The 282,875-nt window shown below is 40.4% G+C and overlaps 3 protein-coding genes and 1 long non-coding RNA gene across 17 annotated transcripts; 2 read left to right on the top strand and 2 right to left on the bottom strand.

Annotated features, from left to right (window-relative positions):
• Positions 1-49,251: 49,251 nt before the first annotated feature.
• BICD1 (BICD cargo adaptor 1) lies at positions 49,252-207,308 on the bottom strand. 6 transcript variants are annotated; one of them, XM_053978427.1, is made up of 11 exons: positions 207,058-207,308; positions 127,208-127,420; positions 92,454-92,606; positions 88,875-89,312; positions 81,980-83,074; positions 76,672-76,823; positions 70,351-70,668; positions 69,192-69,382; positions 66,997-67,005; positions 55,342-55,417; positions 49,444-49,531 (listed from the first exon to the last, which is right to left on the bottom strand). In XM_053978427.1, the coding sequence occupies exons 1-11, from the start codon at positions 207,268-207,270 to the stop codon at positions 49,444-49,446; spliced, it is 2,946 nt and encodes a 981-aa protein (XP_053834402.1). In that variant the 5' UTR covers positions 207,271-207,308. The 6 variants fall into 6 exon arrangements, with proteins under 6 accessions (XP_053834400.1, XP_053834402.1, XP_053834401.1 ...); XM_053978426.1 differs by lacking the exon at positions 66,997-67,005; XM_053978428.1 differs by lacking the exon at positions 66,997-67,005 and having other exon boundaries at positions 69,192-69,354; positions 70,461-70,668.
• Positions 207,309-231,657: 24,349 nt separating this feature from the next.
• On the bottom strand, positions 231,658-260,642 carry RESF1 (retroelement silencing factor 1). Of its 9 annotated transcripts, XM_053978412.1 has the most exons (7): positions 259,475-259,633; positions 257,948-258,018; positions 251,290-251,467; positions 244,122-244,206; positions 234,798-240,102; positions 233,982-234,056; positions 231,658-232,839 (listed from the first exon to the last, which is right to left on the bottom strand). In XM_053978412.1, exons 5-7 carry the CDS (start codon positions 240,061-240,063, stop codon positions 232,697-232,699), a joined length of 5,484 nt encoding a protein of 1,827 aa, XP_053834387.1. In that variant the 5' UTR covers positions 240,064-240,102; positions 244,122-244,206; positions 251,290-251,467; positions 257,948-258,018; positions 259,475-259,633; the 3' UTR covers positions 231,658-232,696. The 9 variants fall into 9 exon arrangements, with proteins under 9 accessions (XP_053834387.1, XP_053834386.1, XP_053834388.1 ...); XM_053978411.1 differs by lacking the exons at positions 251,290-251,467; positions 257,948-258,018 and adding an exon at positions 259,958-260,062 and having other exon boundaries at positions 259,475-259,563; XM_053978413.1 differs by lacking the exon at positions 251,290-251,467.
• Positions 241,068-243,959, top strand: LOC128807822 (uncharacterized). Its single transcript, XM_053978438.1, has 2 exons — positions 241,068-242,443; positions 242,529-243,959. Exons 1-2 carry the CDS (start codon positions 242,066-242,068, stop codon positions 242,772-242,774), a joined length of 624 nt encoding a protein of 207 aa, XP_053834413.1. The 5' UTR covers positions 241,068-242,065; the 3' UTR covers positions 242,775-243,959.
• Positions 260,643-266,923: 6,281 nt separating the features above from the next.
• Positions 266,924-280,790, top strand: LOC128807823 (uncharacterized). Its single transcript, XR_008437290.1, has 3 exons — positions 266,924-268,026; positions 272,798-273,038; positions 277,829-280,790. It is a non-coding gene; the product is annotated as an uncharacterized LOC128807823 (long non-coding RNA).
• The last annotated feature ends 2,085 nt before the right edge of the window (positions 280,791-282,875 follow it).

Here is a 282,875-nt window from a genome sequence, read left to right as displayed (position 1 = left end):
CACTCTCAAAACTACTCAGTGCTTATGACTAATGGTGACAAAAACACTGGGTAATTTTACTTGAAGCTGCACCAAATTTGGACCTCAGGTTCCTGCATGTTAACTTAGGTCTAGCAAACAATTCTTTTGAGGAAGGGAAAATGGTTTTCCTTTCTCCTTTAACCTTCTAGCTGGTCCTGCAGAAGAGCTTTCGTTCCTCTAAAAGACTGAAAAACCCTGAGCTGGACCCCACCATCACAAAAACACATCTTCTTCTGCAAGTGGTTTCAGACACACAGCTCTATGATTTTCTCTCTCCTCCCACCCAAATTTTCAGTTTTCCTCATCCTCACTGCACAAGGATGTTTATTTTGTTTCACAGCAAGCCCAGTGAAATTTACATTGGTAAGAGACACCACTATTAAACTTCTGGTGCATTACCATTGGAAACCTTTCACATCCCTGCTGACAGCACAAGAGTATCTGTAATCAACACAAAAGTCCCCACCACAGAAAGCTGACGAGGACCCAGATTTCAGAAGGAACTCACAGAACTCACAAGGTTATTGTGGATACTGGTGAAAGGCGTGGGACAAAACCCAGGTCTGCCAACTTGCTCTCCAGGACTAGTAGACCATTCTGACTCATGCTGCTGATTTCAATCCATTTTCTTCCTCTAAATAAGCAATTTTTACATCATCAAAAAATTCTTAAGCTTATATGAACACCAAATTCAATTATCCATCAGCAACAGCAGTAAAATAAAGTAAGGAAAAAAAAAACCAGTATCCTATTTAACTTGCCAATTGTTAATAATAAAAACTTTTCAGCATTAAAGAATCATGAAAGGCAGCAACACCATTTTGTTTTTGCCTCTTAAAAATAAAGACAGTGGCTCAGAAATTAGGTTTGATGTACTTAGATATTTTCATGCATTTATGCATTTCTGGGGTTAAAAAATGGAGCAATTACAATTCTTAGCAAAATTATTTCAGTCTTTTTTCCATCATGAAAGGGACACCTCCTACAAAACAGTTTTCTAGATTTATGTTAATTCCAACTTTGTATTTAAAAATTAAGTTGTTTACTGAAATATTACAAGCCATATTGGCATTGGAAAACCTGTTCCATACACCATAAAAACCCTTAGACCATCTGTTCTTGAGCAAGAACTAGCTGTGCTCATTATAGAAGGATTGCTAGCAGAATGAAGGGCAACAACAGTCAGAATCCATTTCAATTTCTTACTCGGAATTTCTTTAATTATTAGGTTAAGACACAATAGGAAAACAATCAACTACATGGAGCAGCCATCACACAAAGGAAGGGACAATGGGACACATTACAATCTTTGACAGAAGCAATAGGTAACATATATGGACCAACGCTGAAGAAAGTATCCTTTGTTCATATGACAAAAGTTTTATTCAAGGTCTTTGAAAGGGACAGAGGAAAACAGCACATCCAAAATGACTCTGAGGAGGGGTGGGCAAAGAAAAGAAAATTTAGTCATGTCTCCTTATTGTTTGGCTCAGAGGCAGAAGTTTAGGAATAAACTGGTTTTAGCTGGAAGACATGAATGGAAAAGAAAGAACATATTGACATCCGGTGTCCTGAATTGATTCCATTGAAAGGATTGTCTTTCACAACAATGACACCATGTGCTTCAGCTTTTCCAGTCCCAGCTGCTATCTGACAGACCAAGATTTTGCCATGTTATTCAGGTTGATGAAGTCTAAAACTAAGCTTTAGAAATGTATTTTTTATGAATTGGATAAGGGCGCGGGGGTCTCTTTTTGGTAATGACCACTTAAAAATCTATTCACCCAAAACAAGTTATGTGAGTTTAGAATGAGGCATACAGACAGCAGTTAGTCACCATTGTCTGCATAAGATTTGAAAGCTTTAACTAAAACCAACCACAGCATCTAAGTAAGTGACATGTCAGGCCTCACACACAGATGGTTTCAAGTTGTTGCCCATTTGTTATACCATTTTTTAGAGTTCTACTGAAAGAGGCTTGTAATTCCTGACAGTTGCAACATTTACTGCCAGACAAAGTAAAACAATAGAACATGGATCAGTTCTGTTATAGTATCACCTTTGTTTCTACAGAGAAATCAGCTTCAATATAAATATAGACTCATAGACCTGTTTAGGTTGGAAAAGACCTCCAAGATTATGGAGCTCAGCTGTTAACCCAGCATCACTGTATTCTCCACTAAGCCATGTCCCCCAGTGTCACATCCACACATTTTTGAACACTTCCAGGGATGGTGATTCCGGCACTTCCCTGAGCAGCCTGTTTCAATGCTTGATAACCCTGTCAGTGAAGAATTTTTTCCTAAGATCCAATCTAAACCTGGTGCAAACTGAAGGACAGTCACTTGTTACCTGGGAGAAGAGCCTGACCCCCACCTTGCTATGACCTCCTTTCAGGGAGTTGTAGAGAGCAATAAGGTCTCCCCAGAACCTCCTTTTCTCCAGCCTAAACACCCCCAGCTCCCTCAGCTGCTCCTCACAGGATTTGTGCTCCAGACCCTTCACCAGCTCCACTGTCCTTCTCTGGACACGCTCCAGCACCTCCGTGTCTTTCTCATAGTGAGAGGCCCAGAACTGAACACAGAATTAGAGGTGCAGCCCTACCAGTGCCAAGCACAGGGGCACAAAATGGTTATGTGTTCCTTTCAGCTCCAAATCATCCAGTACTGAAGAAGTGCAACTCAGGGGAAACAGGATGTCTACATTTTTAAGGGTATAAAAAAATACATCTATTCTCGCAAGCAAGCGCAAAGGCTCTGAAGATGCAAAAGGAGACCTCAGGCCTGGTGTGCTGCACTCCTGTTACTTCCCCAGCGATTTCAGGCTGCACATGCTCCTCAGTGCCACAGGAAACAAGACTATGGAATTTATTTTTCTTTCACAGGGTGCCCTGAGAGGAGATGTGTGCTGGGCGTGGAAAAAAGGGCAGCTGTTTTGCTTTTGTTCTGACAGGCAGCGTTTGATTCACACAATGCCAGTGTTCCGGGTGGGAAAGCTTTCCCTTCCAAACTGCTGCTGTTTACAGAAGGGGCATTTGCAGCAGAGAGATGAGCTATCTCCTTCTCTCCACCTCAATGACACTGTCTCCATCCCCTGCAGCTATCCTTCCTCCAATGTTACAACAGCTGTTCCTGTGGATGTCTATTTTTGGCAACTATCACTAAATGACAACAAAGAAATATGGGCAGAAGTTGTACTAGGCCATCTTATTTATCTGTTTGGTCCACAAGCCTGGAAGTTATCCTTCCTTCTTAGGCAGTTCTCCAGAATAACATTCAAGTTACAGAAATATAAGAAACAAGACTTTTACTGTTATGTCTCCAAAGATAGTTATTTTCAGATCAGGCACAGCACCAGCCCAGTATACTGAAACACATTCTGTAAACTAGAATTGCTTTCATTTCCAAGCAGTTTATGGCACCTCTCCCACTGAGCTGTAGCCGTACTGCCTTCAAGTTAGTAATGCCTGTAGTAAGGATATTGTTTCCTCCTAAAGTCAATACTAAAGCATATCTAGAGTTATTCAGGCACATTGATAAATATAATTTTAAAGTATTATGGAAATTTAATGATGTAAAATCAAATTTCAAGAAATCCAGCCATTGAAAGGCTCTAGATTTCAGCCCCTTCCTCTAGTAAAGAAAATCCTCTTGCTAACGGTTGATAATAGACACAGTTAATTAACAGAATTTTACGTTGTAAACACTGAATTATTTTTATGTCAACAGCAAAATGTAGCGCACAGAAGAATTGCTACGGAGAATGTATAATTGCACAGGCTCCCTCAAGAGCACACTGCAGCTCAGGCCTTGCACCTCTGAGGCATGAAACAGCTCATATTGGCACTACCTACCCAGGAGCACGAGGGCTGGATCTGGTTTTGCAAGTTGTGCATGAATGGAGAGAAATGGAAAGCCAACATCAAGAGGCTTGCCTCACAACAGCAGAATAAGCTGTCACACTAATGCAATCAATTAAAAAAAAAAAAAAAAAAAAAAAAGCAAGAGGTATGACAAAAGTAGAGCAGATTTCAGCTAAAAACTCAGTTTGTCTAGGTAGGACAATTCATTTCACTGTCTGGAAGCACCCAACAATAGGCCACAGCAACCAGCAGACGTGCCTGATTATTTCTGCAATCTCACAGAGTGTTTCCATGGAAAAGCAGCAGCCTCCTAGGTTTGACATTCAGCGTCTGACAGCTGAGCCAGCCAAAGCTCAGACTCACAAGGCTCAAAGAGAGATCACAGACAGCTCTTTGGATGTTGTTCGGAGCAATGCAAGACTAAATCCAGCTCTGAGGAAGAGCCCAGCCCCAGGGGTTCTGCTCTGTGCTTTTTATTTACCAGTTAAGTTCCCAGTGAAAGCAGAGCAGACATCAGAGCAGTACATGTGTGGGAACTGTGGCCACAGGGCTTTCCTTTCTCCTTAGGCTTCACTAAAGAGTTTCTGAAAAGTCTATACAGGAACTGAAGGACTGCTCTTGGACAGAACTGGCAAAACAAAGATAGAACTGGTAAAACAAAGATAGAACTGCTGGAAGAGGAATAGCCTGTACATTCCCTCCTCTTACAGGAAGGACCAAAACCAGTAGGAGAATAAGGAAATTTAGAGAAACCAATGCAACCACAATGAAGTAACTCACGACATTATGGGTATTCAGTGAGCTTGTCTCCTCCACGTAGATACAGGAAGCTCTCATACTTCATCAATCAAACTTGGAAAGAAAAAAGGTTGTTATAACTCCAGAACTTGAACTTAGTCTTTGCAGAAGTAATCTGAGGTACAGCAGGAGCAGTGGTATTTGAGCAGTACTAAATATTACATCATGCTTAGTCCACTGCATGTGGATAACTTATTAGTGGCAAAAAATGCAGAAAATATTCTTGAAATGCATTTAGCAGATCCACTCATATGATACACATTGATTTGATTTAAATTCCTGTCCAAACTCATCAGGCACCACTTTGACAGAGATTTCTAAGGTCTAGAGACACCAGTGCCAGATCCAACCCAAACAAGCACTTTTCTGGGCAGTCTGTAACAGTTCTGAGAACAACACCACATTCATTTTACAATACACCTTGCCTTTCTCTACCCAAAAGCTCCTTCCACAGGTTGGCTGAGCACAAAGCCATCTAAAGAAACCTCATTTTGGAAGGTATTTGATAAGGCAAACCTGGAGCATGCTCCTTCCATGCCCACAGCTGACAGCTCCAGTGACAAGAGGAAGGAAAAGCAGCATCACAAGATTTACTGATAGCTGACGAGACAACACCAACAAAACCTAAAACTTCCACCCACCTCTCATGCTAGCTCACACAAGAGAGTTAGCTTTTTTACAGGGCCACTTAGGCCAACAGTAGCTATGTGTTCCACTGGAGCCACCCAAAATACTCCTGGGTTTTATTTTTGTTTATATTTCAATGGCTCGGAGATTTCTTTGCAGTCTACCTCCTCCCATAAGTTCCACAGCGGGGCGGGGGGGGGGGGGGGGGGGGGGAAAGAAAGGAAAAAGAGGCTTTGGCGGAAACTGTCTTGGTCACAGTTAGGGCTTCCAGGTGGACTCCTGACAAATATATGGTACTAGAGGCATACAGCAGGTTGTCTCTATTTCAGATCATTTTCTTTAAAAGTAATCAGCCCAGTACAGCCTGTTGCCGTACAGTATTGCTGGCATCTTGGGAAGATTGGTATTATTATTGCTACTAACATATAATGCAACAAAGAGGGATCTTGCAAGGATTTTATTTTGCTACAAGGAAACACAAAAGAATATTAACACATGTGTCGCTGCAGTATCTTAAAAGGTCTAAAATTTTGATAGTTTGCCTCTAATTGCACTTACTATACATAAGGATAAAGAAAAAAAAACAGGATAAACCAAGACACACCTACAAAGAAAGACTCCACATTCTGAGAAATGGGCAAGACTGACATGTGCACAAAACAGAGCTACTAAAATGATCTTGTTCACTAAAATAAAATTTGGAGACACTTTTGAAGTTTTGATTGCCTTTGAACTGGTCTGAAAAATAGTCCAAAGAATGCAGTACCAGCAGGGATGAATAATTAACTGCATTTCAATGTTCCTTAATTAATACAATATAGTGCAAATGTGTATATATAGTGTATATATGCACTACAATGAAGTATGTTCTATCCAGTCTGCCTGTACTTACATTTTAAACAGCTAGGACATATTTGATATTTTGATATCTAGAAATATATCTATAAATACATACTGATATATTTAAATAGCACTCTAGTAAATGTATTACCTACACTTTGCTTTCAGGTAAATAAAACCTTTGGCAATGCACAGCAAAGTAATGATGGGACCATAGTGACACTCACCCCTTGTCTCCTGTCCATAATTTCAAAGTTCATCACTATTCTCAGACTGCATGCAAGAAAAAAATAGGAAGGAAAGGTCAAGAAAATGTCAGAAACCAAGTTCAAATTGGAAAACAAGTCCATGGTGTGCAATGAGGAAGGTCACAAGCCTCTATTTCTCTTTGCAGGAGTAACTGCCTTGGATCAACACATTCTTGTTCTCCTTCTGCTCTCCCAAGCCATGAGAATTCAGTTTAGTGCAACTGCCTTTGGACGTTGGCAGATGGCTTGGTCCTCAACAACAGCAAGAAACAAGCTTTCTTTTTGATATCAGCAGAAAAACTAGATCTAGACCACAGATTTTCTCCTGCACACAAAGTTTGGCCACAGGCTACTAGAGAAGTTACTGGCCTCCTGCTGAGTTCTAATTCTTCAAGAGAGATCTAATACATGTATCAGCTACAGGCCAAGATGAAAAAAACTGTGTATATTTTGATTTTCAAATATTTGTGAGACTCTCCTAGAGTTCATCCAGTTACTTCAAAACCAGTAAACTATTAAAGAAAAAAAACCCACAAAAACAAAATACAGCTACTTACAGCTACCCATGCCTTATAAAGGAATGTCAGTACCACAAGCAGAAATCCTTAAATTCCAGTGATTCTGTGCAAGTAAATCTACTTATCTGGGAGGCAATCTTTAAAGTGGACACAGAATGAGCATTATCAAGTCATTCTATGAAAAAGGAAGTTCTGAATTTCATAACTTAGTGACATAGCTCAGGAAGTAAGCAACAAGAAGTATTTCAACACATACTAACTGCAGATTGTGTGAGTGGGCACCTATATCAAAGGAAATGTGTCTTTAAAATTTCTCTTTAAAAAGAAAAAAATCCTTACACATCAGGAATTGTTTGTCTCAGTGCCGTCAAGAATAGTTTTCTTTTCTACATTATGGAAGCTATATTCTAATCTCACCTTTAAGGCCTTTTGGGAACTCTCACTTAAGAAAATAATGAGCAACTCTGGCAGTGCAGACTATCTGTTACTCTGCAGAAGAGCAGTCCTGTATTTTAGTTTGTTAAGAACTAGAAACACATAAATAAATTCAGAGAAAGGATTTAGATGAGTTACTTTCACTTGTAACCTCACTATTCTTTTACAGTAATAAACTGTCAAGTAGTAAGTTATTATTTTCCTGTAGCAGGAAATTTCTAAAAAAGACAGGTCTAGTAATTGCTCCTCTGTTTTTGCTTCTCATCCTTGTGGTCTTTATACCCAACTTCAGCAGGAGGCCTCCAACCCTTCTACTGCTACACATTTGCACCATGCAAAATTCAGCAGAAACCAAGCACACACTGACTGCAAAAAGCTCCTGACTCCTTTCTGCATTGACTGTTATATTATTGAAATAGTCTGAGAGAATTTTCAGGCAAAATAAAAATACTTGACAGTTTCCACCATGCCTCAATTAAAAACAAATAAAACCAACCAACCAAAAAACAACAACAAAAAAACTTAAGATAAGATCCCATTGCATCAGGCATGGATGATGCCAGCAGTTTTCTAGACAGCTGGACACTCACCTGCCACAGCACCCACTCCATGCAGCTTCTTTTGAAGTCCATTCCTCAATTTGATTTTTTTTTTAAGCAGGAGGAGCTAAGAGTTCTAACAAAAAGGGTTAGAACTACTGTACTATTGCTTCATGAAGCGTGAGAACTTACACATGAGAAAATTATATTTAATGATCAATAAGAGTTCTATAAATACACAAACTGAAGACATAGCAGGAGACTACATGGTACAATACCCAGCCCTGAAGCATAATTGGCATGTCTAACCCATCCTGGGAAGATAAATACGAGAAAACTACATCACCAGAAGTATGAACTATACCTCTCTCAGCTTAATAGAAGAGAAAGAAGAATACAGTAATTTTTAATGGTTCTTCAATTGAAAGCTGTCTGATGCTACCAGTGTAAATCAACCACTCTCATTTTCTCCTAACTACCAGCAGGGCAAAGATCCTCAGCATTCTCATGAAAAAATGGAGCTCAAGCATCACCATCTCTCAATACTGTCCCCTCTTTCACCCAGAAACCCTTCTGATTTTTTCATTCAAGCTCTCAATCTATAATTTGAATGCTCAGTATGAATTATAATGATCTTTTTGGTCATATTACTTCTAGCAACCTCCTGGAACTGTAACAGCAGAAACATTACATTCCATTACATCACACTCTTTTGTCTCAAAATTACAGGTTATAGAAGGAAGAGATAGCTGAATAGAAATTAATGAAAGAAAAATTGTGGTTTTCAGAGCTTGTGGTTTGCAGAGTTACCTTTGACTTCAGCACTATAACCATTAGGAGTGAATGCTGTCATCAACAGGAAAACAGCTGCATCCGACAATCTGCAAAGAGCACTTACTCATCTGTACTCCAGTCACTTAGAATTCAGTAGCATTATATTATATAGTACATTGTCATTTATTTAAACTTATGTTATTTTATTTAAGCTTTTATTAAGCTTTTTATAACAAATAATTAAGGCTATATTGTAAGACTAGGACTTTTTTTTTGGGGGGGGGGAGTGACTTTTTGCTCTTGAAATAGTCTATTTCTATTGCTTAGGTAAATTGTAATCTAATATTTAATTTTAAGGCAATCCCACAGTATCATGGGACACAATACAGCAAAACCTGTAGTCTAACAGGTTTCAGATTCAGCTGTTAATCAGTCCCTCTAGTCCATAACAAGTAGAAAGTTTAATAAGTTGTGATATTCATACAGCTACAAAATGAAGACAAAGCACCCCAGAAATGATTTTCAGTTCAGCCCTACATGATCCAAAACAACCAATATCCAAAATGCATCCACTCCCCAACTCATAAGAAGTCACATGCAAATTTAGGACATGTATTTGTCACAGCAAAGACATCTACATATGTGATTTATCAGAAGTGATGCGAAAAATGGATATAAATACTCCAGCTGACCCAACACAGCACAGCAGCAGTGGATGATTGCCAAGCTGACCTCAAGTGCGTTCGTCTGAACACAACATACATCCTGTACCTCTGCCACCTCCCTCTAAAGCAGCAGCTGGCTGCTAGACACACCTATGCTTCCTATTCAGTGGAGAGGCTGTTCAATATTTGATTCGAAAAGGGAAAATCCATCAATTTTGTTTTCACAAAGAGACTGAAAAACACAAATGACATAGCTGAAAGAGATTCTAGTCACAAATATTTAGACTATGAGGACACTGTGAGCCACAGGAGGCCTTACTGTCTTCCCCAGTGATCTCTCTGGAGTGCTGAGGGATTATGATGCTTAGATTTGGAAGCAAAAAGGTTTGAGAAGTTCTTTTGGGATATACAGGAAGCCTATGCATTAAGTGCAGTACACAATGGTAAACATTTGCTTTTTACTCTCTCCTCTTTGACAGCAAGGATCTCTACTGGATGCTGATTTAGGAAGGCAACCAACCTCTAACCCAAAATAAGCAAAATTGTTATGTGTGTTCAGAGGAATGTTTCCCTGTTCACACTATGGTCTCTCCCATTTCCAGGAATATAACAGAACAATAGCTATGTTAGATTATATTTTTAAAAAATGATTTTTAAATAAACAACTAAAATTAATGAGTACTTTGGGGTTAGACTTTGTTGCTCATACACTATCTCACAGCAAAGCTTCAGACATTCTGGAAACAGTAGCTTAGCAGAATTTTACCCTCATCTACTCAAGATCCAGTTTCAGTAGAGCAGCCAACAGGAAAAAAAAAAAGTGCTAACTCCTTGAAACAGGAAAATTTGATTACAAAACTGAAATTCCTCCAGTACAATCCATAATTTGGCTCAGATTTGCAAGCAAGAAAGTAGAAAGAGGAGCTTCTAGAGAACACTGACATCCACATAAGCACAGAAGTTTTTTAGTATCAGAGAAGGTGAGAATATTGGGGGATGGAGTGCTGGTGGTAAGGCTGTTTGGCTGGTTGGTTTGAAGTCTATAAACAAGCCAGGCCCTGCAGAGTTATTATTAATCATGATCAAATCACATCAGGTTGTCAACATCTGATTGCCCTTACACTTGTACATTCTGTACATGTCCCTGTGAATTAAAATGGTAAAATATTAATCAGCAGTGGCAGCACACAAGATATTTTCATGCAGCAAGAGGCAAATAAAGTGGAAATTAGTCACAGAGCTAAACAAGAACAAAAGCTCTAAGTTTGCTTTGTGCCAAAATCTTCATGCTATCCATATTATTATTTAGCCAGTGCACACTGGAATTTTTTTTCTCAATTTTCTTTTAAATAAAGAAGTGTTTAGATAAGCAATGCCATAAAAGAAGAAAAAAAAAAAATAAAGCACACCTACACTCACAAAAAAAAGATACACACTTTAATTTGGGTCCCTCTCCCTTCACTGCATGTTGCCCAGCATTTTGCCAAGTCCATGGCCACATGCACTCATGACTCTGACTCACCATTTTACACTGCAAACACTGCTACTTATTCTTTAGTTGCTTCCTAATCTTTATGGTTTGGGGCATGCTCATTATGACTCTGAAATGAGTTGGACACAGAAAGACATGCTCTGTGGTATACACTTACACCTTTAAAAACTAAAAGTAACAGAAGTGCTTACAAACCACAAAAAAAAAAACACCAACAAACAAACAAACAACCAAAAACCCAACCAAACAACAGTTCAGTTTTGCCTTCTCCAAGGATTTATTTGATCTCTTCTGTACAGGGCTTGAACATCTTCATTGCCTTGCACCATGTCCAAGACATTCATCAGAGTATTTTTTGTTAAGCGTTTCTACCAGCTACCATGACTGACATGAGACTGTGGGGAGGCAGTGAAGGTGGGGGTGGAAATTATGGCTTTTTACCTCTTCCAGAACTGAAACTATTTATATGAATGATGACATTCTCATAAGACTTTCAAAGCAGATGCATGAAGCTGGGAAATCAATTAAAAATCAAGGAAATAAATACCCAGCTACAACAGGCATGTATTTGCTGTCCTACCTTGAAGAATACATTTTTGCAAGATATGGATGCTGGAGCTCATTATCATGTTATCTGTTGTTTATTTTACGTACCAAACTTTTAGAAGGAAAAATGAAAAATGAGTACTCAAGAATAAATTCTATCTTAAGTCTATAGTTCCTTCAGGACAGAAGCTCACAGTAACTTAAAAAATGAGGATGATGTCTCAAGATACAATACCACATATTATATGATATATTCAATGAGAATATAACTTAAGTTCTTGCAGGTATGTAGCTGCAAGAGGAAGCAGGAATCATGACCAAAATATGATTTATTTTGCTATCCAAGACAAAGCAGATTGTGCATATTTTTCTCCTTTAGGAGGCAAAACAACTACTTTATTTGCCTTACAAAGAACAGCAACCAACAATAAAAGTTATTTCAGCAGGCCATGCTTTGGGCCATTTATATTTCCAGTTAAACAGCCAGGCATCTAAACTCTTAGAGGAACATTTGAAGATCACAACAGGCAAGAAAGTGTTGTCAGACCCCCTCTGGATCAAGCTGCACTACCTGCTGCCTCAACTCATGCAGTAGTTTAGTTTTGAAGGAATCATAGAAAGGTTTGAGTTGGAAGAAACCTTAAAAACCACCTAGTTCCAGCCCCCTGCCATGGGCAGGGACACCTTCCACCACATCAGATTGATCAGAGTCCCATCCAAGCTGGCCTTGAATGCTTCCAGGGATGGGGCATCCACAGCTTCTCTGTGCAACCTTTTCCAGTGTCTCTCCACATTCACAGTAAAGAATCTCCTCTTAATATCCACCAAAACTGGAGGCAATACTCCAGATTGTAGTCTGACCGCTAACAAGCTCACTTTCCATGACCCAACAAAGTTGGTGCACAAAGGCACATTATTGTCTCATAAACTCCCCATATCTGCATTGCTCTACAAGCACCAGCTTCTGCTATTGCACAGAGATTTTTCCATCAGGGACTGTAGAACTTTTTTTTTGCCCATAATTAACTTCATGGATTGTGTTTCTCTCAATCAATTTTTCCAGTCTGAAAAAGTCCTTCTGAAAAGCATCCCTACCCAGTTGCTCCCTCTCTATGTAATATCATCCCCAAACTTGCTGAAGATGCTCTGCTTTCCTTTGTCCAGGTAGTTCACAGCAATATGGAACAGTATCAATGTCAGGGTTAACCCAGGAAAAAGGAATTCCTATTCTTGAGTACTGTGTTCAGTTCTGGGCCCCTCAATTTAGGATGAATATTGAGACACTTGAGCGTGTCCAGAGGGCAACGAGGCTGGTGAGGGGCTTGGAACACAAGCCTATGATGAACGTTTGAAGGAGCTGGGGTTGTTTAGCCTGGAGAAGAGGAGGCTTAGAGGTGACCTTATTGCTCTACAACTTCCCGAAGGGAGGCTGTAGACAGGTGGGGGTCGGTCTCTTCCACCGGGCAGCAACTGACAGAATAAGGGGACACAGTCTCAAGCTACATCAGGGAAGGTATAGGTTAGATATTAGGAAAAAATTTTTCACTGAAAGAATAATAAAGTACTGTAATTGTCTTCCCAGGGAGGTGGTAGAATCATCATCTCTGAATGTGTTTAAAAAAAGACTGGACATGGCACTTGGTGCTATAGTCTAGTTGAGGTGTTAAGGCATAGGTTGGACTTGATTATCTTAGAGGTCTCTTCCAACCTCATTATTCTGTGATTCTGTGATTCTTTCCCTGTCTGCCATTTGACTGGCCAATCAATTGACCAGTGTCTTCTAAAGGATTACTAAAAGTGCTTTGGGACCCAAAGCCACCTCCAGAATCACTGTCTGACCATGCTGTCCATACCCAAAGAGCAACATTCCCTAAATCTAAGTACACAGCATAAGGTGTGGTTCTTCCTCTAAGCTCAAATACCAGTTTACCTCTGGGCAAATTGTTTTACTTAGAGCAGAATTTAAAGTACAAGAATCTCATCAGTAACTGTTAGTCACTATCTGTCTCCATCTGCTACGTTTCAAGTGTTTTAAGTTCTTCCTTGCCCTGAACTGTTTGTGTACATGACAGAAAGAAAGCATAAACAAAGAAAGAGACAAGAAGAACTTTGCAAAGCTGTTCTGGTGGGTTTCTTTCCCAAGGGTCCTTTGAAGAGCTTTTGAGTTCAGTAACTTCACAGAATGGAAAGAATGTTTACATTTTTGGTGTATGAAGGCATGGCACAGCTATTTGTATAAAAATAAATTGATATAATAAATGTCAGAGTAACATGTTAGGTTTGGGCTCTTTGGCTTTTATTCAGAGAGGGGCAGGGATTAGGAAAATATAATAGAAATATCAATTTATCATTATTCACAGAGAAAAAGTTGGCAGATAATTTCCATAGATGAAGTGCAGCACCACCTTGAACGTTAGCTAAAGTCATATGCAAACTGGTGACACATATGGTGCCCTAGGGAATTTAGAAACTAACAATAAGCACAGCTGCTAAAATATCCCTTCAAACAATGCAGTTCATACCATGGAAAAAAACTAATTTGAACTCTTTTTCACTCATCTAGGATTTTTACTTTTGGCTGACCATTAAATCTTGCACAGTTTATTTAGGACGGAGAGGAATAGCTTAAAGGATTACTCTTGGGCAAGAGAGATTAAGTTTAGATGAGAGGTTAAGTCTAGACAAGAGCTCATAGATTATCAAGAAGACACCACAGAAAACATGTAAAGTTAGTTTAAAAAACCTTTCCATTCATAAAGGTGGCTTCACCTCCTATGAGATAAATGAGCTCCATTAGAAACTGATATGTTACTCCTTTTCAAAGAAGAAAATTCACTCTCACCACTGTGTCCTTCTCACTTTCAAGTGCAACACCTATTTAGAGCTATCTGCATTTGCCACAGAGATGCTTTGAAAGAAAAGGAAAAAAGAAACAAAACCAAACAAAGAGAAAACTATTACTGAAGAAATGTGGGAAATGTGGCAATCCAAACAATGATGGAATTATGATGATATCCTGCATGGAGAACTTAAAACATAAAAAATTCCTATGGTAAACTACTTGAAGCTTCAAGAAATCTAAGTTCAAAATCTTTATCTCTACAATGAATTTTTTCCTCACCATATTGCTCAATTCTCTGTGCAGACTTCTGTGTGCATAACCCCAGCATTAATAATCCCACTGACCATGAACATAGGAGGAAGAAACAATCATTAATTACTTGAGGCTGTGCAGGTATTTATAAGGCAAAAAAAATGAACATGCAGTTCTTGATGGCACCCCATGGTGGTTTTAGGCAGTTGCATGTGAGAGGAAAAAAAATAAAGGGCCTTAGGAATCAAAATAAAAATCAGACTTTGTTCTAATATGGGATAGAGGAAACTGTTTTCTCATTAGAGGACAAATAAATATCACCAACTGCCTGACACAAAAGGGAAGAGGAAAACAACAGGAAAACTTGCCAGCTGGGCAAAGTGGTAATCAGTTGCCAAGGATCATTTTAGGGCTGCAGCTGCTGGTCTTTGCCAAGTTTAAAGAGTTAGCTGTTCTAAAAGTATATTTGAAAAACGCCACTAGGGAGTTTAGATACTGACCTTGTATGGAAAAATTCCACTGAGAAGACAGCAAATTTCCAGGATCCCAGGAATTTTGTAAAAAGTCATCTCATGATTTCCCAGGTTCAGCATCAAAAGAGCTATTCCAAAAATGCAACCAATGTTGCTTTTTTCCCCACTCACATCCCTACCCACAGGGCTGCCAGTCTCCCATGTGCCTGTCTGGATTTAGTTCTCCACATCCCACTCCAAAGGGAACAAGTTCTAGACTGAGACTGTTGCTACTACTATATCACTAATCTATTTTTACTGGCTGATGCACGGGGCTTCTGGGAAGACAGCAGATATAACATTTCTCTCGGTATTTTAAGATTATTCATGTACAGGGCTCTCAGCAGTACTATTTGTTGATATTTTAGAGAAGCACTGTTAATAAGCTCACAAGTATTTTAGGACTTAAAAGGGCTAAATCTAGTAAAAAAAACCCCAACCGAACAAATAAAAAAAAAAAAAAACAATAAAAAAGCAGCAAGTTTTTCCTCATGTAACAATGTGCTTGAAACTAAACTACTTTTTTCAGATTAAGTATTTTTAAGAGAAAAATCTGTCTGTATGGCACAGCATTGATATCAAGAGACATGAAGGATTACCATTGTGATATTTCTGCGAGTTTAACAGAAACCCCCTCAAACAGGTGATGGAGGAAGAAGTGATGTAAAGGTGCACAAACCAACAAAAAGTGATTCATTGTATAACATCTGCGCTTAGGTTTCAAACATATCACACAGAGTATCAGCTGGAAAAAGTATAGAAAAGACACATGCAGGAAGAAACCCAGCTCCATAAGCACAGTATCACGTCCCTTAACACCCCCACAATCAGTTGACATTTATTTTAACCACTCAAGACAACCAGGAAACATTTATTCCAGATTACAAACTTTTTGCCAGAAATTCTGCTACCCTTTCCCTTGAATCAGAAGCAACCAAATGACCTAAAATTCACCACTTTTGAGGGAAGAAGCAGATGCAATTTTTTTTCCTCTGTAATAACAAGGGTGAGTAGTACCCAATGTGTGTGGGGAGCTACTCTGCACTGAAAGTGATAATTAGCCAAAAGATTAGATGGTTATCATCAGGTACTGGTATACAAGCTTAAACACCTATGTAGCAAGCATGACAAAAAGTAGAAGCCACTGGAAACCACAAACATTATACTAAAAAAAGGGCAGATTTCTACTGGAACCTGACAGTTCATTATTTTGTAGTGCTCCCCTCCACCATTATCCCAACAGTAGCAATTCAATCATAGTTATTGTATTTCACTGCTGTTTCAGAGCAATCAGCACGGATGTTACCTTCAGTGACAGATAAATCTCTAAGGCAGTATAAACTTCCTGATGAAAAAGTAGCCAGCCAACCATTTACTGTCCTATTTACAGAACAAACTGGTCCATGAAACAGGAACCTCAATATCCTACTTCAGTCTCAAAAGTCTTATCAAGGGACACAGAAGGAGAGAGAAAAACTAAAGACAGGACAGGACACCAAAGAAACTTTCCATAAGTACAGAGTGGCTTGACTACATTCAAGAGAAATTTAAATTAAAAAAAAAAATGTAAATTAATATTTACAGTGCAAAAGTCAGTTAAAAAGTGCCTTCTTAACAAAATATGTGTTTCTTAGCCCATCCTTTCCGCTGTACTAATACATATACAACACTGATATTTAAAAGTTCAAGTGTCAAGATGTGTAAAAGTGCAAAGAAAGTTTATCAGATTAATAATTATCTGTCAGATACTCACTGTGTCTTCCGGAGGTGCGAAGATAAAAATACATATCTGGAATACATTCAAGAGAAAGACAGAAGTTTTAAAAATAAACCTAACTGCAGACACTGCCACTGGCTCACCAGTTTCATTTTGACTATTTTAGAGACATAAAATACTAATGAGGAACATTCATGTTTTCTTTTATATTTTAAATTTTTGTTTAAAAATGGACACAAGTTTCACAAAATACCCAGGCTATTCTCTGAGATATCTGGGTGATCATAAGGAAACTTCACTACATAAGGACTGTATTACATTAGATTCTCACTGCAGTTACAGTGCTGTGTGTCACAGCCTTTATGTTCCACAGATCTTATAGTAATAGTGCAGTCTGATTAAAAAAAAATAAAATAGAATTACCGTGAGCTATTTCTAGGCAATGTCAGGATCCTAAAGACAAAAAAATTCACAGGAAGATCACATATCAAGGCAGTAAAGAGCACAGGCCTAGGACTCCTTGAACTGTGGCAGATATCTCAAATAAAAGGATGTCCAAGGGGCCAGGAGAGAATAGAAATTTTTGAACCAGAAAGTGCCCTAAGCCATGTCTGGCCAGCTCAGATCATTGAGAAAATCTGATGGAAAGAAGAAATAACAGTAAAAATAAGCACATGACAGAACCAACTTAGCAAACAACTTTCCAGAACAGGTGTCTCTGGGAGAACCTGAGAGACATCAGCTGCACAGGAGCAGCTGGCTGCCCTCACACCTTCTATATCAGCCTCCCCTGCTGAGGAAGGGCTCAGCCACACCTGGGCTGAGCACGGAAACTGAGATAGTGAGTCTAAAACCCAGACAAACTTGTCATATATCCTCACCATGTGTAAATCACAGTTCTCTGATTGTAGTTGGCTTGGTTTGTCTTGGGTTACTTTAGACATACAAGAAGCAGCTTAGGAAGAGGGGAAGGTTGATTTTTTTCAAATGTGTGACAGACAACACTTCAGCTAGAAACAGTAAGTGCAGTAAGCAGTCATCTGTGCTTTTGTTTTTTTGGACTTACAAAACCAAAACTGGACTCTCCTACTCCAGCCTGGCTTCTGTAAAATTTACAGAACTGAAATGAGCAACTTTAATATACTTTCTTCTTAGCAAACATTTTCCATTGGAAATGATATTTCATACACAGAACATCAGTTCTTTACACTGTGATGCCAGAACTCCTACAATGACACAAATGCCTTGTTTAAAGAATCATTTTCTTTCCTCCTTGCTTCAAATCACACACAGCTCCATCAAAAGAGAAGGACTTCATGGTTATAGCAAGACAGCAGAGAGGAAATATCTAAATAAGGCTTTTCATCTGTCAAAAAGTACAGGTAGGCCAATGTAGCTCACTCTTTAATCATATAAGATTTGTGCTTTGAGGTTATGCTTTCCCAAACAAGACTAAACTACACTTCAAGTACAGTGAGCAGATTTACCAAAAAGAGAGCAAGTGGAAAAATAAGTCTGAAAAGCAGCATTCAATTTTGGTGGTGTTCAGTATACTCAAAAGTTTGACTTCCTACCCTTTTTACTCTCCCCAGATGTACTAGTGTAAAAGACACAGCCTTTCCTATGGCTCTGGCCTGGTTGAAATTGTAACCCTCTTTCTTTGAGCACAGAAGTGGTGTTTGAAGTGGGCTCCACATTCAGGTCCTACCACACTGAGTTTAGTGCAAAAAATGTAAAAGACTGTGAACACCAGTACATAAATCATCTACAAAGAAAACCATTGCTAAATAGATGTCAACAAGTGGTTTCAATATACCACCAGATAAAACCCATTCAGGTTTATGTGGTCATCTTGCAAACACCATGGCAAAGAAGTTTTAAATGTCCATTGGATTGCGGATGGCAGTCTAAAACCCACCAGCAGCACCAGTGGTCTGCCACTGACCATCCTGCAACTGCTAAGTTAGAGCAGTCCTGACAGAAGTCACTTCCAAAAGGACTTTTCCTTTACAACAGTAGTAGGATATTACATGTTCATTGTTCCCAATAGTAACTGAGAAATAAAATATTTTCAATAACTGAAGCATTTTAAAAGAAGAAAATAAGTCAATCCATATAGGCCAACACAGGCTTCCAAGTGATAGATTTGGGAATTGTGAACCTTGTGAGCCCAGGAGTCAGCAGAAGGAAGGAATGTTTTACTTTATACAAAGCAGCTCTGAGTACTGTGAGATATCAGGACCTTACCCAGCATGTTTATAGAGTGCTGTAAGAGCTTCTGAGAACAGCCTTGATCACTATCAAATCATGTTAATAACCATAAAAAAGCATGATAAATTGAAGCAGAATTTGGGGGGTTCTACATGTCTTTCCCATGCATGGCAACATATCTACACTGAACAAAATTGGTTAAAACAATGTACTAACACTTCACAGGAGAATTCCCAAAAGTTCTCCCTTTCATTTACCTTACTCTAAAAGGAAGTAAGTGGTAGCTTTCCCTTTTCATGGGAAAATGAGCAGCTCTCCATCTTTGGTACTTTCTTCCATAATTGTGGAACTAAATAGCATAGCAGAGACCTCAGTGACACGTTCATCTTAAGCCAGATTTAGAATAGCCTTGAAAGAAATGCCATGCAAAGACTCATTTTCTAATAGTGCCCTCTTTCTCCATCTTTGATCCTCTCAAACTCGCTCTGACAGCTACAATATAGAAGAGGTCACCACCACAAGCTGGCTATTCTGATCACCTCCGAGAAGCTGGCACCCCAGGAAAGATGCAGGAAAACAGTTCATGGGAACAGCACAAATAACAGAGTGAACAAAATGGAAATTCAAGGGCAGTGACACGCTTGGCTACTGCATAACCATGTCATACAGTTAATGGAATTACGTGGCAACAGTCTTTCCCAGAGAAGTAAATCACTGAAACATTTCTGAGGCTTGTCTGCCAAACACTTCATATTTCATTTATTATTCTTTCACAGCAGCAAGTTGTTCACAGACTAAATTTCCCTCATTTGAGCTATGCATAAACCCTTTAGAGTAGTCTATTTAACAAACATGAAAGTCACATTTAAAAAATAGGGAAATTGTTCTTAAAAGCCCTTATTGAAGCTTGTAAATCCCACCAAAACCCCTTGTAACTGCACACACACATTATGTACCCATACACCTTGCAGTCCCAAGCACCTTTCATTTTTTCTGAACTATTTCCAGCACTTTTTGGAAAAGCGGTTATTTATTCTTAAAGAAAGCATGTCCATTGTTCCATGGATGAGCAGAGTGGCTGCTGCAGCGGGTCAATAAGGCACTGCAGGAAGGGCAGCGCCGCTCTGCTCCCCTTTCAAAGACAGATCACAAGCACTACCTTCATTAACAAGTATTGACTACTTTCTCTAATTACTGCATTCTAGACCTCGAATTTTCACTGCAGGACAAACCTCAGCTGTCCACAGAAGCCATTTGCTCAGCTTACATTTAGCTTTTCTGACAATTTCACATGCTGAAAAGGGGCAGAAACCATTGTTTTATATATAGGCACTTCTGGGTTTCCAAAAACAGTTAAAATACCTAGAAATAGACTTACTGATATTAATCCACCAAATTAGATACCTGAATCTCTTGGTTTACCTGTCTAAAGTTAGAAATAAAAATCCAATATTAAGACTTGTAAATTAATGAAGCAGTTTTCAGAAGAGCTCAATCTCAATATCTCAGAAAAACAGGATATTTGGCTGTTTTGTATGCATGTAAAATCCTGGCTGCAGAATGGAAAACTCCAAACTTGCTCTCCCAACTCTCTGATTAACCCCACTGAGTAATACCTTTGTTTTTCCTATGCATAATTTAGAAACAGACAATCAATCCCAATTAACTGCAGGCAGGAATTTAATTCTGAATCACATTGTTGGCAGAATAGAATACTGTTTTTCTATCCCACTCCCCCCCTTTCTTTTTGTCCTTCAGTGTTTCTCACTAAACAAATCCCTGATTACTTTTTCACTTAAACATTTGCCGCATTAAATATTTGCCTTAAGGAAAGTTCTATGGAAAATTACGACATACACACCCTACCCTATTTTTCTGAAGGATTCTTGTCTACATACAGGAATTTATTTACTTACCAGTGAAGACATCTACGAGCATTTGGTAGGAAATTAGGGATTCGCATTTTCTCCTTAGGTCAAACGAGATTCTTTCTACACCAGGCTGACTTTGTGCTATATCCTCAGAGCCACCACCCAAGGTGGCTGCACAACCTATACACTGAAGGGCTCGCTGTCTCTTTCACTTCCTTTTGTGGTTTTCAAGGCCAAAACGAGGGGGAGAGCCTTTTTTTTCCACCAGAATATTTCACTCTTCAGTTCTTTTATGAATATGTGAAAATGTTTTTAAAGTGAGAGCTTTATTCTTACTTTTTGCTCTTATTTGTGGATGCAGAGAAAGATGGCAAGACACCACACAGCTCAGAACACCTCCCCTTCATGCTTACTGTTCTCTCTGCATGCATAACCTCCTCCAGAAAGCAGAAACTTCAGTGAACAGCAGAACTCTGCCTGGACAAATGGAAAGCACAGGACTGTGGCTACCAGAGGAATATATTGTTAGACTGCACTTATCATTCCCTGCAGAGCAGTATCATTGCCTGCTGAGCATTCCCCATCCTTCCCACAGGAACGAGCAAGCTGACATCAATAGAAAGTGGGATATTTGTCACCCATACCCAATCCTTGCCAGTTTATCTGTAAAGCAAGGCATCCACATAAAAAATACTTACGAGATGGTCATAAACACACTTCACACTTCCAGCTGTTTGGTAGAAGGCAGAAGTAATTTTTTTTTTTTTTTCTTGAGATCTGGGACACAAAGAATGCTCAGTTTATAGCAATTGCTTCTCAGTTTTGCAAGTACAGTAATAAGCTCATATAAAACAGTTTTGGAATAGTCCTGCAGCTGAAACATTCTGTATTCATTTCACACTGGGTCAGTGTTTTGAAGGATGTCTCTTCACAGCACTGTTCTCAAAGCAATCTCAGTATCAGCAGAGCAGGCCAAAAGCAATAATCTGATAAGTAGTTCCTGTTTCTCTAATTTAATAGTCTGGCGTAAAGACATCCTAAAATATAGAAATATCACCTGCAATCTTCTCCTCCGTAGTCCTTTCCAGTGGTTTATACAGCAATACGAAGCTTTAATAATTATTTGTCCAATAAGATAGAGATATCAATCAAATAAAACGTAGTAGCTGCCTCCTCTTTTTGAAGGGAAATGGAGTTCTGATCCTTTAAAGTTTCTTTTGCAGAGAAGACAATTCTGAAGGTAAAACTACACTTATCACACAGACTAAGATAAATAGGTCAAAAATATTTTATCAAAGGAAATACTTTCAAAACCTTTGAAGGCTGATGATTTGCTCCTGAGATGAAAAATACATATACAAATGAGAACATAACAAATGAAAGCATTATGGATTTGAAAAAATAGGTTGCAAAGAGCCTCAATCCATTCAAAACTGTATTATTTGCTACACAGGGCTGCTTGAAAATAAAATAAAAATGTACAAAAATGTACTAAATTTTGGACACAGTATAGTACAGGATCCAGCATTTTGGCTTACAATTTGACAGAACAGTCCTAGAAATCATTTGTTTTTATTTAGATGGAAACACATTTGACAAATATATCTGCTTCACATGTCTGAAAAATTACAGCAAATAACTTGTATATAATTTCTTATCATGCTGCTCAGTCACAAAGAGGAGGGACAGGAAAAAAAATGTTGAGACAAATTTTGCCAACCATCAGCAGAGTCACTAAGGGATTCAGAAAGGCATTCAACAAGCCCTTAGAGCAGTTTCTGAAGATGAAGTGTTAAGCTGCACAGACACAGGGAAAACAAGAAGTACATTTGCTCTTTCTTCGGGTTTTTTTTTTCTTGGTTTTTTTTCTTTTTTTTTTTTTTAAGAGCATCTATTGCCATGGAAGCAGAAAGCAAAATTGAGTTTTAGAAAGGTTTCACTACCCAGCATAAGTAACCACACTGCAGATATGAAAAGCATAGTGGAGGAATTACAACAAAACCACTAAAAAGTTAAGGATGTTTTACTTTTTATCCTTTTCTATTGGCAATTTACCCTCAATTCCAAATTTTCATCATTGATCTCCAGCTCACAAGTAGCCATTCTCAAAGAAAGAAATATGAAGATAAATTGCTCTGTTTTCATACTAGACTTTGAAATAAGGATAGAAAACTATCATACAATTAGCTTTTGCTAATTGTAACCATTTTGCAATTAATCACAGATTAATCTGTGACAGAGAAACATTTTTGAATGATGTCTGTAGGAAACAAACCTGTGTTCTACGTGATCATATTTCTTTCACCTGATCATAAAAAAGACCAGGTCTGATTTTATGTAAATATGCAGCAGACAGGTCAGAAATCCCCTCACCTTTCATATGACATGGCCAATTTACTCAACACAACCATTTCTACTGAATTACAGCAATATCAGGGACAGCATACTTGCAAAAAATTCACAGTTAAACTAAACCTTAAAAAAACCAAACCTGATTTACTGGCTGTAGGTCAGTACTCAAGATTTTCAAAGAGTTCAAAAAAGTTCAGTGTATGAACATCCATAAAATCATAGGATGTTTTGGGTCCTTAAAGATCATCTAATCCCAACTCCTCACCATAGGCAGGTACAACGTCCACCAGATCAGGTTGCTCAGAGCCCCATCCAACCTGGCCTTGAGCACAACTTCTCCAGGAAACCTGTGCCAGTGCCTCACCACCTCAAGAGTAAAAAATGTGTTCCTAACATCTAACCAAAATCTCTCCCTTTTTTAGTTCAAAGCTGCTCCCTTTGTCCTATCACTATCAGTTTGCGTATTAAATTCTCTTCCATAAGCTGTAAGTCAGGTTGAAGTTTTGTTAAAAACTATGCTGGAGTGGGGAGGTCCATCTGAAGATACATACAAAAGAAGATAGAGGAAACCATATATTACTAATGCTGTTATCACTTTGCTTCTTTTTCCTTCCCTGAACATGAAAAGCTCAGAACCTCTAAGGAGTTTAATATTATACCCCTAAACTCTGCTAAGTCAACCACTGTCTGTAGCCTGAGCCAGTCCAAGAAGGAAAACCAGACCAGCTTTGCTGAGCCACAGCCAGCTGGAAATCCAGCAGTAGCCCCTGCTGCTAGAGCACAGCATTGCTACAGCCCCAGCTCCAGCCCAAGGGATGGCAGCAGGATGGAGAACTCTGGTTTAGAGTCCAGCCTCTAAATCCTGCCATCCCCACTGCTGCATGTTCACAGCTGCTGTGGTGCAGCCTTCCCTCCCTGGTTCCAGCACAGAAGCAATTTATTATGCTTTTCTTAGTAAAGGCATCCGTGAGATGCCTTGTGGGAAATAAGATTTTTAATTCAATTACAAAATATATATATAAAAAAATTACTGCATTTACTTTGCCTGCCTGTTTTGAGCCTAATAAGCTCAGGATCCCTATTTAAGTCTGTGTACAAACATGGAGTTAAATATTCATGTGTCAAGACTTGCCTACATGTTGTTTTATTGATATTTGTCAATAAAGAGCAATATGCAGCTGCTCATGTCTTAAGTTTACATAGCTTTCATGTACTAAGACTGAATTTTCACATTTTCAACACAGGGCACAATTCTGTGGGTAAACCAACACGGGTAATGTTTTCAAAGATACTGAAGTAGAATAAAGTTATTAAATATAAATTACCTTACTAACTTTACATTAGAATAACCTTAACAGAAGTAGAATAAAATTCTGCTTTAGATTTAAAAACTCAGATTCTTGTCATAGATATAATGTTGTTACAGTTACCTTCCTTTTAATCTCTGAGGAGCTGAAAAATACAGGTGTGCTTTTATCTTATTTTTTTAAATTCAAACACCTGAATTAGAATTAATAGAAAGAATTCACACCTGCTTCATTTTTAATATCAAATAAATGAATCAGAGAAGATATGCAGTCATTCCCCACAATGCACTAATCAGGAAACAAACATTATGCATTTTTTTCAGAAAGTTATTTTGCCTGTATATTCCTAAATGTATCTGCTAAGTCCTAATTAGGGAACAGAATAGTATTTAAAAATAAAAAACAAAGAAAAACCCACCTCACAAACCCAAAATCCCACACTGCCAAGTTAATAAGTAGTACACTCACCAAATAATTAATTACACAATCATAATTTAAACTGCACATTGTTCAAAATTATAACATTGACACATAGAAAAAAAAAAAAAGGATAGGGGGAGAAACATACATTCCACACAAAGTTTGGTTCTGTATTTGCACTTATGTCATTCAAAAGGTTATGGTAAAAATGGAGGTTCTTCTTCATGATCAGAGTTTCATTATCTAGTTTTATGTGGCTTGCTAGCAGACACTGTAATGCAGTTCAGAAGTTTTCATTTCGAATTTAACATGCTTACTAATTATCAGAATTCTCCTTCCTTCTTTCAGTGCATGCCCATGCACCAAGAAAAAAGAAGAAAAAAGAAAATCCTTAGGAATAGGGTCCTTTCAGCATCATGCAGTCCTCTCCATAGTTACTGAATAGCTCCTGCTTTTTCTAATCCCTTGTATATATTATACCTGAAAAAAACTCCTTATCAGAAAGCTGATCCTGCTTCTATACCCTGTGCCACAGCAAATATTGTGCTCTTCTACACATAGCAAAACAACAACAAAAAAAGAAATCCAACTGCAGGATTTATGATCCCCCAGCTCTGTGTACTTCAGTTTCCAGCTCTGCTAGCCTTACCTACATTTAGTGTTGCCTGTCAGCTCACTGACAATAATAAGCATGTAGTCCTTGTCAGTCTCAGGAAGGATAATATATTCTCACTTCTCATATTTAAAAAGCATTTTTCCTTCCTGAAACTGAAGCTAACATTTGACCTTGTTTAGCTTCCTGAAGGATGAAAAGTACTTGGAGAAATTCCTCCATATCCATCCCAAACTAGAGATTCAGGGGCACAAAGAACCACCTGAAAATGAATGTATGGGGAGCAGAGAGGGGCAGGAGTGGTTCTTTTCTTCCGTAAGTACTTTTGTATGAGCAAATGGAGCTCAGTGGAGCACTGTGGAAAATGATGATTGCTAAATATATGCACTCTCATGGTGTCCACAAAGAACAATTCATCTACTTCTGCTCAGGTTTCTAATCTCCTTCCCTGCAGTGAGAGGAAGGAAAGAATGAAAGATTTTTTTTTTTTTTTCTGTTAAGCCAGCAACAGTGTGAGCAGTAGCACTGTACACCACAGGGCAGCAGATGGAGTGGAATTCCTTTTCCTGCAGAAAACTCTCTCCAAAGAACACTCTGACACGCAATTCTGTAATTTTTTTTCCTGATCTATTAACTACCTCCACCTCTAGGCAAAAAGAAACAATGGGAAAGGCTGGTGCTGTAAAGGAGCACTTGTGACACTTTCGGGGTGTCAGCACAGTAACTGCAGTTTTTGCTTGCATTGCTCTAGAGTCACCTCTCTGCAAGTGAGGGTTTGGATTCTGTAACTTCACCATATTTGAGTATTCCTAATATCACACCTAAACAAATGAACTAGAAAATAGTTATACACTGGAGCTGCTCCCCATTGCAGGTATTTCAGCAGCATTACCAACCCACAATTATTGACACCAGTCATTTTCTCTGTGTCCAATTTAAAATCTCTTTGTTATTTGAAAGGATATTAATATTTTCCCAGAAAACCATAGTGAAAATAATGAGTTTTTAGAGAAGAAGAGTCTGAAATATCTGGACAAAAAGTAGTTTTAGAAGACTGTGAAGGCTTTCTGATGTCTCCTATATCAGAATCCTGGTCCATTGTCATATACTGCGTGCTATTTCAGAGAAATGCTGGTCACAGATGCCTTGACCCCAGCAGAACACAAGCAATCAATAAAGGGCTTGGCAGATGCCTTTAATCAACAGCTGTTTAGCCCTGTGGGGGAAAAAAATAATGTGACAGTTTGAGATGCACACAACACCCCTAAAACACTCCTGTTTTCTAAATGACGTAAGCCTTTAAATCATAAGACATGCACAGTGAAACTCCTTGATCCCTTTTTCATTTAGACCCTACCACTGTCCTATCTCAACATTTTCTGTAAGGTACAAGAGGTACAAAATTCAATTAAGATTCATTTTAATCAGGATCCAGTCCCATCCAAGACCTAAATGGCACTTGGGACCTAGCAAAGAGGGTACAATATTCACAGTGATAAGGTACATGATATATACCACGTTAAAACACCCTGATATTACTCAGGTTTTAAAAAGGTAAGCCTACTTTTCTCCAGCATCTCAACTGCATTTGGTGGCAACAGCCCCAAAAAATCCCATAAAAAACTAGTGATCTTTACAGTTGGCATTGGCCACCTGGGAAAAGCAACCATAATAGTGTCAAAAGGTAGCAGTTGTTAAAACCAGGAAGTAATAATTCTCCACAGTTATGATGAACAGACACTTGTTTGTTTAAACTCCATGAAAATCCTTTGAAGAGGTAACTCACTTGGGTTTTGAAGTTCCTTTAAATTCCTTATTAACACACACAACGTTAATATTGTTCTCATTTCTATGAACAAAAAGCTTTTCATATATCCCATGTACAAGCAGCCCTTATACAAAAAATAAATAAAATTAACAGTTAAAGGGGCAATTCTGCACGCTGAAGTTGAAGACCAAGGGCAGCCCACACCAGCATGAGCCAGGTCTCCTGCTGGCTATCCACAGCAGTTGGATATTTCTCTCACCCTTGACTGCATGTCAGGAATGTTGTTCTAAGGACACCCTCTATGCTTGATCCAGCACAGGGAAAGGAGGTAGGGGAGTTTAGAAGCATGTGCACAACCCACCTCTTGGGCTGTTGTGTTTTGACCCCTCCACAAACACAAAAGCCACGGCAATAACCCCCTGCTGCTTCACCTACCTTGGCAGGCTTAAAGAGCACCTTAACAGCCAGCTCAGGCACCTGCCTGCCCTTGACTTGCAGGTCTGGTGAGCCTCTTTGCCCTCTGGATCAGTTATAGATTACTAAATTATGAGGAACATTGTTTCCTGCATTATCATGCATAACTCAAGAGCATACAGAGGTAATTACAGAGCAACAGTCTGCTCAGATTACCAGAGCGTGGTCAGCTTAAGATGCTGCACTACAACCACTCTGCTTCCTAAAATGAACAATGATTTTTAGTAGTAGATTGATGCAACTTACTCTCAAGTTTAAAGTACATATTAATAAAATTCATATTGCTCTATATTTAGAATTGAAATAAGCCAAAACACAAGTGCTGAATAATTTTATGCACTGATAGCAATTCTGATTTTATTCTACATACCACAAAAAAGCAGGTGTTTTGCAAAGCCTTCCCTAGAACCACATTTTCACACAAAAAATTCCAAGCTTTTGTTGTAAAGACATAAAAGCCCTCTTTTAAAGTTTCAAGAATTAAGAATTTTCAGGTTTTTGAAAGCCATCCCCAGGTGCCTCATCTCACATTACTTTCTTGAATGCTTTAGTACCACTAATCCATAGGAGAATAATTGAAGTACAAAAGGATTCTACCCTCACAGATTAAATGCAACCACTTAATAAGGAGAGTTAGTATCAGACTGAATAAATAGGCATGCACAGTATATTTGTATTAAGACAGGGACATTTTAGCAAGAGCCAGTTGAAGAAAAGGCTGATAGCAGTATAATTGCATAAAACTGAGAAAAAAAATCAATTCTATCAAAAACAATTGACTTTTTCTGTATCAGTGACTTTGCTTTGATTCTTAACTCACCAATTCTGAAAAGAAACCTAATCAGCCAGTAAGTTTAATTTCCTGACTCAGTTACTGATGTTAATATAAATAATGCATATGTACTAGTATTTAATTAAGGAAGTGAAGTATCCCAGACAAGATAGTGAATGATGGTAAGTGATAGCAAAGAGGAAAAACATTCTAATAATTCACTGCAACAAGTTGTCATCAAGCCTTTGCGATACAAGACAAAATATTTAAAAAGCAATCTGTCTTCAAATATTATTTGCTTTAAAACTTTTGCAGTTCAGGGAATTTGCAGAGTTTAGAGTTTTTTAAGTCTGCTGTAGACATTAACTTTGATTTTTGATTTAGAATACCTGTTTCATGGTAGAAGAGAAACTAGGAGCCTGCTCTCCTGTGAGCTGGCAATACTACAGCATTCAAGAAAGTCATGTGGTGTATGACAGACTCCTGAGCTTAAGCAACCAAATGTCTCAGCCTAGTAGGAAGATGAAGCCTTAAGTAAATAAATAAAAAGTCATCCTATCCCACCTTTCTAGCTGGAGCTTAAAGGCTGGACAGTCCCCAAAAGGAACAGCAACTGATCAGGTCAGGATGCTCAGCCAGAAGCAGAGGCAGTGCAGGGAGCTCTGCACTCTCCCCTAGCTCTTCCACCTTGAGAAGCCACCAGGAATGGACAGGGGGATCTGCCCTCAAGTTTTCCAGGTTGAGGCCTCTCATGTTTCACAGAAACAGAAGACACACCGAAAATGCAGTTAAAAACTTCTCTGTTGACTTCTGCTTCTCAAGTGCCACGAAGTCCCCAACAGCAACCAGCAGAGCCAAAAGCCTGGCACAGAAACATCACATGCTCAGCTAATAAAGAGCCAAACCCTTAAAAAGGTCAGAAGAAATTCAGCCACTGAACCAGTGACTTTTAATCATTGTTCACCGTTGTCTCTCTCCCAGCCTCGTCTAATTCTGGTCACACCAGTATGTATGCGGGAAGGAAAGTGCCTGCAGTTACCCATGAGGGGAAGGCTGCACCTCCAAGATACATTATCACCTGTGCTGCAAGACATTTGTTCAGAAGTCATTAACAGATCACAGAATTTCCCATGTCACACTACAGTTCCACCACATTTTTCCTTCTTTCCAGGCTATTTAACTTGTTTCACATTAACATCTGACATACTTAGCATTAATACTTTTAATGAATGCTATTTCATTGCTCTGTCCTACCTTCCACTCAGTGTCTTTTGCCTCTAATTTTAACACATTTTATGATCCATTTTACTGAGTTTCAGTGCAATCAGAGGTGCCAAATTGCTCTGAAACTCATTAGAAACACATTTCTTTACATGCCTAATTTTGCAGAATACTATAGCAGTTATTTTCCTTCTCTCCTGTTTTTACTCATTCTCCATATGCTCTGATATCACCTTACTGCTGTGTATCTGCACCCTGGGACCACATCGTATTTCTACGTGGTTTGCCAACATTTCAACAGAGCCCCATCCTCCCTTCCATACATTTACTTCAAAAGTCTTTTCTTCTGCTAAAGGCTTATCTCTGTTAAAATGCTATTTCCAAGGCAGCTAGGTGAAGAAACCATTAAAAATTCCTCTTTCAGTTTCCTCCTTTATGCTCAGGTTATTTACACAACCTGGTGCTCTGGGGATACACTCCCTAAGCAGCATTCTCTCTCCCTTTGTCAGGAGTACACGAGTTTGTTGACAATGGCATGAATATATTGAGCTGTCCTCTGCTATGCATTTGATTAAAATGTTTTGACCATCAATAGCTGGAGGCAAACTTTATTCACAGATTTAACACAGATGAAAAGGATCATTCTGATCATCTGAGTCTAAATATTCATCCCAGATCGCCTTATATTTAGGACAGCTAATATACACAGCATCCCATTCTGGAACAGAAAGCCATTTTTTCCTCTCATAGAAATAGACTTTCAGCTACAAAATTCACAACCAGTAATTTGATTAAAATATTGAATTGACAGAAATGTTTTGAAGAAAATCTACCCAATATTAAGAGAACTAGAGGAAAAAGCCCACAAGTGCCTCATTTTAAAATTTTCTTGCTTCATATTTTTCCTTTCCCTCTGACACATCCTTCATCCTGGGAAGACAATCTATCAAATGCATAACACTACTTTAAGACACAACAGTGCAAAACACAGCAGTTGGAGGGTTTTATCACAGATCTCACTGTACCCAAGACATACTGACAAACACTGCCAAATACTGCCCAGTTATAAACAGGATTTTTACTGGAATGCTGGGAGATGAGATAGTCTCTCACTGGGACTTAAGAAGTGGGGGAAAAGTCTGATAACTGCAGTTTCCAGCAACACGGGTGTTGACAGAAAAAGGAACAAAATAATAGCCAAGGGTAAATCACTGTTTGTTTTTTTTTTTTTTTAATTAACAGCTTCCTTTGTCAATATTTGATTTTACTTGTTACCTAAAGGTAACACATTCCCTGAACAAGTTCTCTTCTTCCAATCTAGAAATCTCCCAACCACATTTATTAATTTATCTACAAAGGAAATCAGCTTTATGATCCTGTACAACAAACAAATTTGTACTGGGTGTGCAAATTATTACTTTCCAAGTTTCAGCAATGTCTAGAAGCATTTCAGCAATTGTACTTATCAGAACCTCAGTGATTTTGGCCTCTCAGGCTATATTGAAAAGAAGCTTCTAGAGAAAGGAACAGGCAAGTTTCAGCAAACCCATGTCAATTGTGACTCTCCTTTGAAATCTTTTGTGTGTTGTCACTTGAAAGTCAATCAGTGAATACAAATTTTAATTTATTTCAGGAAATCAACATCCAGATCACCAGGAAGTCAATATTACAGGGCAGACAAGAATTATTGGGAAAAGCAGACGTTGTCAGACAAGAGTTAAATAGAAACATCAAACCAACCCAAAATACATATAGATATGACTGGATAGTGTATGTAAACAGTACACTCTTACTGGCTTTAAGGGGATAATTTTGATCATAAATGTTTGGAGGAGAAGTAGGGAAAGAAATGGTAAAAGCAAAGTTCCATTTCTTGGCCCTTCCCCACCTTTGCTTCAATAAGAGGCAGAGGTGATTAATTTGGCCCACAGAAACAGGAAGCTCTTTAATGAGAGGAAAATTATTTTCATGCAAGTTCTGCATAAAGCAATTTGTTATGCTTTACTTTCCCTCATTTTTTGAAGAGAGAGGAATGTTTGGAAGCAGTTTCCTCCTATTCACCTTCCTCTCTCAACATTTTGAAGTATCAACTCCTTGATAAAGCTCCATTTTAGAAAACTGACAAAAAGCCTCAAATCTCCGGGAACGCTTGTAAAGCAGCTATTTTTCTTTGTCAGTGGTCTCTAATGTACTTAGAGATATAAATCACTGCTAAGATTAGCCCTAATGATTGTATAGGTTTCCCCTGAACACACTATATAGCAAATTTTCAATCACTGTAGACCAGTCAAAAAAATGCAGTGCGTTATACAAAGCCAGGAACAAGAAGAATCAAAATCCGATGTTCATTACTGTATTTTCAAAGGTAAAACAACAACAATGAGAAACTGTCAGGCAGGGCACAGTTATCCTTCTAGCATTTAAAAAATAAACAACAAAGACATTTTTCAAAGACTAGAGCAGCATGCTATTAGAGTCTCATTTAGTTATCTCCTACTGCAAGGTGGAAACCCAAAAGATTACTGAAGCTTCTATAACATAATCCCATCATTTCATACACATTTACAGGCAGAGCTACAACAGCAGCATCAGGGAACTATTTTTTTTTCTGTCAGTGTTAGAAGACACCTTGCTGCAGTGAATGCTGTCCTGAATGCAAATTACCTCAGCTCCCCACGAGGCACTCAGCAATGTCTCAGACTGCCAACAGACAGCACAGAGCCAGCAGATGTGCATTTAGTCAATGGTCAGAGGAAAACTTTCCAGAAAGGGTGAAAATTTGCACTGCAGTGCGCAAAGCCAGGGAAGTGGTGCAAGATTTGAATGCCACAAAAGTTAATCTAGTTTATGTGCAGCAAGGCCAGAGGTGACTGTGCTGATGACAGGAGTAAGCTATTTCTTGCTATGAAAGTGAGTTACTGCATCACTGTATTCTGAGTGATGACTTCACACCTCGATTAAGTCGGCTAGGTGGAGATAGAACCTCCTAGGACAGCTTGATACTCTGCAGAATCCAAGTGGTGCCACACTCACACCTTGCAGAGCTCTTGGCTTGTGAAAGTGCTGAACAAGCAAGCTGTGGAACACCTGTTTCTTGGTGGGAGGCTAATTTTGAGTTAGCATGCACACACACATTTGAAGTAAAAATTCACTCAAGTCACACAGACTCTGAATTCTAATTCAGCAGGGAAAAAAAAAAAAAGACACCAAATCCACAACAGTTATTCCCTTCAAAAAGAGATTGTTAATCATGTTACTCCACACAACGCCTTTCTCTAAACTGTCTCCAGATACCTGGTTTGGCATTTGCCATCAATTTCAAAGTATCTCTGAAGATTCAAGTACTCTTTTATCTAAACTTTTAAATTAATGTCAATTTCTAATGAGAGATAAATTTTGCTTTGTCCTGTAGGCAGTTAAACACACCAAGCTTTTTCAAACTCACAAGTTAAAAGAATAATTGCCACTTTGCACATGACAATGAACATTAATTCCTCTTTCCCAATGTAAACAAACACATAAAGCCTTGGGGAAAAAAAATCCCACCGCCAAAGGATCCTGTGAACAGCGTTGTGGTAGTCTGTTCTTCTCTGTGCATATTCATTGTTATATTAAGCAGGCCTCTCGCCCAGGAAGTCATGGAATGACTGTCCCCAAGCAAAATACCCCATCCTAGTATTTGACATGCCATAATTCCCAACATCATAACAATCATATGGCAGAGATTGCAAGCTTTATTTCACCCAGGTTGCCCCTACACACCCATAAAACACCCAAGGTGCCGTGACACCACAAGCATGAGGACAGCACATCGCACTTGCTGCCACATCGCAGAGTTCAAACCTAGAAATGTGTGTGTGTGTTACCTTGCTGATAGAGGACAACTTTCCAAAGTTCAGATTTTACCACAGTACTTCTTCAGGGTGGCCAAGGCACCCCAGGTAACCAGCCTGATTGTCCCTTTCAATATTATGCAGCTGCTTTCCGAAGTGTAACGTGTCAAACAAGTCTAGCCCAGGTTGTTGCTGAAGGGGGAAAAGAGGGAGGCACTGGGGAGGGGCAGGTGCAAGACATGGTCTGTGAGAGGGAGAACATTGCTTCCCTGCCGTCCTAAGAACTGCTAGTACAAAACTCTTAGATAAAAAATATATGTTATAATATTCTAATACGTAACAATGTAACAAACGTGGATATGAATAAAAAGTACAACTTGAGTACATTTCGTGCTGAAAGTATGAGGTCCGAAGGCGCGGGGGGCTTTCTCCTAATGAGCCCCCGAATTCACCCCTGCGAGCAGCGGCCCCGCAGCCGCCCCGTTCACAAGCCCCGCACGGCAGAAGTTGATAGGCGAAGCTCCCCGGCTTTGGCAGGTGAACAGCACCTTCTGTTCCTGCCCGACAGGCACAGGAAGCCCACGGGAGACCCCGGAACCACCCCGCGGACAGAGCGACGCCCCCCGGCGGCGCTGCCCCGTTACCTGCGGGCGTGCTCCGGGCGGGGGCTCCCGCGGGGCCGGTGGGCGCTGCTCCGCCGGCACCGGGAGCGGCGCTGGATTTCCTGCGGATCGCCACCCTCCTGAAGTGCGCGCCCTCGGCTCCGCTCGTCCTCGGGGCAGCGGAGAAACGGAGAAATGCGGATTGGGGGAGAGGCCGGGGGGTCCGCAGGGCCCCCCGCACTGCCCCGAGGGCAGCGCCTCCATCGCCGCCCGCCTGCATCGTTTGGCCCTCACCTGCCGCCGCTCCCCTCCCCTCCCCTCCCCGCCCTTCCCTGGCCAGCACCTGGCCGGGCACCGCCTCCCGCAGCCCTGCCCTCGCTACCTGCCCAGCGGCCGCCGGCCCCGGGCGAGGTTCCCCGCCTGCATGGCGAGTCACGGCGAGTCACGGCCCTCCGCACCCGTCCCGGGGCTGCGCGGTGACTTTATCCGAGCCGGGTGCCCACGGCGCAAGTTCCCCCCGCGGGCACCGCACCATATGTGCTTCCTCCCGGAGCCTCGCCGGGAGACCCCGTTCCCGTTCCCGTTCCCGTTCCCGTTCCCGTTCCCGTGGGCGGCTGCGGGAGAGGGGCCTGGGCCGGGCGCGCTCTGCCCCCGCTCACCTCCGCAATGCCTGCCCTGCGAGGGGAGGCCCCGCTCCTGTCAGACACTGCACCTGACATCACTGTACATCAAACGAGCTGCCCCTAGCCCAATCCCCCGTGTCCAACGAGAACATTCTCAAAGGCATCTCGGAGTCCCAGCACTTAAAAGTGAGTTTTGATGCCAGGGATGGAGCGGCAATTCTTTCATCAATAATAATCCCATCCAGGCCAAAGTTCTTGCCTCTTTGCCAAAGTCTCTAAATTTTCATCAATGTGAAAGGCAATCAGCAGGCTATGCTGTTTTGAGATTACAATCACGTCTACAGCAACAGTGTCTGTTTGGTTAACCAAAACACAATGTTCAGAGGAAGAACATCTCCACCTGTGCCATTGGGAGAGCAAGCCTATTAAGAGCTTTGAAGTCTGTCAGGGAGCTTAATGTGGTGCAGTTTGGCACAAACCAGTTGAAAAACAGTGCTCCCACTACGCAGGGATTTCCTCACCTTTGGAAAGCCAAGGTTTTAGGGCTTCCCTAAAGCTGGCCTCCTGTTTTGGAGCATGCTGCCTCATTTGCCATCAGCTGTAGCTGGAGGATTTCCTCACAAAAGAGGAGTGCAGTCAGCTACACTCCAGGGATGGTATCCGTTTGGCAGCTGTCCAACACAACCTTTAGTTGCCAGGAAACCATGAATTGCTGGGCCTTGAGAGAATATTTTGGGGAAGTGCCCCTCTGTACTTACCCTGCTCTTACATCTCTTTTTGACCACTATCAGAGATGGGAAGTGGGCAGGCAAGACCTTTCATTTGACAACATACAGCCACTCTTAGGCTTTTATATATTCCAAAATGAGATTTTATGGACTTTTCAGGCAAGCTGCTGACTTCACAACTTCCTTGAGTCCCAAGGGACAAGGATACCTTTTGTCAGCACCCACAGAGCCATGCGTACAGTGCAGCCACATGTGCAAGGGGGAACCATGAGATGGGGCATAAGCTTCCTCCAAAGTCCTGTGCTACATGGTGAGGATCCTGCTGAGTCTTTTCCAGGAAGCTTTCTTGTCATGCAGGACAGTAACACACCACCTTCTGGTGTCAGGGGACCACCTGTCTGAATCACCAGCAGTGTGTGACCCCTGGGAGGCACGGCAGGAGAGAGAGGACGTGGTGGTTTTCCCATACCACACATGCATTAGTGAAGGATCATGAGGCGGAAGCCAAATGAGTAGATCTTCTGCTTGCAGTGTCAGCTGTGAGCAGGGGGGAAGAATTGGTGCAGCTGAGACATCTGCCACCATGTGCCAATGATCTCACTCTTTTGATCTCTACAATCATTCTCTGCCAGAAGAGGCTTAATATCTTACAGCCATCCCCTTCAGTTCCCGATAAAAAAGCACCAGCCAGATCACCTCCTGGATCCTTTTTGTCTGCTTGCAATTGCGAACATTAGGTTTGACTTTTGTAAACATACAAAAAAAAGCAGTGACTCAGAGATAAAAGACTGATTTATGTCCTGACTTCAGTCACCTGACTAGGGCTGGGCATATGGACATGTATGTATCACTTATTACTGAACTTTGTACCTACCTCTTTAAACACAGAGCTTTGCTCCTGGAAGGAAAGCAGCTAAGGAAGCAAGGCCAAACACACCCTACAAATCTTAACCAAATCTTAACCAGGATATATGCTAATTTTTTTCTCTGCGATGTTATCAGTGAGTGGTAGCTTATTACTGTGTCACTCTGGAAAATAAAGGTCACCTCAGAAAAGAGGCTCATGCCAGCTCCATGGAATTGGAAAATTGGTCACAAAAGCTCCTTTTCTTGAGAAAATCCCCCTGAAGCACACTGACATATTTAAAGCAGTGAGGTGACAGCCTGTGATAGAAGAAATCCAGGCAGACAGTAAATTCACAGTAACTGCAAAGCATTTGTACAGTGCAGTGTGGCGCAGGGTTCCCAGAGCAGCTTACTGTCTCTCTTCTTTTCAGCTAATTACACACAGACCTGGAGCAGCTGGTTCAAGCTGGCTCTGAGCTGCTGTACACCAGCAACTGCTCTGTTCCGCCTGCTTTGACCGGGTAAAAAACTTCCGCCTCTTTTGGCACAACCTTCCTCCTTTTCTGTACACTCTCAATCCCTCTTGTTCTCCATCTCCGGGCATAGACAGAGAGCCCTTTGGCAACGTCAGCAAAAGGAAAAACATTTTAAGCGTAAAAGGTAATCAGAGATAAGTATCATCTTCGAAAACATCACTCTAAATGATTGAAAGATTAGTGTGATAACTGGAGAAGGGATCTGAGAACAGAAAAAATAAGCTTACATGTAGACAGTACTGCCAATGCTACTTAAAATATATCAAGGTCAGAAAATGGCACTGCTTGGCTAAGAGCCTTGCAGCACACCTCCCACCCCAGGAAAAGTGCAGGAGGAGTTGCACACCCCTCTGGTGCCTGGTCACCAGCAAGCTACAGCCAACACAGTGCGGGCAATAGCTGGGCCATCCAGCTCCAAGGCTTTTGTGGGAGTGGTAAGAAATGCAGTGGTGCAGACTTGATTTAACTGTACCTTATTTGCATGTGGGAGCAACAACAGGAGCCCTGCAGGAGCACACAGAAGTGGAGAAGGAGAGCAAGGACAGCTGGCAAGACAGCCTCAAGAAAAAGTTGAAAGAGCACTTCTGGTGTGTGAAGGTCTTGGAAGCATTCATCTCGTGTTTCTGGAGACCCAAAGCATTCAGGGAAACAGGACTTTACAGGCAATCTTCGTTCCGCTCGTCAGAAAACAAAGCATCACTTTGTATGTAAACCTCTTTGGATTAATCTTTTACTAACAGAAGCAACCTTCACAGGACTTGATTTTTACTAACTCCTTGAGGGAGACCATTTCTGTTGTTGCCATTGGTCAAGATTCTTTATTTCCGCTGGAATTTAACTTTACTTTCTCCACAGTTGCACTATAAATCTGTTCCATGATTCAGTTCAAGGCATCTAGCTTTGATTTCTCTGAAATTTCTCGGGTTTCTCTTGTGCTGTACCCCACAGAAAATCTGTGTAGTGACATATTTTTCGAGTGTTAATCCACAGGACCCTGAGAGAGAAGATGCATGAACTCAGCATCTAACACAAGAACATTTCTAAATCTTTCTAAACATTAAAAACACCAATTTGTTTATAGTTTATTTCCAACTGATTTAGACAGTACCTTCTCAGAGATCTGAGGGAAAGCTGCCTTTCTGTTAGGTATGAAACTCCAAATAAAAACTGATTTGGAATATAGACTATAATATAGAAAATGCATATTAAAATACATAGGCAACCAAGCCAAGTCCTGCCCAAGTTATTGTTTAATTCATCAGACAGTTTGAATCTTCTGTGAACTGCATTTAAGCCACAAACCAGTTCTGCCAGCAGAGAAGTATAATGAAGAACAAGAACCGGTAGAGCAGAAGACTGAGTAGGATACTAATTAGAGAAGAATTTCACTCATCTCAGACCCTCATGCACATTCCAGAGGAAAAGTCTCTTCCAATAGCAGCAGCAGCTACAATGCACAAAGCCACTGCAGTGTGTGACACTGATACACAGGCTAAGCAAGTGAATTTGAGGCAGATACTTGACCTCCCCCAAGTCGTGATGCAGGCAAACACAGGATCCAGCACTCAGAGGCACAATGTGACTTTCAGCATGAGGCTGCAGGCTCTGCTTCTTAGCCTGGGGAGTGGCTTACAGAGAGGAGAGGGACTGAGACCTGTGCTTGTTCCCTGCACAGCACCCAGTGTGTGTGTCAGAACAGGGTGGGGAGCCTCAATGTGTGTCATTATGCTGGTTTCCACCAAAAAATGTACTTGGGCTATTTTGTGACTTACTGCCATATCTTGGAAGGAGCTGCAGAGTCAGCAGCAGGAATTGGGGTCAAACATCAGAAGTAACCCATGACAAGCAATCTAAGAAGGGGTCACTCAAATCCCAAGTATTAACTGCTGGAACAAAACTGGAAGGGTAGATAGCCTCAGAAGAAAATCCATGGCATGCTTCTTTCATCCAAACCATGCTTCTAATATAATACATACAAATTTCTGTTCTGCCTTGCTTAACTGTGTAAGATGGAACAATATTGTTTTTAATCTTTCTCCGTGTTGGCATTTTGGGCCCCATTGAAGATAATGATGGGGACTATGCAGAAGCAGGTTTTGTCCACTTCCAGCTACTGTAATAAAGAATCCTATTTATATCCCGCTAGAGCCAAGGTTTCTCCCTCTATCACACAGATGGGTGCTAACATATAGCTTTGCAAGAACAGTAGTATGATAATTAAAGGAGGGAACATCCCTGCTACACGCTGCTCTGTTGGTAATTTTGTGTCACCCCTTTTTTCACAGCACAGAAGCATTTGGTATATTGCAAGCAAATTCTTGGAATTTACTGAAAATAGGTTGAGATAAAGGTATTAAACACATTCCTTAGTTTTACTGAAGGATTGCTGCTTAGAGGGAGTAATTGCTCCCTCTAATCAGTTTTGTTAGGTAAGTCTTGCAGAACAGCACTCATTTAACAGAGACTGATTGCTTTTAGAAGTCAGAATATTCTTCATTATCATCGCCACCGATTAATGAAATGTGTCTTGCTATCCAATTGATGTCAGTCATTTAGATACCATTAGCAACAGTGCTTTAGCTTTGATTTGCATTAACTACAGGTGAAAACAAACTTCCATAAGGTCATGTTAGCAGAAAGGAGAGAGAAAGCAAGCTATGCTCCAGAAAATGTTCTACTTTTTTATTTCATCTTTTATTCTGTAGTGACAATCAACATCAAGGTAAAAAAAAAAATAAATAAAAAGACCTGGTCATTTGAGACACTTCACTTTAAGTGGGGTTTAGTGGGAAGATGCTCTAAGATTTCCTTGGAGCCTTCTTTCCTCCAGGCTGAACAACCCCAACTCCCTCTGTCTGTCTCCATAGGAGAGGTGCTTTGTTTGAAGAGTCATGTACTGCTAAGGTGCTGGATACATTAAATATTAACCACTGTCCCTCTGTGAATGCTTACCTAAACAGTAAAGCAAAATGTTTGGTTCTCTGCTTAACAAATCAACACAGGTAGAGCAGCATATGGCTGATAAAACATGTTGTGAAAATAAAGGTCTAATTACAACTTCCAGCTCTGGAAGAAAATATGCCACTCTCAATATTGCAATACTGCCCTTTGTTTTTTTTTTTTTTTCTTGTTGTAAAAACCAAGCTGTCACGTACTTCATGTTATTTCTAAAAAGGCATATGGTACATGCACAGGAATTTCAGCATACTTCTTAATAATTTATGGTGACTTAAAACAGAAAGACTTCAAAGCTGTTGCTGCATTTGCAGACTCCTCTTAGGTTTTCCTCCCTTGTTTTCCTCCATTCTGTTCTGCATTCCACAGAATCCCCTGGATGTTTCTGGGATAAAATGTTATTATTATATGACTGTGAAAAGGATGTAAATGCTGCTCATATTCCACTTCAACTTGCTGTTTTATCCTGAATCTAAAAAAATAACATTCTATTCATACTTATAATTTTTGAAACTTATTTTTACCCCCAGAGATTTAACGTTGTCTAATTTTGGAACTTAGTACTTCAACCAATCTTTACAGTGTATATCTATGCAAGCCTTTATGTACTGCAAATGGCTGTACCTTTCCATACTGAAATGTGCCATGTGTTTATATTCCAGCAGAGATAAACTAAGCATAATTGCACACATGAGGGGTCTGAAACTTCAGAAACTCCAGAATCTCCATTTGGGCTTTGTTACAGATTTATATTCATGGTTTTGAACACCCTTTTAATGGGTTGTAGTCACTTAAAAGGAAATTCATGTTCTTTAACAGAATAAGAGCATCTATATTTTACTGAGCTATCATTGTTGGGGAAAGAAAAGTTTTCCCATGTTCAGGCATTATTTTTGTCTTGGGTCTGGTGAGTCAAATTGTCATTTTGGTTTACAAGCCTGGCAGACAGTCAGAAGGAGGGCATAGGTCTACAGAAATTAAAACCAGCAAGAGGATGTTAAACTCCAGCTATTTATAGTAAGTCTCTATCAATACTAAGCACTGCAGAAACAGGAAAAAAGGTCTGAACCAACTCCAGCACTTGAGCAATGCAGGTTCTGGGGCAGTGTATGTACCACATGGAGTAAGTAACTCACCTTCCTGCCCACATCTAGGACCATTTTGGTATTTAGTGTGTGCAGGGTGAGGTATGTAGAGAGGTGAAGCATTATATGTAATAACTTCATTGAGAGTTGATGTTTTCCCACCACACAATTTGCCTATCTGTAGGTGAGAGATAACAGCACCCAATTTGCAGAGATGTTTTGGGAGAGAATTAATATGCATAGAGTGCTCTGAAGATAAAAAGACTTACCCTGCATTTGTCTAAGATAACGAAAACCTTTGAAAGCCATGGTGGCTTCACAGAGGCATCTTCTTTTTCAGTAGTGTAGGAATTTGAGATTGTTGGTATTAAAATGGTTACCAAATATTGGGCTCACATCCACCACATTCAGAATTTGCTCTTCAAGGAAGCTCTGCAGTCAATGTCGCTTCCCATAACATGATTCCAATCTGAGTAAATAGCTTCAGTTTTAATACTTCAAGCAATATGACAGCATTGAACAGCAAAAATCAATTTTCTTGAGAGACATAATCAATGCTTAAAAATATTAAAGCCCTCCACAGGTAGGAAATCCTATGAATTAATGTAAATGGATACAATGGTCTAATTATTTATTTCCAAAGTTCCTTGATAACTCAGTTAAGGGATATGAAAGTCCTTCTTTCCCCACCCCCCATATAGTGCTTTCTCACAAATAATATCTTCTCATTCATAAATTGTTATTACAATATATTAAACTTTTTTTTTCCTCTAAAACCTGCCAAGAAATCATATTCCTGAAGTTGGATACTTCCACTGTGATACAAGAGAATATATAAATAATAATGAAGGAAATATGTGTTTTCTAATATACCACTCTAGTCAAGAAGGAAAGAAAATCTGTCTTGCAAAGGTCAATATTTTTTACTGGTTTATTAAGCTTCTGCTGAGTTGACAACTATAGCACTGAGCCTTATTTTTGTGCAAAGTTAAGACTTTCTTCTTCCATCCAGGCAATCACTCAACCCTTCTACTGAAAAGAAAGCAGTTGTGCCTCTGCCTTTACCATGAACAAATAGATGAGAACTGGCTTTATTCCAAATAATTTTTCCCAGGATGCACATAATTATGATTATCTATTTTAGTTCCATTTTCCCCCTCTATCTTGTTCTATATATAAAATCTTCCTTGTTTGTCATTCCTAGGTTGCTAGAAGATGTGGCTAGAAGATGTCAGGCCCTCTCCATAATTAGTATCTCTGTTCTTATTATTGGTCAAATAAAACCTAGGTTTCAACATTGTTCAAAATTATGCTGTAATTTTTTTCCTGCATACCTCACTTGCCAGTGCCCTGTCAGTGTTTTATAGTGTTAGGAGAGTCAAACCACAGCTCCTGCTGCCTTTAGATACAACTGGAAGTGTTCTGCATTTCTTTATGCCTAACTGCTGGATTTATTAAGAGAAGTATCCTAAACCAAGACTTGCTGTGACAGTCACTGTAAACTTTAACTTCAGGATCTTTCCCATTAAAATCTGAGGTGTATATAGCAGAAAACCAACAGTTCAATGGTCAGAAGTTACCTCCTGCTCCAGAATATGGAGTAATGTTTATTCCCAAGGCAGAAATTACATAGACATTTTCTTTGGAAACAAAAGTTATATTTTTGAGGGTTTTTTCAGTTTGTTGGGTTTTTTTTCCCCCAGTTTATTTCAGTGACCTTACTCAATACCACTGCCTCTCAGAGCCCTGCACAGGACCAGCTGAAGGGATGACATAGAAGACAGGGAGGGAGCAATATGGTTTAGAAGTTTCTCAAACCATCTTTGAAATCAGAACATTCCCACAAGGGGTAGTCCTCTGTGAAACTGCTTTCAAAACACACTGAAGAAGAGAAGTCTGCTTTCCCCTTCTTTTTTCAACTCACAAAAACTCTTAATTCAAAATTGAAAAAGAGGAGTACCCAGTGTAAAAAATTCTAGCAGTCACACGTCTGCTAAATGATCCTGGAACACTGCATTTCCAAGGCATTTCTGCAATGAACAAAGATAAGTTGGGAGAACCCCTGCTAGGTGAGAAAAGGAAAAAAAGAGACAAGTGGGAAGAACCTAGACAAATAACAGCCCTCAGACTCCATCTGTGTCACCATGCACAATTTTGTTACTATCCAAAGCACCTCTCCAGCCAGACCAACCTCCCCAAAAACTAATCCAGCTGTCCAACAGTTCCTGTTGAGTCAAACACCACAGCAAGCTTGGAGATGCAATCCTTCCTCCACAATCTTCCTGACCCACTTCTAAAAGCTGGACATTTTCTACCCCTCAGGGACCCTGTGAACAGCAAGGTTCACTGGAGGAGCTGCAGCAGCCACCTTCCTGCCAGGGCCGAGCTCCTGCATCAGTGTGGGGTGATTTTCACCTCTTTGCTTTCAGAGTATGGCTCTTCTGCAAGGGAAAAGGATGTTTCTTACTGTAAAGAAGCAGGTATGGTACAGTGTTCCCAAGCCAAATTTTTGTTGACTTTAGCTTTTTTGCTTCCACATCCCCTGAGGATGGAGATCTGCATCTTACAGAGCGTTCTTGTGCTGAAAGTTTATGCAGATGTTGCAGCATTTCAGGGATCACTCAAATCCGCTGGAAACACTATGTGGGGAAACCGTATTTTATATCTGCCTCAAACTCAGAAAACAGAGGAAGCATATTGGCTTTAATTCTGATTCCCTTTTCCTTTAATGCTGATTTCCCTTCTTAATTTCCTCTTTGATATCTTTTAAACTTACAGTCATTGATCTCTAAGAATGAAATTATTGTGAAATTCTAAGTCTAAGCACTGCAAACTGTTGTAAATACAAGTAGACCAGACAGAATGGTGTTAAATGAACAAAAATGGCCAGTTTATTCACTGGAACAGTTATGCATTACACTGTAATTTTAATTGGAACATAAAGATGTAAGAATCAGTATATCAGCTTCTTTTAATTATTTTCTTCAGCACTAGAGTGTTTTTCCCAACCATTTGACTGCATGATCATATTACACATGTACAAGCACAGACTTTATGAATCCCTCACAAGGTATTAATCTAGGATTGTCTACAAGGACAAGGAAAAGTTAACATGAGAATTACTTCAATTTTTAAAATAAATGATGCATTTTTGGAAACAAGAATTATTTAACTTTTTTTGCTTTTAGCATAAAGTAGCAACAAGAAGAGTTTCCAATATTCAGTCTTTAGCAAATGAACATATATACTTTTATATTCTTCACCACCTAGAAACACTTCATCATTTAACCCCAAGAAGGCAGGACAACATAATGTCAATTCAACATAGGAGTAGCTGAGTTATTACAGCAGTAAACATACAGTATACAAAGTTGTGTCTGTCACAAACTCCACCAATGCTAAAACTCTTTTGAAAGGAACACAGCAATCTGTATGGTTCATTAAATACAGAACATCATGCAAATGGAAACATTCAATAGATTACAAAACTCACAAAACATCAGTTTTCTTTTTTTTAATTGTTTACAAAGGATCAAGTTAATTAACCTTTTAACAGTCAAACCACAGGGCTGAAAATCAATAGGGCAATAAGTAATAAAATTGACTTAATTTAACCACTGGCATAGCACACATAGCCATATCTGTGAACAGGAGAAAGAATAGTAAAATAAGCTAGATTACTCTTATTTCTTGTTCATAGCTGACAAAATACCAACTAGCTACCAAGCCAGTCTACTTGAAATTTTTATCAAAGGCTTCTCTTTATTGATTTTTCCAAAATATTTTTGAAATCAAGCAACCATGTATTCAATAAAAAGTCAGATTACTAACACTGAGAAAAAACCATACACTCTTATCCACTCTTTTACAGTAAATTATGATAATCAAAACAAATAGCTTTGTAGAAAAACATTTTTGAAATACAAGGCTCTATCACCCAGAGTCTGCCCACACATTAACTCCAGGAATGAAATACTGGATTTTTCCTTTACCTTTTGTCACATTGTCACTTGGTTGCCATTACATTTCACAAAGGGGATTTTCAAGAACTCCATGGGAAACAGATTAAAAACCAATAAGGATTTAAGCTGTGCACCTCCAAATGAAAGATACAGACTCTCTGTGATAGTTCTCTTACACTCCTAGCAAAAGGAATATGCATATCACACAAGAAATAAGAATTTCCTAGCTTAGTTATGGATATGAAGAAACTACATGATGTTAACAATATCATGCACACATTTTCCATTGCATATTTTGATGTATTTGTGCCTGAAGGTGAAAGGCAATTGCTTTTTTATTTCTTTTCCACAAGATGCTTAATTACACTAAAAAAAAACCCTTAATGGTTAAAAAATGTCTGAATAGCATGTATCCCTTTCAGACTCACAGCGCACACACAGCAAAGGAAAACTGAAGAAGTCATGACTGGAATTTTTAAAGAGGTAACTATAGCAATTATCATACTTCAAAGGTAAAACATCAGTCCCTGCCATTCTCAAACGAAGATTTCCGAGGAACAAAAGAAAGAAATTTACTGTAACCTCAGTGGATATGCATCTTCTGCCAAAGAAAGGAACAGACCTCAGAAAGGCTGATGTGATCTATACCTTGTGATGATGATGATCAGTCCAGCCATAAGTGGAGCTGGCAGCACAGCTACTGACTTTGGCATTGCAGGATGAACGATAAGGTTGGTACCAAAATTAGGGCCCGGACTCTGAGTGTCGTTCCCAGTGAGATAGGGATGGGTCAGATTTTACTAACAGCTTACTTAAGTAATTCCAACATAATTATGGTGAGCAGCCATCATAGGTGAGGTCATATTTCATAAGTGAGGTTATATTTCGTAACATAATCTCCCTTATGTACACACATTAATATGGTAAATGGCTTCAACAACTTCATCATTGTTTTTAAAATAAAAAACAAACTGAAATCCACTTGGCATTAAAACTTGCAGCGTTAATTATAGTTTCATTCTACAAACTCTGCTGTATAGCTATGAGTACATTAATTTACTGTGAAAAATGTGGCTAGAGAAAGCACAGAGATGCAAACCTGTCAGTCAGATCAATCAGAAAGAATATCACCACTGCCTCCATTTAGAAGGCAGAAAATTCTATACAATTAGCATGAAAAACAGTTATGTCCTCTTTCTTTAAAACCTCCATATATGTTCTGACTAATAGAAAATATATTTTTCCACACTATTACATTTTTCAATTTGTTTTTCATCTTTTTCTCCCTTTATATTTGGGGGTATTTTTCCTATTTCTTTTTTTTTTTTTCTTCTTTTCCTCACACATTTTCTATAAACTGGATTTCCACAAGTAGATTATTTCACTGAACAAGGAATAATTTTTCACTACATCAGAAAATAAAACCCAAACCAAAATGCTCCTGTTTTGACCTAAATGACCCTATTTTGAGTAGGCTATTTCAAATCCAAAGAAATTTCAAGGCCATCATAGAGAACAAAAGCTGTGTTTCAGACACAAAAGTCAGAGCAGGATTTGAATTGCTTCCGTACTGGGTAGAAAACATAGTTGTGTTTCTAAGTATACTCAACCATTACAAATATAGGTATCATTTTTTTCTTAATTCTTAAAAATCAGAATAGATATCAACACAATATAAACTAATTTGAATGGGCAAAATGTAATATTTTGCAACCCTTAAAAAACCCCAGGCTTTTGTTTCTGGTTTTGTCTGCATGGAAATATTTCCTACAAAATCTCTCACAAAGTTTTATATAATCAATCAATATATAACAAAGAAGAGGTTTTCATCTTAAGTTCAAGATATGTATTTTATTTTATTTTATACTGGTTAACTGACAAAGTTGTCCCAGGGACCTACAGAGTTTTGTAACTTACAATGCAGTAACTACAACCATTTGTACATTGAAGTTGATTTGTTTCTAGTTCTCTCACATTTCCAACAATTACATTTTATTACATATAAAAAATGTAAATTGAAAACTTAGGAATTAAAAATTTAAAACTTAAGAGAATAAAAACATTTGTTTCTATAAAACAGGGCTACAACTTTTATACCACTGGATGTTCTTTCATAACTCTCAATCCACATGGACATGCATATGTTTCTAAACTGTCTTGATACCTTTTTTCCCCCAATAAATTTGTATCTATATAGAAAGGAAATGTATTTCACTGAACTACTGCTTAACTAAAGTTTAGGAAAATGCTTTTGATTTGGATATGAAAATAGGAAAAACTATTCCAAGTGCAGTCAGTGGTAACTGCCTTCAAAGTGCTATGCAAGCTCCTTCTCTTATTAACAATATACAGTAGCTGTCTTTGTTGGACACAGATATTCTTACACCAGTCAGACAAGGTCAAGAATCTGGAGATGCTTTTTGAAAGCTGAATTTGCCTCAGACAAAATACTGTGGGGATTTTTTAAATAATCAAAGTAGTAGGTAAACTCAGTATCAGACATCATGATGGAGCTGAACAAGATTTCACATGACCTTTCTATGACAAGACAACAGGCAGTTTAATTATGATACTGAATTGTGATACAAAGGCATATGAGAAGAATCACATGAACCCCATGGAAACTAAAGTCAAAACACTGCTGAGTGTTATCTGTTTGATCTGATCAGGACTGGGTATCAGTTTGTTCCTATTTCTCTATCTCTGAGTGTTTCGTTACTATAGCTCAGCTGCTTTGCCAAGGTTACACGACAGACATTGTTGATAACACAAAATATTTCTATTTACAGCACCTTTGTTCTTGGTACTATGGTAATAATGATTTGTTAGGCACACTGAGTGGTCACCGATTCTTTCCTCTGCTGATGTTTTCTGTATTGTAACATTTGGTAAGCACTGTTATTAAAAAAACTGACTTCATTCTCTCAGATTCAGGCAAAATTTGAAAGAATTGTTCCAACCACACCTGCAACAATTTTTTTTTCCCCAGCTGCCCTGTACCTTAGGCTGTACTGTGTTTCCCACTTGTTGGTCAAACATGTGCTGCAGAGAAGAAATAAAGACATGCAGAAATATCCAAGCCTCTTTTCTGTACATAAATTAAGGCCACCTAACAAAACAAGGAGCCTGCTAGTTACCAACAAGTAGGCAGCACTGCAGACTTGTTTCTTCAGCTGATGACCGGACGGGAAACCCACACATGCTGAACCACAACCCTTTGTTAGCCACTTCCCTTGCTGCCAGGTACTGTGCAAAATAAATTCCTCTATCCTTGATTTTGTTCTGAAACACACTGCTTTTAAGAAAAAAACAGGCTTACTCAGCTTTTACAGGAAAGAATCTTTAACTAGGAACACTGTGCACTGTTGCGATAGAGTCTGCGTAGTGTTGATCACCTGAGTATTTGTCATAAACTGACATGAGCTAAGGTTCTGTGTCTGTTGATTTTTGGCAAGGAAAAAATGCACTACAGTAAAGTCCTGCTGACTTTGATCCACACCATCAACCCTACCTGCATGAGTTCTTTCTCCACAGAATACTTCACACAAAATGCACACCACTTCCCCACTCAAACTAGCCTTTCCTGGTAAGGCCTCGAGCTAGGATCCTGAAGATGGGAGTGGGAGGAAAGAATGTTTTCAATTAGCACACAGCATTTTACTTATTTTAGATTTTCTTTCTCAGATAGCAAATAGAAAGTAATCCCAAAAAACAGCACCAATTCATGATGCAAGAAGTATAATTACAATGCAAGCAAACAACTGAAAACAAATCAGTACATTATCCTTTCATCTCCTTCTTAGGCTTAATAATTATCTTTCAGTGAAGAGCTAGAACAAAACCAGAAGCTAGTGTAATAGGGATTAAAAAAACAAGTGCATAAACAATATCAGTGCAGCAGCAAAATATACAGTCATTGTTAACATTCCAATTCAATCCATTTCCAACATTTTTGTGCAATAAAAATTGGCCATATGCTGGCCAAAGCAACAAGCCTTTTTTTTTAATATTAACACAGTCATTCTTCACTGAAACTATTTCTGCTTGGATTTTAAAAATAAAATTAGTTAAATACAACTCTCACAAAAAAAAAAAAAGACTATTTTATAAACACAAAATTCTGGTGCAAATAAAGTAAGAAATAAATATCACACCGTTGAAGACAAAAAGAAATTTGAACTGGTTCCTATGGCTGAACTTAGAGGATGTGAGGGTAGGATTTTTGTAACATACTTTTTTAACATTGGCTTAAGTCTCTCTTTACCATTTCAGACGTAAAGCCAAGCAGCTGGGAGGAACATTTTTGTCGAGATGTTAAATTTCACTACACTTCAATTGTGATAGCACAGTTTGAGTACAATCAGAGGAACCATAAAAAGTCTTCTTGATAGGTTGGGCTCTGTGCTTTGTGTTCTTCTTCTCAACCTTCCCTCAGTTGCCAGAGCAGGGGATATGAATCCAGACTTGCCAATGCAGTAACAAGGCAGGATTGTCTACCCGCTTGCTGGGAACAACCCCAACCTTTGTTGCATGAGCTCCACTCTGTTTGCATTTTCTCTTACGTTGCATATGAAGATTAGGGGTAAGGAGGAGGCTTAGAGAGACAGTTGAGAGGGGCACACTGAGAGCTGGAATGTGGCTGCTCTTCTGGGAGAGCATTAGGACTGAAAATTAAAAAGAAAAGAGAAAAAGTGCTTAAAATACAAGGCAAACATTTTACAAGCATGTAGATAGTACAGGGCTGGGAATGAACTTTAAAAGGGGGTGAAGCCTCATCTCTAAATCCATATCCTCAGACACACAGTATACATACAGAAAGCTCTCAGTGCACAGCAAGTCAATGACATGTGGATGCATTTGTGAGGTGGCTCAGACACCCCACTTCACAGTTCCTGTACACAATTGCTGTTTCCATGCTGGGATGACAAAGATTGTGTGGAGAAAAAATGTATCTGTGAAATGGGAGAGCAAATTTGAAGGACAAGATGCAGGTGCCCTCTTTACATGATCATTAAAGATTTTCTAGATGCAGCTGATTCAGAGTTTGAAATGAAGGACAGTGCCAGGCTAGAAATCAGGTTTCATAGCTCTGTAAAAATGTGATATCTTACAGAATTTGACCTATTTACTAGTTAATTTATACAAATACAGTGTAGCCTTCCTCATCAGGCCCCTTAACAATTAAATATTTTGTAATTTACACTGCTGAAGTGTGGGGACTTATTATATTTTGTTTTCTTTGGGCTTTTGTGCTGTTTTGAATCCTTTTAATTCTGTCATATATTTCTGTCATTTGACTGTTTTTCATGAACAATTTGTCTGATAACAGCATTCATCTGTTAATTCACCTGTCTAGAGTGCATTTATAGCATTCACTGGCACATAGTGCAGAGAGGTCTGAACCAGCTTACAGGGGCTGGAGTAGCAGCAAAGAAAAGGGACAGCTAACACAAACACACCCCACTTCTTGGTGCAGAGCTGTAGTAAAACAAGATACCAAAACAAAATGCAAGAAAATTTCATTTATAAAGAGAAGGAAAAGAAAAAAAAAAAGAGAGAAAAATACCAAAACCCCCAGTTCTTTAATGTGTCTGGGAAGAGCTTTTTTCCCTAATGCTTCAAACGTTCTACAGTGTTGAAGTTATTCCAAGCTCAACAGTGTGATGTATGATAAAGCACCATCATTTATGTCTCTGTCTTCAAGAGAATTTGCGTTTTCTGTTTTCCTTCTTCAGAAACCGTGCTTTTACATATTATCTCTGCAGCACAGACTATTGGAGTTATGGCTGAAGGAATGCAATTAGCCTATTGCTGGAAATGAATCAATTTGAAATGCCAGAGGTGTTTGGAAAAATGCTACTGGAAATGCCAATGGTACTGAAAATGTCTTTAGTTTCCACACACAGCATTTACTTAAGGAAACAGAGAGATGATATTGTGTTTGACTGAAGAAAGAAAGAAGTGTCTACCACCACCATTAAGTAACTTGATGGCAACGTTCACATTTTCAAATCAGAGAAATCTAGGAGGCTTTGACCAAAAATACACAGATATTACAATTCTACAGGAGCTACAGTCCTTGCACCTCTGGGCTTATTTGAAGATCATAGAATTGCACATCTTAAGTTAGATTCTGATTCTCATTAAAGCTCCTGAAGATGAGTTTCCTGATTGCAAACTGGGTGGTGAGAGGGGGTCATAAAAGCTCAGGATTCCAAAAGCTTTGCTTATGCCCAGCTGTCTAATAGTTCAGTCCCAAAATGTGTAGTGTTTTGGACTATGACCCCTCAGAAGAAGTAATTCTTTCCATGGCTATTATCCATCCTTTCCTTCTGTCATATTCTACCACATGCAGATGCAGATACAGCATCCACAGAGAGATGATGTTAATGAGATCTTTACCTGCTCCACACCAATGACTGTGTCAGGAGTGACTGCAAAAGCTCTGTATTTACTCTCAAACTTATCCACTCATCAAGAGCCAGCTCCTGCCTTCCTAAGTTTTCAAGACAGGCTTAGGAGAAGCACTAGCCTTAATTCCTTCAGAGACAGAAAACTGAATTAGAATCTTAACATCCCATTTGGGGAAGACAAACAAGGAGGTGATTACAGAACCCTACAAGACTGGCTTATTCTTTTCCCTTGCTGCCTTGTTTCTTTTTAAAGAGGACTCCTATAATTGCCAGAGAGGAACAGAAACTCAGCACACACATTCCTTGCTCATTAGCAGAGATGTGTTTGTCTTTTGGGACTTCCTTCCTAACTTTAAAAATAAGCAACAAAAGATGCTCATGCTCTGAGGGAGAGGATGGGTGAGGAAATGGCTGTAGTTGCAACTAGCTATGTACAGCATCAGTGGCCTAAAGAACCTCCTCGAGACACATAAGATTCTCCTTTACAGAAATATAAACAACCATAACAACTTTATGGCATGACCTTCAGTTCAAAGCCAACCATGAGTGTAAAAACTGTACTGCAGACTATCCCAGACTATGCTCAGATTAGCAATTCTAAGCACCATGCTTAGAGTTATATTAATTTTCTTTTCCTGGTAATTCTGCATTGCTTCTTACTTTGAAATACAAGCACACTTTGTGCACAGAAGAAATAGAAAAATTTGTCTCGCTATTTCCTTTTCAACCGATAATAAATATTAAGGGCACTAGAAAGAAAAAAAAATGTCAAGGCTATCAGGCACCTTTATAGCAGCATATAACCACATCACCTGTAGCTCCAATAGATTGAAATCTTTTCCTAAAGCTCTGCTGTTATACTTTCTTCTCTTCAGAAACACAATTCATCCAGTTCATTAATGCAAATTGCTGTAGCAGTACATAAACTAAAAATACACCAGAATCACAAGTGACACATGGCATTCAATGTGCTTTTTATGGCAGTAGAGGTGCTGGTGGCAGCAGGTCCTGGAGCTGAGCTATCCGACACATTGGCAGTCACAGACAGCAGAGGGTGGCAGGGCAGATTAATAACACAAAGCAAGACAGAGACATGGAAGAAGTCAAGTTTTTGACTATAAACAGAGAATAAGGAAGAACACTGTGACATTCACCCAATGGGATAGGTGTAGTTTTTAAAACATTTGGTTTTTATGGATTTCTTGTGAACATCTCTTTAAATGCTGGTATCATTTGGGGATGTATTCATTCAGTTGATGAATAAAGTCTGTGCAATTTTTTTGTGTTAGTATTGTTGTCTGGCTTTATGCAGCTCTTTTATTTTTTTCCCTGGCACTCAAAATACTAGTCACATATTTCTAAAATTAACTGGAAAATGGTGTGCAAAGCCTGTTTCTAAGTATTCTGTTCTGGCTTACAGATGTCATTCACATGCAACATTGTCTGGCATTGATTGTAACTGTAACAAGTCAGAAAAGGAAAATATAAACAGACTCAAAGATATTTCCAGAATGCAGAAAATTTGCATGTGTTAAGTTGCATATTTTACCCTTTAAAAAATTTATTTCCAACTTTATAGAAATAAAGTTATTATTTCATTATTAAGTCATATTTTCATTATTAAGTCATATAAGTCATTATTTCATATTAAAAAGCAATATTAATTTAAACAGAGGTACTGGGGAGTTGTGATTTGTTTTTTTATTAATAGATACTTTGGGCCTAGAGTTTTGGCCTCTGATAATGAAAATGAGGTTTTCTCTGCATTCAGCAGAAACCAGAATACAATCCAAAGATGGACATGCTCTTTTTAATATTGGATAATGGCAATATTTTAGTCTTGTCCAATATAGTCCACCAGACAGGTAGCTACAGGTGCTGGGAAGGGGGAACAGCATCCAGTAATTGTCAGGGCAGGCCTGGATTTGGTTGCTTGCCCTACATCCCTAGACCTAGAAACTGAGGTGATGTGTGGAAGGCAGAGCGAGACTTTTGTGCACTGGTGCCTCAGTTTAATTTTAAAAAAATCTCTTAAGGAAAGTTCTCACAGATCCTCCAATCAAGTTTCAGTTGAAACATGCAGATTCAGGCAAAAAGACCAATGTAAAGCTAAAATGAATTGACTAGATCTGCCCTGGATTCTCATCTGAAACTACAAATGAGTTTCAACTACTACTAGTTGAAACTACATTGCTTATCTAGTGAGATTTACCAAAGCCTATGCACTGGAATCACAGTTATTGAAAATGCCAGAGTTATACAAGTCCCACTTAAAAACCATAGTATAGATAATGAATGAGGGAAAGCTCTCTGTGAATCTACCTGTGCTATGGTCAGGTGTATTAACTGGTTTGAACATGATTAGACATCACAGGATGTGGAAAACATCTGTGTGAAGCACAAGCCTTAACCAGCTCTTGTTTAGTCCTGGATGAAATGCCACTGAGAGATCACATTACTGCAAGAATTGTGTTGGAGACTTTAACAAACAAGCACAGCTCTCTCTTAAAATGGATGACTTCAGGGATAGTCAGAGGACAAGGAATGGTGGGACAAGCTCCTGGCTTCCTTCTCTGCTGCATTTAGAAAATCCAAACCTCAGCAAGTCTAATTGGTCCTTAAATGCCCTCAAATTTTACTCTAGATTCCAATTACTTTATTTAAACAACTCAACAATTTATGTCATTATGCTGACTTGCATCAAATCTATTGTTATGCTTCACTCCTTTACAGAGCTGGGCAGGTAATGTGGCTGAGGCAAGCAAGGCAGCAGTGGGAATATATCAAAATCAGTGTTGTTCTGACATCACCAGATGAGTACAAATCTAGTGGTAAAAAACAATAGCCACCTGAAAGTCAATTTTTCAGCTAAGTGTGCGTGTGTTGTTTGTAGGATGACTGATCTGAAGTTTTTTAAATGTTAACCATATTTTAAATTATCAGAACAAGGTAATGTTTGCAGATTTCTGAGAAGATATTTTAAAATTACAGAAGCAATTGTTGGCTAGCATTTAGAGAGGGATGGTATTTGAGCATATTCTCCACTAGAAGAGTAGCTCTGGAAGGAACAGAATAGCCTTTAATTAAATTAAATAGGCTTAAAATAAGACTTGTTGACATTAACCTTCCATGTTTCCAAAGTATCTATTGCTAATCTCAAATTGATCTAACATCTAAAATAGAGCAGCATCACTTTACTGGCATATTAAGGATTTTAAATGTCACTTTCAATTATTTTCAGTGAGCTGTAGAACTCCAAACTGTAAATCAGTAAATGATACTTTCTGATTATAATGAGTTTACACTAACTTCTCAGTAAAACTTTCATATTGCTCTTACACAGTAAAGAAGATAATAGTACTTCCACTTTGTAGGCAATAAAAGAGAGGCACTAACTTGGTCACTACAGTTCAGGCAAAGGCCTAAAAAAAAAGTGAATTATTTCAAATGAGAGCATGGACATGAGTGAATATTTGCACTGATTGTAATGTCCTTTTGCTTTGCTTAGGTTTGGCATTGTGCCTTGATTAACTCAGCCATCCCAGAAGCACGATGTGGCCTCTGCACCACCTATGAGAAGGACACCAGGAGTTTACTTTTAAAAACAAGATTAATAACTGATTGCCTTGGGTCTGAGTTTCCCAGACAGGGAGAACTTAGAAGTGTCTGCTAAAATCTCACAAATGCCTCTAAAATGCCACCTTACAAAAGGGAAGCCTACACCTACCCCTGAAGTTAAAAGTCCCCCATTTAAGTAAATCTTTCTAGCAACAAAATAAATTCATTGCTACTTTGGCATCATTGAGAAACTGCATCAAAATATCAAATGAGGGCTGCAAGATCCAGCTTGGCATTTTTTCCATATTTTTACAGGGAAGCAAGCACATGAATGTTGTGACTCATGTTGGTACTGTCACTGCAGAAATTTCCACTGTTCCTCAAGCTGTTAAAGGTTTGCTGTGAGAGAAAAAGTGAAGAGCTTTTGTCTGAGGAGGAGGAGGAGGGGGGTGGCAGGTGTGCATGCAGCTATGTGCAAAGAGAGGAGAGTTAGTGGAGTTTACCTGACAGTCTGGCAATCTGGCCCCCTGGCTAGTTGTGAGCCGTGTGGCGGTATGGAGGCAGCAGGCTGCTGACAATCTACAAGAAACTGATAAATTAGACATATATACAGAGAGATTACAGAGCAAGGGGTTAGTAACAGCACTACACAGGCTAGGCATCTCAGGGAGAGATTTAGTGAGGAATATGCTCTTGGTGCCTTATCTGACAGAAACACCTTTTTTTCTGATAGCAATGACATTGGCTGTTGCCTTTTTCTCCTTTTCAGAAGAAGCATTGGAAACATTTTTGTTTGTTTTCCCTTAGCACTGACAAATTTTTGTTTAAATGACAGCAGTAACAGGCTGTATTCAGGATCTAGGTTTACACCTTGTACTTCTCATTCTTCTGCTCATCATCTTGTTTTGCTCACATCTAATATCAAAAGTGTCAATAAAGCACTCAAAATTTACCCAAAAAACTTATATCCATACAAAAACAATGATGTCATCTTATTACAACATACAAGAAAGAGCTGTGAGAAAGTCTTTTCAATTTCTGAACAATGCTTGTGGGATTGGGGTTTTTTGTAGGAAAAAGGGAGAACTTGATACAGTCTGTTTCACTGTTTTGTCTCAATTATTTTATCAATTCCCTGTCAAAGAAGTTTCCACATTAATCACTTGCAAAGCTGTATTATGGTTCTTAATTTATTAAATAACAGTAAAGCCAAATAATCCTTCTTGCTATGTTTTCCTGTGATATTCAAAATATGAAGACAGCTTTAGACTGGATAATACTTGTGGGGCTTCATGGAAGTAGTTGAACAAGGCAACCCTGCTTTCTAAGTCAGTAGTGTTTACTGAGATTTCCAGATCTCAAGATTTGCTCTTTTTCCCTACAGCATTCTGGCCTTTCATTCCACTGTCTGTGTGATTCAGATTGTCACACAACAGAGTCATCAGGATCTTTTCAAACATTAGAATCTACGGGTGAAATTCTGACCCTACAAAAAACTGTTGGAGATTACTTTTTGCCTCCAGTAGGACTCGCAGACCTATTATCCTTCCTGACTGCTTCAACCTGATTTTCAACCTGTTTGATGGAATAGGGTTATTTTCCCGTAAACCTTATAAATGAGACAAGGGAACTCCACCTACTTGGAAAGAATTTGATTTTTTTTTTAATTGGTTGCTACTTAAAGCTCAATGCCAGTAATCATTAATTTACAATGTAGATGTGTTTCAAAACCCCCTTCTATTCTTTGTCTCAATCAATGGAAGAACATGCAAGTAATTTGCTGTCAAGAGTGTTGAGATGAACATCAGGTACTGCAGAGCAACACATCCTCATAGCACACTGAGCATCATATCCACTGTTATAACATTTCCCTTCTACACCAGCCCAAAGGGCCTCTCCCTAGCTCCTGTGAAGATCTGTGCTGACCTCCAGTGGGTAAGAAGCAAGTGTACCCAAATCACTGGTTTCTTCCTGCTTCAGCAAGAGAAGAAGGGTTTGGACCTATTTTCTAGAAAAATACATGCAGAGTCTGTGCCAGCACTAGCGTGTCCAGAAGCAGAAATAAGAATAAGAAAGAATACTCTGCCACTCTCATCTACCAGGATTGTCACTATAGTCCTCACTGCATCTTTCAGCAGAGGAGTGCAAGAGTTGGCAATGTATTTGAGTAATGAATAAAAGTCATTTCAGCACAAAGCTCAACTAAAATAAGAGGTGTCTGAGGAACAGACAGATCAGGCTAGCTGCAGACAGAAAATGATGGCAAAAAAAATTAATTAATGCTTTATTCTAAACAAAATCATTAGCAGAAGTCCAAAGTAAAGTCATGCCTGACAGGGTATACAAGGTCATCAGTGAGGAAAGAAATACAGGACAGAATGCCGTGTGATGAAAAGGGGCAGAAAGGTTTCACTAATACAGAAGAAATTGTTCTGACAGGCTTTTCCAGAACAACACAAATGCCTGATTTATGATCCTATTCTACGATCTCAAACATAGTGTGAATATTTCATGATGCATCTTGATCTGCTACCTTTGGCAGAATGCTTGAATAGCGAGCCAGGTTCTGGGAGGATTATGCAAGCTAGGTAATAACTGTTTCAGTGAGCATACTCCCTTGACTTTGTGTGAAACACTATTCTAGCTGGCGTCAGCAAAGCTCTTGCAATCTGGCTCACGTCCCCATCAGGACCAGATCTAATGATCCACATGTCTTAAGATGACTGAGTCGTTCTCCCACATCCCTCAGGAGTGAAGTTTCTGGGGATTATGCTAGGAAAGAGCTAAGCAGAATGCATATGGCTTACACAGACACATTTCAAATTCAAAGGAGCTTCTTATCTACTTATGTCCAAGTAGCTGTGCGAGAGCTAACTTTATTCCTTCTATATTTAATTCTTTTAAGTATTTTGGAGGATTTATAACACCCTTCTCTAATGTCATGACAATCATAAAATTACTTTTCTACTAAGGAACTCCTGCATGTATTAAGTAAAAGTTTGTTTCTTTCTAAAATACTCTGCTGAAGGTTAAAAGCCTCAAAAAAGTTTTTACTAATTCTAATGTCACATGTCATAAAGACAAGGTAAGAAAGATATGTTCTCTTTTACTAAAAATCTAAAAATAAATTTTAAAATCACATTGAAAGAATTGATACCTGTACTTTTCAAAGTAGAGGTATCAAGAGGAGGGCAACGGGGCTGGTGAGGGGCTTGGAACACAAGCCTATGATGAACGTTTGAAGGAGCTGGGGTTGTTTAGCCTGGAGAAGAGGAGGCTTAGAGGTGACCTTATTGCTCTACAACTTCCTGAAGGGAGGCTGTAGACAGGTGGGGGTCGGTCTCTTCCACCGGGCAGCAACTGACAGAATAAGGGGACACAGTCTCAAGCTACGTGAGGGAAGGTACAGGTTAGATATTAAGAAAAAAATTTTCACTGAAAGAATAATAAAGCACTGTAATTGTCTTCTCAGGGAGGTGGTGGAGTCACCCTCTCTGAATGTGTTTAAAAAAAGACTAGACATGGCACTTGGTGCTATAGTCTAGTTGAGGTGTTAAGGCATAGGTTGGACTTGATGATCTTAGAGGTCTCTTCCAACCTCATTATTCTGTAATTCTGTGAAATATCAGGGCCTGTCAGTCAAGCTACAGAGTGAAAGGACAGTCTGTCATTTATGCAGAAGGTACTTGGGGTACAGACACAGATTACACTTTTTGCTGTGTCTTCTGACACTACCACCAAGAAAATCATCAATAAAGTTCTTAAATACAGACTATCTTATTTCTCCTATCTTTCTTCTTCTTCATTTGCTGTTAGGAAATAAACCACTTTGGGGCAGGGGATGAGTTGGCTGATCTCAAGTATTTTTACAATTCCATGAACCTATAAGAAAGAAATTAATTTTAGTGCTCATTTCAACCACAGATAGCAAAGAAGAGCTATTGTACACAGAAATTCACATGCCAGTTTTCACTGAATTCAGCAGGACTTGTGCCTGCAGAGTCTTGTGATATTATCCAACAACACCTACCACTGGCTCTATTGAAAATGTGAGGTTTGACTTGTGCTATATGTTAGTCCTGCTTCAATTTTTCAGTTCCTGACATTTTAGCCACTTGCACAATAAAGGGCTCAGAGATTTCCTCTCTCGCAGATTAGCCACTGCTGGTTTTCCTTTGGAACCTAATGCCTAGTCCTAATTGGACTAATCAGCTCCTGATGTAAGAGCATTTAAGAAAAAACAGGCTCAGAGAAACTGCATCTGCTCACATGAGTACTGAATGTGCTGCTATAAATTATCTGCTGAGAGCAAATCTCACCAAAAAGACAGTATTTTCCTGTGCTTCCCTTTGGCTCAGCCACAAAAACAACACCTTTCCCTGGTGTCACAAGGTGGGCTTTGCCCTCCAGTCTGTGAGCTGGGTGACTCTAACCAACACAGGTCTGCTTTACTGCAGTATTTGTGTCTGAGATGGGTTTGCCTTCTGTTGACATCAGCAAAGTCCTCAGTGAAAAATCTACATGCAAGCATTTCCAGTCCCACCTGCTCAGGACCCAGCACACTGCAATGAATGTTTCAGCACATTTTGACTCTCAGTAAATTCCTAATTTCTACACAGTGCTCTCAAGCAGCAAGACTACTCAGAATCCCAAGACAAGCATGATAGACTTTTAACTGCATTTAGTTCAGTTAATCAATGAATTGTTTTTTCCTCTTTTATCTGAAAGAGTAAAATTGAGAGCCAAACAGCAAACCAATCATATTTTGCATTTCTGATATGAAAACATTGGGAAAATTTGTTCTTGATAAATGAAAATCTGTCAATAAATGTTTATGACCAAATGTGAGATTGAGGCTTTTTCAGTCTGTTAAAACAAACCTTTCCTAGCATGCCATTGATCCCTTCAGGCCAACAGAAACTCCTTCTTTCCTAGGTAAAAGCTTTCAGGCTATCTGACTTTGTGTTACTCTACCCAATGTCAATTGAACCTGCTCCACCAAGTCTGAGGAATTTGATAACATGTCTGTGAAGCTGTTATTGAAAATCTACTTGAAAAGAGAAGCTGTCTCCATTAATATTGTCACAAATTGTTTTCATCCCTGAAATGTCAATTTAATGGGAAAGAATGAAAGAGTAATAGCATGATTTGAAAGTACTGGGCAAAGAACAGATCAGTAGCCTTCTAGCTGTGCAGATGTAAAAATGTGTCACATCACAGAGCAAGACCTACAAAGACAATAAATCAATCCTCTCTGCTCAAAGGTGAGAAACAAGGAAAATTTCCAAACCAAAAGACAAATGTGAGATGTCAAGAAGAATGGGGCAGAGGGTACTAAGATGCTTGCCCTCCTTGCTGAGATTTGTAGAAATGCTTTCAAGCTGCAATCTGACAGGATGAGAAAAGTCTTCAAACTCTTTATATACAGGGGTGACAAGGACATAAGTTTATACAATTATTTGACAGCTGTTTTCACTTAAAATTTATCTTCATTTTTTCTAATGAATGCCAAGAAAACTTTGACCTTCCTCAAGGCCAAGAGGAACTTAAAGAGGCAGTAGTTATCACAAAGAACAGCTGGTTAGAGGACTGCTGTGACTTACCTTCAGAAAAAGCCACAAACAATGGCACAGGTCAAAGATTAGAAGAGTCTCTCCCTTCTCCTGCTTCCAGGGTCAGTTTGAGTCTGTAAATAACACAGTTACCTCTGCCCTACACACAGCCCCAGCAGATCAGGCTGTCAGCTGAAAACTGGATTCAGCTCTATGTTTCTGCAGGCTGCCCTGGAAGGAGAGGGCTGTGGTGGAGCAGCCACTGGGGTCCCATCTGGAGCCTGCCTGGCCTAACTAACCCCAGCTTGCTCAGAGCAGGATTGACTCAGCTTGTCCTGGCCTGTGAGCAAAAGGAGCAGTGCAGGAGGACTGGCCCTTGTGCAGAGCCATTCTACCACTCCTTGAGGGCCAGCCCTCTCCTGGCACAGCTGCACACCGTCAGCCAAATAAAGTTCACCAGGTGCTGCTGAGCTCCTACACATTTTCCAGCACCCACATTATCTGTGAATTCTCACTGTCTGAATTTTACCTCACTTCCATTAAACTGAATAAGGGGTCACTGATTGGAGATAAAGAAATGTGTCAACCAAGTATAATTTTCAGCTTTCTTCATGGTAAAGATAATCTACTATGAAGTTCCCGTGTTGAGAGTGCAAGAAGTACACAGGTAACTCACATCTTAAGCTTGCTAGTCAGGAAACTTAATAGCTTAGATTACTTTTAATTGGAGAAGTTACAACGACAATTAATTCTTCCACTACTTATTTCTTACTCTTCTTAAAAAACATTTGAAGAACAAGAGATGAAAGCATGTTGCTGAACTCCCATTAACTACCAATATCTATACATTGCCCTAAGAGGCAGCAGGCCAGCAGTAGGATGCATCTAAAATCCTCATCTCCTGTCATCTCCCCATGCCAATCTTCTTTTTCTTGCAAAGCAGGTGCAGGAATGTCCCACTGTTTCTACAATCACAAGCTCCTGACACAGGCCCTCCTTCTCTCCTCCTCTTCTGTGCGCTTTAGGACAAAGTCAGGCAGAGTTAACCTAACGGAGGGCTTGCTGTCAAATGCTTCTCAAGAGTAAGAGCAGGTAGGGAGTTTAACTGCTATTTTCTTCTGGCATTTAGGGAAATGCTGTATGTCTTGGTGATTTTCACAGACAGACTCATGGACCATCACTAACCACTTCATGCACTGCCTGGCATGCAGCACAGACAGCCGTGGTTTAGTAGGTCACTGATTCAGGGGCTTTCTTGGCTATGTCCTAGTGAGTTCTTTCATCTATACAGCAGCTATGCTATATGGAGTGCCTTTACTCTTAATTTCCTTATTCTGTGTGACTTCACCTGTATTTTCTTTTCAGACCTTAATTATCCCAAACCTAGAGAGCTGTTCCTCCATCAGTCCACTTGTTTCAGTGGTAATGTGCCTGCTAGCTCAAAGTATAGTGATAAAGCCATATCCCAGCCTTGCCTTTTCCTGTAGCTCACATTAAGAATAGTTTTTAAAAAAGAAATTATACTTTGTTGTATAAATCACTGAAATACATTTTTCTCCAGTTACAGGCTCAGATCATTAAGAGATTTCTTGTCAGCTCTGTAGCCTTTTTCACACTTTCTATATCACAACATGCTTATGTTATTTCTCAAATGGTTTCTGCGAATGCTTTAAATAATTCCTCATTAAATCTACTGAGAAGCTAAATAATGGGTTAGTAAAACAGCAGAAATGGAAATGGCACAAGCTGAAAAATATATCTTCAGTTCCTTTCTTTCATATACAGTTAATAAAAAGCACATTTAGGAAGGTCTGATGATTCATGAAACACTAAAAGACACACACATTTTAAACATTTCAAAAGAGGAAAAAAAAGGTCTTAAATTACATAAATCATCACATTTCAATCTTGTTGTTTACTATGGAAACATAAGGATACATTTCAGGTCACAAAATCATCCAGAGCAAAAATACTTGCACTATTATATGGATAAAGAAGGGCCTGATCCAAAGTTTGAAGTCAGCAGGAACAGTAACTTTAGTAGGCTTTGGAAGAAACAACATAATTTACAATTATAAAGTTCTTATGCCCCTAAAAAATGTAGACAGGGAGATACTTACAATCAAGGACACTAGTCTTGTTTAAAGAATTGCTGTGAGCTTCCTCCAAACACAACGTCCCAAGGAACTGCTCTATTAGAGAGCTAAAATGTCAGCATGTCTAATTTAAACAGACTTACTTCCCTTTTGCCTAATTTATGAGGCAAAAAGCACAATATTGAATATTCCTGTGTATTTGATGGCAAAAATCAGCAAGTCATGAAACCACTTTAAACCTTGTCATAAAAGAATATAGAGAGAGATGACTTTTGTCACCAACATTGTAAGGATATTTCACTCTCTGTTTTAGTTAATTGATAGGACTGGATTCCAAAGCCCAAAATCTTCAGAGAAAGCAACAAATATCTGGTAAAATGCCTTAAAGATTTGACGTGTATACCTGTATGCCTGTTTAGCTAGGAAAAAACCTCAGAAGTCTAAATAAGACTTCACTGAAGAACTTCAACAAATGATGCTAATGTAAACCATTCTATCCAGCAATTATGTCATAGCTTAGATAGAGAGAGAAAAATGTCAATAACCTTCTAAGGGAAATATACAGCAGTAAGGCATGGACTCACTGCAGTCTTTTTTTTTAATTATTTTTAATGTTTTATCAAACAAATTAGGGCTTCTATGAAAAACAGATTTTATTTCAGGATTGCTTTCTTTATATAGTTAAAAAGAATAAATAAAAAATAAACTAAACTTGTAGAACTGCAGTGAATTCATGCCATAATAGCTAAATCATATTGAAGTAGCTAAATTATATTGATCAGCATGAAATGTATGGCTTTGGTCTCATCAGTGGCAACTGGAAAGCTAAATGCAAGAGAGGAAAAGCACAGAGTGAAAAGGTCCTGTTCACAGTGGCACCAAGAGGTAAAAGTACATTTAGCCAGCTGAATTCTTCATCAGTTACAGCCAACCAATGCCCTTGGCAAGGACACTGTTCCTCCAATTCAAAACAGCCTCCACAGGGACAAGACACCGTGCTCGAAGTGGCATAAATATGCAATGCTCATTAAGCTGAGCTAAATGAGCATATCAGATGCAGGACATGGCCCTGAGAGCAGGAAGATATATACATGGATCTGTATATATGCACTGACACCACTCATCAAACAATGAATACACACAGACACAAAAATGGCATGTTTACAGAACCCACAGAAAATAGGACAATGCAGAACAAAAAAAAGAGAACACAGATAATAAGTAAATAATGACTGAATTATCCCTTTTGTGAAGAGCATGATATTCAGGTTTAAAAAAAACCCCTAACACATGACTTTTTTAAAAACCTACTAAAAACATATAAAATCCATTTTTCATGAAGAGCAAAGACAGATTAAACCAATATTGCATGAAGTCTCACAACAGCCAGTGGCCTGTCTGATTGCCCAAGCCCAGAGACATCTTGCAAGTACAGGATCATCATCAACACAAGTACATTCCCAGTAAGTAAAAATACAATGTACTTTCTTAGAAGAATTGTCCATGGATCTCTAATGAAGAAAAGGGCAATTTGTACTCAGAATAAATTTGTGTTACCAGAAAAAAGTTGTGGTGTTTTTTTAAAAAAATAATGGTTCTGAAGAACTTCTGTGCTTTGGATTGCTTGGATGAAGCAAATCAAACTTTCCTGAGAGAACAATTCAGAACAGACCAGACTGACTAATTAAATATTATATGGCTGCATATCTTATATAATACTGGTGGCTTGGTTAACCACTTGTCCTGCTTTTTAAGAATAAACTCTTTCACTAAAAGTACAAATAAATCCGCATTGTTAAGAGTTCAGTATAAAATTATCTGACTTAAAATCAGTGCAGAAAGGAGTATATAGATCCTAATCGCATTGATTTTCCTCTTCATCAATCTATAAAATTCATTCACAAAGGAGAAGTAAGAAATATTTAAAATCCTTCACTGTGAGACCTGACCAACCACAAAGATCTACAAAGCAACCCCTGGCAAAATTCATTTCTGAGCTGACAGTGTTCCTCAAAGACCTTGAACATAAACGCTTTCATCACACAAGGAAAGTAGACACAAACCTGATATCAAAAATATATTTCCCTGACCTTTACACTGGCACACCTCTCCAGACAGCCACCTCTGTGCAGAGAGGTGTCAGCCTGAAAATCTCTGCTCGTTTTCCCAATCCCTGCATCCAAAAGGGGAGGGAAAGGCAGCTTGTACTCACAACACACCTTTTGAAGAGGATTTCCCATAGCTTCACACTACTTAAGCAAGATGAAGCAAGAAGGAGGAGCAAAACCAACAATCTTGCCCCAAATGCCAAGTTCCAATTTAAATTTATTTAAAGAAAAATACAGAAGGAACATTAGCTTCTGATTACACAAAGAATAATCTTTTATAGAATATTGTGGAAAGTCACTGCACTTTAAAAAAGCTCAAAATCTAGAAAGAACAAATAATTTAAAATAGCATGAATGTGTATTCCTCACCCCTTGAGCCAGGAGGAGTTACTCAAAACCTCACATGGCCTATCAAAAGCCCTTAATTCCCTTAACTATAACACTAAGAACCACCTTACTCAGAAGACCCTCTGCTCCTTGTTGTGTTAAACTGTGATTGTGCTACATCTAACAGATTAATGCATTCCCAGGTTCCTTACCTATTCTTCACATTTTAAACCACTCTCAGTATAAAGGCAAGTACCAAAGACAACCCTTTAGCAATTTCCCTTGAGCTCCAGCTTAAAGATTTAATTATAAGACTGCCTAGGACCTCAGCATTTGGGTCATTGAGATTTTTTATTAAAGCTAACATTTTCCTTGTTAAGCTAACATTTCCCTAGCTTTAAAAAATACTTTCTACCTACAGATGCTGTAAGTTAGTTCTTGGTGACACTGTAGGAATTGCCTTTGGGATAGAGTTTTTACAAATGAAGTTAAATTTTATGGTAAGAATGCAAACCAACAAACAAGAGCTAGTTATTAGTATCATATTGTGATTCATATTTGATTTGTTGTAAGTATAGAGCTACATCAGAATTAATCTTGGATTATTTTTTCAGTAACTATTATATACTCTTATTTTGTATGGTAGGTGGTGCCTGAGCAGTTGCTATACTATTATGTGGCATTCTTTGTGCTGTCTTTCTCTTCCACTTTAGTCTCTTCTTGTGGGAATTAAATGCAAGGCTGTAAATCACTCTTGAAAGACAGCTGATAGAGCAAGCATGCTTTCAGGTTTAACATGCTTTCAGAAATGAGCAACCCTACAAATCCACCTAATTTTGCAGACTTGTTGGTTTGTTTGGTTTTTTACAGTTTTTTAGAAGAACCATTTTATGAAATGGTTTGTAACAATGAAGAACAATTAATCTAAACACTACAAAAATACAAACTTTAGCAAACTAGCATAGTTCTGTTGAAATCCATCGGTCTATCCTAGCTTGGGTCAACCAAATATCTGACCTCAGGTGGGCCTGGAATTTGAGGGAAATGTGTCATTTTATTTAAGGCTTACATTTAAGGCTGCTAACTTCCTTTTTCTATTGTAATAAAATAAAATAGATACAACCATACAGACTTCTCTAAAAGGATTGCTCATTATGATCTCATGATCTGTATTCATTAAAATATTAAATACTTTGTTTTTTACAGTGTTTTCCTGTGTGGATTTTAAATACTAAGCATAAACAATAGGGGAAAGAAGCATCCACCACATTTTGTTTGGAGAGCGCTCCAACAAAGGAGCTTCTCAGGTGGTTTTTTGTTGACCCTGAGTGAGAACTGCAGCCATTGGTAACTGTCCTCCTCATAACCTGTTGGGAAACCTTTTACTTCAGGTACATCTTCTACATAAGGATCTTGATTTAATTTTAAACTAAAACAGCAGAACTTTATATTCAACTTTTGGAGTTGCCATGCTAAAGTATCTGACAGAGAAAAGAGTGCTGTCGAGGCAGATACTACAGGAGACCTTTTTAGTCTTGTTCTTTCCTTGAAGAGGTTGAGAGAACCATATTTTGTATTTGGGACTGTGGTATATTAAGAGGCACCTAGTGACTTCATATTCAAGGAGTCTGAGCACAACTGCAAAGGAAAGATCATATTTCAGTGTTACACACTGCCAAACCCAGCAGCACTAGGCCTTCTATATCCCCTGACTTTTTCACGTAGTTAGGAAAACAAACACAATCACATCCAAAGGTGGGCTGGAATTGTGCTGGGCACATACTGGCTGTTACCAGAAGAATAAAGACTTGAAAGAGTAAAAATACAAGTCAGCAGAACAGAAGCAAAGAAGAGACAAACAACAAAGCTACATGCATGCCATTACCTAGGCGAAATGGAACATGATACTTTGAAAAAGCACCAAGTGGTATTTTTAGCCCCTGCGGGCAGTTAAGAGCCATTAGTTCAATTAGAAAGCCCAGATCAAGTCCGTGCTGTCACAGCTTTGTGTCAGAGGTACCCGCATGCTGATCTAAAGCTGAAGGCATTCAAGTGAAAATGCAGCAGGACACGACCATCTCTTGCTTAAGAGGTCTTCAATTCAGCTGGTCTTCCTCTGAAGAAGGCTGCCAAAAGCAGTCCATCTTTGCCTCTCCAGGTACCCAGCAGCAGTCAAACCAAAGACAGCCTCTTCTGCCAAGCACCAAGTCCAGAAGAAGAAGCAAGAAAAACACAGACACAGTTTGCTTCTGCACGGGGCTCATGGGGCAGAGGAACCTGTCCTTTTTGTCCCACCACCAACTTCAGCTATTTTGGCTCTTGGTCTCCATCTCCAACCAAACACATTCACAGTTACAGTCTCCCGGTCCCCACATCCCCGGGAGCTCATGAAAGGACAGAGAAACTCTCACATCACACAGGTGAAAAATTCTTGTGAAGGAAATAGTTCACAAATTTAAAATAACAAAACCAAAATGTGTTTCTCTTTAATGTAGGTTTGATTCATTCTTACTCTGCTCTTGAGGACTCAGCCTCAAACCAAGCTACACTTTGCTCCACAGTGTTAGAGTTTGGATGCTACTTTTTTGCACCCTCTCTGATGAACAAGGTGTGGGTTGCTACACTTTTTGCTGCCTTGCTTGAGTGCAAAAATCACCTGAGAACAGAAACTCTTTGTGAGACAAGGCTTTTAAATATTGTCAATAAAAGCAGCAGAATAACATTCTTCACTGTTCCTTACTTTCAGGAAACAGATAATTAGACAGATGGTGAAAAAATCCTACTTGGTGCATCATTCATTTCATCTGTTAACAACAGTAAGAAGTCTTCCAGAAACTGGTAAAAACAATGATGAATAATTCCCTGCTTAATCCTGAACTTGATACTAACCTGGTCCTGCCAACACCGGAATCTGAATGCTCAGAAAGATCTTGGGTTTGGACCTGTCAGTCTCACAGGCTGAGACTAAAGCCATGTGATGGTATAAAATTCTGACAAATGCATTCAGAAAGCTGAGATTGTTGCAAATTCATAAGGACAACTGTAACATAAATCAGTGACCCTGTCTCAAGACCCTTATACTTTAAATATGTAGAGATGTACCTAAAGTGACAGGTAAGACTCCAGACAAACATAATTTTCTGGACAATTCTACCATTCAGGCTGCTTCATCCTTTGGTCTCTGTTACTGGACAAAAAGACTGTGTCAGCATTTCTCAATCTGTGGTCCACGCATCCATGATGTTCCATGAGATACCAGATGCTTCTTTCCCCCCACTCCCACGTTTTTCTCCTCAAGAGACAGCTCTTTGATTTATTTACTGCAACACACCCTAGGAGAATGTCTTGTTTAGACTCTGCAGTTTTACACTTGTCCTCTGTGTGGGTGTTACTTGTATGGCACTACTCAAAGGCAGCTGTGACACTGATGGCACTAAGTGAGAAATATAGCCTACTACAGGGGGTACTGCTCAGCTTCCCAGAATAAACATTTTCTTAAGCAGAAACTACTTTTATGGGTTTTAGCTTTCATATTTTCTACTTATGCTTTTTGTGTATAACATATTTCAAAACAAAGAATTAACAAAATTACCACCAGACAAGACTGTGCCCAGTTAAAGGCTAAAGGTCCTGCTCAGGTACATAAGATAAGAAATTATTAGCTGTTCTCTCAGCAGAAGAAAGCTATCACACCTTTGAAATGTCATCCCAGTTTGCATTTCCTTTCTACGCCTCATTTGAAGCAGACACTACATTTTGGCAGGAAATTGAGAACAACCTTCCTGCACAGATTAACTTCATGACTCAATTTGTATAAACCAAGCCTTCTGTGAGTTGAACACCGCCCTTTGGAAAAACCTGACTGAATGCTCCAGGGTGAGAAGAGGAGTGCTGCAGAGGCTCCTGCACACTGCCAGCCGCTCCCTTGCTGCTCCTCACACATCTGACTCCTCTGTCCTGTGGGATTGTGTCTTCCAGGGGGACTACCAATGCCACCACCAGGCTAAGCTCCACCCAGGCACAGGGGTGCAGCCTCTGTGGATGTCAGTGGGACTGCACCCACATATACCACAGCAGGGCTTTCCACACTGCATCTGAAACCAGTTTGGGCCGCTGCCAGCAGAATGTCATCTCCTGCCACCCATAACACAGGAGGAGACATTTTGCTTTTCAAGAAGTTGCCCAAATTAAATTGCATCTGCAGTGCTGGGAGGGTCCCCTGCTAAGCTAACCACTCAGCACCACATGCACCCAAGGAAAAAATGTTTACCTGGTATGGCCACGGTTAACCTTTTTTCCTTGCTGAGACGGTGCCCATGGATGAATTCACTCATGGAAGGGGGGCCCCTCAGAAGATATGATTCTGTGGAGGCGGGATGAGGGGGGGCTCTTAATAATTTCTGGAGGTAGGTCCCTGAAGTCCTGGGATGGCTCTGATCACAAAGGGAAGGTGAGAATAGTCTTGCAGGAGATCCAAGAAAAATACATATGGAAACAAAAGAGTTTTACTTTAATTACCTTTCAAAGCCTCACGAATGACAATATCATCTTAACTTGCTTAACAGGTAAAAATCAACTATCATTGACACCCCATGTCATTTCCAGAGCAGGACACCTTGTCTGCATTGGAAATCCTCCTTCACCTTAGGGAAGGAGGAGATGAGGTTGGTTTATATCTCAGCATCCTCAAGTCAGCTTGTACAAGGTTCCCTGATTGTTCTCTTGGTTTTGCATTGTGATTAGAGCATAACAAGAAAAGGGGATGATTATCTAGGACTTCTCTAACAGAGTCCTCTTCATCTTCAAAACCATGGATTTGCCCACACCTAGAGAGTTTTGGCAGGGGCAGGCACAAGACATGAGCTCACAGCTTGAACAGCAAAACATTTGAATTAGATTATGAATGGCAGCCATCCCCTTCAGAAGGTTTCTTGCTCCCGTGTAGAAAAATTGATCTGAACACATCCATATTCTTTTCACACTGATAAAGAACAAGTGAGCACCAGAGCTTAACAAAGAAATGCAGCTTCTTTCATGTTAAGCACTAAAATGCTCATAGAGCACAATCCTTCTTTTATTTCAGATGATCATTATGGAAAACCATAGGGAAAACTTAAAGAAAACTTGTTAAAGAAAATACATTCACACTTAATATTAAAGACATACAAGATGCACTGAGACACTGACAGAATATAGTTCAAAACACTGCATTCAGAAGGAGGAAATAACACTGAGTAGGTGGATCAGAACCGCATGTTGCCAGGCTTTGAATTTCATACTCATATCCTCCCCCCCTCCTTCTCCCCAGTCAAAGGACAGAAAGAAAAAAATAAGAGTAAAAAAAGGAATCATCATGTTTATAATTCAGTGAACGACTTTAATGCAAGTCTGGCTACTGCACTGTACTGTAAAGATCACTGCATGCATACCTTTTCCTCTGAGTGCCACTGCTGACCAGTAAGTTTGGTTGCTGTGGGCCCTGACTATGCAGGAGGAAAGTGTCTATGCTTGGCACGGTGGCTGATGCCTCCTCACTTACTTTAGGGCTGCCGATCTTGCTCTTTCCCAGCTTGCCTTTGCTGCGTCGGGATTGCTCGTGGTCGAACTCTAAATCCTCCAGTCGCTGGGTCAGGGCAAGTTTTTGCTGGATAGCCATGCGCAGCAGAGAGTTCAGGGTCTTCTTCTCATCCTCTGCAGCCGCCAGCTGCCTCTGCATCTCATCCAGCTGTGTGACGTACTCATCACACCTGCAGAAAAACAGGGCAGAAATCTGGGGAAATGGCCCAAGAACCCACTCTACCAATGAGCACATCCCCGGGCTTCAGTTACAGAGCTTGACTCAGATGTCAGCTTTTGCTGACCCTAATCCTGGTAGCAGGCAGCCTAAGTTCTTCTGTTCCTACTCGGAATAAATTTGGACTTGGATGTAAATGTCAACACTTCCCATTCAGCAAGACAACCTGTGCCTATATTAACATAGTCTATGACAATGTAACATGTTTCTGATACAGACAAAAAGCAATTAGAGGGGAGGTATGGGATTATTTCCAGTTCAGACCACAAATGATAATTTTGGGTGCTGTTTCTTCCAGTAAGTAACCATGGATAATAATGTCTACCAATTAGAAAATACTATTTCCCACAGGCAGTAATATCCACTTCAAGAAAGTATTACAAAAGAAGACTGCGAGTAGTTTGAACACTTATATATCAGATTTTGTGAAATGAGAAACCTTCCATTATTTACCCTTGTTAACCACTTATTATCACGATTACCATTAGTTCCCATCAATTAAAAGGATACTATTCAGGAAACTCCATACCTGGAAGATATTTCACATTTACTGTTGAATCTCTTGGAGGTGTGCTCATCACTATGGTCACCTACTCCTTTTTAATCCTCAGCCTTTTTTACCCACATGAAAAATTATCTTTTCATTTGCTTTAGATCTCTGAGAACTAAAACCACCTTTCTTATTATTTTATTCTATTTAAAACCAAATTCAATTTATTTCTGCTTTTATCAATACTTCCCAAAGTTAACAGGAAAAGCAAGGCACTTCAAAATTGTCTTAAAACACTTTTTGAAGTGAAATAGCTGCAGTTTGATAGCAATAGACCATCTAATCAATAAGAACCAAGAGCAATAAAAATAAATGTATCCCAGCAGTGAGATGCATCACAGACAGCAGTACTGCCTGGCCATCAGACATTTGTGGAAACACCCAAGGATTTTTCATGTTGAATGATGTAGCTTCACCAGATCTCCTTCCCACAAGATCTGGGTGAATCTAAGCAGCTTTCCTGTGTAATTGCAATTGTATAATGGATGAGGATGTAATTTTATCAGTATCACTTACAGAAAGCAAGCATAGAAAACTATTTTAGTCTTCCCTATCAAAATGTGTGATGCAATACACCTTTGGATTATTGTGAACTGAGGGATGAAAGTAATTTCTCTGAAATTTTAATCTTCCCCTTGGGAAACAGAAACACAGTATCCTTGAAAATGTATAGTTAGTTATTCTTCACACAGTAATACTAATATATATATTGCACACCCCTTTTGAACAATTCAGGCTCTGCAAGCAAAATTACTAAGTCAGATACAGCTTCATCTACAGTTTCAGTATTATCTTTCTTCTACAGGACCTTAATAAGCATGATTGTTGCTACTCAAGTCTTGAGGAAAAGAGATACTTATGAAATGCCAGTTGGCTTAAAGCCAACTTGCACACCTATTTCTGCTCCAAGCTGTGAGATGTCTGTTGATGCTTAAGTCAGTTTCCTAGACAGAGACATGAAATCAGCATTCTGACTATTATAGTAATTCCTATTTCAAATTAATTTACTTTAATGTCTGTGTTATCAGAGTTTTAAAACATCATTCTTGTAACCAGATGGGTCTTGTGTCCATGTCCTTTATTCTCTCCTGCTTTCCTCTTCTTCACTGAAATATTCCCAGCTATGTGCAAGTGTGGGATAAAAGGAGAAATGTTTCCAGTTAATAAAGAAAAAAGCATTTCACACATCTATATTGCCTTTCGCCCACACATTTCATAAACATTCATCAAGTCTCACAGAAGGAAGAAAAATGTTAAGGATCTCCTAAGAGAAAAAGGTAAAGAGCTCCTAGGAAAGATGACTTCTGGCATGGCAGAGACCATTGCAGGGCTCCAGGATACTCCAGGGCTCTGTGTGGGTCTTTCAGGAGGGTTCAAATAGCGATAGCAAAAGTTAGGTTATGCTCTCCTGAGTCAGAACTCTTCCCCATTTTCCCTCTTGCCCCAGGACAGGTTGTAAGCTGCAAGTGACAATTAAATAAACACCACTGTCTTCTTGCTGTCTGCTGGTGTACTTAGAGCAAAAGTCAAGGTTTCACCTATTTTTCATTTCTCTCATCTCAGAAAGGAAGCAGACAGACACATAAGCCCACTTATTTTTTATGAACTGATCCAAGCAGCTTATAAAGGATTTTAAGGGATTTCTGGTTCCATCCATCCCTCTCGTCTAGGAACATAAACCAAATACCAAATCAGGCTTATGTGTAATTTAGGTAACATAAATCATAGCAGAGCTTGAGATAAAACCCAGTGACTCTGACAGTGACAGGTCCCTGCTCTAACCAGATAATCATAATTCTCTTCTGTTCAAAAATGTTTTCCCAGCTCCAGGATCTGTTCAATCTTCTTACTCAGTCTCTTCAGCACACATTTTTCTTTTAAAATTATCATAAGAAAATATTTTGATGGATGAAGAATAAAATCCATGCATGCAGTGTCAGGACTATGGCAATACAAGCAATTCTGCTCTCTCCTGTTCTATATCTCTATTTAGGCTGGGAAAGCAAGCAGTGTAAGGACTCAGTGAAGTTTGCTTCCTGAATAGCTTAAGGATCCTGTTTAAAAGTAGTTCCTTTTCTCCTTCAGTACAAGACTTCCTCTCATAGGGCAACAGCTACTCTAGACTGGAAAACTAATGTTCTAAATAATTATTTCTTGTTCCTCTGAATGAGTGCTGCTCGCTGCTTCACAAACATACTCTTACCCTGGGTCAGCAACTCAGAGTGAGGGGAAACAACAGGAGGGGCAGGAAAGGCTTCTCTGGGAATTCTTCTTTTTCTCTGGGAATACCAGGAGCAGCCCATGACAAAATAAGCAGGTTAAAGGCTGCTCATGGCACTGGCATCTAACAGAAACGTCAGCTCTGCTTTGCCAACCCCTTGAATCCCACAAAAGAGGTTTTATATGCTGTAGCTTTCTTTTTCTAAGAGAGGTGAAATATTCTTTACAGGTCCGAAGCTCATAAATCCTAGAAAGGGATCACAAGGCTAATGAAAGAGAAGGAGGAAGCTGTAGAGATCAGAATCTCAGAGATTTTTAGTTCAAATAAGCTGCTCGAGAAGGAAAAAGGGCAAAAGTAGAGGGACAAGCAGGACAGAAAGACTTTGAGACAAGGAACTGAAAAAAGAACTTAAGGAGTGAAGGATGAACAGTGTCAGGAAAAACATAGAAAAAGGAAGGCTCCTGCTTTCTGCACAGGGGAGCTTTGGAGGAAAGTGTCAACTTTGCTGTTCAGACCAGAAACAGATGCTGGGCTCTCCTTATGATGTGTGCTATGACCTTTATCCAGTGTATTTGAGGAAGGAAACATGCATTTCAGCACCAGATGAACATCCTCTTGGGGACCAAAATGATGCTTTATGGAAAGAGAAAGGATATTCTTCTATCAAACAGTATAAGCAACCATTTGCAAATCCATAATACGATTCCGCTATCAGAAGGTTGATCTCCCTATGGTACAAATTAAGGACTAAGTACCATGTAATGCACTATAACCATGGAAACCACTGTTTTATTCAACTAAAGACCAAACAATTGCTTTTTTATGCTGAAGGTTGCTACTGCATCTAATGTTACTGCACAAAAATCTTACAGCCTTGTATTTTCAATCAGATTTCTCCTCTTCAAAAGACTTGTAGAGTATATCAACTCTCTGTCATTTAAACAAATGCTCTTCTAAATGGACTATTTGGAATGAGTCAATGATTTGACCATTTAGGAAGATTGATTTAATTATAAAGGCCATTAAACTCCATGCTAGGGAAGAAAAATGAATATTTTACAACAGAAAAATCTATAGGAGTATAATGATGTGGAAGACCTTGTAGTGAATAATTTTTTATAACTGTGCTCAGAGAATACTGGGCAAAACTTAGGATGTCAAGGGCAGGGATATGTCCCATAGGCCATACATTGAGTGTTTAATCACTGCTACATGGAGTTTACCAACAGTAGTAAATTCTTTGGGTGGGATTTATTGCTACTAACATTAGAAATTTTTAAATTAAAAATGTGTAACTCAGCAGGTCACACAGACTCCTTTTATAGCTCATGGAAGAGGAAACAAAGTTTCTTTACATCCTACACACAAGGCATCTAGAAAAGATACCTGGATGAGTGGCATCAGTGAAGCCTAATTCTCATGGAGGGGATGCTGCTGCCTCCCAGGATGTGCCTTGAACCCAACAGAAGTCTGCACTCAGGATGCCCAAATTGGGTAAGGAGTATTGAGTACACCAACAATCTAACATTCCCTTTAATTAACATCTAAAGCTACTTTTACCTCATATGTTGATGATTTATGGCCCATACAAGACCCTTGTTTGCTTTATGCTCACGATGTCACTCCTCTGCTCCAGAGTTACCTGCCTTCCATGTGTTCTTACAGAGTTAGAACATCCCTGTGTCTCCTCAAGTAAGGAGCTTGCATGGAAAGGTCAACACATGCATTTCCAACACACACACACAACTCTCCTTTCTGGAAGAAAACTTTTAGATGCCAATGAAATCAATCAGGCTACCTTGGTTCACACCACCTGCTGAGCTAGGTCTTTGTTTCCATTATGTCGCTACACGTGCTCTTCTGACGATGGACCTATGATGAATTTGTACACAGCACCAATGTTACGACGTATAAATGCCCCTTTTCTCCTTCCCACTTCTCCCAGCTGCTGCTGCCACTGTCCCTAAGCATAAAAGCACCTTAGAAGGCTGAAAGTGGAGAGATGGCACTGCCAGCAGCACTGAAGAGATGTTGGCAGAAGGCACAAAGATGTCTTATCCTTTATGGACTAAAGCACAAACAAGAAATCTGTACTGTGTTTGACCGTAAGAGGCGGGGGGGGGAATCTTTCGTGTGTATTTCCAAAATAAGAATTTATTGATGAAAATGCTGGAGCTTTAAAAAAAAAAAAAAAAACTTTTAGGTAACTTTTTAAGAAGCAGCTAAGATGAGAAGACACAATCATAAGCTGTGCCAGGGGAGGTCTAGGCAGTCATTAGGAAGAATTTCTTCACAGAAAGGGATATTAGACATTGGAGTGAACTGCCCAGGGAGGTGGTGGAGTCACATCCCTGGGGGTGTTTAAGGAAAGCCTGGACTTGACTCAGTGCCATGGTCTGGATCACAAGGTGGTGTTGGGTCATAGGTTGGACTTAATCTCAGAAGTATTTTCCAACCTAGTTGATTCTGTGATTCCATGTAAAGCCAAAAGCTCTTCTGAAGAAAACATGGAAGAAGGAAAGCTAAAAGTTGATTAATTACTGTCCTGCCAGCAGGAAGTACGTTACAGAAGATAAGTGAAGCTTTTATCCTGTAAAAAAGAGAAGATAATAAATTGAACATCACAGTGGAAGAAAATAAGAATTTATTCTGGAGTGGGAAATTACAGTGGCCTTACCATTATTAGCACTGGATTACAGCATAGGCTGGTTGATTAAATAGATTTTACTACTGGTAAGTAATAAATCTCACTGTAATGAAAATGTGGAGTTCTGAAGGTCATCATTAACCATACGATAGCTTTACATGACAGAATCACTGTGTACTTCTGAATGGGAAAATCAGCCACAAAAATCCACTATTTGATTTCCACTTTAAAAAACCCTATAAATGCAAATATTCTGTAGGCATATACTGCCATTTGTAACACTTTGCTCAAGGTTGTATTGACATTGCTATTCTTCAGCTTTATTTTCCAAGGCGCACGTCTTAGCAGCACTTGAAAGCTTGCAAGTTTTGCACAGTGTGCATGCTAGGACTCATTCACCTTCATCCAGCAAAACCCTGACCATGCAGAAAATAATTTCTCTATCCTCCTAAGCACCCCACATACACAGCTAAGTGTGTTCTCACTTAGCACACACATGTTTACAGTGCTAAGCCAGACGTAACACCGTTTCCCTTACCTGGTTGCAAACATTGCTCTCAAGGATGAGAAGGTTGCTGCATCTTCCTTCAGAGCCTTTAGTTCATTCCGTAGCTTGGTCATGGTCTCAGTCACCATTGCTTTTTCATTTTCGTATTTGTTCTTCAAATTGGCCAGTGCCACTTCAGCTGTCTGAAAACATAAACAAGGATATGTGCTTATGAGACACAGATCTGAGAACAGTGAAAATCCCATGCTTGATTTTGGTTTTGATGTCCTTCATTCACACAGTAAAAGAAATTAAACCTGATCTTCACTGGACTGCACACTTTAACTTCTTTTAAGTTGTACTCCATGAAACCAGGAGGAGAAAGCAGCTGAAAGGACAAAGCCCATTTCAAAAGCAACTGACAACAACTCAGCACCTCAAGTATCTCTGCAAAACTGTGCAGCCATATGTGGAGGGCTCAGGCAAGTGAGTAAAGTTACTACAGGAACTGCTACCACATTGTTTGAGCTGCAATAAACAACCAAGTGTGTCCCCTGGCCACTTTGCAAACAGGACACAGAGCACATGAGGCTCAGCCTCAGCAGCCAGGCTCTGAATCACCGTGTTTTGCCTCAAGCATCCTGCTGGCTGAGGCTTTCCTTGGGCACAGGGATGGCCAGGACCTGCCAGTTTGATTTATGCCTGAGAACCGGCAATGATCGCTGCTGTGCAAACCAGCATTATTTTACCAGTCCTAACCACTAAAAAAAAGAGAGAGAATAAAAAAGTGTAAATTACAGTTTTAATTTAACAGGAAAGCAAAGCTTTGTATTAGTCCCATTCCTAAATTTCCTTCTTTCTGTTTTCAATTTCATCCATTAAATTTCTGTAATTTACTACTACGCTGTTTATAATAGTTACATTTGTCTTATCTCTGCAAGACTTGAACATTCTGCTTTACCTATGAATTTAGTATCATTTTGAAGTTATTCAAAATACATAGTTTTATACAGGATTTATACCTACTGCTGCTTGAGAAATTTAAAAATATTGCCTTTGAATGAAATGAAGAAAAATTTGCTTCTTTTACATTTATTCAGAGGGTTTTATGGTTGTTTTTTGCACTTCATTTAGTGCACAATAAGTTGCAATCAATTTCCTCTGTTGATCTTATGGGCTCTTGAGCCACCACCAGGGGAGAGAAGTTTAGAAGAACATTAGGTTGAAGTAACCAGCAAGGGAACAGGATGGTAATGACCAAACAGTTGGAAACCTATTGCAAACTCAGTTTTCCAAAACCCAATACATTTCCCAATGGCACTTAACAAAAGGGCACATTGGAATCTCCTACTAAATTACAACTTTATTCATTTGTGTCTTGTTAAATAACAACATTTAAAAAATTATTTTTTTTAAATTGTATACTCACCAATAATATTTTCTTACTTTCACACCAATTTACATTAAGAGAACAGATTTTTAAAGGGCAGTAGTTACCACCTATCATTTTAAATAGATGCATTTTTCCAATCCAGATTTGAAATCATCAGCAATACATGTTAAAATTATCAATCACTTAGTGATCTATTTAAATCAATTCTGCTTCTTTCAGCCTTGCTGATATATGCTTTGGTGCAGTGTAGGATGGTGAACACCAGCCTATGTCTTGGCAGGATAAAGCAGAAATAATCAGCTTTTTGTCTGTTTTCAGCCATGACCAAAAATGTGCACTCAAAAATTACAGTAATTTACACATCACTGAAATTCTGCACAATGATCAGACACATCATGATCCCCATGTTTTAGTTTGGATGTCAGGATAAGTTAATGGACATGCAACACTAGAGGATGCAAATATCATTTACTTGGTGAATAAAAGTAACAGAGGAAGAACTGTGTCAAATCTTCAAACATTTTTTTCTTCCTATTAAAGTTTCCTATAAAACAGCATAGAGAAAACAAAGCATAAGTTTCAAATCCTATGGGAAATACTTCATGTCTCTCCATGCACCAGCCAAGCTGCTGAGGATCTCCCTCCTGAAAGTGAAGAACAAATGGGCACAAGTGCTCTGCTAGAGAAGCAAATAAAGCTAACAAAAAAGGTGGGTTTAGTAGCAAAAGAAAGATGGGGAGCACAAGCTGAGGAAGCTTCTCTTGGAAATTTGGGGAGCCTGAAGAGACAGGAAACTTGCCTGAATCCTGAGAACACCCTGAAGCCTGAATGTGTAATGGAGAGTGAGACAGGGGATAGAAGAGGAACTCAGCCTCCATCTATCAGAGACACTTGGAGTGTCTGGTCACCTCAGCTGGACTATCACACTGTGCCAAACTAACAGGGACAAAATGAACTGAAGACACAGCTTCATGTTACTCCCCCTCCAGTGCCAGCTCTTGTTGAAATTATTTCTATTTGTTCCCCATCTCAGCCAATCTCCAAAATTGTACCCATTGAGCCATATATGCCTAGTTATGCCTGGTGCCAGTTCCATAGGCTAATCTAGATTTAGGTAATCTAGAATAGTGTATGCAGAGCGTTTTCTGAAAGGAAGGATGGGATAAATAAAAGCCTTAATCTCCAAGTAGTGGGTGGTACAAGGAAGCAGATGCCAGGACCTGGCATTTTTTAAAAGCTGTGGTTAAAGAAAAAAAAAAAATCAGCCAGAAAAATTAGAGAACTTTTTTCCACATAAAAATGCAATTTCACAACACACAAGTAGATAGGGAGCACAAGAAAAAAGATGAAAACACAGAAAAAAAAAAGCATGAATACTCTTCAGTAAAGTAAATCATCCAATAAGACAGCGGAGGTGCTCATGACACTCTTTTGTCAGACCAGTCATGCCAAGGACTTGGGCAAATGAAGTACCCAGGCTCTCAGCCAGCTGCCTGCAGACATGGGACTGATGGCTCACTGTGCATTTACCTTGTAGAAGAAGTCACCTGGAACTGACAGCAACACCAGGAGGGAGCAGAGAGCTCCAAGGCCTGGACTCCAGCAGGGTGTGAAATACCAGAGAGGAAAAGAGAGCTGAGGAGCACACAGAGCTCAGCTCCCTCCCCATCCCCAATGCCCAGCCCTGGAGGTGAACAGGCTGAGGTGAGCACACAGCCAGGACCTCAAGCACTGCCAGAACTAACAGGGTCCTTTCCACCCTCCTCTGTATGAGGAGAAGAGATGTTTGCCCAAACTCAGCCCAAAGGTTGCCAAACAACTGATCTGCTTTCCATCAGAACTTCAGGGTATTAAATTCCCCTCATAGGCAGCTTTGCTTTCTGATTCCTATTAGAAATCAAAATCAAACCCATTATTGAACCAGTCCTAAAAGTTACTGCATCATTAATTTGATTTTACTCTCTCATTTATGCTACTTGTTAATGCTTATTCCACCAGTCAGGTGCCGACACAGTAATTTGGGCTACGAACAAATGGATACATAAATCAGGACAAGGTAAGCAAGCAAGCCAAGCAAGATCTATGTGCCTTGCTTTCTTGGGCAATTGATTTAATAATCCATTTTCATGGACTTAGGTTTGCATCTTCTTGCACCAAATGTTGCTCTCTTTTCCATGCTAGAGCTTTGTGAAAATAAAATAATATTTATAAATAATATTTATTTATAAAATAAAAATGCTTATTTGCAAATACTACTGACCATCATTACATACCAACTGTGCTTCCCTAGTTAAGGGTGGTTTTTCACTGAAGTACAAAATACCAAACCCAAAATACCAGACCCAAGGAAGGGCCCACAAGGGAAAAACATCCCAAGCCTTTTGCTGCTTAGAAACTTATTCTTTTGAAGGGGAAGACCTCAAGGGAGTAAATCTTAACTCCTGTTTTTCGAACGTGAGTCAAAACATGAATTTGCATTCTGGGATACACCCACCACTTGAGGCTGGCACATAATAAATGATTCTTCCCCTCTCCAACCTTAAATTTCTCCTTCCCTTTACATTACTATGTCTTTTAGCTTGAAAGTTTGAGGAAGCTGGTATCAGGTTTGCATGAACAAGTATTGCAAGTTTCTGTACCCAGTTGTACAGTTACCAATGTCTATGCTGCTATCTAATAAATAAAAGATTAGTCAATAGCAGCTCCTTAGTCAGCAAATCTATCTTTTCCATTTCAGTGAGCATGCCTTAGGATATTGCATTATTTCTGACAATAAAAGAGTGAGACTGAGATAGATCTTCCGGTAGCAGCAAAAAATAAATGATAGCTCTATGCTAATGGGAAAAATCTTTAATTTGGAATCACAGAATGTATACCCACATACATCAATTCCATCTAAATTACATTTTTATTACATGGAAAATCTACATATAATTGCTCAGAGCTATTATTGCTTAATTAGAGATGGTATTTAATTACTTGAGTTAATATTTAACATGCATTGTATCGGGGAGGGGGAATGCTATAAAAGACTCAATATATGTTGAAATATTGCTGCAATTTAAAACTCCCCAGTACCCTATGCAGTTACAGATACACCAATCAATTAAACTTGAAATTGTAACTTCAGAATAGTTGACTATTGGGAATTTTAACACTGAAATCCCATTGCTGTCAACAGCTAAGAGTGCTAAGCTGCTAATCAGGATTCAAGCCACCATGTGGTGATCACTGCACTGTTTTCAGATGAGGAAAGTGCCAGGCAACCTAGAATGAAACCACTGCCACTGCAGCCTTTTACATTCAGATTTAATTCTGGGCAAAAGGAGATGCATCAAAGTAAATAAAACTACATGTTTAAATTTAGATATTTTTTTACAGTGTTTTCAAACCTGGAATCTAATGGATGCCAAGGGCTTGGTAGATATACTATGCAAAGAAAATTGACAGTACTCTTGAAAAATATAGCATTAAGATGGATTTCTTTTGGCATTTGATATCAAGTACTACAATTTTTGGCTTCTTTTCATTGGTGAAACATCAAAAATAAAGTGGTTGAATGAATTTCTCTTAAGATTTGAAAAAAACTCGAAATAATTCCTTGAAGATTTTTATTTTCCTAAATACAAAAGCATACCACTGAGAGGCTCTCCAGGGATCTTCTATTTTGTTTTCCACCCCTGGTAATCTTAAACAGTTTGTGATATAATACCAGCAACATGCCTGGGCAGTAGCTGGCCCCTGCCTACACCTCTGCTGAGTGAATGAAGGGTGCTGAGCAAAGCAGAACTGAGGTGCTTAAAGAGGAGGCTGGGAGGGGAGGGAACGAAGGTGTGTCCTTGCTGTGAGTGAGTGAGAGGCTAAATAACCTGTGAGTAAAACCTCTCCTCCAAAATACCACTGGGAAAGCTTGTAACTGACCTCTATAAATACCAGACTTCCCTGAGTGCTTTAGGAGCGCCTCACCTGCTTGTTGGCTTTCAGCACTGCCCTCAAGGTCGCAATCTGCTCTCGCTTTGTACTCAGGAGCGACTTCAGCTTCAGGATCTCCTCCATTAAGGCCTCCTTGTCCTTGTCAATCATGGGCGCCAGCTCGCGGGCCGCGGCTCGCTGGCGCGACAGCTGCAGCGACCGATCCACAGCCTTCTGCAAGTGCTTGATTTGGTCTCTTATTATGGCATTGAGGTTGTAGATGTTCATAGGCTCTTTGCGGATGTCACTGGTATCAGAGACAGGGGAGGAAGGAGGGGCTGTGATGACAGGAGAAATGGAAGGTGTTTTTGTTGGGCTCTGCTCCTTGCCGGGCTCTGCGGCCTCTTTCGTCACCTGCTCCGTCAGGGTCCTGGCTTCTACAGGCGATGCCACCCCACGCCTGGCAAGTCGTGGGGAAAGGAGACCTCGAGGGTCATCTGGCCCCTTCAGGCTCCCGCTGCGGGTGACTCTGCTCTGCCTGTAATAGTCCAACATGACCCTGTTGGGCGTCTCGTTGTTGCACAGGCAGACGTGGTGGTAGAGCTGAGCCAGCTCCTCACTAAACGTCACCAGCTCATCCTGGGCAGTGTTAAGGGTATTGTGGTTTTCATTTGCTATGCTTGTCATCCTTTGTAACTCCTTCTCCATGTGGACCATTTTTTCCTGGCTTTCCTTGGTCGACTTCTCCAGGCTTGTCACCTGCTCATCATATGTCTGGATTCTGCTCTCATACTTGGCCTTCTCTTCAGTGTAGTTTTCCACATACTTATTATATTTCTCCTTTAAGGCTTTGATTTCTGCTTTAAGGTCTATCACCTCAGTAACAGCTACTTTGTATTTACATTCCAGGATCTCCAAGCCATTGATGTCCACTTCGTAGTCGTGTGCCTCCTCACTGGAATCTCGGCCCTTCTCACAGTCAAGCTCAACTTTCAGCTCCTTGTTGCTCTGCAGCCCCCTCATGGCATTGACGTGCTCCGTGAGCCTGTGCACGCGCTCGTGCTGCTCTGTCAGGGCTCCCTTGGTGTGCTCCAGCTGCGTCTGGGACTCCTGGAGGTTGGCCAGAAGAATGGCCTTCTCCCGCTCCACCTGCAACAGAGTCAGAGTGAGAAACCCAGCATCTCATCCTACCCATGCTGAGCACCAAACTCTGCAGCCACAGTCATCTCTTCTACCCCAACACTGCCTGCAGCTTGAGGGCTTCCAAGAGATTTTAGCCATGTACACTTAAACCATAAAATTAATTTATAGAGCACTGTGTAACTCTCAGAGGTTTAGAAAGTCCCAGACTCTGGTACAACTTCCAATATCACTAGATCACAATTTTATATGTTGCCCACTGAAGAATTACCAAGTGCCCAAGCACTGTCTCATCAGCTAGAGTGATGATACAGGATTTATTAGGATGTATGTTCCCTGAACACAGAAACTGCATCACTGTCAGCTGTAAGCCATTTCTCAATAGAGTTTGAATTTACATTTCCCTGTAACAGCTCTACCAATCTTTCACAATATTCATTTATATCTTTGAACTGCTGCACACTTTCATTAAGGCAAATGCAGTAAAAAACTAGCTGTGTACATTTCCACAGATTGAATAACCTACCGTGTGGAAATGTAGCACAGATCAGGACACTGAGCACATGCAACTCCCAGGACTGCCCATCCCCAGCACTTATCTGTAAGCAAAATCCATCTGTTTAAATTCAAGCCAGAAAAAGTAGGACTTGTAGTGTTAACTAACAACCCACAGGTAGTGACCTAGTAAGTTTCTTTCCAAATATCCACATAGAAAAGTGGATGTTGAGCAACAGAAGACATCAGGATGGACACCTCTAGAAGTTTTAATGCACAGCAATTTTAAAGCAGGTGAACAAGACAAGTTTGATCTGCTCAGGTATTTGCTACTCATCATAACAACCCTGAAAGACTTCCAGGTTTTAAGTGTAATGCTCCAACTTTTTCCTGTGCCTTTGTCCTGTTCTGAGGTGTGAATTGGGAAGAAGAGGAATGCTTACAGAGATAAGATCCTTCTTCCTTTCATGACTTTTACACTAAGACCCTGAGCCTACCAGGTTACTGATCTTCTCTCCCCCTGTTGCAGTATCTCAGCACATGCAGTGAAAATGGCATTTCCCTTGGTAAGTGCTGGAATTATTAATTCTGAGAATTTAAAGTTTTCAGTTATGAAGAAACCTTAAAAAAAAAAAAAATAAAAAAAGAAGCAAACCCAAGCTTTCCTTCCCTATCAGTAGTATGTGGCAGAGAATCAAATTATCCACCACAAATCTTAGTAAAGGAAAAGAAAAGCCTTTGAGAAACTGAGAAGGTATTAATACCATCTCACAAAATGTTCCAAGCAGTGCTTCAAACTCTTGTTTCCTCTTAACCAGGCTTTTGAGCCATGGCTGCTGCTCAGAAGTACTAAGACATTGGAGCACACAGTGATCCCTTGGTTTCACAGACAGGCTCTCAAAACATGGCCTCCACTAGGATCTGCAATCAACTGCAGGCAGAAATGTACAAATAAAAATAGACACCATAATAAACATCTAAAAAAATCAGCCTACTTTTCTTGTATACAGAGGACTGATGCCTTAAGAATTAAAAATACAGGGCCAAACCTCATCATTATTTTATGATCCAGGAAGAGTCTCTCTCTTTAGATATGAAGTGTTCCACTTTTGGCACTACATCGTCAGTGCAGAAAAGGACAGCCAAGAACCACGAGTATTTTGGTATCCTTCTCCATTTTTCGTTCCTCCGTTGCTATCCCAGTATGTCTGCCACTCTAATTGTTGCTCAGCCCCCATGTCAGCCCACTCTTATTGAGAAAATCCAAAATAGGGTCAACTTCCCTTTTGCCAAGTGCATCTTCTTAAAAGTGAACACTTTCTACAGATCTCCTGGTCAGGCCCATCCTGGGGACCCTCAGAGATCAACCCAGCAGGAGTCTCTTCACCAGCTTTCCTCTTTTTTTTTTCATCAAGCTGCCTGCCCCAGGTCTGCTTTCCCTAGAAACCTCCAGCTGAACTCCAGTTGTTACCACTTGGTATAGCAGGCTTCAGTGTTAGCTACACTGCCCTCAGCAGATGAAGGCATTTATTCCTTCAGGCTGGTAAGGTGAGCTATGCATATGCACAAAAAATCTGGGTTTTGGCTAATTAAAGGATCTTCTCACCTTACAGTGGGAAATTGTAGAGATAATAAAGAACCACATATTACACACCAAGGGCAGCTGGCTTATTAAAGTGTATGGGTCCACTGTGGGCATGTTCACACCAAAGAAGCCAATTCACTGTAGATTGCACCCATGTAAATATAAATATTTATTTTTAATAATATTTATTATAATAAAGCCTTTCCTTTGAGGAAACACCTGTGTGTTAAAGCAGCACAGTGCTTCAGTGCCTACTTAAATTAATCAGACAGAATTGATCCTGCAGGACTACTGATCTGAGCCATTATACCTGATTGTGAAGAAAATCTGTAGCAGAGCTAATTTGGATCTTGATGATAATTTCTCTTCTGAACATAAATGTGTTCTGGAAACACTAATTTCAAACAGAAAGGATTCTTTCCAGAGAAAACATTTTAAACTTTTAAAACCCCTGTATCAACTTGCACAGCAAGCAAAAGGAAACACACAGACCTACTCCATTTTATTAATTCTGGACCAGCAATAATGGATTAAGCTAATCCCCTTCTGTTTAAAACCATAAATACATGCTCCTACTGCCAAGGGAAAAACCCCAAAGCTACAGCTCAGTTCTGAGCACACCTTTTGCATATTAATGATGCTGCTGTTCCCAAATATGGTAATAATATTTCCTGTTCTAGACAATACTATACTCTTATTTCCACCACAGCAAACTTATGGCAATTCCAGGTATTTTTCAGCCCAGTTGGTGCATTTTTTGGACACTGAAATTCGTAGCTGCAGTAAGGATTTTTATCATCTTAAAATTAAAATAAAAGTAGCTGTACCTATTTTTTGATTCATCCTTCCCTTCAGAGATTTCAAATTGAGAAGATTTCCTTCCCAAATTGCATCTATAGTTTGCAGTTATGGAAAGCAATTTAACCATAGCCATTTATGTCCTCACCTTTTTCTTTTCCTTTTTTTTTTCAACATCAGAATTTCAGTCAACAATTCCTGGGGGAGACTGGAACAAATTAACAGGAGAACTCATCTCAAGAACCCCGAATTTCAGATATAGCATATTTGCCACAAGAGTACAAGGCAGCTGAAAAAGACTGTCAGAAACTGAGCTGCAGGGATTTTTTATTTTCCTGCCTTTTATAAAGAACTTTATCTTAGTTTTCCAAATGTGATATTGGCCTCAGAAAAAGGGAAAGCATGACTATGGGAAGAAAAGGAGTCCTAGACTTCAAGGATGAGATGAAGAATTCTTTCCACTGGACAACAAACGGGAATGAAGAACACAAAGCCCTGAGCTTTCCTAAGAAAATCTCAGAATAAGAAAATTTTCAGCAGAACATTTGTTACACAGCAGATATATATATGGAAAGGGAATAGGTGCAATTAAATCTCTCCTAGAGACCAGCACAGCCCATGAAGCAGCAGCATCCAAAAGCTGTAGAAGGAATTCTATTTGTCATACTGTTTCAGTGAAGTCTTCTCTATGAAATTGAGGAGCAAAAACAATTTAAATTTGCCAGACACCCTTACAAAATGGAAAATCTGAAGTTTACTTTTATCCTAAAAAGGAATCTTATGTCCTATAATCATAAAAATAGTTCCCCATAAATGATCAGTTCCTTCAGAAACTCTGTCCTAGTGCAGCCTCTTCACAGAAAATAGGAGGAACTCATACCAAATATTGAGTTACAGCTGAATGAACTGTATGGCAAAGACACTGTAGAAGAAAAAAAAATGCAATTTTGCTGATGATTTACCTTTTGTCAGCTTTTAAACCTGATTAAGTCTCACATCTACTACACAGAAAACTTTTGGTGGAATTTTTCACATTTAATTTGTATGATCCAAATTTAATTTGTGTGACGTGAACTGATGTAACTCAACAGAGAGGAGATCACTTTGTAAAACATCAGCATTTTGCAGTGACTCTTTACATTATCTAAAGGAATCAGGCTTTCACTGAGGTCTAGTCTGTCTTTTTAAACCATGAACCTTTTAACAGGATGTAAATGCCAAACAATGGTGGCCACCATTGGCACAGATGTGCTGGGGCCCAGCACCAAAAAATGCTATGACCAAAAATAGTTAAAATTTCTTTTTTAGGGTTCTAAGTGTGTTCCTAGTGACTGTGAGAAGGCTGCTTCTTTGTTTAAGGGAATATAAGTTTTTAACTCAGAGAAGATAAAGACAATTACAGTATCCTTCAAGCAAAAGTTTGCTAACTCATTGTGGTCAGTATTTAATTTAATTAATTCAAGCAAAAGCATACTCAAAGCAACCCTTTCTTTTAATTTCTAAGCAACTTTCACTCAAAATTTATTATGCATATATTTCATTGTAAATTATGGTTTAAAACACAGTGTATTTTGAAATGTGGACATTTCAAGGCATTTCTTTTGAAACTGTGTTTTTAAAATTTTAACATTGTATTTCTGAATCAAATTAGAAGCTGCATATAATGTATATGTTCACATATTATATATATACATGTATATGTTCTCCCAGGTGCATATATAAACAATATACATTCTGTGTACACCTTAAAACTGGAAAAGTTTAACAGAATTTTTCATGTAAATAAAATCCTGTATTTCCAGCTTTCACACTTAAATGATGTATGCTTTGTGTCAAAGTTATTGGTGCAAAGCACTAGATGTCATCCATGTTCACCATGTCACAGCTCAGATCAAAACATCCCACAGTGAATTTGGCAATGAGATAAATAAAACAATTAACTCTTCAGCAAACAAGACAGACTACAGAGGGGTTTGTTGTTCTCTAGGAAGCACTGAAAACTGGTTTTGCTCTACTTCACTCCCAAACAACCTTTTACATTTCAAGCAGTAAAGGGCTCATATTTCCTCTCTTTAGAAGAGGTGCATTTCAGAAGCCCGAAGCTAGAAGATGCTGGGTGTTTCCTTGATGGTGCCAAAACCTTTCATGCTGCTGTGGCAGACAAGATGCTCAACAGCTTGGGCAGCAGGACCCTTTCTCTGCATGGCACCGCACCCCTTCTGAGATGATGGCAACACTGGGGCTGGCAGCTTGAGTCTTCCTCTGGCTGGCATCCCAGGCTCCTGTTCTGGCTGGACACGGTTGAGCAGGGAACAAGCGCTGGCAGTCCCGGCCCGAGGCACCCCCTGCAGCCCACGCATCCGCCGGGACTGCCAGCGGGATAAGGGCGCTCTGTGACAGCCCACACGCCAAATGCTGCCAGTGCACGGCTGCTGAGAGGAGCGCTGCCCTCCTTTTGTTCTCTCCTGACCGCCTGCCAAATCTTGCTCGAGCTGAATTTAACGCCAAAAACTCCCTCTGACTTGCAAGGGACCATAATCAAATCTGTAGATGCAGTATTTTAATGAGAATTTTTTTCTGGATAGCTTTAGTCATACTGAAGAATACCTTATTTCATTTGCAATTTCAGGGACATTTACCACTATGAAAGCAGGAAAAAAGGAATCTAACTATCTGTAACCCTAGCATCTATGTCCCTTTCTCCCCTTTGCCCTAAATATCTGCTCAGGTCACACTGACTTTTGTGCAGGCATGTACTCGGCTTACTAGGGATATTTCTGGCAAAACCTAGATATGAAAAAACACCAAAGCAGAAGTCTGGAAAATAGAAGTCTGTGGTCAAGAACATTACAAGGAATGATCACTGCAAAACTGGCACGAGGGTTCATAGGATGTGTTGAAACACTCCAGGACATTAAATTCAGCCCTTACCTGCATGAGCTGCTGCTTCAGTTTCTGTATCTCTGATATGTTGAGCTCACTGAAGAGGTCAGAGACAGGGTGCAGAGATTCTCCTTTCCTGCTCGTGGGAGTTCTGTAGTCACCATTGAGTTTCACAAGAGGCCCGTGGATGTGTCCATTCATTTTGTCATCATTGTTGGGCTCACCCCCGTCCTCTGAAAACTTCAACCCATCTACTGATATATTAATATGGTTATTATACATACTATCATTGAGGTTGATATACTGGGACAGTTCCTTTCTCAGATTGTTCTTTTGCTCTCTTTCATTTTTTAAAGTTTCCAGAGCTTCCTCCAGCTGATGCTCGGCAATCTCCTTCAGCCGGATGGCATCTTCTAGCTGGCTATTAAGCAACACTGTCTCCTCCTCAAATCGTTTAATCTCATGCTTTAAGCCTTCGTATTCAACCTGAATTAGACAAGACAAAGAACATTCATAATACTAAAACTTGAGTTGTGGAAACCTGCCATTTATCAGCCCTGTTGAGATAGGTGTTAGAGAAACTATGGTTTGGAACACCAGACATTGCCTGCTGCTGCAAAGAACTGACTGAGCAAAAAGTGCAAGTGGAGCTCTCTCTATCAAATACTCCGGTGCTCACTTTTTCAGCATGTGAGACTCAAGAAATAGAAAACCCCTTTCTGAATAACTTATGATAAGCAATGAAATTTCATGGGAAGAAGGCTTGTTTATTAGCAGATGTCCTGGTAATAGCAGATTTACTATGAATTGCCATAAGCAAAGTTGCTATATCATGGTATTCATAGATCTTAGGTTAACATAGCCTGATATATGATAGCCTGAAATATTCTGAAGATTACCTCATATCTCAATTCCTACTGGATGTAAAGTCACGTGGGTACAGATACTCTCAAGTATATCTTGGCAATTTTCAAAAATATGGATGAGGGTACAAAACTAGTAGAAGAGCCTCAACTCTCTTCTCTATACTTTACAAGGCTCTCCATTACCCCAGAGGCATTTAATTTTAAAAATTAAACAGGAATCTATTTGTACAGTCAGTTTAAACTCTAAGATGCCCCAAAATTGCTAGAGATTCTTAAACTACCAGAAGAATGCAGAAAAGAGCTCATTCAGCCCCCCACAGCCCCTGGACTGTGTGTAGGGCTGTCCCTCTGGAGCATACAGGAACCTGTTGCTCCAACCACAGTGCCTGGAATGTGTCCCAGTGACACCCCTTGGCAGCACTGGAGGGGCTCACTGGTCTGTCCTTCTCCAAGGGCAGCTCCCTGCCCCACACCAAAGTGTGGTATTTTATCAAGGTATTTATGGGCATTGTGAGCTGAGCTAAACAGCAGCTTTTTCTCTGTCCTTTAGAGGCAGCTCTCTTGTTCAGTCCTCGCCATTTCACCTCACAAGAAACAAAGCCTGGAAAAACCCAGCCTAGCTCAAAACCAGTTGGTCAACAATACCTAGACAGTGCAGGAGATCCCCACTGCAGAATGCCTCCCCTTTGCTGTCCTTCTTCATCTTCCTTTTCACTGTTGGAAAACCCCACAGCAATGAAAAGGAAGAGCTTTGTTTGTCAAGGTCCATGTCCACACTTGACTAGCACTCCTGGTAAAAATCAAGACACTTTGATTTTTTTTTAAATTTAATTCTAATCATGTTAGTCATCTGCATTTTAATGTCAAAATGAAAAAAAAAGTCTCATTATCAGGTGAAATAACTTAATAGTTTGGTGAAAGAGGGAAAAAATACTGAATTTTCATGTTTCTTAAAAAGCCACCATTTTTTGCAGTTGATGCTTTTATAATTCAAACACATTAATATCTGCAATCTTAATGCATGGTATAGATTTTTTTTCTATTTGACATATATGGATTTTTAATCAAACTAAAATAAGGTTCTGGCACAAATAAAAATATCCACCATTCCTATTGAAGTAGAATATTTATCAACTTGTGAAAAGTCTTCGACTCATAAACCTCTGGAAAGGCAAACTTAAAAACCAAAGCACTAATCTTCAAACCCAGAAACTGGAAAGATATTGAACAACAAAAAAGGCCCGAAGTGATATTGGGCATTCTTCAATAGAAAAGGAAAATCCACAAGTTTCAAATCTACATTTGGCAATTTAATATTTTTCCTTACTGAAGGAAGAGGTCCATCTGGAAAAATTGTGAAATGCAATCAAGTAGCTATGTTTATAACTTAAGGACATGAAAAAAAGCCAAACCCAACAAAACAATCAACACTTTTTCAATTTTAAATACATATAAAAGCTAGAGGTCTGTATTTCTATGGTTACCTTCTCATAGACTCTTACTTTAAAAAGCTACAAAAAAAAAAAAAAACCAACATGTAGATGATGACATTTTACAACCAAGATTTATAACACACGTTTTTGTAAATTCAACCGTTAAAGTATAAAATGCTCTTAAAATTTTATCTTGTAGATTAAAGTAATTTTAGGACTCACAAGTGCATGGACCTGTGATGCAAAATGACTGATTTTTAAAGTCCTTCAAAAATGTGGCAATGCTTTTTCTCTCCATAGACTATTGGCATTCAGTTTCAGTTAGAATGAAATATTATGACAAATATATACACTTGCAAACAGATTTCATTTTAAGAGAAAACTAGGACAGTCTATAAAGGGTCATTTACTTCCTGAAAATGTGAAAATGTCTCCTATGAGGTTGATGAGAAAAAAATACATGCCTCAAAGGAGGAATTTGCTGTCTGGGTAAATAACTCTGGCAAAAAGATGATCTGCTATAAATTCCATTTCAGGAGTGTGAAAGACTAGGCATCTTCATAAATAAGGAAATTATGCACTCATTTCTATTACCTGTGTATTCCCTGCAGCACAGCTCTGTTGTTTTAAGTGTTTCAATTGCATTGGTGCTGCAGCAGTAAAAAAAGCAGTAAAAGAGAGCTGAAATAGCACTGCTTATTCCTGCAAGAATAAGGCAGCTTTGCTCCCAGGCTGCCACCAGAAACTGTGACAGGGCTCGCTCTTCCACAGAAGCCCCAAGAGCACCAGGCAATAGGTCAGGACACAACCAGGGGCTGCAGTGCAGAGCTGTGACCCTCTGAGGGCAGGTGAGGAGGGAGTGTTATGAAGTGCAATGTTACAATGGTCTAGACAGCATCTAAAAGGCAGGAAGTGTTATACTATCCAACCTGGATATTTAAATTTTCATCATCACTCTTCTGACAGGAGACCAGATCTCTTTTGCTCACTTTAAAGGACAGCTGGCTGCTGTGCATTGAGTTCCTGAGAAAGGGGAAAAGCATGAAGCAAAAATACATCTCTTTTAATAATTCCTCCGTGATTCCATAGTTCTGCAATGAAATATTCCAGCACAATTTTTCAAAACTCAGGTAAGAGCCTCCCCATATTTCAAAAATGGCCAGCAACACTATTTTAGAATAAGTGATCAGCAAAAACCCAACTGGGGAAAAAAAAACTCCAAACATACAAAGAAACTTCTATCAAACTGCCCTGCAGGATCACATTATGGAAATTGGAGAAAATAGTCACAATTTACAGTACAGTGCCTTGAATCTTTCGAGGCTTACTTGATTCTGCTTCAGTGTGGACACCAGTTTCTGTAAAGTGATGTTTTCCTCTTCCAGCTCAGTGTAGTCCTGCAGCAGTCTCGCCTCTCGAAACTTGTACTCTCGAATCTCATCTTTCATTCGTATCCTCTGCAGTTCCACCATTTCGTTATTCTGACGTGAGATAACACAAGTACATTACAATTCACACACAGCCACTTTAATGCTGAACACTGCCTTCAGAAAAGGCCAAACAGAAATTAATCCTGAAATAGAAATGATTTAACAGTGCACCACCAAAACACCATCACTATTAATTTAAGGGCAAGCAATCATTTCAGGTGGGTGCTGGCAATGCAGAAATGAGAACATCTCATAGACAGAGAAGTCTGATTAAAACAGTTTCAAGATTAGAGGCTTATTGAAATGGAAACCCTGGAAAGGCTGTACCATATCTCACTGGTTTCATTGCTCTACAATAGAGCAGGATTTAAATAAATTTACCACCTGTTTTCCACAGCAGGATGCATTTTACAATCATACAGAAAAGCAGTGAGCACTGACATCTGTTCTCTAAAGACATCTGCTAGGGAGCAAGGTGCACTAACATTTGCATCTGCAGGCACTAGAGAGGCTCACAGGCAGGCACTTGTTAAAAGCCTGACAAACGCCTGGCTGTGCTGAGCAGGATCACTCCCAGCACTCCAGGAATACACAAGGTCACCATTTTATTTTTCCCATTAGCACATACAGTGCCCAGACAGCCTTATGAGAGAGAACATGAGGGATCAGTTTCACCAAAAATCGATTCCATCAGATTCCACCTCTGACTGAGTTTGACATTAAGGGTGAGGTTATTCTGGAAAGACTCTGCTGGCATAACCACGATGTAAAAGGCACTACAGGAAGGTGGAGTTAACACACAGCTGGAAGAGAACAGTGAGCAATACAGCTGGTTGGGAGGAACAACCTCCTGCCCTGCTTTGAAGAAAAGCCTGCATTTGTCTGATTAAGAGAAATGGGCATGGTAATCACATCTCCTTTCCTGATGGAGGATCCTGAGCATTGCCACAGCAGCTGGTGGAGAGACCTTACTGATGGGGCAGAGCCCTCTCACTGCAGGGATGCCAGAGAGAGCACACCTGGGAAGCAATAATGAATTTCTGTAAAAGATTCCTGTGTGGAGGGGGGGGCAACCACTGGCCTGATAGATACCTGAAAAAAAGTCAAAATGTTTAAGCAGAAACTGTAGTCAAGGAGCTCTAATCAATCAATCTGCACCACTCACCCTATGGTACATGAAGGATAAAACTCCACATTCTGAATTAAGGAAAAAACAGAACTTCACTTAGCATCTTGGTTAAATAAGTACAAACCCCTGGAAAAGAACTTGACAAAGCATGAAACAAATACATTTTGATGCAAGACTTGACAAAAGAGTTTTTAAAAAGGAAAAATTTTTGTTAGAGAAAACTAAAAACCATCACCCTCCTCTTAGCAGCTAATTAAGAAGAAACGACCTGATTTCTGAACTGAAAACAACTGAAAAGATTCCCAGCAGAAGAGAACATTAGAAAGACATAAATATTCCTGCATCCATCACTGCCTAATAAACCTCTGAACAAATTGTAAGAGCAACACCACATGATTTCAAAAGGTGAAGGCATTTTTTATACCCCCAGGTTGCCTTTATACCTTTTGTTTCTACCAGCCCAGCCCCATTCCCAGCTATGGCAGTGTGTGCCACTCTGAGCCAGTATGGAAACAACACCAAATGTGCAACTCCACTGTGTCAAGGGCAAATGAAGCTGCCTTGCAACTCTCCCAGTGTCTGAGGACGACCAGCCCAGGGAATGAGCTGGCTGGCATCCATCCCATACTGCCAGGAGCCCTGGGAGAGGGAGCATCCTGACAGGATCCCAGAAGAGCTCAGTGAGCCATTCCCAGAGGCGCTGCCTGCACCTCACTGGGGTGAGACCACCAGCAGCAGCAGCCAGGACAGATCTGCTCATGATCCAAACTGCCTTTGCCATCAGCACTGCTGAGGGAAAGGAGAGCCTCCCCAAAAAGCCAGGCTGGATGGGGCCTCAAGCACCCCGCTCTAGCAGAAGGTGTCGTTGTTCATGGTGGGGGTCTTGGAACTATGCAATCTTTAAGGTCCTTTTTAACACAATCCACTTTCTGACTCTGTGATTCTAAAAGGGAAAAATTAAAAAAGTGGCCAGAAATGGAGGACACGAACACGGAATTTTTACAGAATCCCGATATAGTAGTTCCCTGATAGACTACAAGGCAGAGTAGCTTGAAAAAGCCTTGAAAATTAATTCTGTAAGATACAAGTACTCCTTTGTCTCTCCTGTCACTGAAAACTGCAACAGAAAACATGAGCTATCACCTTGCTGGAGCGCACCAGCATTTCTTTAAAAGAGATACCACATTTCTTCACCATTTATAACTGCTGCTTCCTAAGTAATCTTGGAGATATACACAGAACCATCTATCATTCTCCTCTTCTTACACACAGAGAAACTCTTTCTGCAGTGCAGGCTCTATTTGTCCTTGCTCATGGCATTTCATCAAGGAAGAAACAGCAGGAAAAAGGAAGACTTGCCTGTTGGAGGATCCCATGTGCCATGTTCTGCCCAAACACTGCCTGCCACACTTCCCATGGCCAGGGCCAAGGCCTCTACTGGAAGCAGTCCCTCTGCTCTGACACAGGGGAAAAACCAACTCAGCACATTATAGAACAGGGCATCACCTTTGCAAAGCAATATAAAATGTGTGTTTTGTCACTGGAAACACCCAGGAGTAATTCTCCATGCTTCAGAACTCCCTTCCTACTTGCAAACATCTGCATTATGCTGGCAAACACCCAGCTGCAAAGCACTCCAGTGCTCTCTGTGCTTGCCAGGAAAGGCAGCGATTCCATTCCACAGGTCCAAAACCCAGTGTTTCTGAGGTTTACGAGTGAGTAGCCACAGGACATGTAGAGGGCCATTCTCATTTCCTTTAAATAAGACCTCTGTGTATTTTCTAGAAATAAATTAGTCCTGAACCTATTAAAAAAAAAAAAAATCGTGTTGAGTTTATTCCCTTTTACTGTTGATATGAAGGATATATTCATTTTCATCAAATGCTTTGATTAAATATATTCACCTCTCACAATCCCATTGTTATTTTGAACAACTCCAAATACTCATTTATTAAGCAAAACATCTGCACTTATAGAGGAGAGATCTTGCAACAAGAAGCAAACTTTTTATTTGGTGGATATCTATGAAAAGAATATCAGAGGATTTAAAAACACAAGGCAAAAGGATTTTGCCAGCAGGGCCGTTATCTACATGCACCACTAGAGGACAATGTAACCCAAATTATTAGCAAAGTAATTCATAATTAAACTTTGCTACTCACCAAGCACTGAACTTGCAGGACAAAGCAATTGAGCCAGATGCTTTTACTAGGGCACTGCCTCAGGACTTTTTACATTCCCAGAGAGAATTACTTTATGAACTATGTACTGGGTCTGCAAAAGCCAAATTAATCCAAGAGGTGGAGCTGATGACACACAAGCAAAGTTTTAATGGCTGAAAATTATTTTCAATCCCAGCCACCAGCTGAACACGGTGCAACAGCTTTAATGGATTGGTGCCAAAGAAGAAGGAAAAGGCCTCTCAGTGAAACTATAGAAAACAAGAGAGTCCTTGTCAGCAATGCATCTCATTATACGTGAGCACTAATTGTGGAAGATGTCAGCCCCACAGCACCTCTAATGAACATACACATCACAGAGCAGACCATGAAAAATGAAAAACAGGAGGCTCAGTCTGTTCAGGTCACCTATTTACTGGTACTTAGATATATTTTCAGAATTGCAATAAATGAAAAGTGAAAGACACCTCTAGGTTTTGCAGAGGCAAGGACCACATTCGTATACTACCAGCCATCAGTCCTGTCAGGTTTCTGAGTATCAGTGGAATATTAAATAATACAAGTTTGTACTTCTTAGCAAATTAAACATAATATATGCTCTGAGAATATTGAATAACAGAAGTTTGTAATTCTTAGTAAATTAAATGTACTATATATTCATATATTGTTCATTTTTGATTCAGCCTAGACTTTCAAAATGCTTTATTTCATATGCCAGATACAGAACACATTGTATTAATCATGTGTGGATACATTGCAATACATTGTGTAATATCAAATAATTGCAAGTGAGAAGCTACTTTAAAATGAAGGAATGGAAATGGCTAATGCTGAATACCATGAAAAAAATATACAATTTTCATGTCAGAACATTCCCAAGCGCTGCCCTAGGAAGCCACTTGTTGTGCTCCTGTGGCCTATCAATCCACATAAAAAATCCAAACTGGGCAAGGAAGGGACCCCTAAAGCTGAGTACTCTCATCTCCAAGGTGAGAAGTGAATTTCAATGGCTTCTGGTTTCCTGAAATGTGAAAAAATAGACTGAATTTCTTGGGAAAGCCGCAACCTTTTTTTTTTTTTCTTTTGTTTTTTTGAAGCCTTTTTTTAAAGTGAATGCATTCCCATTAACTATTTTGGTGTCCCCCTCCCAAGCTGAAGCACATAAAGGACTTTTTTTTTGTCTACTGCTTTTTATATCCCCCCAAAAATTGTGGAACTAATGTTTGGGCTCTTTCCATCCACTCTGTTCAAACAAATGTTCATTAAGAGATTTCATGTCCTTACTGCAGTAAAACAGACTATTTTCACACTGAAAAACAGCCTTATAAATCATCAATTAATTATATGCCCTGAACTACCCAGACTAAATCCTTACTTATATGTTGGAACATGCAAGTCATAGCATGATACTGTGTATAACTTTTTAATTTTCATCATAACTCACATGAGAGCAAGAAAACAATGGTATATGGTATACACCAAAATTGTACACTTCCAATTTAATGGCATTGTTTTCTAGCTGATGCAGGATAAAACCCCATTCGATCTGATGACAGTTTTTATTGCACTAGTAGTAAATTGAATATAAGAGAAAGTTTATGCTCAGCCTAGTATCCATGATCTTATGTGTTTGTTGACAGTCTCACTGTAAATTTGTGTGCCATGTTTACTTTATTCTGCAGAGGAAAATAAAAGATGTAATTTTTATGAAGAACAGCAATACTGATAGAAAATTTAACAGGGGTTGAGCGAAGAGAGAATTAAAGAGGCAATTGAAGAGTAAAAACATTCTCTTTTTTTGTCATCAAGTTTTTTAAGCCCCCAGAGTCCTCTACACTAGCCTTGAAGATTCCTTCCCTCATATACAGGAATACTCAACTTGAACTGAAAGAATGGCATTTTCCATGCTTCCAGGTATATTTAAAAACATTAAGGGATTTTGTTGATGACGTAAAGTGACCTTATCTGACCCTTTTGCAGAATTTGTACCCCAATCCTTCTGATTCATACATGCAGATGTCCAGCTGAGCAGGGCTGGACTATCTCTTACAGAATTAATACATAGGTATCTTTACATCCCAAAATAAATTATTTCAAAGACATCTTCATGACTGTCAGAAGTCTGCATCCTCCTTTTTAACCGGAATTTTTCCAGACTCATCCTTCAAAAAGCTTCATTCAGGTGGCTTTGTTAGACTTCATGATACTGTATCTGCTCTAAGCAGCTGTATTGGCATCCTACTTTAAGAACACAAATTCAGCTCCTATTGTCCAAACCCAGAAATCACTAACTTTTGAAATTATGTACAATTCTGACATTCCTTAGCTTTAGATATATCACTCACTGTCTAAAACCCAGGAAACAATAAATGCTATTGTCCATAAGATATTTTTGAAAATGTATCTGTGGCATAGCATAAGTACTTACAATCTTTCCCTTCTGTGGATAGTCTTACAGAACGACAGCACTATCAAAGAGAAGGATGAAAAAAAGCCATATATGTGTTGGCTATAGCATACAGATTAGAAGGCAGATTATGATAATGTATGTTTCAACTTCCTTCACCAGCAACAGATCTCAAATAAAGCATTTACAATACATCTAATAATTTAATCATCTGAAATGCTCAGTGCATTTAATTGGAATAGCTAAATCTAAAGAAGTAGGGTGAATTTGTATCAAGGGCAATTAAATGCCCCATTTATGTACTTATCCCAGGGTTTGAAACCCATCATAATTGACACTGTAAATCCTGCCCCATATAAATCCCTACAAAGTAGCTATTTTATTGACTTTCATGTATAATTATAAAAAGATAGAACTAAGCAATGCTCTGGTGGTTCAGGTATTAAATTTTTCTGCTCAGTATCATGGCCACATAATATTGTGATGACTTTTTAATAAGACTGTATGAACCACAAATCTCTAATCATATATATTATCTGAAAAATAATGGTTTGATTTGACTGCATTTAGAGCAATTAACAGATTACTATTAGTGCATTAATTATACATAAATTATCTCTTACTGTATTAATTATACTTATTTATAATTAATATCAGCACTCTGTAACAAACACTGCTATAATATTCTTCATCCCTTCAAAGAATGAGAAACTTCACCAAATTAGACTTTATTAAAAGAGTGTGAGAGAAAATTCAGACTCCAGGGTTATAGTTAATATGATTTTTCTACATATCTGTGGAATGGCTTCATGCATGAACATATGATTATTGCAAATAGCAAAATATCAATTGGCTGCAACAAATTTTGCCACGAAGAGAACACTGTGGATGCTATGTGAGCATCCAGACAGGCCCTCCTGCAATTCCTACCTGATGTACTTGTCTTAGGATAAACCACATTGCCTGTCATGGATGGCAAGGGAGAGAGGGTGCTGGAGGAGGGAGGATGCACATGAAGACCAAAGATCTGACAAGATCATGTTCCATCACCGTCACTTCAAGCACTGCCATGGCCACTGCTAAACCACATCCATAAGTGCAACATTCACAGATCTTTTCATTACCTCCAGCATTTGCGACTCAACCACTTCCCTAAGCAGCGATTCAACCACTTACCTTTACCTAAGCAGTGTGTTCCAGTGCTTGACAACCCTTTTGCTGAAGAAATTTGTTCCTAATATCTAATCTAAACTGGTGCAACTTGAGGCCATTTCTTCTTATCCTATTAATCTTTACTTGGGAGATGAGCCTGAACCTCACCTGGCTACAACCTCCTTTCAGGTAGTTCTGGAGAGCAATGAGGTCTCCCCTGAGCCTCCTTTTCTTCAGGTCTGCACTCTCTGAAGCAGGAGTTGTTGCCCACTCCACATCACCTTACAGCAGGATGCGTAGTAGTATAAAAATACCAAACCTAAATTTGCTCTTGACAGATTAGTTAAAAAAAAAAAAAAAAAAAAACAAACAAACAAACAAAAAAAAAAAGGTGGATCTGGGGCATTTTGGACTGAATGGATTTTTTTTTTGTTGTCACTTTCTATATACAACTTAAGAAGCCAACAGCAGCAATTCTACATGACAATGCCTCAAGGCAGAGTTTTGATGAAGAAACTGCACAGGCCTTTTCAAGCTCATCAAGAGGCCAAGAGCTGGTTTTAAAGCCGAACTGATCACTTAGGAGAAGCATCTGCCAGTTATATGTATCTCTTTGAGAGGCCATCTGTCAGGTCCAAAATGCCAAATTTCCTTCCTGACCCAAAAGGGACACTGGCTAACCAACAAAAGAAAAGTTGTGCTAATAGGGTGTGGGGCTGTGATCAGTTTAAGCTCATCAGTCCCACAGCTGCTGTTCCCAGGCTCTGACCCTCCCTTGGGCCAGTGCTACCTTCCACATCACCAGCCAGATCAAGGGCAGCAAGCCACTCCAGAAAACAAACAAAGGTAATTTTAATGGTGCTTATACTCCCTGACTTTGTTGACAGGCTGGATACACAGGCACTGGTGCTAGCAGGAGGTAGGGAATAGGAAAACATGTCATTTCTAATTTGGGTATGCTTGCTGCTCAGCAACAACTGTATGACCTGTTCCAAGTTCCAGAGGTGGAAACCCAGCCCTATTGATATAAATTATAAAATTAAATATAGCCTTCAGCAGGACTAAGATCTCACTGTATGCACTGAAACGTTGAAGAGCCAGTAAAGTGAATGCCTAAAGGTGGAAAGGAAGAAAGAGAAAAAACACCAAAACACCCAAATAAGAGGGGTGAGCTCTACTATTTTAGGCTTCATTATGCTTGGCTGGGCATATATAGAAAAATACATCCCTGTTCATTGGCTCTTTGCTTTCACATTGTTTTCTTCTCTCTTTCCCTAACTTTTGCTGTCAGGATGGTCTCAGAGGCTCCTGTGGTAACCTGTCTCCAGGTGTGAGAAACAAGGCTCACTCTTTAAAAATTTTTAAAAGCTTAATAAGGGATAAAAGGGGACAATAAATAGCACACTGGGTGCTTGGCAACTGCCAGAGGCACATGAGTTAGCTTAAAACAATTTTCTTATACATTTTTTCATTATATTGGTTTAATGCATATTCATGCAGATTATACATATTCAAACATTCTTTTGAGTTTATATGTTCTGGGAATTCTTTTGCTTGGTTCAACCTTTGACTTCTCTTCTTAAAGTACATGCCATACTGTAGGTGAAATTTATATATTTTATTTCTTCATTAGGCCCTGTTTTGTGATTTGACAGTTCTTGATAACCAGAGAGAAAGTGGTAAATTCCTCCTGCATTCTTTCTTTCAATGTTTATTTTCCTGGTTCTTTTCAATGTTATCTTATCATACAGATAAGATACTCCTCAAGTACATTAAATCAACATTACCTAATTTATTCTTACAATTGTCAGTTAGTTACACAAAAAAAGCATTAGCTACTTCTGCAAAAGTTAACATTACAATGCACAACACATTGTCTCTATTTTAGTATTTTGCAAAAGCTTAAACTATATGTTTATCACACTAATATATTGGCCACAAAAGCTGACTAATTACACTATATTAAAGCAGTTAGAAGTGATTATAAACTGTACTATATCAAAACTATTGTGATTAATAATAATTTGCAAAAGCCAGTACATAATAGCGAAAGCCAGCAAGTCCACAGTTATTCATAACATAGGCATGCTGGGCAGTGGCTCCACTGTCCCATGTTTCAGGCACAGAGCTATGCTCCTTGTAAGCTTTCTGTTCCCCATGGTGACTGCTCCTCTTCTGTGACATTCACATTCTCTGGACAGAGAGACATAATTCTGTCTCTCAGGAGAAGCACAGAGAGAAGAAGAGAAAATCTTTATCTCTGCTCCTTTGTTTTCCCCATGTGGAATGTGGTATGGAGATTGTTTACCTGAAGTGATTGCTTGATTGGATTCTGATGAAGGTTGTTTGGGTTCAATGAACAATCGGATCCAGCTGTGTCTCGGATGCTCAGCAAAGAGCCACGAGTTTGAGTTAGGTAAGTAAGAAGTAAGTATGTAGAATAGTACAGTATCTCTTTAAATAGTATATTAATGCAATATAGTATAGTTTTAATAAAGCAGATCCTTCAGCCTTCTGATCTGGAGCCAGACATCATCATTTCTTCCTTGCATCCGGGGCCACCAGATTTTTTACTATACTCCTCCTCAGGACTTGGAGCTATTTTAATTACAGCTGGCTGCCAGCTCAGTCCTACCTCCCTCTCTCTATTCCTCACACCAGTAATCAAGCTGTGCTGCCAAGGGATGCACGTGCCAGGTTGGAGCTCTCAGCTTAGCCTCCCCAACCTGCCCTGCCTTGAAGTACTACCCAAGCTCTGCTTTTTCCAATTTCCACGCTAAACCAATCTTTAGTCTTGGAAACACCAGCTAGACATTGCAACACCCATGTCTGTGAGCAAGTGCCTCTGCTCTCCCCTGCTGCGGATAGGCTGTGCTGCAGGACTGGGTGAGAGCACAGAAAGATGAGGGAGTTGACATGCAGACCCAGGGCTGGCCAGCAGTACCAGCAGTACCAATAAACCTGGTCCCTGGGTCAGTGCAGTTAAATTAGTAGAGGGCTGAGTTCAAATTAATCAGACATGTAACTAGTCCTGATCCTTAGCTTACCAAAGATCATAAAAGTAATAAAAATGGATCTCAAAGGGGCCCCTGGGCAGCATCTAGTAGTCCATTTATCTTTCCCAGGATAAGAGCAACTACATCTATGCCATTCCTGATATCCATCTAATCTCTTGTTAAAGACTTCCAACAATCCCATCAACTTTCCCAGACACTTGCTTCCTGGCTTTTGCCATAGATCTATTTTGAATGTCAAATCTGAAGCAGAGTCTTCCACACTGAAAGACAAAAACAGTATTTCTTCTCCTGCCCACAGAAGGAAAGAAATAAATGCATCTGTTCCTCCCTGTAGGAGACTTCCATTTGCCCACTCTATCCATCTTCAGCCATCTCTCAGCCTCTTCAACCAGAAAAGCAGGTAAGAAATGAGGATTCCAGATAGTTTCCACCACAGAGCAAACTCTTTAGATGCCCTTGCATGACATGCAGGGAGATGGGCAATGAACTACAACAAGAAGTACATATTGGAGGGGGGAAAAATAAAAGGAGACCCCAAATAACGCAGTAGTTCTTCACTGTTCCTCACACTGGAGGAGAAATACATTGAAAGAAATAAGAGATATTTAGTACTTTCTAAAAAGTAGAGTGAAAAAGTGGGTAAAGGAGATTAAAAAAAACCTCTTCACAGGTACAAATCTATTTCAAGGGGTCATCTGCTGGCACATTCTCTATTGTGCTGCAGAGGAGCTGTTGAGAGCTCAACATCAAAGGAGCTCTATAAGCCCGTGCTCATAGCAGAGCATCCCTCAACAAAATTATTCCTGCAGATCGTTGGCTGCAGAGGTGTTTTAAAAGCTCTGTGAATTGACACCCACCACCCTCCCAATGACAACAGGCTCTTTCAAGTTCCCCTTGAAAAATATCAATACAGTATAAAGGGTTTCTATGAAAAGAGGAACAACAAGAAAGTTAAACTTCACTAATTATTCTTCTCCAGATGGGCAGAGGCATGGCATCTTTAAACAAACACATCTGAGCCGCAGAATTTAAATATAATTACATGGCCAAATCTGTCATTATTAAGGGAGAGTACTTCCTCAAAGTCAGGAGCAATTGCAGTAATTGAAGTCCATGTAACATTACCCATCTGCTGCAAAAAGCAGCACAGCATTCTGCAGCCTATTTGACCTTGTGTGCAGAGCACGCACCCACCCCCACTAATTCTTCTGTGGCATGAACAGAAACATCAATTCAGAAACACCAGCTGATTAATATTAAAAAGATGAACATGCCTTGATGACTAATGGCTTTTTTTCATACGAGGCTTAGGGTTTTTATTTTAAAGCATATATTTGAATGACCTAGGTAGCAAATAAAGTCAAAGTTAAGTACCTCATCTGTCTGTAAACCACGACTTTTAGGACTGAATTTTAGACAAAATTTTTACTCATTACAGCATACATGGTGATTCATGAATACAAATGCCCACATAAAAGATTTGGTCAAGTAAATTGCACTGGAGGTTACCTGAATGTATTTATGGTCAGTAAAAATACCTGTACTCAGGAAGTGTGGCTGTAACACTCTTCACTGTTCAATATAAATTGGTTTGAAACCTGCTCTTGGCTTTTATAATCTGCCTCTTTTTTTTATTCTAATACAGAGCATAAATTTCACACATTTACTTTATACAAATGTATATTTATATACATCTTACAGTGAACTAATAATTTTCATGCTGACAGTTTTCTATCTTTGCCTTTAATGCTGCACAAACAAGATTCTTGCTGCTCAGCATGCAGGACAAATACAGGTGTAATACATGCCATAAGAACACAGTGCAAGGACTGACTATTAATGCTGCAGTTCTTACATACATTGAAGTATGTTGCCTATGGCTGCACAGCCTTAAAATCAAATTATTCCTTCAGGAATTGAATAAACACTATCATTAACTGCCTGCAATGCATCAAAATGGGAAAAAAAAAGCCATAAATTCTGTATTTGCTCAGGGAGGAAAATATCAAGCAAATTATGGGATTGTTTAGCTATGGGTATAAAAATTATGTTTAGATATATTTTTTTCTACTCTCTGGTGTTCCCCCTTAATACCACTGCTGTTTTCCTGTCACCATTTGTTTCTACTGGACTTTAACCCAGCTCACAATGGGTGTTAGTCTGACAGATGAAGCCTTCTGCTAAAACAGATCAATAATACATTAATAAGATACAGATAAAAACTAACTGGGAACACACACAAAAAAACCCTGCAAGCAGCCCTTCAGAAATCTAAAGATAAATCCACCCAAAGCACTGTTAATTTTCTATAAAGACCTTGCGGCGTGAGGAGGACAGTGGCAAATATCAAGTAATCTTGATGATCAGTATAGCACATGTGAGCAAACGGACTCAGCAGCTCTGGGGGCTCAGCTGCAGCAAGAAAAGGAAGGAGTTTTCCTGTCCTTGCTGAAGCTGTGCTCAAGGACCTTGATAAATGAAGAAGTACTTTCTTTCCAGATTTATGGAAATCTAGAAAAACACATCCATGTGAAAAGCAGAGGGGAAAACATTGAATTTCAAATATATTGTTCACCTAAGCCTCATCTATGGCAATATCAGTGTTTCCAAATTCTGAACTGAGCCTTCTCTCAAGCCTTCGAGCCTGCCAGTGACAGCTGGGTGAAATGGGGTGCCAGACTGGCCCCGCTGGTGGCCCGGGGAGATGAGGGCAGTGTGACAGCTTGTCCATCCAGCCCTCAGCCATGCCCCCGAGGTGCAAGGGCACCCATGGATAACAGGGAAGTGCTAGACTGTAAATCTCCAGGTACTGCTCAGAAACTTCCCTGGCAGTGAAGGACTGCAGTTCAAAATCTTAATGGCTCCCTCTGCTTCCTACCCTCCCATTAGACCACTGCTGATTGATAGCTTAAGCTCCTTTTGGTTTTTTTCTGATTTATTTTTAATATAAAATACAACAAAACATTAGAGAATGGCTCTGAATTCAGTGTTCTTAATTTTTCTCTGACTTCTTAAAGCTCTCAACCATGGCCTCAACATACCATCATTACTAATGACATTCAGTATCAGTTTCAGCAAATAACTACTTAAATGCAAGTTTTCTAGTTCTGATTCTGTCATGCACCCAATGGCCTGATACAGCACAACTGAACTCTGTTATACACTAAGAAAAGTGCAGCAGAATAATCAATCTAATAAAATGACAGCCAACCTCAGGGAGAAAAAACCAACATCACACTTGAACCAGGTCAGAATTCAGACAAGCAACAGGAATAAGATGAAATTTCATGAACTCCCCATTGTTCACTGATCAATATATTCTATGTCGTACCTACACAGTTGTGGACTTTTGTCAGGTTTTTCATCACTGAAATACTGCTACCAGTGTCTATAGAGAAAACAATCCAGGCTGCAACAATTCCTTGGGCTCTTAATTATTATACTGAGGGTGAGTTTACCCAGCATATCAACCAGAGAACTGGCTTGCCATCTTCCTGACCCTGTGTGTCTCCCTACAAATGTATGTATGGATCAATCATAGGATACACCGCACATCTGCACCATTCTCTCTGGGCATGGTAATGTAGGACATTGCCAAATACAAGGGCAGAATGGGAAAAATCCCCCAAACAGAACTTCCAGTGTAATCACAGCTTTTGGCAGTGCATTTCCCCTTGTTTAATAGTCTCTGCCTTTGATCACATCAGAACTTCCATAACATAGGTATTTTTTTCTTCAGCCTGTACAGTACCTCTTGTGAAGGACAGAAAGAACAAGGAGAAGAAATTAATCCTGCAGCCACATCTGTCTGCTCTTTGCCCTCATCCTCCCTTAGTTAATGGAGGCTCCTTAAGATCAAGTGGCCAAACTGCCCCAGTATATGAAAATAAAGTGCTACCCATTTTAATGTTCCAAAGTAGGGTGGACATGGCTTTGAAGCAGTTTGGTGCCTGCTACAGGAGTGCTGTAGCTGCAGCAAGCACAGGGAAGAAAGCTGAGCTGCTCTAGTAAAAGAAAATCTCCATTACAATTCAGAGACATTGATTATGCACCTTAAGAGGTACCAAGTCAAAATCTTTGCATTTCCATAAAGCAAGAAATTCTTTCTGTGCATAGTTCAAAGCTTCAAGTTTAAGCTAAATATCCATTTCTGGCCTCAGTCCTCAGAAAGTGGGAACCATCACTTTCCCTGTGGAGCTTTCCAGCCATCATCACTAAATGGGAAGCTTTTGAAGACAGCTCTCACATAGCAACAAAAGGACAAGACATGAGCCTTTGAACCCTAAATTATTTCCCTCTATACTCTTGAGTCCCTCAGAGATCAGGTGAGATTCAGGAGCATCTAGACAGAATGCAGATGTGCTCTTGTTAATTAGCCCAGCACAATATGGTATCACAACCCCTTCTACCAGGACCATTTTTGTAAAGAAATGCAGCATAAAGCCTAAATATTTTCCTCAGTCCATCCCATTAAGGGATTGGAGCTGCTGTTCTTTCATTTTCTTTTTTCTCATTCTCTCAGGGAAGTGTTTGGGTGACCCAGAGAAATTCCAGTAAATATTTTCTAAAATCTAAATATTGTACTGAAAGCTTTTCCTGCCCTGATTTGGTCTAAACTCAGTAATAAAAACCTACCACCCCAACATCACCACCAATTCCATTTTTGCTCTCACTACCATTTCTGGTCCTTTTTCTTCCCACTAAAGACTGTCCAAATGATTTGTTCTTTTGCCCCTCCAACCTTCACTTCTTATTTTTTTCAACAGAGGCATCAGTGTGCTGAACTTGCATCAAATGCTAATTTCTCCCCAATATCAGACATTCGGGTTAAACAGGGGTTTAATTAAAAGCATACAAATAATGTTTAATAGCTAAATTCAAATTTGCAAGGAATTAAAGATTGCTAATCTTGCAGGCTGATCCTTCACCAAACCTGATCAATAAAATGCATTCATATCTCAGTTTTGACATATGTTTTAAGCTATTTATTCATTTGCTAAAATAGAAGAAAATATCATGCCCCAATAACGGAAACCAGAAACAGACCAATAGCAGCAGTCTCTGTCACTGTTGTCTGTCTCAGGGGCAGAGAAACAAACCAGTCTCTAATAATCCTAGCGAACCTCAGGATATCTTCTGCAATCAAATGCCCTTTTTTTTTTTAATAAAATTTTCTCCCAAGTTTTCCCTTCATTTTAAGATCAAGGGTGAGAATACATATTTTTAACATATACCAGCCAGTGTGTGTTAATCAACCCACACTAAAAGCATACAATGGAAACAGTCATAAGATCGTATATATGACATATGTCCTGTTATATATATTATAATAGGGTTGGGGTTTTTTTGCAAGGCCCTGAATGTTTGCTTCAGATGAAGGGTAATAAATCAAAACTAGTCAGAACTTGACTAATCACAAACAAATTTTATTTTCCCTTATTATAGAACTCCAGCTAAACAGGTGTAACTGACTGTGGTAAGAGATACCCCATGCCAAAGGCTCCAGCATCATTCCCTTTCTTCCACACAGAAATCCTAAGACTGACCCAAATCCAGGACAATCAGGGGAGGAATTCAAACAGGAAACTTTCACACACTGTCAATTTGGTGAGCTTTGAAGAGGATCCCATGTTTCTGCTAAGTGCAAGACTGGAAGGGAGGGTAAAGAGGGCAGCAGGTCTCACAGCCTACATCAGCCTAGGCACAGCTATTTTCCTGCACTGGCCCAGAGGTCAAGCGCCAGCTCTCTGCCAGGCTCTGCACAAAGCCCGAGGGCTTCTCCCAGCCTGGCCAGTGGCTCAGAGATGGCCCCACTGTGGCAGTACCATTTATTTCATCACCACAACACCGGTGCTGAGTGTGAATCATGCTGCTAAGGACAGCCAATGCTCTGGATAAAGCTCAGCACAGCTCTCTGAACACACTGAAATACCACAGTATTTGTTTCAGACAGGAACTCCTCTTTGTTTCCCAAGGTGAAAGGGGACTGTTTTATATAAGGCAGTTTCCATTAGTATGGGCTTTCACAGGAGAACAAAAGCCAATGATACAACTTTTCCTGCCTAGAATATCAATTAGAAACTTGGATTTAGCATTGGTACACAGCTTTGGAAGTAAATGGGAAATGGAACAGAAGAGTTTATGTAGAAGGGATTTCTTAAAAGTGAAAAAAACCTTTCTTTAAAGAGGAAAACAGTTGTAATACCCTGTAAATGAATAACACACCAAAAAATGATGGGAAATTCTTAAAATACTCCATCAGGGAAAGTGCTGAATGTTGCTAGTGATTTCCATGTTTAGACACACAATATACATGTGAGAGTTGCTACATGACAGATTCTGTGTTCTCTTTTGCAATACATAAAGAAGAAACAAACAGATTGATACTAACTCTGTCAAAAGCTCTTCAGTATTAGGAACACTGGAAAGAAGATTACAATTTTTTGAACTTTGGTAGGGTAAGCACTACACTTCAGTTAGTGTTAGGAGTACAAGAATCCCAGGAATTTCTGAGCTTTAGGATGCAACCAGCATCCTCTTCATCCAAACTTCCTCCCTCATCTCACATAGATCACCAAGTGTCAAAGAGACCAAAAAAATGCAAGAGGGCAGCCAGTTACTAAAAATGGAAAGCTGAGCCTCAGTGCTCAACATCCCATTACAGGCAAAAAAAATCACCTCATTATAACAAATCTGTACAAATTATACACCTTAAATTAGTGCAGATTTTCTATTGGCAGTCAAAACAATGCAGGCTTTTATATAAAGAGGTGGGAAATTGGCAAAATATGTCCTGGTTAAAAAAAATAGTATTATTGCAAACAGGATTTATTTCCACAGTATTTTATCCCTCATATGAGTAAAATAAGTGTGTGCTATAGGAACAGACTGGTAAAATTATCTCACCAAGTAGGCAGGGAGTTGAACAGATGGCAGCACCAGGCATCACTAGACCTCACTTATAGAGATGATCTTTATCACTACCATAAGATTAGAAAATTACTTTCCTAAGAAATGAATACAACATTCTGAGGGTGAGGCAGAAATATTTTGTTTCCCATGGAATCAAAGATTATGGACTGTCCACCATGGTAATGTTAGTGGTTCTAAAAGGAAATCCCATACAGAGACAGCTAATTTCTCCTAATTTGTCTGCTGGTAGCGACCTTGGGTTTGGTTTCTTTGTAGGCAGGGTGTTCTTTTGGAGAAGATTATCTTGAACTGCACATCCACCTTCATCTTACCCATCAAAAAGACAAGTGTAGAGCATGCTTAGCGTGCCCAGCCACAACATGTGTGACAGCATTCACAGAGGGCAAACCATGGCGGCTTTGGGCACTTTTTGAATTTATAAAATTGCTTCTGTCTCCAACCAAAGCACTTTTTCCCCACTATGTGTTTCATACAAAGCTTTCTTCTTCCTGCCTGTTTATCCCATCCTGCCATATGTTCCAAAGGAGAAAGGTTTTAATTACAGCAGTTACTGAAGCACTTCTGTGCCTACAAAGCACTGCAGAGCCTTTTCAGAAAAAAAATAATTGGTTTTATCACTATAATCATTAACAGCTAAAAATTCCATTTGTGAGCTCTAAGTGAAGTGTTGCACACAGACAAAAAAAATTCATTCAATTCTACAGAATGGAAAAGACAAGCACTGAGGGTTTATGTGGTTGTTTTTTCCTTTGACTTAGCAAGCCATCATGTAAATGATTTAACAGCAACACAGAGAAATTTTCAGTAGCAATTTTCAAACAATGAGGCAAATATATGCTAGATATGGTTCAGCTGATGCCAAAGAGGAAGGGGGAAAAAGCACAAACACTTAAAGTCTCAAAAACTTATCCCTCACATAGACATTAGAAAAGTATAAGTCAAGTAAGTCCACAGAATGGAGCAGAGCTTCTCATGTCTGGTCTGGCACCAAGATGCTTCTTGTAGCCAGCTGGCTGGACCTTAAGGGAAAGAAAAGCCTTCTGGGGCAACTCTCACAGTGTTAGGAGGTTGGAAATGTTTTCTGTGCTGCAGAACTTTAGGCCAGTTCAACTCTTGCATTCATTTTTTGACAATAACTGTGAGGTTTAACACCCTTGAAGCAGGGGAAGTGCACAAAGCTGAGGGATGGTGATTTTTCTATAATGGCACGGTGCTGGAGGGCATAACCACTGCATTCCCTGAATAAGGACATTCTTAACCAAGTTGAAGATGCAGTACATGCCCAAGTTTGCCTTCAGGCGATTTTTACACTGAAAATAGTTGAAATGCACATATCTGGCCTGAGTAAGGCATGAAATTATTAAAAGGATAAGGCTGTAAAATACACTGAAAGTCAATAACACGCAGGTAAAGAATGGAAGACAGTTCTCCTGGGAGGGGATACACAGAAAAAATGTTTGAGTCCACAAGAGAAGACATATCTAGAGTTCTCCCTTTACTCAGAAACAACAGCAAGTGACATCTACAAAAGTAATTTCCTGGCTGAAAAAAAGACCTGGAATCAGCTTTAAATGTTGGGGTTTTTTTTTTCCATTAGCTCCTCTTAAAACTCCAATCCTACTTACCTTACACAGCAGCAATCTTGACAAACAAAAGCCTAGCATCTCATCAGTCCAGAGACAAGGCCCAGATACAACCTCTTCATGTTCATTATCTTCATCAGGAAAGATGCTCTACTAGTGCTTCTGGTTTTCTTTCATATCCATGTCCCCTCATAAGTCAACTGCTGTTCTGCTTATCCACTCCCAGAAAAGCCACTCTGGAACCACAGGAACTCATCCATTTCCTCTGGGAGAAAAATCCTCTTCAAATAAGCCCCACGTGCTGCCAGCCACTCAACAGCACAGGAAATCACTGTTAGCACCACGTTTCTGGCAATCAGTGCCCTCTGAAAGCCCAGCCATGCACAAGGGAGCTCAGCACACCCAGCCACATCTCCATCATCACAGGTAAACCTCCCAGGACAGCTACATCTTAAAATCTGGCTGGATTTAAGGTGTGAGATGCGACTTGGACTGTGTGACAGTGATATGTGATGAACAATTTACTTTAAAGGCAGTTTGAGTCCTCTTTTGAGAAAAAATAAGTAGGTAAGCACAGAGAAAGTTTTCCCAAGGTGAACATTATCTCTGCTATTAAAATAATTTGCTTATTCTCTATCTAGCTGCAGAAGTTCTTGAAAGAAATTGCATTTTTATATTTCAGCAAAGCTTCTCTCTCCAAGGTATGTGCAAGTTCTGGATACTGGTACAGCAATGGACATGCTGTTTAGCTGGTCAAATGCATGAACACCACACACATCAGCAGGAGCTGCAGCACAGGAGGAAACGTGAGGTGAGAGACATTTCATATTACAGGTGCACTTTGCTGATGGGTCAAATTACTGTTTCAGTGCTTATTGGTATTTTCTAAATGAAAAGTAGTTAACCCTCTATGAAAATGCTAAATAGTTTTTTTTTTTTAAAGTCTATCTTCTGGAGAACAAGAAAGTGCTTCCTAAAACCAAAATCAAAATGTCTACTTCACATACAACCTCTCTCAAACCAAATTAATTTTCCTCACCCTTGAAGGAACCAAGGCTGTGCAATAAAACCCCACATGATAAACTGAAAATTACAGCAAGGAAAAAAAAAATCTCAATCTAGCTGGAGAATATCCTAGCTGAAAAAACAAGTTCCATCTCTGTATTCATGAGAGAAGGCAGCAATAAATCATGTTTAGAAGTTAACCCCAATCATGCTGAAATAATGAAAGTCTCTAATGGATTACAGACAGGACATGGAAAGAGAAAGCCAGAAGAGAAGAAGGCAAATGGCTTCTCACCCCAACAGACCCTGAATTATGTGCTTCAGTGGAGGAAGTGACATGTGTGTATTTTACTTTATCGTTGTTTTCACAACCCATTTTACCATCCCATTGAATTACACCTTTACAGTGCCTGAACTGTTTTCCAGCTGCAGCACTAGATTTAAAAATAACTTGACCTTCCAGCCCTCAGATGGGAATGATGCTTGGAGCTGGCTCCACTACTACAAGGCACAACTAAGAGAAGTGATTCCCTTCTAAAACTCAGCATTAAAAAAAAAAAAAAAAAACTGTTAAAGAAAAATGCTTAAACACATGTAACAAAAACTGACTGTGGTTTTAGGTTTCTTGCAATAAGACAAGTATTGCAAGATGATGTAGCTTATAAATTTTGCAGCAGTATTGAAAAGAAAAGAAAGAATCATGGCTAAAGTTCCTTAAGCAGGGGTATGTAATAAAGAAGAAACCAGCCTATTTTGGTTTTAATGTCCTGGAATTGCTTACAATCCCTGAGGAAGAGGTCATTGCAATATGATACGAAAAACAGAATGATAAACCAGACTTTGCATTTGCTTCTTGATGGAAAGAAAGATTACCTCTCCAGTTCACTCTGAGTTATTGCCAAGATTTTTAATGAAATGACAACAGGGATGGAAACAATCTCCAATATATTTGCAACTGGAAAGCAAGGAGCTTTCCAGTTGCAGTTAAAATCAAACATTTTTTTGCTAACTAGCCTGTCTTTAAATAGGTGATCATGGCTCTTTGTGCCTCAAGGCACAGAGTTACAGAGGTTGTAGAAGTGGTTATTCTGACTGTGCAAAGAATCAGTATTTTTGATATTTCTGAATGCAGCTAAAAATAAAACTATATACTTTGGTAGGGTAAGTTGGCATTTCACTTTGTAACATGCAATTAGTGGATATGAAAAGGAAATATTCCCCAAAGTATATGGCAAAAGAATGGTTAATTTACATAAATGTTGCTGAAGCTGAGCTGGTGGTTGATTTGCCTTGCCTTTCTGATAGCTGCAGTGAGAAGCTGGGTAACAGCATGCATTGAATTCCTGACATTTGGTCCACAGCTCACCCAGGCAATCCACAGCCTGAATGCAGCACAAGACAGGTGGTGCAGCTGCCCTGTGCTGGAGCTGACCACAAAATAAGAGTTCATTACTCTTGATAACATGCTAAAAGGTGGATGTTTTCTTAAAAAGAAGCACCACCAAGACTGTGCACTTCCCATTTTAAGTTTAAAGACCCACCTAGTTTTATTTTTCCTTCCTAATACTCTAAAATTTTTCACTTTTTGAGCTTCAAAACATGCACTGTCATTACTTCTTTCCCTTGAAAATGTTAATATAATTTCAAGTGGACTAACAATACAGAAATGTTTTTGAATTTTATTAGCAATTTAAGATTAAATTTCACTTTTAGCAGATAAAGTGATTTATTTTAAAAGTGAGTTATGGCAGTTATGACTCTGGCATAAAGCTCCATCTCATAGCAGATTTGCTAGGAAGAAATTAGGTAGGTTAAGAGGAAGAAAGATTAAGTAATAAATTCTAGAGGGCAAGAAAAGTGGCAATGCAAAACCCATAACTGGCTTTTTTAAAGTATTTACAATAGATAAAAACAAAAATGCAAAGAGAGTATGTGAAAGCTGTCAAGGGGCTGACTTCAAATCACCACCACATTTACAGAGCACTAGCAAACCAAGTTGCACAAAAAACAGTTCTACATCCTGGACTCCAAAGCTCAAATATTTGGATGATGGTTGTGAAAAACACCATTCACTTTTGTTAAAATTTTAGAAGTTTAATAGTAATAAAATTAGTAATGAAAAGTAGGACATTAAGAGACAATAAAAAGCAAAGAATTACAGATGTCTGTGTGCCTAGCACTCCACCAAAAAGCACACCTTGCTAACAAAGGATTACCCCTTAAAAGCAATAGCCTATTGCATATTCATATATCTCATACATGAGTCAAACATTCCTTTCAAACTAGGGTGTTTCTGCTTAATTTTAGCTTCCCTTCCCCATCTTGTAAAGCAACCTTCTTGGTTCCTCAAAGTCTGAGCTTTCCCAATGAGAAGACAATAATTCTTCTCTTGGAATCTTGGTGGCTGTTGCTATCCAGATAGGATAATGCAAAGCATTTCTTGATTATCTTTTCCATTCCTTGAGCTAGTTACAAAAACTATCTTATATCACATAGTTTCTATTTTAATATTATGCTATAGCCTAAAAACTATATTTACCATACTACTTAAAAGAGATTAATACAGCATAACTTTCCAACATAACACAAATAGTATTCATTTTAATATTTGTGAAGAGCCAATTATATAATATGCATTTTTCACAATAATGGCTCAAAGATCTTCAATAAAATTAGTATCAAGAACACATCAATCATATAAATCTACATCTCTAGCTATGTCTTATCTGCTTAGCAACTTATTGTGCAGTAAAATGACAATGGGAATTGCTGCCAAAATAAGGTGAGCTCGAGCTCTACAAAGTGCCTATGAACATCTTGCAAAGGGGTCTGTAGATTCCATACTTCCTCACTGCATTTCTGCCTTGACCAAGGACATGGTTTTCCTCTCACATTTGTGGAGCACACCAACAGAGTGACCACACCAGCAGAGTGACTTCATATAGACCAAACTATCAAGTTTTCCCTTTAATATATTCCCTTTTATTTGACAACCAACCCCCATCCATACCTATTTCTTGAATTTTCTACTCTTTCTTCCCCGCTTTTCTCATGCATCTCTCTGTGTGCCTTATCTGGGAAGGGCAGATAGTCACAGCATGTGAGAGAAGCTGCTTGTGAAAGAAACACTTTCCTTCCTCCACACTGACCCAGAATTTTGCCCTTGCCACTTTAATCACATCCAGCTACTAAGCAAAGAAGCAGAATCCTGTGTCTTCTCACTGCTGTTGTGTTGCCACTTCCCTCAGGAAAACAAGACACAAGGGACCCCAAGAAACAAGTGCAAAACCCCCTGTATCATGAGCCAAACCTCACAGTGTTGCACTAGTGAAGAGCATTGCCTCTGGATGCCCTTTTCGTGACTAGGTGTGCAGGACTGGTGGGAAATGACCCATTTTTAACCCAGCTCACTTTGAGCTGACACTGTGATGCCACAGCCACTCTTCAGGCAGAGTTCACAGTGAGTGTCAGAGCAGACAGCCCAACCATTTCTCTGAACTCAAAAATCACAGCTCTACGACGATGCCTTCAAGGCACATTTAGCTGAAAGAGCCAACACACTGTGCTTCAGGAGGAGAGGAAAGGCTGCACAGGCAGAATGAATGAGCAGCAAAGGCAAAAATTGCATTCATATCTAGTCGTACCTATTTGATGGGGTTTATTTTAACAATAGCATCATAGAAGCAGACAAGCTCTGGTTATGTATGAGCATCTGCACGTACACATCTAAAACGTTTGCCAGCAAAAGTGCATTACTCTCAATCCTGAAGCTTAAGGGTGGATTTGACCATCACAATGAAAGGGTGATAACACTGTCTGACCTCTGCCTGACTTGCTGCCCACCTCCTGGATGCTGACTGGCACTGACTGCTGAGAATAACTAAAACTAAAAATAACCAGCTTGTGTCATATATTGTAATAAGGGCAAAGGGAGAAAAAGAGGTGGCACATTTGAGGCTCTTGCTGTTCACCCTTCTGTCACCTTCCTCTTATAAATTTTCCCCTTGTTGTAGAAAGCACAATTAGTACAGATGATGGGAGCCAAGAACTTATTAATGATTTCATACCAATGACAAAGTGGTAATGAGTTTGAGGTTTTGAGGCAGAAGTGGGGAACTGAAGAGAAGCATCTGCCCCACAGAGGACCACATTTAAGGATAGCCTCAAGGTTGCCACACAGAACAGACTTCAGTTTTGTAAGATGTAGTCTTAATGGGGAAATACCAGCATAAAGAGCATAAAAATATAAACCCCAAAGATGCTGACTTTCCTCATATTTTTCAGGGTTTCAGAGGTTTTGATTCTACAAGGTTTCTTTCTTTTTGTTGGGGGGGGGGGATTTTTTGCCAAAAACCTCTTTAGTAGTTGCTTACAATCCAAAGGCATAATTTAGATGTGTTTTGCTCCATCTTGCTCTGATTGCGCCTCACAAATCACGCACTTCTGGGGTCAGGGGGTCAGGTCACAGACAATGTTCCATGTCCTGGCAGCCAAGACACGTTCCCAGGAAAAGGTAAATCCCATTTCCCAAAATTACCTACTAAATCCCAGGAGAAACCCTTACAAACAAATTCGTATCGATTAAAAGACAAGAAAAAAAAATAGACTGAAAATAAACGTGGGTTTTGAACAAATAAGAGCAGATGTTGAAGCTCAAGCACCTTGGTTGATAATTACTGTCAACATATGATTAGCACCCATGAGTTTCCCTAAGGTCCAAGTAATTAATCACAGCTCCAGTAGAGATCACTGGGTTTTTCAGTTTTGTTTGATGGATCTCATCTCTGAACCAATGACCAGTCAGTGCCATCCATTCTGTACTGCTTAAAAATGAGCAAAAAGTTTAGGAGGAAAGAAAACAGGCAGTGATGCATCCATAGGCAGGGAACAGGAGAAAATCAACAACAGAAGGTACAATCATGCAGGGCTACAGTGCATATGTTAATTCCCAGGAGACAAGTGTGACCCTTGTGTACTGATGGCTGGGAATACATCCAGATTGCTGTTCTGTAATCCCAGTGAGATCCCAATGAGTACTGAAGGCTTAAAGCACTCAACAATTGCCAGGCACATTCTAACACTGAATGACTGGGAAGAAGTCTCTCAGGGAAGCTTTAATTATCTTTTTTCTTTTTTAACTGAAAACTGCTCAGGATATTAATAAAAAAATCAAAGGAAACTAATTAGAACAGGGGCAACAAACTTACCTTCATTTGTTGTTTAATATTCTTTATCAGTGACACATGTCACCACAATTTATGCCCTATTTGCTTATGCACTCAGGCAGTGAGGACTTCCAGCAAAAATTTCTCCTTTTCCTTATGCCTTTACTTTATCTGGAAGGCTACTTATTAAGGTTTTGGACTCAAGTTTCATAAAGTCTGGCACCCAGGGTATTTTTCCTTTCTCACTTAATCCCAGGCTAATGAATGAAGTCACAAGGTACAAGTGAGCACAGCTCCTGAGCTCTTGCTCCTGAGAGTCCAGATCACATTGCAAGGATTCTGTAAAAACTGGCAACGCAGCTAATCCCAGCAATGCCAAAAAACATCTTACTCCACACCACTTGAATAGAAAAAAGCCCAAGTAATTTTTAACCAGCAAATTAGTACTGAAAAAGAATGAGTCAGCTCAAGAAGTTCTTAAGAGGGCTTCCTCATCCAGAAACAAAAGCAAGGCAGAAAAGTTACACATTTTAAAAGTAGAGGCCACAAGAAAAAGCAAAATAATGTCTTGACAAGTTCAGAGAGGTGCTAGTCCAATATCCAAGCAGCCACTGGTGTGTGATACCAGTGGGATACTGGGAAACAAGGATATTATATCAAGATGCTTTCCCTGGCATCTCCTATCAGCCCTGGGCACTTGGACTGGATCTTCAGGTGGCAGAAGTACTGATGGCCCAATCCTCTATGAAACATGCCTCACTCTTCTTTAAACCCAGGTAACACCTCTGGCTTCCAGAGCTGTCCTCTCAGCACGTGCTCACTCAATACCCTGCACAAAGCGGGACACAAAGGGTTTGAAAACACCACCATGGCACAAATAAGGGGTCATTCTTTCAAAGAACTTATGTAAGACCCAGCACTGCCAGATCCCGATTTGATTAATTACTGCCCAAAGATTACCAAGGGCAGTGAAAGTGCACCCTCTTTCATTCTCTATTTGAGGCCCCTTTTCTGAAAGAAGGAGATGGGAGTTTGAGTATTTTTAATAAGGCACTCTGTATTTATGCAACAGTCCCTTGGTTATGCTCCATTATCCCACTTGGCCTTTTTTTGACCTCCCTAGTGTCCATTGTTTGACTCTGCTATTCCCAGCAGAGCTAAAAGCCTGAACCTTGCCAAAGAAAACAGTGTCATGAATGTGTCAAATCCCAAATTTGTATCCAAAATCCTTGTTTGGGCTCACTAACTGGAAACACAACCACTCAAAGATGCTTTTGGTGGCTTGCAAGTATATTTGAGGGTAAGAACAGCAAAACAATGAGATGGTTACCCTAAGAAAACAATGCCACAACAAAATGTATTTATCCTGAACCCTTGACCTTCCTATTCTATTACAGCTGCTGCTTATGAGGAGTATGAACTTAGAAAGACAACCATCTTATGAGTGATTATAGCAATTTAGGATCATAAAACACATTTCAGGAAACAAAAGGTGAATCTTTCCATAGCCACCTTTGGTTTCACCTGAGTGGTTTGTCAGCCAAATTGTGAAGCAAGAATCCAAAGAAAGCTTTTGGTGGCAACGAAGTCAGAAGATGGAGCTGAATGGCAGATCTGTAATTAAATCTTTGTCTGTTAATAGGAACACTCCGAAGCAGTTGACAGTGGTCTTGCAGCCTGTACTCAAAGCTCTTTCTCTCCCAGAGAGACAGCATCAGTCTATTAGTATACCCATTAATTTCACAGCATGAAGAGAGATTTGGTAGTATTGCAAGCCACAGCTTGCTGTATCTTTTTGTCTCCAAGATAAAGAAAATTATTTTGTTTCTTTCCAGAAGTCCTGTGAACAGGGAAAGTACATGTACAGAGCAGAGGAAACCATGTAACAAGCTTTCAGACTAATCGCCATCTGAAGTTTTTCCTGAAAGCAGATGGAAACAATATATTTTTAGCCATTTTTGCAGCCTCTTAAGGCAAAAACATCACCCATTAACACTATCAGCGAAAAAGAGAGAAACATTTATGAGGGTGGCCTGGCAGAATCTCCCTATGGCAGGCTTTTCTAAACACAGGTGAGAGAAAATAAAAACACCTCTCAGTGGGCAAAATAACACATATTATAAGCCTAATTTAGAGCTGGTTCTAACCAGTTGACAATAACTTCCAAAACAAAGGAATGTAAATATTGTCAACTCTACTGATTATGCTGAAAATGCCCTAAATTGAGATGTGAGCACTCTCCTGATAGGCAGAACAGTTCTGCCGTTTCTCTATCACACCCAGCTCCACTTTGTTTCTCAGACACCTGACACCCACCCCTCATTGACCATGAGGCTGACCATGAGTCATGACCATTGGCTGCTGTAGCAGCACTAGAGCTCACTCTATCTCACTCCTACAGCTTTTTTTGAAAAAGCAGTGCTTGCATTAAGGTCCATTAGGATCAAAACACCATTAACAATGTCCATGTTGAATACTTCAGCATATTTTCTTAATTATACTCCTTCTAAAAATCACAGAATCATTCAGGTTAGAAAATATCTCAATCATCAAGTCCAACCATTAACGCAGCATGTCCAGTGCACCATTCAACCACATCCACAAATAACATAGCCATGTGTCTTTTAAATGCCACCAGGGCTGGTGACCCCAGCACCTCCCTGGGCAGCCTGTTCCAATGCTTGAGCACTCTTGTGGGGAAGAATTTCTTTCTTAGTATTCAATCCAGACTCCCTTGACATCAACTGGAGGCCATTTCCTCTTGTCCTACCACTTGTTACTTAGGAGAAGAGACCAATCCCCATCTCGCTACAATTCCTTTCAGGAAGTTGCAAACAGTGATAAAGGCTCCTCTGAGCCTCCTTTTCTCCACACTAAATACCCCCAGCTCCCTCAGCTGCTCCTCATAGGACTTGTGTTCCAGACCCTTGATCCACTGCCCTTCTCTGGACTTGCTCCAGCACCTCAATGTCCTTCTTGTCACATCTTTCATGCCACAAAACTGGACACAGGAATCAAGGTGTGGCCTCACCAGTGCTGAGTACTGGGGATCAATCCCTGTCTGGTCCTGCTGGCCACACTATTGCTGGTACAGGCCAGGTGCCATTGGCCTTCTTGACCACCTGGGCACAGCTGGCTCACGTTCAGCTGCTGTCAACCAGCACCCCCAGGCCCTTTTCCACCAGGGAGATTTCCCGCCACTGTCTTCCAAGCCTGTAGTGATTCTTGGGGTTGTTGTGGCCCAAATACAGGATTTTGCCTTGTTGAACCTCATTCTTTTGTCCTCAGCCCATCAACCCAGCCTGTCCAGATCTCTCTGCAGAGCCTTTCTCCCCTCCAACAGAACAACATTTCTGCCCAACTCGGTGCTGTCTGCAAAATGGCTAAGGGTGCACTTGATCCCCTTGTCCAGGTCACGATACAAGGCTCTTGCTGCAAGTGCCACCTTAATATCAGCAAGGAGATAAATATTTATAATGCAAGTTTTCTTTGACTGGCGTAGATGCCAAAGCAAACTTCCACTCCACATAGATTGAGTGGGATAAGGCTGTGCATGCAGACACTGGAAAGCACAGGACAACACCACAAGGGAGCAGATGAGATCATGTAGGGATCCTGCATGGTCAGAATCAACACTGCAGTCACTTAAATCACTTCACTGTCTGGGGTAAACACCAGAGCACAACCACAGGGTTCCTGTTCTAGGCACAAAGGAAATTAGACAACTACAAGAAAAGCAAGCTAACAAAAGTGAAGAGAGTTCACTAGCTTTGTCACTACAGCCAAGCAGCTAAAAGGTGTTTCTGCAGCACATAATTCCTAGCAGTGATTCCTCTCCCAGACTTAGCTTTTCTGTCTTTTTTCAATGCAGAGTTGGTAAAAGTCACCTCACTTGGTTACCCAGAGTACCTCCCTCCAAGAGCTCAGCAGTTAGGCCACCTGCCGTGGAAGGGCCAGGCTGCAGACCACACTCTCTCTGAGGGATGGAGACAGCCTGTGCTGAGGGCTGCCACCTCACAGAGTAGAGGCTGCGATTCTGCTCTCTGACCCAATTAATATTAAGTACTTCTTATCCAACTTTAATTGATATGGGGACTAGAATTTGTTCCCTATTCCCATCTGAGTGGTTTAGCCTTTAGGCTACAGTCATTCTCATCAGCTTGCTCAGCCTCACTCTTCCTGGCCCACAAAACACTACCTCCCAACAATGTGGAACAGCTTCATCTGCAGGAACAAAGAGCCTGCCAACCAACTGCTAGGGCACTTTCTTCAGAGAACAAAGTAGATTCACAAATCCCAGGACAGAGAATAAACTGGAGACCCAAACTTCACCACCACAGTCATCAGATGGAAGGAAATCACTCAGTGAGGTGGCCAGCTGGGAAACCTCTCCTTGGAAGACCCCAGTAGCTCCTACAGCTGTACTCAACAGGGTAGTGACAGACCTCAGGCCAAGCCATACCTTTATATGGACACAAAATTTTACAAAAGGTAGAAATTGAAGCACCTAATACCTGTGGGAGCTTCCAGCAGTAGATGACAATTGAATGTACAAAGGATCTAAGGGCATCCTGCATTATACAGGATACACTATGTACCCAAATCTAAACCCAAAGCAGAAAAACAGGAATCTGAAATTGGTGTGTTTGCTCTGGTTGCACCATGATGGCATATTGACTATATGTGTTCACATTTAAAAGTTTCAAGTTTTAATTAAAATTGTAAAAGACAAAAAAACCCCTAATTTTTCAGATTGAAAGAATGTAATTTCTAAATAGGAAACAGCAGATTTTGATTTAAGCCACGTTTAATATAGAAAGTCCAGTTCTGAATATATAACTTTTTAGATGAAAGCCAGCTTGAAGACAATGATTGTAATTTTTTTCTGTTTTCAAACCTTAGTTCCCCTCAAAAAAATCCAGGCTACCATGGCCACACATTTTCTGATTAGCATGAAATGCAAGATTTTTGTACTGCTGAAGTGAATCAATGTTTAGCTATTGATTTCAAGGGCACCAGGGCAGCACTTCACCTTAGACATTTTTTCACCTGCTTTTGGCAAATAATACATCACAAATTTCTATTTTTCTCTCCACCCACTCTTCCACTGCCCTCTTTCCTGTTTTTCCCCTCCAGAAACCCAGGTGTGTGCTGTTTCCATGGCCCATTAATATTGTCATCACATAAAGCCCCCTGTTCATCTGTTATCTCATGGGCTGCAGGCACCCAGGTGCCCATTTCTTTCTGCAATTCATGCAGCTGCTGCAGTGGCTTTTTGTAGAGAGCCTATGGAGTTTTAACCCTTTTCCATCCTGGTTTTCTCCTTTTCACTAGTCTTAATGGGAAGAAAGAGCTGGTCCATACCTGCCAGCCCCTTCAGACACCAAGACATTCACCCACCCACCCCAAACAACTTGTCAGCCTAATCTCATAACACCTACAAATCTTGAACTGTATCACCACTCATCTCCATTTTCTACACTGTCACCTGCTTCAATCTTTACCTCATTCTCTTTCCCCTCCAGTTGCCACTTGTTTTGAGTCAGATGCCCAGCTCCAAGGTGTTCAGCCTTCCCATGATGGAGGAGTATATACAGACATCATCTCTATATGGAGATTTCCTGTCTGTGAGCATGGAAAAACTTGCTCCAGCTTCTGAGCTGGGTCATCTGGGCTTTCATAACCATATCTGCCAGTTATCAGCTTCAAGGTAGTGATTTCATCTCTATACACCAATAAAAGTTATGGTTATCATGAGAAGAGATTTTCTCACTGGCACAAATGAGAAAAAGTTACTCATCTCCCAGCTATAAGTGAACAGTGCTTTTAAACAGGAGAAAAACAGATTCCAGAAAATTAGAAAAAGATAAAATATTGTCTTTTAAAGACATGTTTTTTCAAAGTATTTTTTAAACATTTATAATAAATGAGGGCAATTTATATACTGTTAGTGAAGGTTACATGATTTAATAACCATAATGATCTCACCATACAGAGAGGCCACCATCATAAACTGTGTGATGCCTAACATACAGATTTTGTAAATCTAGTCTCTCACTGCTAAAATATTGTATCTCTAGTCTCAGTTTTAAAATCTGCATAGTTTTGGTTCAAATTAAACAGCCTACATTCCCTATCTGAGGTCTTGGTGGGAGAAGAAAAATCTACCAGCTTTTCAAAGTGTATATTTTATTTAGTTAGGTGATAGTTAATAGGATTCCTATTCAACATTCTAGGGATTTTTATTACATCAAAAATAAAGCTGGTGGTGTTTTACTCTTTTAATCATTTTAACATGAAGTAGAAAGCTATCTATGTTCAGAGATTCCTGGTTCATTAATGCCCATCAGGGTGAAGCACATGATCAAGTTCTCAAAAAAGCATCTTTTCCAAGATATGGGTACTGAAATCAGTTTGTTTGTTTTTGCAGTCTGAGGTGCATAATTCTCCAGAGACTTGAGCCTGATATATTCCCTTTTATAGCAAGGGAGATGCAGGTCAAGCTGCCCTGCAGACATCAGCTGTGACTGTAAGGCAGATACTTGCTAAAATGTATGAATTTTTAAACTCCAGGGCTAAGGAATTCCCAGGGTTGCTAAAAGCCATCAGCATTCATGTAAGTGCATTCTGATGGTTCAGAAAATGCTCACACACATTCATATGACTATGGATTTCTGTGCAAATTCAAAGAGCACAATGAATTCATCAGATAACTGCCATGACAAGCTGCAGAGTAGAGAAGCACTGAGTGTATTATTTAGGAGTGTGATACCAATAACAGGGGTCATTTGTTGAAAACCCACCTATCTACTGAAGACTGATAATGGGCTATTGAATGTCACTGCATGAGTAATAAAAGTCACAGCATCCCATTGTGAGATGCTCTGCCCAGAGGGAGGAGCCAAGCATTTCTACTGGATATAATCGTGAGTTTCTGGAATACCAGCAAGGCTTTTGCTGCACTGGATTTCCCAGAAGAACAGCTTCCTCTTCAGAGGAAGACCTACACCCTTTTCTACAGGATGACACTCCAGGAGGACTGCGGCCACAATTCCAATTGGACTGCTGCAAACACCCTGACCAACAGGGTATCAGGTTGAAGACTGATAAGTCTTCAGTACCCTAAGTGGATGAGTGCATGGAGAAACTACCATACATTTGTGTCATCCATGCAAAAACACTATGCCCAGAACCACACAGCTGTTATTCAAACCTTTATGTAAGGCTGAAGGTGAAAGGAATTATTTTTTTGCTTGTTAGTTTAGTTTATTAAATATCTTAAGGCCTAAAAAACAGCCATAAAGCGTGTTTTTCTTGAGGGGAAGAGGTAATGGGCAGGGAGGGGAAAAGACAGGACACAATCAGGTTACTTATGTCCAGAATCTACCCATCTACCTTTGCATCACTCAGTTCAGAAACCCACATAAAAATGACATTTTTTCTTTCATTTTTTTCTCTAATTAGATTTCCAGATTTACTGCCTAAAGAGACAAATTGCTTCCTCATTGTAGCAATCCACCCACGGCAGCACCTAATTCTGGCTTTACCCCAAAACATACCAGACACTCCATAATTTTTTTCCTCACCTTTTTAGCTGTCAAGATTTGGAGTAAGTTTAGTCTGCTTTTTCCTGCTTGCAGGAGGCAGAACCAAGCAGACAAATTCATAAACACTTACAGGAGAAGGTCATGTCCTTTCTGCAGGCGCTTGGACATGACAGCTACAGTACCAAGGGATACCAGGCTGGGCACAAGTGAGATTCTTTTGAGCACAAGTTGAAATACCAGCATAATTCAGTGAGAAAAAAAATCACAAAGAGCCTGAAGTAAGTGCCAATCACCTTCTATCTCTTATTATTATTATTCAAGTAATTAATCATAATAGTGTGTGGTGTAATGAACTGATTGCACTAATTCTATTTATGTTGCCTACACTGATTGTAGTAACACAAAATAAAAATTCCACATAGTCAAGGATTTGATACTTGGAGTACAACATCATCTTAGTAATAACAATCAGTTTATCAGCCTTATTTTTATTCAAGTAAATTCCTTTACTGCATTTTAATTAACTACTATGGCTTGATTCTATTTAGCATTAGAGCAGGAAATAATTGCAGCTGGCTTCACACTAGGGGTTACTATTATCAGCAAAGAAATGAGGACAATCAATATTCCAGGGAGGACAGGTACTGAAACTGCCTCCTGAACAAACTGCAGATCAATAACCATCATAGAAAATGGAAGGGAGATTTGCATTTGAAGGAATCCCAGAGGAAAAGAATGGAGTAGAAAGACAAATGTGCATTTTTTCTAACTTGGTTGCTCATTTGTATCTGAACCCCAAGCCATCAAGGACCTGTGAGCTAGACCAAGCAGGTAGGGCTGTCAGCAGCTGGCTGCCTGCCACCAAGAATATTTTAAGATAGGATTTTAGGACAAGTAGATCAAAAATAATTACAAATAGATTTGATTTTCTTTTGTTAATCCCTGCAACAGCAATTGCAATCACATACTTTAAGTGGAATATGTGAACAACTGGAATGTGTGTACTCCTTCCTGAAACCTGATCTGTATTATGGGCAAGTCCAGTACAATAAAAATGTTCAATGGGAGTAAAGGCCTCAGTTGCAGGGACACCCTGTTCCAGGGCTTTCTGTATGCTAACAGGATGCTATTCCATTCAGCTACAGAAAACATAGTAACCATTAATATTAACAAATTAATGCATTAAGTAATCACTTTCAAGAATCACATAGGAAGTATCTCCTCCAGCAGCTGGACAGTAGGGAGAATCCTTATGTCTAAACATTCCTGGAGAATGCAGGCAAGATGTGGGCTCATTTCCAAGTGCTGCCCTCCCCTGCATGTAGTTGTTCTGCTACATTCCATAATTTCCAGATTCCAATGGGAAAAAAAAGTTATTAAATATTACTTAATTCTCCATCAAAATTATTTGATGTCTCACACGGTCAATAACTACATCTGACTTCCTTACTGTTGCCCATTTTCTCAACATGAGCATGCAATTTTAATTTTGCTTTACAGTAGAAGAAAACTAGCAAAAGCTTCATTTAATTCTAGGCAGTCCAGAATACCTGCGAAATTATGTAAATGCTAAGAAAGAAAAGTTGCATAAATATCAGAAGTGTGCAGAAAATGTGCTGATGTAAAATTCAGTACTATAAAATACAGTGCAAAATGATAAGGGTGCTTAGGCAATTACAGCTTCTTGAATTGGTTTTATTATATTTGTAAGGTGGTGGTGTTGTTTAAAACCAATAGAAGTTATATTTTCTCCTTTCTAAATTGTAGCCTTCTCAGGCCACGTGGTTTCTGGGAATATCACAGATAGGGAGGTGAGCATTTTCATTTCCTGTAATATTTTGTTTACTCAGAGCCATATTATCCATGTGTGCTAGATTGCAAGGCAAGATGTATTCAATTGTCATCTGTTAGAGGTGTGGCAGTTATCTTCTCTTAATTGGGCAGTTTTCTTTATCTCTTCCACAAACCAATCCTCCCCCAGGGGAGACATCTTCTGTTCATGGGCTATTGAATGTCACTGCATGAGTAATAAAAGTCACAGCATCCCATTGTGAGATGCTCTGCCCAGAGGGAGGAGCCAAGCATTTCTACTGGATATAATCGTGAGTTTCTGGAATACCAGCAAGGCTTTTGCTGCACTGGATTTCCCAGAAGAACAGCTTCCTCTTCAGAGGAAGACCTACACCCTTTTCTACAGGATGACACTCCAGGAGGACTGCGGCCACAATTCCAATTGGACTGCTGCAAACACCCTGACCAACAGGGTATCAGGTTGTATTCTGACTCTGTCAGTGTTGTTTTGATTCACTGCATTGTTTATTTTATCTTTTTATTTTCTTCCTTAATAAAAACTTTTATTCCTACTCTCATATTTTGGCCTGAAAGCCCCCTTTAATTTCGAATTTATAACCATTCGGAGGGAGAGAGTCTACACATTTTTTCCATTTCAGAAGAGGCTCCTGCCTTCCTTAGCAGACACCTGTCTTTTCAAACGAAGACACCATGATACGCCAAAGAAATTCAGCCCCATTTACCTCTTTCAAGTCTTGGACAATAGCAGTGAGGCGCTCATTCTCTGCCTGAACGTTGGTGACCACAGCCCTGCTCTGCTTGAGCTCATTCTGCATCTCCAAAATCTTGCCCAGGTAATAGGCTTCCTTTGATGCAGACTCCTGGAGAAGAGTCTCTTCCCGCGTTTCACCATCTTCAGCCACTTTGCGGTGAACAGAGAAGGACTGGCCAAAAGCCTGCAAGGGGAAAACAGAGCACTGTAAAAACCTACTGAAGCCCTAGAACAATTAACAACAGTACTGAGTGGCTGCACAGCCAGCAGGAATGGGATAGATCTGCAAATCCAAAACTCTGACCTATTAAACACTGTCCCAGCAACTGAGGGCCACCATCCCACTTAGCTGGAATGAAGAAGCATCTTGAGGCTGCTCCGGTTTGCAGTCTGGATTTATGGCCCCCATCCAGTCAACCTCCACTGAGATCAAGATGGTGCTCTGCTAACTGGCCATTAATTAGTGCCAATGTTTAATCCTCCTGCAGGAGGCCAGCCCATAATTCATCAACTCCTTTCTTCTCTGGTTCCACAAAATAAACGCGTGGTTTGTTTTGGTTTAAAGAGCATAAATAGCTGACAATTCTCACTGAATTGCTTTCCATTTCCAACAACCTTTTCCTATAGGAGCTCATCTCCTGATATGGAAAAATGTTCCTATAACCTGGAAGAAAAAGAAATTACCTGAGAACCAAGCAGTGGCCATCTACACCTCTGGGATGCTAAACACAGTGTGTCAGCCCCTTCATTTCATTTATACTCAGTGTTTTTGCTTCTGTTGGCTATTTAACTGTTTGAGAAGTGTTTAAACAGAGAGGTAACTTCAGTGCCTGTCTTCTTGTTACTGGCTTACACTGATCAATTTAATAAGACAGTATTTCTTAGTGACAATTTCTGATGTTATTTTGGACAGCTCTGGAGCAACCTGAAAGAAAGCAATCTACAAGCCATGATAGTCGACCTGATGGAGATATCATTTAGCTACAAAAAATGGGGGAAAACCCAGCAAAAATATAAAACAAACAAACAAAAAAAAGTAATAAAATAATTGACACAAAAAATAAAAATAGCAATAAAATATAAAATAAAAGCAAAATCTGATTTGAGTGTATTACCTTTTAGAAAAAGACACTTAGTTGAAAATGACATGACCTGATTCTGGAGAAAGACCAAAGAGGGCTTCTAATGTGAAGAATCTTTAGCCTAACACAGGCAGAAGTTCTCTCATGTATCTTAAATCCAAGTGAACACATCTGAAAAATCACAATTTTTTTTTCTCCTAATACATGAGAGGAATTTGAGTATGGTAACATGCTATTTCAATGAAAAATTATCCCTAGAAGCCTCATACCTACCCAATTCTTTAGAACCACAGCACACATTTGTACCCACTGTGAGCTGTGGCCTCCTTTGCCTTCCCATCGATAAGCCTTGCCAAATTAAATCCATTGTTTTACTGCTGCTATTTATAGACTTTCAGAACACGTTCTAAGCTTCACTGGCAGTGGAACTGAAGCAACCCTTATAAACTTCAAAGTAAAACTCTCTTCAAAAACTTCTCAACTTTTAAGTCTACTTCACTTGGAGAATCCTGTGAACTCAGCATTAAAGGATTCTAAAAATATTCAATAATGTATTAACCCAGCTGTCTTCTCAAAAAGCTGTAAGTTACTGAAATAGCAAGCGTCAGCAACTTGCCAAACAGGATTTTCCCAATAACAAGAAATTCAATTTAATGAAACTTAAGCACTGATATCTGTGAATCTAAGACAACTATTTTGGGAACACTGCTAATAAATTATCTTCCTCTACATACTTATGGCTCACTTTTCCCAGTTTGAGACTGAGCAAAAAGCACCAGTCAAATAAAGACCCTACAAGACAAATGTAAAGGCCACTTATCCAGAGGTAAAATCAAAACACAGCAGAAGAGCAGGTAGGACTTGCAGGGGTGGAGAAGCTCATGAATAACTGTTACCTGGAGCACTCTCTACCAGAGAACCAGAGTTCAACACCAGTACACAGTGATGACAGCCTTCCACATGCATACCAGATTTTGCTTAGTGTACTTCAAAGGTGCACTTTTAGCATGTGCAATGTTTGAGAACAGCTATGAATATAGGTTTTAAGGGGGGGGGTACATAACATAGTAGAAAATCACTGTGCACTCCACATTTCCTTGTATGTATGACTACAGAAAATACATAAACTTTTTCCTATTAAACCAGTTTGAATGTTACTGTATCACAGAATGGGTCACCTTGGGAGGGACCACAGTGGGTCATCTGGTCCAACCTCCCTGCTCAAGCAGGGTCATCCCTGAGAACATGGCACAGGATTGCATCCTGATAGTTCTTGAATAGCTCCAGTGAGACTCCATAAACTCTGGGCAATCTGTCCCAGTGCTAAGTCACATGTACAGTAGAATTTCTTACTCATTTCTTTGATGGTCAAGCCTGTCCCAACTCATCCATATAAGAATACTTAATTTCTTTCTTAAACTGCCATCAAGATGTTAAAATCAGGGGAAAGAAAGCAAGCAAGCATAGTTCACTCTTGATATTGATGGTAGTTATCCAACAAGGAGACGAACATTAAATACCTTCTAATTATAAGCAAGCAAAAAGTTCTGCTTATCTATTTCATAGTCTGTACAGAACACCAAAAAACTTTTTAAACTTTCCAGACATGTCCACTTAAAGTCTTCCACAAGATTGATCACTTTTAAATTATATCACATATCAACACTTTTCAGCTGGTAGCCAAATATTTGTTCTATTTTGATTTTCTTTTGATGTTCTAATAATTTGCTTAATACATTTACTTATCTGTAAGACCTTACAACCTTGCTATGATGTGAAATATTTCAAGTAACTGCGCTCACATGAGAAGGTGATGACCTGCACTGCAAGTAAAAAGAAGTTCACTTGCAATTGGGTCATGTGCTGGATACCAACTCGTTTGCTGAATAGATCTTATGATATATGTGGGAATGCCAGCCTGCCATGGAAGCCTGAGTGGAGAAACAGCTTTCCTGTGGCATGACATCAAGGGAGAGGAAAAACAAAGTAAAACCAAAGCAGATGTTCCCTGTATTCACCATTGAATAAGATCCTGGTATTTTCATAGAATGCTCTCAAGCATTCTGAGGAGGTGCTGTACCATACTGTGCAGATGTATCAGTTAATCACCACTGCTCCTTTCAGCATGCTGCTTGGTGGGACTCCTCATTAAAACCACTTAGAAATCACTATTGGTCCCTTGTTGGCTCTTGGGTTCAGTAATCACAGCATGGGGATTTCCTGACATCTTCCAGATTCAAGTTTGGACCCAGAAGGGGCTGTGTAGTCCTTCAGGGCTTCTGTTTCCTTGAGAAACCCCCTCCCAGAGTAGGAGTAGGCACAATAGCTCAAATCAGCTACAAAGACTGACTGAGGCAAGTTTACTGCTTCAATAAAGACTGTCCTAACAGAGAACAGTCAGATTTTCACCTTACACTGGTCCCATCAAGATTTTGTTTGAAAGGATGCTCTTGAGTTAGAAGATGATTTTTTTATATAAATTGGTTGTAAAACTCAAGTAACAAGACACCATTAAACTATGTATACACATGCATCTCCTGAAACCTCAGAACTGTGTAACACTACCATGATTTTTCATAGGCACCTTAAAATTTGAACTTTGAGAACAATAAAATAATGATCACTATTTGAGGTCATGATAAAGGATAATAAAAGTGAGTGCACACAGGGAAGAGGTCAAATTTGATCATGCAGAAAGGAGTAACTTTGGAGGAAAAACACCATTTACTGTTGAACTCTAAGTAACCCCAGATGGGAATTCCAGTGTCAGAAGCAAACAAGTGTGACACAAATAATGCTGTGAACAAAATGGGCACAGATCTACAAAGGATCAAAGGAAAAATGACTGCTCCAGACATGTCATATTCATATGATAAATATAAACAGCAGTAGAAAGGTAATGTGCAGTGATATAAAATGATGTCTAAAACAAATTATATTTAGCACTTCAAGAAACAAAGGAAAAAGAGAAGCTGGATTTCTAATTTAGGTGTAGAAAGCCACACACATGCAAAAGGTTAGTTTAAAACTTAAATAGGTAATGAAGGCTGATATTTCTGAATTTCACTTTCACTTTTACTAAGGACCTCTTGGGGCTGGAATTCTGAAATGCTTCACAGAAATTCATTCTTCTACTCTGGAATGATTAATAAGCAGTAAACACGACCTGACTGCTATCAGGACAAGCAGGCAGCCTACCTTTATGGCTTTGACGCTGACTGTAGTTTTTTCTGATGCATAATGCAACAGCACTGAACTTGTTCAAATGATTACATATTTGAGCTGCTAACTTGATGCAAAGCAGAATGTATTATGGATTAGTTACCTCCACATTCACAGCATAAAAGCAGGGAAAAGAACGGCCTGGATTATCCAAGAGGGTAGCATATTTCCTCGTCAAATGTCAGTACGGCATTACAGATGGAAATCTTTGCTATGGGTTAATTCCAGGAACAGGCCTTATTTTGTTGCACAACTTGAATGCCCATTTATCACCGAATATTCCTTTAGTCACTTGCAATTCTGTGTCCCTCAGATAAGACTTTTTTTTTAAGTTTACTATATATGGGATTTTTTCCTTGGGGTTTTTTTGTTTTTTGTTTTTTTTTTTCAAAATTCATTGACAAAAAGCTCAGGGTTCTTTGAAATTTTTCTGCTAAGGACCAATCGGTGGCAGACAAAGGTCTGTGAGAAAATCCCCTCTAGGGAAGGCTGAGCAGAGGAGCAGCATCTGAGCAGGATCTGCTCCTTCCCTCAAACCCAGTTGGTACAAAGCTGCTTCCTCCATAACTCATGATGTGGCACCATAAATCCAACATGTTTCTCAGCAGAGGTGACTGATGCTTTCTAGTCATATTATATCTGCTTTCTTAAAACTTTCCCAAGTTTTAGACTTCTAGATTTTGTCATAACGTAGACTAAATCTTTGCGCAGCTGACACGACCTTCTCATGTTCATTTAAGATGGCTGAGACAGGTCAATAGTTTCCTTTTGGAAGCCAATACTGAAGTTATTAAAGTTCTTAAATGCAAATACTTGGCATATTGCAATCAAAACACAGGCAGAGTTTTTATGCTTGATGACAGAAGAAAAAAATTAACAGTCATTGTGTGGATAGTGCATGTGAGATGGACAGCACATGCAGGGAAGCAGATGGAAAACTCAAAACCAGATTGAGATTACAGCCTGAATCAGCATGGGTTTATAGGCAAGAAAACTAGATCATGAACTTCTGGGTTGGCAGGCTAGCTGAAAACAGCTGATTGTCTGATTCCTCCTGTGTTCAGCAAAGCAGGATACTGAACTCTTCTGGGGAGGCAGAAGACTGAGCATCTATCTCATCACTAATTTAGCTTTCAGCTCAGAACATGAAACAAGATTCCTAGACTTAACCTGTTCCCCAGTCAAAAGGAATGAGACAATTGATCAAAATTTCATTGTACCCAAGCACCTGGCTAAGCACTGGTAGTTTCAAAATTCCAGACTCAAGATGATCAGTTTTATGCTCTATGGAACAAAATATTAATATGATTGTGTATTTGAGTTTTATTTTCCTAATGTAACAACATACCTTTTACTTCATAGGCCCCATCTTGCAGAAAAAAAAAAAAGGTTAAATGTTTTGCAGTCAATATGAAGCAAGCTAACAAACTGGGGGCTTCTTATTTGTTCTCATGCAAGCATTCTGCCTTTTGAAAATAGTGAAAATTAAACTTTAAAGGACAGGGTTTTTTTCAATTCATGCTTTGCTACAGATGATTGAGGAAGGGCAAGTTCCCATTTGAAAAGTGTAGAGGAGAGTATCTGCTGTTGAGTGAAAAGGATGTTAGAATAGATCCATTCATGATCTGAAATAAAAGATACTATAGTTGTGACAGGACAAGAGGAAATCACCCCAAGCTGTGCCAGGGGAGGTTCAGATTGAACATCAAGAACTTCTTCTCTGAAAGGGTGGTCAGGCATTGAACAGGCTGCCCAGGGGAGGCTGTGGAATCACCATCCCTGGAAGTGTTTAAGAAATGACTGGACATGGCACTCAGTGCTATGGTTTAGTTGACATGGCGGCGTTTGGTCAAAGTTTGGATTTCACCTTAGAGATCTCCTCCAACCTTAATGACTCTATGATCATGGTACAGGCAACTGAGAAATCTATAAAGGATACTTGAAGAAGCTACCACCTAAAGGCAAAAAGCATTTAGCTTTATCTCCAAATACCAGCTTATTAATTCAACTCTCTCCAATAAAAATGCAAATGCTGTTGCAATGATAAAGTCATGTAAGTCAATACCTGCATAAGAGATTTCACTTGCAAAAGGGACTTGCAAGCCAAGGTGATGGAGGTTTTACCCAGAAATGCTAAGTAGATCAGATACATGGAAAACATAACTAATCCTGAGTCTATTTACTGATGCAGAGCAATAGGACAAATGTCAACAATTCATAGGCTTTTCCCCAAGGACGATTTGGGTAAAATAACAACACAGATGCTTCTGTTTGTTCTCAGCGGATCTCTTCAGTATCTACAGTCTTCTTGAAATTGTTATATCAGATGCTAATCAACAAAGCCTTCAGAAAACACAGAGAAATTTATATTCAGCTCAACTACAGACACAGCCATGCTTCTGCAGTCCCAGTACACAGTGTGCTGATTTTCATTAATATGTGAGGCCTCAGGCAACCACTCTGCCTTTTTATAAATAAGGAACAAAACCATTCCTAAATGTGATAGTTAGGAAATATTTATAGACAAGAAGAAAGCACTACCATGAAAATGAACATTCAATGCCAACATCTATTGTTCATCTGCAATCCAGCAAAAGGGAGAGTGAATAAGAATTTCCATTTAATTGCCTTTAACTGCACTCTAGATGGGGATTTCAATTCCCCAGCCCTAAGCATTCCCTCCAGGCACAGAAAACACAAGAAGGGGGAAGCTTGTAACAAAGAGCACCACTTATCTACAACACAACAAATTAGTTTCATGCTGGTAATGCTAAAGCAGCTCTGTTCAAAATTCCTATGGCAAATAATTAAATTATTTCTATAAACAAAATAATTCATATCTTGTTAATGAAACATAAGGTGGCTTACAATTTTGCACAAATTACTATCAGACCAACATCCAGCTATTACAAAATGTCAATTAAAACTAATAAAAGCACTACCAGAACAAGCATGTAAGACTGTCAAGAGATTTTAAATTTTTTTTAAACAAAAAGTGCCTGAAGGCAGAGATGAAACCAGCCTTCCATGGAGGACTTATTACATTTGCACTAAGCACCAAACCCCCATTTTTACAAAAACTTCATTTTTTTCTTTTCTAAGTGATTTTCTTCTCTTTTTCTAACTATGAAATGGCTGAAATAATTGTTGTTCTCTCTCCTGTGCTTGCTTGAATAAAGCAGCAAAGCATTAATGCCAAAATCCAGTTAAGAGTTGCCAGCCTCCTGAGACATTCTAGTTATTTCACGTTAACTCCCCATATGTAAACTCACATTCCACAGTCAGAGCACATTTTTAGAGCATTTTAGGAATGGTCTAAGCAAAGTCAAGCTGGTAGTGAATAATAAAAACAAAGGATGACAAGTTTAAGAGGATAATATGCTTTTGCTTTGTCTCAGGGTGACTTATCTTCCCAGCTGTAAGACAACTGCAGAAGCCTTTGCAAACCGAGCATCCATGACTAACCCAGTTCTACTGAAAGAGTAACCAGAGATTTCACTGGCTTCAGTGAAGCCCAGATTTTCTCCTTGGGTATTTATTTCTGGATTCTGTATTTGTTTCTGACACTGTATTCTGGCTCCTGATTCACTGCATTTGCTCACGTGGAAGTTGCCAGCAAATTACAAACCGTTTCAACAACAAACTTTTGAAAATCAGCAAAACCTGTCACTCTCGGCTCCTTCAGTAACCATCTTATTTTCAGAGGCTTTCAAACCATTTCAGCATCACCACGATTTTCCCTCTACAATCTTGCTTTTCACAGCAGCAGTTTTCATTAAATAGGAAGTCTTCTTTCCTCCCTTGACACCTATCCACAGGAGTGTGGCTGGTGGACCGCAGAGCAGAGGATCAGCGGCACAGATAGGAGAACACCTCAGTCAGCAGCCAGCCAGGGAGTGCTTAGCTGGCTGCCTAAATCTGCCCCGGCGCCGGATGGGGAGCTGTCCCTTTCTTTTCCAGAAAGGAAGCTTTCACACGTCTCTGAACTTGATACTTAGCAAACTGTCACAGAATGCATCACAGCACGGGTTGATGGCCATTTGCACAATTGCAACAGCAGAATGCAAATATCAACACTTCCTACAAATGGAGGTGGATGGTTTCCTGCTTTTCTAAAGAGATTCAAAGCAAAACGATTAACATCAGTGCCAATGAAGTACAAAAAGACATTTATGCATGTCTGCACATGTGCTCACACGCACACCAAAGAAAACAGCAGAACAGGGGTTAAAAGGAAAGTTAGCAGTTACTTGCTACAGTACCATAGATGTGATTTTGTGTAAAAGAAAAGGAAGAACAAGCTGACCCAAAGATAAGGTGTTAAGATAATGAAGAGCAGGAGTGGAACCATAAAATATCCACATAAAGACAACCGCGAAATTCACTCTTCTGGAGGTATGAAATTAAATATGATGCACAATATCAAACTCATCATTTGATGCACAAAACTAGTTTGTCGTAAGCAGTCAGTAAGACACCTGCTAAGGACCTGATGTCCCCTGTCCCTTATCACACAAATGCTCCTGATGTAACCACCTGTGCACACACACGTTCTTGAGAGTAAGAATGTATAAGAATCTGAAAGAATGAAATCTGTAAAAACAGGAGTGCAGGAAGGCAGAAGTCAGACATCTGATTCATTCTGTAAAATTAGCAACACCAACACACTCCAGAAGGTCTCCAAAAGGACAAATAGTTTGCCTCACTTGGGATATGGCTTTCTTTTAAATTTAAAAAAGTCTATCTCTCTAACCATAAAGACCCACTGCAAGACCTCTTCATACTACCAGAACTACACTGTCTCACTGGGCAGGTAACACAGTGAGTACTTTGTCAAAAGCACACCTCACAATTCACAAGTTTTATTCATTCTCCAGTGATGTAGTGAGTGGTGAAGCTGGAAAACTGTAATCTGAGTCAGTGACACACAACTTTTCTTCCTTTTCACATGTGTGTGGTCCCTGTGGTATATCACACCACCCTGCCATGGGAGACCAACCACCACTGCTGCTCCTGTGCATGCCTCAGATACTGTGTGGCTGCTCTACACAATACTATAATTAGAGCACACAAAATCAATGTGCATATGTACAATATATACCCAATTGTAAGTCTATGTACATGCATTGTCATGTCCTTGAAATATTGTGTGCACCTGTAGAAGAGCTATCATTCTACTGATAGAAGATAGTGGAGCAAACCATCCAAGAGACCTTTCAAAGCAAAGCCCATCTTCCAACCTTGACCACTGCAAGTGATTGATGAACATGTGTTATGATCAAGACCCCCTAAGAATTCCAGGTGAACAGAAAGGCTGGTGACATTCACCATGGATGGAAGGGACACAGGATGCTCTGTGCCATCCTAACTCATCCAATGCCACAGCAGGCAGGGTCCCAGCATCAGGAGGGATGCAAGATTCTTATCACTCACCATCATTCCCATCTGTCATTGGATAACTTAGATACCCCAATGGCTGTTGATATTTCTTACCTGGATCCCAAAAGAACCAGTGCAAAACAAGCTGTAAGCAACTTCCATTTATTGTTAGCCTCTCATACTCTGTGTTATGAAACACTTCCATTACTGAAAAAGCATTTCTAATCTACATTTGCAATTTATACTGCATCACATTTGGTAATTCTTTAGATGAAAAAATACTATTACAACATGACACCTGACAGGGATGCAGCTTGCTATAGGGATGCTCATTTTCAATTCAGTGCTTTACAAAGAACTTTTTGAGAGTGTCAAACAAATCCACATTGGAAAGATATGTCAGTTAATTGAAGTGTTTTATATTTGAGAGGGACAAAGAGCTCCCTATTGACTCCCACTTTGAGACAATTCCTGAGAGATTTGATGGTTTCTTTTCGGTTTGTCTTAAACTTGAACCTCTGAACTGCAGCACGTCTATGAGTTAATTTGTACGGAACACACATCATTAGAAAAAGAAGCACTAAGTGAAAATACAGTGTCATCAAACCACATATTGGTTTTGCAATGCATTTACAGATACTCCCTTGAGTCAAAATATAGTTGCAACAACCATTAGTGTTGTGAATCTGTAAGCTAGACTTCTAAAAACAGTGGTAACTTCATACAAAAATCTGTGTAGATGACATCTCAGTCGAACTACAATCAGCATAATTTAGAAGGAAAACATCAGGGAAAGAAGAACAGAATGAACTATTTTTCATAAATTTCTAGTATAAGGTTACCATACATTTCTGCCCTAATGCAAATTTAAAAGGCTGTCAATATGGAGAACTCAGACTTACAGTGCTAGATCTCTGAAAAGAAATAAATTAGGACAGAATTCCAAGGGGAAAAAAAGAGAACTTAACACATCATGACTCTGCTGCTTAAGAGAGAAATAGCACAAAGACACTGTGCTGTGTAATTACCTGCACATACACCTAATTGCACACCAGTGTTGGTGATTTTAGAAGATTCCAAGATGGAGATTGATTTATTGCCAGATGAAGAATTGTTTGCACCTGGTGGGTTAATATAACAATCATTTTGCAAAATCATTAGCCTGTGGAACCATACAATCAAAACCATGATAAACATTACCAAAGAAAGGAGTAAAACGACACTTCATTGATCTAAGGACCCACGAATTAATGAACTACACCAGTTACGCCAACTTTTCTCCTAATTGGGAAAGCAGCAGAGTTCATGGGGCTGTCAAAGTATAAATTCAGGGTCACCAGGAACCACTGGAGGGATCCCTGGGAAAAGGGAACACATGTGCCAATGGGGAAATGGTTATCATAGGAATGTTTTTTCTGGGAAAATCTATCAGTATGTATGTAAAAAACAGTACAGGAAGAGGAGCCTTTTCTGGCCTCAGCATGCACAATATTACAGAGGAAATATCCCCAATGCATCCAGCACTGAATAAAGAATTCCTGCTTCTTAATTCGACATTAGTGTCAAGGAGTTCTTTTTACCAATTTTTGGTAACTATTTTTTTTTTTTAGAAGACTGTCCAAAACTCTAAAACTGCTTTGAAAGTAGCAACTCATTGGGGTATTTTTAGGGTTACTCAATCCATTTTTACTAACATGCTCCATGTAAATTCATGCAGGTCTATTTGGTAGCAGCATGTTACAGCTCAGCTGGGCCAGCACTGCCATCTCACAGCTGAGAAACACAGGCACATGATGAAACCATGCCCAGAGACATCACAGGAACAGCCACAAAGGGGAGAGAAATCAAGGATCCAGAACCTCATCACAGCCATGTCTAGGGTAAAACCCACAACATTCTAATGACAGAAAGATAACAAAGGTAATGGGAAGGGAAAAAAAAAAAAAAAAAAAAAAAAAAAAAAAAAAAAAAAAAAAGAAGAAGAAGCAATCATGTAGTATAACAGAAGATATTTGAATTCCTGCCTTTAAAAATTCTTCCAGACAATACCTGGCATACTGCAATTTATGACTCTAAAACTCATGTAGATACCAAGACTGAAACTGAACACATGTTTATTAGGCTGTGCTCGAAAAAAACCCATCATGTGGGGGGATTAAAAGAAGAGCAAAAAGTTCAAGTGTTTAAAATATCTGTGTTCTTGGAAATACAGCAAGCAATCAAGACAGCTCTGCTGTCACAGCAGTATATTTATTATGAGGCTAGTCCCAACGGGTGAAAAGGTTAAATGTCTGAGCCACTGTGATAATTACAGGAGGCAGGAAACTATTTCATTAGATCCCAAGATATTCATGTTTCATTGCTGACCCTGGCAATGCAGCACAGAATACAAATATTAGAATGACAGCACACAGCAACCCTCACTGACAAAGAACAGGTATCTAGAGAAAAACAGGTATTTGAGCTTTTAACTTCAGTTAAATGTGAGAGAGGAAGGTCAAGGATTTTGGCAAGGTCAGAGTAAGAAGACAACATATTTTGTGTAGAAACACTGCAATGCCATTTGCTGAATGCTCAGCTGGGCTGGGCTTCTCATAACAAAAAACACTGAAAATCACAGAAATGTCAAGATTTCATCTTGTGATATCAGCATAAAATTTGCTTCTATTCAGACTAAGATTATGTGCTCAACATAGAGCAAGGTTTCATATGCCCCATGCTATGCAGAAGATTAGATCAAACTTTTGTAGCAACTATTAAAAACTCAATGACTCCTAGTTGTAACCAATATTTCTGGAATCATTTCCTACACAAAAGATTTCAAATGGTGGCACAGAAGTGCACCTCTAATGAAAAAGTAATTTGTTAGCTTTCTTTTAGAGGGGTCATCAATGACAGCAAGTTTGTCCAGCAACACTAGTTCCTTGCTGTGGAAGACGACAAGTTAAATACCTGGGAACACATTACTCAATCTCTCTAAGAAACAGCAGCACTGCACATGAATTACCAGCCTGTTTCAGCAGGGACCTGGCCAAGTCCCTAAAATGGACTGAAGAGGTCACTCAGGTCCTGTGACTGGCCACCTTTTGTCCATCACACCTCTGAAAGAAACCCAAACTTTTCAACTGTATCGTGACTATCACTGCATGAAAGAGGGGATGGAAAAAAACCAAGGAAAAGCCCATTTTTCATTTCTGCTTTGATAGAAGTAACTAGTTATAATCTTTTGCTTTCACTGTTTCACTGCAAGGTATTTGGAAACATTCAAGTAATCTACATGATAGAGCACTATGAAATTACCCAGGGGATAGTAACCTAACCACTAATACCCTGAAAATACAGATTGAAAGGTCCCCATCCTTCCTCTTGTTGTCTCAGAAAAAGGGCAAAATAAATCCTCCATTAGAAGCACAGCAGTTGCTTCAGAACAGAAGCCAACAGAAGTTAAAGGAAATTCAAAGAGCTAGAACAGCAACACCTAAAATGCATCACACCTTGCAGAACTTCACAGCATACATTCTCTCCCCACACACCACTGGAACAAATAACCCAAATGCAAAAACTTTGTGAAAGAGCATATTATTAAATACAGACAGCCATGGATCATGAGCAAAGCAGAAACGAGCAAATTATTACTGAAATGAAATTAGATGCCAATCCAGTTAAAACTGCACCAAATTTCATTAAGTGTTTAAACAGGGAGACATGAGTGATTTGCAATGGAAAGGTAAAATACAGATCAAAATCAAATTGCTCAAGGAACCAGAATAATAGATGACAGGGCTGGGCTCAATTCAGAAATGCAAGCTAATCTAATAACTAGAAATGAGCTAATAAGATGGACTTGATGAGTCCTGCAGTGTTTTAAAGGCTTGGCTATAATATCAAGATTGCTTTAATGCTGTACATCCCTCAGATCTCACATTTTCTTACTGCTCTTGACAAAAAAGTGACTGCTGGGAACTGTAGCTGCATTTGTGCTCAAAACCAAAAGGAAACATAATTAAAATTAAGACAGCTTCAAAGTAACAGTGTAAGAAGGACAAAGTAACCTTTTAAAGGTGACCATTACTCCAGCAGATATAAGGAGCTCTCTTGGGTGAACTTACAGATAATTTCTGAAAGATTGAAACATTTTACAGGAAGACTGCAATGAATTTTTGTATGCTTTTTTCAAAAAGATGAACAAGAGCCTGTTCAAGTGATAATCTATTATAATAGATACAATAGATTCTGTGATTTACTCAAATACGGCAATAATAGTGCCCAACCCAAAAGAAACAGAAAGGTGGGAGTGTCCAAGTGGATATATACTTGTCACTGGTCAAGCTCCACAGTGCCACTACAGGTACCTAACAGAGCTGGAGGGACTGCAGTTAATTACAGAAAGCAGCTCAGGCAGCAGCTCTGCATCACACACAGCTCTGCAGTCTGGTCAGTGATGCAACAAGCAGGAGATTGAATCCTAAATACACAGAATAGTCCCAAATCCAATAGAACAAGCCCTAAACCTTTCCACTTCACAAACAGTTTGACTTGCAGCTAAATCACTGTGAACACATTAGTCAGACATAAGCTTTTAAATTCAATAGAAAAAAAATTACTATGAAATTTTATTGCCTGTATTTAATAGCAAATTCAGAAAATTGATACAACAGTCTTCCAGCCAACAGAGAGCTTCATCTCTGAGAAGTTTTGGCCTTTTGAAAACATACCTGTATAAAGCTCATTAACCTTTCTCTTCTTATAAATTTAACACTGAAGAACCTACACTGGTAACTACTGAGTTGATTCCAGTTAACTGAAAGTAACAGTTTAATATCATAATTATTCTGACACTGTCACTATCCTCAAAAGCCTATCTTTTAGCTGAGATATTAAGATAATTCAACAGCAAAGAATGCTTTCCATGTAGAAATCAGTTATCCATGAGTTTCACAGAAGAGAGTTAAAAGTGAGACAGGAGTTACAAGTTAAGCAAAAAAGAAATAAGAAACTATATTGTAAATGCAGGAAAACTTCCTCTGTAACCACACTCATTTTGCATCACCTCTGTGTGCATCAGTCCTCTCCACTACTCAACGAAGTTAATTATTCATTAACTAACAAAAATACTTCTTCCTCCTCAGATAGCTGCAACTTAGAGATACCACTTCAGTATGAATAAATTATAACCTATTGACAGGAATGTGGTGTTCATAGGGTCAGAAGGATGGTGGAGATTGACCAATGTCTAATTTATACACTAAGTAGGTACCACAGCAATCATGGCTTTATACATCACCACATCATTTGGATAATGGTTTTCAATACTGAAGCAAAGGCAATACCCAACATTTTTCCAAAGAGCAGCAAGTACCTAATTTGTGCCTCAAAGGCCTTTGAATTTTAAAAGCCAGGCACCCAGTGCTTTCTAAATACCAAGTCCCCTGGAACCTGTTTCAAACTGGGCATTCATAAGTAATTAATTGCTGTTGTTATTTTGGAAGCTTCCTGGAAAGGTTAATGCTAGTTAATATTTCCCCTCAAAAAATGGAAAAGAAACCCTTCTCTATCTAGGACACTTCTTTCTTTTAAATGTGAAAAAACTCATTAACCTTTCACTCTGAAGAGTCTGGGATCTGATAAAGGGAAAAAAATCCAAATCCATTCTCCACACTCATTTTGACAATCTGTGGCTGTGTAAGCATTTCCTTAGTTCTCAAAAGAGGTGATACCATTATCAGATACTTGGATTTTGTTGTTCAAATCATCAAACAGGATATGGCAAGGTTAATGTTTTCAAACTGGTTGCTTAATTTGATGTGGAACTTCTGTTAAGGGCAGTCCCAAAACAGAAGTTTTTAGCCTGTTTTTGACTAGACACATGCTATAAAGATTATTAATGGCAGTGACAGTAATTTACAAGTGTTTACACACTAAAGGAATAGTTATAGGCTCTTTTTGAGTGAGATAGCAAAACCATTTTGCTTAAAAAAAAAAAAAGCCAGAAACTATGTTCCCTCTAATTACAAAAAAATGTTACTTTTTAAGTACTTTATGTGTGTATGTCATCAGTTGATGCTGCAATTGTGTCTTTTTACTGACTTTTCAAAATGCTTCAGAAAAATCCACAAATATTTGAGGGTAAATTACAAATCAAGAAAGACAGGAATGTTATTGTGATTCTCTGTTGAAATAGCTGTGGTCCCAGTAGGCAAAAGAAACCCCAAAAACACAACAGTAAAATTATCCAGCCAATTTTAATGCTGCTGAAATAGCCTCACAATTTGCAGAAAATATCCCTGATTTTCCCCCAAAGTACTGTGCCTGTCAGCTGTGACTACTACTCAAACCATAAGGGTTAGTGCATTTCTGTACACAGAACTCAAATGGGCAAATCCCTACTACAGAGAGCAGTTCTGAGATAAACTAATTAGATTTTAAGCTGTTAAAACACTGACAGTGAATGATGGCTAGGGTGCTTGTCCTATTATTTCTGCTGAACCAGACAGAAACCCTTATGTTAATAACAGTACATTACTACAAGTATTTTGAGATAAGACACTACCTGTAATAAGGAGGTCCCATTAGAGCAATCTCAAAGTGCTTTACAAAGGTTCCTGAAAGATCAGAGATGACAGCATGTGTTAAAAGCCAGCTCTGTGACATGAACTCGGTTTATGGTGAAGGACAGCTTACAGCTGAAATTACAAAGCACCCCAAAAACTAGGTAGAGTAAGCAGAAATTAGTTTCCATCACTCATCTTTGGACATTATTCTATAAAATAACACAGTCTCTTTTTCACTAAATTCCTCTTGCATTAGATTGCTTTATTTTCATTCCAAGTAGTTCACCAAGAAGGCAATAGGTAATAGTCATGAGGAAAGGGGAATGGGGAAAAAATAAATTATATTTCATACTTAAATATTTTAGCACAAGTCTTTGCCATGTATTCAGGAGTCACAAAAATCAGAGCCTAAAAAACTAGCATTAGTTTAAATACTAGATAATGCTACTACAATGTTGTATTTATATACACATACCCCCATGTAAATCTATTTCTAGAAGGCTAAAAAGATGTTAATGCCAAAAGCCTGAACCTATTAACAGGACAGAGTTCCAGGGGTGCCAGCTATAGACATGCCTCACTTTCTTCATTAGGATTGCAAATAATTTTTTTTTTTAAATAGGCTGCTTGGCTGAATATATACATTTTGACTGTTAGTTTCTATCTCTTCATGGACAAGGATCAATAGCATTGGCCCAAATTTCTTCTCAGCACATGTGACCATGGCAGGAGAACCCAGATCTCCTGGTCCCATGGGAAATTATCTCTATCAGTTGTAAGGTAGCAGGAATAACAGACAAATCAGTGGGAAAGCTATGGGAGCTGGGAGGGAAGAGAAGAAATGAACCTCAGTACTGCAAGACAGAGATTCTTTTGGATCCTCAACTTTTCACTCCTGTGATATCTGCTCTGAGCAAGTTGAATCCTAATTTTAGAGTCCCAAGATACATGGTGCTGTGAGAAACCCAAATGAGCTTTGACTTCAAAAGAAAGGTTCACTGAATTTACAGAGGCCAGATATTTGCTTTCCCCATTTTCTCACTAATAGAACATCTAATACCCATTTTGTGAGAAGAGCAAACTGCTTGTCCAGCTTGCACAGGCTCTTCCATGGCAATAGCAATTAATCTTGACATGGCAGAGACAGCAGCATATTTGTGCATTCTAACAGCCTGATCAATGCTATTGAACAAAGCTGCTGCCCCTTCTAAAACTGCATCTGAAGGAAATATCCTGAACTGCTTCTTTACACCCAATCCCTCTTTAGCAAAGGTTACTCATTACCTTTGAGGCAAAATAAGGAATGAGGCTCAAACAGTTAAAGTCACATTTCTTCATCCACAAAAGCATCTCAACACTTCAGAGAGATGGGGAGCTAGGCAGCTTCTTATAAGCACACAAGGTGCTGATAGAGACAGCTAAAGGAAATTCAGTTTCAAGGCTGGTTAGGTTTCAACTTTGATTTTAGCCTATTGAAAAGCAACGCAGAACCACATTTCTGAAAACACCAAAAGAAAAAAACATAAGGAGAAAAACATTCAGTAATTCTAAGCACATTTCTAACAATTGCAGACCAATTTTCTGCTTTTACTGATGAAATGCCACTCAGTTCCTCCATGCCAAGGACTTTGCTGGAATCTCACAGCACACTAAGGAAAATGAAAAGCTCCTACAAAGATGATCATTCCCCTACATTAAAACTGCACCTGATATCAGGGTCAGGTGGAAAATGATCACATATAACATATGCCCACAGTGTCAGCATATTGGGCAAGTGAGCCTCAATCTATCATTTTAACACTAAAAATCAAAACATCTTTGACCAAAAACAATCAGGTATTTTGCTTTCTATTAACTGTCCCTTCTTTCCTTGCTAGGAGCCAGTTAGAGACCCATCAATTATATTTTCAAGCTACTTTGTGATATGTCTACTTTCACACCTAATTACTCTGCTTACTCTATCAGCCAGAAAACATCTCCTTTCCTTTTGCAGGTAGCCTCTGGGTTTATTCACAACATCTTCTATAATGGTCTGGGGCTGAATTTATCTTCCCTGACTAAACCAGCTGGTTTGAATCACCTATCCCTTTCTACCTGTTATTTCAAAATGTCTTTCCTATTATTTCATGCCTGCACAGCCTGTATTTTCTGAGTGTCAAATTGTGCTGAAATGCCGTAGCTGCTTTATGACAATGGTAAGGAATACCATTATCCAATATTCATAGATGGTGTTATGCATTGATATGTATGCACATGTAGCAATTATAAATAGGGATATTTAATGCAGTGAGCATGCAAGCACATTTAAAGTAGTTGGATCTTGTACTTCATTGAGATGGGGGAGGGAGGCAGGGGAAGGGCTGCTTTTAAGAACTCTCTTCCCTGCTTGGATTTTGTCCAAGTTGACAGCCTGTAATATAAAGTAGCCTAATGAAATACTAAAGATTATTTTCCATGCATATATTAAGCACGGATCGCTTTTAGCTTCTTTTGGAAAAGAAAATAAATCATATGGCTTATCTACAGAACAAACATACTTGGACATTATATCCTACACATTTCAAGCCCATTTTATAGTTGGTGCTGCTCACTTCTATAGTTATTTGCTTGGCTATTTTAAAGAATACATTTTTCATAAAAAAAAAAAAAAAGCCACAACAAAGAAGAAGCATTTTCCCTCCCACTCACTCCCCTACACAATTTATTCGTTCAGCAGTCCTGGAAATTCAGTGGGGAATTATCAACCTTCTGTTCAGCTACAGACCAGCTCTAGGGACACAAGTAGGAGGGGGAAAAAAAAATGCAGTTGTGAATTGTGGCTGCCATCAATACCAAACATGACTGAATGACCTTTGTGATAAATTGCAGAAAAGAAGATAGGGCAAAGAAAATTGTTTTCTTTACTGATAGATGTTAAAGAAATAAGATGACAAAACCAACATGATACTTCAGTGAATTAGGCAGTTTTAAAAAAAATAGCTCTGTATGACTTAGGAAATAAAACCAATTGCTCTGAATCAAAAAATGTTACAAAGTAACTAATGCACATATCTTAGTGCTAAATGAAGAGAGGGCACAGCCTTTCCTCTGCCAGGGGAGGAAGGTCAGCCTGTGATATTTGTCAGTCCCCTACTTCTCAGCTGCAGCATTGGCCATGGGTGGACTAAGAAGCACACAGCTAGAGGAGGGGGTACTGGCTCTACTGCTTACATCTCCAACAAGAAGTGTTTCTAGGAAGAACAAGTGACTGAACCCAGAGCAGCTCAGAGAGGTGCCTCCTCAGGCAGGCACAGGGAGACCCATGGGCCAAGGAGCAGACTGACCTACCGCACTGGCAACAGCTGCAGCCTCCAAGAACATTCTCCAGGCTCCAAGGGAAGAGTGAACATGAAGTGCCACCCACAGATAAAAATCTGGCACAATATCAATATGCTCAAAGTACAGTTTCTTAGCTAGAAAAGAAGAGTCTGGGCAAAAAACACTTGCCTTTTTCTTCTTTGGGTTGGGTGTTTCGTTTGCTGTTGGTTCTGAGATCTTATATTGTTTTACATTATCTCAGAGACAAAAAGATAAAAGCTACCTTGTGAATGACACAAAAGCCCTTCTTACAGCTCAAAGAGATAGGTTGTCCTTGTATCAGCCTCCACCAACAGGATGGGGTCCATGAGAATATCACTGATAGCACACAGCAAAGTGAGATATAAAACACTGCCCAGTGTTTTAGATGCACCCAGTTAGCTGGGAATAAACTAGCTCAGTTTCTTAGGTTGGAAATGGGGGGTGTATTTTATTCCTATCTGATGGGGCAGTTATCTTCTCTTAATTGGGCAGTTTTATCTCTTCCACAACCCATCCTCCCTCCGGGGAGACATTTTCTGTCAATGGGCCAGTGAGTGTCACTGCATGGCTGATAAAAGTTACAGCATCCCATTGTGAGATGCTCCACCTAGAGGGAGGAACCAAACATTCCTACCTGGATATAATGTGAGATCTGGAAGACCACAAGCAGGCTTCTCCACTGGATTCCCAGAGGAGCAGCTGTCTTCTCCACTGGATTCACCAGGCCCACCTACACAACAACTGGATCTTCAGAGGAAGACTACACCCTTCTACAGGCTCACTGCTTCAACAGAACCACATCTGCCACTCCAAGAGGGCTGCAGCCACCATTTAATGGGACTGCTACCAATACCCTGACCAACAGGGTGTCAGATTGCATTCTGACTCAATGTTGTTTTGTATTACTGAATTGTTTATTTTATTTTTGTTTTATTCCCTAATAAAGAACTGTTATTCCTGCTCCCATACCTTTGCCTGAGAGCCCGCTTAGTTTCCAAATTATAACAATTTGGAGGGAAGGGGGGGTGTCTACATTTTTTCTATTTCAGGGGACGCTCCTTCATTCCTTAGCAGATACCTGTCTTTCCAAACCAAGACACTCAGGCACCAAACTGAGCTTTGCTTGGTGTACTGTTCCCCCTCCAACTCTCAGATGTTTCCAGGTTCTTGGGTAAAGTAGGTTTCAAGTAAAATATAAATCCTACAGGTTTTCATACCTACAGCCTGCATTTACAGAGCTCAGGGTAAGGAATACATGGATTTTGAGATGCCTAACCTTAGAAAAGGAAATGCATCTGCCCACCTGAAGTCATCTATGCTACAGAACAGCTAAAGGTAATGGCAAGGAAAGAACAAGATAATTTCTAATGATGTCTCTAACAAAGCTTTTCCAACTCACTCTAGAATGCCAAGACAGAAGGTTGAGAATCAAACTAGGCGACTGTTGTTCCTACATGAGAAAACATCCCTGCCAAAAAATGGATTTCATAGTCATATGAACTTTATCCAACACAAGAAACTAGAATATCTGCCCATTTTATGTCTTCATTGCTTATTCAAGACTATTTTTACCATCCCTCACATACTGCTATCTTGGAATAGAGGTTTACCCATAGGGTTTCTGAGATTCCAGAGAACCAATTTAGATAATTTCCTGCATTTCTCTTCTTCCAGGTACCTGTAAGAACTTTGCTGCAGAATGAATTTAAGTCAGTTGACATCAAGGCTATATTTAGGTTAGTTACTCACCCCTTAAGAGAAGTAATTTCAGAACAGTAAGACATTCCTACATCATGCACTCAGAGCCACTCACAAGCTCTCATTTAGGCAGTTGGATTACGTGAAATATTATTACACAGACTTTAAGAGTTGTTACTGGGATCCACAGATTTTATCTTTAGGTCATGAAACAAAGTTTGACTGTGAATAATTTCTAAGGTCAGGTAACACAACTTAAAGAATGATTAATTCTGTTCCAGAGGCAGGGTCTCCCCAAAGGGAAAGATCACCTTTACCTCAGCCCTTCCAAAAAATCCCCAACCACAAACACACACACCTTCCCATTATACAACTTTCCATTAAAGACGTTCCTTCTGCATTACAGAAACTGCTAACAGCCCCTATTCTATAGATATGATTTACAGATACATTTTTTGTGATACAAAAACCTCATTCCTAAAGCAAGCAAGACAGCAATTACTACACTCAGTTAAATAAACACATTGATCAAAGTCTTTAGAGGGAGCTGGATTCATCCCACTGCCTCAGGCCCAGCATTAATCACAGGTGAGGGCACATACACCCTTCAGAAATCTTGACTAGGAACTCTACTTATGCTTTAAATTTGCATAGTGAAACAGCTGCTCAACTCCCTAGCAGCTCAAGATGTAAGGATAAGTATATACACATTAATCTTGTAAAATGTTGTCCTTAAGAAGCACATTAGAAAACCTAAACATTCTTTATTTTCATTCATCCCCCATTTTCCTCTGCCCCAAATACAACTAATGTTTCTGTCAAACATGATTTTTATCTTAACCTGGACGTAGAGAATGACAGCTATCCTGAAGCATCTCAGGACTAAAGTGGATTTTATAAATTTCAGCCCTATCAAATTCAAATGAAAGCTCAAAACGTCTCAGCTGATGTTTTAAGATGTGGATTTACTCTCCTACCTGATAAAATATAAAAACTTAATGGCCATATGAAGTGGTAGTGATTTTATTCAGCATATTAGATGAATGTAAACATTAAAAAAGTTCCCTGCACTGACATTGTCAGCAATATTATTGTTCTTTAAGTGTAAGCAAAGCATGTTACCCTAAAAGGGCTGAAAAAAATAGGCATCAGGTTCACTTCAAGTCACAAAGAACAATAAAAGCAGTGCAAAAAAGATCCAGCATTAGTAGAGCAAAAGTAGCAGTACTGTAAAACCTGTTTTAGGAGCCAAAATGGCAACGAGATTGATCCAGTTGTTTTTTAAGTAGTTTTTCAATAAAGATGCAAAAGAGCTCTAAATCCAGGAAAGCACATGATAGCCTTAGCACGTAAATAGGCTTCCAGGTTTCCATGGAACGAATAACAAAGATGTTTCATTGCATTGGGACAGAACTCCTTTTCTCCTTGCAGTTACTCAAGTAATTATTTCAGGCTGAATATGATCTGGGTTATTCACAGACAAATCCACTATTGCCTGAAAAAAAGATCAGTCAGATATGCAAACCAATATATTATTCTGGGTGCTTTTCAGAATTCTAAAACTGAAAATTTCTTAGTTATTACAGGGGATAACTAAGTTTTCAGGGAAACTCACATCACCTCTAAATGCACCAGTAACACAGTGACATCTATAAACAATCTTCTTGAGGCATTTAAAACAAGGTGATGTAACACAATTCTGAGTACTTCTATTATATTTAATCTACCCTAGTAGTATTTTCGAAGAATCAGATAATGGGTAACTACTTGCAAAACAGCCAATCTTCCAGCTATGTTTTAGAGACAGCAATAGGCAGTAATTAATATTTCACAGAAGAAATGTATTCTTGATCTGTTTCCTCCAGTGAAGCACAGGGTTCAGTGTAATACAGAGAGACAAATGCACACCTGCTTTGTAACAAAACTCCATGCCATTAGCAAATTAGGGAATCATCTCAAAAGATTATGGTATTTTTTTTGACTAATTGAGCTTTATTTGCCATCTGCAGCAGTATCAAAAGCATAACTTAGCACAGCTCCATTGAAAGAAAGAGCTGAAGCCGTGTAAACATAAAAATTCAAAACAAGCTAATTTGTTTTCCTCCAGTAGCAGCAACAAATTTAGGAAATGTATAATCCTGAGCAAAACATGCACTCAAGTTTCTACCCACCCTGTCCTACTGTGCCATCACAGCCAAAGCCAAGCACTATTTCAGGGTCCTCGCTCTGCCAACCAGCTCCAAATAATTTCCCTCATTCAGTTCTCTCCCAAAACACTACCCAGGAGCAGATTTGCTAAATGGAAATAAAAGTGAAACAGACTTTTTTAAAAAACTTTATAATGAACTATGTTTAATTAGTTAAAGAACATTTGGTTTTGATTAGATCTGGTTTTGATTTAGATCTGTGTTTGCCGAGTGTCAGTTGAAAACCCTGAGAAATTGCCTCACTGCACGCAGAAAGGAACTCCATGGACCCATACCCCTTAGGGAACTTAATAGCCAAAGAACAAAATTCAATACAGAACTGTTTAATCGTTGTCATGTAACTAGAGATGAAGTAGGTATCATAGAACAAGAGAGATCTGGAGTGAGTTAAAGTCACAGAAAACTATACACCCCAGAAAACTTGATTAATACACTGCAGGTACATCACGGGAGCCATTTCATAGGCTTGCACACCCCAGAAAACTTAATCAATAGCAATTGTCTAACCAGGACAGTAAATTTAATAAAGCACTGTTCAGCTGGATAGAACTTGGGTTATCTGTTAAACAAAGACAGATAGTCTGGTGGTAACTAAAAGAAGCACCTACACCACAGTGCAATAAACTGCATGGACTTTTGGGAGTGTCTATTAAAAAATCTTGGATGTTACAGTGTATATAAATACCTGTAAATTGTTGTTTCTTTAAACATGACAAATTCCTGCTATGTTCCCAATCTTGACTCAAAATTGTTATTAGGAATGTTCATCTGACAGCTTTTTGCTGTTGGATTCAATCTAAACCAACTTCTCTTCAAATGCACAAAAGGTTATTTTAACCTCTGTACTTTGCTCTCAGTTGAGGAGAGAACTGCATAAGAGTTCCTCTATGGCTTCTTCCAGTAAGAACAATAAACAAAGTACTTTGAAGCATTGTATGTAACAAAAACAATTCCAAACATTATCTTTATCAAGAAAATCTCATTGTGAATACTATGTATTTACTGGGGGATCCAGAATAAACCCCTAGAATAAAGCCACATCAACATAGCCAATTAATATTTTATATTTCTAATGTAATCCAAGCTTGTTTATCTCAGTGAAACTTCCTGTTTTCCATGCACAACCTGAAATCACTTCTCCTGTAATAAGATAAAAAATAAAATACATCAGGTTCCTTATTTTGGTACAGTCATCTATTTACTCCTCCTACAGGCCAAACTACAGCAGATTTAAAGTGAGCAATGCGGAAAATGTAGTAGCTCTGTGAATCAATAAGGGTGAGTATAAAGGACAGCCACTGCCTGGAGATCGTGGTCCAAGGATTCTTTCTGCTGCACCACTCATTTAACTAACACTACCTGTGATGAGAGCTTTTCCCTGGGCCAATTTATTCTTTTTTAATTGCTCCGGTGTTCCAGTCAGCTAAATCACAGAAACTGAGGCTATGAGAGAGAATTGCATGAGAAATATATTTGCATTAATTTTACTAATACACATCCAGCAGGATCAGAGAAAGCCTCTGGTCAGCTGGCAGGATGTTTCACTCAACTTGCATACTTTTGGCACATGTCTACAATTTCTCTTCTCCCTCCTTGATTAAAAATGCAGCAAAATACATGAGTGAAAGTAATTTTTTTTGCAACTTCTTTCAGGAGAGACACAATATGTTTGACAGTTACCTAATCTGAAAAGCTTTCTCTTCAGAAAACACTTAATGAACCACCATCCCTCAATATTTCCAAGGAGGCATAAGCATAATAATTTGCATCTTTAATTCAGGAGTGTAGAGCAAGTAACAGGAGAGTGCCTATGCACCCATTTCTCTCATTTGGAAGTCAAACATACTCCAAAAGCATCTATTACATTTCAAATACTCTTGTATACTTCACCATTCCAGTTCACAAGAAACAGGTTAATCTGATTGCAAACATTTTATGCCTTTATTAACATAACTAATATTCATTGTTTTACTGCTATGGCTCATGGAAGGAAATAAAAGTCTATACTGCTATTCTTAACCCATCTTTGAATTCTGACCTAAGGTTACAGCCAGCCAACTCCAGCCAAGGCACTGGGTTGGCCCCCAAATCTGGCCACAGCCAACAGGTGCAGGATGACACTCTTGAGACATGTGAGCAACTAAGATGTTACTATTTGCTAGTAAACAGAAGAGAAGGGTGTGGGGGTTTTAGGGGGTGGAATTAATTTCAAAGTCAAGAACACAAGTTTTTTATTAACTCAAACATGTTACACATTTATATAGAACTAAAATCTTCTGTACTTCAGAGTGATACACCTCTGTATTAATAGCCAGTTTAAGAAAAAGAAAATTATATACAGGTAATCTCTGGAGGAAAATGCTAGAAACATGAGATTATATAAAAACACCAAAAAATAACCCCTCCCAGTGCCTACAATCTGTTTTTGGAGATACCATCCATGAGACACACTCAGTATGACACCTGTTGATTACAAGGAGCAGAGATTCTTTTCCATCAGTTACTTCATAAGGACATAATTCAATTACAGCCAGGAAAACACAGCAGCAAAGTGCCCTCTGCCTGTCAGCTCCTTTCTGTGACAAGTCTAAGCACTAGACAGAAATAAGGATGGAAATATAATTCATTCTTGTGAGGAAAAAAGATCTGATTACAGCACCCAGAGCCCTGTACCAAGCTGTACGCATAAACCTTGATTTAATTGGCAGAAGTGGAAGATTTAAGAAGTCATAATGGTAAGTACAGAGACATGAAACAAGAAACTCCTAGGCAGTGCTTCTGTCTGGAAGAAAAAGGAGATAATACACTGAATAATGAGCTTTTCTGTTACCAAGGTTTTGATGGTGAGATAAGGTTATTGCCGTGTCAGGTATTTAACAAACTTAAGTGTCCAAACCCACAGATAGCAATCAGGAGGGAAGCAGTGCAGTAAGGGTATTAGCCTGAGCTAGCACAAAACTGAGCACACAAGGAAGAAGCCTTGCAGTCTTTGTCCAGGGGACAGATCTGCCACAGCTGGTGGAGTGGTTGATCAATCCCTTCTATAATTGGGATTCACATCTATGAGGACAGCACTGATGGGCTCATCTCACACATACTGTCTTGCATAAACTCCTGCCTTAAGGGAGTTGCAGCCCCATCTGTCTTGAAGTCGAAAGACAGTCCTTGAATACTTAAGCTTGGAGTAACATAGATGAAAAAATAAAACAAGCTATTACTTTCTTGCACAAAAATCCCTCAAGTTACTCTTATTGCAGTTAGTTTATTGACATGTTTCAGGGGGTCATGACAATGGAATACAGCTGAAGTTACTCTCAAAGCCTGTTGTTTTCTCAAACTGATTCTTTCCATGACAATACAGACATGTTTTCAGTCTGTTGAAGATGCAGCCCTCTCCCATACAGTTACCCTCTTATGTCTAAACTCTTAGTTATTATTTCTGAAAAAATGCATAAACTATACTAGCTGCAGCTCTGACAGCTCTGTTTTTATCTCATCCTAAAGACAAAATTCATATTTCCTTTTTATCCTGAAGATCCTTTCAGAACTGGTATTTCAAGTACCTTGACTGAGACACTCAAAGTAAAGGCTTCAGCAGAAGATGCATGATTTTTCCATCTTGCAAACAGAGCTGATAAAAATCACATTTAGTCAGAGAAAGAGCCACAGCACATGGATCATATCGGATGGATAACTCCCAGCATGGCTGGAGTTTTCAGTAAACACAGCAAATGACATACTAATAAGGCAGATGATAGATTTGGCACTCAGAAGACTTTTTTTTAAGTCCCTTCTTGTTCTACTGGAAATCTTTCCTCTACAGCATATAGAAATCAGACTAAGGAAAGATCAAATGCCCTGCCAAGGATTGTTCAATGACAAGGGCAGGCTTCCACCTGGCTCTTCACTGATCCCTCAGCTAAAAACATTAATTAGTTACAAAAACCATCATGGAAAACCATCTTGAAGTCCAACCTAAAATCCAGTCATTTTGTTGTTTAGGAAGTATTTTTATTTTTTCCTGCATATTCTCCACATCCCAAGTCCCAGCCATCTTCACATTCATAAGGACTGCAAACTTGCAGTCTCACTAAAGACAAAATGCTAATCCAATTTCAGCTCCTGAGGCTCTGCAGTGATGGCTTGTGACAAAGTAATCCAGGCATGGTATGATCTTGGGACCTCAGATCTGAGCTGGCAGCCCTGGTGATGTTAGCTCTGCTGCTCCAAGCACCCTCAGACAGAAGGACTCATGCATCCCTTGGGTCCTTCCAGTCCTACACTGCTCATGCCTTCTCTTGCCCTTACCCTTCCTGGAGCTTCCAATTATCTCTTGCTTGCTCTGTTTGCCAATCCGTATTTAGCTCCTGCCTGAGTTTGAACCCTGCCCTCCAAGTTTGCCAGTCCTCAGGACTTCTCTTGTCACAAGAGCACCTCAAGTGCTTCTGCTGTTTCAGGGATTTCACCCCATGACACTCTCAGTACTTTGTCCTCAGCCTGATCCTTTTGTCCTTCCTGTTGTAAAAGTGTCTGACTGAACTCAGGCAAAAATAGTTTTGATTTAAAAAGGCAGGAGAGATGAAAATCAGCTCTTTGTACTTACTCACTACTGGATTTTGATTATAATCTTTTTGCTTCTTTTTAGATCAAGAGATTACTTTTTCCTTTTCAGGCCACGGTAATGAAAATGTTTTCTCTTTTTTTTAACCACTTGAAAAACACTACTAGAATTTAAAATAAGGGCTGAGCTATGGAACTTGTCTGCTCAATTTAAAAGCATTTTTAACTGGACCCAGATTCTTCAGTATAAACAGTACTGAGATATGCAACAGTGTCTGTGCACACATACACAAACAAACAAACCCCAAATTTCAGCCATACAGAATAAGGTGCACTCCAAAATGCCACTGAAACCACTTATTTCACCTAAATCTAGAGCACATCATATATCACCACTGCTTGCATATACCCTGATGAAGAGATTGTGGATGCCAGCAGGAACCCCTTGATTTACTTTGGACAATCTTAACTCAGGCCTCAGTGCTGTCCTTGCAAATATCCTCATTTGCTGGCTCTGGCCAGCAGGTGAGCTGAACAGATCTGGCTATCAGATGACAGATCTGGCTATCAGATGACAGATAAAAACATCTATTCAGAGTATTAAAAAAATGGAATTTATTATGTTTAAAGAACACACACATGCAAAATGTATATTCACCTACAGCTAGTCTCCTGTAACTCCCAGCTTCCCCTAAAAGAATAATTTCCATCTGCTTTAACAATGTCTGAGATCAAAGACTAGCTTGATTGCATCTTTTCAGCATGAGAACATTGTGACACACACAAGAAAATGTCAGAAAGTCAAATTTGCATTTTAATCTCAAAATAACTGTCAAACCACTAAATCCTGAAAGGCAGCCTTTACCTCAGTCCCATCACCTGAAGCTGTCCTCAGAGGCAGAGCCAACAAGAGTGGTGGGTGGATGAAGTTCAGCCAAGCACTCCCACAGATAGAGAGGAAGGGAGGCAGGACTTTTGTTTCCGTACTTGACCACCTCAAACTTACTTGAAGGCATGGGATAGCATTATTATTGACTATCCCAAAAGACAAATCATTCCACCCTTGACAGAAGGAATGAATTCCCATTAATTCTATTATTTGCCATTACAGTTTTAAATCTAGGACTGTGTCATGGTTTAACCCCAGACAGCAACAAAATCCCAAACTGCTGCCTTCTCACTGCCCTCCAGTGGGATGGGGGAGAGAATTTGAAGGGTAAAAGGGAAAAAAAAACCTCATGGGTTGAGTTAAAAGATGGTTTAACAACTAAAGCAATATCCATACACATAAGCAAAGCACAACAAAGAATTCATTCACCACAGCCCATTGGTGGCAGGTGTTCAGCCATGGTCAGGACAGCAGGACTCCATCACACATAACTGGCTTAGGAAGACAAATGTCATCACTCTGAACATCCTCCCCCTCACATTGCTGCTTCTCCCCCCTGGTTTATACACTGAGCATGATGCCTTATGGTCTGGAATACCCTTGGGTCAGCTGTGATCAGCTGTCCCAGCTGTGTCCATTCCCAACTCCTTGTGCAGCCCAGCCCACTCACCAGTGAGGATGGGCAAGAGGCAAGAAAGGCTTTGACTGTGTGTCAGCCCTCCTCAGCAGTAACCCTGAGTTATCACCACTGTTCCGGTCACAAACCCAAACGGCCCCAAACCAGCTATTCTGAAGAAAAAAACTCTGTCCCAACCCAAACCAGGACATTCTGTTTCTGCTTAAAAGGGAATTAAGGGCATTCATTAAGCCTACTAATAAAACAGTTAATTGCCAAGAATGATGCTAATGAACTTGACTACAGAGGAAAGAAGAAGAAAAACGTAGAAGATTAACATTTTAAACCTTATGATTGCAAGAAGAACAAATTCTCATATTTAACTGAGGATACAAGGTTTGAAGTAGCAGTAGAACATCCTCATGAAGTTGAAATAACAAGCAGACTTCCTCCAACCATATGGTAAAGCACAGTGATTATATCCTAGATGGCAGAGAACCAAGGAGCTGCACCTTGTTATGAACAGTTTCCAGGTGTTCCCCAGAGACGCGGGCAGGGCTTTCCTAGTTCCCATAGCAACACTAAAAGAAAACAACTAACTCTAGCTAAGTACCGATATTGAAATGCTAATTAGCTAATTGCTCTGTTTGTTTTCTCTAAACTACCTGGCCTCCCACCCCTCCACACTGCCATTCTGGGACTAACATGCAAATAAAAACCCCTTAGGATCATGGGAGTATTTTTAGGAGATAAAAATGAATATAAATCAAAAACTGAACACAATAGAGGAGTCTAGATAAATGCCCTAGCTGAGGAAGAGGGAAACACATCCCCTGACTGGCTTTTAACCGTCGCCATCACCTAAGAGAGAACAGACTATATTAGGCTCTGAGAAGCAGGGAGATAGAGACAGAGAGCCCTGGTGCTGCCACCATGGAAGGAGCGGGGACAGCTGTTGTTCTGGACTTCAGCAACAGACTCTGCACACCACGCCTCCTCATCCTCGGGCCACCGGTGTGCCACAAGGAAAGGAGAAAGGACAGCTGCTGCTCGGGACTCCAGTGACCGACTCTGCACGCCGCCTTCCTTTCGGCTGCCTGGGAAAGCTACGACCGCGGGGGCGAGCTCTGCGTCGAGCCCCCTGCCCAGCTGATCTTTTTAATAAAGAGCTGAACATTAATAAAGGCATTAGCCCTGTTCATTTCACACCTCACCAGCAACAGTTACACAAATCCTTAAACAGGCTAAATTTATCATTCTACCTCTCCCGTTAATTGCATTGCTATACTGCCCCCATCTTTCCACAGGACTCAAAGCACTACTTTAAGAAATGTATCAAACAGATCCTGACATTAAGTTCTTCTTGCTTTAGTGGATGCAGAACCAGCCCTTATTTCCAGGAATCTCTTGCATCATTACAGTGAACCAGTTACAGACATACAGTACTGAAAATAAGCTGATCAATTTTTCTTAAATGATTTGCAGAACCATGTAGAAGCATGCAAACCTTCAAAGTGCATGTTCCCAAGACCTATCAGAACGCTAAACCCAGATTTCCAGCAGTTCTGCATCTGTTTTTCCTCATCTTGCAGCATGTCACTTCTTTGCTGTTAGAAGATCAATAATATAATTATTAGATCAACATTGTATTTCCTACATCATTTCTCTTCTGTACTAGGTCAACAGAGGAAGTGCTAGACAGTCTGTTAAATGAGAGACTACTCAGCTACCCAGATCTTGCCTCAGTCAATCTGTAGGACTGGCCATCAAGACAGTGTTATCCCCAAATTTGCATCAAAAATCACCTCCTCCATGGAACTGTTCTTGCAGACTGCAGTGCCCATGACACACATGATGTCCTCCCTAGTCTTCCCAAGAGCAGATGAAGAACCCCAAAGTCTGGAGAGCCCTTCACATAAGAGTAGTAAGACAATGAACAACAGGGCAAGGACAGATGTAGGGAAACAGGTTCTTGCACACACAGGGCACCAGCCTGCCCTGTAGCCCTAATCAGGCAGGGGAGGAAGTTAAATGCACCTCCTCCCTTTCCACAACCTCCTCTTGTTTTCTCAAGAAGCAGCTTTCTCTTACAGACCTTAAACAAAATACACCCTTTTCTCCACGTCAAAATCACCCATTCACATCCCTGAGGCCTAAAAAGATGTGGCCAAAGAGAATTAAAAGAGTGCAACAAGGAGGAGCAGACAACAGGTTATGCTTCCTTTGACACAGCACTTGCTGCATTTAAGATCATCTTTAGAAACACAGATCAAAGAGCAAGCAAAAATCCATAAAAACCCTCAACTTCACCCTCCAAACTCACATAAATTCTGAGCTATCATGATGTTTTTGAAGTCTTATGCAAATTCCCTTTTTTACTGCAGTAGAAGCAAAAACAATAAAAGGGAGAAAAGCATACTGGTATCTTCCAGAAAACATTTTCAATATTCCAAGTAAACATTTATCCAGCTGCTGAACACAGCATTACATCCTCTGCATCAATGAACGCCAATTTAACTCTTACTCCATGTCTAACCAAGGAAGCAGAGCCAGACCACAGCATCTTAGCTTCTTAGTGAATGCATGCAGGGAGCTGTAACACCCACAATCATCTGAGAACTGAAGAGTGAAAACAGACTCCCACTAAAGCTGTCACTGAAGCACAATATATTAGGTGTTACCATGAATGGAATGTACATCAAGAGGAAGTTTCATTTTACATGACATGATAAATTTCCATCCTAGTGAATTAATATGGTGTTAAAGAAGGTGTTATAGGTGTCCTGCATCTGAACCTTTCCACACGAAAGTCTTTTACAAAACCATCTGAATATCATCTGTACCAAAAAAAAGAAGAATGAAAAAATATTCCAGCAAATAAAATTGCAGGCAAAAGAAAAGTATGAAGCTTGCATTTATTAAAAGGAAACAGTTTTTCTTTCTAATATTTACATTTCATCTGCTTCAATTCTGCATCTCAGAGAGCAATAAAATGGAAACCACATATTTTCATTTTACCTGCTACCCACAGTTACATGTAGTAAGTGAAATGAAACTTCATTAACATTAAAAACTGCCCTTAATTAAATATTAGCTTTGAGATGCTGATACAAGATGTATCTTCAAATTAACCCTATTGTGGTACACTGGGGTGGAGTTAACTTCCTTCACAGCAGCCCAGATGCTGCTGGGTTTTATATCTGTGGCTAACGCACTGTTGGTGATTCACCAATGTTTTGGCAAATGCTGAGCAGTGCTTGCAGAGCATCAAGGTCACCTTTTCTTCCCCAATTTCCCCCTCAGAGAGTGGGGTGGGCAAGAAGTTGGGAGGGAATACAGCTGGGACAGCTGACCCCAACCACCCAAAGAGTAACCCAGACCCCAGAACACCAAACTGGGATTAAGCTGGGGACAGTCTGCCTCAGGTAGCCATCACTTATCAGTCTGATGGTGGGAGGTAGTGAGTGATTTCCTTTGCATCCCAGGTTTATTTTTCTCTTCCTAATCAGAATTCAGTAAATCAGCATTCCTTTTCAATTTGTTGTCTGGTTTAGTTCTTGTGGCAGTGTACAAGAGGCCACAAAACTTTGTTGTGCCATGGAGTGGAAGAAACTCAAAGGGCAGCCAAACAGGAGCATCTCTCAACAACTCCTACAACCATGCCGTAGGAAATTAGGGAACATCTATTTCAGGAAACAAAATCTGTAAATTAGAGGAGCCAGCAGCTCATCTGCAGACAGAGTGAGTAGGGCTGCTGCAGTTCAGCAGTCACAGCCCAAGCTCTCCTGACACACATCATGCTAAACCAATGAGAATTTGCCTTCAGACAAGGCTATCAAACAATTTATTCCATCAGAACATGAGTCAAAATGAGCTCCCAACTATTTCTAGTCCTTATCAAGCTGAAGATTCCTAAGTGAATGAGACTGAAAAGTCAGTTTCCTTCCCAGCTCTGCCTCTGATCTAGACATAAACTGAAATCCAGCAGACCATGACCAACTAGCAGAGCCACACAGCCACAGCCTCACTGCTGGGTTCTACCTCCAGCACTGCTCCATCTCCTTATGCAGGTGTGAAACTGCTTGGGCAGACTTTAGGTCTCTGCTTGGCTACTACCAGCTATCAGATCCCCAGAGCACAACATAATTCCCATTGATTTAGTCTTTAAAGCCAGAAGTAGCAGAGTAACACACACTGCTCTCCAAAACCACAACATCGGGGTTTGTTTCTTTACTGACAGGCAGTTAAAAAAAAAAAAAGCCAAAAAAAAGCCAAAAAAAAATCACCACCAAACATCCCTTTTACTACAACAGAAAAACGTTAGTAAACAATTGTTACCTTATCGCAACCCATTATGTTTTATTCTGATTTTGGGAAGCTAATGTTTTTACCTACAAAAACAAGTAGTTGTAAGCAAAGAACAGCAGAGTCCAGGTCCTCCATGTCTACTTCTCCTCTGCCTTTAATTCACCTTGTTTATTCCATTTCTGTCCTGAAGGGATTACCATCTATTTTATACAACACCATAAACCTGCAGAGATTGCAGGATCCAACAAAAAATAAATGCATTATTAACAATAAAATGATAACTTGTATCACAGAACAAGTCTTCATCTGAGCAGTTTTTTAAACCTCTTCTGCACAGGATTAAAACCTTCTATTTATTTATATACAGCATATATATATATATATTTGCATAACTATACATCTATCTATACAAATACTTGTATATATGCAGCCCATACACATTTGACACCTATAATCTACAATTTTATAAATATTGTATATTAGAACTTATAACATTTACATAGATATACGTATGTTTCATATGCATTCTACTATATATAAAGGTGACTGGTCACCTGCTTCCTCCAGACTGTTAAATCCATTTCTCTGTAGAGAAGCAATTCCTTTTTTCCAAAGGAAAAACCACTAAGGGTGGTGCCAAAAGCAGAAAGTGACAGAAAAGTCCAAGAGCTAAGAAGACAAAGAAGCACACTTGCCAGCAGGAGGGCAGAAGCAGCAGGAGCAGAGGACAAGAGCATTGAGGGCTGGGAAGTCTGTGTGGAAACCACCACTGGACCTGGGAGCCCCAGCCCACACTCCCTGTGGAGGATGACAGCAGTGACTGGGAATCCCATAGAGAATGTTCCAAACAGAACAGCAGCAAAGAGTCCAAAATGGACTGTTCCAGAACGGAAATTTTGCCTTAATAACTTTCCCACCAGCCTTATTACATCCCTTTTCAACTTGCTGCTCTATAAGCCAAGGATCAGGCACTAAAATGGTGCATTTATGGACTTGGTGGCGCTGCATAAGCTTATAACTCAGCAGACTTTATGACTGCAAGTCATTTGTATTGATTTATTTACTTCATTAGTGAGGGGAAGATGTAATTCTGCATTGATGGAGAATCAAATTCAAGGAGGAATAGCTGATTAGGCATTTTAAAATCACATTTTGTAGTCAAGTTTCATAATGGTGTATCCGAAATTAAATACTGAGAGTATAAACAATCAAATTAGAAACTTAAATCATTGATCTGAAGACTAAAGAGTTATGCAGCTGCTTTACAAACTCTCACCTTACCTCCCCTACTTGACCAAGTTTTTCCAAGATGTGCTAATGTGATTAGGAAAACTCTTTAATTGCATGAACAACAGTGCAAATTTTAACTCCTGGGCTTTGAAGGCACTTTGTTGATTGAGACCAACAGTTTCCTATAAACATAGCTGGGATGTCCCTTCCTACCAGCCACTGTACACAATACAGTAAAAAACATTGTGCCTTTGAATCCCAAACCATGTTGGCATTTTCCTTTGATGCATGTTGGAATAATTATCATTAAAGCAATAATTTGGCAAGCATGAAACATCACCTTTAAGTGGGAAATTAATCTTCCTAGACCAGGAGATGTAAATATTTAATTCTGAGGAGCAAAAATTAATACAAGAAGTTGGAAAAAGACGTGAGTCTATGAATAACAATACCCACCACCTTTCTGTTGGGTATCTCAAAGTAGCATAAAAGGATATATAAGCATTATTTTCTTGATTTACCTATGGGAAGAGTTGGGTGCAAATTGCTCAAGGCCACAGAGAGACAGAGGTGTAATTAAGGAGCAAAGCTGAGGCTCTTCAGTCTCACTCCAGTACCCTGCTGTTGCAACACACCTTGGCATACAACAATAGAGAAATGCCCTGTCCTGCTGATCTCCCCAACATCACCCTTCCTCTGCTGGCTCTCTACACACCTCTTCCCACCTACCTTCCCCTTTTTGGCTAAGTCAAGGCCTGCCAGGAGCACCCCAGGCAGCACCATGGCCAGGGCAGACAGCAGTGCCAGGACACCCCCATGGCTGCAGAGATAACCAGGCAACAGCACTGGTGAGTACAGCACCGTGGCAGGACATCTCCTGAGAGACTAAACTTCTCAGGAGGGCTGAGTCAGCTCCAACACTACCTCATGGAGATCCAGGAACAGACATAACGAAACATGATGTCAGCAGCCAGAGAAAATAATCTGTCATACCAACCTAATGCAGCCTGAATCTTTAATGCGATATTGATTTCGCTAATGTTCCTCCATGCTGCCATCTGGAAGCAAAATACTTATTTGTTATATACTAAACTACACTCAGGGTCATGCAGGACAACAGCCAATATCATTATGAAGGTTTTGTTTTGTTGCTGGGGTTTTTTTGAATTTTGTTTTTGCCTTTTTTTTTTTTTAAGGAGGAAAGATATTTAAAATCCTGCATTCAAAGGCAGTCACTAACATTATTGGCACTAAGAGAAAAGCTGGTCATGCCCAATTCGAGTCATTTGGTCTTCCATCACTGAAGGAACAGACACCTCCACATGGCAGGCATGTCCTAAGATAGGGGGCAAGGAAGGCCAGCAGAGCTGCAGGAGGTACAGAACAAGGTGCTGCAACACTAAATCAACATTTCAGTTCTCACTTCAGGGCTCTTGCGGTCAGAATATTTGGGTTTTTTTCCATCTCTTCTCACTATGCAAGTTAAATACTATTTTTTCCATCAAATGGCTAACATAACATTTTAAGATTGCCCAATTTAAATATGCTGAACAGTCACCATTTTCCACTAATTTGGGGAGAGGCAAGTTACTTCTGTCACCACACTGCAGACACAGGAAGCTCAGAACTAACTGCAGAGATCCAGCAAATTCTGGTGGCAAAAGGTTTTGCTACTAAACTCCATCAAAACCCAAACCCTTTTCTTCCCAATCCCACGTAGGACAACGACAAATTTTAGTAGTACAATTCCTTTCCCTCCCTCAAATCACAGCCAGCCCTCAGGCACCTTGTATCATCATTATTAAACAGAATTGTTTCTAATAACAAAAAGAGGTTAAACTTTTTTTTGATGCAACCCTATCAAGCATCTAAAGAACAGTGTTTTTTCTAGGTCTTAAAGACAGCAGCATTTGTGGTTATTCGTCATCTTTGCCTTTTATGCTGTAAGCACAAGCAAATGAGTTTGTTATTCACCAGTTTTCTGCTTAATCCCATCTATCTCATTATGATGTATTTGGGGCTGTTCCCTACTTCCTTCCCCACATTTGATACATGCTACCCCTCTCATTGGCCTTCTCAGCAAGCAGCAGAGACCACAGCAGGCTTGGAGCTAGAACAATGCACCCATGGTCCACCTGCTTCTGTTTCTGAAATCCAGAGCTGGCCACAGAGCAGGATCCCACTTAAACTGGGGCAACTATTTCTTTAAGTGCTGAGAAAAATCTTCATCTGGCAGACAGCTGTGATAACTCCTGTCAGTGAATAAATTATGAAATGCCTCTCAGGAAAGTGTTATAACTATAGTTAGAATAGACAAGATGACTCAATGCTGAAAAATTATACCCCCATCTGTCAAGAGTCAAAAAGCCAGGAAACTTCATTTAGAAATCACACAACTTTCCTTTCCTGCCAAATCTCTTCTAAAATTGTAAGCTGCCTTGTTCTACAGCTCAGAAGACTATTTTTGATGATGCCTCACAACAAATTCGGATTACTTGGTTTTCTTTATGCTTTACCTGGCTGCAAACAGGTAAAAGTCTGGGAGGTAAAAACCATTACTGGTCATCAGTAGAGGGACCTCTGCCAGATGGCCAAAATGAAGGATGCAGTGGGTTAGACATATTTCACCTCTGAGGGAAGTTAACTATGTTAATGTTCTTCTACAACTACTTCTGCGTACTTAAAAAAGACTATGGCGTTCATAAGCTGTCCTATTTTCTTCAGAAATGCATGCAGACAATTTTGAAGAATAATGATCAGGTACAGTCAAATTTTAGCATGTTCTCACATAGGACATAGATTTTTGGCTAACCACAAGGAAGTTTTGGTGGGTTTTTTTGCTTGTTTTTATGGACATCAAAGTCTCACTACTCCCAGGAGTTCCTGCTGTAAAAGTATTAGTATTGATATGGTACACTTTAGGAAACACTTGAAAAAATAGCTGCCTTGTTGTTTAAATGCTATCCAAATTGTTACATTATCACTGAAGATGCTGTAGAGAAGATGCATTTGAAAAAGGTTTATGCTGCAAGCATAAAACCTGCAACCACAGATCCTCTGTGATGTCCAGAAAAAGTGATTTTATTGAACCATTTTAGTCTTTTTCTCCTCTCAGTAGGAAAATTTAAAATCTCAAAAACATCCTAATATTCACAAATTACCATCTCTGCTTCCAGGATCTGTAGTGACCTGAAGATAGTTTAGTGCTTTGATTTGGGCTGGGTTTTTTGTCACAGCTGTGCAGGAGATAGCACCAGTGAGTCCTCAGATGCCCTCCACCTCTCCATTTTAGTTAGACCAGTCAGATTTGATCTTCCTTTGTATCACAACTCAAGTGTTTCAAAGAGTCCATTTCCTTTTCACTGAAGTGAGCACAGAAAAAGAAAAAATAATTGGACTATTTTGTACAAAGGATTGTCTGGGTCATGACAGAGCCAGCACACCTAGAGCAAAATTAAGTCATTCATAAAACAAGAACCTTTATTCAAGAATATTCTATAAACAAATTCAATCCTTCATGATTTATGAAGCCGAGTCACAGTTTTTCTATAGTAAAGGAAGTTTAAGTGTAACTTAAAAATTAAAAAAAAAAAGAATCTATCTACTGCAGTACCAGTCTTCACTCCTGCTATTTAACTCCTCAGAGCTTCCATTGCTTTCAACCTTTCAATCAGGTAGCTCCTGCCACACAGTACTTAGATTTTTTTCCCTGATTTTACATGCAACCAGATTAATAATTTTTTTTTTTTTAATCACAGTTTCAAGGGGAAGGAAAAAGCAAAACCTGAAAATATTTCTTATAGTTTCACAGGACAACAAAAAAGGAGCAAGAGAGCTCAGATAAGCAGAAATGTCAGCAGTGTAATTCAATCCAGATGTAGCTTGCAGCACAAGTAATGGGTTTCAGGGCACCTTGCAGTAGTAAAGGAACCCATGAGGTTATGGAAAGGGAAAGGTCTCCCTCAATGTAAGGAGCTTAACAGACCTTTGCCATGGGTAGAGTTGATAAAAAATTGAATTAGCTATGCTAGCTCAATTAAATATACAGAGAATTAGGCTAGGAGAATTAGTGAAAAACCACAACAAAGCTGATTATATGTCAAGCATTAGCTACTAAGAACATTAAAATAATCATTATAGTAATTCATGATGTTAAATCTGGACAATTAATATTTTCTTCTGTAGGTCTTCATTATTAGCACTACCTTTAAGTAAATGCTATCTGCATTTATGCATTACTTTGAAAGTTCTGCTTTTGAAGAGCTACATATTATTTTTAATTGTTTTCTTTCAAATAAACAAATTATGGCGATTAGGTTAGTTCAAAAATAGGATTTTTAGCTTGTCCATTTTGCACATACATACCATGTAACAGGTCAGTTTCCAGCACCCTAAATTCCCATGTGCCATATGAACAGGAACAGACTTTTACCACGTGTTTGAGGGATGACAACGTGCTTTTCAATGCTGTACTGGAAAACACTTTGCTATAAAAAACATGATTTCATACATCACCATTCCTAATTAGCTGCTGGCAGTATTTGCATTATTTAAAGCTGCTTCACTGCTAAGCACTATGAGGTTCAGTAAATCACGCAACTTTGTTGGGGGGCTCACAGCTGGTCTGTGAGCCAAATTAGCGGAAGAAGAGGTAGATAAAAATTAATGTTTACCCCTGAAAGGAAGGAGACAAGGTCATTCACATAGGAACCAAGAGAACAGAGATAAGCAAGGGATATTTGCAGTTAGAGAAACAAAACTAACACGTGCCTTCAGGATTTTTGTAAATGCTTGCCAGATATGTTCATGCAGATGGCTTTGCACCAATGAACATGATGAGATTTTTACTGTGACCAATGATTTAATTGCACACTTTGTCAAGAAACACAGTCAGTTAAGGAATGTATAAAAAAGGAGAACAGGCAGCAATAAAAAAAGCCTTTGATACATTTCTCAGTGTGTCTTTTCTGTCCATCTCAACTTTTCTTTAAGCTCACCACTGAACTTCCATTACCCAGTACCCATCCTCAGATGAGCTTCTCTGCTTCCCAGCCACTTCACTCCCTGGGCCAAGAGGGAGATGCACATTTCACACCCCCATCCTCTCTGCAGCTGATATTCTGGGGCACCCAGAGTAACCCCGGGGCAGTGGGGAGCATTGACCTATTTTGTATGAAATAAGGGGTCTGTCTCTTCCTCTATTTCCTGGTACCAGCTTATCCTTCTGTTCTGCTCTGCAAACACTCAAAATAGAAATCATTTAAAGAGTCCAGCTCTTTAAACGGTTGCTAGGTCACATTCACAACGAAAGGGCATGAAAGATTTCTAAAGAAGCTTTCCTGAAGCTTCCGAGCCCTGTGGCAATACAGACACCAAGTATTTAAAACCTAACAAAAAAAATTACTTATTTTAAAACTCCTGTTGTAAAACTGCTGCAAAACCTCTTGTCATTAATTATAATTTGGGTTTTTTTTAAGCCATGTTTTAGAGCTACTAATCGCTAATGTAAGCTAAGCCAGTAGCCAACAGGTTTAGATAGGTTTATGAAACCCTGCTTGTTATTTCATACCAGTTTTCAAAAATCAAAGCAATTCTGATTGAATAAATACAACTTTTGAGCAAAGATTGTGTGATTGTACCATCCACAAGCAGGCCAAGGTGCTCAGCTTAACAGAATAAGCCAAGATCAATCTGCTTCCATGAAGAGCCTTCCCTGGTCATACTCCTTCTCTTCCCCTGCCTTGCACAGCTCCATCACCAGTGGGATGCATGGAACTGTGCTGACTGTCAGATAAGGGATCCAAGAAAGCCAACCCAGTACACAACTCAAAAAAAAACCCGAAAGAAAGAAGCTTTAAATACCCTTTTCAGTCACCAGTGATCCTCTCTACTATTTGCTGAGGTCAAATAAGCTTGGTCTAGAGCCGTACCTGCTTTACCTACGAAAAAGTACAGCTCTCACCTGCTTCTTTCAAGCCAGCAGCTCTAAAAGTAGCCCTAGGAACACAAGGGATGACCAGAGGATTTGTTGGCATTTACTACTATAAACCGAAGTCTAAAGAACAGCAGTGTAATTCACAGGTATTTGTCACAGATCGCTTGGTTTCTGTTTTCAGTGAGGTATGAAAGGCTGTACAAGCCAGGCAAGAGCCTATTTTGCTCTCCAACAGCCAGCAGCAGCAGAGCCCCAGGGAATCTGCTCATAAAGAGGCAAAGCATGCACCACCACGTCCTCAGAACACACTCTAACTGGTGAGGCTGGGGCTTTGAGCCAGAAATACCCTTTCCCTATTTAACAGCCTCCAGTTGATGTTCCTGAAACCAATTCTGTCACTCTGTGAACCGATGCAGAGGGCCATGTGACAGCTACCCAGCCTAACTACACTGTGCAGAAAACCATTTTTCCCTGTGCTTTAAACCTGCAGCCAACCAGTTACACTGGACACTGCCAGCTCTTCTGCTGGAGAGCACAGCACCACTCACTCCCCAGGTGTCCCCTGCCTGACAGTCACAGACCTCCATCATATCTGCCACTGCAGCTCCTTTCCAGCCTGAAGAATTAATTGCAGCTCATCATGCCACTTTCAGACGTCATTCTTTGCTTTAATCACCCCTGTTGCTCTTGTCTACATCTCCTCCAGTTAGACTGTGTCATTTTAGAGATGACCACACCTCTTGATTGCAGGTTTGGGGTGGGGTTTCTGACCACTACTGAGAGGCTGTTTTCATAAGAATGTCTCTCACAATCTTAAGGCATTACTGCTGAAGGTAAACTGGCAGTTCAAATCAATACATTGATTTTCCCATGACCTTCTGCTGCCCAATTGCTCAACCTCATAAAGCCTGCCTGCAATTTCTCAGTTAGGTCCCAGTCTGGCTACGCTGCATGCTTAAGTACCATCAGCAGCTCATTCACTTCACTGTTCCCTGTCTTTTCCAAGTTACCCATCAATATATCGAGCTGCACAGGCTCCAGCAGAGACCTCTGCAATCCTTTACTGGTGGCTTGATTTCCACCATGAGATTTGCCCATTTTACTGATTCCTGAATTCTGTCATTTTTCATCCATTATTAATTCATTTGAAGATTTACCTTGCTGGTCCATTGCAGAGTTGGGTTTTTTTTTTTTTTTGTTTGTTTGTTTTTTAATGAAGTGTGGTTGGTGATTTTGTCAGCTACCTATGGAAAATCCCAATATATCACCTCACCTGACCATCATCTTTGTTCACATGTTCACCATGTGCTTCAAAGAACTCCAATAAACAAATAGGGCAAGCCTTGCTGTTGCAAAAGCCATACTGACTATTCTGCTATCTATTATGTTCACCCAAAGGTGAATTCTATTATTAAAAGTAAACTCAATCTGCCAGATAAGGACAATGGGCTTTCTGGGCTTCCCTGGAAACTGCCTCCCTCTTGCCTTTTACCATCTTTTCAGTCCTCTGAAAGTGCAAAATCATATTAAGTGAATCATATTTAAGTGAGCCGTTACATATCACAAGTAATTTTTTCTGTCCTTCAAGGCAAACCACACTACAGTAATATGTCATAATCTATTTTATTTATGTTATTCCTCCAGTCACCTTTTCTACAGGCACCAAGACAAATCCCTTGGTACCTGCCTCCCTCATAGGGGAGATTTCAGGGTATTTAAAACTCCCACATTCTCGACTGGGATGGCAAAAGTGATAAGATAATTTGATTTTACTATTGTAACCAACTTCTTTGAATATGTTTGAAAAAAAGAACAGATATGCACATCACAGAAAAGGGTCTGTTAGATAAACTCTTTTTCTTGGAGTCTCCTGCACTATGTCTTTAAATGACCACAAAGATCTGACCCTTAACTACTCCTTTCAGTATTTGTTTAGAAAAACCAAAACAACCAACCATAAAACAAACACCACTAACCAAAAACAACCCCTGCAGCAAATATCCTCCTTTTCTGCTCTCTCAGAGCTGTCTTCAGCTTTTGGAGGGGGGGAGCCTTCTCACTTCTGTTGCTCCTGCAGAGATGCTGAATTTATGCACACTGTAGCTACTATCACAGGGCAGCTTTACTGTGACATTTCGAAATTGCTGCGCATGCTCAGGAACCAGATGCTGCCTCTCCCCTTACAAATCCCCTCCCTAGTTCATCTATGCAGCAGCCACTGACAGTGTTTAAAGCCTTATTTGCAGCATCCCATCCTGCAATAGGACACAGCTGTTGCCCCCCATCCCTTTACAGTCTCCCCCATTTTCCTCCACAGCACTGATGGTGATAACACAACCCTATTACCGTGTTTTTTCTTTTCTATGCCTGAACTCACTGGGATTTTTCTGATACCTATGTCAGGCTGCTGATCTGACTTGACTTTAAGCTTTAAAATACAGCACAGATGCTCTGCCAACTCAGCCTACCCCAGCTCTCTCTGTACTTTGCCACTGCATCATCCCAGCATTTGTCACCCTCCTGCCACACTTAAGATGCATTTTATGTCAGTATCCTCTTTTAAAGAAAAACATTTAGTTGTGCATTTTAGTACTTTGGCTTTTGGCATTAATGCAGAAATACTTATGACATGTATCAGAAGACTTTCATTTTGTTTTCCTCTGTGCATGTTTAAGTTGCACTTCATTGGGTTCCACCCTTCTGTTTCCTACCTAGTTACTGGTAAGGGACAACACAGGACCTACACAGAGCAAGGCTGAGGAGTTACTGCCTAAGGTTTGTTTCGAGAATCCCTGGATTCACTGCACCATGGATACAGGCAAGATGTCTTTACCACTGAGTGCTCCTCTTCCCTTCCTAGGAGCCTGTCCAAACACCTTGGCATGCCCACCACCACCCCAGTGCCCAACAAGCACCTCACCAGGCAGTCCTTACTTGAGTAACACAAGCTGGCTTTAATATTTTCCCCTTAATTTAGTATTTCCTTCTACTTCAAAAATCTGGGAATATATTTTCAGTCCAATGGCACCTGTTACAAGGAGAAGAACTCATGATCACACTCAATTGCCTCACCACCAAGTCACCACCCTCCTGCTGCTTTAGAGATAGGATCCCTTAGCCCTGACATAGGGGCCCTTAGCTCCTTTCCCCTTCCCTCAGGAGCACCAGCACTGCTGACCCAAAAGCAAGCCCCCACCTCCAGAAACAGCAGTGTCAGCGAGCCCCTCCATTCCCCAGCTTTCCTTCACATCAGCCACCCTTGGCTTAGGAGAGCTTTGGCTCCCAGAGCCCTGAGCTGTTCTGAGAAGCAAAGATAAACCATGTTTTGCAAAGTCAGAGCAGGAAACTGAGAAGCACAAACATGGAAGTGATTAAATACCCCTGCTTCTGCCTGGCAGCAGATACTCCTAAATCCCCAGTGACACCCTACACTGAACCTTTCATAAAAATTACAGGGGCATTCTATCGTCGTGAACAACATAAAACCACCCTAAAAGCACACAGCAACACATCCTCCACACATCATCCTAAGGAGCAATGTACAGGCATGGCCAAGGTGCTGTAAGAAAACAACTCTTCACTGGCATCAGAATTTGGAGGAATAGGGATGGGAGTGGAATTTACTTCACTGTCACTGCACTTCTTTCTCCGCAACACTGGTGCTGCAATGATGCCATCCTGAAAGGACATCCCCTGGATGTAAGTCATTTTGGGGTGCAGGAGGGAAGCCCAGGTACCAAGAGTAGAAAGTGAATGTAAAAGAATCTTTGAAAGCAGTTCTTACTGACATTAACAAAGAACTAAATTATTCATGCTACTGAGTGCAGGAAGAGGTGCTGACACAGGTGATTGCTTGGATGAGATGCTTTCCAGTCCCCACTAGCCACACTGAACCTCTGCTTTTAGATCCATGCAAGAAGTCTTACCCTTGGACAGATGGTACATGAAGTGGTTACTTATCTATTCTATATCTAAATTGCTTAAATTTTTGTAACTCCGAGACTCTTGGGGGCTTATCTGATAAAAACAGCAGATTGCCATTTGTTAGAGAGTTCTTTAGTTCATCCCTCAGGTACCAGCAGACACGTGTATACTGAAGGAGAAGTCTCCTTATTGATTTATCCCAGACCTCTGATCCAATAAGCCATTTATCACTGCCAAAAGGACAGGGACAAATACATTTAACATGATGTGTTAAACACAAAGGCTATAAAATGATTGAACCTCATTTTCCAGAGGGCTTCTGCTCAACCTAAGAAATATGGAAGCACAAGCTGCACCTGTATGACAGCCATGCTACAGTTCCACCTATCACTTCTCCACACAGAAAGAAGTGCAGGCACAGTACCAAAAATTATTTTAAAAAAACCCAAACAATTGGGTTAAAGTCTCTTGGTAATATGCTCACAGGGTTGACATAAAGTCTTTTTTTTTGAGGTATATGGCTTTTTTTGCAGGTTGCTGCAATACCCTTGGAAAGCCTAGGAACAGACCTAGTGACAAATTTGGAATTTCACAAATTACATGTATTTGTGGCAGAAATGTAAACTAATGGAATTTTAAGACATCTCTTCTTGCCATCTCTAAAAAAAAAAAAAAAAAAATTGAAAAAAAAAACCACACCCAGAATACAAACTATGCTTTGCTCTCTGCCCAGGCTTTATTATATACTTGTAAGCAAGAATGTTTTCTCCTAGATCCTAGAAGCCCATTTTAAAAATTTCCTATTCAGACCAATCACAGGGTTCCCCAATTAACTACACATCTAAGCATAACATACATTATCCAATTCACCTATGGACATCATAAAAAGTGCAACAAATCTAAATATACTCTGAAAACTTCCTAGGTGTATTAGAATATTTAATTTTTTTATTAAATGAATGCAATTTAATAAATTCACCTATTCTTATGGAGAGAATATTACCTGGATTTCAGCTAACATCAAATTCAAGGCCACATGAAGGCAGTCTACAATAAAGAGTTCAGCACAGCTCCTGATTTTGCCAGAGTACTACAAAATATAGCCAGATGAAACAAGTATCTTCCTTGCCTTGAAAAGCTTCTTTACTTTTCACCACTTGTTCTTCTGCTCTTATTAGAGTTATCACATTTCCTCCCTCGCCTCACTTCTTACAGCCTTACAACGTAACCATTACTTTGAAAACCTACAAAAAATTCTAAGCTCTTTTCTGCAGCTTCCAAATCCAATAATACTGCTGAGGTCAGGATATAGAGTGCACACGTGGCTAATGCCAGAAGCATAAGCATCACTCACTGTGGGATTACTTATTTTTTAAGACTACTTATAAAGTTTAGCTTCATAGTAGCAATTTCTTTGCCACATTTCCTGAAAATCAGAGGAGTTCTAGGAAGCTGCATTCAGCTTATTACAATTCTTAAATAAATAATTGAACAGATGCACAAACAGATCACATCACCTGCTGCATATCAACACTGCAGCAGGATGCTCTGCAATTCTGATTAACATATTTTAGTCTAATCATTATCATAGTCAATTGAAATAATTTATATAAAAGTATTTGATTTGCCATCCTTAATCCTACAGGACAAAGTTGTATAAAGGTTCAATTATACTCCACAACTCTTCAGATATAAACATTGACTCAGTCTGGGGCTAGGATTGGATCCAGCTGCACCCAGACTGCTCTGTGAGGAGGAGGAGTTGAGAAAGCAAGAGGGTCCTTCTGCACCTCATGACTCAGTGGGAGGCTCTCCCTGATGAACTTGTGAAGCTTTTCCACTCTGCCTGCAACACATCCATTCCCCAAGCTAGCATTTGGGGTTACCACACATAGCTGCATTGAATGCAAACCATCAAACCTTTAGGTAGTTTGGGCCAAACCCGTTGTAGCCAACACAAAATTACCCAATTCTGTCTTAATTGAAAAAACAAAACAAAACAAACAAAAAAAAAAAAAAAACCACAAAAAAAACCAAAACAAAAAAAAAAAACACACTTTCAAGAAAACAGGGAATAAGCAGCAGAGAAAATTTTGCCATGGAAGAGGTTTTTTTTGGCTGGTAACACAGAAAGTAGCTCATTTGGGAAAGTCAATGCACAACTAAAAGTGTATTAGGTATGCCAAAACACAATATAAAGCTTTAATTATTGTTTCCAAATATTTTTGCCCTTCAAATGCTGTAAAAGTCACTTCACAACAACCCAAACATGCACAACTTGGATGGATTAGTCACAGCAGTATGCTTCAGATTTAACATTAATTAGATTCTCCCTCTTAGTTCCTCATCATATTTTCTGTCTTTTAGTTTAAAATGCCAGTGTATATCAAACCTTCAAATCCAAACTCCCAAATATTGCAGATATTCTGATTTAGACAGCAAACTAAATCCCAGTGTGCCACCATCCCTAAGGTTCCTGCCTTTCTTTTTTCTGATGGGCAGGTATTCCATGTTCCAGTTCAGAAAAGCAAACTCACTTATCCAAGAGGAGCCAAGTGCAGATCAACAATTCAAGGATTGTTTCATCAGTTTATTTTCTAGCCACAACAACAACAATTTACTAATTGCAAAGGCATATTATATTAAGAATAATGGAAGAAGGAGCCATAAATGAGTTTTTAAAAGGTTCAGAGCCTCAGGGCATTTGGAAGGAGAAGCTGGAAAAACCTCAGGAAGTTTTATTAATTGTTACTAGCTATATCACTGTAATTCAAAAGCTCTTGCTATGCTAGATACTCTTTAAAAATACTAAGCTACAAAGCATCACATGTTTCATTATGAATTATCAAAATATAGAGGCTGACAGAGAAAACAAAGCAACAATAGTACATCCAAGAAGGATCATGAAATCTTTATGTTTAAACCAAACAATGTTTTCTGACCACTGAAGCCCACAATTCTCCTTACTGCATAGAATACCAAATTTCAGACATGCTGATTTTTGCCTAAAATGACCATGAAAGCACCTAAGAGCAAGAGCTGAGGTTTAAGTATGGACAGAACACAATTAGAGTGGAAACATCTTGAAGTGGCAATTCCTGGAGATTTCTAAGAGACTTTTCCAAAAGGCAGAGGTTTCCCTGACAGCCAGCATTCTTAAATATGCATTTTCTAAATTAATTCACTGACTGAGCTGTACCTTCCCCCCCCCCCGTCCTTTCAGTAAGGTTTGCAGGCTAAGAGCACAAAAGCAGTGAAAGCACTGAGCAATCAAGAATCCTCTTTAGAGCTAACTAACAAGCATTACCAGAGACCCTCAGAGCCTTTAGAACTGCTGAGTTCAGCTGAAGGTGGTTCAGCAGGGTTTATTTTGGAACATCTGAGATTGCTATGGAGCAGACTGACCTGAAGAGGGCTACAGGAGCAGCTGTGCTGCTCAAACCACACTCCAGCATCTCCTCTGCAGCACCAGGTTCATCTCAGGTACCACACACACACAAGGAAACCCCAGCTCAGGATGAGATCACATAATGCAAGTCTGGAATTTTCCAGAGAACACAGGTGCTGTGCTGTCTGTGGGATTCTGAGGTTCTCCAACTGTTCTCTCCCTTTACAAGTGTTATTTACAGGTAGAGGATTCACCCTGCAGCCCTAGGACAGGACTTGGAGGCAGAGGACCAAATCTCATACAGCCATTTGCACTAGAGCTTGTAAATTTACAATTACCATTCTTGTAAACAGCTCCAAGATGATTTAAAAATACACTGTGGATAAGATTGGGCTCAAATCTTCAGCTCAGCCTTCAGATGTGGTTTCCTTTTTCCAAAACCCTTATCAGAAAATTCCAAGCCGCTTTGATTTTCACCTCCAGATCAGCCTGGAAGATACAGGTGATAACAACTGTGGGTACAAACCATCATTATCTATCCCCCAGATCAGATACACAATAAAACATCTTAGAGAGTGACTAGAATTCAAACTATCTATTATAACAGGCTTTTATAGAGGATATAAATTAAAAGTGAGGATGAGCCATTAATTTTTGATATTGCTTAAAATTCTCCTAAAATATCACACAGCAAAGAATTCCTTATTGTAATGGCTGATGTCGGAAAATTATCCAGCACTGTGGAAGAGCCAAAGCTTCTGAACAATCTACAGAAAACCCCAGCTAATTAAGATGCTTCCTCTCTAGCCTGTACTTCCCATTCAGCCCTCCCAAAAGCATTGATCTCCAGAAATATTATTTCCCATCAGTTCAAGGTACTCATTCTTCTGACTCCCTGTGCATCTGACTCATTAGGTCTTGGCACATTTGCCCCTTGGCCTCTTATTTGGTAATGAGCAGCAAATGCACACATCACCCACTCTGCCACAACAGTTCTTTTTTTTGCATTGAGGTAAAAACCAGAAAGCAAGAAGCTCTGCCTCTTGGGGTGGCTTTAGTACAGAGAGCCAGGCAAGGAAGCAACACACAGCCTTTGCCCCCAGCCACGCTCCTCCAGGCTCATGGGGCGCTGTCCCCAGGCCCCATTTCTCCCTTCTGGGATCTGGATATCAACAAATTCCAACAGACACTCCATGGTGCCTCCCTCTGCATCCATAAGGACAGACAAGTTGGTTACAGCAGCAGCAACTGCTCTGGTGCATACTGGGATTTTACTGTCACCCTTTGTGACCAAACATTCACTAGCATAACTACTTCTGGCAGAGTTTTAAAGCACTGACAAGTCAAAAAGTGGCTGGCCTTTAAATAACTGAGCCCTTAAGATATTTACAAGTTCCCAACTCTGCTGCTGTGAACAAGTACTTGCAGATATCCTGGCTGTATCTTCAAGGCTCAGGCTTAAAAAGTTGTGTTTTGTCACTAAAACCAGGGTAAAGACTCAATTTAAAAGTAATAAATGAAAAAAACCTCCACTGTTGCAAAATTGGGAATATGTAAAAATTTTCTTAAGAAAGGATGTTCTTTGTTTGATCTTTGCACACTTACTAGCCTAATCAACAAGAATAGAGATCTAATCCACGAAACAGCAGCTAACAAGCAAGCTCTAAGTGACTTCCATGTGTTAAAAAAAACAAGTTACTTGTTGGAAGAATTGCCTTGTTAAAGTTCAAGGCTTGATATGCTTCAGTGACCTCAGATGTAGGGGTAGGTTAACAAACCTTGGGAAAAAGGATGACCACTGATAGTGGACATGAAGAATTTATGGGCCACAAAGTCCTCAGGCAGAATTTTCAAGATAAGGAAGAAACTGATAAACCCAAGAGAACAACTGTGCTCCAAAAAATCAATGTAAAATCAGCTGCAACTGGGTAAAAGGTAATTCCAGCAGGGGGAGAGCAGGACCACCAACCCAAGAGGACTGAAAGACTGAGCACGTGGACTAATCAGCAGGAGAAGCAAGAGAATCATTAACCCATAGGTGACAGGAATTAGTGTTCATTGGCTACAAGTTACATAGCTCTCCTAATAACTACTGCTCTTTCCTTGCTAAAATGTAGAAGTAGTAATACATTTTGATAGCTGATGTGCTTCATTTGTGGAAATCCACCAAGCACTTTGGATTGCACAACTCTGAAATAAATAATCCATGTTTCTCTCCAGTGTGTAATTATTGGCTTGTTCCACGCCACAAAAAAAAAAATCTGATTTTCACAGACAGCACCATCACTTAAGACTCTAAACACTTTTGGTAGTATCTATGATTTTAAACAAATATGTTATTTTCCCACTTGTCAGTCATAAGTCACATCCTAGTATCCATTAGTTAAGAACTAATTACAAGTTCCATAAAGTTTTTTACTCCTTCTTATGTGGATAAAGACACTTGAAATAGTGAAGAGAAAACCACGTATTTTGATAAACATGCACCAAAATCTCATTATTTCCCAAAATCACAGGTATGAAGTGAATTTTACACATGGATTTATATAAGGACATGGGTTTATATAAGGAGTTTCAGAGGTCCTCTGACTCCTCATTGGTATTCCAGCAATGTTGCATTGTATGAAGACAGAAATTCTAACATTCCAAGATAGCAGCAGAAAATAATGTTGACATTTCAGTGTGGTAAACAAGTTTCAGCCGGACCATGTGGTTTACATACATTCATCATCCTCCTTCAAGCAACTCATTCACCAGATTGAGTCTAAATGGCTTAAACAACTGAATACACTAATACTTTTTGGTAAACAAGGCAGTTATTGCTGAATTCTCCCTCTTTCCACAAGCCAGTCTGTAAAAAAGCAGAAGGCACATGCTCTATGGAAAAAGCTGCTGCCATGAGACAGAAGCTGCTTTTTTTCCTTCATGCAACCCTGTGACTGGCTCAGCTGGCATCACAGGACCAGAATAACTGCTCTGTTCCAGAGCAGCTTGAGCAGACCAGGTTTGCAGTGTTATGGAGCCATCCCTTTGTTTGGCAAAGGCCTGCTGAAAGTGTGGGAAGCAAGGAGTCACCACGGAGGACTCCAGTGCCAGCAGGAAGCCACCACCACCACTCTGGTTAATTCTAAAGTGCTTGCTTAGGGCAGGGCTCCTTTCCAAAAACATCTAAACAAGAGAGCTGGAGGTGTCTGGAACAAAACTGGAAGCATTTTCAGGAAATCAGCTGTTCAGATGCTGAGCAGAGATCCAGGCAGAGCTAGTTAATTATGTAGGAAACACAGAAATAGAAAACCTACTGCCAGGGTAAGCTGCCATGACTGCTTTACCTTCCCCATTTCCATAGCCTCATGCAGACACACAGAACCACTGGCTCCAGCATCACACAACCATCTGCTGCTTGATTAAAGGAGTTGTAAGCAGATTTGTTGTCCCATCCATCTCCCATGAATTCAGGCATTCCTCCTGACTTATCCCTCCAATACCATTTGCATGGCTACAGATAGAAAGGGGGGGGTACTTCCACAGAGGAACAGTCTTGGGGAGGAAATGTAAGAGTGCAGCTATGCTGGAGAAATAAACCATCCATTGAAAGGTGTTCAATGCAGAAAAAAATACAATAAGAGATGAGATTGAACTGGCAGGGATTGATTCCACACATTCTTTTCTTCATCTCTTTCATATCTTGCTGGAAGGAAAAATTGTATTTCAAAGAACAGCTGTTACAGATTCTGCCTTTTCCATAAGAAATCTGAAGCACTCAATTCCCATTATGAGCCATTAAGCCAGTGTCTGACTGGAGATCTACCCATTAGAGCCCATTTCCTCTGCCTGGATGCATGAGAACTTCCAGCATAGAAATGATACAATATCACCCACGCACAAAAAAGAGCATCTTTATCATCTGTCTTGATTAAAGAAAAAAAATACGAACTTGTTAAAGCATTACTCACTCAGTCCTGTTATCTTCCACTTGACTTTGTTCACACCACCCTTCAAAACAGAGCCACTGCATAGCCTCACAGACCGGAGTCTTTCCTGGTGCTGACAAATTCTCTCACCTAAATGATGATGGCATGGTCCTCACAGGCTAAAAGCTTTCAGTTTGGCCAAAGCCTAAAGAAGGAAGGTCTGGAGTTGCATACAATCCTGCTTATTTAGGTGCTGCCACCACCACCACACCTATGTGTGATCCCTTTTGTGATTCTCTCCTTTCACAGTACCAAAATCTCCATTTGCTCTGCAGACTCATTTTGTATTAACTTACAGTATACAATCTGGCATGCAGTTGCTTTAATACTTTATTTTCATAACAGTTTCTATTCTGCCTCAAGTACATCCATCACAGATTTCAATAAAAGCCAACCTTTAAGCAGATAAACAGTCCCAACAGAAGAACTTGCAGCTCTTTGTGGAGGTTTTGGCAAAGCTACTGAATTAATTTTGTCAAAGCAGGGTAGCAAGAATAAGCTCGCAGTAGTTTTGCCTAACAAATATTTGTAACATCAGCCTTGCTGATGAAAACCTGGCAAATAATCAAGTTCTGTACTTAACTGCGTAGTGAATTGCTTAATAAGCAACATATGTCTCCATAAAAGAAAATTGAAAGGAAAAATAATTATAAACAGAAACATTGAAACTGCAGAAGAAAAAATATAAACTATTATCACGTGGTCCAGTGTTATCACTCTAACAGACTGTGCAATGTTATTAGTCATTGAAATAACCATGTTATTTTAGGAGTAAGACAGAAAGCTGCTTGTTAGTACTGGCAAACCATTCCATCCCCTAAAATCAAAACCAAATTAAAATATTCTGAAGTTTTAAACCAGCCAAGGTGAAACCTCCTTTTGCTGCACTTGAACCAAACAAAAACAGCAAATGTGCTACTTCCAATTGAGGTAATCTCAATTGAAGAAGCTAAAGCACCTCTTGTCTGTCACAACAAAGGAGTTGCAAACATATCAACAACTTCTGTTTGCATGGCCAGTGAAATCCTTTGAAGAGTTGCTGTACATCAAACCTCTTCACCAAAACCCACACACACGAAGAGTACTTTTCCACTCAACATTAATTTTTTAATTAATATATGTATGCAGCACTCACCTGTAAAAGATATTTTAGAAACAATGGACACATGAAGAACTACTGGTGCAAAAAGGTGTACGCTGGGTCACCTGCATTTAATCTCCAGGACATCAGGGAGCAACCAAAATGTAGAGAAATAGCAGCACTTGGATTGCCAACTGATCAACAACACATCACCCCAGAAACTAGTAACTAATTAGTTTCCAATTAGACTGTTTACATCCTTACTGAAGCAAAACAATTGCAATACTTTATCCTGTTTTAGCAAATAATGATTTACAGGCTATACAGAGCAGTGTTCTAGTTAATATGCTAGGCTTAAATTAATGACAGATTTGAATGCTAGGTTTAAAAAAAAAAAACAACCAAACAAAAAAAATCCCATGAAAATACCCACAAGATAACACTTATGTGATTTAAATTATGGTCTGAATGCAAAGCTCATTAGCTACAGAACCTAAAACATCCCAGAGTTTCCACACTGTGTTAGCCAATCAGGCAGTTATCTTTAGACTCACAGGCTAAATTGCACCTGCATATAAATTTATTGGGTTGCACTGTCAAACCTGAGCTATCCCAGCACAGAACTACCAGTACTCAAAGGGGTAAATAATCAGGGGTTCATAAACTCTACAGATTTATTTCTGCTTCTATCCCCTTCTACAACTCAGGCAAGGAAGCAACTGCTCCTGTGCAGTCACTTAAAAAAGATCTTCCCAAAGAGCTCTTGGCACTTTCCAAATAATTTTTCCATCCGAAGCCCCTTACAGGAAAATTCTCCTGGAATCTGAGCCAAATTATTCCTATCATTTCTTTCCAGCTGTGCTGTCCCGTGACAGAAAGCACAACGGAATTGTTATGCCTTCATTATATCCAAATAGGAATTCCATGAAGACTGAGCTTGTTGTCCCCTTCTCCAAGTACGCTTACACCTTGACTAATGATGGCCACAAGCCTTTTACCCTGGAAAATTGTCTTCTAAATTTACACAAGATTCTTCTCTTTCTTCCTTCTGCATTAGATTGCACAGCACATTCTTTTATTTTTAAGTTTTCTAAGTATCAAAGTAGATAGTACAAACTTACACACCCCTCTCTGGACAAACTTTTGTGAAACAGGACAGATGCCTCGATGAAATTCCTGTCATAACAAAACAAAAACTACTTTCTGATGACCTGCAAGGACAAGTGATTTTCTGCAGCCTTCCATTCACTTCTTGGGACAAAATAGTATGACTAGGGAAGGTGATGCTGGTGAGGGGTAAGCAGTGACATTGCAACTAAAGTATCAGTTTGAAAAAGGGTTTTCAATAGAATTCCAACCCTAACACCTGTGTGCTTGCCTGTAAAAATGTATTTATTCTGCTGCTAAATCAAATGTATACTTGAATTTGTTTCCAAATGAAAACACACTTTTCTCTTTAAGTGAGACTCCTCTCAGCTTCCAGTTCATCCAACTATTTCAACAAAATTTAAGTGTTTTCATACAAAAAAACCTGAGCCATTAACAGTGTCACCATTGGTTCATAGTCTGAAGAGCCACCCTGGTGAGGCCCCACGTGGGACACTACATCCAGCCCTGAGGCCCCCAGCCTAAGAAAGACATGGAGCTACTGGAGCAAATCCAGAGGAGACCACAAAGATGCTCAGAGGGGTGGAGCACCTCTGCTATGGAGCCAGGCTGAGAGCTGAGGTTGTTCAACCTGGAGAAGAAAAGGCTCTGGGGAGATCTTAGAGCACCTTCCAGTGCCTGAAGGGCTACAAGAGATGGAGAGGGACTTTTTACACGGGTGTGGAGTGATGGGACAAGGGGTTGACTGCTTTCAACTGAAGGGAGGTTTGGATTAGACGTCAGGAAGAAATTCTTTCCTGTGAGGATGGTGAGGGCCAGGCACAGGCTGCCCAGAGAAGCTGTGAATGCCCCATCCCTGGAAGCACATTTTAGGCTGTAAAGGGCTTTAAACAACCTGATCCAGTGGGAGTTGGAACTAGGTGATCTTTAAAGTCCCAACCCAAAGCATTCTATGATCTCAAGGACATGAATGATCTCCTAGTCCTGTGCAGGGTTTCGATCAGTGAGCTGCTACTCACCCTCTGGTAGAATCCTGAGTTACCATAACCATTGATTTGAAGTACCCAAGCTGGCTGGGAGTAAAACTAGAGGAAACTGAAAAGTTAGATTGCACTGAAGGAGTTCAGTGTAAATACAATGCAAGTTGTGCTCCTGTTCATTTCTTCTCAGAAAAACAGAGAATGGCTGCTTAAGAAAGTGTGATTAAATAACCATAATTTTTAATTTGGCAGATTTGATTTGAAACAGATATGGTGCCAATGAAAAATGACTTTTGCATCTTAAGAGCACTGAGACACCTGCTCTTCACAAAGTTGCTCATTAAAGAGCTGCCAAAACTTCTTTCAGCCCTCAGCCCATCTCTTCTCCTCCTCAGTAAAAGGTGATTCCCAGCCCCCAAAAAACCACAAAAACAATAGAAAACAACAAACAAACAAAGAAAATGAAAGGGGATAGCAATGGCATTTTGCTTAGTTTTGAAGTATAGCATTCCAGACCTTTCAGATCACCTGGGAATGATGAAGCCATGACAGCATTGGCTCACTTGACATTTTTTCTCCCAGCTAAATAAATTTAACTGCTCAGAAAACTCAGATTTGTCCTGATTTAAGCTTCAGCATTCCCAAAATGGAATTCTTTTGTCCAAACAGCCCCAGATAATGTTCATTATTTTAGACTGACATTCAAAGACATTATATGAACACACAGATTTAGATACACACCACCACCCCCATCTTAAAGGGGATTTGGTTCAGAAGTACATTAGTACCCAAAAAGCTCCTCTTAGCTTAGTTAATTAACTTAGTGTGATACAATGTCAGTGATATAATGGTGTAGATAAATACACCACTGTTTTGGAGGAGGTTACAGGGTTGGTTTGTGTGGTTTTTAATTCCTTGCATAGCTTTACAAAAGAAACTCTACAACATACAATCTTTTTACAATATTATTAAAAAAAAAACTAAAAATCATTATCTGCAGCTATGGAATGAGAAAGAATGAAGACATGAAACAGTATTTTTCATGCTGCTCTTTGAAAGATTTTACTGCAAGATTCATACCATTATATCTCAGATATGAAGCAGTTATTTTCTTCATAATTCAGTCTTTTGAAGAACAACAAAAAGATCTTGGAAATTAGCTATCAAAAATCTTCATTTTTCCTCAATTTTATGGTATTATCCAGGGAAAATTGCGTAACTGCAGGGAGATGATATACAAGAGATGAAACAGAGGGTCAAACATGCTTTTTCATTAAACTTTCACCACCATTTCCTATTGAAGACTACAGGCTGCAGGGACTGTTCCTAATTAACAAAGCACAGGTCTGGTGCTACTCAGGATTTTTATGAATAATGCCAGCAGCTGCAAAAGCCCTGAAGAGAAATGAGACATAGCAGAGGATGAGCAAGTCAGCACAAGTCTCTATATGATTCTTTGTGAGGAAAGAGCCAACATAATCCTCGGATGTACAGAACAGAATTGGGAAGCAAGAATGCAATTTTTCTCCCCTAGTAAGTTATCAGCTGCACAGATGTAGGATTAACCAAGAGTCCCAATAATTCACTAAAAAGGACACCAAAATTTAGGAGATGATGCAGAGAATTACAATTCCGTCTCAAGGTTATATGAAAACTCAGCATTGAGGGTAAAGAGCTCGCTCTGTTTCAGAGAGGAAAGCTGATAGCTGGGTGATATGACTACATCATCAGGTAAAAAGAAGAAAATCACCTCGGGCAAAAATTTAAGTGTCCTTGAGGCTTTTTATTCAAGCAAAAAAAAGCATATAAAAATTCAGCTATAATTTAAATTTAAAACCAAACACATTGAATCTGAGATAAGGTACAGAGTTTTTAATCAGAGGGAGTAAGCTACTAAAATTAATTGCCAAGGAAACAGTCAAGTCTTCATTTAAATTTCTTCACATGCAGACTGGATGCCTTTTCACGAGATGCCCACAAGAGAAATGCAAACCATAGGGCTCAGCACAAAGCTAAAGCAGAGTTACACTCCAGCTCTTACTCCCCAGGTCAGACTACACAAGCCCTAAGCACTTTTTAACCCTTGCACTCCATGAATTTGCTCACCCAGCCAAGAGAAAATCTGAATGGTGCAGCTGTAAGTACTTCAGCTGGGATTTATCTTCCCCAACATGAACTCATCTAAAAGTTTGCCACCCTAAACAAGCCAGGAGCTCCTCACAGCAGTGGCACTCCCAGAACTGACCTCTTGCAGCCCAAGTGTCTGTCCCTCCCTCTACCTCCATTAGGTAAGGGGGCAGCCCCAAAGGCTACTCACTTAACATTTGGGTGGAAGAAGGTGAGCAAGAGGAACAGAAGCTTTCATGACAGGAGGTAACACTATTAAAGACAAAAGCATGAATTGGTTACTCATTTCAATCAGAGCTCGGGAAGACAAACACAAAAATTTAAATACCCCTTTACATATGTAAAAATAGCTAGTGAAGAAATGTTTCTTCTTCTTAAAGAATCCCATTAATTTATTTGCCACTTAAATAGTATCTGAATACAAGCCAAAGAAATATTTTGGAAAATCTAAATACCTGTGCATGATGCAGTTTTCCAGAGATTTACTCCAGACACTTGAGAAAGAAAATCCTAGTAATTGGAAAAAAAGGATAAAGCCACTAAAGAACAGGAAATTAGAGAGACTGAAGTGGCACAGCAGGAAGAAAGGACAGATAACACACATGCATCTGCAATTATTTGTGATTTAAAACCATGCAAGAAGCGTGTTTTATATGATCCTTAGAGATCGTTTCAAAGGACAGATAGAGGGTATTACAAGTTTGAAAATGAGCATGCTATAGGTCTGTCTTTGGCCAGAGGAAGTGAAATGAAGCAAGGTCTGAAACATGAAAATTACAGTTATCCGTTAAGCTCAGCTCTGTTAACAGTCCCCTGGTTTTGAGGGCACATTTCTGCACCCGTGCAGGGAATGCTCTTTAATTCTAGTCCCTGAGCTTTGGAATACAGCTACAATTAAGGGGAAAAAAACAAAACAAAAAAAAAACACACACACACAAAAAAAAAAAAAACCAGATGAACTCACACCCACAAAAATCCACACATTTCTTAGAGTCCTTGAAAATACATCTTTTGAGAGGTAGCAAAAAATTCAGACAATGCACTGAAATACTGTCACACCCAAGATGAGAAAAATTGCCTGCTAGGTGGTGTTTAGAAAAACCTGCTACAATAGAAATTAAACCAGTATGAATTTAAATTTAATTCATACCTCCAGTATTAGTGGCCTCCATAGTGCCCCCTGACATTTAAACCTAAACAATAATTTGGAACAACAATGGCATTTTAGGTTTCTATTAGTAGTTTGATCCATCCAGGCAAATAGTAAGGACAAGACTAGAATTTCAAGCTTCCCTATTGATCCTCCTAAAACACAGGTCTAATTAATGGAAAATAAAACCATAACCTGGCAGTATGATTTCTACTAGGAACACCCTGCCTAATCAAAAAGTTTTTTAATAAAAAAATGTGTTAATGTGACTGCAGAAGATCATTCTTTTCAGCACAATTTCCACTTAATCAGAGCCACTAGCACAGAGATTTGCTGCTGGGCAATAAACCTAAATATTTGTAAGCATTCAATCCTGTTTTATTTCACAAAAATCATCATAAACTTAACAGCCTGTGTTATCCTTAAGGCAAACCTTACATATTTAATATATAGATGCAGGCAGAAACAAACAGCACAGATCGTAAAAGGCTGAGGCCTAAAGACCAGGCTACTTTATGTCTGTAACAAATTTTGCACCCTAAACTATCAGTTAAAATCTCTTTGAAGACTATCCATGATGAACTGAGGGCTGCATCCAGCAACTTCTTCAGGTAAGGGGAGGTACACAACACAGAACCCTTAGCACTGAACTCGAGTCCTTTGACCAACCCACCCAGCACCTTAAGGAACACAGAAGCATCATCCATCAGATTAAGGCAGGAGAATGCAGGAGGGAAAGGAAACACCATCAAAATATTTAGTTTCATACACTCACTCCTGTAGAGTAGGCTACAAGTGTTCACATTCATGCATTGCCTGACACAGAAACATCACTAAATTGTCAGCTAACAAGCAAGAGTCAATCTCTATTTCAATTCTATCACATCTGAGTTGATCCCCTGGGTTAGCCCAACTCAGGGATCAACTCAGACTGCAGCTAAAATAAAAGCATAGTTTTGTGCTGAAATTACCAAGTCTTCTCTTCTACTGTTGTCTGTCTTTCCCTTAGAAAAGAGATAAAAACTTTGACATTTTAGGATTCTATACTTAGAATTTTATGGGAGAGCTAACAAGAAAAAAATGACTTCTCTAAATACCATTCCCAACCACTTGCCAACAAATAAGAAAGTCACAGAGTTCACCCCTTCCCACACAGCTGCAGAAAAAAAGGATTCCAGAAGCTCAGTTACCACCCCCAAGTTACAGTTCCATGCTGAGCTACTAAAACTGCAGGACAGAAGAAACAGTATTATTTAAGCCCTTGCTTACCCAACCAGGGCTGAGAATATTCTGATGCCTTTCAGGAGGCACCAGCAGAAGCAGCACATTTTACGCAGTCAAGACAGACACACAGCACAGCAAAGAGAAAGGCTACACACAACCAGGCAGCTCCCACAGCCAGTATTCCTGACCACACAGGAAGCAATACAAAGCCAGGTAAGCACACACTGATAAAAATGCAGAATCTCCTCCCAAAGTAAGCAGGAATCAACCCTGAAAAGACTCCCCAGATATCCCAGCACAGCCAAACCCCTCTGCCCTGGCACTCACCCAGCTGCAAGCTTGGCCAGCCCAACCACTCTCCTTGGGTGCTCCCCTCTTCCCTGGCAGGGAAATAGGTCCTCAGAGGACAGGCACAGCCAACCAACACAACTGCCCCAAGAGCCCTGCCCCAGGACAGCAGAATGCACAGCCCCCTTCATCAGTGTGAGCCCACTTCCACCTGCAGCAGGAGCCAGCCATGCTGCTCCCTGCCAGGCAGCATCGCTCCAGCACAGCCAGGGGGAGGTCAAGCAAGAACAGGCAGCTGGGGAGATGGTCCATCTCATTTCTTTACTGCAAACACGGCAGAGTTGTTTATTTATTTGTTTCAACGTCCCTGAAGCATCAGAAACCTTCAGAATAAGCATAGCAGACCCTTAGCCAAAGCCTGATCACAGCTCCTGTGCTGTCAGCTGGCCCTTATTGAGCTGGCCCAGCCTTCAGAGACACAGCTGAAGCAGACAGACTGCCTGAAGCTTTCAAACCCAGCTGCTCTCTACTTTGCATGGCACTGGAAACATACAGATCAAAGCAGTAGTTACCAACTCTGGTGTGAAAAATAAGGCAGCGAAATAGTTCCTTGAATATTACTTAAGATCAGTCTGTAGCTCTTTAATCAGAATCCCCATGACTTCTCTGTTGTAACCACAGGACATCTCTGCCCCTCGAGACCTACCTCTTTTCCCTTCTCCTTTATAGCCTATTTTATTTTGCAGCTGATCCTGTTGCTAAGCCATGCAAAAAGAAAAAAAAATTAATCCCCTACATATTTCTTTTCTTACATATGTCTTTTCTACACAATATTACTTAAAAATTTTTAGTTAAGAAGTGGAGACTTTCCTTTTCACATGATATTTCCAGAACTGCATTAAAGAACAATCAGCAATGGGGAATAAGGAAGACCTCCATAGGTAAGGGTGAGCAAGTAAAGACAGTAATCCCTTATTTTGGCAAAACAACAGCAGGAATAACGTGTATGGCTGCAGGCTTAATTATTCTTGTGCTCTCATGGTGGGACTTTTAGGGAGACTGAGACTACCTGGTCCCTTTAGATTGCTGTAAATTCATTCCTGTAAACGCCAAATGTGCAGAAAAACTGGGTCAGCCCAGTTTTCTTCAAACACTCCAAACCAGCCTCTTATCCTGAGGTGCTTTCCCTGGAAAAAATGCTGTCAAAATTCAACATCTCTTTAGTTATTTCTGCATGCAGATGATGGGGGACCCAGCCCTAGCAGCACATGAATGGTTTCACCTCCAGTAAGGCACCCAGTAATGCAGCACAAGCCACCAGCAGATTTCAGGTACCCATGTACACAAATTCTCCTGTTTCATCGCATGTTTGGCACTAAAACTGTCACCTTACCCAGTACTGAATCCCTGTGAATTCAAAATGAGCTTCTTCATGCCTGTGTATAACTCGAATCAAAGATGTTATCACTCAGGATTTGTGGGAATGTCTGTGCCATTCATAAATTATGAACTAGACTTCCTTAAGCCATGGTAATTACTACAGGTATGCAGCACTGCACAAAATGTGATGTCTACAGAGCAATGCTTCACTAAAATGTCAATATTATAAAGACTGTAACTGATTAGATTATTTCTTTAGCAGATATTAAACAAACCAGCTTTTTTTTTTTGATGCTGACAGAGGCAGCACAATTTATCAGCTATAAATTACAGCTACTTTTCTGCTGCTTTCTTGCCCTCTGTTGTATCCATTACAGAGCATGTTCACCGGCACATCTGATGAAGACTATCCTAGCAAACAGCCTTGCAATGCAGTTCACTTTCCTTCACAACTCTCTAAAACTATTTAAACACAGGAGAAATATTCTGGGAATGTGTTACATTATTATGGCCGAAACATAACAAAAAATAAATAAAAAATGTTGCAGAAGATACAAATAATAGTTTAATATGAAATTAATACCTACTGCAACCCTTCCCCCCCCCCTATTTTTTCAAACTACTTTGTACTGCTATTACAAAGAAGATAGAAACCCACCGACTCTGAATGACATATATATTTACACAAAATTGATACTGCCTGGGAAATAAAAAAAGGCTTCCTTTGGAACTGAAAGGCAAAACCACAATTTATTTTAAATTGCTTTAAGCTTAATTTTGAAACTGTTTCATTTCAGTCAGTTACAGATGCAAGTCTAACTCGTAAATTATGGCCAAAGTTATTGTGACCACAAATACAACAGCAACTGCTGCAAACTAAGATTTTTACATTTGTTTGAGGTGCCATCTCATTCCAGTTCCTGCTGGCATTTATATACTTCCATACATCAATGTGCATAGAGACAGAGAGGATAGGAGAGCTGCTGTTTATTTACTGTTGCTTGTTGAGGGAAGGAGAACCAACATTGTCCATTTTCTCTCCTGGTGGTTCACAGCCCTCACAGAACAAACCAAATTACAGCCACGGTAGATCCAGCCCTGTGTATCTCAGGGGGAAGGATGGAGATTTCAGGGATCCTGTTGGTCCATGAGTATCTATGTGCCCTCTGAATGCTGTTTGTTCCTGTAGGATAAGAGGCCTGCATACATCCAAGTTTCATATTTAGATTACACTCCTTACTGCATAACGAGGAAAAATGACACACCCAGCACTCTCCATCAAAGATATGGTTAAACCAACCTTTAGCAATGAGTTCATAAAAACAAAACCACTTAATTTATTGTGTTCATCTAACACCAGTATCCCAGTTCCAGCTAGTTCAGGAAGTCTTCCACAGGTATTAAAAGTTAACTCTGCTAGGGACAAACCAGCGTGCAGCCTTGTCTGGTGAGATGCTCCTTTTATAAATCTGACCTCTTGTTCTACATTCCTTTAATTCACCTTCAATTCAAACAGAGAAGCAAAGATCCTCCATAGATTTCACATGTACACAGTGAGTTTTGAAGCCACTTTTAAGAACTCCTTTACTCAGACTCACACCACAGTTGAAGAGGAAAGGACTTGTGGAGGTCATCTGCATTTCAGCATGGAAGGTGAGCCAAGTTCAGAAACACAAATTTAGGCCTAACTATCCAGTGCAAACAAAGAGCAATTCTTACCCTGGTTCCTATGGAGTAACTTGAAACATCTTGATGGCAAATTATGACCAAATTTGACTAAAGGATATGGATTGCAAAGGTGATTAATCGCTCCTACCAACTCTGTAAAAACAGATAGCCAACAGTAGCTATCTTGATATTAAATTTCCTCCCCCACCAAAACAAGCAACAAGAATATTCATTTTCCTTTTCAAAAGGTAAAATGCAATAATTTCATTAAAACAGAGGGGTTTACATCTCATAAAAACAACAAGAAAACCAAACTACAAACTACACTGCCAGGACACCAGGTCATTTTTGACTCAGAAGGCAGAGCACTGTGCACTGAGTCACCAGTGCTTCCAGTCTGCTGCCAAGTCCTCCCATCAAAACACCTTATAGTTCTGGGAATGCCATAATGAAGTCACTGTCAGAGCTGTGTGACTTGACACTATGAAGAACCAAGTTCTTTGCCAGCATAATTCTGTTGATTTCAGGAGAGGTGCTGCAGCAGAGAATTCAGATCATAATTCACACTGCTGTCACAGAGACCAATATACTTATTGAAAAAACAATCTGAAAAAATATTCACAGTAATTGTCTCTGCATACCTAGTGAGAACAGATAAAAATCACATTCTGTGTTAGCACCAGTGCTTTTGGCTGCAGGCCACAACATGACCTTTTTATACACTGACCACCAGAAGAGATTTTGGGCATGAATATGTTAAAACACAAAATTCCAGTGTAATTACTATGGTTACCAGAGTAGAAATAGAACATTAATTTAAAAAAACAATTCAGGGATGAATATCCTCCTCATTAGATACAACCTACCACAGATACAATGCATTCTTGCATTACTTAGTGGAAGCCCAGTACTCTAAACCCCTGAATCATGATTGACATTCTGAGATTCTCAGTCAGTCATCTTCACCATCATGGCACCAGCTGTCAGCTTCCTGAAAATGTCAGCTTTGAAGGAAGAAGTTTCTTTTTAGTCATAGTAAAAAATTTGGAGGAATAACGTAGCCTTGGATACCTAAGTTTAAATTTCAGAGTCATCACCATCTTTTTGGCAGAAGTCTGGCAAAGAATAAAAAGAAAACTGTGAAAGAAGCCTCTGAAGGCCTCTACAGTTCAGCTTCCTTGATATCTGGGAAAGAAAATGAACAGGAGGAGCCTTCAGCCCTGGATGAGCCATGTGGACAGGAGGATCGGTGTCACCCCTGCTGCCAGGGGATGAGGAACAGCTGTTGAAGGACTGTAATGTGACAAGGCAACCAAACGCTTCACCCCCCCCACCTCTCGGCCCCAGATGGCACATGGGTGAAGGCAGGGTTCAGATCCACCACACCTGGAAACAAGAGCCTGCCTCTTGCAGCTGCAGCAGCTGGATCACCCTGATCCAGCACAGCACAGCTGATTCTGTCTGTGTCATACATGAACTGGGTGAAGAGCAACCAGGAGATCAGTTGTTTGCTTTGCTTCTTTTCACCTTATTAACAATCTGGACAGTTGAAACCCACTTTTTGTGAGAAGAGTCTTTAATCAAACAGGGGTCCATTGCATAAGAGCTTGATGATACAACAAAAGACGCACAAACCAGTGAACCATCCAACAATTTAGTTTTGTGATTTTCCACCACTGCCTACACAAACAGAGCTAAAGGTTTGTGACAGCTGCTTGTGTTTCGACTATCTCTTTCAGGTCTCAAAGTTCAAAACCACATTCTAGAGAAGCAACTGGCAGAAAGAAATTATTTCTAACAGCCCATGCACAGAAGAGGCCCCATTTTATTATTAATTACTCATATTGCCATAGAACCTAATTGTCCCAGCCAAGAATAGAGGCTCACTGTGTTCATTCAGTACAAACAGGAGGGCAAGGGCAGGCCTTGCCCCAAGGACCTCACCCTCTGCAAACTCCTGCTCCAAGCTCCACGTCAGCCACTGCCAGCTCTGCAAGAAGCCTCATCTAGTGCTCAATACACCCCAGGAGATTTTAGCCAGCCTGAATTCCCAAAGAACTGCAAAAGTCACACCTCACAGATTTAAATGAAGATTTTCCCATGTATTCCCATTGTAAAGGTCATCCCACATCCTGGATTTCACTACAGTAAAGCCTGTCACTTAACTTTTCCCCATGCAGCCATAGGCACAAGGGATACTTTGTGGGGTGAGGCTACCACAGACAGCAGGCAAGGAGAGGCGAGATGCATTCCTTGCAGGGAGAGGTGGCTGGAACTCGGTTTCTCCCACCAGCATTGAACAACTAGGTGTATGGAAAGAGCACAGGAAAAATTAAGAGTTTCAACCAGCTGCTGGGATTAGTAAATGCTGATGTCCCAGCAGAGAAGAGTTGTGGTTCTGGAAGAGGTAAGTGGGAAGGAGTAGGAAGACTGTAACAAATTGTGGGACAGCAGCCAGGAGCAGACAGCAGCACTTTACACGTGCTCTGGATCAGCAGAGTATGTGGGAGGGGGACCACAAAGGAATGGTACAGCCCACAGGGGACAGGGTGCTCTGATGAGGTGCTGGTGATCTAAGGACAAGGGCTTTTGCCACTGAAACACTGCCAAATAATGAACTGAGAAACTGAAGAGTTTTATCTGAGTTTTTTTAATCCTCGTTTTTCCTTTAGTTTTGATTGTGATAAAGTAACAAAACTACCCAACACCATTCCTAAATGGCCTTACTAGTCACCCTGGCACCAGTGGGAGACACTGCCAGTGTATACCCTGGTCAGTGAGCACAAGGCAGCTAATTGCTTTTGCTTTCTGGTTGACCAGCTTTTTTAAATGGAAGGATTTGGAAGATAAATGATTGGACTGAATCTGAGAAAACTCCATGTTTTCCTTGTGATTTATTCACAGATTTCCTTTGAAATTATGGCTGAACAACCTACCCCACCACAGCTTCTGGACCTCTATTACTTATCTGTAAATTCCCATTACTATAGCTTAATACCAAATCCCTGACAAAGTCCTACTTCCACAGTAAAATCTCTATTCTTCTATTTATACACCTGCAACTCATTGTGCCTCACTGCAGAATGCCCAGATGTTACCTTCATGCAATAAATAACAATTTATCCCACCCTGCTGGGACTCAGTGTGCCAAACTGCAGCTCACAGAACCAACAGCACTCCGAATTTTCAGGCTGTTTCTGCTTTCCTGGAGTGCAGCCTGTGCTGTCACAGGGTAAAAAAGAACTAGACCTCCTTACTAACAAAACTACCTTTGAATAACTACAACTGGCTTAAGTTGATTTTTTTTGCACACTACTCTGTGTGCGAGTGACGCTTTTCAGACACGCATGAGTAGTGGTTAATTATTGCAGCGGATTTTATTTCACCAGACATGACATTCACATTCTCTGGACAGAGAGACATAATTCTGTCTCTCAGGAGAAGCACAGAGAGAAGAAGAGAAAACAATCTTTATCTCTGCTCCTTTGTTTTCCCCATGTGGAATGTGGTATGGAGATTGTTTACCTGAAGTGATTGCTTGATTGGATTCTGCTGAAGGTTGTTTGGGTTCAATGAACAATCGGATCCAGATGTGTGTCAGACTCTCAGCAGAGAGTCACGAGTTTGTTAGTTAGGTAAGAAGTAAGTATGTAGAATAGTACAGTATCTCTTTAAATAGTATATGAATGTAACATAGTATAGTTTTAATAAAGCAGATCCTTCAGCCTTCTGATCTGGAGCCAGACATCATCATTTCTTCCCGCATCCGGGGCTCACCACATTTTTACTATAACCAGAGTCTCTTTCCACTAAAGGCCCCAACCAATGTCAGTGTCCCTGGAGGGCTGGATGTGATACTCATCCCTCTGGCAGCAGCCAAGGTCATGCTGACTCACTCCCTCTGGCTTTTCCCTGCATCCATCCAGTGCCAGTGCTCTGGTAAGTGCTTGACTATTCATTACACTGTCACTTGCAAAGCTGCAATTCCTTCCTCCGTAGACAGCACAAACCATAGGACTGCAGGCTCTTAAAAGTACTGCTTATCAGATTTTGGACACCTTTTCAAGGGGTAGATTACTTTCTGCTACAAAAATAACTGATGGCAGGAGAAGAATATCTGCTGCTGGGTTTTGGGGAAGAATGCAGGATCCCCCTTCCCAAACCCACTTCTTCAGACTGGAATGTTTAACAAGCACATCCTTGAGTAATGGCAACAAAGCAGCAGCTCTCAGTACCCAGCCCAGCATCAGCTGGGGGTGCCTACCTCAAGCTGGTTAAGAAACCAAGGCCCACATTTCAAGACATCTTGCAACTGAGAGACCTTTATAGAATAAAAAGTGAGCACAGCATGGTCTCCACCTGCAACTCTGCCTGTTATACCCAGGGAAATGGTTATTTATACCCAAAAAATGGCTCATTTTAAGTGTCTTCCCATCAGTCTAAGCTGCTACAAAAGCAAATTCAACAACCATTAAATGGCTCTGAGTGTCTCAAACATCAGCCCAGGGAACAGTGAGTAAAGTACTTTTCAAATACAAGTGCTAAAACTATAATCGAGGTATCACTGCATTTTCTTTTCTTGAACAAATATCTCTCCACAAGCAATTAGACAGAAAATACTTTAAATTACAAATCATGATGCAGTATTAACTAACTACAGCAAAAGTATTTAAAGCCAGGAGCCTATGTATGTATTACATCAATCACCCAGGTATGTGATCTGTAATTTCAAAGTATGTGGGCAAAAAGAAGTCCTATAGGTTTCAATGTAAAGTTGCTCAGCCTGCTTAATAAAGCAAACCCAGTATTTTCCAATACAAATGAAATACAGACTTCAGAGACAAATTTCCAAATCTGATCTAAATTTGGTAAATCAGTTCTGTTACTTTAATATGGATTTTATTTTGTGAATAGAAAGCATCTATCATCACTGTAAAATTAAATTCAGCACATTTGGAAAAAACTGTGTTGTTCCAGATTTGCTACTATTTTTACATAGCTGAGCTTACAGCATCTTAAGTGAAAGTTTTGTTATTATCAGATGGCAACCATCAGCCCTTATTTGGCAGAGAAATTAAAGGCTTACCTAATGCCCAAGAAATGGAATTACCTAATGCCCAAAGTAATATACTCCTAACAATGCCACAAGCCTCCATCTCCCTAATTGGTATACACAGACAATTATATTCCATCTAAATTCTGTTTCTCTTCTCTAAAGTTATATATCATACACTTTATTTCACAGAGGAGTCCTTGGTACCATATCCTTACAATTTACTTTAAAATTTGTCACCAAGGACCCAGATTTATGACCAAGATTTTATGGATTAGTAATTGATCTAGTGCACATTTTTAGCTTACTGCAGATGGAAGATCCATGTCAGCTGAAAACTCTTTCCTTCAGATTTCTGCTGTGTTCTGTGTTTGGCTGTGGGGTTTTTTTCACCTTGTTCTTACACATTTGGGGCTGGTCAAGTGCATGCACATGAACAGTCACAGAAGCACAGCAGAGTTATGACAACTCATTAAACTGCAAGAACAAGATCACATGCTTGAGATACAATAATAATGATTATGTCAGTTCTTCCCCACTTTGCTGGGAAACAAATTGAATTCTCAGTTTGTAACACATTTTATCACTTGCATCTTGATGACACTGCTGTTTGCCAGCAGGTGGTAGGCAGAGATTCAACAACAAATCATTGCCCCCTGTTATCTTTGACTTACCCATGGAGGCAGGACTTCAGCATTGGTCTTTGAGTCATACCTGCTGTAAATGACCCTTAGGCACAGCCCTGAATAGAGAATACATTGTTAGAGATAGCATTATTCACATGGGATGCTTAAATCCAACCTTTCCTAACTGTTTGTAGGTGGGAATTGCAAGCAGTTACCAAAGAAAGGACAATCCCTTCAACTAAACTTAGGTGAGCTCTGCATGTTTGTCATTGCTGTGCAGTCACCTGGAATTATCCAGAACCAAGCAAATTTTTAATGCTTTGTAAAAACTCTATGAGGTATTCAGGGTATGATCAAAACTTTTCCTATTCACCTAAAAAAAAAAAGCCCCACATAAATTTATTTTTAATTTATTATTTAAAATAAATTTAATAGTATTAAATTTATTAATACTATTTATTATAGGAACTACAAGCTACTGAGAGCCCATATTTAATAAAAAGAATCACAGATTCAAGTTGGACAATACAGTTTTTAAGTATCTTGGCTTAGCCATTAAATTGAGAACCAGAGGCAATGATTACACAGACTCTTTAACCCAATTGTGAACTCTCCATCTGCCTCCAGACTAAATGCTCCAGTTCTCTTAACACCCAAATGCCAAAAGATTGAGAGTTCTACCTTTCTGGACAGGGCCAGGATTCAGTGCAGTTTGGCATCCTGCACCTTGCCTTGTGGGTGTGAGTAGACAATACTCCACTCACATTTGAGAAGACAAAATCCAAATCAAGCTGTGTTCATTTTTGGCCAACAGCCAAGCTTTTATAAATTAATTATTTCACCAAGCCACCTGTTCCCTTTGCCATACCCAAATTCCTATCTTCATCATTAAAATTCTGCTTTTGTCTTCCTATCTGAGCTTTACAACTACTAGGAGCTGGCTTTCCCCCTCTAGATATCCAAAACAGAAGTTAGAACTGCAGCTATTAGCAGCTTCCAGCTTCCCTCCGTGGGAATTAGTTATTAGCCAGTGATGACAAACAGCACTGTGTAGCTCATTCTCAGCACACTGACATTTAAATCCATCCAGTGACTAAGGCATCCAAGGAAAGCCTGTTTGGTGCTGACAGACTTCCCAGAGTACAAATCAAATGCACAGCACTGCCCCTGCTACCTGTGTGTTACCTGTGAGCTCTGAGAGATCACAGAATTAAAAACAAACAAATACAGACCAAAAAAACCCCAAACCACCAGGAAGTGAAGTTTATATAATTTAGCTGGAATGTCCCCAGAGGTGATTGACTGAAGTGAAAGGTGACCAACTCTGCTCACTGAGGATGTCTTTCATGCTTCTTGGCTCAGCACAGTGTTTCCATCACTGCTAGAGGACTACTGGCTGTGTAGATGGGTTGAAGACAATGTAGAGGTAACTTAGGGGTGATTCAGGGGAGCAAGGATGTGGAGAAGGTATGGCAGCAACATGTGGATAATGGGTCCCATTCCCAGTGCTGATCAAAAGGTCTGAGTGCATTATCTAACCTCACTGAGCATCAGTTGTCTTGTCTGGGCTTAAACAAATAATTCCAGGAACCATACAATATTTTTTTTTTTTTAAAAAGAGGGTTGAGTTTCCTAAAGCCTTATGGAAAAGTGTCTTCTTCCTTCACATCCACACAGCCAACCCGATTTTAAAGCTGCCCTAAAAGTGATCTTTCCAAGGATGATTTTAATGGCGAGGCTGCTACAAAGCAGAGGGGACAAATCCTTGGTTGTTTCATTTTCAGTCCGTGCTAAACCAACATTTCAAAGTATTTCTAGGAACCCCTCATGTCCTTACTATATCTGAGCATAGTATGGAAGGTCTAATCTGCCAAAAATGGCCAGATTTCTTAATTTCACACAATGACAAAAAGGTTCTTTAATATAAAAAAACTCAGTTCCATATCTTGGAGACCAGCAAGTAAGTAAGATATAGGGCGAAGATTGAAAAAAATGTAAAAGTACATAAACCATCATGAGCAGGAGACAAGCACTGTACAAGAATGAGAACCAGGCTGCAGAGAGAGAGGGAGGAACCCCATGAGAGATGAAGAAAATGGGACTGGATGCATTTCAGTCTTAGTGAAAGCCTTTTGGTGTCTCATAGGTCTGCCCCAAAACCATAGATTTAGGACAGTGGCCTGCTCCTTCTTTTAACTACCAAATTAATTAAACTTTGATGGTAAAAGAAATTCAGAAGCATAAATATTATAATCTCAAAATATTTTTAATACTACCCTCTGCAGAGAAGTAGAAACTCCAACAAAACACTAATCTGCAACCTAGCTTAATTTCTACCTGCCGACTTCAGCTTTAGGCACCTGCCCTTGCTCAGGCACATTTTTCACCTTCTGACTAGTCCCAGCTACTTCCATCTGTAGCTGGTCTGTACTCACAGACTACATTCACAGTATAGTACAAAAAACTGCTGGTTTCTCCTCATAATTATCTGCTGTGAGAGATGCAAGTGATAGAGGGACAAAGGGCACATTCATGTCTCTACACACTATACCAATTCCTCTAAATTAGGAAAATACTCTCTCTCCTCCCACATAAAATGAGTGTTTTTGATTTCTCAAGGAAATGAGGAAAGAAGGCTATGAAAGTCATGAAATGAATGTAAGACAGTTCAGCAGAAATGAATGCATGCTTTTCAGTCTCTGCCATTATAATTTAAAATCATCCCTCCCCCAAAAAAAAAAAAAAAGTACAGTACAGAATTGTACTGAATTAAACATTATCCCCTCAGGTATCAGCAAAGAGGGAAGGGAAATCTATAACAGAGGCAAAAGGGAAGCAGGAGCAAGGGGAGATTCGGATTTTACTCTCATTGTCCATAGGGAAAAATCCCTGATACAGAAATATAGGAGAGAATGAGGTACTGAAGAAAAACCACATTCAATCTCAAGAAGAAAGCTCTTCTTCTAGAAGCCCTCAATACATCCAGAAAATTATTTTGCATGTACTTTCCTCCAACTGCCAATTGCATAAGGTATATAAAAGTTGCCCAGGTGCAAATTCACTCTATTTGATTTTGAAGATGCTCCTCATTTTACCATGATGAATGCTCACAAATTACTGTTTTATGCCAAATCTTATTTTCTCCAGCATTGTTTTGCCCCTCTTGCACTTTCAATAAAGACAGGTGTTCGCCCTGAATGCTGTTGTGCACACACACACACCCTGAGAAAGAAAATCCACTAGGCAGCACAGAAGGGAAGGAAAAAGTATTTCACCTAAAGGAAGGTCAAAAGATGGTAGCAAATTATTTCTTTTCTAATCCACTATAAAAAGGCCTAATTCCAAACAGATGTGGACCTTCAGATTAAAATCTCTCCTGTGACCCCCAATTTTACATTTGTAAGCCTTACACAGGAAGTAGTTGATAATGATAATGTGTGGTTCACCCATTAACACCTCAATCAGTCAAATTAGAGTTGGCACTAACCCAGTATCTCCTAGAAAATCTATGGAAAATTTACTTTTCCGTGACATAAAATCCAGCTGTAACTTTCATTTATCTCTGAGGAGTTCAACCCAGATGATTGATTCAATCAGAATCGCTCAGATTAGAGAGAGATTTATTTGATGAAAGAATAAAATAAAAAAAAAAACTATTGGGAAAAAACAAACTGAAGTGTCTTAAGATTTATTTTGTGAATATGTGAGCCCCCAGTGTTGAAAGCTGACCATGCCTGCTAAAGGGCTGGCTATTACAGGAGGACTAATATTGCCTGCTAAGGATACAACACAATTACTGAGAGCAACTGGGAATACAGGTTCCTGAAAAAAAACCCAAAAGCTTCATCTACATTTTTCTTTGCATGCTGCCAAAGCTCCAACAATAGTCCTAATTTCCCCTAACATGATTCCAGCTGCTTATGTTTTCTGTAGGCTAATGCACAGGATTCATTTCCTCTTGGAGGAAGCAATCCTGATGTAACTTGATAAGCCTCTCTCCTAACATCAGTACCCATTTTAGCAGCTCATCCCGTGCCCCTCTTCCCTCTGCATGCATTCCTTTCCTGGTGCTGACTTTTAGGCAAAGGTAAAACAGTTTACTGGGAGGTATTGTGAATCAGATGAAGAAACCAATCTGGGTTACAGACAGCAACAACCCATCCTCAATTATTTTTAACTGAGGCTAGTTTCCTACCCTGCTGTGACAGTATGAACAGTTGCACAGCTGAGAGCCAGAACAGGGGCAGGAATGACAGAGGGAGATGTAGGATTGTCTTGCTGAGAGATGAGCACATCAAACTCCACCCTTAGTAACCCCAGGTCACTGCAGACTTAATAACAAGCAAGAGAAAATGAAATTCAAGCACGAAGTCAGAGGCTGTGGGCCTGCTGACAGTCACTGTTTCCAGGCAGGACGTGACTGCGTATAGGGTAATTCACAGCAACATGCCCCTTGAATTTAACTGTGCACAGTGGGCACCTTAAGAGACTTTGCACAGCTCAAGGCCCCTTGCTGTCTGCCCCCTTTCTTCCCTAGTGCAACCTCCTCTCACAGCAGGACCAGCTCTGCACTCAGACCAGGTTCCTCAGGGCTGTAACCAGCTGGGGCTGAAAAGTTCCATGGAAAGAGACTGCATGACCTCTCTGGGCAGCCTGTGGGACTGCCCATGCTCATGGGGAAACAGATCTACCTTAAATTCAGTCTGAACCTCTGTAGTTTCAATTTATGTCAGTTATGTCTTGTCTTCCCACCCTTCACAGAATCACAGAACGGCTTCAGTTGGAAGGGACCACTGGAGGTCAGCTAGTCCAGCCTCCCTTCCTCCAGGGAAGGAGATTCCACAATCATTCTGGGCAATCTCTTCCAGTGCTCGGTCACCTGCACAGTAAGTTCTCCCTCAAGTTAAGGTGGAACTTGCTGTGCAACAATTCTGCCCATTGCCTCTACTACCTGTAGACAGGTGCGTGTAAGAATCCACATTTAAGAGGGCTGTATTTGGGATACTATCCAGCCTTTTTGGATCCAGAGAAGTCTCACCAAATGTACACTTCAAAGATGGAAGATGCAGAGGTGATTCAAGAACCATCAGGAAGAACCTGGTTCATCCTCTTGACACCCTCCCTTTAGATATTATTGACACTGATAAGTTCTTCTCTGTCTCTTCTAAAGGCTGAACAGACCCAGCTCCCTCAGCCTGCCCTTGTAAGAGAGATGCTCCTGGTCCTTCATCTTTATCACCCTCTGCTGGACCTGCTTTAGAAGCTCCGTGTCTGTATTCTTCTGAGGAGTGCAGAACTGGACACCGCACTCCAGATGTGCTTCACTGGGGCTGAGCAGAGGGGCAGGATCCCATCCCTCAAACTGTTGGCAGTGCTCTTCCCAGTGCATCCCAGGACACCACTGGCCTTCTTTGCCACAAGGACACTTTTCTGGCTCATGGATGGCTTGTTGTCCAGCAGGACCCCCAGGTCCTTCTCTACAGAGCTGCTTCCCAGCAGTCAACACCCAGCCAGGTGCATGGGGTTATCCCTCCCCAAGTACATGATCCTTCACTTGCCTTTTCTGAAGATCTGAAGGTTCTTCTGTGCCCATGTTTCCCATCTCTGTCGAGGTCCTTCTGAAAGGCTCACACCCCTCTGGGATATCAGCCACTCCTCCCAGCTTTGTGTCGGCAGTGAACTTGCTGAGGAGCATCTGCCCCTTCATCTGAGTCGCTGATGAATAAGTTAAACAATACTGGGCCCAGTTCTAACCCTTGGGGGACACCACTAGTGACAGGCCTCCAACTAGAGGTAGAGGGCACTTCTGCAAAAAGCCTGGCTCTGATACCTCAATGCACTTTGTGTGTATGGACAGGCTGATGCTGGGTCCCTCACAGCCCTCTCTTTTCCAGGCTGAAGAAACTCAAACTGGATGCTGTTTTCTAGATGTGGTTTAACAACTGCCACTTTGAAAGTGAAAACCATTTCTCTCAATTTACCAGCTCTGCTTCTGCTACTGAAGGTCCAGGATGCCATTAGAATTCTCAGTGTCAGGACACACCACTGTCCAACATTCAGCTTATTGTCCTCAAGGATTCCCAAATCCTTTGCCACAGACCTGACCTCCAGTCAGTCAGTCAATCCCCAGCCTGAATCACTCCTCATCCCTGAGCTGGGTGCTGGGCAGCAAAGCCTTTCTGATTGACACAACGTGAGCAGGAACCAAGTGGTGATATCAGGATCACGAAGTGGTGAGATCAGGATGAGGTACTGAAAATGTTTCACCTCATCCAACACAAGCCCACAGACGCTGTCACTGGAAGGAGGTGTAAAGATATACTGAGATGGCAGCAGTTCACAGCTCCCAGGCTCCATATCTGGAACACATTCAGCTTTGGGGAGAATTTAGAACATCTCAGTGGGATTTATGAGCCACTTCACACTTTCCTAAGCATCCTGTGATGTAGACAAGTGTGTATAAGAATCCATATTTAAGAGGGCTGTATTTGAGATACTTTTTGGGAGGAGTGTACCTCTCCTCCGGCCTTTTTGGATCCAGAGAAGTACACTTCAAAGAGGGAAGAGGCAGAGGTGATTCAAGTAGCAGGAGGGGGAGAGGTTTTGGAGAACAGTGGGGGAGCTGGAGGGGCAGCATCACCTCAGAAGAGGAGAGATGGAGATTGTGTCACCTGTGCTGAAATAGTGCAAGGAAGAGCAGAACACAAAAGAAGGTGCCAGAGATTCAGCTCTACTCAAAAAACCCTTTCAGACACAGACCAAGAATTACTTCTGGAAGCCCTATTACTAAACTGAGTAAGCACTTCATAGTAAATGACACAACATTTCTGTGAGGTAAAGAAAACAAACACCTGCCAAGGACAGGGCTACTCACCACTACACTAGCCTGGTTTCCAGGCATTTACCATGGATAATTTGCTTTTAAGTAAAGCAAGCACCAAACTGCCTGGAAATCAGATAGTCAGTGCCATGTGCAACCCAGCAGAAGAGTTTGTCTCCATAGAATGAAATACATAAAAGCCAAGAAGCCAAGTGAGATATTGTCTAAGTTAGTCAGTCAGAGAGGGAGTTAAGGAGAGGAACAGATGCCACGTTCATGATTTGATTCCCAAAAAGAAATCTCTGCTAGGATTTCCCAGGCCTAACTCTTGCAGAGTTGGACTCCAAAGCCTTCCATCCCTATTTAATCATGAGCAGATGTGACTGATATTTCTCTGCTTTAAAAACTTTATGGAGCATCAGGGTCCAATGGCTGATCAGCGAATCATGGAATGGCTGAGGTTGGAAGGGACCCCCATGCTAAAGCAGGGACAGCTACAGTGAACAGGCAAGAAGATCAATATGAAGCCATTTTACACTTCCATTAAAAGAAATAGAACGAACACCACACATTATTCTCACAGCAAATGCAATGTGAACATGTAAGACCAGATATAATAAAACCACTGGAAGATGTTTAACATAAAATATGATGGTAAGTAAACTCCCAACTGAACAAGACAATGAAAACAAGCTACCTTCAACCCCATGACTAATAGCAACAAGTCCTAGTCTCTGATTTTTTATGGACTGTAGAGGCACATCAGCTAGAGTAACATTCATAACAGGGGCCCTAAAACTATAGTGTTTCACCAAAGATCCAAAATTCTACTAGATTGAGATGTAATGGACTGGAGAAACATCATTTTCAGGCTGAAAAAAAAACCCCAATCCAAACCCTATGAAAATTTAAAAAAGTTTTAAATAAAAATAGTAGGTTTGCAACATAAATTTATCTCATGGCCCAAAACATCAAAATCTTGGGCTAAAGCAGAGACCTCTGAACACAGCAGAAGAAACACATATTGCAGGGTGGATAGCATATATCCTGTACACAAGTATTAATATTTAATGTAATATATTATAATTTGCTTTTACGTCAACATCCTATAATGGCCTTAGTTTCCCATTTCACTCTCCAATGATGGAAATTATTGTATAGCTGAGGTATTGACATTTATATGGAAAAGGACTGCTGAAGTCCACTGGAGTTTTGGATTGCCAAGGAGGATGGGAGAAGACTTCAGATCCCAGTCTGCCAAACCACAGCTGAGTAAAGTTAAAGAGAGGCAGCTCTTCAACTGAGTAATAAATACAATGAGGTCCTAACAGCAGAACACAAAACTGTTAAAAAATTAAGACTTGTCTCAAAAAAAGTCAACCCCAGTAACTGAATCTGTTCAGAGATTTGCAGGAGAATTGTCCCAAAATAATCCTGGCCACCCTCTTGCACCTACTATTCCTTGGGAATGGACAAACTCTTTATTGTAGCACAAACCTGAGGCCTAATTCCTATGCCCCAAAATGGCTTCAAAGAGGATGCAAATGCAGTGAAGTAAGAGCAAAGGACAGATTCCTGTTGTCAGTCAGTCTTGGCATTTGATCTCCTACCATTGGGCAGCACGTTCTTGCAAGGGCCTGCTGGAGGAAGGATACAAAAACCCTCCTCCAGACATTTTGGATGGTGCTTTACTAAACCAAAAATGTTTCTTTGGATTTCTCTGCCCCCTTAAGAACTTTCAAACAGAACTCTACAGCCCCACATCTACACTCCACAGGACAATTTGCCTGCACTACCTGAACTCTGCCTCACTGGTGTTGTCAGAAGCACCATTTGCTTGTGTCTCACCATTACAGGTCTGACTTGTGCTGAGGGAACTCTCATAATGGAGGTGCTAACACAGAAGTAGAGAATAGATTACAGCAACAGGAAGGGCTAAGAGAAAATTCTCCTCTGCAGAGTGCATGTGCAGTAAGAATCAGTGTGGTTTCTGCTATAAAGGTTAAAAGCAAGGAAACAATTGATTGCAGCCTAGGTGGGGGATGGAAATGCCCTACCTGCTGCCAAGGAGAGCTTTGGAATTGAGAGCCCTGGGTCTGGATTGGAAACTGGAGAAGCTCCACTCTTGCTTGGCCTCAGGCAAGCTGAGGGATTTCTCCTGTTCCTCCCTCTGTGAATATCCCCCCCAGTATCCATGCTGTGGCTGGCACAGCATGAAGGCATGGCCCCACAGGAGATATTCTGGGCTGCAGGGCATGCAATCCCACTGATTTCAAGGGGAGGTAAACAGGAAGAGAGTTTGTGCCCATCTTTGATTTCAATTAATTGCATTGACTAATCCCTCTAGTTTCATAATTTTCATTATTACTCAATTCTTTGCACTATCTCTTCTATCTGTGGCCATGTGCACCCGTGTGTCATCCTGGCTTCTCATCAGTCTTCTTTTATACATGATTATGGTGAAATAACAGCTAGCTGCAGCCTTGCTTATCTCCTTCTTCATCATCTTCTTCTTCTTCTTTTTTTCCCTAGAAATGGCATTGCACTTTCCCCTTTTAATTCTGTTCCTCTATTACTGTCAGGTCATTTCAAACAGCACTGCCTTCATGCCAGTGCCAAGTTATGTATCTCTATCCCTCACTCTGTGATTACTGGTTTCAAAAGTCCTGAGCCTACTCCATAGGCTCAGGGGGGCAGGGAGGCAGAGATCAAGATTAAAGAGATCAGTATGTTTTTCTGAAAAACAGCTTTATTCTTTGTATTGAAAATAAAATGTTCTCAATTCTTCTGGACACTGAACCAAGTCTGTAGCATAACTCATTTACCTGCAAGTAAAATGAAACCCTTATTTTATTAAAAACACTTCTAAAAGGACATCAGTTAGTATTCTAATGTATATAAACATAAATAATCTAAGTTTTTTAAGTGGATTCCCTCCATGTGGAATACATTCATGGCTTCTAATAGAAATGTCATTAGTTCTAACAGAATTTCAGCACATTCTACATAGCAGGAGTTTTTGTTTTGTTTTGGGTTTTTTCTAGAACAAAAGTATGCATTCTAAATTTGGGGGAATATCTGCTTGATGCTTTACCTTCTGTTTACAAAGCCTAGTCAGTTACATTCTGAGATGGTATAGAAACAGCACGAAGTGCAGAGCTGTGAGTGCTGCATACGTGTGCACATACAGCCTTTCCGTAGCTCCCACGTACGTACGCTGTTATCAGCTTCAAGTTACTCCACTTAAAGATGAACACAGGGAGGGTGATGATTTTTCGGAGTCAATTATGTTTAGCAGAGCTGAAAGGCAAGGTGTAACACCCACCTACTTCATACTTTGAGTGTTACAAAAACACATTTGAAAGATAACCCCAAATCACTCCTCCAGTGAAATATTTCACCCTTTCAGCATGACGCAGAAGTTTAATTTCCACTGATGGGTGATCTCGAGAGTGTTGTATACCCGCCCCCCCGCCCAAATGGCAGCGGTTCCCCTCACTGGCAGGCTAAAGCCGGTCTATAAATAACTTCAAAAGGAATTGTCTCTCTCCTCACGCACTGCAGACAGCTGTTTACAGAGATCCCGATTCCTTATGCACTGCGTTGGCCCAGCTCTCATCCTACTGTTTCCTTTGCTCTTCCTAAACAAGCCTTGGGCGATGCGGTGCAGGTAGGACCGGGGGGACCCTCCCCTGCCGCAAACGCCTGTTCCCACAAGTTGAGGCTGCCGGCGGCAGCAGCCGGAGCGCGGCCCCGGGGAAATTTCTCAGCACAAGGAGGTTGCGATCTCGTGTAATCCGTCGTTAAGCTCCACGGTCCCGGCCGATCCTCGGCCCCGGGAAGCCCCTCCTCCCCACCCCTAGAGCGGAGCCCGCAGCCGCTCCGGGGCCCGCGCATCGCGTCCCCGCTCGCCCACCTGCAGGGCTGGCGCGGAGCCGGGCAGGGACACGCGTGGGGCGCCCCGCACCTGCGCGCAGCCCCCGGCGGCGGGGCGAGACAAAAGCCCCGGCTGGCTCACCTCCTTCAGCTGCTCCAGCTCCTGCTTGAGGCCGTCATACTCCGCCTCCAGCTCATCGTACTGCTGCTTGAGCGTGAGCTTCTCCTCCAGCACCACCAGCCCATACTCCGCCGCCTGGATCTTCTCGTGGGTCGTCTCGGAGAGCTCCCGGGTCAGCCGCTCGATCTCGCTCTTGTAGTGGTCTGCGCCCTGCAGCACCTCCTCCGCAGCCATAGCCCCGCCGGCACTGCCGCGCCGCCGAGCAGGCAGCCAGGGGGCGGGCGCGGCCGAGGGGCGGCACCGGCACGGCCGGCCCGGGGCGGCGGCGGCGCCGGGCACGGGGATGGGGGTCGGGGCCGCCTGCGGCAGCCGCCGCCGAGCGCGGTCCGCCCCGCCGCAGCCGCGGCCCCCTCCTCCCCCGCCGGCCGCCCGGGACGCGGCGAGGCCGCGCTCGCCTTCCCCGGCCCTGCGGCGGCCCCGGCGGCGGAGGCGCCTGGGCTGGCGAGCGGGCGGGCGAGCCCCGCTGCCCGGGAGGCGGCGGCGCGCTGGAGGCCGGGGCGGCCGGGAGCGCGCCTTCGTGCGGCGGCTCCCGCGGAGATGCTGCTGCTGGGCTCCCGCCTCCTCCCGCGGCGCCGGCACCGCCGCCTCCCCTCCACACGGTCCCTCCCCTGCGCTCTTTAAGATGACAGCGTCCTCAGGTCTGGCATTGCCGCCGGGCGGGCGGGGAAGCGGCGCGGCAGCAGCGGCGGAGCTGCCGGAGCGGTGCGGAGCCGGCCCCGGCGCGCCGGGATGTCGGCGCTGCGCCTGCGGGGCTGCTCCCGCCCGGGCCCCCTCCCTGCCGGTCCCTTCCCGCCCCTCTGCCGCCGTGTCAGCGCCTCTCGGTTCTGCTCAGCGTGCTGCAGCCATGGCCGCAGCGGTGGCGGTGCGGGTATCAATAGAAAGGGAGATGCAGCCCAGCAAACTGCGGGAGCCGGGGGGCGGCAGCAAGTATTCCCCTGCTATTTCGGGAAACTGGGAAAGCAGAGTTACCTGCTCTCTTCCCCGCCCCCGGTGAATGAGTGGGTTTGGGTATGATCAAGGCAGCCTGAATGCGAAACAGCCGCGGGGTCGGGGCATTGGGCTAGGGCTGCTCTTCCATCACCATTAGCACAAGGTCTCGGTGCCACTGATTACACAGCAGGACAAAACTGATTCAGCTGAGATGCGGTCACACCATTGTTTCTCTGTCAAATTAACCGGAGGACCTGATGCATAGATTATGTCAGTTATATGCTGGCTTTATCCTGACTGCAGAAAGACAGATGCTACTTGTACAGCATAAAATTGGAATGATGCAGACAGACAGTAACTGATCTCTTACAAAGCCTGCCAGTAAAAAGTTAACACACCAGATTAGGCGCATTTTACATATTTGAACTGGAAGAGTGAGTTTATCCTGGATCAATGTCATAGCCTTTTTTTTAATACTCGGAGTCTTAGACTCCAATTTACTGTTTCTTCAAACTATGGCCTGGAAAATAGACTTGAATTGATATTGGTCAAGTTTTGCTCTAAGTACCAGCAGGACCTGTTTTTCACGTTTTACAGACTTTTTTTATTTTTAAACGTACTCCTTTAGAGGTTGACAACTGAATTAGAATTTCCAAATGGAAGTGTTTTAAATAGAAATTACCTGTAAGAAGATGGATGTCACTGCCCACCAATGCAGCACTGTATTGGAAATCAAAGACAGAGATTCCCTTTCTTGCTGACCTGATAATGTCATTTTAAACAAGCCACATCCTCTTTCTACCATGACTTCCCCATGACTAAGAAATAGGTAAAAATTATTAGACTGCTCAGCAAAGTTCTTTGAGATCTGCAAATGGAAGCACTAGCACTAGTTATACAATATATGCATACAGTATATGGCATATATCAATTTTATAAATATATGTGCATGCATACATAACTAATACATTGTAATCCAACCTGCACAAACACTTCTCATTGACTAGAGAGCATTCATGGAAGAAGCAATTATAGTAATGGAAGTTCTGTCAATTTTTAGCTTGAAAACTGCTTCCAAAATGCACGTTTTAAATAAATTCTACTGCAGAAGCAAGTGTGAATATTAATATGAAAGAAACAAGTGTGAATATTAATATATGAGAAGAGTGAGTGGCTCTCATTGATGACTGAGTATCAAAAGAGAGGAGAACACCAGTTTCCCACCTGTAATTCCCATTATACAGCTAACCTCAACACCCTTTTCTTAAAAGACAATGAGAGATTCCACAAATCAGAAGAAAAAAAAAAAAAAAAACCTAAAACTGAAAGAAGCAAAATGTTGTCTCAAGAGCTTTTACAAGTTCTAGTCTAGTTGTCTTTCTCAAATTTGCACCTAAGCCACTGTGCAAGGGAATGTTTATTGACCACAGGAATGGATCAGAAAACAAACATCTTTGAGACCAGTGCTAAAAATGAATGTTTGGGTCAAGGACAGTGTGGAAACTGGCTGAAACAACAGGATGCCTACAGCTAATCAAGCCTTGGTGTAACTCCACTTAACATCATCTGATTGACAATCTCACTCAAAAGCCAAGGGCTTGCCTCCTGAATGTAAGCAATATCAAACCTGGATTCTTTGGTGATATTTGTCTTTGTTTTTAAAAATCTACTTCTTTAAAAGACTTCTTTGAAAAGTCCCCAGTTGTCAGGGGAGTTTTGTTGTCAGTTGTCAGTTTCTCTGCACTGACTACACCTGGGCTAGGCAGCACATATGTGGATGCCTTCAGACATATATATTTAATTGAGTGAATCCCACCTTTCACTTCTCTATCTCTCTTAGGCCTAAAAACCAGCACCTACATTCTGTTGTCAAGATCCTCCATCTGTATTTATAATGGACTACTAAGATCACTGATGGATCTGGAAAATATTCAAGGTCCTTTCCCTGTTACCAGGAGCTCTGGTTTCGCCTCATTTCTGACTCTGTGGAGATGAGAAAAGATGGATGATCTTACATTATAAATAGCATCGAAGTTTTAGCCAAAGTCTTCATTAAAGAAGGAGGTGCTGCAGCATGACACAAAGCTGGTCATTCCCTAGGGATTATCTCATAACAGAGGCAGTGGGACCTCCTCTGATGGAGATCTCTGGCTTTCTGGAGTGCCTGTGATAAACTATGGATTCAAGTTACTGTACAGTGGTGCCAGCAAAGCTCTGGTCTCAGTCACAATTCTGGTACCTTTAGGAGCTCACTCCTCAGTGCAGCTAGCCCTAAAACAATGATATTGGCATTTTAAATAATTCCACTGCCCTTGTGTGATCACCTCACATTGGTTTAAGTCCTGCTGCAATGCTCTTAGGTTTTCTGCCTCCCCAAGCTCAAAAAGCATGCCCTGGTCTTAATAAAGGTTGGCATATCACTCTACATTGTCACCTCTCCTTCATTTTGCCCTGTGCACCACCTTCACATGAATATTTCAAACAAGTCTCAAGTAATTTCGACTACATGTCATTCCACATACATTCATAAAACAAGCTTCCTTCTGACTGCATCAATTTCATGGGCATGAAACTGAATTCCTTTGAATTCCTGACATGTGATACTAATGGATTCCTAAACCAAGGATAATAGGTTCCAGTACTGATTACACATTTTTTTAACCAATCAGATATTCCAGGACAGGGAAAATGACACAATTCAAATCTTACACAAGAGATTATTTAAATTTCATATCATTTAAGAAGCATTTAATGACCTATACAAAATGAATGATTGGTTCTATGCCTTAGTGACAATGCAGCTGAAAAAGCAGCCTGTACTGTATGACAGAAGGCTGAATCTGCACCTGCAGCATGCACAGACATCCCTGTGAGTCCATTTGTATGGAGCATCTCAGAGCACCAGAGCCCAAATCTAAGCAACTGCTAATTAGCACTGTTTGGCAGGCTCACCAGAGTGGCCAAAGGGGGAAAAAAAACAACAAGAAAAAGAAAGGTATGAGGACCACTCTGTCATTGTTAATGCAAATAGCATTGATTTCCTGAAGAGGAAAAGAAGGGAAAAGCACTGAGAGAAGTCTCTATGCGAACTGTGCTGGGTCTGGTTTGGAAATAAACAAGTGGCTGTTAGACTGCCAAAACTTTATCTTTCTCCAGCACTGAATATAAACACCACCTTTGTAATGAATGGTCAGCCTAGAGATAAAAGGGAGACATTGGGAAGAAAATTAAATTTAAAAAGATATTATGAGATCCTAGTCCAATAGAAATGGTAATAGGTTTTAAGAAAATTAGTTTATGGAGAATGTTAAGAGAAACTAAACACAGCAGCTAATAAACAATAATGCATATAATAAAAAGTAATGATGTTTCTCTGATTAATGAGTGTCAGCATTCAGAAGAGAGGCTTTCAAACAGCTGTGTCCTTATGTGAGTCCTCTGTGAACTGCCTTTAAAGGATCTGAAAAGGTACATAATTTTTTAAGCCTATTATCAGGTGGACTTAAATGTGATAAACAGGAAACTGTAATTTCACCGGAATAATTTTGGGCTCCAAAAAGCTGGAGGTTGAAAACCACTTGTGTAGAACATATAGAACCTGAAAGGAAAATGGAGTAAAACAGAACACTTCAACAAGGAAATCGGGGAAAAGGGCTGCACAAAAATGGTTGGCAGGATGTTTTGTGTGTAATGAGCAGGGGTTAGAGAATCAAAAATGAGTTTTACAAGAAAACTACAAAAAATTAAGTATAAGGATATTTAGAAAATAAAGTCAGCAATAACTAAACAGCCAACTGCATATAGAAAACCTACAGACTGCAGCAAAGAATGTGAATTATAACTGTTATACTGAATAAATAATTTTAGCCTGAAAGGGTGTTGTTTCAGCAAGTGTTGCACATGAGTCTTGGTTCAGCTCCACAAATGTAAGCTGAGTCTTTTAATGGACAGCATTGCCCCCAGGCTCGAGATTCAGGACACTGCTCTTCCACTCTATGCAGAGACTCAGAACACAAATAAAAAATGGCTGAAAGGAGCACAGTAAGGATTATTATGCCTATTTAAACTACCAAGCACTTTCCTGTGACACAAGGAAGACCTGCCCACTAAGAATCCTTTGTCCAAACAACTTGTCAGCAATTTAGCCTAGATAAATTAGTGTCACAGTGTTCCTTACTGAACAGATGTAAACCTGGGAGGAGAAGGGAGAACACAGTTTATCTCAGATATACAGCAGAAGTACTCCAAAAACAGCAAGTAGCTGGAGTCCTCCTGCTGGCCACAGTCCCTGGCTCTCCTTGCTTTGTAATGGCCACTCCCTCCCACTTCATCTTCTCTCAGTCTCCATCAGCTCAGCTACAGCCTGGGGGCTCTGCCCCACTGACACCCCCCATCCAGTGATCTGGGCACTTAGGGGCTGCCAACACCCTGGGTAAAGCTGTCACACTGTGGCCAAGCTGTCAGCAAGGACCCTCCTGAGGTAGGTAAGGCACCTGTGGGGATGACCAGGGGAGTTTTCTGTCTGGAACACCTGGTCCCTCCACATGATAGTAAAAGGTTTCTAAAATCATGGGCAATTTGGGGAGTTGGAAGGAAAGTTGGGCTTGATGGGCCCTGGGAAAATGTTAGGCCTTGTCTTTGCTAGATCATGTGAAAAGGCACCTGTGTAATCATTATATGATAAATGATATGATTGTTAGATGTGATGATTGCTTAGTAATTAGATATAATTATTGTTTAATCATAACAAGAATCATGAGAAACTATGTTCAGGGGTTTGGGGGGGATCACAAGAAATCCATGCTTGGATGAGATCAATGTATACAATAGAACAATATAAGTTTAATAATTAATATGTAGTTATATAACGATAGAATATAAAACATGTTCTTCTGGGAACCATGTCGGAGTCAGATTTGGGTCTGTACCCCTGATTCCCAGAGCTCTTCAAATCTGCATATAATCATATTCTGTGATTATGTGTTCCTGAGCACCAACACACAGAGAAGAGGCTTTTTGCTCCAGCAGAGATGCCCAAAGCCTCTCATGGCTGCTTACACCCCAGCCAGCTGCTGCCCTCAATGCCAAAAGGTACAGGACAATGCCCTCTTTTCTTGGCAGTTCTATTCTGGCACTTTTCAAACCCTCTGGTTTGTTGTGTTTTTTTCCAGACTCTCACAAATCAATTTCTCAGTCATCTTTAGTGTCTTTCTGGGAAGTGAAATGAAGTTATACATTATTCCTCCAGTCTCCTTCTTCCTTTTATAATGTCAAGTCACCGCCAACAGCTCTAGAGTGAGTGGATGTGCAGAGCTACTCAGTTCCTCAGCTTCCTCCTATCACCACAGCATAGGCAAAAGCAGCTGGCAAAACCAGAATAACAGGTAGATCCCACATTTGAAATGTGATCTGACTGTAAAATAAGAACCAGACTGCAGGTTATGATCCCATTTTGACTAGTTTTTCTCCTCAGAAGTCATTAGTGTGGGGGAATGAATTTCTGTATAACAATGTGCCTTGTCTTGAAATTGACAGCCTAGAATCTACAGTGCACCTATTAAATAGAGATTCAAAAGGCACTTATTTCTGCTAAAGCTGGCATTTGCCTTACATTCCTTATTGTGTATAAATGACTAAAAACATTTACAGACAGTGATCACTGAGAGAGAAACTGAAATTTTTATGTGGAATCTAATTGTGACACTGTGTTGATAATGTGAAGAAAATTGCATTCAGATACTATAAAAAGCATACGATTTAGTGATTTTTTTCAAGAGCTCTAAGCTAATATTTCATTACTCAGCTTCTAAACACACATTACAATGAATGCAGAGCACACAACACAAAGAAAATTACAGTAAATTTCTATTGAGTGTGGCATTTGGGAAAGATGCCAGGTTTATGGTACTATCCTATAAACTTGGATTTTGTTAGGTTTTTATCAAAATACCTAATACGGAATGGGTGGTGTGTATTCAAAGCACTAAAACAATGAATTACAAAGAAGGCATCTGGATCAAAGCTACAATTATTTTCCTCAGCTAAGAGAGGAGTCAAAGTCCAATTAGGAGATTAAGATCTTGAACTGGAGACTGACTTCCGTGAGAATTTTCCTAATCACTTTTGGTGCATCTTGGATTAAATGATTGTTCTATCACAAAGCAGGGTACTGCAAACTTAACTACTTTAAAATCCTCTCTACAACTTTTTTCAATAATTGCATTTATACTAGAAATGCTGCTTCTTATAATAATCACATTATTCAACCTACAGACACTGGTTGCAATAGCTGAAACAGATACTGCATAAAATTATTTAATGTGAATTCTGTATTGTGAAGTCTAACCCTTTAAAAAAAATTGAAACCCATAAAACTGTCTAAGGGTATTTTCTTTGTGGTTTGCTTTGCTGTAATATTTTTGGGCTACTTTCATTTGCCTTTTGATTTCTGAGCCAGATCAAGACTGGCTGGTATTTTGTTCCAGATTTCCTTACAATCAAGAGTGTTATTCTTAAGAAACCAAAAAAAAACCCCAAAGAGCCAAAAAAACCACAACAAAACAAAACAAAACAAAACAAAACACAAAAAAAAAAAAAAAAAAAAAAAAAAAAAAAACCCAAAGCAACAAAAACAAAGAAACAAACAAAACACTTCCAACAGATTATTTAATGAGCTTATGAACTTTTGAGGTCCAGGAGAGATGGACTCTAACTTAACCTGCAAAATAGAAAAACATCATGAGCATGGAACAGTTTCCAACCCTCACCTTATGGTCCCCAAAACATGACTGAATTCCTAGAGGTCTCCTGGAGGGGAACATGGTAAGGTCTTTTTGGGTGAAAAATTTTTCTTTCAAAAGAAAATCTCATCAGTACAGATATGTAGGAAGGTTGTGTTGCAATTTAACACTAGCTATCTGAATGTAACTAGCTGGGAAACATTAATACAGTGTAAGATGAGAGTAAACCAATCCTGTAGTGCCAGAGCCTTTCCTGATATGTGCTACCATTTGGGAGGGAGATAAAGTTAATTGGAAGTTTCTGTGAAGTTGTCTTGCTAGGCTTTTTTATTCCTTCTCAATGATCAGCAGTTTCTGAAGGCACAGCAGATGGAGCTTGGCATGGGGAGAATATGAAGTGGGGATACAGCCACCTTTGGGTGCTACCCTTGCTCACAACAGTTCCTGGTACAAGTAGGGGAAAAGGCAAGAGGGATGCTGCTATTTGCCTACCTTTGTTTGCCCAACTGGGCAGCAGAGGATCAAGGGAGAATAGGAGAAACAGTAAAATTCTTGCCAGCAGTGCACGAAAATGAGAAGTAACAGATGGTAATTCCTTTGATAGCAAGGAACCCATCTGCTACTGCTCCCCCTTATGAGCTGCTAGAGATACTGTGTGGAAAAGCTTCAGAAACAGGCTGTGAGAGGCAAATGTGAGTGTGGGTCGCATGGGAGAAGATGGAAGAGAGAGTAGTTCTGCTTGTGGAAGGGGACATTATGAGAAGAGAGCTATCCTTCTGCTCAGCTCTTGGTAAGTCCCAAAATAGGCTTGTGAAAAGTTGAAGCAACTCAGTTATATAGGACAGCATGCAAAGCAGCTGCTCCCTGATGTCCCACATAGAACACAAGAGTGAGAATAGTTTGTGAAAACCTGGCTGCAAGGCAAGTCATACAGTAGCTGTGGTAGCATATCATAAAAGCGACCCAACACATGGGAAGAATGAGCTCTGAACTCCAATGATTTCAGAAGGCTAATTAATTACTTTATTAATCTATATTATACTATAACTATATTACACTATATTACACTAACAAGAACTATCACTAACTAGAAAAACCAGTGACTCTCTGCTGAGAGTCCCGACACAGCTGTTGGATCCAATTGGTCCATGAATCCAAACGACCATCTCCAGAATCCAATCAAGCAATCACCTTGGGTAAACAATCTCCAAACACATTCCACATGGGGACAAAAACAGGCACAGCGAATGAGATAAGGATTGTTTTGATCCTTCTCTCTGTGCTTCTCCAGGAAAAATCCTGAGAGAGAGAATTATGTCTCTCTGTTCAGAGAATGTGAATGCCACAGGCTGCACAGTCCTGCAGAACAGCTCACTTCTGCTACTGACATCATCTCTGATCACCTCTCACTCTTGCCTGCTTTGATGAGCAGAGGTAATATATCTTGATATTACATAACATTGATGCCTGACAACTACCATTTATTATTCCTTTTAAAATTAATAAGTTCATGAATCTTTCTGCTTTTCAGGCTGTCTGAGAACACAGGCAGCTGCTATCATCACATTTATCTATGGGATATGAATGGAACAATGTCTGCAAACACGGAGACATCAACTTCCCTGTAAGAAAGATGGTCGTCTGGAGCATTTAGTACAACCACAGAAAAATAAATGTGGGCACCTGATTGCCTTCCTGACAGCTGCTATGCTGTCAGCTGCAGATCACCCAAAGCTGTCACTGACAGGTAACTGAAGAAATAGGAAACACCTTCCATAAGAAGACTCACCACTATGGAGAAGACAACACATGTGCCTTGTGCCTGTGCTAAAAGGAGAAAATCAAATAATAACCCTCCTCTTCTCCTTTTCTTTAAGAGCAATCCCTCTCCTTAGTATTATGAGAAAATGGCAGCTGCTACATTTTAAGGGATTTGACAATTTACTGATAGATGCAGAGGGGAAGCTTGATTTGCAAGCTTGTCACAGATTCTCTCTGCAAGAGAGAGAGTCATGTCAGAGTAGGAACATGTTTTGAAAGTGAATTAGCAGGATGAGGGAATTGTTTTGAACATTGGAATGGTCAGGGCAGTCAAGTCTCTTGAATGACTTCTCTGGCCCTTAGCTGGCATTCTTGGACACCAATCCACAGAAAGCTGAAACAGAATGCACACACTTATACTTCAGGGTTATCCAAAGAAAAGGGCAAGGAGAATATTTTTTTCATTGTCTTTTACAAGAAGCAGTTGAGATGTGGTGTTAAGTAAATATAAAACAAGACTTAAACACCCACAAACACACATTTATTTTTACACTTGTTTATAAATACTGATATTACAGGAGAATCATGACTTTGCCTTGACCGAGGGCTGAGTTACTGAGCATCATGAGCTATGAGCATCATGAGCTATGATAGCTTGATAGGATAATGCAAATATAGTGAGGTGAGCCTTGTAATGGGCCATGGATCAAAAAGCCACTGGAGAACAGTATCTGAAACTGCTGGGAAGGTGGTATCATGGAGAAATTTGCTGGTGGCCTACGTTGACATCCAGCCAGAAGTCCCTGCGTAGTACAGAATAACAGAGATTAAGGGGAGGCATTGTTCTGAAAACATCCAACATCTCATGGAAGCAGATTTCTTCAGGTGGGACCATCACATGTTGACACTGAGGTGCTACCCATCGCCCAACAGAGAGACAGATTGGGCAGAGCAATTTCACGTTCTTCCAGGACTGGCTGTGCCAACTCACTGGGCATGGTGAAGATCCCAGATAATTCTCATGTGTGAGCCCTGCTGGTGCATTTTCCCCGTGCAGCCTGTCCGCAGCTTGGGGAACTAAGTAGGTTGAGTTTGACAGTATCAGATTGGTGTTTCTCTTTCACCTGTGGTAGATGGGAACTAGAAAAATAGCGGTGGGAGGTGGGGGGGAAATAGAAAGAGGGATGGAAGGATGTCTTTGTCAATATGACAATAAGAAAAAAACAAAATCAGAAAGTGTATGGGAAATGTGTGAGACTTCAGTGACTGGCTGAGAATTGTCAGTGGATCAGAGACAGAACCAAGGGTGAAGGGAATTGTTCTCAGAGATGGCAATCTGCCATCTGATCCTTGTCAGTAATGTCTGGGGATATGACCACAGAGTGAAACGGGTCCTCCCTTCCTGTCCCTTCGGAAAACACAGCCAACAGTACCTTGCTGCTGCCATACTCATGGGAAATGGATGTCAGGAAAGGAGCTGCTAGGGATGACAAGCCAGCTGCCTGCTCCCCTGTGCAGTTCTCTCTTCAGTCTAGGTCTGTGTGTGCTCCAGATTCTGCTGTCTTAATAGAGGAGCTTGAACAAAAATATCAGAAGAAAATTTACTTGGGTGACTAAGCACTAAAAAATGAAGTAAAATACTTATTATAGGCAGCCTGATAGATGAAATTATGTTGAAAAATGAGATTATATACGGGAAAGCTTTTGTCAGCCTAAGGGGAAAAGAAACCTCACTATTAAGCAAAGTTTCTTTTCAATTATTGCTATTAATAAGCTGTGGTTGTAATGATTGGATACAATAAATGTAGGTAGAGGTTACATTAGCCGCTCTGAGACTCCTGATTTTCCTTCTAACCAGTGATCTGCTTAAAGAGAAAAGCAAAATGTATTACAGGTTTCCAAAATTTGCTGGTGGATTACTTCCCTGACCCTGTTCAGTGCTCAGCATCACAGCTGCCAGGCTGGCTCAGGGAGCCGGGAGGATGGGGATGCTGGGACACTGGGGTCAGGCAATGCCCGAGGCACAGCTCCCCAGACACCCTTCCATCTAAACTGACAGGCTGTCCCAATTCTGGATTAGTTTGAGCATGGCTAAACCGCTTCCTCTGACTGCACTTAACCTCTACATGAATAAATGCTTCAGTCTTTGGAGCGTGAGGTACTGACTGTCAGTGCGAATTTTAAAAAACCCTTCAAAGATAAAGGTCTCTGCAGTCTTTTGTTTCATTTTCTGCACATCACACAGATCTGATGTTTTCAGTGAATGCCTCTGAATTAATGGTGTTTATTCCTTGAGTTAGGAATGAGATCTGGAATGAGTATGTCTCTAAACAATCCTTCATGCTGAATGTTGCAGACCTGCCAATACATGTGGAAAATCACATTTTCCTGCACCACAGACTATTTCATCATCTTAACCAATAACACAGCTCCACATTGACACACAGAGACAGCAGAGGTGTGCAGTGCCCAGATTGTTTGGTTTCTCAAATGGCCAGGGCAGGTTTCTGTGGTACATTCCAGATGTGTTCCTGCACTTCCCACTGCATCACTTGCAGACATTTCTGAAGAGCAACGAACAGCAGGCAGGGCCAGCTCATGCCTACTGCAAGAATTATTTGCCACAGGCATGGATGTTTTACATTTCTGCTCTCTGTTCTTCCTCACAGGTTTATATGTCAGTAGTTCCCAAGAAGATTCAATTGGTTCCCTGGGAATCAAAAAAAATCTTTTTTGGTCTTTGAGTAGCTTTGTTTTTCTTAAATCCACCTTCAACGCTATGTAGCACTTTGTTCTGCATATTCCTCTTCTTTTTGTGCTCTCTCCATTCCCCTTTATATTCTCTGCTTTCCTCAGGTTTCTCCTGCCACCCTACCACTGATACTATGAAGTTGTACAACAAAAGCTACACTTCTTTATGTGATTTAATTTCATATTTATACTGCATAGAAGACAAGAAGTCCTGCAAAGCCATTAATAAAGTGAAAATTTACAGCATATCTATATAAAAACTCTAATCTAAATAATACTGTCATTGCCGCTGGGTTCACCTGCCATGTGCTGACAGAGCACTGATAAAATACACATGTGATGTATTTCCATCCTTAAAAACACATATAAAAGAGCTATATACCAGTGAAACCAATTATTGTTCACTCTGTATAATGAAATGTGCCAAAGCTAGCAAGGACTCATTGTGAACAAATTGATCCCATGTCTCAGGCTTTTCTGGTTGCAACATCAGAGTAATTCTTAGAAAGACCTCCCACTCCCAGCAGTTATTCTGCCATTTCTCACAGCTGTCTTTATAGCCTGGTTTTGAAAATTTTGCTCATGGAGACTCGACAGGTAGGTCAGGGAACCTACCTGTAGTCTCTGCCTTCAGTTTATAACTGAAGGAAATGGTTTGCCTGAAAATTTGGAAGGCAAAGTAAGTTGGGAAAAAAAGAATTCTTCTGTTTATTTTTCTTTCTTTCACTCTAGGGTGCTGAACAACTGGAAGCAAACAGAGGGGGAGCAAAAAAAACCTTCAAAGAGATGTGGCATGTAAATGTCTATCACTTCTGGGTTTGGGGTTTTTTTTATCCAGGAGGGCTAGTGCTTCAGAGAGACACCATTTAACTTGCTAGCCAGGAGTTACAGAAAGATCTGGCAGGACTGCCCAGCTAACAAACCAGCAAGAGAAAAGCAGCACAGATGAATGCAGAGTAGTGCACACAGTGAAGTGACCTTAATTCTACGTTCTCAACAGCTTTTGTCACCAGACGTTCTCCTATGTCATTGCAGACGGCATTTGCAAGATGAAACTTTCTATCCCCTGAGCAGCAAAAAGACCAGGAAGGGAATATAAACTATCTTTTGGTACTCCATAAGGCTGTGGTGTACCCAGTCTTTTGAGAGGCTCTGGCCACTGCAAAAATGACATTTTACAACTACAAAGGATATAGATAAGGGGAGTCAGATTATTTCCTATTTCTGACTCATCTCTGCTATAGAAGAAATCAAAAAGATTTGGTTTCCTCATCTTAAAAAAAGAGATTAACTGAAGACATGATAGAGGTCTAGAAAAACATAACTGATGTGGAGCAGGTGGCGAGGGAATGCTTAGTCATTATTTTTCATGAGAGTAGAACCATGGAGCACTCCGTGAAACCATCAAGCAGCAGGTCAAAGACCAATGAAAAAAAAAACCACTGGCACATGTAGTGCCTAATTGTATTGCAGGACATAGCATCCTGTTATTTTATAAAATCCTGATTTGTTTGGATGCCCAAAGTATAAATAAATTCTGAAAGCTACTAGATGGCTTCCTAGAAGGAAAGGTCTGTTAGGGACAGTTAGACAACATTACGCAGATACAATTTCTAGATGAGAAAGTTTCTAAACTAAAACTTGCTAGAAATTGGAGAAATATCTTGGAAAAAATATGAATCCAAGATTGCTTTTATGACTTTTTCTTTACTATCAGTGCTGTAGTAGAAAGACAACACATCAGATGGGGTATATGTATATAGTACAGCTCTTTGTCTTCTATTTCATCAGAATGACTATTTACAAAAATTACATATAGTCAGAAATGGAAAATTATATCAAACACACAAAAACAACACTACTTCTCCCTTAAAGAAAATCTATGTATCTTGAATCGTAAAGTACAAACTTTTAAAGTTGGAGGAATGGAGACATGAGAACAATAGAAATTTATACAAGTGAGGGAAAAAATGGAGAACGCAATGAAGTAGACTTCCTGTGAGGTTGATATCTGCTCTCCAGTGAAATTGTGAGCTTTTCAATTGTTTGCAGCATTGTTTTCATGTGCAGGATTAAATTTTGCAAGGAGTCCATAGGGCAAAATGATGACATTTGCATATCTGTCATTTTTCTCCCTAATCAGGGGTAGGAGGAAAAATTAGACTTTTTTTTTCTAAAAGCTGACTGAACTCCGAATTTGGTAGTCAAATCATATAAACTCAGGAAATGCAGAGAAATAAGAAGAATAAAGAATGGAGCACTCATGTACAACCAGTCATTTTTCTTCACATTGTTTCTAAAGGCGATGCCAAGGAATTTGAGACAGGCTTAAATCAAAGTGTTGCCTTAAGCATCAGCATTTAATTTCCTTCCAGCTCACATCCCAGCAAGTGCCAAAGATAGATTAAGAATTTGATCAACAAGAGACCTGGTTTTCACTTTGATAAAGAACTATAATTACCAGAACCATCTTGGCAGATAGGTATTGTAAGAAATTAGTATTGCTGGAAGAGAAATTTGTTTCTTCAGCAACAATAGTGAACTGGTTTTACTGGCTATAGAGGCACTGGTTACATCAGTACCTCTTTAACAGATTTTGAGAAAAGACTCTTCAAATTATATGTGCCCAGGAAAGATGATAATGTCCATCTCCAATCACAGGACAACTAGATTAAGTATTTCAACCTAAAAATTATTGCAGATTATTCAGGTACATATAGAGATTCTTTATATCCCCACTGAGTCTTGCAACTTTAGAATGTTGTTGTTCAAAGGTGGTAATTATTTGTAATTCTTGGTATTACACATCTTACTGAAAATTGAATCACATTACCAGATATGAAGATCTAAGTAGTGTCTCAATACAATGCAACATCAAGTTAATTGGCACAGATAAAAAGGACAGTTTTGCTTCCATTTAATGTCTGTGTATCTTTCAATCTTTCCAGAGTCTAAAACTTAGATGTAGGGGTAAATATTTTATTTGGTTTTCTTTCAGCATATTTCAACTGAAACGTTTCCGATTTTTTTTTCTTGGGGGGATGGGTCATGTATACTTTTTTTTTTTTTTTAAGCGGGAATAGTCTTAAAAATTAATAAATTCCATGAGCTTTTTTTCATGGGTTATTTTTTGTCCCCAAAGACCTGTATCCTGGTGTGTGTTCCCAGACAAAAGGGTGCATGTATATTCTTATGGGAAAAGGAAGAAGTTCTTCTAAAATATTTTTTTCAGCTGCATTTCTCCGTACTCCTGTGATTTGCACTGTTGTCAGACCTCACTCATGTCAGAAAAGCAACATGAATAGCTTTTATTTTCCAGCAGAAATTTCCATATGGGTCAGGCTTTTGGATCTTGTAATATTCTGCAGCACTGGAGAACAAACTCAGACAAATTATCATCAACACATGGAAGCTGGAGATAGATGACTGGAAGTTTTTTGGCCCCATTTCTTCTCTTATTCAGCCCAAACTACTTTATTTTTAGATTATGCTACTTTGTACCCCTTCCATAAATACTCCACTCTTCCCTTTGATTGCAAGTTCATAATTAATTTATATTAACACATTTAAATCCAGAACAGGCACTCATATAATGATTTGCAGATTTTAATAGCTTTTTGCCATCTCCTGTCTCTTCCTCCATTTATCATCTACCCCACTATTTCTTACCAGAATTAATAAACTTTAATCCAATTGGTAAAGCCCTGGATAAGCTTCATGTGCAAAAGTTACAGTGCTGAGCCCAAACTTCCTTTTCCTTGTATCTTGTGCTAACAGGGGGCTGTTAATGAGTCCTGTGTCCTTCAGATCCAGTGCTTTCAGTTCCTAAGCCAAATAAATGCTCTGTAGCCACCAATTTGATGTATTTCATTTGCCTGACCTAGAAAGCAACTCCTGGCTCATCCATATCTTACCTGCAGCTTCTGTACAGCCCAAGGGTACCCCAGGCTGTGAGCACAGGCTGGGTCTGGTTTTTTTGTTCATGGGGGATGTGGTAGAGCAAGTTCCTCACAGAGCCTTCAGAGGAGTATCTAAACACCAGATTTACTCTGAAAACGGATCAGGAAATTATACAAAGCTAAGGCTTGCTAACAGCAAGGCCTGCAAGAAATTCTTTTCCTCATCATTTTTCCATATTCCACAGCTCCAGTCCTCAACTTCTGGGCAAGCAGCTTCCGCTTTGTTCCACCCAGTTCCAGGCCAGATCTCTACCTTCTTACTCTCTTCAGAAATCGGTCATCAAACAACTCCTTTTTTAACAAAGCCCTACCATCTTCTACCAGAGGGGAGACAAAGTTATTCAGATTAATTTAACTAGATCTTAACAGAAAATATTAAAGCAACACCCAAAGATCTAAGGTTCCAGTTACAAGTAATTCATTATGACCCCTTCTGCTTTTGCTATATGTATTTTTCATCAAGCACCATCAAAGTAGCAATTAATGCATCTCTGCCCCTTTTTTGGCCCATCAGAGCAGCACAGTTACTGCATGCTTGTTTCCAAACCCAGGTGCATAACTTTGTCACACCAACCTGACTTGGATTTTTCCAGCTCACATGAAGAAGTAGCTTCTGATAACTGGGTCAACAGGAGGACAACATTTAATTACAGTTCAGAGTAGTCTTGATCATATGTTTCTTTCTTTGTGATGAAACCCAAATAAGATCAAAGACTACAGGTCTTATTTTCTGCCATATGGACCCTGTACTGAACAGTTGATTAAAAGTCTTTTTGGCATTAAACAGTTGGCTCCCTTCCGAATATAAAAACAACTTTTGCAGAATTGAAATTTTCCACTAAGAAAACTTTGTTTACAATTAGAACAATTGAAATATTATCTTCATTGTACTCAATGAAGAATATACTGAAGTTCAAGTTTAACTTCAACTTCTTCCAAATTACTCAAAATATTTCATTCTGAAGGACTTCTACAATTAACTGCAAATGCCAATTGCAGCATCTTGTATGATACAAATTAGCGTGTCAATGTCCATTTTCTTAATGTCTTGGTTTCCTTGACACAATCCAGTGCATTCTTTAGTTTAAAAAGATGAATATTTCATTGTGGGAGCCACAGGATTTTCATAGCGTTATGGAAAATGTGTCTGACCATATTTATAGTGAGCATCTCAGGTTATTCAAAAGCAACATCCAAGATGCAATGCACAATGTTGGAAAAGCTTCATGTGACAAATCACTCTAAAGTATTTTTAAAATTAAGAACTATTTTTCAGATAATATGGCTTGGTCCTATGAAGTTATTCATGTGATTATTGCACAGTGCAGCAACGTTCATTGGTTATAGAATCAAGTTCTGTTAGCAGTCACAACAAATTGACTCCAAGTGAGGCTGCACTACCTCATTTAAAACCAAAATTTGGTCTGTGTTACTGTAGTTTCATGAAAAGTCACAGCAAACTGTGTTTCCCTTGCTCAGTTTCAAGCTGCTTTGTTTGATGCAAACTTTTAGCACTTTCAGAACAAAACCCTAAAGGGAAAACACTTCATATTTGTATTTTTAAAAGTGACTAAAACTTGTATAAAGATCGGACATATATTTAATATGAATAATGTTCTCTGAGAAGAAGATGCAAAATGAGATATTTCTTTCAAAATCAGGATTTTTCCTGGTTACTTATTTAACTCTTTGTTCTGCTGGACAATTACAAATTGTTTTGGCAGCATTGCACAGTCAAGTATTTGTAAGTTTATACTGCATCACAGTGCAAGGATTTTTTTGTCCAAGTACCCAAATTAAGCACTTGCACATTCAGGAAGTACTTACCATGGTAATTCTTAATCCATAAGTACCAAGAGATTTTACATCATGGAATTTTAAAGGGTCAGATTCTGTCCCTGCGTACAAACCACTGAGGTATGTGTAATACCAAGCTTGGCCCAGCTGAGCTGCTGTGACTTATGCACTGAAAAATAAAAGCAGATAAATTTGATTATCAAGGTGATGAGATGTTTGTCTGATCCCTGGGCAGGTGAGCTTTTGCCCTTGACTTTTAGGAACAAAAGAAAGTGGCTGGGTCACCATCCCTGGAGATTTTTGAAAAATTTGTAGGTGTGACACTTGGGGACGTGGCTTTGTGGTGGGCTGGCAGTGCTGGTTAATGGCCTGAAGTCCATGATCTTAAAGATCTTTTCCAACCTAAATGATGCCATGATTCTGTGACTTCAGATCTCTGATGTACAAACCACCCCAGCTCTGTGTCAGCAAAATTTTAAATGTCTCCCTCATGGCATCCCTCGATTTCTGCTTCACCAAGGTAAGACCAGCCTAGCTGAGAAAAGACAAACCTTTTTCCTGAAGTATCCACCATAGCCTCATCCTCTCCAATGATGACTTTCATCATCACTTCAACTGTGATATCTTGTAAAGTGTATTTTGCTGCTACATAGTTTTATATGACAGGTAAGGAGACTCACATACACTGCTGGTAGCATCAGCAATGGCTTTCCTGGGGCCTGACACCTTCCCTGTACACTCCACTGACAAAATGAATTTACAGCATAGGCATTTGCAGACATCTCTTTGGAAAATTAGGAAAAGGGAGCCAGCCACATGACAAACCCATCAGAGAAGCTGCCCCACTCCCAGGCTGTCCATTGTCCCTTCCAGAAGGAAGCAGTGCCACTCCAGAGGATTGTTTTTGGCTTTGTTGGGATGGCGTCAGAAGCTCCCCACCCTTCTGAGTTTAAGGATTACAGAAGCAAAGCCCAAACATTTGACAATTTATAAAAACAAGGTTACTTTGTTTTCCATCCTAATTTTTCATTGCCTTGGCTACTCTCCTGGCAGGCAATTTCATGAAGATACGGTCTGATAAACTGACTTTGAACACTGAATCAATTGTGTGATTTAAAGTAAGAGCCCAAACTCAGCCAGCAAGTCATAAAGCAAAAAATTCATTAGAAAGGGAGCTGCAGTAAGCCACTCTAATAAGGGGCATTCTAATAGTTTTATGTTCAAAGCAGCCTTTAATGATAAATAATACTGTGTTTGAGAAATAAAGAGACTGAAATAATTGTTTATGAAATTGTAATATATGGTTAATTTAGAAGAAAAGAAAGATTCACAGACATGCTGATTTTTAAATCCTTTTCAACAGAGCTGCCTGATACAAAGGCCATGAAAGACTGGTTGTTATTAAGTGAGATCACTCATGGCACTTCTTTTCCTCTTTCTAGCCACAGAAAAGGCAGTAAGGAAAATTAGACTGACAAATCTTCCCTTAGATGGAAAGAAAAAGCAGAGCAAAAGAAAATCCATCTGTTCTCACTTGTGGAATTTCATGTTATCCCACATAAGGCCAAGTTTATGCAGCATATGAATCAAAAATCCTAAAATCCTGGGTGTTATAAAATCACCAGGACAACTGCCAAATGCCATTTTCAAGCATCTGTAAGAGGCTAAGACAAAATTCAGGGCACTTTGAGGTTCCAGTGGATGGTAAGCTGCACTAGAATAAATGGCACAACAGATTAATATTTCCTATCTCTCAAACTAAGGCATCTTTTTTAACAGGGGAGAGACCCAGCAGAAGGGAAGGGCTGATCAGCTAAGCCTCACTGCCAGCAATGGGATGGTTTAGTGCCCTCTGAGCAGTGTGTGCTGCCCACAACATTCCTGCTCTGGGCAGGCCACCACACGAAGACCAGGAGACTCAGAGCCCCATCCAACCTGACCTTGAATGTTTCCAAGGGTGGGGCATTCACCACCTCTTTGGGCAACCTATGCGTGGTCTCACCACGCTTAACTTTTCCTTTTATCTTGTCTGAATCTAGCCTCTCCCTTTTAAAACCCTTTAAAACTCCTTTATTTGCCCCTTGTCCTGTCCCAACAGGCTCTGCTAAAAAGTCTGTCCCCCTCCATGCCTGGTTGCAAGGCACAGCAGAGAGATGGCAGGTATCCCTCCATCCTTCAGACCACTTTCTTTTACCACTCCCCATATCCAAGTCCCTGGAGCTCTAGGCTTTGGAAAAAATAGCCAGTGCCAGAGAAATGATGATCAATTCTTTCATGCCAGTGTTACAGTACTGACCAAGATGATCTTCTCTTCGCTGACAGGGGTGAAGCCCCTGGGTGGGAGCAGAGGCACACTGCAAACTTTGGGTTCCTAGCAGCGAGACAGTGACAACAGGCCCTTAAAGAACAGACAGATGTTGCTGTAGTGCTGAATGCAGTCTCCACACTGTCATCTAGTGGATTTAGTGGTGATAGCCAGAGCTTAGTTTAATACTACACTGTAGTTTCATTGAACATAACTGCAGCTTAAACTTTTTTTTTTTTTCTCTGTATACTTTCTGCCTTTTCTCATCCAGTTCTTCTGGGATTTCTCCTTTCTGAATCCTCCTTTTACAATAATTTTATTCTCATAATTTTAAGCCTTTAATACAACAATGCCTTTTTTTTGGGGTTACTGTAATTCCCAGGCAGACTATCTCCCCACTGCTAGCCAGTGACTGCAGAATCTATTTCCCTTTCTTTTAGGAGACTCTAGCTTTTCCTTAAGTTAGGGTAGAAATATGTTCCCTGTCTGTGCAGGGCAGAATAAATGCCCTTAGAGATTTATTATGAGTGATGTAAGTGCCCTCTGATATCCCTCCAGGCTTCAAAGACAGCTCTACAGGCTGAACACACTGGGTCTCTGTAGCTACACAGTGCCTCTGCCTCTCCAGGCTCCAGCCCCACAGCTTGCAGGTTCCTGCTCTGAGAAACTGCCAGATAAATTCAAGTACTACAAGCACAAGGAAAACACAATTATGCCAGTTATGTTTGCCTAAACCTAACAAGTATGGAACTATGATAAACCTAGCAGTGTCCAGGTATGATAAATATTAGCAAAGTGGTGTATAACAAGCACCCCAAAATCCTGAGTTGTCCCAGTTCAAGAGGGTCTGCAAGATGCAGCTGTTGGGTCCATGCTCATGATAGGTGTCCCCATGTGTCAAGATGACATGGAGGTGCTTCTCTTTGTAGCTGTGGATTCCCAGACAGTGGGATTTTCAATGCTATCCTATTTTGCTAAGCCTACCTCTTGGTATTTGATTTTCCCTTTCATCCTCTAGGTTGTAGTGACCTGTGACCTTCTGTACTTGCTCATTTATGGAGCCAGATTGCTCCTCATTCCTGGGGAGTCAGCTCTGAGTCTGTCCCAAAGCCCCCCACTCCATCCACATCCCACAGCTGCCTTCCTGAGGAGTCAGCTCCCCAGGCTCACACAGAGACAACTGATCCCTTCTCTCTTGCTCTGCAGCTGGTTCGAGCACTGGGATTTTGCAACATCAACCCTATGGCCTTACCAGATGTTAAATCAGCAATTAGCTAAATATGTTATCTCCAGGTCAGCAATTCTCTCACCATTTTGCAGTTGTAGTAAGTCTGTGATTTGACCAGCCTCTGTCCTACAGAAGAAATGCTAAATATGTTTGTGCTGCTTTGGCAATTTTGTCACCGGCCCATCTCAGCTCAATGGTCCCTTTTCTGTGACCCTCCACTGCCTGCAGCTTCTCTTACAAAAACTCAGAGAGAAGGGAAAAGGATTTGTCAGAAGTTGTAAACAAAGGATATGAGGCCATTGATGTGCAGCAGAAAGGAGAAATGCAACTTTAAACATTCAGTCTTACAGTTTACAAACCATGCTCCAGACCAGCTTTTCTTCTTTGCATCTGTGCTTCTGCATTCATACCAGAGACTCTATCAAAAACCTCCTGAATGAGTGCAGGGGTTATTTTTAATACAAATTTTCAGTTTAATAATAATTTTAATGAGCCTCTGGGAAAAAAAAAAAAAAAAAAAAAAAAAAAAGGAGAGGTATCTTCCACAGGCCACAGTATTGACATAACAGGGAAAGAAACCCATTGCCACATTCATGGCAAACTCCTAAATAAAAGCTGGGAGTGCAGGAATCAGTCAACTTTCTCTAGAGAAACCTGGATTGGCTTCTTCAGCAATTAATTTTTCAAGAATTTAGATTCAAATTATGATAAGCAAATGAAGAAGGACATGACACAAAAAGGACAAAGAATTAGGAGCTAACAACAACTGCTGGAAATCAAGTTTGTGTTAGACCTTGCTAACAGGCAGCGACTCTCTTGGAGATGACAGCTAATCCACCCTGTCACCAAGCTTTTAACAGAAACCTGTCCCTGTTGGAAGGGCCACTGGAGTAACAGAAGTCAGGACAGGAGAACAGTTATTTCAGAACAGAATTCTCCTTCTGTATCTTATCATGGATACACAGACTAAGTCTCCCAAGTAAGGCAAGTAGATATACTTACTTTGGTACTTGTGCTTAAGCTCATTTTTGGGGGGAAGCAGTGTGACACCCTGTTCTGCCTTCACCACTGAGAGCTCTCCAAATAGGTTTGAGTTGTTTTACTCCCACTCTAGGCAGAGCATCCTGCTACATGGTGAAACTTGCCTCAGGGAATTTAACTTAATTAATTTCCAATTATTAAAAACATTTGAGCAGTGATTTGGATTTTTCTTTAAAAAAAAAAAACAAACCACCCCCAAAAAAACCCCAAATATTTATGCACAGGTGCACTTTTTTTCCCCCATTCCAGGCCGAGCTTCACTCCATCACCCCAGGCACCTCTCCTCCCCCTCTTGCAATCACTGCAGGGTGCAATACACTCAGTTCTTTCATTGAGGCAATGGGCAGAGCAGGGCTACAAAAAGACAACAGGGATTTCTTCTGCTGGAATCCCAGGAAGACCTCTGACCAGCTCCATATAGAGAAAACAGCACCTGCAGGTTTCCATGTCTAGTCCTCATTAACTATGCATTTGGCCCTTCTCCTGTTCCCAACACACAGAACAATGGAGTGAGTGAGGCTTTCATGAAAACACTGTGGAACAGCTTTCTGCAGTTTCTTACCTCCCTTGCCACAAAGCCTCCCAGGAGTACAGAACAGCTGAAAGCCCCTTGCACTAACCCAGAAGAGTGCCTCCCTCACAGGCAGCAGTAGGGCTACTCATCTTACTGCACTTTCTAATCCCTGAGAGCCTTTCTTTACACTGTGTATGGAAACTTATCATCACAGTACTAAATGAGTGCAAGTCCACAAAATCAGTGAAGTTTACAGAGCCATTAAACCCTAAGAACTTACCGTGTCTATTGAATAGCCACCTCCAAATAATAAACATGTCAATTTTGTCCTGTGCTCTCTTTCCAATACTCTTTTTATAAAAAGTATATTTTTATCATAACGTTTCAAAATTTAAGGTTTAGGGACTCATGCATCTTGTCTGCAGCTGTTAAACATAAGGTCTTGTCAGGGGTGAAATTTGCACTGGATGTACTTGCACATCAGAACAGGTTCAACCATAGCTGCAAGAGATGAAGAGCAGAAACGCTGAGATGCAGCATATGGAAAGTTTTTCTTGTTGGCTCCTGTGACTGCCCATTTATCTTGTAGTTGCTGGAGATGCCCACAGGTGAAACAGGCAGTGCTAGAGACAGTTGTATCTGCTCTGTATCTGTCTGTCAAGCCAGCATGACCATGATAAGGTCTGGTGTTTACATGTGACATTTATGCACAGATCCACAGTGCTCATTCTGTGGAGCAGATGGTCTCCAGGCTTTTCTCTGTAGGTACTCCTTGCAGCCCTAACACTGCTCCTTACAGATGTTTTCCTTCCAGCAGCTGTCTGAATGGATAGTGGCCAACTTATGAACCACAGCAATTTACCAAAGAGATTCCAGTATCAGCAAAAAGTCTATCCCAAAGATCCCAGCCATACCAAATCAGTGTAGGCACAAATCACCATGTAAACATTGTCACAGAGATCTACTTCTTGGTATAAGGGAGGAAGAAGACACAGCTGCCTCCACTGGGACTCAAAACTGGCATTCTTGCTTATTGGATGCACAAGATCAGTGAGAAGACCTCTCCAAATATTTAGAACATAAACATCATGGGTCAATGGGTTGAATAATTTCCTACTGAAAAGAATTCACTCAAGCATTTATGTCAGCTTCATGTATCAGTATGCAGAACAAAACTCAGAATTAATTCCTGACAGGAATTCTGTGTTGCTTGTACTGGGTACACTTAAGGCTGCAATAAATCTTCCTTCATGAGGGCAGTATAATACATATAACTAAACTCTCAAGAAAATGAAAAACCTTTTCAGAGTTGACAACATTATTACAAAATCCTCCAGTGGCAACATTCCCCACAGACTAATAGTTTGGCATCCAGAGAGAGAAAGAAACTAATAAAATTGCAACTACCTCCTTTTAACAAGGAAGATCCATCACTTATTTTAAAGCTGCATTTCCCCTACAGGAATATCTTCAATGCCTAACTAACTGCAATAAGCACAACTTCATATTTTTAGAACAAAAAAAAAGACAAGATGTAGTCCTCAAAAGTTTATTTCAAGTATAAAAATTGTTCAGTAAAGTATCTACAGGTTTTTTGTTCAGCAAAAAGGTTTAGTAAGATAGAATCAAGTACCAAATCTCTGTAAAAATATGATTTGATTTAAAATTTTGAATAACAGTGAAAAGGCACTTAAACAAAAGATAGCCAATGACAAATACAACTGTTATGTCACAGTGAATGTGTAAGCAAACATTATCTAACACTTTATAAACAAAGAAATTATATTACAGTCTAGCTGAACTCAACAACATAATCCAGAGACAAGAGTGAATTCGAACTCCCTGCACTTCAACAATAGAAGTGCAAAGAAAGAGAGAAAGACAAGCAAGAGAAGTCTTCAGTAAACTAACGGTCTGCAACACTGTGTTCAAACTAAGAACTCAGAGTTCAGTCCATACAAGCTCCACAAAAACAAATGTAACAAAACTGGGTAGCAGCATAAATACTTCATAAATGCCCCTGATCTGTATGCTTGCATTGAGGGGTTTATATTTCTATTCCCAGCTTAGGAAAAAAAAGTTTCTACAAAAACAGAAAGCCTTTTTAAGAAGCAAAACCATCAGACTACTCTGAGTGGGAAACAGAATAGTAATGCTTGGGAATCCACTGCAGTCCCTTTGCAGCAGAAGTATTTTTCCACTGCCAGCAATGGAAAGTATAATAAGTAGAAGTTTTTGAGAATCAGGAAAGAAAACAGTTTAAATGAGTTTGTTATTTTTTGGTCAAGATTCAATGAGCTACTCTATCTTAAAAAAAAAAAATAGAATCAAAAATGCCAAAAGAAACAATATGTTTAAATCAGCATTTACAGCACCAAAGGATATTTGGACAATAAATACAGAATAAGATGGTAATTATTCACAAATATGAGGAAAAAGGGAAGGAAATTTTCAACACCCACCATAAAACTGTGGGCTTTTACAATTATTAAGCAACATGAAGTAAACAGAAAAAAAATCATCTTTAGTGTTGGCATTTTTTTTCTCAGTAAGACCTTTGATACAGGAGTGCTATCAAGACTTTTGCATCTTTTTTTCCAGATACATTTTCCTGTAGGTCTGAAACATCTCTTTTGAGTCTTTGACAGGAATGTGAAGAGTCTCTCCATCTCCTTCCAGGATCTGTATAGCTGTATCAAGGGGAATACTGTCCTCAGCTGCAAGACAGGACAAGCATGTTAAAGCAAGAGTCTCAAAGGACTCTACTCCTTATGCATGTGGCACCTAAGACCTTCCAGTGTCAAAAAGGATGCCACAAACTTCCTTCTTAAAGCACCAGGCACTCCAGATTTAAAACAATCTCCAATGCATCTTTAAGCACAAAATGGCTATTTGGGTGTCTTCACAGGAGAGATTTCTGGAGAGTATTAAGAAAGGTATGACAGAAAACATGCATTTGTGAAAGGAAGAGAAGAAGCAAGAGGAAGAGCTAAAATGATGGCAGACCAAAGCCCAAGGACACAGGCAACAGCAACAAAAGATGCAAAGGTTGCAAACTATGTTAATTGCAACACCACAAGTATCAGCATGCAAGCCCTCTGTTCTAAAGCTAAGAAGCAGATAGCAACAAGGCTACAGAATGCATTTTGTTTCCTGTTAGACCACTAGAAAAACAAAACTAGAGCTAGAGAGGTACCTAAAGCAAAGAAACAAGGACAGCTGGGAGCAACCTCACCCAAGATTCACAAAGGATGGAACAAACAAGATCCTGAGATGAAAGTTGCCACTGTTGTGACAGTTGATTCCTAGAGGGTATAAAAGACCATCCAAAAAGCAATTTTCCATTCAAGAGAAATGAGGAAGATGTAATAGTGGCCCCACTTTTTCTCTGGGTGTCATACAGATTATCTTGTCCAGACTACTGGGACACACAGGTCCTGGAACTTATGAGCACAGGTGTTATGTGTGGACAGCAGCAACGTACTGTGAAAGCCAGATTTATTTAAAAAATCACTTTCTGTTTTTGCACTAGATTCCGCTACATCACTTTCTATATTATAAAGCATGAAAGAGTCTTTATATACAATTTAAAACTGTATTTAAATGCTGTTAATAGTGCTACATCCAAGTTAATGGCACAGGAAAATTTCAACATTTCCAACATATTCATAAAGCAATAAAAAGATACACAAATCTTTGAGACTTGTAAGTCTATTCTGTGGTATCCATTTAATCAGGAGAATGAGTAAATAATAATTTAAAATGCTTTATTAAAGTTTACTACTGTAAAGGAACATCTAAAACCAAGCAAAGAGGATTTAACTTGTACTTCAAATGGGACATTCAGAAGTCACTTCACCTGTAGAGACCTCTTCCAGTTTCTTTTGCTTCACTGGTTCACATTTTAACCAATCTTCTTTTTTACTCTTGACACCTAAAAAGAAATTTTCAAAAAATGTTTCTGAGGTTCCTTTATCACAAGTTTTGGCCTCTATTCAGCATTAAATTCTAACACATATACTAGCGCGCTCAAAAGGAAATTTCCTTTGGGTATGAAAATGACTCCAAGGGCTGATATATACAGGTTAAGAAAAATAAAATACAACATTTGACATAATATGCTTCAGAATGCACCATGTAAAATGTTGAAAAACGGGGTAGGGAAGAAGAGAAGGGAAAATGGATGTTTAAAGCAAAGATGGCAAAGATTATGGGGACTATGGGCAGGGTATGTCTGGCCTAAGCCCACTCTATTCCTCAGTGTCACAGAAGATCTCTCCCTCCTCTGACCAGCCAGATTATGCACAACCAGGTGAACAGTGAATACAGATCAGATCACCTTTGGTAACTATGCCAAGGGAATCTACTTTCTACAACCATGTCAAGCTAACTTCTACAAGTACTGCAGAATGACTTCTCCCAAAGTTACTTGAAACTGCCATGCTCTAAAGTATTCCAATTTCATTCTCTAAGACTTACAGAAAATGGAAGGAAAACTCCCATGTTCTTTTTCAGCTGAAGACACAGCTGTGGTCTGTCAGAGAGCAAGTTAGGATATCTCAGCCTTCAGCCTCTACAGTCCCATGTTTTCACTGTCTGTAGCTTTGTGCAACACGAATTTAAAAATGAATACATAGTTTTTACTTACAAATGAATATTTAAGAGACCATCATACCTTCTACAACGACTTTATCTCTTTCTGGAGAAGTCTTTGCAGCTAAGCTTTCTTCACCAGGGGCTGGATTTCTGAACAGTATCTCTGGACACAGCTTGAACTCAAGGACTTCCTGTTTGCATGATTTCTCAACTGTCGAGACAGACACATCGTTTTTTGAGTCGCTGCTTTGTGACACTTTGGTGGTTCTATGCCAGACAGGTCTGACAGGTGATGTCTCTAATTTTGTCAGATAGATGCGCTCCTGTGCTGTACGTTTAAATGCCACTCTGTTCAGGTAGTGTTTCTTGGGTTCCTTTTGAAGATGCAGCTTTAGTCTGTTATTTCTTCTGTTTAAGTATAGAAGATTTTTATCAGGAAACATTTTCTCAGAGCACTTGTCTCTGTTTTGACCGTCAAGAGTTCTTTCTTTGCTAGAAAAGAAGTTTTTAGACATGCTAGAAGATCGAGCCCTTTTTCTCTGCAGTTTAAGCACAGAGCAATCTGCTAAGGAACTCCTTGGTTTCCAACCATTTTCTCCATTCAGTTTTTTAACTTTGTCAGCATTTAGCAAGCAATTATGTGCAAGCTGCTTAGAACTCTTTCCTTCGGATTGTTTCAGTCTTTCCTCTTCCAGCTTTGCTTTCTTAAATTCTCTCTTCCCAACCATATTTTCCTTCAACTTCCGTTTGTATGGCTGCTCCTGCAAAGGATGAACTTTCACAGATTTATGCTGAGAATATTTTGTGTGTCTTGATTTGAAGCCTACAGTGCTACTATCTGAGAATTTTACAGCATCAGCTCGGTAACTACTCAATTTTTTATGTTTTATTTCTGCTGGTAATTTCACTTGCTCTTTGACACTAATTCCTACGTCTTGCCTAAGCACCTCCTTTTGTTCCTTACAGTTTTGTTCTTCAGCTGAGTTCTCTTCACAAGTTTTAATTTTTTGCCCTTGATTGACTTCAGAGTGCTTAATTTCAACAGTTTCTGACTTCACAGATTGGTGAATGTCTGTTTTGGATTTCATGATCAAACCGGATTTGGTTGTATCTTTTGAAAGGGACTCAGTTTTGAAAACTCTCTCCTTCTTTATGGACAACTTTGCCATGGTGTCTGCATATGTATGATCAGTTTTTTCCGGTAACTCCTGGGAGGCTGTCTGGTGTTCTTTTTTGAAAAAATTAAATTCTTTACTTGACACTTGGGTTCCTTTGTCAATTTGCAGATGTTCCTTCGAACTGCTGCTTATGTATTTATCAGCATCCTGGTTTTCAAAGGAATTAACTGGTCCAGTTTTTTCCTGCTGTGTGGTAGGCAGTTTGCATTCATTATCCACCTTCAACATAGGTTTTTTGTTCATTTCGGAAGTGTATTTGCAAATATCTTTATTTTTGCTAATACTGTCTGGGATTTTTTCAGAAATTGTCAGGTCTCCCACTGCACGGTTTTCCTTTTTCAAGGTATCAGATTGACGGTTGTTTTCTTCTGTCTCTGCAGAGTCAGTATTTTCAGCTTTTGAAAGCTGACAATCCTTTTTCTCTGAACCAGATGTTTCTAATTGAGAGGGACAGTGTGGTGTTTTATAAGCTACAGCTACACCACCCATTAAAGAGCGATCTTCACTTTTTTCACTGGGGTTAGAAGTTTCTTGTGGGGTTTTTTCCTTCTCACATAGATCCTGACTAGGCTGGACCCTGCCTTCAAGGTTGTCCTTGTCAGCTGAAGCCTTTTCTAACTGTTGACTCACTTCTCTCTTGCTGTCACTAGAGGGGCACTGGTTGTGCCCAGGAGACAGTTCTTGAACCTGATCAGATCTTAACGCTGCAATTTTAGTCTGATTTACTGGGTCCTTCAAATGAGAATTCTTGTCACAAATTTTAACCTCTTTTTGAGACTGATTCTCTGTCCCTTCAGCCACTGAACAATTTTGTGCTGCTTCTTTTGTTAGCATATCAGCACCTTCAATGCCATATGGAAACTCTTTCATTAGAGCAAGCAGCTGATCTTTTAGATATTTACTAGGTTTTGCTCCAAAAAAGTTCACATCCTTTTCCGTGCTATTTTTACTGGGCATGGAATTTTGTTTACTGTGGCCTCCTGGAACAGCAGGTGCATTTGTTTTAGCAGTTACGCTGCTAGAGGAATCCAGTGAATTTTGAGCTAACATCTGATTTATATTAGCAAGACTTTCTAAGGAATTTTCAGGATGCTTGAAAGATGCCTTGAATGACATGTTTTGTTCAGAGGTAGAAACTGCTTTAAGAGGATTGCCACCGCTTTCCTTCTCCAAATGACTTGATGATTCTTCCAACATCTTTAGCAGCAAGCTCTCTCTTTGGGCAATGTTATTGCTCAGCTCAGTTTTATTCAATTCTGGATGTTGTTCCTTTTGCCTTGCACCAGACACATTTCCTTCTGATGCCTGTGTCTCATAAATTGACTTGAACATGCCTGCTATTTGTGGGTTATAAAATTTATCACCTTCAACAAGAGAGCATACACTAGAAATACAAAACATGTCATTTTCCAGCACAGCTGTGGATGTATCTCCTGCCTCTAACACACCTTGTTTGTCTTCATGGTCTCTTGTACCTTCTTGAGAGATTTGACTACAAAAATTTATGCCTGATTCAGGAAGAGGAGCCTTGTTTTGTAATCCAAGCTGCAGATTTCTTCTTGCCTCTTGTGCAGATTGACTAACTTTCCTTTGGTTTTCATCACCTACTTTGATCTGTTGCAAATCTGAGTCCACTTTTTGTTCCAGAACACAATCACTGGGTGATGACCAAGCATTTTCTATTGTTCCTTTGGCAGTATTTGCCACACTTAAACCATTTTCCCCCTCTTCTTGCAAGCTACATGTGCTCCCCAAGTTGATCGCTGGATAGGTTTTACCTTCAGGTGTTGGGATCTTGCCTGCCTGCTCATTTAATGTTTTTTGTTCACAAAGTACTAAAGGAGAGACAACTGCAACTTGAGGTTCAAAATTTTTTATCAAATTGGGAGTCAGTGTATCAAGTTTTTGTCCCACAGAGGTAGTTGTTACGGGCAAAACAGCCTCATCCATGCTAGCCAGAACATCTTTTTTTTCTCCCTTCTTTGTGTTTTGATTGGAGGGCGAAACCTGATTTGCTGTGGGGCTTTCATTTGACTGTTTATTTTCCACACTTACAGATTCTGGTGGATACTTCCCCCACAAGCGCAGGCATGCAACCAGCTCTTCCATAGAGTAACTACAATTGCTCTGGCTACAGGATGCATTTTCAGTAAACGGCGTTTTTTGCTGAGCTATCTCAGTCTGCAATTGAGCATCACCAGATGCAGATGTTTCTGATGCAGGAGACTTTGTGTGAGCCACAGATGCCTGCTCACCTTTCAGACTTTCTACATTCTTCTCACTAGTGTCTCTTAGCAAGCTTCCACCTGAGACAGATGTATCGAGCAGTGGTTTTTCACTACACAGGAGATTCGTCAGTATTTTATCAGCAGTAGCACCAGCTGTCTTCTCTTTCAGCACATTTGTGCTGCTCAATACAAACTGAAGAAATGATGAGTTCTCAGGGCCAATTTGCAGAGTCTTTGATGCAGTCTTGACAGAGCTCCCTGCTTGAGTAAAACACGAAGCATTGTTTGAGGAAGTCACAGTTCCTTGAGAGGAGGCCAAGGCGTGCAGATCTCTTTGTTCCACAGTGCTCTCAGGATTATTAAATTGAGCTGGGACTTTGCTCTGAGAGGGAATAGGAGTGAAGCTTGATGAAAGACTTCCCTGCTTCACCTGAGGGTTACTTTGAGTCACCTCCAATCTTCTGTTATCAGCACTGGCAAGGTTTTTGTCATTTCTCTCTTCACGTGAAACCATGAGTGTGGGCCTCTCTGTCCTCACTGCTTCAGATGGGGAAGGTTGTACATTTTGTTTGGGTACACATGGAAGACAATTAGAAGGAGAACATGGATAACTAGGAGGAAGAGGAAGAGCATTTTTTTCATGATAGATTTTTTTTTTATAATTATGAACTGTTTCAAGCAGGACAACCCTTTTTTTAAGACATTTCAGCTTTTCAGCCTCCCAGGCTAGTCTCTCCTTTGTAATTCCTACTCCATGTGTTGCTGCCGCTGAAGAAATCTGAGCATTAACAGGCCCATTCATCAAACTACTAGTCTGGCTCTCTGGAACTGAAGCAGGATCACTCAGTGGCTTTGAAGAAAGAGCTTCTATTTCTTTCACAACATCAAGCAGTTCTTTGGGAATGCCAGGGGATGACACAGAACTTTCACTAAAAGACCGATTTTCTGTCACACTTGCACTTGGATTACAGACATTCCTGACGGATTGACTGACTTCTCCAGATTGCTGCGGCTGACAGTGTTGCTGAATACTGTTATACCCAGGAGCATTTTTTGGATCCAGTGAGCACCTCTGCTGGTTAATGTTGTATCCATTAGGTACATTTTGCATTTCCTGTGGTACACCCATTGAAGATTGTGCAGCAGGTCTTGAAACACAGTTCGCAGGCAACAAAGATGGTGCAGAACATCCTCTAGGAGCTTCTGCTCCTAGAGCAGGTGCTGTCTGACTCTGCTGAAATTGTGGCATCTGTACATTTGTCCCAGTATTTTGATTCACTGAATACAAAACTTTACACTGATTATTGGAATTAAATATTTGGGGTTGGACATGTTGCCCGGAAGTACCAAGAGGAAAAGAATTATTCTGGGGATGAATGCCACCTTGATGTAGTGTTCCAAGTCTCAGGGAATTATGCTGCAGCATTTCCGGTTGCATGGTGTAAGCGCTGGTATTGGTGTACTGAGGCTCTCCAAGTACGTTCCTTACATTATTTCCCGTGTTCATTTGAGAGGACAGGGGGGGTACATTTCTGCAGGGATAACTGTAAGGATTAGAGACTGGCCAAGAAGTTGGTGTCATCTCTGGCCGCAAAGGTGAATTCTGAATGGGAGGTTTTAGACCTGTTACGTACATTTGTTGATGTCTTTTAACTGAGTATTTTGACATGAAAAAATTATTACCAGTTACAGATGCTCCTGGTGAGGTTTGATCTGAAGTTTTAAATCTTTCAGCATTTACAGCAGGGAAGGCAACATTGACAGTTGGCATATACACTATTTGGTTATTTTGAGCATGAGTGCATGCATTTTTAGAGGGGTTGGCATTTGTCTGAGGAAAGGCATGTCCATTAGGAAGTAACGGAGTGAAACATGCTCCTTCACTTTGCAGGTTTGTATTTACATCAGCATTCTGGACTGGCCTTACATTCCAGTCCATCTTTTCTTGTTTTCTTTTTCTTCAGGAAAAATCAAAATGCTAAAAAAAAAAAAAATTACAAAATTACAGCCTTTTGATCAAGACCTATTTCACTTACTAAGAAGTGATTTAGAATGCATCATGAACAGAACTGTTGAACCTAAATTGCTGGGTAGGAGAGTAACCCCACTAGCACAACCCATGGACATCAATACTGTCAGTGTCAAGTTGCATGAATTGTTTCCCAGAACACAGTTAAAGTATAAAAAGAAAAGCAACTAACAACTCTATTGACTATCTAATGACTAACAAAACCTTCACATTATTCTGCTAATTCTATTATCTATCAGCCTTTCAATTTAACAGTAGATTGCTGTTATTTACCATCTTCATCCAAAAACAATGGAAAAAACCCCAAGGCACGTGTATAAAATGACACAATATACAATACTTCAGAGCTAAACAAAATAAATATATCTATAGAATAAATTTCCTAGAATAAAATATAGGCCAGGGTTTTCAGACAATAAGACTCAATTTCAATTTCACCTTTAAATACAACAACATAAATGGAAAAGTTAATTTCAGTTTAGTAAAAATCTCTCATAATAACGTGGCCCATTAGTTTAATTTTGAGAAGTATGACTGTGCCACTAGTGAGCTACAAGCAAAGAGGCCCTAATTCTGTTGGTAGCATTAACTTACTCAGCTGGGAGAAGGCATAAAGCACGGAGATGACAGCAACACTTCTGCTACTGCAGTATTTACACCTTCGAGAGCTGACAGAGTCACATATCTCTACGTCTTCATGTGTTATATTCCAGAATGCACATGGATTACCAACTGTAGGATGTGGGGCTATAATTATCAAAGTGGTTAAGGCTTATGCTTCCCAGAAGGCCCTGTGGGACAGGGACAGCTGTAGGCAGGACGGCTGGAAGCCAGTGGAGGGGTGAGAGGCAGTTAGGAGCCAGAACACGCTAAGTGAATGACAGTTGGGAGCGAGATTGTGATTGGCTGGGGGAGCACGTGGGCAGCATATGAGAAGGAAGCTGATTGGATGATAGGACGCATGGACAGCGTATGAGCAGGAAGCTGATTGGATGGTAGAATGCGTGGACAGCAGCATGGCAGCTGAGCCAGCCAATGGGTGCCTGCTTTCTGTTGAATTCTGTTACGTCTCGGATTGGTTTCAGTTATGTCAGGTAGAGATTAAAGGTATAAAAAGGGTGTGATTTCTACAATAAACTGATCTCCTTCAGCTGCATGAGGGAGTCTGTGTCACTTTGTTCCCCACTGCTACAAATGGCTGGCCCAAATTGGGACCTATAAGGTGGTGCAGGGTGTGCAGTCTGCTCCAGCTGCAACTCCCACTAGGTCAAGGAACGAGCCGGGAAGAGTCCAGAAAAGGATCCAGGGAAGGATCCGGGAAGAGTTCAGGAAGGAACTCAGGAATATAAAAGTGTGCACACCTCACCTGGACGGTGAATAGACCAGTGGAAGCAAATACGGGAGGTGGAATATCCCTGGAACAAAGCAGGAGCTTGGGCCAGGTACGGTGGCTCCTACATCAGCAATCTGCTAATATGGCTGATGTGAAACTAAGCCCCCTGCTGGACTGGGTGTCTAATCACATTAAACATTTTCCCTGTAATGGACCCCTTCAATCAGAAACCTGGCAAGCGGTAGGACAGAGACTTTTCACTACATCAGGGACAATCACAGCAGCTATTAAAGGAAGTCACACGAATGTCAGCCATTACACAGCTTCAGAAGCTGATTCCCCTGAACCCTCAGCACCACCAGAACCCATAGACGACCCCAAGATTGACTCAAACCCTGCAGAATTGCCTTATCCTGAGATTAACCCAAGCCCTGCAGAACTGCCGTACTCCGATAAAAATCCCTGCGTGGCTGGCCCCTCAGTGTAGAATTCCCACATCGCGAGGAGGCAGCGGGCTCACTCCCTGCCCAAAAGGGCAACACAGTAGTCCAGCGATGGCAAAAATGCTGGGAAGACACCATGAAGGAGGGCAAATTCGCAGTCGCTACAGCCTGCCCGGTAATATATGTGCCAAACCAGCACCCAGCGTACCGAGAGCTAGACTATAAAGTAATTAAAGAACTGGGGATGCTACTAAAAGAAAGTGCCTTATCCTCCCATCACGCCCTAACCTACCTAGAATCCATCAGTACCACATACGTCCTCACTCCCCACGACTGGAAAAGCATAATGAAAATTATCCCAACAGCAGCGCAGTTTGCAGTCTGGCTAACCGATTACCGAGAGCTGTGTACAGCCCAAGTGCTGCAGGACAGAAATTCACCAATTGCCACTGCGCAGCTGAGCAGAGAGAATGCTTCCGCAGTCCCTGCAGCACAGGCAGCCTACCCACATGATGTACGTGATACCATTGCTCACCTAGCCCTGCAGGCCCTGCGGCGACTCTGGGGACGGGTATTGATCCTAATCTTCTTTTGCTAAGATTTTACAGGATCCAGCGGAGTCGTTCATGCAGCTCCTGGACAGACTGCATGCCACGCTCTCCCGACAAGTCAACAATGATGAGGCCAGAACTATTCTGTGGCAGCAACTTGCTTTCATAAACACGAATGAAGATTGTAGAAAAGCAGTGCTTGCTGTTCATAATCCACATATTTGTGATGTATGTGACACATTTGCAGATATGGTCAGAGCATGCCGAAATGTGGGAACTGCTGCTTATAACTAACTAACTAACTCTCTGGCAGCAGCTTTAGCTGTGCACTTCTGGGCTCCGGACACACATGTAGGGGTCAGAGCTGGCCGGCCCCAGGACAGGGATCGGGGTGAGCAGGGCTCAGGACAGTCCTGGCAGGCATGTTGGCAGTGCTCGGCTCGCTGCAGGTGGCCCGCAGCACCAGGAGCCCCCCAAGCAAGCCTCTGCTGCAGCCCTATCCCCATGGCAGCACAGCCACAGGCACATCAGGGACTGCCAGCCCATCAAGTACGGCAACGTCACACACAAAGCATGGCCCAGTGACAACAGCACAGCCGGCCCGGTGCTGCCACCGGAACATTTGTATCGTACATCCACCCAGAAGCAGCAGCCAGAGCACGGGGCCACTGGCAGCAGAAGCAGCTGAGCCGCACTCCTCTGAGGCACAAGGCTGCCAGCAGCAGGTGGGCGGCTCCCCCAGGGCAGGCACTGCCATAGCACAGCTGTCACTGGGGGCCGGGCCAAGCAGTGGGGATATCACTGCCACAGCAGCTGAGTGACAGTTGGGAGCGAGGTTGTGATTGGCTGGAGGAACACGTGGACAGCGTATGAGCAGGAAGCTGATTGGATGATAGGACGCATGGACAGCAGCACTGCAGCTGAGCCAGCCAATCGGTGCCACCTTTCTGTTAAGTTCTCTTAGGTCTCAGATTGGTTTCAGTTATGTCAGGTAGAGATTAAAGGTATAAAAAGGGTGTGATTTCTACAATAAATTGATCTCTTTTGGATGCATAAGGCGGTCCAGGTAGTTTGTCCCCCATTGCTACACCCAACAAACCCAAATGGGTGAGCATGTTACTCTGTGAAGTTTTTAGAGACAGCGTTTTCAAAGCCAAACACTATTTCAGCCTTCAAAAATGCACAAAAAACGCACAAAAGCCCCCATGACAAACTACAAGAATGAATGTTTGTCTGCATCTCAACAAGCTCTTCTCAGTATGGTCAAACCCAGCTAGCACAGAACAAACACCTTGCTTTGTGCAGGGTGTTAGACAGTCTCTAAACAGAATCTTTTATGCCATTTCTCCCAAATCACCAAGGCTCCTAACTTTCCTTCATGGGCTCTTCTAGATTTTAAAACTCTTCTAATTTCAATTTTGAGAATCAAAAGTATCACTCATATCTAACATATAAAAAATAAAGGACCCAGTGTTATAATTTTGTAGGTGTTATTTTCAAGATTCAAAGACAGCTCTATCTTTCTTCACTCTTTTAGTTTCTCTGCTCTCATAAGATACCAATAACAAAAGAAGACAGGAAAATGAAGTGGCATATGAAATTCATAAAAAACATTAACATCAGTGTCCAGGCAATACTTACAGTGATGCAGGAATCTCAGCGAAGAAAACAGGCTTTTGCATCCAAGGTAAAGCTTTCAGGCTGCTAATGTTTCACTGGGTATTTCCTGAAAAATGATTGGGGATGAAACAAAATCACATCCTTGAATTAGACAAATGGTGAGGAAACTTAAGATATTTACATTTTCTGGGCACGTAACTGCGAGAGAGGCAAACAAGACAAAGATACCAACCATCAGTAACTGTAAAATCCTTGCTAGAGGAGGAACTTTGACTACATGCAGCACACAACTTCACTAAGAGTAAAATCCAATCATTGTCACTGTCAAGACCAAAAAAAAAAATTAGGAAGCCCTTGCTGAAGCCAGGCTGGAGACAAGGGGAGGGGTTCATTGCAATGTTAAGTCCTATAACCTGTCCCAAAAAGAGCAGGGGTGGAGGTTGTAATGGACATAAATTGAAATACTTGTAAGCCATCATCTGAGTTGTGTGTTACAGGAATTACTATTAGAGGAACCACACAGGACCATCCCCAAGAATGGTCCTGTTGTTTTGAGCTAAACTACACTAATATATGTTCAAAGATAAAGGCCTTGAGATGACCAAGGCCTTGACCTGACTATTTCCTGGGGCAGTCCCACAAATTTGGGATTAAACACAAGTAAGCTGGTTATCAATAATTCTTTAGATGTAGCCCCTGTGTACCAGATAAAGTCCTGTGAGTTTCCATCTGAGGCCCAGCAGCACCCACTAGTTAAAGAGTCCTGGCCCACTTAGAGCCCACTAACATGGTGCCCAGCACCACAGAGTCCCAACTTGTTGCTATGACCGTGAGTTAGAGATAGGAATGAGATGGATGAGACACTTGTTTCTTTGAGCAGAATAGCTGCATCTTCATTGCACACAGCTCATTTTATATGGTATCAGAAGTGTGAAATACAAAGTGAAATACAAACTTTTGTGTCAGGTAAATAAAGGCAACCTGTGTAATTGTAATTGTGAAATGTGTGGAACACAGCCATGGGACAGTTATAAAGATGAGTTCTAATAAACAACCGAGGAAAGCATGGAAGAAGGCTTTTGAGCCAATCTTTTGGTTGCAAATAACAATTATAAGTCTTAAACTGTTTTGTAATAAGAGTATTTGAATTATAACTTTAGAATGTTGCTTTTGATAAGAATTTTTTACTTGCAATTAAGTCTTAAGCTGTTTTGCAATAAGAACTTTTGAATTATAACTTTAGAATGTTGCTTAGTATTAAGGATTTTAAACTGTAGCTTTAGAATGTATACAGGATTTAAACAGAAAGGGAAGTGATCCTATTCCAAGCTCCTGGAAAAGGAAGATGGACATCAAGGTTGCTGATTAATGATTTCAAAAGGGGAAGCTAGACATCACTACCATAGATAAATGATCCTAGAAAATAGAAGCTGGACCCCACCATCTGGACACACATCCTGGGATGTACATCCTAGGATATTGAAACCTGGAATAGATCACAATAGAGTATAGAAATTGGAAAGGAACCAGATATCACCATCATAGATTTACAATCCTAAAGTATAGAATTGTGACGTCAAAAGGTAGAAATAGAAACTGTTGCAAGCTCGCGTAAAAATGGGAACTAGAAACTACTGGGGAAAGCTTATGAATATGCATGAATATGATCAATAAATACCAGCACACCCAGCAATCAGTGTGCAGTTGGAGGGGAAAACCCCCACCACTGTACCCAGCGCTGTCTTTGCTCATAAGTTACCAAATTAATTAATAAATTGAATTGCTGCTTGATATATTGGCTGAGTCAAGCTTCTCATCTCTAACAGAAGGCACCATGTTGGAATCTAGTAGGTCAGTTTCATCATTGAAACTCAGTTCATTGCTTGGTAACGGCTAGCGTACATGTCCATCAAACTTTTTTCTTTCTAGGTATGTTTATATTTTTTCTTCATGGACTCTCATGGGATAGACTCCTTATTTTTGCAGGTGCAAAATGTTCTCTCACAAAAATAGATTGTTATGCAAACTGATTCTCATTCTTATGATTCTTTTCTCATGAGAACTCAACAGGCCAGCTTAGCCAAAATAGCAAGGCCTAAACCATGTTTTACGAAGCCTTTCTTTTATAAGGTTTTACATATATGTACCACCAACTATTTTCTGCTATGCTCGTTCTGTCATCCTGCCTCCTCTGTCAGGATGCAGCCACAGTTACCACCAAACCCCTTGTGTCAGTGTAGTTAAAAACTCCCTTAAGCCTGTGCTAAAGGGTCCTGACCCAAGGAATCTTGAAAGCCTCTTTAGCTCCAGGTATTCCACAGGCACACAGAGCCCCAACACTTGTTTCACCAGCTTTTGCCAACAAGCCCCTGTGCTGCACCTTTTCCCACCAGGGCTTAAGCAAGGGCCCCAGTGCCCCTCCCATTACTTCATCAACTGGAAACCCCCCAGCCTTTGGTCACCCAAACTTATCAGACATACAGTTAGCACCCCAGACAGAACCTGATGATCCTTCTCAGGTGCCATGGAGGGCACACCTCACAGAGACTTCCCATTTGGAGGTAGATGGCACCATCAATGGCATCATCATCTGTGTGTCCTCATGGCAGTCAAAATTCTGCCTTCAGTTGACCATAAAGGAGGGGACCACTTCTCTCACCCTCTGCAGTAGCCCACAGGTTACAGAAGCCCCTTCAGCCCATCCCAAGGTCAGTCAAGTGCAACTTCCCTAAGAGCTAGCCAGCCTGAGGATCTGTTTTTGAGAGGTTCTAACCTCTGCTGTGGAGTAACTCCAATACAATTCTATTCAGGTCTGCACAGCAGCAGTTTATCACTGCATGTAGCTGCAGAGCTATGCACCACAAAGAGCAGCCAAGTAACAGCCTCTGCTGAGTTGAACCTTGCCCAGCTGGAGCAGTGACAGAGTTTGTATTTATATATCTCTGTGTTACATGCCTTGTTTTTCACAGGACCACAGGTACATGTCAGATAAGCAAGATGCAGTAAGCTACCAGCAAGAATGGTAACAAACAGATTGCTTCAGATAAGCTCCAGACAGTAGGTCCTTTTACAAGTATTCCACTCCAATAATTTGGCCACTCTTACTCAGTGAGGCCATGCTGCAGTTATTTTTAACTAGAAAGGCCTACAAATGCCTACGAGGCATTAGGTTTTTTACTTCCACAGACAGAACCACTCATAGATCAGACGTTCCACGATGTTCCAGGGAAGGTACAATCTCCTGGTACTTTTGAATCAAACTCCCCCTACTTTGGGGACTCTGAGAAGCACCTTCCCTCCCTCCAGTGACCCATCACAGGCTAACACTCTGTGATCCTGCAAGCCCCAAAATTCATCATGTCTCTTTTCAGAGCACTGAAAAAACAGTGAGTATTCACTTGCACCCCTTCCCCTTTTAACAGCCCCAGCCAGTCAGCTCACAAGTCCAGTGGGTCCTGGCATCTGACCAGGGCTACTGGAGCAGGACACTCTGCCTCCGTGGGGGTAAAGCAGCTCAAACAATACCCCGATTGTAAAACTTGTCAGTGATGGATGGAGAAGGGGGATCATGGTGCACTTGGTGTAGAACAATGCTGAGACCAGCCTGGTTCAATAATCCCAAAGCTGAACATTCTGAGGATGTGAGGAACAATGTTTCCTGGCAGAAATTGGCAGGGAATGTGAGAATGTAACAAAGTTCATGATAAAGCAACCAAGAAGTGACAGTATTGATAATTTACCTGACACTGCTGAGCTAAAGGCTGCTGAACTGAAACAGCAGCCCAGAAACATCTGACTGACAGTGGAGTGCTATAAAAACCCAGTTTCAATTTTTAACAGCAGAAACTTGTTACGAATACATAGTTAAAGGCCTGACACTGGGTGCTCCAATAGTCTATTAGCATTCAAAAGAACCAGCCAGGTTCACAAGTACTATGGTTTACTAAATGCAACAGACATTGCTCTTTTGCAGTGCCAGCAGTATCTGCATAAACTGCAGAGCAGCTAAATATAGCCCTGACAATACAATGGCAATCACAAGCTCAACTTCTCACGTCAAAACACTCAGCACAGCTGAGGAGACAAGTCTTACCAAAAGGCACCCCTTCTGCAGAGGGCGAGGAAAATGTGTCCCTGCAATTTTCATGTCAAATTTTCATCCCTCAGCTAAACACAAAATCAGGGTCCTTTTATACCTTATTAGCCATTATTGTGCAAAGTGCTGTGGGTGGTCAAATTTTCTGTTCTTGGTGGTTGTGCCGTACACAGTATTTCTTGGTAGGAGGTATACCTGGTAGCAGTTGTACAAAACATTTCCTGGTATTAAGACTGCACTGATCCTTTCCCACTTTACATTCCTACCTGATGCCATGGCAACAAAAACCTCCATCAGGTTTCCATGTCTGCTCTAATCACTGATGCTCTGATGTGTGGGCCCCATCTCATATTGAGCTTTGCTATTTTCTTCACTGTTTTATTGTGCTTGACTGTTTTATATGTTCTTCCAACACTTTTAACATACCCCCTTCTAGAAGTGTGTGTGGAGATTCCTCCTCTGAGTGGGGACACCTCCAAGGTTATTTCCCAAGGCTGAGTTAGAGAGATATGCCCACAGACATTGGTATGAGTGAGCAACATCAATCTCTACTTGATTATTTTGTCAGCTTTATTGTCACTGTAATAACAGTTAACTATCTATATTGCTTAATAATTAATTCTGATTAAGGTCCTTTAGTCTAACTAGTATTATGATCAATATTATCATCAGTATTAACACCACATAAATAAATATTTTTTTCAAATTGGTTTGCCTTCCTCCATCCTGTGGGATGAAGTTGTATAAAGGTTCAACTACACCTGTGGAATTCTTTAGACATAAACCTTTGAGTAAGTCTGGAGCTAGGACTGGATCCAGCCACACCCAGACTCCTCTCTGAGGAAGAGGTTAGAAAGCAAGGGCATCCTTTCTGCACCCTGTGACTCATCAGGAGGGTACATGTGATAAACCTTGTGTGAAGCTTCCATTCTGCCTGTGACAGCTACCTAGGTATAAATTTTGCCCCCTCTCTGCCTCGTACTACAGTCACAAAAGCTGCCAAAACAATCAGTGCCATCCACCTTTCCTCTTATCTATGCACAGTCAGTTTGGATGTTAAAGACATTCCTTCAGTGTCCCACGAACTAGGCCTACCAAGCTCACTTTGCTTGTACTTGGAATGGCATTAATTATACCTTTACTCATTTACCTCCAGGCTACGGCTATAGTCCTGCCATTGATGCTAAGGTAGCTCAAGCAGTATTAGCTGAAATTTCTCCCACACCTGATGTCTGTCATTACCATTATCTTGCTGACTTTCCTAGCACATATAGAGGGGACTCTTACACAAGCTATGATTCCAAATTTCAACCCTCAAAGAACACCAGGAACTTTTTATCTTCCTGGTAAATGCCAGGGTCCTGCCCAGAATGTGAAGTGTTGGGGTAATTTTTGAGAGAATCTTTTTGCATGCCAGTACCAACGGTATTTCTGAAAGTGTCTTGCAGTCTTTTTTCTTTACCCAATCTACTCCCTCCTCCAAATGCAAATATCGAGCCTTCTAGGTTCTAAACTTTCGTCATGAAAGGCCCAGGTCTTAGTCAGCTGGGCTTACTCTCTCTATTCCTTGCTGTGCACACATTGCACCCGGGACTGGAGTACAAGGCACAAACACTTCCATTCCTCCTCTTAAAAATATTCAATGATATCAGCATCTGTTTGTGCAATGGTATCTAACAAGCATTAATTATAATTATTAAGCTAAGCAACTCATCAAATAACTGTACTCTCACCGCTTATGTGCAATACAACACACACTGATGACAGAGGCAAGAGGTAACTGTACTACCACTCTTAGAGTCAATAAAGTGGATTGACTGTAGTCATAAGAATGAGCTCAACTCCTTGATCAAATTATTGACAGTTTGGCTCAGGCTTACAAGGAAGTAAAGGCCTAGGCCATGACCAGGTCAAGGACTTTTCTAGTTCCAACCTATTCTTTGAAAACCCACATAGGAACAGGGAGACACAAAGAGCTTTGATGCATAAGAGTTGGGAACACCAGCCAAGTGAATAAGACATGAATAGCAGGTAGTTCTTCCAGAACTAATTACTAAGGAACAAATGAAGTTGTGGGTGCAAGGAATTTCATGCCTACCTTTTCCATGGCATTTAATTTGACTGAGAGCCAACCACTTTATTCCACAAATATGAAAGCCCAGGTGAGCTTTTTTTTGATCTCTCCCAGCTGCATGGTTGTAACCTCTCCTTGAGCTGGGTCACCTTTAAGTTCCTCCTCGAGGCTGAAAGACCCTTTACCAGCTGCAGATCTCAGGTGATTGATATTGTTCATAACTTTGTATCATAGGACATTAGGATAATGTATTAATACTTTTGAATTATTACTGTTACTGTATGTGTACAGTAAGATTAAACCTTGCCGGGGCACTTTCTTAAGCCTCACTTTTACATAATTTACTTCAATAAAACCACTTTTCCAGCCACATTTTCCAGCAACAAGTGTAACTGAGGCATTCACAATAGCTCTAAAATATTCTTATTCACTGCTAAAAGCTCCCTTTAATAGAACCAAAACTCTATAAACATACATACTTCAATGCCAGCCACTGTGGTCACAGCTATTTTGTACCTCTGCAGAACGTAGTTCGGCAAACAGAAAATTCTAAGAACTGAAAGGACAAAAGTTCAGCTGCAGGCCAGCAAAACTTTGCTCTCCTATTTCTACTTCTGGACTTGTAGCAGCATGTCTCATTTAACCTAAAGTATTTAAATCTAATTCAGCACATCTGATTTATGGTGTTATAGAAAAACAGCCTGAATCAACCAAACACACACAAAGAAAGGAGTACATAAATATCCATAATTCTCATTTTCCCCTCTCTATAACTGTATTTTAGATACTTTTTAGATGTGTCATTTTAGATGTCACAACAGCACCAGCACACAGGAGTTTTCCTGCCCCAAAATTCTTTGCAGTTACATTGGAGATAAATTGTTGGAAATTGCCTTAATCTCAGATTGCAAATCAATGACAGAATGTTTGCAGTAAACTTAAGCATATGTAGACTAGTAGTCACTTCTCTTTGCAAATTCCCATTCCACCACTTCCAACACTGTATTTCCCCCTTTTACCTATCAACTTCTTACAAATCCTGATGGGATTCATCCAATAGTCTTTAAAGAGCTGCTGATATCATTGCAAAGTCTCTCTTAATGGTTTTTGAGTTATCTTGGGAATCTGGAGAAGTCCCAGCTGACTGGAAGCTGGCGAACGTTGTCCCAGTTTTCAAGAAGGGCAAGAAGGAGGACCCTGGAAAGTAGAAGCCTGTCAGTGTCACTTCAGTGTCTGGTAAAATCATAGAAAACATTTTTCTGAAAGGCATTGAAAAACACTCAGAGGACAACAATCATCAGTCACAACCAGCACATGGCTTCGTGAGGGGAAAGTCAGCTTGTCACACCTGATTTCCTTCTACAACAGGGTAACCCACCTAGCTGATCTAGGAAAGCTGGTACATGAATCTTTTTGGACTTCAGTAAAATGTTTATAGGATGGTTATGTTTTATTCCTGTAGCCTTCATGTTGCATCAGGCTGTCCTTCCCAGCCTTCCTTTTTGTTTTCAGCATTGTCTCTTCCCAACACCAGGACTCTTAATGTGATTTTATTCAGTGTTATCCAATACTGAATAAACAGTATTTCTCAGTTTGTTAGTGGGGTTTTTGTTTAGACATGAAGTGAATACACTTCATTCCCACAGTCTTTAAAAGTTGAGGTGCTTTCTCTTGCCTTTGGCATGCCTTTTGGCTCTACTGTCAACAATGGCAACTCAAGAAGCTGCATTTCCCAGTCAAATTTTGCAACACCTGTCTGCAGCCACAGTGTTGTGCCCAGAGAAGCAGAGCAGCCCAGCTCCATGTGTGTGGCAGAACGTCCCTCTCTACCCCAGATGGCTGGTGCCTATGGAAGAGATAACCCACTCAAGGCCAAAGGCCTGGCAGGGGGTCACTGCTGGTGCCAGAAGGGCTGAGACCCCCAACTAAGAATCAATATCTTGGTCTGGAGAGAAGATGTGGGAAGAGATTAAGAAAAGTAAATGTCATTGACCAAAAGACACTGCTCTTTACAACTACAAAAGTGACACAAATTATTACAGAGATAGAAACCTCTCACACACTCCCTGGAAATGTGTAGGGCAGCTTCTCCTATGAAGCTTGGACACATCTTTGTAGATACTTTTCCAGAAATTGACGGGAAAGATTTGATGTAAGATTCAATGTATCTTACCATCCAATCCATCAGCAAGGATGGTCAGATATATTGAATCCTAATCTATATTATTTCCTTGTTAGCTGTAATATAGGTATGTCAATCATGCTCTATTTTCTATCTACTAGCAGCGTCTCTTTGTTTATCCTGTGTGGTAAGAAGTGAGAGTTAAGTCTTATGTCTGCTTTCCTTGGTCTATTCAATTAATTATTCATTTTGCAATAGACCTAATCGGCCATTTTTAAGAACTTGTGAAACAAGAGTGAGTTTTATGTGTTGGCCACCCCAGTTACATTACTGTCTACTGTCGAGGGCCTGGGCAGAGGCAGGGCCTGGTTTAAACTCCCCTCTCCATTTGTAACAGCGTGGTGATCCCAGCCCACGAGCAGTGCCAGCTGAGGCCAGAAGGCTCTGAGTCACACCAGCCCAGAGCCTTTGCCTTGCTGTCTTCTGCTATGGAGAAGGCAAAGTCCCTCCACAAGTTCTAGCCCTTGACCATGTCCCAGCCACCAGAGTTGCCACCACCAGAGAGATAAAGGGAGAGAGGGGGGCTGCCACCATTTTCCCTTTATCTCCCCCCATGGCAGGCATCACTTCACCATTTTGAGCTTCTCTTTGTTCCCTGGGAGTCTGGGAGATTTCAGCAACTTCCTAAAAAACTGGTGCTCTTACTGATATGTTTTGCCTGTTGCTATTTTGGGGTTTTTTTAAGTAAACTGTTATTTTTCCACTTATATCTCCTCTACTTTTTTCTCCTTATTGGTGGAATGGGATTGGTTAAAACTAAGGGGAAGTAACTCATTTTAGAGTGTTCCCCTAAACTGTCTTAAAGCAAGGTTGTTCAAGCAGGACCTGCCTTTCATAAGCTCATGCTGGCTGGGCCTGATTCACTGGTTGTCCTATAGGTGCCGCGTGATGTCACTCAAGATGATCTGCTCCATGACCTTCCTCAGTACAAAAGGCTGTAATTGTTATTATAGTGCACTATTTATTAAACTGGTATTCTCAAAACTAGCTTAATAATTGTCAAGAAGAGATTGGTTTTGGTCACCCACACTCATGACCATGGGCAAATCTCTTTCACTCAGCCCCAAGGAGTTACCACAAGAAGCATTCCCACTTAAAGGAAGAATCTCCACACACTCTCCTAGAAGGGGTGTGCTAGAAATCCCTACCATAAAAAAGAGAGTTTGGGCTTCTATAGGATAATGTGATTGATTGTCAGTCCTACATTGCTAGGCTAGGTCAGCAGAACATAATTCATTTCAAATACATGGTTAGTACTACCACTCATTGGTTCCTTTTATCAGGAAACATCTGTCTCCCACATCCATGCCAGTGCCAGTTCCCATCAGGAAACACCAGTTTCTTCACATCCTCCTATTGTTTAATTTTGAGGTGTTTCAGTCAGACTGATATCAGCATTCTTCAACATAAAAAACAACATGGCCACCCCCCCTCCATCACTGGTGATTTCTGCAAGTAGGGTGAAGTTCAAGCTGTTGCACCCCCATTTATACATAAAGAACATCCTGTTACGCTCACAAGTTTCCAATTTTAGTATTTATGTCAAAAAATTTTGAAATTCCATTTCAATAAGGATGTTTGATGCAGGACTACAGCTGCAGATTTCTATTTATTACACCTCATGGTAACAACAGGGAAATGTTGAAGTACTAAGGCCTGAACAACAGGCCTTGGGCCAAAGTTGACCTCTAGATGAACCTTCCAACCAAATATTATATGTATCTGCTCATTGGCAAAACATGGTTTCAGTATTTAGAACCCAGGCAAGGCCAAATCTAGCCTTGGTTGGGAGTACAGGATCAAAGACAACTCCCATGGTTTGTCCTTGAGCCCTGGCCAGGCTTTGGAAGAAACCCAGTAGGAGAAAGAAACCAGATGTTCCCACACCAGAAGTTGTGGTAGCTTGTTTATTTAACAGAATAAAAATGGGACTGTCTCACAGCTAAGTCAGAAGCCTTGTTTCCTGCGGCTGGAAACACCTGCAGGATTTCCCAGTTACCAGAAGTGGTTCTCCACTCCTTTGCTGTGACAGTGGCTTCCCCCAGCTAATGCTTATCCTATCTTATATTTTTGTAATTCTTTGCAGTTTCATATTATATTAAATTACCCTTACTCCTTAAGTTGGTGTCTGTGTCTTTTCTGACCCTATCCATGGCAAAACAAATTTAGAAAAACAACGAAACGAGCATCAATGTCTGAATGTGCTTTAAATCTTAGTGGGAACCCAGAAATTCTGCAGTTGAGAAATTACAATTATGTAATTCCATTTTAGGAATGGAATTATTCAGGGGATAGTACAAAAAACAAAAATCAAGGAAAAGGCATGCCATGGCATCTGGCAATGGTCCCAATCCACTGTCCTAAAGCTACTAATTGCACCCAGCAACACTGTCATAAGCGTCATGGGAACTGCGGTCATAGTCAACGGGTCAAGAATAAAGAAGTAATTCTTCTCACCACAAATGAGCTAATGCAGACAAACACCACATATCAACAACCAGAAGCACTAAATACAGAAAAAAAAATCTGAGTTTGTCATAAGCAACATCAAAACTGAGCTCCAAGAGGTTATTCTAAAATGTAAAAGTGACTCTTCTACAAGCACTATGGACACACCAGGCATTTGGAGGAGCCATGCTTTCACAAAGAATTTCAACATTCTAGTTTTCCATGGTGCCAAGCAACACACCAACACCAGCAAAAGCGATGCCATTGTCCAGAACAAAATTAAATCTTCAAGATTGTATTTGATTGCTTCATTGTATCAACCAAGCATTTATTGCTTACATTCCTCAGAGAAAAAAAAATGTTCACTTTTGAGTAATAGCTGTAAGCCTGAGAAAGCAATTTTCAACATAAAAGATTTGTGGGGAAAAGGCATTAATAACAGGGACTGGATTCATCAGACGAATTGACATCACCAAATATTCCACTTGAAATCCTACAGATGAAAGCTTTTCTAATGGTAGCATCAGACTCCTTTATACAGGAATATCCTTGCCTCTGCAGAAAAGTTCCTGTATATAACTGAAGCACACAGATATAAGTATTATCTACAGCTCATGCTTTTCTAGTTGTGAATATTACTATGATGGAAGAAGGTCAGCTAAGGATGAGGCAGAGTCCTAAGCTGCCTTTTCTTAGATGGAACAACATTTTTTTGAAAATACCTACACCCCTACACTTCTACTGCAAATTTCTATTCACCATCACACTGGTCTGCCAGTGGACATGGTCAGCACAAAAGACACAAACACCAACTTTAAGAAATAAGTGTAATTTACTATAGTTTAAACCAGCAAAGAATTACAAAAGGATAAACTAAGCAATGCACGTAATCACTACTACAGAAGATTACCTACAGTAATTAAGAAAGGTACATCACCTAATATTTTATTGTCATCCAGATCTGCACTTCAGCTGGGGAGCTCCAGCCACAGCAAGGGACTGGAGAGCCATTCCTGGTAACTGGGAAATTCTTCAGGTACATCCACCTGCAGGTGAGGTCTCAGTCTTCACTGTGAGAGGGTCCAGCTTTTATGCTGGTGAATAAACAAGCTTCCAGATCTTCTCGTGCAGGAACATCTGGTTTCATTCTCCTCCTGGGTTCCACCCAAAGCCTGGCCAGGGCTCAAGGAGGAATCAAGGGATTTGGCTTTGACCATGTACCTCCAAACAAGGCCAGGTATCTGATTTCATGGCCCTGACTGGCCTCCAAACAAGGAAAAAATACATTGTTATCACACTACATGTTTCACTAACAATCATGCATCTTTCAGTAATAAGTGGGTACAAATATTATACAATGTTTGGTTGGAAGGTTCATTAAGAGTCAAGTTCAGCTCAGGGCCTATTGTTCAGGCCTCAGTACTTCACAGAAACAAGTGAAATGCAGAGAAACCATGAACATGCTTCCGCCTCTGAGGAATTTCCAAATTCCTTTCAAGTTTCAATGCACATTTAAAGAACTGTCTTACATCCCCAGTAGTTGTAGATATCCCCTTTTAGAAGTATTGTTCCCTAATCATACAACACCTAATTACCACTCATTGGAGACAAGTTTGCAATCTATGTACAGGTACTGACTGAAGTGCAAATTAAGAAGTTAACTGAATTTCAGTCATTGAAATCTTTCACAAGGACATACTAGAAGAGCTCTTTGGCATATTTGCATTTTATGAAGACCATTTATATCCAGCATGAAGGCATAGTGCTACGTTCAAGATCATAGGAGTGTTTTTTAAAAGTCTTTAAAAATCTTCTGATTGGTGAAGTTTCCTGCCTGTTATAAGTTACAATATCAATCCTTCCATTAAATTAGCTCCCTTGAAATTCCTCCAAGTATAAATTCCTACATTTCCACTGCCCTATGAAGTTTTGAAACTCCTGAGAGCTTGAATTGCTTGTTTTTATCAGAAAGACAAATTATAGTCAGAAACATTATAGTAACGCCTAGCAATCAAATGTGTGAAAAGATAAAAATCTTTCAGCAATGGGAAAGCACTACAGTTCTTTGAAAAATTGCATGTAACAGTATTGAATATGGCTTAGAAATGCTTAGAGTAACAAAGACAGGTTGTATTTTCCTTAACCCTATTTTCTTCCCCATTTCTACCTCTTCAGTTGCACGGATGCTGCCACTTGCGATGCTTCAGGATGAACCGAACTAGACAATAAAATGGCATCCACACTTTCACTTTGAAAAGAAAAAAAGATTACTTCAGCAATCTTGTGTGTCTCTTCAGACAGATATGGAGTGGTCCCTGAAGGAACAGGAGCTCCTCACTGGTCTTGGCTCCTAGAAGGGACAACAGTCCATGAGCTTTAAGTGCTGCTCTTACCAAAGGAGCAATGACCTATACCAACAATACCACCAGAGTCTCCTATGTCCTGATTACCAGTAATATATCAAAAGATCCCCCGGCAGATTTTGAATTCCAGTTTCCTGTGCAGCACCAATCTCCTTTCATCAGTGCACTTTAACAGCTTAAAAAGGCAAAGATTAGCATTACCTAATGCTAAAAACCAAAATGGGTATTTTTCACCATTTTTCCTTGCTTTTCTTTTTTCTTTCCTTTTAAGTCAACAGCAGGCTCTAAGGTTTTTCACAAGTTTTCATGGCCATGCTTAGCAAAGGAGGAGCTCCTCTAAGAATCAAGATAATTGAACTGCACCTTCTTGGCTTTCTGCTCCCTCTTTTACTCCTTTTGCTGTGTCTTCATCCATGCCTTTTAAATTATGGGCTGGGGAGTACCGCTCTGTGTATGACAACTGTTAATCTTCAACACAAAGAAGAAAGGCTCAACATCAAACTAACAGGTTAATTATTACAAGACCACAAACGCTATGACAGTCTCACATCCCCAACCCACTGATATGTTGTTCATAGCTGCAGCAAATGAAGCCGAACAAAAAAAAAGGCAAATAAAACAGTTCGGAAAGGCTGATTTGTGTCAGTTTTAGAAATATATAAAAATAGTCTCCTACCAACACACCTTAGCCTGCAGAAAACAAGCCAAGTCAGCAATTCGTTGGCTTCTAAAGAGTCTGTTTGAGGGACAGCCTCCTGCAAATCAGAGTATTTTAATGATTTACAACTATTTTTTTGAAGATTAGTTGGAAGGGGGAAAAGCAAAAAAGCACCTGTGTTTTAAATAGAAATCAGAACCATAACAATAAAAATAAAACTTCTAAAAAATCTAGCAGACCAATGAACCGGAGAAAGTTTTAGCTTTTATTTAGAAAGAAACCCCATAACAGACTTGACATAAAGCATGCTGTAATGTTTTTTGTCTTCTGCCAAAACATCAGACAATATAATATTTCCTGGGAAAAAAATACTGTTTAAGCTTAAACTACAAAGAGAGCTGGATCCTTGAACTCTGCCTCCCAACTCACTGCAGTGAGCCACACAAACACACTGAACTAATGGGTCCTGGTAAACATCTTGGGAACCACCGCAGTAAATTTTCCAAGACTTTGCACCTTGAGACCCAGGGGAACTTTTATGCTGGCACAGGCATCAAGAGTAAAGGATTTAATTTTGTAGACAGTAATGTAAAAGCAATCATTATCACAAGTCTGTTTTCTCTGCCAGGAATATCTGTTTGAATGTTTTGGGACATCACTTGGCTAGTTCAAGGGAACAGGGTGATAAGCACCCAGTTAGGAGTTTTTGATGTTTGTAACAAGTTTTACTCCCATCATTCTCTGATTAATATTTTCTCAGGAGAAAATATTTTCCAGGCGTCATGATGAGCTGGTTTTGTTTTATTCTATTTTTAAATCCTCCCAGGAGGCTAGTTAAGAGCAGGGAAATGCCCAAAGTTACCACAGAGCTCCTAGAAGGAGTTGAGTCAGTCTCCTAAGAACTTCTAGGAAAACAACTGCCAGCATTTCTATGGGCTTCTGAAACACATCCTGTGCTCCAGCAGAAAACCTGCTCCTGTTCTACCTGATGCCTCCGGTTTTCATTGATGGCACGGACAAACAAAGCACATCTTCCAAAGCCCAGGAAGAAAGTTGCTACACAGGGGTACTTGCACTTTTTTCTCACATTTCCATCTGCCTCTGCAGATGGAATAAATAAGTTACTTCTATCAGCTACACTACTCAGACAACCCAAAGCAGAAACAGCAAGCCTATACCTCTTTAAATATGTTGTTTTCTTTTTTCTTTAATAGTATAAACAGTTTTATCAGTTCCACCACAATACACGACTGCAGGCATGCCTCTTACACAAAGCAGAGCACTGGCTCCTTACCGCACATCTTGTGATGCCTATCTGAGAGGCTGAAGCAAAAAAATCACTAACGCTGGACTTTCATCGCAGAATTTAAACATAGGACACTCAAAACATCCAGTCTTTAACCCTGACAGTGATTACTTTCTCTTGTCAGTTTTGTTTCGGGGAGGGCGGGAAGAGGGATTTCCTCGTTTGTTGGTACTTTGGGGGTTTTTAGTATCTTTCAACCGCATCTCCCTGCATTGTCATACCCTGCAGAGAAATACAGCAAACAAACCTCTGCGTCCTTAAGGTGATCGGGGCGGAGGATGTGTTCCGGAGCCTGCGCATCGCATTGTTCTTGTTCAGGCACCCGCAGGACTCTCGCTAATTGATGGTAATTGGTTCAGCGAGGCGAGCAGCGGACGAGCTGCCGGGCCCCGCGCTCCGCTCGGGTCCCCCGCGCCGCCGCCCCACCGCGCCCCGCGGCCGCCCCGGCGCTGCGCGGCCCCGCTCGCTGCTGCGGCGCCGAGGCCTCCCCACTCCCCGGCCCGGCCACGGAAAGGGCTCCGCCCGCCCGCCCCGAGCCCGCCGCAGGGGCCGGCAGCTCCCGGGGAGCGGCTCCTGGCAGCCGCCGGGTGCCGACCCCGCGGCCGGAGAGGAAGGGAGGAGAGGAGAGGACAGGCCGGCACGGCCCCCGCCGCCCCCCGCCCCGCTCGCTCGCTCGCTCCCTCCCTCCCTCCTTTCCTTCCTTCCTTCTCGCCGCCGCGCACGTCCTCACCGAGCCCAGCCAGCCACTCGTCCGGAGCCCCGACTGTCGGCCCCGATGGGAGACGGAAGGAGACCCAGACTCCGGGCAGCGGGGCGGGAGCTCCGGGGCCGCGCTGGGGCGGGGGCGGCGCGTCCTGCCCGCCCGGCGCGGGGTGTGCGGGGTCGGGGCCGCCGGCGGAGGCGAGCGCGGTGCCCCTGGGCTCACCCGCGGCCAGCGGCGATAGATTGAGCCTCCTGGTCCTCAGATCCCTCCAGGCTAAGCCCCTCCTCCCTCCCCCTTTTCCCTGCGCCCTTCCTGCCTTCTCAGCTCTCCAGAGAACTCCCACAGCTCCTTGCTTCAAGCGCGTCACATTTTTTTAAGAAAAATAGAGTGGTCCTTTCACATTCCCCCCACGAACTGAGGACCAATTGAGACTTCAGTTAGAAGAATGTTATAAATATTCTGATAAAATAATCGATTTAATAATGTAAAAGAGGTAGTTATGATTACAAGTAGAAAATTGTGAAGTATAAGGTATAGGAATGTCAGGAGTGCTGTGTTTAATATATGCAGCAGAAACCTCGCCAAGAAGCTAATGGATGTCTTATGCTTTATTCAAGAAACTCTGGAGACCATCATGCAGAGCAGTTATGCTGCTTGGAAACCCCCTACCCTTCCTACCTTCATTGGAATATCAAGGATTCCAATCAGTAGAGATGCCCCAATTGTCTTAGGGTAGGAATATTGATGAAGTTATTTAACTCGCAAAACGAGTCGTGGTTAAGGTTAAATTTAAGAGCAAGCATATTATGCATAAAATGTAAAAGAACTTATGTAACGATGACCCAGCAGAAAAGTATATCAAATGGATGGATTTTGTTTACTGAGTAGAACATGCTTGGAGGAGTAATTCCCTGTGTTCCTGGCACCAAAATAAAGAAGTGTCTGCTTATTCACATTGTGTGGAAAAGCCATGCTGTGAAAAGCCAGTGTCTGTGAAGGAGAGAGAGGACTCCAGCAAATTTATTCCAATACAGGGAGAGAGTGTACTGGGCAATACCCCTGTGAAGCGTCTCTCAAAGTTTTGGAGGGCACAGCCTCCTTTTATCCTAAACTCCTGACCGCATGTTGCCACGTTCCTTTCCCCATTGGCTGAGGTATTAGGAAAGCATGGACTTCCTGAACCACCTACTACAAATTCTCTCTTGAACATGCATGGTCATTTCCCCCTAAAGTTCAGGCTTTCTGAGTTCCGCAGTAGACTTTGTTCAGACCCCTTTCTCCTATTACTCTAAAGCTCAGAAAATCAAACTGCCTGGGTCCAGCTCCCTGGGTTCTGTAACTTGTTTGGCTTGATGCTCATAGAGACATGAAGATTCATTTCCCCTAAAGGCCCCCATACCATTCTTCCAGAACCTGACTGGTTCTTTCAGTCATTCCTGGAGACAATAACACCCTATTTCTTCTATCATTCATGAAGACCCCCACCCATCAAGTTGTTTGTGAAGACATTAGCATATATTTTTCCTATCAACATAAAATTGATGGAGGATAAGTTTTTTCCATGTCATTTGCTCATACAACTGGAGACTAATAAAAATTCACTGGAGTTATCCCAGTGCATCCTGCACCATCATGAAGTAATGCCTGCTTCTTAAAACTAAATTGGTGTTAAGGAGTTTTATTCCTGCATTTTGGTGACAACTGGATAATGCTGAAGTCCGACATTCCGAGGATGTGAAGAACAATGTCACAGGTGAGGATGTGGCAGACAAATTTCCTTATAAAGCAACCAACAAGTGGTACTACAGATAAGGTATCCAAAGTTGCTGGGTTGAGCAAGCTGGCCTAGAAACATATGATAGGCAGTCAATAACTTTATTAACTTTATAAACTGGTCCTTTTTTTTTTTTTTAAGAAATTTTCTATCAGTTTCAAAGTATTAGAAAGCAGGCATTCTTTATTGCATTGCTAGTCACCTGGAGGGTATTTCCTCTAATTAGGTGTGTCATGACACTTTACAACAAAGCATTTATTCTACCATGCTCATACATGGATTACAGTATATTTCCTGGCTAAGACATAAACATCACTTTTCCTAGAACTAATTTCCATACATCTGCCTCTTACTGGAAGTCATCTTATGATTGTAGAGCGTTATCTGAAGGGATTGCTGGTGGTCCTACTCACCAAGTGCCCACAGTGTTAGAGATGACCTTGTCTTGACCTTCTCTTAGGGCATGTGCTGTTGCTTCTTGTTACATGGCTGTGCCACAAAAGCCACTATATCCCTCATTATCTGTTTATCCACTGGTTCCAGCTACATTTAGCATCTTATGTGTCTACTTTTACATTGTGTTATCTGCTTCTTTGAAATGCACTGTTCCTTTCTTTGGACTAGTAAAGCATTATGTCCTGTTCCTGGCTAGGTCTCTGTAGAAGCCTGGGCACCAAGGAGTTAATGTTCTGCTGTGTCTCAAACAGCAGTAGCCACTATAGTGCAAGTGGGCAAAGTAGAACAGCATGTGGCAGGAGAGGAAGTCTGCATGTAGGAAGAGCAGCACCTTTCTGGGGTCCACTTCCCTGCTCTCGTCCATGGAGACTACACACACAAAAGACAGTGCAAGCACCGAGATGAGGTCAAGAAGCGGGCATGAACTGTTGACCAAAGCATTGAGACCACCAAAAATCCTCAAAATCCCACAACCCACTTCTAGAGAGGTCCTGCTGAGAGATCTAGATTGTCTGGAGAGCTTTGCCAATCATCCATACCTATGAATATATCAAGAGCAAGTGCTTGATTCATCACCTGGGATAGGGTAATCCTGGTTATATGTGCAAATTGGAGACTGAAGGAGTTAAAAAACACAGTTGCCTATCTGAAACATTGTTAAGGCTAAGGAAGGATTTGCAATAAGATAAACACAAAGAGAAGGAATTTGCAACAGGAAGGCTCCCATTCCAGGCCTGGTGGAGGCTTTATCTGGTTAGCATATCCTGGTCAATACATCCAGACAAAAATTTCTGCTGTGGCAAGCTGTGTGAAAGGAAGCGACTGCTCATACACATACCACTGGTCAAACAAAGATCACCCCATATTATGGACAGATAGTACCTGTGACCAACAAAAGCCCCTCAAAACCTTGGAGTAAGCATTCTCGGGAGGACCTTGCCTTCCCTCACTTTTGCACATAATGAAGGCACACTCGACCTCACTTCACATGTAAATTAGGAACACCATGCCTCCATCCATACTCAGAACTTGGACTGTATAAAAGTGGGACCACCAAAAGAATGAGAATCACCCCACCATCAAGAAGCCCAGGGTGAGGAAGGACCAATGGGACACCTCTGACTCCATGAATGATGAATCTGCTTGATATCTCTCTCTTTCCTCCTCTCTCTTCTCTGTTTTCTAGTTCTTTTTCTATCTCTCTACCTCATGTTTGTTGTTAAATAAAGTCCATGTAGTTGACTCCAGAGTCATCCCTCACTACTAGCAGGGATGTGAGGCTGAAGAACAGGCCCATGAAAAGAGATCTGGTGATTTGGATTGATGGCAAGTTGGGTATGAGTCAACAGTGTTCCCAGGTAGCAAAAAGGGCCAACCACATCCTGGGGTGGATATCAAGCACAGCACTTTGAGCTGTTTGAGGGAGGTGATTATCCTGTTCTACTCTGTACTGGTGCGACCTCGCCTCTGTAGGGAGAGTTGTATGTGAGTTTTAGGCACCTCAGTATAAGAGTAGCATCAAATTACTAGAGAGTGACCAAAATGGTGAATGACCTCAGCTGTAATCTTTATGAAAATTGGCAGAGGCCACTTGATTTCTTCAGCTTGGAGAAGAGAAGACTGAGGGGTGTCCCCATGGCAGCCTACAACTTCCTTGAGGCAGATGTCATGAATGAGTATTTTGGCTGCTTAAAGAATCATCACCAAAGTTATTAGTAAAGGAGGTTTTAATATATATTTGTGAAAGCATGGCTTAACAGAGTTCAGTGGCAAAGTTTGCTACCACATAGAATAAAGCATATAAAGAAAAACTGGATCAGAACATATTTAAACTAATTATCACAGACTTTGGGTTAGAAAAGGATGAGAGTGCTAAAGAGTAAGGGAGACATTCCCATTGGGTCACAATATTCAGGACAGATCCCCTTGCCAAACTTAGCCTCAGGCTTGCTCAAGGGTTTTATGTCTAAAGGATTTAGGAACACTTAATCATAATTTTAACACTTACAAAATTATTCAATAGAGTTTGCTATAAGCAAAGTAACTGAACCGTAAATCTAAGTTGGCACTATTCATACAGTACTTGCTCCAGGGTATCTAAAGCAAATCAGACACTCAGACACACAGACAGAAGTCAACATGTACAAAGAGGTCAGTGAAATACTCATGTGGAATGCCTTTGCATCTCTCAGCAGCCTGAGCCTTGAAGAATGGTGTATCAACACAGACCCCCTTGTCAGCTTTCAGAGATGGTCCTCCAGGTATAAGTGTGAGAGATGGCAGCACTGAGAGGTGTCCCACTCAGAGGCTCATAGATTCAGAGGCTGGGCCACACAGCCTGCTGACATCCGAGAGAGCTCTGAGGGTCTCACTTAAGACTGCTACTTACAGGGTTGCAAAATACATGGCTTCAGGCATCTGTCAATCTCCAGGATGATTCAGGCAAGTAATGTTCCAAGGCTGTCAGGGCAGGCTGATTATCTCTTGTCCTTTGTTAGGCAACAGAAGCTTCTGTTAAGGACAGTGCCTTCCCACCATAGTCATGCATGAGTTTCTGGTAAGATTGAGGGAAGTTTCATTGCCTTAGTCATACCTCAAGGCTTAGTCCTAAAGAGAATTGCTGAGATTGTAGAGCAGCCTGAGGAGGGGAGGAATGCACCACCAAAGGGAGCAGTGGAGGAGAAGGTGCTGATCTCTTCCCTCTGGTGACCAGTAATGGGAAATGGAACAAAGCTGTGTGAGGGGAGGTCCAGACTTGACATTAGGAAAAGGTTCTTCACTGAAAGGGTGGCCAGTCAATGAATAAGTTTGCCAAGGAATTGCTTGTGGCTACAAGTCTGTCTGAATTCAAGGAGCATCTGACAAAGAGCAACAATATGGTTTGGTTTTAGAAAATCCTGTGAGAGGCCGAGAGTTGAATTTGATGATCCTTATGAGTCCCTTCCAACTTGAGATATACTATGATTCTGTCATCTGAAAATCAGCTGCTACAGACCTGAATATCCTTTTCAACATGCCAAATGGGTTTCAAGAGCCTGTGCAAATAAGGAATTAAAACTTATTTCTGAATTAAAACAAACTCAATATCATGTTACAATTCTAATTACCCTTGCACACATGCCCACACCCTCACAGGCACTTCACCACACCCCATCACAGCAGAGCTATCCGGAGTCTGTTGCAGCAGATGCACTTGGGATGCTCATTGGGTATTGGTTTACTTGTTGCCCAAGGCTTTATGGTTTCCTTGCCAGCCAGTGTCTAGTCTTTTGGGAATCCTTGACCTTTGCATTCTCCAGATTCCAAGGTGTCAGAGCATACCTCCCAGCCTGGTGCTGTTGGTGTGGCACCCCTACCCCTTCCTCCACTGTCAGGCACGGCCTCCCCTTGGTAAAGTATGTATACTAGCACAGTATCCTGTGCAAACAGGAACTGGAATACAGTGAGGTGTGACCAGCATTCTGTGAGTCAAGTTATCTGCTCCCCATGCTGAATTTTCTCACCTTTTGTAAACATAACTATGTTGTCAGACAACTTTTACAATAGAAGTTGCTTAATGAAGAACTTTGGGTTTTTTTAACTGATAAGACTCACCCAAATCACTCAAGCATTGTGTAAGATCACATCCCCTAAAGAATATGCCTTAGGTAGGCAAAGATTATGCATGGGTTCATGTGAATTTTACTTTGTAAAAGACATAACTTTTTGTCCCTCTGTGTGCTTGATTTGTGGAAACCTACACCTTGTACTCTGCAGGAATTGGGTATACTGAGCCCTGGTGTGTGCCATGGCTGAACTGTGGACAGGAGAGCACTCTGCAAAAGTAAAGGAGTCCATGACACATAACCACCATGAATTAATTATTGGAACGTGGTGTCAGGATGCTGTACTCAAAGGCTGATGCAGTCCAGCAATTATATGCATTACACTGCATTGGGCCAAATTGCCAAGGTAACAGTGTTGGAAACACCAGGTTGAGAAGGAACATCAGGAGTCGCAAAATTAAGGTAAATTAGAAAGAATTACTATTGGGAGTGTTGGGTTTTTTGGGAGGAATTTGGGCAGAGAAAGGCAGGTGCATGCAGGGACAGTGAAAAGAGCAAATGGATAATTAGATATAATATGAGGTAAAAACCAAAGAAGGGTGGGATCATTTGGCACTAGGACTGGGAGTGATTACCAATGGTGGCATTTTAAAATGGAAGTACTATGGCCTAAACATGTTCTGGTTTCAATATCCATTCTGTCTTGGGTTCACATGCAGTCCTTGGCATGTCTTATTTGTGTGTTTCAAATAATCTACCTGCTTAGATTCTGTTTATAATTGCTCTACATTACATTGATTTTTGACAAGATTGAGTCTGAATAATCTGGTTGGGTCACTATGATTTTTAGTCCGCACAAAGTTAATTTTATTCCAATCAAAGCCCACTGTCATTAACAGTATTGTTCCCTGCATCTTGAAACACAAAACACATTACCAATCCATTGCACTGACTTTCCATAATTCTCAGAATAGTGAAGGCACACATGAATTCTCAGAATAATGAAGCTCCCAGACATACTCCCACACTTGTTGTTTCCGTGATCTTCGCTAATAATAGGTGGAAATTCTGTTTTCACTGAAAGAAACAGTGTTTTGCTTGTTTTGGAGATGCTGTCTGACGAGCCTACCCTCTCAGCCCCCCGAATCACCAGGCCAGCCCAGATATACAGGGCCTTGAGGGAAGGCACGTCAGGAGATGGACACAGATACAAAAGAGGCTCCAATTCCTGATGTGGTTCTCCAAGCTTGTTTAATCCATGAGATGGAGGGGAAAAAGAGACCGAACAGGAAGGGTCATGGCCTTATCTAGGCTCTGGACAGGGAGGGCTTTCTTGCTCTCCACCAACCCCAGGGGAGCAGGAAGGAAGGGACCCTGTTTATCTGATTCCAGTCACAGGGGTCCCTGAAAAGGGGAATAGCATAGCCCAAGCGCACTGTAACAGCTGTCAAACATTATCCATTTTTTATTACCTTGATCCACATCACGGCCCTACTTGGGTCCATCCCTGGCCCTTGCTGAGACACGCTGAGGCTGTGCCCAACCCAGCAGCCAGCCCTGCCCCACTGGCCATGGCAAAAGCAGACAGCTGGGCAAGGCATCCGAGGTTCAGCTCAGTATTGTCCCTGCCCACAGTTACACACTCCTTCCTTTTTGACAGCAGATGATCACACCCACACAGTTGCACATCAACCAATTCAATGTTGCAGTAATTAGGAGCTGGGGTCACTGTGAACTGATGGTTGTCAGCAAGCGCAGGATGTTCGCATTTGTGAACTGAGACTGGGTCGTGAACACTAAGCCCTGTCCTTGACTCCTCATCAATATTTCCAAGCCCTCCTCTTGCAGTGAATAACATGGCTATTGTCATAAATACTCATTGTAATATTGGCTTTTCACAAGTATTAAAATGGATGCTGTATGTATAATGTTAAAGTAAGTTTGCTATAAAGATACAGGTTTTATTTCTGCCATTAACTAAACTTAGACGTAGTAGTGAAATAGCTGATATAGTTTTGCTTGTGGTAATTGAACTGCCTGTTTGGTTGGGATAATATCCAATGAATGTATGATGAAGACCTCTGCTACTGATATGCCAACTATCAGCACCCACCATCTGTAGAAAGTATGGACCAAAGCCCAAGCTGGAGGTGATAACAAGAATGGACTAAAACCACAGCCAAGGAATACTCATATTCTAAAAGGGCAGACCAAGGAGGAGCCATGCTAAACAGTTCTTGGAACGTGTAAACTAGTTTGGGGAAAAGTCTAAATATGCATAATCGTAAATGAATGTGCAGTAGGCTGACGCAATAGAAAAGGTATGTAAAGGGTGTCTCAAGGGCAGGTGTGCTCTTGGCTGAATGCCAAGCACCCGGCAGTTAAACTTTGCTTTATCATCTTCATCTCCTATTGTCCTTTATTAAACTTCTAAATTTTACCAGGAGAGTGAACCTCACTTTTCACAGCTATCAAAGGGATATAAACCAGCAGAATATTTTTAGTAGTTTACTCCTTTTAACTGTGGTGCAAGTACTCATTTTTCATTATGGCATTTCATTGATTTTCTATGACAGATGACCCATCCTATTTATAGTCACAGCAGGACCTTCACCTTTATCCTGAAAACTGTGTTCTATCAAAAAATTCAAACACAAAGCTGCATATATGCATATTCAAAAGGGCACCTCCAGTTCCATCATTTCTATTCTTGCATTTTCCTATTTTATTTTGCATCTCTGGCCATTCCTGATGCAACTCAGTTATCCAGGTTAGAATATCTCACTCTGAAGATATTTCTAGTGAAGCTGAGTGCATAATGAACAGCATCTGCATTGCAGAAAAGGGTTTCAAAGAATTAAATCCCCAATGCCAATCAACCTGAGTTTCTTAAAACTGTCAAGATCAGGGATAACTGGTAATTTCAGCTCTTCCCACTCTCATCTACTGTCGTTGTACCAACTCTGTAACGGTTTTCCTGTACCACGTATGCAGTCAAGATGGCTGAAGGTCAACACTTGCAGCTGTTGCTTCACCCTCAGACCTTGGAGGCTGGTCATGGTCACTAAACCCTTGAGGCCAGGGCCTCCAGCTGAGTCAGTAACTTGTAGAATCATACATGTGGGGTGTATTTCCAGTTTCCAGTTTCCTGTTTTCTTAATCTTCCTGTTTCTGTTGGGCACCGATGTTTAGTTTTACTGACTGCATCACATGCCTCAGGCTGGCAGTCTCTCTAACAGACATATTCACCATTCTTTCATTCAGTTTCCTAATCCTGTTTCTCTCATGAGCTTTCACATCTGATCCAAAAATGGTTCCTAGACTGATTCATCCATTTATCAATCTCTTTACAGGGATCCTTATTGAAATAATCTTCCCATTTCCCATCTCTCCATGCATTTTGGCTCAAGCAAATACCCAGAATCATAATCCCTGCAGTCAATAACCTGAATCTCAAACCACTCATCCTTTTATCACCTCATGACCTCTAAAATCACTGTCAGGCCTGCATTCTGGGATTATCTGCCCAGGAGTTCACAGCTGCACTTCCAATGCACTTAACACTGAACTTCCAACAGCCAGCTACATTTTGCTTGTGCTGAAATTATAAATTCATGTTCCAAAGCCTTCTACCCACATGGTATTCTTTCACAGTGGTTGTGCATTCTTGTTTTGGTCTTTCCTTTCTAAGGGCATGGAATCATAACCTGAATGGAATCAAATTTAAACTCATACCAGTAATATGCCATAATGAGGCAGATATTAAGGAAAAGCAGTTGAAAAAAAGGTGTTGTATGCCTTTATTGTATTACCATTAATAAATAAAGTGAATTTTGAAGGTTGCGTGAGCTAAGACTATTAAAACTCTACACCCAGATAAAACTATCAAGATACCATATATTAAGGTACATCAAGTTGCATCAGAGAAAACATGAGCTGTGCTGCCAGGGCATTGTATCTCCATAGATGTAAAACCCATGGAGTCACAAATTAAAATGCTGTCAGGACACTGTATTTTGATGGTGTAGCCTTGAAGCCTGAGTAAACTGGTGTTGTGTTTGCTGGTACAGTGGCAGGAGGCTGCAGTTTAGTTCTGCACTGCTTCAAGGCTGAGATTTGCCAAGAGTTGCTTTATCTGAGCTTGTTTTGGCCTGCAAGGGGCTCTGCATTTGTTTGTTTAGCTGTAACAGCAGTTGCCTAACAATCAGATTACATATAGTATTATCTAACTGGTTTTGACATTAGTTAACTGTGCAATTGTACACTATACTATTATAGAATTTTTAAATGAAACTATGGTTAGTGCAAATAGGTCATTATTCTGTGTCTGTGACCTAGAATTGCCTAGGAGTGCAGGATAATAGCAGAGGCCTTGAAAGTCCAGGCACTTGATGATACCAGAGACCCCAGGGTCATAAACATATTACTGTTACTCAGTTATTTGTCACTAAAGGAATGTAGCCTTGGGAGCTGGATAAAACCAGTTTTAAGGGAAGGAAAAAAAAGGGAGAGAACAAAGAGCAAGTGTCAAACATAATATAAAATAAACCACAGACAATGAATTTTGTTATAATAAGAAATTGTGAAGCAATGAAGAAAGAGGAAGATGTGGTGCGTGTTACAAAATATATAAAAATAAACCCAAGCACAGACCCTAGAGAGAGGAAGTTTCCACCACCAGCATCAAATTTCTCCCAACAAAGAACAAGAGACACCAACAAATCTCCTATTTCACAGTCAACCTTTGGGGCCAGAGGGGTACTGGGAGGGTGATTCTAACACCAGAGAACAAGGACAGCTACTAGAAAGTTTCCATACAGCTGTTTTAACTGCAAATTAATATGGCTTTTTCTGTAAAAATTATATTATTTAAACTATTCATGTTGCTGCCATTCTCACCAGACTGACAGCAGTGCTTTGCTGCTAAGACACTAGTTATGCAAGCAATAAATTGTTCTAGTAGAACATAGTTCTTTAGTCCACAAAAATGGTACTTGTTGCAGCTCAATGTCAAAGAAAACCACAACCCTGTAATTCAAACATTGCACAAGGGACCTGTAACATGACCACGAGTAGGATCTGTTGAGGATATGTATGACTGGTATCAGAACAGGAATCATCTTTAGATGTACACCTAACACTGGAACAACAGCAACAAATCCCACATGCCACAAGCAGGGTAACAGTTATAACTCCAATATAATAATGAATACTGATAGCACAGGTACCATTGTCTCAGAATCAGGTGTGCAGAATCAATCACTACCATTCTATAATCATGCTGTCTGTTTCAGTTTTACCTTAGTAAGGGCAAATACACCTCTGAGGTTTGTGTTGTCTCTCATTACTTCCACTTGAAGCCTGTTGTAATATGGATGCAACCGTTTGGGCCAAGAGATTAATTTTCAGGAGTAATTCCTTGTTCAGGCAATACAAATCAAATAAACTTTTTCCTCCCAGTCAATCTGATAAGCTATGCCTTAAGGGGGATTTCAGGATCTCTGACCACATATACCCAGAACATTTAAATATATTTAAATATTTACTAGAATATCTAAACATTTCCAAACATGGACTGTATCACCTGATTTGCAGCTGATTGGTTTTCTGGGGGTAGTAGCTGGGATCAGCTTGATTTCTGATGGGGTTTTTTGTGGCAAGATATTGCCTTTGGCAATGCAGTTGGCATAGTGGTTAAGAAGGAGGTGTTGAATCTGTCGTGTTTAGTCTTGCAGCTTGAAAAGTTGCCAATTTCAATTGTCTTACAGCCTCTTTCTCCCTTGGACCTGTCACAAAATGAGTGGTTTCGCTTACTTAAAGAATCACCATCAAAGGTTTTGGTGAAAATAGATGTCAATATGAATTTGCAAAAGCACAACAAAGTTTGGTCGCAAAGTTCACCCTATTACTTATTACATGCATAATACATATAAACAAACAGCAAAATAGAACGAATTTAGAGTGATTTATATGGAGGGCAGGGATGTAAAAGGGGTAAGGCAGAAAAGGGTAAAGGGTGACCCTCTCTAAACTCCTTCTCAGAGAGGAGTCTGGGTGCAGCTGGATACAAACTTGGATACAAACTTGGGCTTGGACTTGGTCAATGGTTTAAGTCTAAAGGATGTCGCAGCCCTTAAATGTTAACTTAATCAATAATCAATTACAATCATGACAACAATGACAGTTATGGATTCAAGATAATAACATATATGCTATATTTGCTGTAGAATGTTCAAGTCAATACACACAGAAAGATATATATATCTATGTAGAAAGGCGCACCTATTAAAAAATTCCCTCAAGAATGAGTGAAGCACTCACATTTAATGTCTTTTGGTGTTTCTCAGTGGCAGGGGCTGGGCCTCAAGTAGCTGGGATATTAGCCCAGGTCCCATTACCAGCCAAAGGTCCTCCAAGTTTCACAAACTTGGGAGTTCACACACTCTGAGAGGTCCCACTCAGAGGGAGATGCTGGTGCAACACACTGCAGTTCAGAAGAGCTGAAAGGGTCTTACTTAGGAATGCAGTTTATAGGGTCATGAGATGGTTGGCTTCAGTCACCAATAAATTTTCTGGTTGCAATCCAAGACTGGCAATTACTGAAATTTTCAAAATTCCAGTAGGGGTAGTACTGTTCCACTCAGGCTATAATTCAGACAAGGGGTGTTTCTGGGCTGCCAGGGGATGATTGATTATTCCCACTCTCCTCTCCCACCTTGGCCAGGCAGCAGCAGTTCCTGGTAGGGTCAGTGCTGCCCCCACCCCAGCCTTGCAAGAGTTCGATCAAGGGACACTTCACTGCTCAGCTCTTACACAAAGGCCAAGACCACAATTATTGAGATCATAGAGCAGATGCAAGCAGGCCAGAGAAAAAGGGGTGAGGATGCAGCCCCACAGGATCCCGTTCCCACTCATTAAGTGCGCATGTTAGGATTGAGCAATGGTCACATGGTTTTCATGAGCCTAACATGTGTAATTTAAAGATTGGGTAATTAATCAATGTGTTTAATCATGAGCACATGTGCAGCATATTTTTCTGGCTGTAGGAAACACCATGTGTCTTTGATCACCAGCTGCATTTATTCTTCCTAGGAGTTGTATGATTATTAATGCAATAAGGATATTAGGATGTATTGCCACGGGAGTTTCCACAGCTAAATCCACATCGCAAAGCTGATTGCTATTGGGACTGAAGACATTGTGAGCAAAGCACTGACTACAGGAGTGTACAGGTGACCACAGAGCTGGCCACCCTCACCATGGATAGGGTCTGTGCAGTGTGCTATGCCATCATCAGTCCAATGACCAAGCCCTGTTCTTCAGTTATATTCAGGTTGGTGTGCCACCACACAATTTCTATTTTATCTTTTTTATTTCTAAACCTATTTATTATCAGCCAACACCTATAACTAACCTGCCCAGAGCTTTTATCTTCCTCTTTCAGTAATTCATCACTTAGTCTGTGTTGCTGCTAATGTAGCAAAATGAGAATGAGATTTAAACAATGCTGATTTAACTCACATTCATGGTCTTCTAGCATCAAACATGCAACCACCAAGAATGTCTGTCATATTTCATTTGTCTTGGCCAGATCACTAAGAGAGTCTGTGGTCTGATCAAGATGACTTGAATATGATAAGGGAATATCAGCTGAAGAGTGGTCATCGTGTCTCTTTTGACTGAGGAAGAACAAGTGGTTTTTGAATGAGCTTTTCACTCTTCAAGCTACTTCTGGAGTTGGCAGTGACTGTAAAATTGGTTTTTTTCATCCTGTCCAATCTTCCTGAACCACTTTTGCTGATACAGTCCTCCATGTGTCTCCCTCTGGAGATTTTATGGATCAAATACTGTTCTTTATCTTCCTGCCATTCTCCACATCTTCAGTTCCATCCTTCATTTTCCCAGTACGCTCACTGATGTTCTGGGGTCTTGGTAACAATCTGGTCTCTATGCTGCCAACAGTCGCAATTCTTTTAACCCTACTGTTTTACTTGTTTCTGCTGGTGCTTTCAGACACATTTTGTATTTGCCCACCTTAGCCTTCTCACTTTGGATTCTCTGCCAACTTTTATTGCAGTTAATGAAACAAAACTCAGTTCAAGTCCCTACAGATAAGGAAAGTGATTTCTGCTTCATGAATCAGCTGACTCTGTTTACTCCTATTTTCACCAGCAGAAGTATCAGTATGTGAGTGTCCAGTTAATCTGGCCAGTAGAGTTTGTGCACAACATGTTGTCAGGACATGCCAGTACTGAATCCTGTCTACATTTCCTAAGTTCCTCTTCATTGCTAAAAACAAATTGCTTTTGGTTAGCCCTTGAGAGTCAACAGTTACTGTGATCTCAGTATTTAGTTTTGTTGCATATGTGCCTCAGACAACACTGCTGGGTCAGTGTTTTGCTTTTGTTTTCCTTTTCTAGTTCCATTCTGGCTCCAGCCCAGTTCCTTCATACTCCTGTCATCTTATCTCATGGTTTCATTTTCTTGTTCTCTGGTCGTTGAATGAAACCATTCACAGGTTGCACTGTGATCTAGGTGAACTTCTGACCTTAGATAACTATATATGCCATTATTTTAGTAGTTGTTCTACTGTTTCTTCTCATGTTTCCACTTGGCCAAGAACCTTTCCACTCTCTTCCAGAACAGCCTGAGTTTTCAAGATGCAAATGTCTGCATAAGTTCCAACTAAAAGTTTGAGGTTCATTTGCAGATTAGGATTCCAACTTGTTTTCTATTTGAGAGCCATAAATCACTAATATCATGCATATATGTTAAATTGCTAGTTGTATTTGTCTATTCTGTTGTCAAACAAGTTCTAGCTGGACTCACCATAGGAAAACTTTTTGCTTCTGAGGTGTATTGTCTGTTATGCTTTCCAGTTGTTCTTCTTTTTAGTAAGGATGCTTTCAGTATAGGTTAATACACTGTTTTAAAAGTTGTTATGGCATATTCAGTATTTGTGGATCTAGCAACCCAGGACTGTGTAGTGTCTTAAGAACAGAACGTATTAAATGCCCTAAAAGTAGTCTTACAGTTTTCTTGGCTCACCTCTCTGGAGGATATGTGTGTCATGCACAGCACTGCAGAGAACTTGAGACCTTACAGAGCATTTTGTGACAAAACAAGAGCAAAACCAAGCTCGTGACTGCTAGCTACAACAGTCCCAGCGCAGCCCCAAATACGGGTTCTACCCAGCGTACAAGAAGCCAGTTCTCACAGAGTCAAGATATTTACTTCCTGTCTGCTCAGAGATGGGTACAACATAGTAAATCCAAAGCTAGCACCCACTCAGTAGTCCAGCTACCTGCTTTTATACACTTCAGACTGATACAGGGAAAAACTCCACAACTCATAAAAGTTGTAAAGTAGGCATGTATTTATTCAGCACTGGACCCCTGTGTGAGATCTCCACAAAGACATGCGCCCCTTCCGAAGAAAAACGTAACCCTCTATTTATTCCCCAAAATGTTACATAGGCATCAAGTTTCACAATACAGCCATGCATATTAATTTCTTAGTCCTGCCTAGCCCCTCTTCGTATTATAATTAACTTATCCATCCCTTTGCGCTTGTGCAGAGATCTCTGGTGCTCGTCCAGTGGTCTCACGGGAGGAAAGCAAACGAGTTTTCCTCATCTTCTTTGGAGATGAAGTTTTCACCTTCTCTTCTTGCGCATGTTCTCTGGTCTCTTGGTCACAGTTCAAAATACAAAGCCAGTTTAGGCTGGTTTGGGGTTGGAGGAGCCCCTCTTATCTCAATAGCCTTGCAAGTCTGGCATTCCTTCTATCCTGCTTTTGCAAGCAGTTCCTCTCTTATCAGAATATCCTTGCATTCTCTCCTCTTGTCTTAGAAAGCATCCTGTCTTCCTAAGCACAGCAGATATACATCCTCTAAACAGCTATTCATAATCAATCACCCTTTAATTTCTAGCCCCCTTGCCTCAAGACTATGAAAGAGAAACATTTTCCCTACACACAACAGTCTTTCTTCATCCTCATTCAAGATGTGAGCACATCTTCCCACCTTCCTGTATAGGCACAGCACCATTTATTTTACCATGCATGCTTTATGGGGAAGGGGCTTATTTGAGTAAGGGGATACTGCAGCTTATTTTGTGTATTTTACTATGCAAATAACTAAAGGTTAGTGCAAAAGTGCAACCAAAATTCTTCTTTGGCCTTATCAACAGTTTGTTCCAGTGTTATCTCCTTGTTTGGCAGATTTATGGTGTCATCTTGTTCTCACTTCTCCGCAGTGGGGCCTTGACTCTTGGGTTCTGATGGTTATCTTGCAGAGATAGGATTTTTTACAGCACCAGCCAACATTTATTCTGCTTGTCTCTTGAGTTTCTATAATTTTCACAAGAGTCCCAGCGACGATATAGTCTGATGGAAATATTTCATTCCAAAGCTAGACTGGTAATGCCTTGCCTGTTCAGGACTAGGTTTAGAGGTAATTCAGAGATCTGTCCCTTTGCTGACTACAAACCCTCTTTAAACACACTTCCTTTCTACCTAAATGCTAAACAGAATGCTGCCTTTCAAAGGCCAGTTTGGAGCCCTGTTTATTTGCAAATTGGTCTCTTGAGAGAAGAGTCTGAGGTTGCCTGGAGTACCCTAGCTCTGAAGGGGATACCTTTGCCATTCAGCCATTGATTCAGACAGGCTAAGCTTGGCTGCAGCTTTCGTAGAGAATCAGCCTCTGGGATCTGTGGTGATTTAAATGTTGCAGTTACTGTATCCTTTCAGGTTTTTCCAATGGTTTGATTTGATTTCTCTGCATCTCCATTAACTTGAGGATTTTCTAGTACTATGAAGTGTGTTTATAACCTCTTTTTTTTTTACAAATCAGTTTAACTAACTCCCTGAAGCATTAGTGGATTTTATGAAAGGGCTTCCTCTGGAAACCGTGTATTTTGTCAGGTATGGAAGGGCATAAACCTCCATGCTGTCCTTTTCTGGGAGAGTTTCAATCTAGTTGGTTAATGACATCAACAAAGACAAACAAATAGTTATTTCTGCTTGCTGTAGTTTGCAGGAACCCTCCATGGGTGATGCAAAAGTCATGGTGAAGACCCTGGGTTTTGTGGTACTGAATCTTTATTCTCCTTTGGCTCATTAAAGCTGTGGCTTTTCTGATTGATTAAGCCTTAGGGCATTGGAGTGTCTTGTGGTTTTTTTTTTTTTTTTTCCCTTTTCCTTTAGCATAGGTATTTAGTGCTGGTTTGTTTAGGGCTTTTTTTTTTCTGAGTGTAAGTATTTAGTGCTTGTTTAGAGGATTTTCAGGACTGTTGGATTAACTCCTATCTGATATGACCAGTACAACCAGCTTTTTGCTTCTGTAAATTCCCTGCCCTTCTGTGGGGTTTTAGAAGCATGTGCACATACATTATGTCATACAGAACATTTATGATGAGTTCTTTTATATCATTTGACTAATCTTATGGTGTTTGTTGCAGATAAATTTAGCCACGAAGTACCTGTTTTAACTACATAACTTGAACAGATTTAGGCACAAAATTCTGAGTAGATGAGCAAGTGAAGGTTTGTGTGGAGGGTGTGGAAAGGTATTTTATATCGCTTCCCATGCAAGAAGTTTCCAAGAAAGAACCCATGTGGAGATGACTATAATCTTTCTCTGTCCCTCTCTCTTTCTCCCCTGCTTCTCTTCCTATTTCTATCTCCCTCTCTACCTCACATTTATTGTGAGGTAAAATTTGTACCATTGACTTTGGAATATGATCTTGTTTGTACCTTAATTCAGGCAGAGGCATCTTTCAATTATCAGACCCTAACATTATTCCAGAAGTGGAATCCTAATATCATTCTGGTGGATCTTAACACTCCTTTTCCTGAATCAAAAGCAAATCTACCACTTCCAAGAAAATACTCTCATTCTCACAAATCTATTACTTTTTAAGCAGCAGCATAAGTTTTGAGCTCACTCTCCCTTGAACATCATCATTGTTCTAATTTTCTAGACACTGCAGTTCCTCTTCCAGGCACTGTCCCAGAAGTGCCTGGAGCTAGAAGGAGCTTTTATCTTGCTGAAAGTGCTGTTAGCTGCTCGATTCCTCTGCCCTGAGTGGCCTTTCAAGGGAATGATTCTCCCTTTTGTTCCCAGGACAAGCAGCCATCTACTACTCGTGACTCAGCCCAGGACCTGCATTCTCTGCTGGTGCTGCCCCAAACACTGCTTCCAAATGAAGAGCCCTTTTCTGTTAAAGCAAGTAAGTCTGAAAAGGCTCCATAATGTAGCAGAAGGTAGCAGAGCAGGTCTGTCTGATCCCACACAATGGACCTTGACTCCAGCTGTTACAAAATGAGGAGCTAGAAGTGAGGTGAGCCACATCCGGGTCCGGGTGCATGGGCTTGCTCATCAAGCCCTTATCAGGGGGAACCGGGGATCTCAGTTGGGTGGCTGCAGATAAACAGCTCCTATCAAACAGGAGCAGGAGTGTCAGTTACATGACTGAAGACTCAGGTTGGGTGCTAGGAGGTAATTCCACAAAGCTAGCACACTGTCTGTCTGAAGAATATATATATAACGGTATGCTTTGGATCTGCTTCTCTCTCCCTAATACCTGTTCATTGTTTGCTAGCTGGTCCTGCAGGTTGGAATTACTTCTTCTTTAAGGACATTAGTTTTGAGTCAAAGCAGTTAATTATGTAGTTCATATTCTTGATTTAAGTTGGGCCTTGAAGCCAAGATCTATAGGCTGGCTTTCAAAGTCATTGCTCCTAGGTATGCTTTTGAATGCTTTTCTGATTCTTTAGGTCATCTTGACCTTCTGGCATAATCCAGCAATTTTGGATGTATACCAAGCAGCAACTCTTAACCCATAAAACCAGCAATGATTTTTAAGGAGCCCGGCAGCAAAATGGGTACTCTTGTGCATTCATATTCCTGTATTTGATTCTGTCAAGTAAGACCCTGATTTTGACTATCGTGGTTTGTGTGTCTCACTGGGAATTTGGACATTAAACCTGCAAGCTTGCTACCCATGACTTTAGAGATCCCAAGCATGTAAGGTACTATTTAAAAGGAATTTTCTCAAACCATGTTTATTTTTTCACTCTCTGAATGTACTCATGGCTCTCAGTCCAAGATCATCTGCTGGGGAAAGACAGGAATTGGTAGGATTTGGTGGGACCACTCTGTGTCAGAGGTGGCTCTGCTATTGCGCTCGTGTTTTCTGTAGTGCTGAAGACAGCAATGGTCCCTGTTGTGATCTCATGAGTGAATAGCTACTCTTTTGCCAGACTATAACCAGCTCATTAAAGGACAACTAAGCTAATTCATACTTACCTGCTATCTTAAAGCACAGTGTAAACCCTTCTGCCTGGATAAATGAAAAGCAAGCTGGGGAGGCAAGGTCACACAGAGAAGCTGTGATTTATTTGCATCTCATGGGAACAAACTGACAAAATCCCATTGTTTTCCTGGATACATATTATCACTGAATGTATTTAGGGAGGCACTTCTATCAAAATAATACCAATCAGTAGCTGGATATTTTTCTCCTGCAAACAGCATTTGGTCATATCAGGTGTAAAGGAGAAACAGCCCAAGAATTTAAACATTGATTAAGTAGCCAATTATTCTATGCTAAACTGTGTTTTCTACTCTATCCATGTACTGATAGCTTTTGCTTTTTAACCCAGTTAAATCAAATGTCATGCACTGCCAGAATGCCTGGCACATATGCTAAAATCACAGAATCAAAGTGGGTTGGAATGGACTTTTAAAGATTGACTAGCCCAACCAAAATGTATATAGAGAGTATTCTCACAGTCTTTTACTCCCACATTTAACTAATAAACAAAATTACTGGCAGTATACAGTCATGTTCTCTATGCCAAATGAAGGATCTTTCCCAAAAAAATGCATTACATATTCTCACAGTGACACAAACACTGAATTAAAAGCAGATTAATAGAACTTTCTTTCTCAGGGTTGAACTTTCTAAACATGGAAAAGCTGTGACATGTTTCACGCATTTATACAGGTTCATGTCTTAGGAGAAGTAGTCCAGCAAGTCCAGTTCTTTATATACAACTTTAAGGGGAGGAAAGGTGCCATTCATTTCTACTAGATGTTTGTCTTTTTGATAATTCCCAAAGATCTTCCTTTCCACTTGGATTACACAAATGGCAGGCTCAAGGACCTCCATCCCCCACACACTTTGATCTCTTTCTGAAAGGGACAATAATCCTCAGGAAGGCACATGCCAGGCTCATCCAGCCTATTATCCATTGTGGCCCCAAGAGGAAATCTGGGTTCTTGCTACTCTCTGGTAAGAAGACTCCGGTCAGAAAGGGCTTGCTGGAAATATCCTAAAAGTGCAGCTTTTTATTGCATCTTAGAGTGATGCCACAGGGTTTTAGCTTTTGTATTTTTCAAATTCTGTGCTGCTTTAGTGTGTCCTTCTGAGCTTCATTTTGGGGGACAGTAAGCTCTCTTCACAGAGTAGGTAGACAAAACTCCTTCTCTAGCTGGAGACCAAAGACAAATGATCCAAGTTTTAGGCCCAAGAGTATAAATAATGGTGGACTTAAGAGAGAAAAACAAGAAGGATGGGACTTCATGGGCTAAAGCTATACTTGGACAATTAACTCCAATATGCTAATGGACCAGAACTTATAAAAGTGAGAGAGCTCATGACCGGTTGTCCATTTTGTGACCATTTTGGGTTCACCTTGGGTGTAGCCCTGGCTGGGCTCTTGTGGAGCCCAAGGTGTATCCATTGAGGTCTCCTAATAAATACCTACTTTATTCTTTAACTCCATCTAGCCTCTGTTCTAGGTCAGCCTTCACAAGACATCAAGAGTGGGAATATAGAAAAGGTTATACCGAGGGCTGCATTAACACAGTCTGATGCACAAGAAAGCCACAGATCCTGAGTGCTGTTTTTAGGCCAAGTGGGACTCATGCTCATGCACTGAGGAGCAAGGCTCTGCCTGCCAGGTACAGCTGCAGTAGCAGAGCCTCACAGACAAGCAGCATCTCAAGGTACCTCTCCTCCAAGGACAGATGCATTCACAGTACAGGAATGGAGCAGATGGACACAGCACCAGCATACTTCTGTCCCTCAGGTCCCTACAGAGGTCAAGGGACTTTTCTCTAAAAGGGCTGAGTCTCTTTTTGCTGCCTGAAGTCTGAGGGGCCTTCCCCGATAGAGGGCAGGAAAACAAGCACTCTCTGGAAAGCTGTGATTACCCACCCAAATACCACTTCATAAACTTCAGGAATCACCTCTGCCTGGGCTTGTGCCTGGCTTTTCCCATTGCATGGTCAATGTGTGTCTGTATGATGATATGATCCTACGTAATGTCATGAGTTGTTCCCATTCAATTATTTTCAAGTTACTGACTGAAAAAAAATTGTGTGGGCTGACTCACCTCTGGAGCTGTCATTGACCAGTCTTCCCATCGAACTTCTGCTCTCAGGCCACCCATACCTTTTCCTCTGCTTTAAGCACAAACAATGTATGTTATTTCAGAACACCACAGAAATGCATTAGCAGGCAGCAATAAACGAGTTTTGTTAGGAAAAAACAAACTTTTCAACACGTGTTTGTTGAATTTTCATCAGCAAAGCTCATTCTTGTTTATTATTTCTGAAGGTAAAGGCTGGATGACCAGGGTGGAATAGGTTTGGAAGGAAGGCCAGACAAACTGGTTTTTAGACAATTTAATTTTGCAATTTAATTTCCCTTGCCTTTAACAGCTTTGTTTGATGAACTTAAAAAGTAAAGGGCAGGAAAGTATGTTCAGAAGGCAGGGAAGGAGAAAGAACATTTGTATTTGCCAGTCATTTGCAGCTTAATTTGTAAACTAAATAATAAAGGATGTGTAATTGGAATATTCAGGAACTGCGAGAAATATGAGAATTCTAAACTGCTATACAAGACAAAAAAGGTATTAGGGCTATCTGGAATCACCCTTAGGAAAACATGACACCTACAGTAACATTTGAAAGACTCTTAGTCTGCATCTGAAGTAAATAAACTTATCTTGATTAGCAAGAATGCATGAAGACTCTTAGCTACCCTTTTCTCTTGGGTGATCTACAGATAAACAGGACACCAAGGTAAAGAAAGCCCCAACCTCTCAAAGAAAAATCAACTGTTCTCACTGCAGAGGTGGGAGTGCCGCTGCAGTGTGGGTGTGAGACTGCAAGAAACATTGCTTGGATTCCTGTCTTCTTCAGGACTGGGTGTGCAGAACTCTGGATACTGATCAGCATCGCTATGTGTAGTAAGTGTCCTGTTATCACTGTAAGGAAAAAAATTGCTGACATCCTTCCCACAACAGATATACATACACTATGTGGTAACTATAATAAAAGCAGGGCACAGCTATTACAAAAATAAGAGAAAGGTGAAGAAAAGCTGAAGACAATTATGCTTAGTTCATATAGGTTTCCTCAAGTGGCATAAGTACGCTGGCAGGATCACTCTTTTGTTAGTATAGTTGAGGCTTCTTGGTTTCTGTCAATACAGCTGTGTATACAAAGTAAATAAAACCACCTTGGTGATGAACACTGCTGTGGGTCAAAGGAAAGGAATGTAGGCCTGGCCTTAGGTCTTATCTTTGAAACGTAATTAGCTGACAACAACTATGTCCCGGTGTTTAACAGTGAGCACTGTAATAGAAAGGCTAAAATTGGTGTGAATGGAACATAAGTGGGAATGTCTGGGTATGGAGAGAGCCAAGTGTAATGATCAGGGAGAAGACCCTGTGTTAACAGCACCCAACTAGCAGCTCATCAAGAACAATCCAGTTTCACAGATCATGGAGACAAAGAACTGTACCTGATGATGCCCAGAGATAGAAACACAATTGACCACTGTGAAGATACAAAACTATGTACCATGGTCAACAAGGTAACAACCACGCAGGAGCTGAGGAGTACTTGTTAGCATCACTTGTCCTCCCTGTCACAACAGGTCTTGGATATAAGACCTGGATGGTGTCATGGTGCCCTCCTGGTGGTCACACAGCTTTGTTATATGTAACAGGTATAATTCGCGCCATTTTTTTGCATGAAATATATAATATTAAATAGTTGTTAGAATGTACCCTTTGGCATTAGAAGCCCCCCCTTCTCAGGCAAAACCAGGTGTGTGTTGAAACCCGATTTACAAGCAAAAGGATGTGGCTCGCCA

Source organism: Vidua macroura, chromosome 5 (assembly GCF_024509145.1).
Source record: "Vidua macroura isolate BioBank_ID:100142 chromosome 5, ASM2450914v1, whole genome shotgun sequence".
In the NCBI taxonomy this organism is placed as follows: Eukaryota; Metazoa; Chordata; class Aves; order Passeriformes; family Viduidae; genus Vidua; species Vidua macroura.
Note: the sequence above shows the minus strand (reverse complement) of the source record. Positions and strands in the feature narration are given on the sequence as shown.

What these genes read in the sequence shown, in the direction of transcription:
- LOC128807822 (XM_053978438.1), top strand. Translation starts at nt 242,066, where the DNA reads ATGAAGGAGGGCAAATTCGCAGTCGCTACAGCCTGCCCGGTAATATAT. An exon ending in AGGCAGCCTACCCACATGAT is followed by an intron (nt 242,444 to 242,528) that starts GTACGTGATACC and finishes TCTTTTGCTAAG; the next exon opens with ATTTTACAGGATCCAGCGGA.
- RESF1 (XM_053978415.1), bottom strand. Translation starts at nt 240,063, where the DNA reads ATGGACTGGAATGTAAGGCCAGTCCAGAATGCTGATGTAAATACAAAC. An exon ending in AGATAAAGTCGTTGTAGAAG is followed by an intron (nt 234,057 to 234,797) that starts GTATGATGGTCT and finishes ATTTCTTTTTAG; the next exon opens with GTGTCAAGAGTAAAAAAGAA. An exon ending in ACTGGAAGAGGTCTCTACAG is followed by an intron (nt 232,840 to 233,981) that starts GTGAAGTGACTT and finishes CCTGTCTTGCAG; the next exon opens with CTGAGGACAGTATTCCCCTT.
- BICD1 (XM_053978425.1), bottom strand. Translation starts at nt 207,270, where the DNA reads ATGGCTGCGGAGGAGGTGCTGCAGGGCGCAGACCACTACAAGAGCGAG. An exon ending in TGCTGAAAGCCAACAAGCAG is followed by an intron (nt 76,824 to 81,979) that starts GTGAGGCGCTCC and finishes TTATGTTTTCAG; the next exon opens with ACAGCTGAAGTGGCACTGGC. An exon ending in AGAGCAATGTTTGCAACCAG is followed by an intron (nt 70,669 to 76,671) that starts GTAAGGGAAACG and finishes GTTTTTCTGCAG; the next exon opens with GTGTGATGAGTACGTCACAC.